The following is a 288358-nucleotide window of genomic DNA, read 5'->3' on the forward strand; positions in this document are numbered from 1 at the left end:
AAATAGAAATCCAAGGGATTTCTGCAGAAAAATAGAGTTTGCTTTCGGCCTGCAAAGGTGAAGAAGGTCCTCGTGGTGATGTGATTGTGCTGAGTTAAGGAGTGCAGAGGGGGTTTGATGGGGGTTACGCTGAGCCCGTGGCCTGGCAGCTTATTGCGGCTAGGACTTTGAGGGGACTCGCCTTTCACTGAGTGCCACTCTGTCCTCACTTCTGGAATGGGTATTTTATAACAACATTCTGATCTGAATTTTCATTCTGCAGCAGTTTAATAAGGCGTAGACTATAGGATAGGTAACTTATGTTTACGAATTAAAAATTCAGACACTTTAGGGCCTGATTCATTTTGGAAAACAGAAATAAAAATAACTTCAACTGTTCTGCAGTCTGCATTTAAAAACAACTTTATTAAAAATTTAAAGCCAGGTTTGCTTGCATGCCATCTGGTATATCTCCAGCAAGGTTATTAAGAAATCTTATTCAAGATGATGAAAATAAGACAGGTCGGAGTAGTAATTTTCCAACAGCCAGGCCAATGATGCTGAACTTTGGTTTAGAATTTTAAGAAATACTTAGAATATTCTACCTGTTCCTTGATGGGAAAATCCAATAAGAAGACTAGGTTCTTAGGGTCAGCCCAGTAATCTAGGGGCTCAGTGAGGGAAAACGACTGAACAAGTTAAAGAACCACAGTGTATGAAGGGACACATTTGCATCTTCCTATCAGTATTGAACTTCCCTTTATTAATGAAAAATAAATTTATCTCTATTTTTGAAACATGGGTGTTTTGCTTTATTATGCTTTGGATTGGCTACAGAGCTGAAGAGCTCGGCTTCTCCTACTCTGTAGCCAGTGTCCCTTCTTGGGGCTCCCCCTTCCCTGATCCTGGTACACCGGAAGGAGCTTGCCCCTTCTTGGGAATCTTCGCTGTGTATTTGCTCTTCTGACGCCCTTTGATCCATAGCGACCCGAGGGCTCAGACTATAGTCCTTTTGCCTCGCGTCCAACTTTGCCTCTACCACCTCCGAGATACCGTGACCTTGTCTGTCACGTATCTTGCCACTGTTTCCTTATCGACAAAGCGGGCAGGACAGTCCCAGACGCTGTGGCGGTTAAGAATCACAGGAGGCCTTGCGCATGCAGCACTTATAAGGATCGTGGCGCACCTCCAGGTCTGCAGTCGGCTGCCTTCCTACACGTCTTTCCGTCCCCGGGGCTTGCGTGCGGCTGTCCAGCTCATCTCGGTCCTCCCAGGTGGAAGGGGGCGCCCAACCGGGGGAAGAGCCCCGGCCCTCCGCCGCGCACAGGCTGGGGCGCCGCGGCCCCTCCCCAGGGGCTCCGCGCCACCCTCCCGGGTCCCGCTTCGCGCCTCTGAGAGCGCGGGGTCGGGGTGCAGGCAGGGGCGCCCGGGGACCGTGGGGCCGCGTGCCCGCGGCGGCCGTTGCCGGGGCGCCCGTTGCTAGGGGCGCCGTTACCACAGACGCCTGCCCGGCGCTACACTCCCTGAGCCCGGTGCTGCCGGCTCTGCGGCGCCATGGACGACCTACGGGTGCTGTGGATGCGTGACCGAGTGTACACCGCCTTCGGCATCACAGACCCCCAGCTCTTCGAGGAGTTGCTGAATCGCAACGACGGCGAGGTCGAGGACCTCATCCTGTACTTCCTCAACCAGACCAGCGACGAGGAGGGCGCCTCGACTCTCTTCTTCTACCGCAAGGTGGTGCCCGAGGAAGTGGAGGTGGAGATCGGTGAGCCCCGCGGCCGCCCTCCCGCCGCGCCCCCTCCTGCCCCGTTCCCCACCTCACCACCGCGGGGACTGCAGACCCGCGCCCACCCCGCTCTTGGCCTCACGTGCAGTCCGCAAATGCTTATTGTCGCCCACCGTGTGCAGGCACAGTCCAGGCACTGGGTGAACTGGACAAGCCCACTTGGAAAGTCAGACCTTGAATGAATAATCACAACAAACACTCATTTAGCGCTTACTCTGTGCCAGGTACAGTTCCAAACGCGTATATCAGCTATTAATCCCATGAAGTGGGTGTATTGTTATCCCATTTTACAGATGAGCAAGCTGTGGCACAGAGAGGGTTAACTAGCTCATCCACACAGGTCCCGTAGTAAAGACTCAGAAGAATATGTGTCGCTGTCCAGTGACGTGTCATAGACGGATAGAGAAATGGCCCAGGGGCTGAGAGGGTCAGTTCATCCTCACTCTCTCAGATGGTGACAGGGTCTCCCAGAGGTGGAGAAGAGTGCCCCTTCCTATCTTCCCAGGCTCCCGACGTGCTATTGTAAAGTAACACCAAAACAATTTAAAAAGATTACAGTAGATTTAAACGTTTATGTTGAACAATTTAGCATTTTAAATAAAAATAATGACAGTGACTGATGCCCAGAACCTTCTGTGGAGGTGGCAGGTCCAGCCCACGGACACAGAGACGGCCTGGGGTGGGGGGAGGGGGAGACAGGACAGAGAGCAGGAGACACTCAGAAAGGAGATTGAGAGACACACAAGTTCTCTCCCAGTAGGAACACCAGTGTCAGTGCAGCTGTCACGGACCGGGTTTGTGTGATGTGTCCCATCAATGTCAGTCTCCTGTGCTAGTGTCACATCTTCACGAGGCTTCTGGATCCCCTACAGGACCTTTCACAGGGTGGGATGGCAGAGCCAGGCAGAAGTTTTTTTTTCTTAAAAGGTCGTAGGCACATTTATTTTAAATGTACATTCTTTGCACAAAATAATACACCTTTCACTGTAGAAAAATCCAAGCCCATAAACAAACAATAACAAATTGCAAATGACACCCAGAGAGATGACCCTTGTAACATTTGGAATCTAACTCTATCCCCCGCTCCCTTCCCCGGAAGACCTTTGGACCTGGATGTTACATTATAATAGGACCTTGAATTTAGACTCTCATGATCACCAAGTGAAATTCTGGATACAAAGATACACTAACAGGATTGACTTTTACATGTACCATATTTCAGTAACCCTGATTTTGTATACTTGAACATATATATATATATATACCGAGACCCTAAGAAATGAATGCAACTTGGACTTCTTGTGACCTCTGAGGGCTTCTGTTAATAGTTCGTGGCTGTTTTCTGTGCTGTGTATACTACCACATGTTCAGCCCAGTGTCTCCTGGCAGGATGCCCCTGTTCTATGTGAAAGGAGAATTTAGTCTCACTTCCAAGGGTCCTCCTGCTTAATTCCTCCAAAGCGTCCTCGGAAATGCCCCGAGCACTATGTCTGTTTCTGGTCTGTCTCTAACCCACCCCTCAGCCCACCCCAACGTTCTTCCCCTCCTTTTCTGGGTCTTCTCACTGTCATCACATCTTGAGAATGGCAGTGTATTCCCTGCTGAGGATGCCGTCCCCAGAAACTCAAAGCTACTGCTCCTGGGGGCACTAGTATGGTGTTGAGTGTTGGGGCTTGGGTTCTGGGCAGAGGTGGGGAGACGGGACCTCCTCCCCAGCTCTGGGTTTCAAGTTGTCACCCACCCTGTGCTTATTAAGCCTGCAGACTCACAAAGACCCTTGGTCAGTTTTATTGGATCCTTTATGGGGTCTCTGGTTTGTCCAGAGGACCTGGAGTGGGGTCAATGCATGTCCCTTCATCCCTCTTTTCTCTCTATTTCTGCCTCTCTCCTGGTCAAGACTTCTCTCTGCTCCTAGTTTGGAGACAGATGCTGGCAGGGTGGTCTTGAGGAAAGAGGGGTGTCTAGACCAGCAACAGCTAGTCCAAGATGCTGTTCTAATAGCTAAGCATGTGTTGTTTCTTGAAATAACAAAATGGAACCATCCTGTCCATATCACTTGATAACTTGCTTACATTTTTACACAGTAACTTTTAGAAATTGCAAACTTACACAGTAATTTAAAAATTACACGGTATTAAGTAATTAATACTTACTTCCAGTAAGTATCACTGAAAGATGTTCTCTTAAAAATTCACATAACATAGAATTTAGAAACACAGAAAATAAAAAGTGAAAAAATAATCCTTCACTCTTCCCTCAGCCCTGTTCCCATTCCTGTAGGTAACCACTAGTGGTAGTTTGGTGTATATCCTGCCAGATCTCTTCTCAGATCTATCTGTCTATCTATCTATCTATCTATCATCATTTATATCTTTCCAGATAATGGTATGTATATAATGATAATATGTAGATATATATATATAGAGTTCCTGAAATCATAAATAAGATCACTCTTTATATAGTATGTTGTGACTGGTCCTCCCTCAAAGATATCTTGCAGAATTTTTCATGTCAGTACCTATAGATCTATGTAACTTTATAGATGTACCATATTTTATTTATCCATTCCCTAACGAATGGACATTTATCTTTCCACAGTATTTTATTTTACACACGTCACAATGTGCGTCTACCTTTGTACTCTTTCGGTATTTCGTGGGAGAGATTTCTAAAAGTGGAACTGTGGGCTTGGCGGGTGTGTGCATTTACGGTTTGGATGGGTCCTGCCAAACTGCTCTCTAGAATGGCCCTCCCACTCCACACCTGGCAACGGTGATGAGGTGTCCGTTTGCCAACATCCTTGCCAACATTGGGTATTATCGTTAAAGTTTTTGCCAACCCCATAGATGAAAGGTGGATGCACTTCGTCGTTCTCATGTACACTTGTATCATAATCAGTGGGGTTGAGCCTCTTTTTTTATGCACGACGGTCATTTATATTTCTTCGGGGTGCTTGTAACTATGTGATCATCCTCTGTCCTTCATCTCATGGGGAATTTGCACAAATCTTTCTTTCATGTCCCTTAAGGCTGTTTCCAGTAACTGGGATGTTTCTGTGGGACTGTGTGTTGGTTCGCAAAGCACCCCCATACAACGGAGGGCAAGGAGAGACCAGAGAAAGAGGCAGCCAGCCACTCCGGACCAGTAGGTGGCGGTCTTGGGCGTGGCTGGCCGAGATCACTGCCCGCCCGCCGGCATCTAAGAGTTTATAGAGAGGCCTTCCCGGGGTTCAGGCACCCACACTGTCTGGCAGTCTCAGCCACACCTGATCTCTCCAGGTGCATTCTTGAAATGGCTTCCACGGTGGGCATGGTGGGCAGGGTGGACATCCCCAGGACAGGGCAGGGGCAAGGGGCCTCCGATTGCCCGGGGTCAGCTCGCAGGTCGGGCAGCGGTCCTGTCTTCTCGATGACCTCCTCCAGCCGACTGTAATAGGCACGACTCTCCCGGGGCCATGGACCAACCCTCAGTGCCAAGGAAAGCAGTGGAACAATTATGTTTTTTTTGTTTCTTTTGCTTTATGTGGCTATAAAGACGGCGAGATTCCTGGCCCGTCTGAGGAGGAAGAAGAGGAAGAAGAGACCCAGTCGGTGGATAGAGCATCAGGTCTGGAATTGGGGGTGAGCGGCACTGGGGAGAGGGGCCCGCGTGCCCAGACAAGAATCAGTTCCTGCTTTTTACTTTTGTGAAGCTGCGACTTGGTAAGAAGTACAAGGAGAAAGTGCTGGGTGTGCATAGGTTCATTATTAACTACCTGACGCTGCCATAACCAAGGACCACAGACTGGGTGGCTTAGAACAACAGCACTGCCTTGAAGGAGTGCCGGAGGCTACAAGTTCAAAATCAAGGTGTGGGCAGGCCCTGGGGCCGGATCCTTCCTGGCCTTTCCCAGTTTCTGGTGGCTGTAGGCTTCCTTGATGTTCCTTGGCTTGTAGACACATCCCTCCAATCTATGCCTCTGTCGTCACATGGCTTTCTGCCGTGTGTGTGTGTGTGTGTGTGTGTGTATGTGTGTGCGCGTGTGTATGCATGTATGTGTATGTGCACGCATGTGTACGTGTGTATTAATTTGTGTGTATACATGTGTGTGTGTATGTTTGTGTGTGTATATATGTGTATGTGTTTTTATATAGTGTGTGTGTGTGTGTGTGTGTGTGTGTGTGTTTGAATCACCTCCTTTCTCTCATAACAACACCAGTCATTGGATTCAGGGACCACCCTCTCCACTATGACCTGTTGACGAAAATAATAAACAATCAATAATAAGAATAGAAAAGATTTTTATTCGAGCCAAACTGAGGACTGCGGCCTGGGGGCCAGCTTCCCAGGTTACTCTGAGAAGCTGCTCTGGAGAAGCAGGGTTTTCAGCACAGTTTTATATCCTGTCAGAACAAAGAACATTAAACAAGTCAGGAAACCTTTCTTCAAGGTTTCAAAAAACAAACAAAAAAAAACAACAGAGCAGCACGTACATGCACAGCACATACAGCAAGGCCTTGGCACCTGGGAAGGGAGTTGTATTATCAAGGGAGGACCAGCATTGGTGTCCCAGGAAGGGAGGCATTTAATCTTTATTTTTTATTTATTAAAAAAAATTTTTTTATTGGGGTATAATTGATTTACAATGTCGTGTTAGTTTCTGCTGTACAGCAAAGTTAATCTGTTATACAAACACGTATATCCACTCTTTTTTAGATTCTTTTCCCCTATAGGCCATTGCAGAGTATTGAGTCGAGTTCCCTGTGCTCTACAGCAGGTCCTTATGAGTTATCTGTTTTATATATAGTAGTGTGTATGTGTCAATCCCAGTCTCCCAGTTTATCCCTCCCTCCCTCACCCCCCCGGTAACCATACGTTTATTTTCTACATCTGTAACTCTATAGTCTTTATTTTCCACGTGGACATTCCTTACTTCTGGTCAGTGCACCCTTTTCTTTAATAATTAAAGCAGATGTACAATGTCGGTCTGATAGGCCACATACAAGCTATTTAAATTAGCATCAAATCCAAGTGAACTCACGTAGAAGCCAGAATGACTTCTCTTCTCTGTATCTCAATATGTGAACGTTTCTTTTATCAGACCTCATCTCAACTAATTATATCTGCAAAGACACCGCTTCCAAATACGGTCACATTCTGAGGTTCTGGGTGGACACGAATTCAGGGCGGGGGGGTGGCACTCTTCCACGCAGAACAGCACATAACATAAAAACACCCAGGCTTGTACGGCAGTGTCTCCGACAGCTCAGCCAAGAGTGCACAGTGTGGGCTGTGTAGAGAAGGCTGCCACTGTGCCAGCTACAGATGCCATCTCTTTGGGCGAATCAGAGGCGCGAGTCAAGGCTTTTGCTGCTAAGGAATTGAAATGTCTACATTAGAGAGCTTGCTGTGACACTCCTGGCTGGGCCGTGACACTCGGTCCCCTGCAGGCTTTGAGTTACTTTCCTGTAGTGATGAAGCAGCCGTGGCTACCTGCATTGGCCCTGGGCTGCGTTCTCAACCAGGGGTGATTTTGGCCCCCAGGGGCCTTTGGTGATGTCTGGAGACATTTTTGGTTGTCACAGCTAGAGGGCAGGGGCTTCTGGCATCTCATGGGTTGAGGCCAGGGATGCTGCCAAACGTCCTACGATGCTCAGGTCTGGCCCTACCACACAGAATGATCCAGCCCCAAGTGCTGGAAGTGCTGAGATTGAAACCCTGCTCCGGACCATCACGTCACCAGCAGAGCTAAACAGCCCCCTTTCTCCCGTAACTCACCTTCACTTACAACAGCAGAAGCTGTGGGTTAGACACCGCACTTTACCAAGATCCTGAGTATTTGAAAACCAGAGGGGAAAAAGGATTGGGGCGATGTGCAGTGTTTCCTATAGTCATCTTAGTTTTTTCAGAAGAATTTATTTTTAACCACAAAATAATCCCCTCCCTAGTAAAGATTGGGGGAGGGGAGAGGGAGAACTACAGGTTTAGAAATACAGACCATCCATTGTTTTTTTTTTTTTTTTTTTTGCGGTACATGGGCCTCTCACTGTTGTGGGCTCTCCCGTTGCGGAGCACAGGCTCCGGACGCGCAGTCTCAGCGGCCATGGCTCACGGGCCCAGCCGCTCCGCGGCATGTGGGATCTTCCCGGACCGGGGCACAAACCCGCGTCCCCTACATCGGCAGGCAGACTCTCAGCCACTGCGCCATCAGGGAAGCCTGACCATCCATTCTTACTGAGACTTGTCTAGATTGGATTTTGATAAGACAGACGGTGGTCATGAGGGCCACAGCCATGTTTACTGATGGCTTCCTGCTTTGGCACCAATAAATCCGTGATCAGGAAAGACTTGGGAGAGAGGAGGCTGCTTGAGGAAAAGGTCAGGAAACTCTTCTCTGACACAGCAAATTAACGTTCCTTCCAAGTGTATGTTTTTCTTTTTTCTTTTTATCATGGTAAAACACATGTAACATGAAATACCATTTTAACCATTTCTAAGCATACAGCTCGGTGGCATTGAGTGCACTCATCAGTGTAGTTTTGAGTCCAGGCTGTTGCTGTAATAATGCTGCTTCTCCCGGCCGCAGACTGTTTCCTCTGCCAGCCAGCATGCCCGACACTCAGCCAACCTATAATCGAGTCCTCCTGAGTCTGACCCAGTAGATGTTATTGTCCCAGTTGATGGATGAGAAAACCCATTGCAGAGAGGATTCCGACCCCACGCGTTGATTTGATTCCAGAGTCGCACTGACTTTGTCCAGTGCCTTTCGAAGGAAGACCCACACAGTTCGGGAAAGCTCCCCCTTCTCTGCAGGCTTCGTCAGCAGCTCTCAGGGCTGTTCCTGGCAGGCTGTGAGGTTTCCAGTCCACATCGATAACCGTAGACTTGCAAGGCGTACATACGTTCATTTTATTTAGATTACTTTTCTTTCCATCCCCCATCAGTTCCAAGTTTTATAGTGAAAAAGGAGTAGATGCTAACACGTTAACTCTAAGTCTCATCCTAAGGATAACCCCCCCCTTTTAAGTAAAAATCTCAGAGAAGTCACTCATTGGACCCTGTAGCTGGAACACGCGCGCACACACACACACACACATGCACACACGCACATGTTAAATTTCCGACGGAAGACCTATCAAAACTGCAGCACCACTCTCCTAATGGTAATGGAAGTCAAGGCTTCAGTAGGATTCGTTTGTAAAAAATGGACATTCAGCTTTTTGATAACACGCCAACTGAATGAAACATGCTGTCGTCCAAGATGCAGGTCTGGTCTTGACAGCAGGAAACCTCATTTTCCAAGTATTTCATCTCACGCACTGAATCATGTTTTGCAGCTAAGAATTTGCAGCTGAGAACGTATTCCGTACCTCAGCCTTCCACCGGCCTAGAGGATGAAGAAATGGACCAAGAGAGGGTAGAGAACCTCCATGTCAAAGTACGCATGGCTCTTTCTCCTCTTGGGTGGGGTAATGGGAATTTCACGCCCTCGGATGAGTCTGGGTAACCGCCACAGCTCATACAAGGAACGTATTGCATTGGAGTGGAGATGATAGAATCCTGTGTCTGGGGGTCCCCGAGATCACCCTCGGATTGAATGATTTGCCACAATGACTCACAGGACCCAGGAAGGCTTTTATACTCATGGTTATAGTTTATTTCAGTGAAAGGATGCAGATGAGTATCAACAGAGAACAAGGCACACAAGGGCAGAGTCTGGGAGAAAATAGGCACAAGTTGTCCTTTTCAAGTGGGGCTTCAAGGACAGCATTCTTTCTCGCAGGAGCCATGTGTGACAACACGTAGGACATTGTGCCAATCAGGGGGTGCTCACCCAAGCCTTGGTGTCCAGGGTTTTTACTGGGGGTCAAGCACGTAGGTGTGAAGTGCCCACAGTTAGTCTGCAGTGCCCCCCGGCCGCCCCAGAGGACAAACTGATGTGGTGTGACCCAGGGCCCCACGCAAACAAAAACAGGCATTCAGCATAAATCACGTTGTTAGTATAAACTCTGCAGCATGACCCAAGGCCCCGGGTATACAGAGATGCTCAGATCAGCCAGGATGTTCCAAACGCTTAGAGGTTGTCACCCGGGAGCTGGTTCTGGGCTAGTCTTGAGAACCGTTGGAATGTGCAGGGTTTGGACAACCCAGGCCTGCTGCGTTAACCATTTACTGCACAAATCCCAGGGAGGGAGCGTAACGTTAGGATGTAGACATTTGGCCTGAGCCGTGCTAAATGCAGTTAGGTTCAGCTGCTCTGTGAATATGCCTCCCCACAAAATACCCGAATTCAGAACAGGTTTGTTGCAATTTGTGGCCCAGAAAAGCTCGATCCGGACATTTCCCAGGTCACTTTATTCAAGTGTAGCTGCAGTGGCCGGTTGGTGAAAGAGTCAGGCTTGGAGTTCAGCGTCTGGGTGAATTTCAGCTCATGTGTGTGGTCTGCTGGGAAATGAGTTCAGCAGTGCGTGGAGTGGAGAGCTCAGGTGTACGTGAATATTAGGTGATTTGGATGTACGGTTGTATCTCCACATGACTTTTTTGTTCCCCGTGTTTCAGAAAACTGTTAAGCAAATCGTGGAAAAGACATATCTCCATGTGCTTCGTACTCCTGTTCCTGAGGAGTTTCTGAACCAGAATGTGGTATATTTTCTCAGAAATACAAAAGGTATCTTTCCAGCACGAGCGTGTGTGAGTGTGGGTGTGCGTGCATGTGCGTGTGTATATGTCTGAGACTCTTTAATTTTTACATGTCCTTGAGAAGATAGCTTTTTTTTTTTTTTTTTTTTTTTGCGTTACACGGGCCTCTCACTGCTGTGGCCTCTCCTGTTGCGGAGCACAGACTCCGGACGCGCAGGCTCAGCGGCCATGGGTCACGGGCCCAGCCGCTCCGCGGCATGTGGGATCTTCCCGGACCGGGGCACGAACCCGTGTCCCCTGCATCGGCAGGCAGACTCTCAACCACTGCGCCACCAGGGAAGCCCGAGAAGATAGCTTTTTTATCAGTACTGTCAATCCTCATTATTCATGGATTCCATATTTGCAACTTCACCGACTCACTCAAAATTTTTGTAACTCCCAATCAGTATTTCGATGCTTTCATGGTCATTTAAGGACACATACAGAGTGGGGAAAATTTGAGTCACCCAACACTCATGGACCCAGCTGAGGTCGGGCAAGGCCGTGCACTGCCTTCTTATTTCATTTGAATGCTATAAACAAGTGTCTTTATCGTGCTCTGTTTAGTACCACAGTTTTCTAATTTTGGGGGGGTTTGGGGTGATTTCGCTGTTTAAAATGTTCCCAAGGAAGGTGCTGAAGCGCTGGCTGGTGCTCAGAGAACAGGAAGGCTGTGATGTGCCTGGCAGAGAAAACTCGTGTGTTAACGTAAGCTTCATTCAGACGTAAGTGATGGTGCTGTTGGCCATGAGTTCAATGTTAGTGACTCAACAGTAATGTTAAATAAGTTGTCTTTAAACGGAAACACACATAAGGAAGGTTATATAAGGCAGACCTCATTTTATTGCGCTTCACAGATACTGCATTTTTTTTTTTTTTTTTTTACAAACTGAAGGTTGGTGGCAACCCTGTGTGGAGCAAGTCTATCGGGCCCGTTTTTCCAACGGTATTTGCTCACTTTATGTCTCTGTGTCCCATTTTGGTGATTCTCTCAATATTTCAAACTTTTTCATTATTTATTATATTCGCGATGGTGATCTGTGATCAGTGATCTTTTGAAGTTACTCCTAGGATGCACTGAAGGCTCAGACGATGGTTAGCATTTTTTAGCAATAAAGTTTGTCTTTTCTTTCATTTTTGGCCGTGCCACACGGCATGTGGCATCGTAGTTCCCCGACCAGGGATCAAACCCGTGCCCCCTGCAGTGGAAGCGCGGAGCCCTCACCACTGGACCGCCAGGGAATTCCCAGCAATAAAGTATTTTTAGATTAAGGTATATACACTGTTTTTTTTAGACATAATGCTATTGCACAGTTAATAGACTACAGCATAGTGTAAACACACTTTTGCACTGGGAGACCAAAAAATCCATGTGACTCGCTTTATCGCGAGATTTGCTTTATTGTGCTGTGATCTGGAATCGAAACCACGGTATCCCCGAGGTCTGCTTATATTGATGGTAGATGAAAATGTTGTGACCAGAGGTTCACAGGAACCTAGACCCATACTTCCTGTAGGAACAATGGCTCAGCATCCACTAATTCTGTGTTCATGGTGACTTCATAGAACATAACTACTGCAAACAATGAGAACTGACTGTATTGATGTCATCTTAGTTCTACTTATAACAATTAGAGGAAGATTCAAAATGACGTCACCCTGAGTTATAAGATGAGTTTTGGTGGGCTTTCTCCACGTTGCTGTGTGATTTTATTTATTTCTTTTTTTTTTAATGGTTTTGGCTGTGCCTCGTGGCAGGTGGGATCTTAACTCCCCGACCAGGGATCGAATCTGCACCCCCTGCATTGCAAGCCCGGTCTTAACCACGTGACCGCCAGGGAAGTCCCGGCTGTGTGATTTTATTTTATTTTATTTTATTTTTTTACATCTTATTGGAGTATAATTGCTTTACAATGGTGTGTTAGTTTCTGCTTTATAACAAAGTGAATCAGTTATACATATACATATGTTCCCATATCTCTTCCCTCAGCTGTGTGATTTTAGACGGAGGTGCCACTCAGAAGCCAAGTTCATCCTTCAGGGTAACTTCTTGGCTGGATGTTCCCGCTGTGCATTCCCACTGCACTGCCCCAAGTGATTGTTCTCTGGTCTCTTCTGACCCTTTGCTCTTCCTCTTGCCGTATTCCATCCAGGCTGACTCTCCGCTCTCTCTGACTGCGCTTCCCCCATGTCTTCTGCCGTTGCCTCTACCTCCCAACCTGTGCATAGCATACCCTAAATTCTAGAACAAACATTCTGTTGCTTTTCTTTTCCATTTTGAACTTAATGGCCCTTTGGATCACGACCTCACCGCTAAGCTCTGAGCTTCTGTAATTCGTTCTTCCCAAGGGAGTGGGAATAAGAAGAAAGATGACAGATAGAGGCTCAGTATTAAACAGCTACTCCCGTTACAGTTCTTGTCTGGGGAGGGGCCAATCTCAGCTCAGTGTTTCCCTTTTTAAAATGTATTTACTTATTTATTTTTGGCTGCACTGGGTCTTTGTTGCTGTGCGTGGGCTTTCTCTAGTTGTGGTGAGCGGGGGCTACTCTTCGTTGCGGTGTGCGGGCTTCTCATTGCAGTGGCTTCTCTTGTTGCGGAGCACGGGCTCTAGGCGTACGGTGTTCAGTAGTTGTGGCACAGGGGCTTAGCTGCTCCGCGGCATGTGGGATCTTCCTGGACCAGGGATCGAATCCATGTCTCCTGCATTGGCAGGCGGATTCTTAACCACTGCGCCACCAGGGAAGCCCAGTGCTTCCCTTTTAACAGTAATCACAACCCAATACAGTAAGTCCCCTACATACGAATGAGTTCCGTTCTGAGAGTGCGTTCGTACGTCCGGCTCGTTCGTAAGTCCAACAAGGTGAGCCTAGGCACCCAACTAACACGATTGGCTGTATAGCACTGCACTGTAATAGGTTTATAATACTTTTCACGCAAATAACACGTAACAGACACAAAGAATAAAGAAAGCAGTGTTAATCCTACAGCACAGTCCCTTGAAAAGCACAGTAGTCCAGTACAACAGCTGGCCTCAGGGGCTGGCATCGAGGGAACAGGCAGGAAGAGTTACTGACTGTTGGAGGAGGGCGGGGGGTGGGAGATGGTAGAGCTGAAGGATCGTCAGCAATAGGGGACGGAGGGCGAGCTGCAATGTCACTCACGCCTGACGCTGATGGCACAGGTTCCGGTTCCTTGCTGGAACCAGATGCACGTTCGCACCTTTGAAAATTCTCCACCTGAAGGTTCGTATGTAGGGGACTTACTGTAACAGCAATAACCAGCTTTGGGCAGGGCGGGAACGGCATTTACCCCGACTTTATTACTGTTTACGCTCATCATATTTTTTTTACAGTTATCTTTCACTGATGTCAAGCTTTCTTTCTTCTTTCATACTTAGTTTTTACAGTTTCCCTTTAAGTAAATTTATTTCAGTAAAGAAGCATCTGATAGAACGAAACCTATTAGGCAAAGAAGAGTGCGCGTCTACACAGATGCTGGGAAAGGCATGTAGACTGAAGCTTGTGAAATAATTGCAGTTGATATGTTTGCTGTGTTTCCCAGTTAGATTGAGAGAAGGGTCCAAGGGACCTTTAAAGTGTCTACCGAGCTGATTGGTGCTGACTGATTTTTTGATCAGGGGGCCGGTGGGGAGATGGGGAGGGAGGGAGTGCACATCAAAGAAAACCTGGCCGAGAGGTAGACTGTTCCCAAACTTGTCTTTTAAAACCCCATGACTTGGGAATTCCCTGGTGGTCCAGTGGTTAGGACTCGGTGCTCTCACTGCCGGGGCCCGGGTTTGATCCCTGGTCGGAGAACTAAGGTCCTGCAAGCTGTGCGGTGTGGCCAAAAAATAAGGAAAAAAACAACAACAAAAAAACCCCAAAAAGCCCGTGACTTGAAAGGTACTTTGGTGATGAATTGGGGAGGCATGGCTGGGAGTGGGGAGACAGAGCAAGCAAGGAGCCCAAGAAACTTTCTAGAAAATCCAAAGTGTTTCTATCCTTGTTCAGCTGTAGACGCTCCAACTAGATCAGCTCATGTGTGTGGCTCCTGGGTGCTGCTATGTGAACCTCTGAACCACAGCACGACCCTCAGCATGTATTTCTTTCTCAATGAGCGCATATCCTGACCTGTGCCTGGAACATTCCTTTGTAGTTACTTGTGAAGGAGGAGCTGGTTCCCGTACGCTTGGAAATGTCATCTGTGTCCACTTCCCTCCTCATTTCATTCCCCAAATCTGTTCCTGTTTAGAGACCATCTCTGAGGCGACAGACATGAAGGAAGCTGTGGAAATTATGCCCCAAACACTGGAGTATGGAATTATAAATTCACACGTGCTTGGTCTCCTGAAGGATATTATATGTCAGGTAAGTACGGATGGAAAAAAGAATCTCAGCACTGTTTAAGAGTAAGGCCATCTAATTCATTGATTCCACACAGAAGTGATCAGCAGCTCTTAGATTCTAGGTGCTGTCATGGCCCCTGAGGACAGTGGAGCAGTGAGCAGGACAGATGACAGCCCTGTGCTATGGGAGGTTATCCTGGGGGAAGGACACCAAACACCAACACATAAGCTGGAAAATATCAGGTAGTGACAGGTGGCATTAGGAAAATAAACCCTAGTAATGTGATAGAAATGACCTGTTCATACGTGTGTGCATGCATGTGTGTGTGTGCAGGGGGTGGTGGTAAGGGACGACCTTGCTGGGGAGGTGACATCAGAGCTTTCTTTATAGACAACCAATAAAATAGCCCATAAGCAGCCTTATTCACTAATGATAAGTTATTAGGGATATGTAATAGGGTGGGACTGAGGTGGTCAGGAAAGACCCCTTCCCTCTGAGGAAGTGGCATTGAATTGAGGGGGGATGAGGTGAAGGCATCAAATGTGAGGATCTGCAGGAAGAGCATCCTGGGCAGAGAAAACAGCACATGCAAAGGTCCTGAGGCAGGAGCAGACTTAGCTTGCTCCAGACACAGAAGGATGACCAGTGCAGCTGGAGAGTAGTGAGGGGAGTTTGGAAAGGAAGGTAGGTTTGAAGCACGGGAATAAAATGATCTGGTTTGCATTTTTCTTCTGGCTGTTGTGTGAACAACATATGCAGGGGCAAGAGTGTATGGGACCCGTAGACCTAATAGCAGGCCGTGGAAACGTCCAAGTGGTGGATGATGGTTGTTTAGGCTCCGGAGTTCAATCAGGGGAGGGAGCGGGAAGCAGACAGCATCAAGAATATGTTGGGGGGCTTCCCTGGTGGCGCAGTGGTTGAGAGTCCGCCTGCCGATGCAGAGGACGTGGGTTCGTGCCCCGGTCCGGGAAGATCCCACACGCCGCGGAGCGGCTGGGCCCGTGAGCCATGGCCGCTGAGCCTGCGCGTCCGGAGCCTGTGCTCCGCAACGGGAGAGGCCACAACAGTGAGAGGCCCGCGTACCGCAAAAGAAAAAAAAAAAAAAAAATATGTTGGGCATGGAGCCAACAGGACTTGCTGATGACTTGGATATGGAGGTTTAGGAAAAGAGCATCCAGAATGATTCCTAGGATTTGTGTTTGAACAAGCAGGGAGATTTGGGGGTCATTACTGAGATGGGGGTGTGGGGTAGAGGGATCTGGAGGAAAACCCCAGAACTCTATTTTGCACATGTTAAGCTTGAGATGCCTCCTAGACATCCAAGTTGAGGTGTGCAGCAGGATGTATAAGTCTGGAGCTCAGGGGAGAGCTCAAGGGGTTCGTCCAGAAATATTTATTGAGCATTTACTGTATTCTATAGCAGTAATCAACACAGTCAAGGTCTGTGCCTCACAGACCTTACATCCTAGTCAGGAAGGTTTATGTTAAACAAGATCAATGAGAAAATATACAGTGTGTTAGATAGTGACAGGAGTTCAGGAGAAAGATGAAGCCGGGAAGGGGGTTAGGAAATGTTGGCAGGTGGTAAAAGTAGGGCTTTTGAAATTTTGGATAGGGTGGCCAGGAAGACCTCAATGTTGTCTTTTGCTGGGACTATTGCAGTTGGCTCCTGATAGATTTCCCAGCTTCTGCTTTTGCCCCTACACTATATTCTCCACATGCCAACCAGAGAGATCCTTTGCAAAACGCGAGCCACTGACATGGTGTCAAGCCAAGGGACTGGATGAAACAACCAAGGGAGAGAATATAGAAGGAGGAGAATGAGATGAGAGGGAAACTAGGGGGCAGGATGATAGGGGGCCAATTTATTATTTTTGAAAATTGGGCAAATAAAGGGAAGGCTCTAACCATTTATTCTGCCTTCTCTATATGAACTGGATAATCAAATAGTAGATAAGAGAAGTGTCTCTTTATAAAAGCATTTCAGCTCTTAAGAAAAGAAAGTTTAGAATGAGACTCCTTCAGTAGTGCAGCTCTCAGTGTGTTGAAGGATGTAGGTATTGAACATCAATGGATGCTAAAATCAAAAAAAAGAAAAAAAGGAAGAGAGAGGACTTCCTTGGCGGTCCAGTGGTTAGGACTCTGCACTTCCACTGCAGGGGGCACAGTTTCGATCCCTGGTTGGGGAACTAAGATCCTGCATGCCTCATTGGGTGGCCAAAAAACCCCCCAAAACCAAAAAAACAACCCCCCCCAAAAGAGAGAAAAACCAAACATTATTTGTCTCCTGATAGAAGAAACACCAATAGTCTTGGCAAAGGGATTCTGAGCCAGTCTCTGGACCCAGCTGCCAATTTGCAGGAAAAGACAAGAGGAGCTTGTTGAGTTCTACCATGAGTGTGCAGTCAGCAAAATCCAAGCTGGGAGACTCAGAACATTCTGGGTTCTTCAATAAGTTGGAAGTACATGTAGATTAAAAGAGTCTTAAAAGACGTATCAGATTTTAAGAAAAATGGGCAAAACTAAAAATCAAACCCCAGCCCAATCAACCAACCCACCAAACAAACAAAGAAGCCAACCAACCTGTGGGCATTTGTACATCACTTTCTATGTGAGGGTAAGTTATGTAATTGTATTCAAGTGATTTCATAAATTCATGCTTCTGTCAACTGAATTTCCCAAAGACGGCGTGCTCAGTATCTTCTTTGTTTTCACCTTCACACAAACTTGGAGCTTAGCTGATGGGTTAACACACAGTTCTCGCTTCCCTGTGCCATAGTTTCTAACTCAGCTGCCCTGTGGCTGGCGGCAGCTAAAGAAATACAGTATGATCTTCTGGGTAGTCACCTCAGGCTTGGTTCAAACTCTTTACCCTTGGGCCATTCTCAGTCAAATATAATTTCTCTTTCTTTAGATCTGTGCTCTGGGCTGGAGTAGTTCACTTTGTCACTGTATTGTTACTTTCTATTATCGCATATTCAAAGCCAGAGGCAACTTAAGTGCATGAATTATTGAATATGACGTGTGATTTGCTTCTTATTTAAAAATTTTATATTACAGTATAGTTGATTTACCGTGTTGCGTTAGTCTGCTGTACCGCACAGTGACTCGGTTATACATACACATGTATCTACTCCTTTAGATTCTTTTCTCATATAGGTCATTACAGAGTATTGAGAAGAGTTCCTCCCTGTGCTATACAGTAGGTCCTTATTAGTTATCTATTTTATATAGAGTAGTGTGTATATGTCAATCCCAATCTCCCAATTTATCCCTCCTCCCTCTGCTTTCTCCCCTGGTAACCGTAAGTTTGTTTTCTACATCGGTGACTCTATTTCTGTTTTGTAAATAAGTTCATTTGTACTCAACCATAAAAAAGAACGAAATGATGCCATTTGCAGCAACATGGATGGACCGAGGAATTGTCATACTGAGCGAAGTAAGTCAGACAGAGAAAGACAAATACCATATGATATCGCTTATACGTGGAATCTAAAAAAATGGTGCAAATGATTTGATTCGTAAACTTGGCTTTTCAGGTTTTCTTGCCAGCCTTGTCCTTCGGTCAGCACAAGGATGCGAGCCTGGGATTCACATCTGGAGAAGTCTTGGACTCTGAGTACGACATAGACCTACTTAGCATGCCTGGGGAGGCAGTAGAATATCACAGCATTCAATTAATACGGGATGAATTTTTAATGAACATCCAGAAATTTGCAAGTAATATTCAAAGAACAATGCAGCAACTTGAAGGTAAGGCTTTATTTTTCTCCTCCTTAGTTAAGCAGGATACGTTTACTTTAAGAAGAATTTTAGAGTTCAGGAGGGTTTTTTTATTGTTTTAATTTATGATCGTTCTTGTTTACCTGCTCGTGATATGAAAGACACCAAGCTGGACATTGTAAGAAACACAAAGAGGAATGAAGAATGACGAATCCTTGTCCTCAAGGATCTTATAATCCGGTGCCCAAAGAACTATGGCAAGAATAAGGAGCTTGAAGAGAGATATTAGGGTCTTTAGGGCTTGGAAGAGTGAGACCATATTGGAGAAGTGGTGGGGGAATCAAAGAGGACTTCCTGAAGGAGGCAGCATTTGACCTCATCTGAAAGGATGAGCAAGGCATTGGAGTAGGTGGAGTTGGGGAGCAAGGGCATTTTGGGCAGGGAGAATGATGGACCTTTGGCGGTTCTTTTTCCATTCATTTTGCTAAGTACTCTATGAGATTCAGTGTGCTAAGCATTCTGTATTTTCAGTCTGAAGACCTAGCCTTTCAGTATGAAAAATTCTCTTGATAATTTCCTCCACTATTTGTCTTTGTTTTCTCTTGTTAATATTCCTGTTGGATATGTGCTGTTGATTCTGTTTCCTGTCTTTTCACTTGCATTTTCCATCTCTTTGTCTGTGTATTCTACTTTCCTGAAGAGTTCCTCAACTTTTACCTTCACAAATTTTGATTAGACTTTTCACATCAGCTATCATCTTTTTAATTTTTAAGACCTCTTATTCTGTGATTGTACCTTTTCCATACATTCCAAACTTCTGTTCTAGTTTGCTGGATGCCATGTTGTCTCAAATCTCTGAGACTAATAGTTGGGATTAAAACATTTTTTTTGTCTGTTCTTTACATTCTCTCAATTTCCTCTGGAGTCATTGTTTCTGATTTATTCTTGGACTTTCTGTTTCATGCTGGAGGCTTTCTCGAATATCTGTTGAGCTCTGGTTGTTTGTTCAGTTTTTAATTTAATTTAATTTTATTTTATTTGGCTGCATTGGGTCTTAGTTGCAACACGCGGGATCTCCATTGCGGCACACGGGATCTTTCGTTGTGGCGTGTGGGCTCTCTAGTTGTGGTACGCAGGCTCCAGAGCATGCAGGCTCAGTAGTTGCGGCATGTGGGCTCTCTAGTTGTGGCGCACGGGCTGTATAGGGCACAGGCTCAGTAGTTGCGGCGCGTGGGCTTAGTTGCCCCGTGGCATGTGGGATCTTAGTTTCCTGACCAGGGATCAAACCTGCATCGGAGGGTGGATTCTTACCCACTGGACCACCAGGGAAGTCCCTGTTTGTTCAGTTTTTAAATTGACATCACTTAGGTTGTAAACTCAGGACCATCTTAAATAGCTAAATCATTTTGATCGAGCTTAACACTGGAGCAGTGATATAATTATCTAAAGTGTTTTAGTTACATTCTAATGAAAGAGAATGAGATATAGAACTATTAGGACAGGGAAGTACCAGGCCATATACTGATGTCTGGAGAGACGAGCCAGCTGATTAACTGGAACATACATTGTCTGTAATCATTTTCCCCAAACTAGTGGCTGACTGCCCATTTTTATTCTACTAGGTGAGATCAAGTTAGAAATGCCAAGCATCAGTGTAGAGGGAGAGGTGTCTGACCTGGCAGCTGACCCAGAAACCGTGGAAATTTTGGAGCAGTGCGTGATAAACTGGTTGAGTCAGATATCAGTAGCTCTTGAGGACCAGATAAAAAAGACGCCTCAGGTAATGTGTGCAATGCTTTTGAAGATCCCTGATCCAGTTCACGTTTGCCATCCCGAGAACGAGCCAGGAGTCTGCAGATCTGAGCGATCTAGCCTCTTTTCTTACTGTTTTGTGGCCTCCTTAAAAATATCAAAGTAAACATACCCAAGATGTCACTCTTGGCTTTCTGACGTTAGTGTGCTAGTAGATGACTCTGTGCTGTTGATAAAGATAATACTGTGTATGGGTCAGGATGTTTGGGCTAAAAATAAAAAACCAAACCAGCCAGGAAACCCAACTCAGCTGGCTTAAATACGAAAGAGGATTTGTTGGCTCCCATAACTGAAAAGTCTAGAGGCAATTCTGGATTCAGGTGTGGTTTGATCATGAGTCTGGCACTCTAGCTGTGTTGCTCTGTTAATTTCTTGGTTCCAGACTCCTCTCTGAGGGGGCTTCCTCCTCAAGCTGGTTTCCTTCATGGTGGCAACTGGTAATAGTTTCTGACCCCACATCCACATACCACCTTGTCCAGAGGAAGACTGAGTGTCTACCATTCCCGACTGGAGCCCTGAGATTTCACTCTGATTGGATCATCCTAGGTCAAGTGCCCACCCCCGAAGTCCTTGTATGGATTAGCCCCTAACTAGAGCGTTTGGGAAGAGAGGCATGGACGCTGGAGGAGCAACCACAGGTGTGGACTCCCCACTAATGATGATGCTGTTTGTGTGCTCCTGTCATCTCTCAGGGTAATGGTCCTCTGGCCGAAATTGAATTCTGGCGAGAAAGAAATGCCACCCTAAGTGCACTCCATGAACAAACAAAGCTTCCAGTAGTCAGAAAAGTCTTGGATGTGATCAAGGAATCCAATTCTATGCTTGTGGCAAACCTGCAGCCTGTCTTAACTGAACTGTTCAAGTTCCACGTGGAGGCCTCAGACAATGTGCGGTTTCTTTCCACGGTGGAACGTCATTTCAAAGTATGCCGGGTGCACTGCACTTTGGGAAGTCAGCTCTGTACACTAGATTTCACACGGATTTAACTTCCTTTTGTTTGTTCAGCATTTAAAAAATGGTAGTAAAATATATATAACGTGATATTTATTATTCAGCCACTTGTAAGAGTTCAGTAGCATTAAATACATAACTGGGTACCCCTTATCACTATCTATGTGCAGAACTTTTTCACCATCCCCAACATAAACTCAGCATCCCTTTAAACAACTCCGACTTCCGCCAGCCCTTGGTAACCTCTTTTCTAGTTTCTGTCTCTCTGAATTTGCCTGTTCTAGGTATTTCATAGAAATGGAATCGTACCGTCTTTGCCCTTCTGCGTCTGGTTTATTTCACTCAACATAATGTTTTCAAGATTCATCCATGCTGTAGTTATATGTCAGAATCTCATTGCTTTTTAGGGCTCAATAGCGTTCCATTGTATGTATACACCACGTTTTGTTTGTCCATTCTTCTGTGGACGGACATTTGGGTTATTTCCACCTTTTGGCTATGGTGAATAATGCTGCTATGAAGGTGGGTGTACAGATATTTGTTGGAGTCTGTGCTTTCAGTTCGTTTGGGCATATACCATATACCCAAGAGTAGCATTGCTGGGACATCTGGTGATTCCATGTTTAACTGTCTGATAATTCTGTGTTTAACCATCTATGAAGATTCTATGTTTGACTCGTTTCCTCAGTGACCGCACCGTTTTACATTCCCACCAGCAGGCACAAGTGTAATTTCCTTTCTCGGGATCCCCCTCCCCTCTGAGTTACCATGCACAGTACCATACTCCAAGGCCCGGAGTCGTTACTCTTGTCCCAATAATGAGACCAGTGAAAGTCCCGTTTGTGTTGCTGAGGGGTTAATATGTGTGTGGTGAAGCGCTGTAGAGGTACAGGCCCAGGTCCCGAGTATCCCACATCTGCATACGTGACCTCTCTGAGCCTGTTTCTTTCTCTGGAAAACTGGGATCATGAGAGAACCTACCTCAAATGGTTGCTGGAAGGTTCAAATGAACTTATGACTGCAAAGCACTTAGCGCGTCCAGAGTAGCATCGGGGAAGCAACTGTCCAACAACTGTACGAGTGGTCCACAGATAAGGATCTATGTGGTCCTGTATAAGTGGTACAAAAAGTGATCAAATCTGAGGGCTTGAGGTCCGAGTGGAATCTGCCGCGGAGTTGATGTTAGTGGCAACATCATCTCCTTCTCTGAGATTTATTTATCGTCTCTGCAAAATGAGTGGCTTGCAGAGATCAGTGAGAGTCAAGCTTACATCACTCATGCATCATTTTTGTAATTTTTCCATCCCTCTGTGCATCTGAAACTTATTTTTCTGTAAGTTGACTTTTTAAAAATATGTATTTTACTTATTTACTTATTTTGGCTGTGCCAGGTCTTAGCTGTGGCATGAGAACTCTTAGTTGTGGCATGCATGTGGGATCTAGTTGCCCGACCAGGGATCGAACCCGGGCCCCCTGCATTGGGAGCATGGACTCTCACCCACTGGACCACCAGGGAAGTCCCTCTTTAAGTTGACTTTAAATCTGTACGTGTGTGTGTGTGTGTGTGTGTGTGTGTGTGTGTGTGTGTGTGTGTGTAATTTAGCCTCAAACAATCATACCTGTGCAGTCATGGGTTTGATACACCAGTCGTTTCTAATACGCAGTAAAATAAGTATATATATTTATTTATTAAAAAATTTTTTTCTTGTGTCATTTGACTTTTGATATGGTTTGTGATATTTTAAAATTTTTTTAAAAAAATTAATTTATTTTTGGCTGCATTGGGTCTTCTCTGGTTGCGGTGAGTGGGGGCTACTCTTTGCTGCAGTGCACAGGCCTCTGCCTCTCATCACGGTGGCTTCTCTTCTTGCAGAGCATGGGCTCTAGGCGCGCGGGCTTCAGTAGTTGTGGCACGCGGGCTCAGTAGTTGTGGCTCACGGGCTCTAGAGCGCAAGCTCAGTAGTTGTGGCGCACAGGCCCAGTTGCTCCGAGGCATGTGGGATCTTCCCGGACCAGGGATTGAACCTGCATCCCCTGCATTGGCAGGCGGATTCCTAACCACTGCGCCACCACGGTAGTCTCTATATTTTTTAAAAGTTTTGAGTGCTGTCAAAATCATCTCCCTTCCAGCTGGGGGACGCATACCCTGGAAAACACTGGCACCTCTAGGTCACCTCTAGAATGCCAGCTTTGATTCACTCAGTGGCACTCTTGCCACTAAATATAGTATAATTATATATGTATATAATATGTATATACACACCATACTTCGTATACATGTCCGCAAATTGCTTTATTAACTTTTTTTTTTTCTTGCGGTACGCGGGCCTCTCACTGCTGTGGCCTCTTCCGTTGCGGAGCATAGGCTCCGGACTTGCAGGCTCAGCGGCCATGGCTCACGGGCCCAGCCGCTCCGCGGCATGTGGGATCTTCCCGGACCGGGGCACGAACCCGCGTCCCCTGCATCGGCAGGCAGACTCTCAACCACTGCGCCACCAGGGAAGCCCGCTTTATTAACTTTAATTGTAAATCTTATCTTTCCATGTCAGCACCTACAGACCTATTTCCAACTTCTTTTGTTTGTTAAACATTTTTTCCCATAATGAGGACTTTTTTAAAATTAAGAAGAATGTCCTACACGGTTGGTGGGAATGTAAGTTGGTGCAGCCACTGTGGAAAACAGTATGGAGGCTCCTCAGAAAACTAAAAATAGAGCTACCATATGATCCAGCAGTCCCACTCCTGGGCATATATCCAGACAAAACTATAATTCAAAAAGATACATGCACCCCTGTGTTCATAGCAGCACTATTCACAACAGCCAAGACATGGAAACAACCAAAGTGTCCATCGACAGAGGAATGGCTAAAGAAGATGTGGTACATATACACAATGGAGTCCTACTCAGCCATAAAAAGGAATGAAATAACGCCGTTTGCAGCAACATGGATGCAACTAGAGATTATCATACTAAGTGAAGTAAATCAGAAAGAGAAAGACAAATGCCACAATATCACTTATATGTGGAATCTAAAACATGACACAAGTGAACTTATCTATGAAACAGAAACAAAATCAGGGACATAGAGAACAGATTGGTGGTTGCCAAGCGGGAGAGGGTAAGAGTGGGAGTTTGGGATTAGCAGATGCAAACTGTGTATATACAGAATGGATAAACAACAGGGTCCTACTGTACAGCACAGGGAGTGATATTCAATATCCTGTGATAAACCAGAATGGAAAAGAATATGAAAAAGGATGCAAAAAAAGTTTTTTTTTAAGTTGAGAGACCTTAAACAGAAGCCCATTTTTTCCTGAAAGTACTAAAACCCAGAAATACACTTGCGTTTAATTAAAATACCTTTTAAATACAAAAGAAAAGAAAAGAAAGAAAGAAAAAGAAGGGGAATTTCCTGCACACTACTTGCTTTCTTACACTGTTGGCCCCAAGGCGAAGGTGGCTTGCTTTGCTCTCTCTTTTACATGTGCCTCTCCGGTTAGAACATAACGCATGGATCTAGCTTTCACGTTGTCTTGGAAACAATCCCCTCCATGATGAGTGCCCTGAGGATGGTGTGGATCATCTCCCGACACTACAATAAAGACGAGAGGATGATTCCGCTCATGGAGCGCATTGCCTGGGAAATCGCGGAGAGAGTCTGCAAAGTGGTGAATCTCCGGACTTTGTTCAGGTAAGAAGTAAAGGCACTGTGTTTTTCTTAAGATCTTAAACCACTTTATCGAAACATAATTCACACACCATACAAGTCACCTGTTTTAAAAGTACAATTCAATGCTTTTAGTATATTCACAGAGATGTGCATCCATAGCCATCAATGATTTTAGAATATTTTCTTCATCCCAGAAAGAAATCTTGTCCCCTTTAGCCTCACTCCCACCCTCCCCAACCCCCCAGCCCTGGGCAACCACTGATCTACTGTCTGTCTCTGTGGATTCGCCTCTTCTGAACATTCATGCACATGGAATCATACAACACGTGGTCTTTTATGACCGGCCCCTCCCCCTCAGCATCATGTTTTCAGGGTTCATTCATGGTGTAGTTTGCATCGGTGTTTCATTCCTTTTTATGGCCAAATAATACTCCACGGTGTGGATTGCTCAGGGCCGTCTTCCTTGGTTATCCTTGGAGAGACCGAGGCAGATCGTCCAAGGGAACCTTACTCCTGGACCCCGGACCCCCTCAGGTGGAACAGCCTCTGAGGATCAAATGTGGAAGGAGACACAGATCATTTTTTTTTTTTTTTAAGATCATTTTTTTACTTTCTTTTTTGTTTTCTGGCCGGGCTGCTCGACATGCAGGATCTTAGTTCCTCAACCAGTGAACAAACCCGTGCCCCCTACAGTGGAAGCATGGAGTCCTAACCACTGGACCACCAGGGAATTCCCTTTTTTTTTTTTTTTTAACTTTCTTGAAAAACAATCTATATAAGTGAAATAGGTACCAAAATCTCAGCATTATCATTTTACTCCGCTGTTGCTTCCGGCTTAGGACCCAAGTCCACCTGCTCCCCTTCCAGCTCAAACAGAAAGCCTACCAGGCTTTGCACATTGCAGTTTGGGGCAGCTGCATCAAAGGTTAGCCTGGGCCGCGGCTTGGAATCCTGCCTGCAACCCCACCAATCACATCCCTGCCAGTTTCATCAGAACAGCAGCTCACCCGGGAAGGTTTCTGCAGTGAGACCATGACATCAGAGGGGCTCCGCTCCTTGCTTAGAATTGTCCCCTTAGAAGCCTCCTTCCCCTGGGGAGTGGGGAGCGTGGCTCACATCCCCTACGGCTCAGACCCTCCTGCCCATCACAGCATCTCTTTGCTTCCCAGAGAAAACCGAGCGAGTGCGCAACACAAAACCTTGGAGGCCAGAAACACCCTCAACATGTGGAAAAAGGCCTATTTCGACATCCGGGCCAAGATCGAGGCTTCAGGGAGAGAAGCTCGGTGGGAGTTTGATCGGAAACGGCTGTTCGAGAGAACAGATTACATGGCCACCATCTGCCAGGATCTCTACGACGTCCTGCAGGTGGGGTGGGGGGCTTGGTGGTGGCGTTCTCTTCAATGCATGCAAAGGTGGTTAGAGCTGGGATTTGCCCGATGGAAGGCAGTTTGGCTTTTTCACAGTGGGCCTCTCCGTGTCAGGTGGGAGGCAGAGAGGGTCTGGCCAGGAGAAAAGCCTGCAGAGCAGACAGAATGTGCCGGAATGTCCCAGAGCACACCTGACCTTTGCAGCTCTCCCTTGAGTTTTGTGACAGCCCTCTTTCTCCCCCTGCTTTTGGTTTCTTTTCCTTTTCTTTTCTTTTTTGGCTGCACTGCAAGGCTTGCGGGATCTTAGTTCCCCGACAAGGGATTGAATCCGGGGCCACGGCAGTGAAAGCGCCGGGTCCTAACTACCTGGACTGCCAGGGAATTCCCTTGGTTTTCTTTATCTTTTAATTAAAAAAAAATTGAAATATAGTTGATGTACAATGTTGTATAAGTTACAGGCGTACAGTATAGTGATTCACAGTTTTTAAAGGTTATACTCCATTTATAATTATGAAATATTAGCTATATTCCCCATGTTGTACAATATATCCCTGTAGCTTGTTTTTTTATTATCATTTTTTTTGCGGTACGCGGGCCTCTCACTGTTGTGGCCTCTCCCGTTGTGGAGCAGAGGCCCCGGACGCACAGGCTCAGCGGCCATGGCTCACGGGTCCAGCCACTCCGCCGCTTGTGGGAACTTCCCGGACCGGGGCACGAACCCGTGTCCCCTGCATCGGCAGGCGGACTCTCAATCACTGCGCCACCAGGGAAGCCCCTTGTAGCTTATTTTAAACCTAACAGTTTGTACCTCTTACTCCCCACCTCTAGTAACAGCTAGTTTGTTCTCTGTGAGTCTGTTTCTTTTTTGTTATATAGTCACTAGTTTGTTGTATTTTTTAGGTTCCACATGTAAATGATTATCATGTAGTATTTGTCTTTCTCTGTCTGATTTCATTTAGCAGAATACCCTCCAAGTCCATCCATGTGGCTGCAAATGGCAAAATTTCATTCTTTTTTAGGGCTGAGTAGTATTCCATTGTATATATATGTACCACATCTTCTTTTTTTTTTTTTGCGGTACGCGGGCCTCTCACTGTTGTGGCCTCTCCCGTTGTGGAGCACAGGCTCCGGACACGCAGGCTCAGCGGCCATGGCTCACGGGCCCAGCTGCTCCATGGCATGTGGGATCTTCCCGGACCGGGGCACGAACCCGTGTCCCCTGCATCGGCAGGCGGACTCTCAACCGCTGCGCCACCAGGGAAGCCCCCACATCTTTATCCATTCCTCTGTCGATGGACATTTAGGTTGCTTCCATGTCTTGGTTTTCTTTTGACTCTGGCCACGCCTTCTCAGTGTCTTTTGCAAAATCTTCCCCCTCTGTCTTTGCATTAAATGTTGGAATTCCTCAAAGGCGATCAGAGACCTTCTCTCCCCTGAAGCCACGCCATCCCTGCCATGGCCACAGTGACTGCCCGTCTATCTGCCAGTGCTTCCTGTTGATCTGATCCCACTCTCTTTGGAATGAATGTCCGCAAGGCTTAGTGGCTGATGGGTTCAGTTAGCCAGCCCTTGTCTCATGAAGGTCCATCCATTCATTTATTCTCTGAATATTTATCAAGCGCTCACAACGTGCCAGGCACTTGTCCTTGCTGCTAGAGAAATGATGAGCAAAGGCCAGGGCCAGCTCTGTGACCGCAGTGCCCAGTGCAAACAGAAATGTTGACTCCTTATTCAATAAGCAGGAAAAAAATGCTGTTAAAAGTCTTAAAATATAAAACCTTTTCCTTCTGACATGTCTCGCCTTGGCATGGCCTTGTTTGTTGGTTTGTTACGACTGTAGCAAAGTAAAGAAAAGAAAGTAAAAGAAAAGTAAACATTTAAATTATTTGCATGAATTTTACGGTTCTTTATATTGTACAGTGTCAGCTTAGCATGCAAAGAGGAGGGCATTTGTCTGGTGTGTGGAATCACTGAAATGACACAGTTTGTATTTTGCAGCTCTTTCGTTTTTTTAAATAAATTTATTTATTTATTTCTGTTTGGCTGCGTTGTGTCTTTGTTGTGGTGCCCGTGCTTCTCATTGCGGTGGCTTCTCTTGTCGCGGAGCACGAGCTCTTGGCGTGTGGGCTTCAGTAGTTGTGGCACGCAGGCTCTAGAGCGCAGGCTCAGTAGTTGTGGCACACGGGCTTAGTTGCTCCGCGGCATGTGGGATCTTCCCGGACCAGGGCTCGAACCCATTGGCAGGCGGATTCTTAACCACTGCGCCACCAGGGAAGTCCCTGTTTCGCAGCTCTTAAGTGCAGATGTAAATGCTTCACATGACTAACTCGGCTGGTTTCATTTCACTTCTTGATGTGTGCAGTTCCACCAGCGTTCTCTGCTTCAGCTCACTGGTGGGGAAGGAAGGCTGAGAGGAAAAGGAGTTGTGGGTTTTCCTATCTCCATCATTCCTTCTGTGTCGTCATTTTCAGCGTGAATAGCTGGCCAATGCGGTGAAGTACAGGGGTGAGAAGCAATATGGTAGGTAGGGTTCCTTGGGTATGTTTCTTAGCCTTTTTTTTCTGCGTTGGAAGCGAGCTCTGTTTTGAAAGGAGAAGGTGGCGCCTCTGAGCTGTTGGTGTCCTCCTGTACTCACCGTAGCTGCCACACGCTGACCGGTACTGGCTCTGAGTCTCCCTGAACTCTCGTGCATTGTGGCTCCACCGGGATTCTCTGCTCATGGGACCCCACATGCTGCGTGTCAGTGGGGTGTTGTGAACAGCACACACGCAGGTTTCACTTATCGCCTCTGCTCACACATGTGCCCGATTGTCCCCTGAGACTTCATTTACGAAACACAAGTTCAGAGATAAAATGATTGAGAATTTCAAGATGGTAACAGCAGAGCCTTAAACCCAGCACGGGACCTTCTGGAGCCTGGGGCCCTGTGCGCCTGCCCGGGTCCCACACCTATGAAGCCAGCCCCGTCTGTACGTAGTCTATGGCTCATAGAACTTACAGTCCAGTAGAAGAGAAACATGGTAGACAATAATCGCACAGATGCATAGCTACAGCTGAGGTGAGTGCTAGGAAAGAACTAGAGGGGGCTGTGGAAATGTGCACAGGGGCGTGGCCTGTTCCAAAGGGTCGGACTTGATGAAGGCATATTTAATAATGAGTAGTAGGTATCTGACATTTTCACACTGCAGGTGCAAAGGCCCTGAGACAGAAAGGAACGTGGGATTGAAAGAGGCCCGGGGTGGCTGCGAGGCGGCAGGGGGAGAGCAGTATGGTTGGACGTGGAAGCAGTAGGTAGGGGCCTGAGCATGCAGACTTTGTAAGCTGTGTCAGGCCATCTGGAATGGGTCCTTTGTGCAGTGGGCATAGTACCAAAGGGATTAGGCTTTGGTACTCCAAAGGGAGGAGGCTACCTGTGTGACCAGATTCTTGCCCTCAGGTAAACCTAGATATGCAACCCGCTGGTTGTTAGAGCAAAAGCATGAGAAAACCAAGTGGTGACCTCCTCATGTTTTGTTTGATCGGACAGGTCATGGAGGAATTCTACAACATATTTGGTTCAGAGCTAAAAGCAGTGACTGGGGATCCCAAGCGCATCGACAATGTGCTGTGCAGGGTGGACAGCCTGGTCACCCCCATGGAAAGCCTGACCTTTGACCCCTTCAGCATCAAGTGCTCCCAGGACTGGAGCTACGTGATGGACGACTTCAAGATCGAAGTCCTGGCAAGTAACACATCCTTCGATTTGATTTTGGAAGTGGATACCATGTTTTCTCCATGTTAAATCTGTTGGGTTATTTAGTTACGTTTAGGGTTTTTGGTTTTTTTTTTTTTTTAAATCATAAAAAGGGATACCTGCTTTTTGGTGAAAAATGGAAACAATGCAGAAGAGCATAAGGTAAAAACGAAAATTTCTCAGTGTCTTCTGTCCCCACCCCTACTCCCCAGGTGGAATAAGTTTGAAGCGACCTAGACACCCTAGAATGGCTACCAAGGTGGGTTGGGTGTATAACTGGAGAGGATGTAGAGCGGCTGGGCTGAAGAATGGGACTTAACTTAGTAAGCAGTAGGGAGCCATTGAAAGTTGTTCACCAAGGCAGTGATGTCATCAGACTTATACCAAAGAGGGTTTTTCTGGCTGCAGCGTAGGTGGATCTGAGCTAGGGAAGGAGAGAAGGTGGGGAGGTGGTATAAGAGCTTGTGGCCCTAGGTGTGTGTGAGTCAGGGCCGGTCAGAGAGAATACGACCTCCCTGCATACGGCATGGACAGGATGGCCCACCACGCTCACCTTTTCGGCCTGTGTGGAACACCATCAGTAGCATCCCCATTTTATGTTTCAAGTAAGTGTTTTGATAACCCCGGAGCATCTTTCATATTGTAACTGAAAGTGGGATCCCCTGCTCACTGCGCAAAAGCCGATAAAGAGGCAAGGTTGGTGGAAAGGAAAGTTTGCTTTATTTTGGCTGGCGGCAACCAGGAGTGGGGGTGGACTCCTGTCCAAAGGCCAACTCCCCCCGACTGAGGGTCAGTGGGCAAGAGCTTTTATAGATGGAGGAGGGGGCTACATGCAGAAACAGCACAGTCAGCCCTGGCAGGCAGCTTTTTAAATTTTATTTATTTATTTTTATTTTAAAATTTATTTAAAATTGATTTATTTAATTTTATTTTATTTTTGAGTCTTCGTTGCTGCGCGCGGGCTTTCTCTCGTTGTGGTGAGCGGGGGCTACTCTTTGTTGTGGTGCGTGGGCTTCTCATTGCAGTGGCTTCTCTTGTTGTGGAGCACGGGCTCTAGGCGCGGGGGCTTCAGTAGTTGTGGCATGCGGGCTCAGTAGTTGTGGCTCATGGGCTCTAGAGCTCACGCTCTGTCGTTGTGGTGCAGGGGCTTAGCTGCTCCGCGGCATGTGGGATCTTCCCGGACCAGGGCTCAAACCCGTGTCCCTTGCATTGGCAGGCAGATTCCTAAGCATTGCACCATCAGGGAAGCCCTGACACAGTTTTAAATAGCTTTTGGTTACATTAATGGTCAGCATTTACTCATTATGTCTATGCAGATATTTTTCACTGCTGAGCCAAGAAGCCCATCATAACCATGCAACCTTTCTTTTCTTTTTTAATGTTTATTTATTTTTATTTTTAAAATTTTTATTTATTTTATTTTTGACTGTGTTGGGTCTTCGTTGCTGCACGTGGACTTTCCCTAGTTGCGGTGAGCGGGAGCTCCTCTTCATCGTGGTGCTCAGGCTTCTCACTGCAGTGGCTTCTCTTGTTGCGGAGCACAGGCTCAAGTGCATGGGCTTCAGTAGTTGTGGCACACGGGCTTAGTTGCTTCTCAGCATGTGGGATCTTCCCGGACCAGGGATCAAACCCATGTCCCCTGCATTGGCAGGTGGATTCTTAACCACTGCGCCACTAGGGAAGTCCCACCATACAACCTTTCTTGTCCAACCCTTCATTTTTCCTGGAGTTAATCATTGCTTTTATTTGCATTTGCTTGGTTAGTTACATGTACACCGTTAATTTTTCCTACTGCCCTGACATCTTTTTCACACACCTATCAAGAGTGGGTTCCATCTGCTGAGACATAGCAGTGCTCTTATTTTTCCAGAGACCTTTCTTCCAGAGCTTGCTGTCTTTCTGCTCCAGTCTAGATTGTTTGCTCCTCAGACGTGTTGTGAAGCAGTTGCCCTAGGACTTCCTATCTTCTCTCATCTATGTTGGATCCTACTTTTTAGAGTTCACAGCTTCCCCTCTCCTTGTTTGCTCTGTTGTTTTGCTGGAGCACATTTTTTAGTAGCTTCCTGAGAAAGGTTTCATGGGACATGCATTTTCTTTTGAGTCCTGCATGTGTGAATTCTTAAATAGTAGGTATAGAGTTCAAGGTAGAAAATAACTTTTCTTCAGAAATTTGAAGATGTTCTTTATCGGTTTCTAGTTTCCAGTGTTATTAGAAGTCTGATATCACTCTGATTTAATTTTTCTAGAATTAACCTTCCACTCTGCATAGGGTGGGCTGGGGATGGAGATATAGAGTATGTGTACTGAGTGGCCTGGCTGTGTGGGGTGGAGAAGGGATCCTCTGTTTGCCCCTCCCCTTCCTGGTGCCTGGTGCCCTCGAATGCTCAGCCTCCCAGAGGTTTCCATGGGACAAACAGGTGCCCCCCGCCTCCCCCACCCATTGCCAGTGTTAGGTAGTAATTCTCTGCCTTTTGTAAAGTTAGTTACTCTCCTTCCAAAAATTCCTGAACTATCTCCTCTCCCGTTTCTTTGTCTATATGAGTTAATACTTTAAAGATTTCCTTTTCTATCATTTTGAACTAGTGGAGGAGAGAGAGCAGAAAACCAATGCAGCCGGTCTGCCATTTTTTTCTTTTAATATTTACTTATTTAGGTTACGCTGGGTCTTAGTTGTGGCATGGGGGATCTTCACTGCGGCATGCGGACTTCTTAGTTGTGGCATGCATGCTTCTTAGTTGTGGCATGTGAACCCTTAGTTGCGGCATGCAAACTCCTGGCTGTGGCATGCATGCGGAATCCAGTTCCCCGACCAGGGATCGAACCTGGGCCCGCTGCATTGGGAGCACGGAGTCTCACCCACTGGACCACCAGGGAAGTCCCCAGTCTGCCATTTTTAACTAGATCTCAGCTTCCACCAAAGCACAAAGCAAATCCTTCTCAAGGCACTGATTTGGTATTTTGTGAGGTAATTTGTTATTTTTGCGGGGTAATAACAGGGTCATAAGGGTTTTTTTCTGGGCTTTTTTTTGTTTGTTTGCTTGGCAGATTATTGAGAAAGAAGCAAAAAATTTTATTGACGAATCTTTTAAGACACTTCGATCAGCTGAAGCAGCATTTGACATGCTTTTAAAATTTAAGCATATTCGTTCACGGGAGGCCATTAATCGACAAATGATGATGAAATTTAATGACATTCTTGCACAATACTGTAAAGAGGTAACTGAAAAATCTATGGCTGCTGTAGCAGTAAAAATACACTTGGCAAAATGTAAACAGTTGGATCACACTGTTGTCTTTCTCATCTAAATTCAGAGAAACTGTACCTTTCCCAAATAAGCATGTCGTATAACTACTGAAACGAAGTGGGTTTGTTTGTTTAGTGGAGAAATTCAGTAAGAATTTATGAAGTACAATATCGTATGCCTCACATTGTGATGGACCCTGAGTGGGTTAGTCATAGGAATAATCACAGTGACAACAGTGTAGTAGTCATAGCTACCCATGTGTGAAGGTCACGGGTGTGTTCACATACACATTCCTGTTGTAAGGACCCTTGTTATACAATGGACCCACCCAGATAACCCGGGATAATCTCCTTATTTTAAGGTCAGCTGACTGGCCACCTTAACTCTATCTGCTACCTAATTCCTCTTTGTCAGGAATGGATCAGGACCGTTAATGGGGCAGGTATTGTTTTGCCTCTGACACCTAATTACTCACATAAGAGTGTGAAATACTTATTTTAAAATGCAAGCCCAGACCATATGATCCAGCAATCCCATTTTGTGTATATACCCAAAAGAATTGAAAGCAGAGTCTCGAAGAGATATTTGAATATCAATGTTCGTAGCAGCACTATTCACAACGGCAAAAAGCTGGAAATCACCCAAGGGTCCATTGAGAGATGAATGGATAAACAAAATGTGGTCTGTCCCTACAATGGAATATTATACAGCTTTAAAAAGGAAGGAAATTCTGCCATATGCTACACCATGGATGAACCTTGAGGGCTTTGTGTTAATTGAAATAAGCCAATCATAAAAAGACAAATACTCTATGATTCTACTTATATGAGGTACTTAGAGCAAAGTCATAGAGACAGAAAGTAGAAAGGTTGTTCCTAGGGGCTGAGGGAGGGAGAAATGGGGAGTTACTGTGTTTGATGTGTACCCAGAGTTTCAGGTTTACAAGATGAAAGGAGTTGTGGAGATGGATAATGGTGCTGGATGCACAACACATGAATGTAGTTAATTCCACTGAAATGTACACTGAAAAATGGTTAGGATGGTAAATTTTATGTCATGCATATTGTACCACAATTTAAAAAATATTACATGATAGATAATTATAAAACCTCAGTGGCACGTGCGCAGGCCTGGCCACCAATCATGTCTAGAACAGATTTCAGAACTTCCAATAGGTTGGTCAAATGATTGTACACAGTCTGTAAGTATAAGGCAGTTTGGATCATTCCATGTTTTTTTATGTTTTTCGCGGTACGCGGGCCTCTCACTGCTGCGGCCTCTCCCGTTGCGGAGCACAGGCTCTGGACGCGCAGGCTCAGCGGCCATGGCTCACGGGCCCAGCCGCTCCGCGGCATGTGGGATCTTCCCGGACCGGGGCACAAACCCGTGTCCCCTCCATCAGCAGGCGAACTCTCAACCACTGCGCCACCAGGGAAGCCCGGATCATTGCATGTTTTAAACCAAACAAAAAAATTCCTACAGAGTATAGGAAAACGTAGTAAATAATAAGTAGTAAAAACCCTATTCTGTACCTTAGACTGTTTCTTGACGTTCCGTGTTCATTTCTTTAAAGATACAGATCTCAAGTTAAGTCTTCTCTTGGCTCACAGACTGACGCTTATCACTTACGGCACACGTTTGATTGCTTTGCAGATTGACATTGTTCACAAAATCTTTGTTCAGAACCTCGACAACCCACCGCTGTATAAGAATCACCCGCCCGTAGCAGGTGCAATCTACTGGGAACGGTCCCTGTTCTTCCGGATTAAGCACACCATCCTCAGATTTCAAGAAGTAGAGGAGATCTTGAACAGTGATAGAGGAAGAGAAGTATGTTGCTTCTGCTGGAAATGTCCCCTTTTGTATTTCACGGTTCAATTCTAGATGGGCGGCCTCCCTGGGCGCTGATCCTTCAGTCCAGGTGGCTGCCGGCATGGAGTGGGCTACGCAGAGTTGCCTGCATAAAAACAGCTCAATTTCAAATCCATGTCTGCAATTTAGAAGGTCTTTTCTGTGGTCCCTGGGGACCACATCTCCATACCTACCTGTGACATCTTCCAGGTGGCAGTCACATGACTTCCCCCCACCTTGATCTTCAGCCTCTCCAGAGGGTGACCAGCAACTTTCTGATAATACTCTCCCTCCCCCACCCATGCATTTTTGTCTGTTATATCACAGGGGGTGGGAAACCTTTTCTTTAATGGTCCAGAGAGTAAGTATTTTAGGCATTTGAGGGTCGGATGGCCCCTGTTGCAACTACTCAGCTCTGCCTTTGTAGCAAGAAAGTGACCGTCGATAACACGTAAACAGACAGGTGTGACTGTGTTCCAATAAAACATCACTGTGGACGCCGAGATTTGAATTTCGTATGCTTGTTCCACGTCATGAAGCACTGTTGTTCTTTTTGAGTTCCTTCATTCTTAGCTCCTGGGCTGCAGCAAACCCACGGGCTGAAGTTTGTGAGATTTCAAGCCCTACCATGGCAAACCAACCCTCCAACGTTTGTGCAAATCTGCCTGCTTCCTTTTGCAAAATGTGTTAACTGATAATTTTTTTTTAAGAGAGACGAAAAAATGTTATTTTCAATGACAAAATGACCGTTGCCTGACTTCTTTGGTAGGTAAAGCAAAAATATCTGGAAGTGGGTAGGACAATGAAAAACTACGAAGATGAAAAGTATAAGCAGTGGAAAGAGACGACAGAACAGGTCCTGCCGACTCTCATGAGGAAGAGTCTGCTCACTAAGGTGTGTCTTTCTAGATCCGCGTCCTAGATTCCGGGGCGGCCACGTAAGGTGGTGGTGACTACTATTTCCTTGAGATCTGATGTGTTGACTCTCATGAAGTTGCGAGGTATTTCCAAAATCAAAGGCGCAGAAGGGCAGAGGCTGACCCGGGAGAAGAAGAGAGGCAGAAAGAGAATAGATGGAGGAAGCAAAATGTCACCGTCAGGGAACACGCTGGGGTTAGGCAGCCCTCCTGACTCCTTGGGCAAGTGGCTTAACTCTGAGCTCCAGTGACCCAGTTTGTAAAATGAGTTGGATCAGAAACATGCAAAGTATTAGTTGAACTGTATATGAAACAGCTGACAGTTGATCATTTTTAACCTACAGAAAAATGTCACTTCCCATGATTCAGCCGCATCTTTAGCACATGGCAATTGCTCAGTAAATAAACACTAGCTAGGAGGTTCAAGGGAAGACCTGGGCCTGGCGGTTTTCACTCTTCGGTACTAAAAGGAGTGAAGAGGCCAGGTAGGGCCTGTCAGGAACTGGACAGCTTGTGTCCTATTCAAAAGGGGCAGCTGCTACCCAGCTTCAGTCTGTTTGCCGTTTATCATCAGCTTTTCCAGTTTTTCAAGGGAAACCAGATTTCTGGATTTTTACCTTCAGTTGCCCAAATTTCGAACGTGGGCGACTAAATCGAATTCTTTAAAAACTCTGTTCACCAAACAAAATATGAATTCTAGCTAGTTCTGTCCAGCTCCCCAGTCTGTCAGGGCAGCAAGGACCCTCCATTGATCATTTTCAAATTCACGTTTAACTTGGGTTGCGTTGATCTAATTGCTTCTTGGACCGCCCTTCCCACGATGTTTTGTAAAAACACTGTCTCTCCCACAGACTTCTGCTGCTGGTGATGAAGCCCAGAACTCTGACAGGGGGGCTGGTTTTGCAATCAACTTTTCACCTGCTCTCAGGGAGATTATTAATGAAGCAAAGTACCTGGAACAGCTGGGGTTCCCTGTCCCCGAATTAGCAAAGAATGTTGCCCTCCAGGAAGACAAATTTCTTAGGTAAGAAGATTCTTCTCTTAAATCAACAGTAAACATTTTTTGTCTTGGGACCCCTTTGCGCTCTTCAAAATTATTGAAAACATGCCCCCTACCCATGCCAGAGCTTTCATTTTTGTGGGTTTTATAACCGCCAATATTTGCCAATTAGAAATAAAAACTAAGAAATGTTTAAAATATGTGTTTATTCATTCATCTAAAAATAATGATAAATCTATTTCATGTTAACCTAAATAACATTTTCACTTTTTCATTTTTTAAATTAATTTTTACTGGGATATAGTTGATTTACAATGTTGTGTTAGTTTCAGGTGTACAGCAAAGTGAATCAGTTCCACATATACATATATCCACTCTTCTTTAGATTCTTTTCTCATGTAGGTCATTACAGAGTATTGAGTAGAGTTCCCCGTAAGTAACATTTTTAAATAAAAAGTAACCAATATTTTCCAAAAAGAAAGTTAGTGGGAAGAGTGGCATTCTTTAAAATTTTTAGTCTGGTTAATGGTCTTTTGTATCCTATCTGTAAGGTTATTAATCTTTTTATGAGCTCCATAGTATTTTTCTCACGTCAGTGACTTTCCTGTAATGTGCAGGTACACGGATGGGATACAACGTATGTTGGATCATTATCACATGCTCATTGGAACGTTAAATGAGGCAGAGGCTCTTCTCCTTGATGACCATTCCCAGGAATTAGTAAGAGTGTTTAGGGCTGGATATAAGAGGTTAAACTGGAACTCACTAGGTAATATAATTCATCTATCTATTGCCTTTTAGACTTTGGGATATAAAAAATCATTCTTTTAGATTGTCTTAGTTGAATTATAATTTTTCTATGTATGTAGATATGGTTAACAAATACGTTTTCAGCATCAGTAAAGTACACTTTGTGGAACATGGAATCCATCTCAAGGCTTTAGTTAGGGGTGAAGGTGAGTGGACAGGGTGCCGTTTTGACATTCGACTGACCCAGAGCTTTCTCCTCCAAAAATAAAGTGACTTGCTTTTTTCCCTTAAAACTGAAATTTTTTTTTAAAAATAAATTTATTTATTTTTGGCTGTGTTGGGTCTTCGTTGCTGCGCGCGGGCTTTCTCTAGTTGTGGCGAGCGGGGGCTACTCTTTGTTGTGTTGCGCGGGCTTCTCACTGCGGTGGCTTCTCTTGTTGCAGAGCACTGGCTCTAGGTGCGCGGGCTTCAGTAGTTGTGGCACGCGGGCTCAGTAGTTGTGGCTCGCGGGCTGTAGAGCGCAGGCTCAGCTGTTGTGGCGCACGGGCTTAGTTACTCCACGGCATGTGGGATCTTCCCAGGCCAGCGCTTGAACCCGTGTCCCTTGCATTGACAGGCGGATTCTTAACCACTGAGCCACCAGGGAAGCCCTAAAATTGAAATTTTAATTTCGAGATAATTACAAAGTCACACGCAGTTGCAAGAATTAATACACACAGATCCTGGGTACCCTTTGCCTGGTTTTCCCCCAGCAGCAACTTCTGCAAAACTGTAGTGCAAACCACAGCCCAGATTTTTACATCAATATAGTCAAGACACAGAACATTTCTACACCACAGTGATTCCTCATGTTGCCCTTTTAAAGTCACACCCACTTCCCTCCTATCCCCATCCTCTACTGAACCCCTGGCAGCCACTAATCTGTTTTCTGTTTCTATAATTTTGTCATTTTAAGAGTGTTACATAAAATATTATATGACCCTTTTGGTGTTGGCTTTTCTCACCCAGCACAATTCTCTGGAGGTTTTTCCAGGTTCTTGCCTGTTTCAACAGTTTGTTCCTTTTTATCAGTGAATAAAAAACAGTATGGTATCAATGTTTGTTTCACCATTCACCTAGATATCCTAGAGAATATATAGGTTGTTTCCAGGTCTGACTATTATGAATATACATTTGTGCTGTAGAATCACTTGTGTACAGGGTTTTATGTGAACATGAGCCTTCATTTTTCTGGGATAAATGCCCAGGGTTGTATGGTACTTGTGTGTTTAGTCTTTTTTTTTAATTAAAAAAACTGAAGAATAGTTGATGTACAATGTTATATAAGTTATATATACAGTATAGTATACAGTATAGTGATTCACAAGTTTTATATGTTATACTCGATTTATAGTTATTATAAAATATTGGCTGTATTCCCTGTGTTGTAGAATATATCCTTGTAGCTTATTTTATACATAATAGTTGGTACCTCTTAATCCCCTACCTATATTGCCCCTCCCCATTTCCCTATCCCTCTGGTAACTACTAGGTTGTTCTCTATATCTGTGAGTCTGCTTCTTTTTTGTTATATTCATTAGTTGTTTGTTTAGTCTTTTTTTTTTTTAATGTCATAGTGTTGTCCAGAGTGGCTGTACCATTTTACATTCTCACCAGCAATATACATTTCACTGTCTCTAGATCTTGGCCAGCCTTTGGTATTGTCACTATTTTTAAAAATTTAGCCATCTGATAGCTGTGTAATGATAGCTCATTGTGGTTTTGATTTGCATTTTTCTGTAATGGCTAATGATGTGTTTGTTTGCCTTTATGTATCCTCTTTGGTGTAATGTCTTTTTTTTTTGTTCTTTTGCCCATTTTCTAATTGTATCACTTGCTTTTTTACCGTTGATCTTTGAGAGTTCTTTATGTATTGTAGATACTAGTCCTTTATTGGATATGTGGTTTGGAAATACTTTCTCCCACTCTGTAGCTTGTCTTTTCATTCTCCTAATAGCATCTTAGCAAGAGCTATTTTGATGAAGTCCAATTTATCAGTTTTTCCTTTTATGGATCATGATTTTGGTGTCAAGTCTAGGGACTCTTTGCCTAGCCCTAGAACCCCAAATTTTTCTATTTTTTCTAAATATTTTATAATTTTATGTTTTACAGTTAAGACTGTGATCAATCTTGATTTTTTTTTTTTTTTTTTTGTACAAAATGAGAGACTTAAGTTGCGGTTCATTTTTTTTTCCAATTGTTGTAGCATTGTTTGTTGGAAAGGCTAACTTTTTCCATTAAATCACTTTTACACCTTTGTCAAAAACTAGTTGAGCATGTTTGTATGGGTCTATTTCTGGGTTCTCTATTCTGTTCCATTGATCTATGTGTCTGTCCCCCCAATATCACAGGGCCTTGAAGCCTTAATTATTGTGGCTACAGAGTAAGTCTTGAAATTGGGTAGACTGGTAACCACTGATCTTTTTATTGTCTCTATAGTTTGGCCTTTTCCAGAATGTCATATAATTAGAATCATAGAGTGTGCAGCCTTTTCAGATTGGTTTCTTTCACTTAGCAATAAAATTTAAGGTTCCTCCATATAATTGTGCATTTCTTTTTATTACCAAATAATATTCCATTGTGTGGCTGTACTGTAGTTTATCTGTTCACCTGTTGAAGAACATCTTGGTTGCTTCCACATTTTGGCAATTATGAATAAAGCTAAAAATGTTCATGGGCAGGTTTTTGTGTAGTGATTTCTTTTCTTTGTTCTTCTTTTTTTGTTTGTTTTGAAATTACAGATTCAGTTTCCTTAATAGTTATAGGACTATTCAAGTGATTATTTCCTATCGGGTGAGTTGTGTAGCTTGTGCTTTTCAAAGAAGTGGTGCGTTTCATCTAAGTTGTCGGATTTATTGTGCAGAGTTGTTCTTGTTGCTCCCTTATTATCTTTTTAAAGACTGTACATCTTTAGTGATCCCTCCTATTTAATTCTGGATATGGTTAATTTGTGTCTTCTCTTTTTTTTCTTTTCAGTCCTGCTAGAGACTAGTCAGTTTTACTGGAGCTCTTTGTTTCATTGATTTTATCTGTTGTTTTTCTGTGTTTAATTTTACTGATTTCTGCTTATCTTTATTATTTCCTTCTGCTTGCTTTGGATTTATCTTACTCTTCTTTTTCAAGGTTCTTGAGGCGGGAACTTAGATCATTGATTTGAGATCTTTCCTCTTTTCTAATGTATGCATTTGGTGCTATTAATTTCCCTGTCAGCACTGCTTTAGCTGTGTCCCACAGATTCTGATAGTTGTATTTTAATTTTTATTCAATTAAGTATATTTGAAAAATTTCCCTTGAGACTTCCTCCGTGACTCATGGATTATTTAAAAGTGTGTTGTTTAGTTTCGAGGTGTTTGGAGATTTCCCCTGTTATCGTTCTGTCATTGTTTTGTAATTTGAGTCCGCTGTGGTTGGAGAACATACTCAGTGTAATTTCAATTCTTTTAAATATGTTGAAGTTTGTTTTACAGCTCAGGATATAGTCTATCTTGTTTTATGTTCTGTGGCCACTTGAAAAGAATATGTATTCTACTTTGCTGAGTAGAACGTTCTATAAATGTTGATTAACGTTGTTGGTTCATGATGTTGTTGAGTTTTTCTATATCCTTGTTGATATTCTGTCTAGTTGTTTTGTCAATTACTGAGAGAGGAATGTTGACATGTCCAATTATAATCACGGATTTACCTATTTCTTTTTTCAGGTCTATCATTTTTTACTTCACATATTTTACAATTCTGTTGTTTTGATGCATACAAGTTTAGGATTGCTATGTCTTCTTATGAATTAAACCCTTTAATCATTATATAATATTCAACTCTCTCTGATAATTTTCTTTGTTCTAAAGTCTACTTTACCTAATATTAATATATCCATTCTGGTTTTCCTTTGATTAATATTTGCACAGTATATGTTTTTCCATCCTTTACTTTCAACTTGCTGATGGAATTGTATTTGAAATGAGTTTCTTGTAGACAGCATATAGTTGGGTCATGTTTTTAACCTACTCCGTCTTGGTGCATTTAGACCATTTACATTTCATGTAATTATTGATTTGTTAGGGCTTAAGTCTGTCAATCTTTTTGTTTTCTGCTTGTTCTTTTTGTTTCTCTGTTTTTCTTTTACTTGCCTTTCCATGGGCCACTTGAACATTTTCTCTAATTCCATTTTGATTTATCTATAGTGTTCTTATAGCGTTTTTTTAGTGGTTGCTCTAGGTGACATATACATAGCATTACAGTTTACTGGTTTGAGTGAAGTATAGAAATCTATAGAATTTTACCAGTTTGAGTAAAGTATAGAAACCTTAACTCCCCTTACCCTCTCCCACTTATGATATAATTATCTTAAATATTTCTTCTAAATACATTTTGGACCACAACAGACAGTGTTATAATTTTTGCTGCCACCATCAAACCTAAGTTAGGAAGCTCAAGAAGAGAAGGAAAAAACTATTGTATTTTCCTATATTTTTACCTACTGTGCTCGTTCTTCCTCCCTGATGTTCCCAGGGTCTTTCTCTTACTGGGTCCTTTCTGTTTACAAAACTCCCTGTGGCCATCCTTTTTCCTGCGGCCATCCTTACATCCTATGCTGTAGCAGCATAGGTCTGCTGGTGACGTAATCGCCTCGTTTCCCTTCTGAGAATATCTTGATTTCCCCTTTGTTACTGTCAGGTGGAAGTAGAAATCCAGGTTCCCTAGTCAGCCTTCACTGACAGTCGAGGGGAAGCTCCACATAACTGCTGGGAGGGATGGGGGTCCCAGCCCCCCTGCAGTCTCCACTGACACTGTGGGGTGGCAGGGGGCGGCGCTCGTGGCTGGACCTTGGAGGTGAAAGTCCCATCTACCTCCATGGCCTCCTCTGATGCCACCACGGCAGGCATAAGGGGACAGGGGTTTGGGGCACCTCATTATAACATTCTGAGGGTGGAAGTCTAGGCCCCCTCCACCTGGCCCTTCTGGCATGGGTGAGGGCAGGGTCACATTTTTATCTGTGGTGTTTGGCTGGAGCAGAGCAGTTATTGTCTAAAATTTTGTCTTGCTAGGGTGTCCCTTTCCTGGTACTTTGGTCAGAGAAAACAGGATTTTCTTGAGGCCTTTTTTGGGTGCATGTGTGGGGAACTTACGGGTCGCTGGCTCCTTCAGCTCCAGGTCTGGGATATAGATCCCAGGAAAAAGATCCCAGGGCCCTCATCACCACATCATTCCTCGGATCCTGGGGTCCCCGCTGGTTGGCTGTCTCTCCCCCTTTCAGCGTCTCATATTTGTTTTATGGCTAATGTGCAGGGTTCTTAGTTGTATTTAGCAGGAGTAATAAGGAAAAGTACATACTTCTTCTTCCTTTACTTTTAAAAATAAACAAGGCATTTATGTTATTTTTTTTCCTTCTTCCTCTTTCCCTTCCCTTGCGCCAAATCTTCTCCCTGTTTTTCGTTGTCATTTCCTTTTCTCCCCTTTCTCCCTTCTCCTTTGTACAGAGAACATTTGTGTTTGGACTGTGGCTTCCAGCGTGAAACCTCTGGATTAAAAGTCCAGCTTCTACCCATGTGACTCAACTTCTCGGGGGCTCCGTTTCCTCATCTCTAAAATGGGCATAATCTTAGTACCCGATTCATAGGGCTGTTGTAAGAATTCAACCGTGTAATCAATGTCACATGCTTAGGCCATCGCCCAACTGATCATAAGTGCTTAACTCGGGTTTACTATTCACATTCTTGCTGTTTACTTTTCTAAGCAACAGGCCAGAGGGTTGCCTAACTGCAGGCAGGGTTGCATGTAGTGGAGGGTTTGTGTTGCCATGGCAATGAGAAGGCAAGAGGGTTGTACCTCCTTTTTCTCCCCACCGCGCTTCAGATACGATGATGCTAAAAAGCAAACAGAAGAAATGTATCGCTTGGTTGATCCTGAGCGCTGGCTCCTTGTTCCAGTCCCCAGGGACCACGTGGATCTTTGTCACCTCAAAGACCCAAGGGGATGGAAGGAGCACGATCCTTCTTGTGAAGGGACGTTGGCGGGAGGGATATGGAAAGGAAGAGTTGAAAGCCAGCTATCTTTCTTTTGTTCTTTGTCTTTTTCTCCGAAGGTATTGCTGAGTACATAACTCGGTGCAAACAGGCCGTTGGGAAATTTGAGTCCCTCATCCACCAGATTCATAAGAATGCAGATGACATTTCTTCCAGACTTACCTTAATAGAATCCATAGATCTCTTTAAGTATCCAGCACCTAAAAGTGAGGAAGAACTCCCAGGTAGATCTGACTTCTTGTTTCTTTGATTATGGAAGGAATGGAAAAACCTCTTGGGTATGGTTGTGTACACACACACACACACACACACACACACACACACGAGTTTATTCCACAAATGGAATAAAAACAGGCCTCATGATCTCAGGCATTTACTTGAAAAGATCATGGGTAATTCTTACTTTTTGCCGTGTTTTATATATTGCTTACATAGTTTTACAAATTCCTAAGTCTATGAAAATCAATAGTACTTTTGTCAGTAACTTTGTAACAGTACGGTGAACTGTGTTTTATGGGCTCACATTTACTTGTTCAAACAGGGGATTTTAAGCTGTCTTGGACGAATCAACAAGGAGCTCAGGATTAGTTAACAAGCAATTTAAGACAAGCAAGATTGCCCAAAGGCAAAGCATGCACAAGTGGCATTCATTCCCATGTTGTCATGTATTTTTTGCTTTGGATGTGTCTCGCTTCGGGTGCTGTTGATTTATTTTCTGCTTTTGGTCAAGATCGGAGGCTGCTTTCATATTTGCAAGATATACAGCTAATGTTTGGGTTGCTTCTTGAGTAATGTCCCTTCCCGTGTTTGTGAAGAGCTGTAACAGGTGTCTTCCACTGCAGGCATGAAGGAATTCTTTGAGCACATTGAACAAGAAAGGGCCAAAGATGTGGACCACATGGTCAGGTGGTATCTTGCCATTGGGCCTCTACTGACCAGAGTCGAGGGGCTGGTTATCCACACCAACACGGGCAAGGCCCCCAAGCTGGCCTCCTACTACGAATACTGGGAAAATAGAATTTACGAGGTCTTGACAAAGCTCATCCTGAAGTAAGTTAATGTTCATATTGCATTTTTTTTTTTTTTTTTTTTTTTTTGCGGTACACGGGCCTCTCACTGTTGTGGCCTCTCCCGTTGCGGAGCCCAGGCTCCGGCCGCGCAGGCTCAGCGGCCATGGCTCACGGGCCCAGCCGCTCCGCGGCATGTGGGATCCTCCCGGACCGGGGCACGAACCCGTGTCCCCTGCATCGGCAGGCGGACTCTCAACCACTGCGCCACGAGGGAAGTCCCAACAAATAACCTTTAAAAGATAATAATAGGAAATTCTGGTGAATAAGAGGTTCATTATGGGCAGAATTGTAATTTGTGGTGATACTATAGTACAAAGTGTCATACTGGCTCATGTTCTTGTTAGGTCCCTCAACATCCAGAAAAGGAAATTATCCCTCTCCCCACTGTCTGAAAAACATACACATGTCTGTGTTCAACGGGCAACAGAGAATTGCTGTCACTCAGTATTTAACAAAATCCCAGATGATGCCTTCACTTACACTGAGAGAGGCTGATTTGAAGGATATATGATGCATGAACTCTTCCCGAAGGTCTAAAGTAACCCCTGGCCAGAATGGGCATCACGTATGTGTTGAATGCTTATTGTGTGTGCCCGCCTCAGACACATGGAGGCTGTCCCTTCCCTCCTGGAGCTCCACAGCTCTGCAGCTCAGACTGGCCGAGAGCTAAGTGCCTGGACTTCACATTGGCTTAGGGTCCTTCTAAAAAACCGGCCTATGAAATTCATCACTGTTGCTATTACCTCCATATTGACAAGGGTGGTGTTCATTTTATCATATGTTTTCTTTTTTTAATAAATTTATTTATTTTTATTTTTGGCTGTGTTGGGTCTTTGTTGCTGCGCACAGGCTTTCTCTAGTTGCATTGAGCAGGGGCTACTCTTCGTTGTGGTACGCGGGCTTCTCATTGTGATGGCTTCTTTTGTTGCAGAGCGTGGACTCTAGGCGCGCAGGCTTCGGTAGTTGTGGCACGTGGGCTCAGTAGTTGTGGCTCACGGGCTCAAGAGTGCAGGCTCAGTAGTTGTGGCGCACAGGCTTAGTTGCACTGTGGCATGTGGGATCTTCCCAGCCCAGGGCTCAAACCTGTGTCCCTTGCATTGGCAGGCAGATTCTTAACCACTGAGTCACCAGGGAAGTCCCGTATGTTTTTTTTATGAAGAACCCCAGAAGAAGTTTCTCTAATTTCCCTTCTGATCTTAGCCTCCTGAAAAAGTATTTTTCCTCTTCTCTTTCTCTTTCCTTTTTTGTTGTTTTTAAAAAACGTCTTCTTCATTATGATTTAAAAATTTTGTTATTTTATTATTATTATTCAATTTAAAAAATTAAAAAAAATTGTTTTGTCTGCACCACACAGCATGCAAGATCTTAGTTCCCTGACCAGGGCTCGAACCCATGTCCCCTACATTGGCAGGTGGATTCTTAACTGTTGCACCACCAGGGGAGTCCCCTGGATGCAGTTTGACAAACTCACTTCATTGATCCTTTAAATAAATCTGTTTTCTACATATTTCATTTGTTTTTTAATGTTGCTTCTAACTTTGACTCTTAAAGCAGCCCCTTAGGAGTTCCCAGGCGGTCGAGTGGTCAGGACTCCATGCTTTCACTGGCGTGGGCCCCGGTTCGATCCCTGGTTGGGGAACTAAGATCCCACAAGCCGCCTGGCACAGCCGAAAAAAGAAAACATCAGCCCCTCGTACGGGGCTACCTCCTGAGTTTTCTCTTTCTAATACACTACGTTTTCCCTTGATCCATTCATCCATTTACCTATCAATCCATCTATTCACTCACTCATTCATTCCAAGGTTTATTAGAGCCTGGACTGGACCAGGCACTGGACCAGATAAAGCCCCTCTTTTTCTGGAGCTTCTCCATCCTCATAGGAGAGAGATGCAAGACTCAAGGAAATAAATATTCTCTGTGAAAGAAATAAAGCAGAATAATGTTCCAGGGAGAGACTGGAAGGGCTGTTGTGATTGGGTGGTCAAGAAAGGCCACACAGAGGCCATGCTGTAGCGGAGCCCTGAAGCTAAGGAGCAAAGCTGGAAGGGGAGGGGCTTCCTGGGGGAAGACAAAGGCCAGTGTACAGACCTGGAGGCCACGTGGGAGGAACAGAAGGAAGGAATAAAGAGAGTGAAGGGAGTGCGTGGGAGAGGAAGCTGAGCAGGCAGGGACCAGATCGTTAAGACCCTGGAAGCAGCTTGCATTTATTCTCAGAGAGAGAAGAGTTGCATGGGTTTTTTTGGTTTGTATTTTTTTTTTTTTTTTGCGGTACGCGGGCCTCTCTCTGTTGTGGCCTCTCCCGTTGCGGAGCACAGGCTCCGGACGCGCAGGCTCAGCGGCCATGGCTCACGGGCCCAGCCGCTCCACGGCATGTGGGATCTTCCCGGACCGGGGCATGAACCCGTGTCCCCTGCATCGGCAGGCGGACTCTCAACCACTGCGTCACCAGGGAAACCCGAGTTGCATGTTTTATACGCTCTCTCTGGCTGTAGGAATCACTGAATTGGGGATGGGAGGAAGAGGAAGACTGGTTTGCAGGCTAATGAAGTGTCCATCCCTCTGTTGTCCCTGATTTAATCCTGGAAAGGACAGAGTCTGGTGGGCCAGGTGGAGTGGGGACATGAGTGTTCATTTTTCCTGAACCAGAGTCAAACAGCTTTTTGGAGTTACCATTACTAAGTATCTTCCAACTAATAGGTATTCTAACTTCCCCAAAGTAGAAATGAACTATTTGTAAAATTTGGGCCATAAAAAGGGTACATAATGAAACTCATCCCACACTGTCCATTACAGCCGTAGAATGTGTTATTCCTTGTCGCAGGCTTTTTATAGGTGGCGGCTGGGACTCTAGCCATTTTCACCCGCTGTCGGTTATCTTTGACGCTGCTGAGTACTGAGTCTGTTTTATTAACCCCTCCTAGGAATTTGCAGTCTTTTAATTCTTTAATCCTTGGAAACGTCCCTTTGTTCCAAACGGAAACCATTTTGACAGCGCCCGAGATCATCCTGCACCCCAGCGCAAGCGAGATTGACAAGATGTGCGTCCACTGTGTCCGAAGTTGTGTGGAGGTGACCAAGGTAGGATCGGAACTGTGTGTTGTTTCCTGGTTGACCCCTTGTCACAGAGGGCTGGGCCTGCCAGCTGCGGACAGCAGGGGACCCAGGAGGTCAAGAACACAGGCTCCACCCTGTCCTTTGTCCAGACCGCTTTAGTCTCTTCCTGGCTCCTCCTCTGTAAATCTCTGAAGTTTGAGGGTGTCCCGAGGCTTGATGCCGGCTCCCTTCTCACCTCTCTTTATCTCCTTTGTGCATCCTCACGACCGGTCCCATGGCCGTTATTACCCACCCTATGGAGGCAAGCCCACCACATTTCCATCTCCAACCCAGAATTCTCTACTACACAGCACATGTTTCTAGTCGCCGACCGGCTGTCTCCCCTTGAACCTTAGACCTGGCGAGTACAAGATGGAATTCTTCGCTTTCCAACATGCAGCCTGGTCCTGCCCCCATTTTCCCTACTTCAGGCAACGGCGCCAACATCCACCCAAGGGGTTGAGTCAAAACCCTGGGAGCCATCCTTGATCCCTCTTTTCTCCCGTCCACCCATATTCAGCCCATCGGTAAGTCTGGTTGACTCGCTCCCTCAAACACGCCTCTGATCTCCCCTCTTCTCTCCTTTTCCACGTTACCAGTCCATCCCAAGTTCATCGTCCCTCACTTGAACTGTTGCAGTAATGTGTCCACAGGTGGTCAGGATTATCCTTTAAAAATGTGAATCGTTTCATGCCATCCCTGTGTAAAAGCCCCCGATGACTTCACGTTGCACTTAGAACATAATCCAAACTCCTCATTCTGGTCTATGAGCCCCTCTGCAATCTAGCACCTGCCTACCTTTCTGATCAGCTCCTACCTGTACACACCCCACTGTGCCCCAGCCTAATGCACCTCCAGCAGGTAACACCACTTCCTCCTTGAAATAGTGGCACCCCTGTTCCCTCTGCCTGGAACCTTCTGCTCCCCAGACCTTGACCTGCTGGCCCCTTCTGGTCCTTCCCTATTACATCACCCTACTCCATCTTCTTCCTAGCCCATATCACTATCTGACCTTTTCTTATTTATTTACGTGCTCGTTCATGCTTTGACTAGCTCATGCCACTAGAATGCAAGTTCCACAACACCATGAACTTTGTGTGTCTGTTCACTCTGGAGCCCCCAGCACCTCGCACAGCGCCTAGCACATAATTGGCACTCAGTCAGTGCTTGTCAAATGACTGTCAGTTGGCAAATAACCCAAAGTTTACGTCTTACCAACATTGGGAAAATAGGGCCATCTTTGTGCATAAGAGATGTCACACCCCCTCAAGACACTAATATCTTTCTTTTCACTTGGTTTGTTCAGAAAGTCAAACATATCTCAGGCATTTAAAAACAGTTTTTTTAATTAATTAATTTATTTTTGGCTGCATTGGGTGTTCGTTGCTGTGCGTGGACTTTTCTCTAGTTGTGGCGAGTGGGGGCTACTCTTCATTGTGGTGTGTGGGCTTCTCATTGCGGTGGCTTCTCTTGTTGCGGAACACAGCCTCTAGGCGCGCGGGCTTCTGTAGTTGTGGCACGTGGGCTCAGTAGATGTGGCTCGCGGGCTCTAGAGCTCAGGCTCAGTAGTTGTGGCACACGGGCTTAGTTGTTCTGTGGCATGTGGGATCTTCCCAGACCAGGGCTCGAGCCCGTGTCCCCTGCATTGGCAGGCAGATTCTTAACCACTGCGCCACCAGGGAAGCCCTCAGGCATATTTTTTAGCATAAAACTAAGTGTAGACATTACAAACAGGGAATTTCATTTCACTGTACTTGGAAATTAATGAATGAATTGCACGTTTTATAATCTATGCAAATAGGTCATTTATTAAACCTCGGTCATATACATTCTCTTAACTTTTAGGTGTTACATTACCAAGTCTTTGAACAGGAAAACAAAACAATCTCCAAGGGGTAAATAAATAGGAGAGACTCTTGTGAAACATTATGGATGTTAATCCTAGTTTTTCTTGCCAATTTATTCCCACCCCTGCCATAGATGGGCTTGAGGCTTTGTGGTGAAGAGGGTTATTTCATCTTCATAAATGCTTTCTTTTATTTATTTTTATTATATTTTTAATCAATGCTTTGTTTTAAATGAAAAGAATTTTTACCTGTCCTCTTGGAAAGTGTCGGAAATGCCTTTCATTAACAAATATCTCTGCAGATAAACACTTACGGCGAAGGTGACTTAAGTCGGCTTGACTGCACTATTTGAACTTCAGGGTTCATATTTCATGACTGAAAACAATGAGCAAAAGTTTTAAACTAGGATCGAATTACCTCATCTATTAAGTGGAAATGATAATGCCATCCATGTTCTAGAGTGGGTTGGGAGAATTAAATGGCGTAGCACGTAGAGCACTGAGCACAGTACTTGGCAGTCAGCTCTAAATAAACGTTAGCTGTCAGTTTTGGTATTAGTGTTACCGTGAGCAGTAGAATCAGTAATTGTTGTCACTCCCACTCTACAGGTGGCCAGACTACGGTTCAGAGATGTTATGTATAACCACCCATGGTTTGCTTGAAAGAAGAGGGGCTCTTGACTATACAGCAGGGAGACGTCCAATGACAGATTTGTGCTGGGACACTGGAAACTAATGTGGTTTTATACACCCGAACTTGGCTGTGCTCAAGCACATGTCTGATGATTGGCTGGCTGTTGCCTGGGGAGCCTCGGTTCTCCTGGGGCTCCATCATCACGTAGGCTAGATGAAGCTCGTGCATCTGGTGGCTGCAAGGTTTCAAGAGCATGAGAGTAGAAGCTGCCGGGCTACTTGAGCCCCGGGCTTGGACCTTGCTTAATGCCACTTCCCCTATCTGTTGGTCAAGTCACAGGCTAGCCCAGAGTGGGAAAATAGGTACTCCCGATGGACTGTTTTGTCAACAGACAGAATCTCTTGATGGAAGGGACAAAGGATTGTGGTGATTTTTTGCAACCTAGCACAGCTTATCGATAATAAAGTGAGATCCCTTACTAGCAAGACTTATTACTGAACATGATATGTACATAGGAAGCAAAATAGATACTGAAGGACTGTCTTTTTTCCCCCAATTCTTATTTTGCCAGAATTTTGTTCGCTGGATGAATGGCAGCTGCATAGAATGCCCCCCTCAGAAGGGAGAGGAAGAAGAACTTGTTATCATCAACTTTTACAATGATATTTCTCAGAACCCTCAGATAATTGAGCAGGCCGTTATGATCCCCCAAAACGTCCACAGGATTCTGATCAATCTTATGAAGTACCTGCAGAAATGGAAGCGGTACCGACCGCTCTGGAAACTGGACAAAGCCATCGTGATGGAGAAGTTTGCAGCCAAGAAGCCCCCTTGTGTTGCCTATGATGAGAAGTTGCAGTTCTATTCCAGGATCGCCTCTGAAGTGATGCATCACCCCTTGATCAAGGATGAGCACTGCATCCGCCTTCAGCTTGGACCCCTGGCGAACACCGTACAGGAAAATGCCAAGTCCTGGGTGGTTTCACTTGGGAAGCTCCTTAATGAGTCAGCCAGAGAGGAGCTCCATAATCTGCACGAAGAGATAGAGGTAGTAGGGCCCTGGGTTTCATGATCTTCTGGGCTTCGTTCTGCGCTATATTTTTTTCCTCTATGCTTATTCAGTGTCACTTTGAACTCTCTTTTATAGTTCCTGACCAAAAACCTGAAGAAGAGCCCCAGTACCCTTGAAGATCTCAAGTTTGTCCTTGCAACAATTGCAGAAATTAAAAGTAAATCTTTAGTGATGGAACTAAGATACCGGGATGTCCAGGAGAGGTATCGCACCATGGCGATGTACAGTCTCTCTGTAAGTGAACTCTTTCCTTTTCTCCCTTCCTTCCTTCCTTCCTTCCTTCCTTCCTTCCTTCCTTCCTTCCTTCCTTCCTTCCTTCCTTCCTTCTTTCCTTCCTCCCTCCCTCCCTCCCTCTCTCTCTTCCTTCCTTCCTTTGTGTGTTTTTGTTTATTTATTTATTTAAAAATTTTTTTGGCTGCACTGTGCGGCATGTGGGATCTTAGTTCCCTGACCAGGGATCGAACCTGTGCTCCCTGCAGTGGAAGCGTGTAGTCCTAACCACTGGACTGCCAGGGAAGTTCCTATTTTATTTATTTTTTATTTTATTTATTTATTTTTTTTGCGGTACACGGGCCTCTCACTGTTGTGGCCTCTCCCGTTGCGGAGCACAGGCTCCGACTCACAGGCTCAGCGGCCATGGCTTGCGGGCCCAGCCGCTCCGCGGCATGTGGGATCTTCCTGGACCGGGACACGAACCTGTGTCCCCTGCATCGGCAGGCGGACTCTCAACCACTGCACCACCAGGGAAGCCCTATTTTATTTTTTAAAAATACAACATGATTATATTTTAATATACAACCAAAATACAAAACACCATATTAAATTGATGGCAGTAAAATGTGGTATTTCATTTGTATTGCATGACAAATGGTTAACATCCTTAGTCATAAGTGAGTTCTTACAAACCAGTAACAAAGACACTGATATACCGAGGGAAATGGAAAAAAAAAAAAACAATGGAAGAAAATGAAATAACACAAGTGACTAGTAAGGATTAAGCATCTATGAAGATGACTGAGCTGAACAATAACAGAAGAAAAGCCATTTCTTTGTAATATCATATTACCAAAGATTAAAAACCTAACATTTATACAGCTTTAGGAAACAGACCCACATAAACACTGGGAGACAAGATTGATGAGGTCCCATCTATATATTAATAGTAGGGGAAATCTAGCTTGAACTCAAACTATAAATTTTGGATAGCCTTAGTCCTAGCAGTTCCAATTCACTGGAATTATTTCAATAAATTAGTTGGATAAATTTACAGTTTATATATAAACCATGTTTACTGCATAGAAAATTTGTAGTATATAGACCCACCAAAAATGACTTGCATATTAATTTGTTTCTCAATACACCCAAAAGGATATGCACAAAATTTCTTTAATAGTTGTTTTTATTTTATTTTAAGTGAACTCTTTTCTGAAGCTTTTTATGGTTGGGTTGAATTCTAAGGCCCTTTTCAGAAAGACTTCTCAAATATACAATAAAGTCAATTGTTTATGACTTTAAGTAATAAAATTTAAATGTAAAGCATGGTTATTTAGAATAATGACAACTTAGAGATTATTTCTCAATCTTGCATGGATCAAATAGTGTTTTTTGTCGACTGGTCTGTAACTGCACACTGTTTTGGTTTTCCCTCTTTCTTTTTTTTTTTTTGCGGTACGCGGGCCTCTCACTGTTGTGGCCTCTCCTGTTGCGGAGCACAGGCTCTGGAAGCGCAGGCTCAGTGGCCATGGCTCATGGGCCTAGCAGCTCTGTGGCATGTGGGATCTTCCCCAGACCGGTGCAGGAACCCGCATCCCCTGCATCGGCAGGCGGACTCTCAACCACTGCGCCACCAGGGAAGCCCCTCTTTCTTTTTTTTTTAATGTTAATTTTCTTTTATAAATAAATGGCTGTTGCAAAAATGATAAGGGGGAAGAAGAGAGATAAGACGATAAAAGAAACTGGTAGAAGATAATAATTCAATTGTCTTTATTTAGGGTTGTTAAATGTGTGTTTCAAAGACCTTTAGAAAGTCTGTGGATGAGTTTGAGGGTGTCTGGGATCTCCTTGAAATTGTATGCAAAATTTTGCGTGCTCTGCATCACATAATACCTAGAAAAGAATCCACTGGAAAAACAAAGTAGAAGGGAGAAACAAAGAGCTGTTATACGCCTGAATTTGCATAAAATTTGTATTTCAGAATTTACACTGCTTGAGGGCTTTAATCACCTTCACTGAGCATTAGTCCTGGCTGAAAGCTGGAGATCCTTTCATCAGAAAATGCACAGTAGTGGTGATCATTTTGTAGTGTATAGAAATAACGAATCCCTGTGTTGTGCACCTGGAATTAACATAGTATTGTCAATTATACTTCAATAAAAAAATAATAAAAATGAAAAAAGAAACTTTTCCTTAAAAACTATCTGTTTACCCTGAGATACAGTTTATATGACAAGGGCAGGTTATTTACCCTGTAATTACATGTTTTCAGAATAATAAGTTAGTTCTCTGGCATCCTCCAAAGGTAAAAAGAAAAATGCACAGTATGCAAAATTTATAATTAAAATAAAGTCAACATTTTCAGTTCTGTCTTTTGTTTTCTTTATCAAGTAACATTATTTAGAATTCTGTGTCTTAGAACTCCATCACTGTCTGCTTATACTGTCTGTGTATCCCTTGGTTTCCTTCAAGTCATTTGTATCCTTACCGTCCTGTTATTTCTGATTGAGTTCTGGACATCATATATGACAAATTGTAGGGACAATTGGAGGCTTCAGATGATGTTATGTTTCATCATAGGAGATTTAGTTTTGCTTATGACAACACAGCTGGGTGTGTTAACAGGTCAAGATAACCTTATTTTAATCAGAGATGAGGTTGATTTGAAGCTCGGTTTTACTTTATGAAGGGTTTATCTCTCTAGGTTATTTCTCTCTCTTTATGCCTATGTCATCTATCTCTTTTAAAAAATTATTTTCTCCTGATTTTATTTTTATTATAAATATCTAATTTGTATAATTCAACCAGCATTTGTTCAAATGACCTAGCCTGCCATTACGCAGAAGCGGAAGTCCTGGATTGACCGGAAATTTCATTTCCAAACTGCTGATCGTTTATTGTTTGTTCTTTTTTTTTTTTTTTAGCCTTCCGATGCAGAGAAAGAACTGGTTGACAAGATTGAGAGCACGTGGTCAAATCTGTTTAATGATGCATTGAATGTGGAGCGTACTCTGGGAAGTATAAAGAGAACGTTCACAGAGGTACCTTGAAACGCTTTACTTTCCGAGTAAAGATGTTGAAAAATATCCAGTGGGCTAAACTAACGCAACCCTGCTTTTCTCAGATCACTCGAGGTGAAATATTAAACTACAGACAGCAGATAGAGGGCTTTGCAAGACGTTTTTATCATGAAGGCCCTGGTTCTGTTGGTGAAGATCTTGATAGAGGTAAGGGTATTCACGTTGGTCTGACTGAGGCATTTGAATGCGTTTTGCTTAAGAATTTTATGGGAAGATGGGATGGAGCAGTGGTGTGTAACCTTGCCCGTACACTGGGTTCCTCTGGGGATCTCTAAAAACCACTTCTGCCTGGGCACCAGGTCCACAGAGTTGATTCCACTGGTCTGGGGAGTGGTCTGGACTTCAAGGTTTTTAAAGCTCCCGTGGGGATTCTAATCTGCAGGCCAAGCTGAGACCACTTAGAGCGAGAATGCTCAGGAGACAGAACTTCCTAACTAGAGGAGCTTTCCCATGTAACTGGCCCTCTGGTTTTAGTTAGAATGATGGCAAGATAAAGTCTGGTCATTCTAAGTTTGTCTTCCCGGTTGGCTTCTATGGACGAGATGATAGTTTTGCATATTCTTCATGATTTCTTATTCAATTTTGTATACCTTAAAATTGTATGTATTCAAAATGAACTTATTTATAAAACAGAAACAGACTCACAGGCTTCAAAAACAAACTTATGGTTACCAAAGGGGAAAGTTGGAGGGGGGAGGGATAAATTAGAATTTTGGGATTATACACACCACTATATATAAAATAGATAATCAAGGACCTACTGTGTAGCACAGGGAACTCTACTCAATACTCTGTAATAACCTATATGGGAAAAGAATCTGAAAAAGAATAGATATATGTATAACTGAACCACTTTGCTGTGCACTGAAACGAACACATTGTAAATCAACTGTACTCCAATATGAAATAAAAATTAAATTAAAAAATTTGTATGCATTCATTTATCGGCTTATTTACTAGGAGTAGACCTTTTAGCCACTTTTGAAAAAGAGCTGATGAGACACGAAAAGAACCGTCAGGAGCTGGCTAATGCTGAGAAGCTTTTTGATCTTCCAATTACGATGTACCCGGAGCTGCTAAAAGTGCAGAAGGAAATGAGCGGGCTGAAGACCATTTACGAGCTCTATGAAGCACTAAAGGTAAGCGTCCACCCACGGACTGGGCCTCGCTGGAGGGAATGCAAGTCAGCGGACTTTGAGGCCGCAATCGTACAGAGCCTGGGGCAGATTTCATAGAAACTCTCACTTTGGCTCTCGGGAGGAGGTCGTGGGGAGTGACTGCTAATGAATACGGGGTTTCCGTTTGGGGTGTGGAGAGAGCTCTGGAACTCGATGGAGGTGAGGCTGCCCCACATGGTGAATGTCCTGGTTGCCACTGTACATGTTCCTGGCAGAAAGCGGGTCAGTGGTTGACTAGGGGTGGGGTGGAAGGAGAAGGGTGGGAGGGGGTGATTACAGAGATGCAGGAGGAGACCTCCCAGGGTGATGGTGATGGATACGTTCCTTATCTCGACTGAGCTGATGGTCTCACGCACATGTCAAAACTTACCCAGCTGTACACTCGACATATGTGTAGCTTATTGTACACCCGTGAACCCTCCAGAAAGCTTAGGAAAAACAGAGAGAAAGGGAAGAGAGGCATTAGAAACGCCAAGTGTAGATGACTCTTCCAGTGAGTCTTGTTACGGAGGGAAGCAGGGAGATGAGGAGTGATGGGTGGAGGGGACGTGGGGTCGGGATGCATTTCTTTTAAGGTGGGAGAAATTACAACGTGAGTTTGTATACTGATAGGAGTGATCCAGTAAGGAGGGGGCGCAGGTAATAGGAGGGAGAAGGGAGTCTTCATGTCTGGTGTCCTTGAGTAGGTGGGAAAGGGATGGGATCGAGAGGTGGCCTCAAATAAGAGGCAGACTCATCGACCGTCATATGGGGAGGACAGAGCCTACGCACAGAGATGCTTCTAGCGGGAGATGTTGGATGTTCTGTTCTGATCGCGTCCGCTTCCCCAGGGTTGTACACAGCAAGGTCATCAGCAGAGGGGACCGTGGGTGGGGATGCTGGCTGGTTGAGGATGGTGGAGTGGGGTTGAAATGACCCTCTAGAAGAATGGGGAGCAAGACGCCAAGGAGATGCGGGGTGACCGATGGTGCCCGCACGGTCCTGGATTTCGACTGAGGCTGTGGGCAAGGTTGAGTTTTGAGCAGTCGTGGTTGGCTGCCCGGGTGTAGGTGTTGGGTCCTGATAAACGTGGGGTTGTGGGCCTAACCATAGTTGTGGTTTTAACAAATGCGCTCAGTGGAGAGAGTGTCAGGCAAAGGCATGGAGGGTGGATGAAGGAAAGGCATTATGATAATGACTGACTGGTTGTATATTTAGGGGTATAAACTCCAAGAAGTACTTAATTTCATGATGATTTCTTTCTAATTTGTTTCTCATTAAATTTTTGCAAAAAGGAGGTAATGAATCATGGGAGTCATCTCAAAATAATCCAAAAAACGGAACTTTTAATATCTTTCTAGAAGGCAAGAAAAGAAGAGAAACGAAAAAATGTAAATACATCATATGTAGTGCCATTTACACTTTAAAGAATCATCATACACGAGACTCCCCTGGTGGTCCAGTGGTAAAGAATCCGCCTTCCAATGCAGGGGACGTGGGTCGTATCCCTGGTTGGGGAGCTAGGTTCCCACATGCCGCAGGGCAACTAAGCCCATGCGTCACAACTGCTGAGCTCACGCACCTCAACTAGAGAGCCCGCGCGCCACAACTAGAGAGAGAAAAAACCCCGAGCACACAACTAGAGAGAAGCCTGCGCCCCGCAACGAAGAGCCCAAGCGCCTGTGCATCACAATGAAAGATCCCACATGCCTCAACAAAGATATCCTGCGCGCCGCAACTAAGACCCGACGCAGCCAAAAAAAAAAAAATTATCTTACACGTATTTCATCAATTAACATAATTTCCTGTCAAATATATTTCATGACTCAAGCAACTCTGTCAAGCCTGGATGTCACAGGTTGCAAATGCCAGTTCTACAAGATGGTAAATTTTACATGAGATGGTCCTGTTTACATTAAATCTCAGGGAGCTGGAATACAAAGTCTTTTCTTTATGATAACCAAGCAGGATTATCTAAATTGTAGGTATTTCGTAACCTTAGCTTCTTTTATCAGAAAAGGACAGCGCCTGAATGAAGTACATATTTAAGACCCAAGTGACTCCCTGATTTTAAAATACCTGTTTCTGACATCCTGCTTCTTCCCTTTCCCTGAAGGAAAGGAAGGCATGTTTCTGGATCGTAAACATCCTTGGATACAGCATTATTTTTGTGAGGGCTTCAAAAAGTTGGAATGTTCTGTTTGCGTTTTAGAGCCTTGGAATCGATCTTTCCTTTGTGGATTTGAGGTTGTTGTGGGGAGCTGGGTGATGATATTTGGAGAGAAGTGAGAATAACCAAGGGTTAAGAATGCGCTCTCCCGGTCAAGCCACCTTCGAGTTTCCAAAGGGGTCTTGTTGATGGGAGTATTTCTTGACCGTTTCCAGGCTGCAAAGGAAGAATGGTCTCAGACACTCTGGGTCAACCTCAATGTTCAGTTTCTCCAGGAAGGAATTGAAAGTTTTCTCAAGTCCCTCAGAAAGCTGCCCCGGCAGGTCCGAAATCTATCAGTGGCCTACCATCTGGAAGCAAAAATGAAGGCGTTCAAAGACTCGATTCCTTTACTGCTTGACTTGAAGCACGAGGCTTTAAGAGACAGGTTTGTGGGGGGAGCTTTTACTTTAAAATATGTCTTTGCTTAGCTCTGATGATGAAGGACAAGATGCCAACAGCAATACAGTACTAGAAATATGCAAGTAATATTTCTATAATACCGCTTCTATGTAAAGTTTCCATTAAATTATCAACCACAAGGATTCTCCTATATCAGCTCCTGCACTAGACCTGGGACTAGAGAGAGAAAAAACGGTAGATTCTCCTTTCTGACCATCTCTGTGCACAGCAAAAATCAGTGATTCTACGGTTACTGCTTGTATGCTGGGTACCTGGCATTCTGCCGGTCCAGCGCCATGTTTAGCTGCCTTATTGCATTCATCCCATATACATGGGACCATAAAAGTGGGCAAATGTGAACCTTCAAAGGAGGCCAGATTGGGTCAAGAGCAGTGCTGCTTGGTGCTGTGTCTGTCCTGTTCCCCCTTCTTAACTTTATCACTCTGCGTTTTTTTTCCACAGTGCTCGAAACAGTGTGCGGTTATTTAATTTATAGATTTGTTTTATCGGTCACTGACTGTCTCCCCAAGTCGCTGGCAGTGTTCCCCAGGGCAGGGGCCTTGCTTCTGAGTCACTCTGAACCCCCAGCAGCCAGCCAACTGCCTGCACAGAGTTAGTGCTTGCTGAATGTTTACCCAACACACGAGTGCTCATAATTTGCACCAGGGTCTCAGATAGGCTGAGTGATCCAGGAGAGGTCGGGATCACCCGTCTAGAGACCGCGCAGAGGCAGTTACCAACAAATGAGAAGTTGTGTATTTTCTTAGGTGGTAGTGAAGACTAGCCATCTAAGACAATATCTTCTAGATGTTGTTTCCTGGGTTTAATTCCGGCAGCCAGTGGGATCATGGAAAACTTTGGACAGATAATTCCAGTGATGTACTCGTATTTCCAAGTTCCATTACAAGAAGTGTTTATAATGGGGTTTTATCCTGTGGTTAAAGAGGGAATAATTGAATCCATCACTAAACTCAGTAGGCAAAGGTTTTAATGTGGATGCACCTTTAGGCATTGGAAAGAGCTTATGGAGAAAACAGGCGTGATGTTTGAAATGACTGAAACATTCACCTTGGAAAACATGTTTGCTATGGAGCTTCACACACACACAGATGTTCTCAACGAGATTGTGACGTCGGCCATCAAGGAGATAGCCATTGAGAAGGTAGGACTATTTTTAGTTGTAAAATGGTACAGAAAAAAAGGAATATTTTTTTTAATTCAGAGAGAAGACCCGTTTGCTCTGATACCTGTTATGTTTGAGCAAGAAAGAATGATCTGTTCTAGAAATAGAATTTCTGCCCCAGTTAAATGTTTTAGTTCTTAATTATAGTTTTACCCTTGACTTATTTATTAAAGAAATAATGGGTGGGGGCTTCCCTGGTGGCGCAGTGGTTGAGAATCTGCCTGCCGATGCAGGGGACACGGGTTCAAGCCCTGGTCTGGGAAGATCCCACATGCCACGGAGCAACTAGGCCCGTGAGCCACAACTACTGAGCCTGTGCATCTGGAGCCTGTGCTCCGTAACCAGAGAGGCCACGACAGTGAGAGGGCCGTGCACCGCGATGAAGAGTGTCCCCCGCTTGCCACAACTAGAGAAAGCTCTCGCACAGAAACGAAGACCCAACACAGCCAAAAATAAATAAATTAATTAATATTTAAAAAAGAAAAAAGAAAGAAATAATGGGTGTTCCAGGTAGAAAACTGAGAAAATAAACAAATCATTCGTAATTCTACCACCTGAAGATAAATTATCTTTATTATTTTTATTATTATTTTAAAAAATATTTAATTTTTTGGCTGTGTGGGCTCTTAGTTGCGGCATGCGGGATCTTTAGTTGTGGCATGTGGGCTCTTAGTTGCAGCATGCATGTGGGATCTAGCTCCCTGACCAGGGATCGAACCCGGGTCCCCCGCATTGGGAGCGCGGAGTCTTAACCCCTGGACCACCAGGGAGGTCCCTGAAGATAAATTATTAACATTTTAGGGTATATCCTTTAACACTTTATTTATTTTTTTCAACAAACTTTTAAATTTTTTATTTTTTTTATTTATTTATTTTTGGCTGCATTGGGTCTTCATTGCTGCATGCGGGCTTCCTCTAGTTGCAGCAAGTGAGGGCTACTCTTCGTTGTGGTGTGCGGGCTTCTCATTGCTGTGGCTTCTCTTGTTGTGGAGCACGGGCTCTAGGTGCACGGGCTTCAGTAGTTGTGGCATGCTGGCCTCAGCAGTTGTGGCTCGTGGGCTCCAGAATGCAGGCTCAGTAGCTGTGCTCACGGGCTTAGTTGCTCCATGGCATATGAGATCCTCCCGGACCAGGGATTGAACCCGTGTCCCCTGCAGGCAGATTCTTAACCACTGCTGTCACCAGGGAATTCCCTCCTTTAACACTTTAAGATGCATATACAGGGAATTCCCTGGTGGTGCAGTGGTTAGGGCTCCGCGCTTCCACTGCAGGGGGCCCGGGTTTGATCCCTGGTCGGGGAACTAAGATCCCGCATGCCGTAGCGTGGCACAACCAAAAAAAAATGCATATACACGTGTATACACATAGGTACACATGTACACATATATCCATGGATACACATACACACAGATTTATAAAATACATATACATGCACATCCACATGCATGAGTAGTATACCCATATACATACATGCCCACACATATATACACATAACATGCACCTATATACATGTACATAAATACATATGTATCACACATACATATATGCACACGTATACACAGACGCAATATACACATGCACACACATAACCCATAATATACATACATACATATGCACACATATACACCACCTATATACACACATACTTTTATATACACACATGCATAAATATTGACAGGGTGTTTTTGAAAACGTCATAAAAATAGGCATATTAATTTGTACTTTGATTTTCTTTTCTTTTCTTTTTTTTTTTGCGGTATGCGGGCCTCTCACTGTTGTGGCCTCTCCCGTTGCGGAGCACAGGCTCCGGACACACAGGCTCTGGATGCACAGGCTCAGCAGCCGTGGCTCACGGGCCTAGCCGCTCCGCGACATGTGGGATCTTCCCGGACCGGGCCACGAACTCGTGTCCCCTGCATCGGCAGGCGGACTCTCAACCCCTGCGCCACCAGGGAAGCCCTGTCATTTGATTTTCCTGCTTAACAGTAGAGTAAACAGACGGGCAGGATCTCATGAGGATGTAGACTGGAGGCAGATTACAGAATTTAGACCCTGGTTCTGGCACTCAGTAGCTGAGTGAACGTGGCAAGCCGACCCCTCTCTGAGCCCCAGTTCCCGCCTCTGTAAAGTGTGCGTAATAATAATCCCTCCCTCACTGAGGTGCTTTGAGGACTAAGGAGATAGTGAATGGCACGTGCTTACCAGAGCAAGTGCTTTGTAAATGATGACTAGGATTACCAGAATCTCTGCTTATTTGGAACACTGACTGGAAGTCTGGGTTTGAGTTGACCCATGGCAAACTCAGGAAGTTGCTGTTGGGTTGGGGTTCTGTTTTTTCAATCCTTGTGCCTGAATCATTCTTTTCATATTCCTGGCCAGGCTGTGAAGGAAATCCTGGACACATGGGAAAATATGAAATTTACCGTGGTCAAGTATTACAAAGGCACGCAGGAGCGAGGCTACATCTTGGGGTCTGTTGATGATATTATCCAGTGCCTGGATGACAACACTTTCAACCTGCAAAGCATCTCAGGAAGCAGATTTGTGGGGCCTTTTCTGCAGACTGTTCACAAATGGGAGAAAATGCTTTCTCTAATAGGGGAAGTCATTGAGGTGAGAAAAAAGACACACGAAAGATGGGAAGGCGCCGATTCATAGCAGGAAGGAGACTTTGTATGAGAATATTTTGTGCGCAGAAACTAATGATCCTCTTTCATACTTTTTCTGTCTTTGATTTATTTTGGGGGGAGGGATGATTAGAAGCATCAATCTGAGTTTTAATTTCAATGAATGCATTTTTAATTTCCACAACTCCTAATCAGTGCTTTTTCATATGTCCTTATTCTTATTTAATACTGTCCTGTTCTTGTTGCAAGAATGCTTTCACCTCTTGTATCACATTGAAGAATTTAAACATATTTAAAGCCCTTTTCTGATTTCCTTCTACTTTTTATTTTCTTAGGACAGAATCCCCCCCCCACACTTTTTTTTTTTTTTTTTTTTGGTGACTCTCTTTCATGGTAGGGTTTTTTTCTCTGTGTGACTTTGATTTTTCTTATATTAGGGGGTGTAGGGCTTTCTTGCTTTGTGTCCAGACCTCTGTGAGCAACCCAGGCTCATTTCACCAGTTTTGTGTGGCTGCCTTGTTTTCTTCCTCAGACCCTAGGCAAGTGCCTTATACTTGCCACACCCTGAGCTTGGGGTGGGATGAAGCCAGGCCTGCTTCCCTGGCTAGGAGTGTGGTCATGCATGGGCTTCCATCACTTGCTTTTTTAAATTTGTTTTTTGTCTATTACTGAAACTTTTTTTTAAACTTCTAATTTATTTTTTTTAATTGAAGTGCAGTTGATTTACAATGCTGTGCCGATTTTCTATTACTTTTTATTAGTGGCATCTGTTAGCCTGGATATAGTACTGCTTTTTTTCTTTGTTAGGACAAAATTTTTTAATTGACATGAAATTTATGGAACATACAATTACCCGTTTTACAGTCCACAGTTCAGTGGCATTTAGTCCATTCACAGTGTTGTGCAACCACCACCTCTGTCTAGTTCCAGAACATTTTCACCATCTCTAAAGAAATTCCCATGCCCATTAAACAGCAATTACTCCCTACTTCCCCTCCCTCCAGCCTCTGACAACCATCAGTCTATTTTCTGTCTCTGTGAATTTACCTATTGTGGGTACTTCATGTAAATGCAGTCATGTAGTATGTGGCCTTTGTGTCTGGCTTCTTTCACTTAGCATCATATTTTCAAGGTTCATCTGTGTTGTAGAGTGTGTCAGTGCTTCATTCTTTTTTGTGGCTGAATCATATTCCATTGTGTGGATGGACCACATTTTGTGTATCCCATTCACCTGTGGATGGACATTTGGGTTGTTTCCACCTTTTGGTTCATGAAATAGTGCTTCTCTAAGTGTTGGTGTACAACTACTTTTTGAGTCCCCGTTTTCAGTTCTTCTGGGTCTATGCCTAGGAGTGGAATTGTGGGTCATGTAGTATTTGGATCAGTTTTTGCTTGGGCTTCTGCACTGTGTCCTTTGGGTCACGGGGCTCCAATCCCTGCTCACAGCTAGAAGCTTCCTCCCTGTCCCAGGCTGGGGTGGAGAGTTCTGCTTTTGAGTGTAGCTGTGTATTTTAGAATATTTAGCTATGCTTCCTCTATCATTCCTATATATTTGGAAAGGAGTGTATGCACTCACTCTGCCCTCTTGCCTGGAAAGTCTTTTGACCTGAGTTGGTTTAAATCTGTCCCATGTTAAGGTGGGGTTTTGCCATACACACCTCGAGGTACCTGGGAACCTGTGTTGATGATAACATCGTGCATTTACAGGTTTGGATGTTGGTTCAGAGAAAATGGATGTATCTGGAAAGCATCTTTATCGGTGGAGATATCAGATCACAACTTCCAGATGAAGCAAAGAAGTTTGACAACATCGATAGAGTATTTAAAAGGGCAAGTGACTGGCCTCTATTTTAGTCTTGAAAGAAGAACAGTGATTTGAGATACTTTTACTTACATATTTGCATGTAGTATTTTGTCTATTAGTAGCTTCTCAATTTTTTCTGTCATTGTATATGAACTTAATCTCTTCAGTAAAAATTTCTGTTTGATCTTAAGCCACTGGCCTATGGCACTAGAAGGTTTTCATATTTATTTTTTATTATAAAAGTAGTACTTGTGGGAATACCCTGGTGGTCCAGTGGCTAGGTCTCCACGCTTCCACTTCAGGGAGTGTGGTTTCGATCCCTGGTCTGGGAACCAAGATCCCACATGACGCATGGCAAAAAAAAAGAGGAAAAAATAGTACTTCTGTAAAAAGCTTGGGAAAATGTAGAAAAGCAGGGAAAAATGTATCTTCCATAGTTCTATCGCCTTTAATATATATTTCTTTTATCTTTTTTGTATGTATATGGGTTAAAAACACACTAATAAAGATATTTTATATAATCGTATCTTATAATTTTCTCTTAATATTATAAGAAACATAGTTTATATTATGAAACTATCTGAGAAAATGTTTTAATGCCTTTATATGTTCTGGTGAGTGGCTTGACATTAATTTAGTTGATTATTGTCTAGTAACTGGACATCTTGTTTGAAGCGAAATTCTTTGCTTTCATAAATAATTTGCAGTTTGCGTCTAAAGTTTTTTCCATATTTAGGGTATCTTACGATAGATTGTTTACAAGTAAATTACCCATGAGAGACTATGCTCATTTTAAAGTCCTTCCAGAAAGGGTGGTACCAGTGGTCACTGCTGCTAGTAATTAGTGGGGCGAGGGTTTTCACCCAGCCCACCTGACCTCAAAGCCCAGGTACTCTGCTACTCAGCGATGCTGTTGTATTCTCCAGTTACGGGCAGCCAGCTCACGTTTTCTATCTCTTTTGTCCATTAGAGTTTATGATTTTTTTTCTTATCCATCTGCATAAGCTTTTTTTGAAACTTAAAAAAATTATGCAACAGATACCTATTCATTATATAGAAGGACTTAGACATTATAAAAAAGCAAAAAAAAAGAAAGGAAAAAATAGCTACAATCGCATGCCCAAGATAAACATTTCAATAGTTCAACATGTATCTTTCCAGAGTTTGTTAATTCCTACGTAAACATATCAATAAATATGTAATTATTCTATGAAATAGGATCATTCTTATCAGTATGATCTTTTTAAAATTTAACATCCTCATCATATATTTCAATAAATAAACATCTAAATTGTCACAGCAAATTTGGACCTGATTCCCTCTCGTTGGACATTTAGGCTAGTTCCTTTTCTTTCTTTTCCTTTCTTATCATTATGTTTTTGCCATTATATAGAGTGGGGAATATTCAGGTGCAAACAAATTGCTCAGAGTGAACTGCTGGCTTTATCATCCAGCAAATGCTGATGGAGGGTCTGCTGTGTGCAGACACTGTTGTAGGCACTTGGGGAAACACTGAACAAAAGACAGAAAGATCTCTACGCAGGGCAGCTGACCTTCTAGCGGGAAGATGGAAAAAAAATAAACCTCGGAAATAAGTAAGTTATGTATATATAGTACGTTAGAAAGTATTTACTTATTTATTTTGAATTTTTTAAATAGATATCTATCTATCTATCTATTTATTTATTTAGCTGCGCCGGGTCTTAGTTGTGGCACGCAGGATGTTTGTTGCCGCATGTGGGAGTTTAGTTGCGGCACGTGGGATCTAGTTCCCTGACTAGGGATTGAACCCTGGGCCCCCTGCATCGGGAGAGTGGAGTTTTAGCCACTGGGCCACCAGGGAAGTCCCTGAAGGTGCTTATTTAAACACTTAACAGTTTTTGCCAATTTGGCCTCCCTGAAGGCGGGGGTTCTGGTTTGTCGGGTTTGCTCTGTTGTGCCTGGACCCTGGCAGATGCCCACCCGGGACAGGAGCCGGGCTCCCGCTTCCCTGGCTTGACAGCTGTCCTCTTGACTTTGTCCAGATCATGGGCGAGACCTTGAAAGACCCCGTGATCAAGAGATGCTGTGAGGCCCCGAAACCGCCTCAGAGAGCTGCAGAACATCAGCGATGGGCCTGGAGAGGTGCCAGAAGAGCCTGAACGACTACTTGGATTCCAAGAGGAATGCCTTCCCCAGGTTCTTCTTCATTTCTGATGACGAGTTGCTCAGCATCCTGGGCAGCAGTGACCCCCTCTGCGTCCAGGAGCACGTGATCAAGGTCAGCCCCCCCGGGGCTCCCAGGGGAGAGGTGGCGTAAGCTCTGTAACTGCAGCTTGCTGTATTCAAGTCTTCTACACAGTTCGGTTCAACCCAGGGGTTGAAGACTGTGAACCGCTGCTGGGGTTTTTATCTGAAACGTAAATCTGATGAAATCCACTGTAGTCTGAAGTCACACCAGCACTCAGCTGCTATCTGTTGCGCTTTTTCCACAGTCCCCCAGACAACATTTTTTGGAGAAACTAAAGCAATACAGGAATACACAAAGACTAATATAATAAGCAGAAAGACAATACAGGATAGTGGTATAGCTCATCCAGCCAGGTGTCTGAGTTCAAATCCTGACTCTACATGGATTTGCTGTGTGACCTTTGGCAAGTTACTTAACCTCTCTGGGCATCAGTTTTCTTCTCTGTAAATGCAGATAACTCCAATTATAAAAATGTATAATGATAAAGATTAAGTGGGTTAATATTTGTAAAGTACTTAGAACAGTGCCTGACTTACAGTGTTGGCTAAAGGACCTTATCTACCACCCAGAATTGACACTCTTATTACCAGTTAGTCATATTTGCTTTGTCTCTTATTTTGTAAAATAAATTTGTAGAGATAAAGTTGACATACTCTTCATTCCATCCCCCGTTCACAGTTCTTCCTTCCACTTTCAAGAGGCAGCCACTATCATGGCTATGATGTAATTCCTTCCAACCCATGTTTTCATACTTTTACATAAACTTATGTATATCTGTGAGCGATATTGAATGGCAGGAAACACAGCAGACAAAACTGTCTCTTGTAATGGAGAATCAGAGCTGGGCCAGGAGTAATCTTTGGTCAACTAATCAAAGCTCTATATTTAGTATCAACCCAGAGCAAGGTTTCTCAGCCTTGGCAGTATTGGCATCTTGGGCCAAATAACTTTTTTCTCTCTCTGTGTGTATATGTGTGTGTGTCGGGGGTGGGAGTGGGGGGCTGTCCTGTGCATTGTAGGATGTTCAGCAGCATCCCTGACCTCTACCCAAAAGATGCCAGGAGCATCCCTCTCCAGCTATGACGACCAAAAATGTCTCCAGACGGCACGGGGCAAAATCATCCGTGGTGGAGAACTAGTGTTTTCGAGCAATTCCTTTATTCCAGATAAATAAAGCACTAAGGATCAAGTACTTAATGCAATACTTTTCCTTCGATTAATGCTGATTTCAGCTGGTCCGTATATCCAGATACCTCTCCATATCAGCATATACCCTAGAATCTCAAGTGTGTGTGTTGGGGGGGGGGGGGGGAGTCTGTCTTCTCTTTCTTTCTTTTTGTTTAATCTACCACCGACCTTTGCATAGTTGAGGATAAGCGAAAGTACCCAGTGAACGTTAGTCGTTGAATGAATGGACATCTATTTAGCGTGTGGTCTCTGATGCTATTGCTGGCATCCTGGCAGCACTGATGTGTGATGAGGCACTGCAGGCTGTTCTTTGATTCCAGAACCCAGGGAAGGTATTACAGGGTGGCTTCTTCCACTGTATTGCAGATGTACGACAACATAGCACTGCTGAGGTTTAATGACTGGGACAGTGGAGAAAAACTGGTGTCTGCCATGATTTCAGCAGAAGGAGAGGTCATGGAGTTCCGGAAGATCATCCAGGCCGAGGGGCGCGTGGAGGACTGGATGACAGCAATTTTGAATGAAATGCGAAGAACTAATAGGCTAATTACCAAAGAGGCTATCTTTAGATACTGTGAAGACAGAACCAGGTAAGATTGTACATATGATTGTGTGTTACTTTATCATATTTATGGTCATAATGGATCAATTTTCAAGGTTTGGAGTAGATCAACTGACATTTCAAATGAGGTTTACTTTTCCTGCCGTAGCTAAATCAGCTGATGTATATCTGTCCTGTAAGGATCACCTCACATAGCACGTCTCAAAGTGTGGTCCCCGGACCGGCAGCATCAGGGTCCCTGGGAGCCTGTTAGAAATGCATATTCCTGGGCCCCATCCCAAACCTGCCCCAACAGAAATTCTCAACGGACTTCCCTGCTGGTCCAGTGGGTAAGACTTCATGCTCCCGATGCAGGGGGCCTGGGTTCAATCCCTGATTGGGGAACTAGATCCCACATGCGTGCCGCAACTAAGAGTTCACATGCTGCAACCAAGAAGTCCACATGCTGCAGCCAAGATCCCGCGTGCTGCAACTAAGGCTTGGTGCAGCCAAAACAAACAAACGAACAAATAAATATTAGAAAAAAGAAAAGAAATTCTCAGGGTGGGGCCCAGGGATCTGGGTTTTCACAATATCCCAGGGGATTCTGAGCTCAGGTGTGAGAACCTAGTGACCCACCAGAAACCAGGTGTTCATTCAGGTGGATTCTATGTGTAGGTGAATGGGTAAAGTTGTTTCTAAAGTAGTTGATGAATTTCAACCATTCTTTGATTTTTGTGGCCTAGAAGCTTCCAAGCACTGAGCTGAACCACTCCTGATCCTAGTGGCTAAGAGGGCTGAACTCAAAGCCCGTAAAGCATCTTTGGGTAACTTTCCAGGAGAGCTGTATATTTGGCAGGGCCTTTGTGCAGACACAAAGTCTTTATTATTATGAGAACACCGTCCTCTTGGTTTTGCTTGCTGCCTTTTTGATTTTACAGCCTGAAAATGTCTGTTTAAATTATTAGAACAGAGCATAATATTTGTCTGATTAGGATCCTGCTTTTTCTTAGGTTCTGCACCATATTAAAAAAATTGGTTTACCTCTTGATGTAATCAGGTGTCTATATATATATACACACACACATACATTCAGTGGTGTATTAGTAAACTAGCTCTCTGGGGAAAAAAAAGCTTTGCTGTAGAGCCTTTCCCAATTCCCATGGTGTAAATACTCCCACATATCTGATTTCAAGAAGGCTAAATGGAGGGAATTCCCTGGCGGTCCAGTGGTTAAGACTCTACCCTTTCACTGCCAAGGGCCTGGGTTCGGTCCCTGGTTGGGGAACTGAGAGCCAGCAAGCTGCGCGCCGTGGCCAAAATAAAAAAAAAAAACAAAACGCTGAATGGAATAATGGTAAGAAGTTTATTGCAAAATTCCTGAATATTTGTCAGTTACCTCTCATGAGCTGATAGGAGGTGGCCTTAACCCATCATGGGCTGTATTCATTCATTTTACTAGTGTTTGCTGGATTCCTGCTCTGGGCTAATCACTGTGCTTGATGCTCTTTCAACACTGAACTAGACAGAAACCACTGCCCTTCAGAAGTAGAGATCGCGGAATATCTAAAAATCTCTGCAATGTTCCCACATCGCATGAATTTTATATCTGCATTTATTCCTTGTATTTGCCTCATAACTCCTACTTTGCCGGGGTGTTGCCATGCGTGACGTGTGGTTGGTGGAAGACAGAGTTAAGAGAATTCAACCTGATTAATTGGGAAATGTCTGAGCCACCCTTTCCTCACCTAAATAGCGCTCTGCTAAAGCGAACTTGTCGCTCCTAATGGAGGGGGTGAGTCACCGAGATGGTAATATTGATTTACGTGAGCGGACATGTTTCAGCATCACTGAGAGCGCAGGCCCAGGTGTACGTAGCCCCAGAGCACACCCGCTGCCCTGGGATTTGCCAAACACCACCATGTTCATCTTAGCTCTGCCCTGAACCACTTGATTTTCTCTGGTTATAGTGTTTCCACCTCTCCTGAATTCCTACTTCCCAGGTTTGTTGCCTTTCGCAAGATCCATCTTTGTTCATTTCAGTACCGTCGTCTGGACCTCCATCACCTTTGATACATCCCTCTTGTGTGTCGGGACATAACTATACATACTATTTAGGTTTTAGAGGCACCGCACAACTTTAACACAAGACATTAAAGCCAAATACTTTTTATTGTTTTAAGTATTCTTTAAAATTTATTTTGCCATTAATTGTCCATCATCAAGATAATGACTCGTCATTTGCAGTCACTTTTACTGGATTGGAACTTATAGCTCTGGGTCCATTATTTTTTTAGGTACGATTTAGAAGAAAAGTTTGCCCTAATGTGTTTCAAGGCACTTACCAGCTTTGGAAATTAGTATGTCAGTAGGGGAAATCCAAGCGGCTGATAAACATGTGAAAAGAGGAAAGACTTCACTGGTCATCCAGGATCTGCAGATTAAGGCCGAATGAGATCTTGTTTTGTTCACCTTTCAGATTGGCAAAAAATGCAAAAGAATATAACGCCTAGTGCTGGAGAGGGTGTGGTGAGAAGGACAGCAGTATGCATGGCTGGTGGGGGGACGGATCGCTACAACGTTTTAAAGTAATTTGACTTTTCCTATTAAAATAAACTATCAAAAAAGTGCTTTTGTACTGGTCGCCCTGCACTCGGGATTCTGGTCCGTAACACTAGAAGCCGCTCTGACCCCTCAGGATGTGCGTAAAGCAGGGTTTCTCGCCATCGGTGCCGTTGACATCTGGGGCCGGATAATTCTTTGCTGTGGGAGACCGTCCTATTTATTGTAGGATGTTTAGCAGCATCCCTGGTCTCTAGCACCCACTAGATGCCAGCAATACCCTTTCCCCGAGTTGTGACGACCAAAAATGCCTCCAGACAGTGACAGACAATGTAGAGAGATGTTTACCGTGGTATCGTTTGTATTGGCAAAAGAACTGGAAGCAACTTGAATAGACATCAGTGCGGAAACGTCTGCTTAAATTGCGATCCTTTGATGCCCTGAAATATCGTGCAGCTTTGACGAGGACCTGGTCAGACCTATGTCCGTTGACCTAGACGCATGCCCACTAGAACCAATAGGTGAGAAAAGCAAGGTGCGGTGTAGCCTGTGTTCCCTGATGCCGATTTTGGAGAAACAGCCCTCACAACCCCTTCTCCCCATATTTGTGTATCTTGAACTTTGAACAGGTTTGTATGAGAACGGAAAAGAGTGCCGAGTGACACTCAGGAAACTATAACAAGGAACCACGGGGGTGTGTGGTCAGAGATAATTAATTTTTTTGTTGGAATTTTTTTTTTCCTGCGGTACGCGGGCCTCTCACTGCTGCGGCCTCTCCCGTTGCGGAGCACAGGCTCCGGACGCGCAGGCTCAGTGGCCGTGGCTCACGGGCCCAGCCGCTCCGCGGCATGGGGGATCTTCCCGGACCGGGGCACGAACCCGCATCCCCTGCATCGGCAGGCGGACTGTCAACCACTGCGCCACCAGGGAAGCCCGGAATTTTTAAAAATTAAAAAATTCTTACAGTATGCCCATAATGTTAAATAATTTTTAAACATCTGTAAAGACACATCTTTAAAGTGATCTGGCATCTTTTACACAGTCATGCACCTGTAACTTTTTCATGTGCATGTCTCTGTTGGCCTGGTGTTTTACTATCTGACCAGAAGAGTTTTATTCTCCTTTGCTTACCTGCAGCTCATACTTTGCCTTCCCTATTCCAGATCACAGAAATAGATGTTTTTTTAAATGAAGTATAGTTGATTTACCATATTGTGTTAGTTTCAGGTGTACAGCAAAGTGATTCTATATACACACACTCATATATACATTCCTGATTCTTTTCCTTTATAGGTTACTACAAGATATTGAATATAATTCCCTGTGCTATACAGTAAATCCTGTTGCTTATCTATTTTATGTATATTGGTTCGTATCTGTTAATCCCATACTCCTAATTTATTTCCCGCCTTCCTGTTTAGTAACCATAAGTTTCTTTTCTATGTCTGAGTCTGTTTCTGTTTCATAAATAAGTTCATTTGTATTATTTTTTAGATTCCACATATAAGTGATATCATATGATGTTTGTCTTTGTCTGACTTACTTCACTGAGTATGATAATCTCTAGGTCCATCCATGTTGCTGCAAATGGCATTATCTCATTCTGTTTTATGACTGAGTAATATTCCATTGTATTAGGTTGCTTCCATGGCCTGGCTGTTGTAAATAGTGCTGCTGTAAACATTGAGGTGCATATATCTTTTTGTTTTGGCTGCACCACGCAGCTTGTGGGGTCTTAGTTCCCTGACCAGGGATCGAACCCACGCCCGCCGCAGTGGAAGCGTGGAGTGTTAACCACTGGACCGCCAGGGAAGTCCCCATATATCTTTTTGAATTAGAATTTTTGTCTTTTCCGGGTATCTGCCCAGGAGTGGGATTGCTGGATCATACGGTAACTCTATTTTTAGTTTTTGAAGAAGCCTCCATACTGTTCTCTGTAGTGGCTGCACCAGTTTACATTCCCACCAACAGTGCAGGAGGGTTCCCTTCGTTCCACACCCTCTCCAGCGTTTATGTTTGTAGACCTTTTGATGATGGCCTTTCTGACCGGTGTGAGGTGGTACCTCATTGCAGTTTTGATTTGCATTTCTCTAGTAATTAGCATTGTTGAGCATCTTTTCATGTGCCTGTTGGCCATCTGTATGAAAGAAATAGATCCTTTTTTTAATATTTTAATTTTATTGGAGCATAGTTGACTTACAATGTTGTGTCTGCACAACATTGTAGCTTTAGTGTGTACAGCAAAGTGATTCAGTTATACGTATACATATATTCATTCTTTTTTAGATTCTGGTCTCATACAGGTTATCACAGAATATTGGGTAGAGTTCCCTGTCCTTGTTGGTTATCTGTCTTACATATAGTAGTGTGTGTATGTTCATCCCAAGCTCCTGACTTATCACTCCCCCACAAGTTTCCCATTTGGTAACCATGAGTTTGTTTTTGATATCTATGTCTGCTTCTGTTTTGTAAATAAGTTCATTTGTATCCTTTTTAAAAATTAGATTCCACATATGAGTGCTGTCATATGGTATTTGTCTTTCTCTGTGTGACTTGTTTCGCTTAGTATGATAATCTCTAGGTCCATCCACGTTGCTGCAAATGGCATTATCTCATTCTTTTTATGGCTGAGTAGTATTCCATTGTATAAATGGACCACATCTTCTTTACCCATTCCTCTGTTGATGGACATCTAGGTTGCTTCCACGTCTTGGCTACTGTAAATCGTGTAGCACTGAACATTGGGGTGCATGTATCCTTCCGGATTGTGGTTTTTTCCGGGTATATGTCTAGGAGTGGGATTGCTGGGTCATATGGTAGTTCTATTTTAAGTTTTTTAAAGGAAGCTCCATACTGTTCTCCATAGTAGCTGTACCAATTTACAACAGTGTACAGCAGGATTTCCTTTTGAAAGAATTAGATTCTTGACAGGACCGTTTTTGGTCCCAATCCTGGGAGAATCTCGTTGAAGGTGTGCTTTTCCCTTAGGGTCGACTGGATGCTCCTGTACCAAGGGATGGTGGTGCTGGCCGCCAGCCAGGTGTGGTGGACCTGGGAAGTGGAAGATGTCTTCCGCAAAGTGCAGCAAGGGGAGAAGCAGGCCATGAAGAACTACGGCCAGAAGATGCACCGGCAGATTGATGAGCTGGTCACTCGGATCACCACGTCCTTAAGCAGAAACGACAGAAAGAAATACAACACCGTCCTCATCATCGACGTACACGCCCGAGATATAGTTGACTCTTTCATACGGGGCAGGTAGGGACCTGCCTAGGGCACTGGCGTCTTGAGACCTGTCTTTTGTCGTCCTCTGGCCTCTCTCAGCATCTCTCCTTCCTCTCCCTTGTCCACCTTCTGCTGCATCTCTTTCTCTCTTCACTTATCCCCCGTTGCTCACCTTCCAGCATTCTCGAGGCCCAGGAGTTCGAATGGGAAAGTCAGCTGCGGTTTTACTGGGACCGAGAACCAGATGAGCTGAACATCCGCCAGTGCACGGGGACCTTCAGCTACGGCTACGAGTACATGGGTTTGAACGGGAGGCTGGTTATCACGCCCCTTACGGACCGGATTTACCTGACTCTCACTCAGGTGATTGGCAGCCTGGGTCTCTTGGTGATCGTTCACCTGGGGTTATGTGTTTTTCTCTAAGGGTGACTATGTTAATTGTGATGGTGTACTGGGTTGACCAGTGTCCCCTACCCTGCCCCAAATTCAGGTCTGCTCGGAAGCTCGGATGTGACCTTATTTAGAATTAGGGTCTTGGCAGATCGAATTAGTTAAGGATTGGGGTGAGAACATCCTGGACTAGGGCCCTAATACCAGTGACTGATGTCTTGTAAGAAGAGAAGAGAACACAGAGACACAGAGAAAGTGATGTGAAGAGGGAGGCAGAGACGGGAGGGATGCGGCCACAAGCCAGGGACACCTGGGGCCACCAGAAGCTGGAAGAGGCCAGGAAGGATCCTCCCCTGGAGCCTTCGGAAGGAGTGTGGCCCTACCCACACCTTGATTTCAGACTTTTAGCCTCCAGAACTGTGAAAGAATACATTTCTGTTGTTTTAAGCCAGCCAGTTTGTGGTACTTTGTTACGGCAGCCCCAGGAAGTTAATGCTGAGAGTAAGGGATGTTACACTTTCAAAATCTATATAAAAGAGTTTCCATTTGGAATATGACCTATGTGCCACCTTTTGGGATTGGGCTGTTGCAAGTTCAGGCGGCCCCTAAAACCACCCTCTGGTTCAATAGTTTGCTAAAAGGAATGACAGAATTCAGTAAAGCCATTATGGTCCTGGTTATGATTTTCGCAGCAAATGGATACAGATCAAAATCAGCAATGGGGGAAGGCATAGGACAGGGTCCAGGAGCTTCCAGCCTTCAGTTTCCTCTCTGATGCAGCTGTCCAGACAGCATCATTTCCTCTGGCAGCTCTGTGTGGCCGCACGTGTGAAGTCCTGCCACCCACGGAAGCCCACCGAGCCTTGGTGGCCAGCTCTTTAACTGGGGGCTTGTCATGCAGACATGACTGACCCCCTGAATGATTGGCCTTAGTCTCCAGACCCTGCGGAAGTTGACCTGATGATACCATGTGGCCCAAGGCTCCCACCATAAATCACATTGTTAGACTGTCCAGCGTGGCCCAAGGTCCCCAGATAAACAAGGACACCCTTCTCAGGCAGGGCATTCTGAGGGCTTAGGGGTCAGCTCCTAGGATCTAGAGACAAAGGGCCAAACCTTTCTTTGGGCACAATTAATCCTTCCCTTCACAGATGTCCATGTTTCCATGAGCCTTAGCTCTGGGAACTGCTATAGGCACTGTGCTCAGGGTGGGTACAGAGTCCAGCATATTGCAGAGTCCCTGGTTCCTATATAATGGGGGGCCGGGTGGGCGGTGGTCAGTGGAGGTCAACGGAGAAAGACAGAAAAGAAATGTTAAACATGGTGACTGTCATGTGACTTCCCTGGCGGTCCAGTGGTTAAGACTTCGCCTTCCAATGCAGGGGGTGCAGGCTCGATCCCTGGTTGGGGAGCTGAGATCCCACATGCCTCAGGGCCAAAAAACCAAAACATAAAACAGAAGCAATATTGTAACAAATTCAGTAAAGACTTAAAAAAAAATGGTGACTGTCAGAAAAGGTGAGTGTGAACCGGTCCATTGCCATTTATATACTCCTGCACAGACTGTCACAAACTGGGAATTGACACCTGTTTCTTTCCGTGAATCAGACAACGTATGTTTTGCATTTGGCTTCTAACAGGCGCTGTCCATGTATCTGGGTGGGGCCCCTGCTGGCCCAGCAGGTACTGGCAAAACTGAGACCACCAAGGACCTGGCCAAAGCCTTGGGCTTGCTCTGTGTTGTAACCAACTGCGGCGAAGGCATGGATTACAAAGTAAGGCCCTGGCATCACTTCTGGTACGGTCTTCTTAGGCGGAGAGCTAAAAGGGGGACAGCGTGGGAAGGCATTTCACTCCATACGCTTCCATGAGATGACATGGTGACAGCTGGAGGAACATAGTAGGAAACGTTTCACCATCACAGTCTAGGAACTTGGCTGTATCTCTTTGTTAGCAGCATGTAGGGCAAGAGTCCCAAACTAAATGCCCACTGGAGTCAGCTAGATAGTGTAAATGAATAAAGCAGCAGACAGACGATAGAGAGTGGTGGGGACTGTGGCCAACTGGAAAGCAAAGCTCCATCTAAAGGGGGGAGCCGCTATTGAGCTTAGGTAAATTGTTGCCACTTGGAAAAGTGGACCCACTCTTGTTAGATTTTCCAACATCTCAAGAGAAGCCAGAAATCTGGGTTTTTACGTTAAAATCCTTAATTTGTGAAATCCTTGAACTTAATTACAAAACAGAAATAGAGTCACAGATGTAGAAAACAAACTTACAGTTACTGGAGGAAAGGGGAGGAGGGATAAATTGGGAGATTGGGATGGACATATATACACTACTCTATATAAACTAGATAACTGGTAAGGACCTACTGTATAGCACAGGGAACTCTACTCGATACTCTGTAATGGCCTATATGGGAAAAGAATCTAAAAAAGAGTGTATGTATGTATATGTATAACTGATTCACTGTGCTATACAGCAGAAACTAACACAACATTGTAAATCAACTATAGTCCAACACAAATTTTTTTAAAAATCCTTAATTTGTGAAATCCTATGGGTGGTAGCTGGCCCACGAGAGGCCTTGGAAGTCTTGCCAGGAAGACCCACTACTGGGGTGGCTCTTCTCTGCCAATCTGATGAGCGTCATTTGCTTTTTTTATTTTTAAAATTTTTATTGGAGTAGAGTTGCTTTACAATGTTGTGTTAGTTTCTGCTGTACAGCAAAGTGAATCAGCTATACATATACATATATCCCCTCTTTTTTGGATTTCTTTCCCATTTCGGTCACTACAGATCACTGAGTAGAGTTCCCTGTGCTCTACAGTAGGTTCTGATTGTCGTTCGCTTTTAATTTAGAAAATGGTATCCATACATGGATTGCTTGCAGTTTTCAAGATGAAAATTGCCCTTGTCCTGACACTTCTTTCATCCCAGGCCGTCGGGAAGATTTTCTCGGGCATTGCTCAGTGTGGGGCTTGGGGCTGTTTTGACGAGTTTAATCGCATCGATGCCTCCGTGCTCTCAGTCATCTCGTCCCAGATCCAGACGATCCGAAACGCTCTGATCCATCAGTTGACCAGGTTCCAGGTGAGGATAAGTGTGAAGCCAGCCCGGATCGTGTCCCCAGGCTGGGAACGTGCTGAAGCACCAGGTGGTGGACAGTCGTCTATCCAGACCAGGTTCCCCCTAGATGAAGATTTGCCCAACTTCTGCTTTCAAATGGAGATAATTGGGTTTCCCCCAATTATCAACATCTTTGATAATTAAGGACTGTAATAGTCTAAGAACTTGAAAATAATTCCAGACATGGGATTCATAGTTATAGACGGGTAGGGCAGGATTCTCAAATAAGTGATGTGTAAGACCCCCTTTCAAGGTCAAAAGATATTCTCCCCAAATTTGAGAAAAAATGACTTAAAGAAGAAAAATCAACGTTCCATCCAATCAAAACATCTTCAGTAGAAATTACCACGGTGAACAAGAAGGTTTGCCTTCGCACTTGGTAAAATTACGGCATTGTAACGAGGAAGATGATTAAGGTTGTTATCAAAGTGAAAAGGCAAACTTAAAAAATCGTTGAGAATTTACTAATCCCTCCCCGTCCAACAACACATTTGTAGACTCAAGTTTGGGCTGTCTGTATGAAGTTACATCAGATTAAACTGGTTGAGAATTTGGAGAAGCAGGATCTTACGTAGTTTAGGTAGCCCAGAGTGAGTTCTCTGACAACAGGGACCAGAATGGCTGGACCGTTGCCCTACACTGTGATCCCAACTTGCTCTACTGCTCCTCCGGCCGCTGTCCTTGCCCCTGCGTGCCCTGAACACTTGTCACTTTATGCCACTTGCTCCACAGACATTCCACGCCCTGGGACACCATATGCATCCCTGTCTGCTTGGAATTGTCCTTTTTTCTCCTTCACCTGAAAACTCCTGTACATCCTCAAAGGCCCCACAGAGCCTCATTGGGAAATTCAGGACCCAAATTCAGCATGGGTTGGTGAGGATTCCATTGTGGGCACCTCTGCGGCCCTGCACCCCACCTGCTTTCTCCCTGGACCTCAGGGCTCATGGTCAAGAGATTATGTAAACTGGGTACTGTTAAACATTTGAGGATTCTGGATGGATTTCTACTAATTAGTTCTTCTGAAACATTTTAGGGCTGAGCTTACTACTCCCATGGGAGACACATTGAGCCTGCAATGTGTTTGGGTTTCCAGAAGCTGTTTTGTTTTGTTTTGTGTTTTTGGCCGTGCTGTGTGGCATGCAGGATGCGGGATCTTAGTTCCCTGACCGGGGACAGAACCCACGCCCCCTGCAGTGGAAGTGTGGAGTCTTAGCCACTGGACCACCAGGGAAGTCCCTAGAAGCCTGTGTTTTTAAGAGCAGGATAGCCACTGGACCACCAGGGAAGTCCCTAGAAGCCTGTGTTTTTAAGAGCAGGACTGTGTCTTGTCTCCAGAGGTTGATCTGGGACTCACATGAGATACTGAGGCGTGGGTGAGTGTAGTCTCAGTGCAGACTTGAGAGACAAGACAGCAGCCTCCATCTCTGGGGAGCATCAGCTCTCAGGCTGGGCTGCGCTCTTGTCACTGAGGAGGCTGTGCCTTATAAAAATAAAACATCTGTCGTCTGTCTCTCTGGCGGACCATGAAAAGAAATAAAACAGTAAAATCTTAGTAGAGAGGAAAGTTAAGACAGTTGAAATTCAACTGTAGGCTAAAGAGACTCAAAATATAGAGATTTCTGCATTTTGTTGGTCCATGGGGCCCCTGGAGGACACAGGCTGGTTTCATGAACGATGCTGAGGTAGGATTCTGTCGGAAGGGTCCAGGTGACACCCAGGCAGCCAGACCAGCATGAAGGTGGGAATGGGGAGAGAAGTGACAGCTAACATGAATGAAGGTCCACTTTGTGCAAAGCAGTGGGCTGGGTGCTCTTGAATATGTTGTCTCGTTTAACTGCCACAACCTTGCAGAGAAGGAAACAGAGACTCAGAGAGGGTAAGTGACCTGTTGGAGGTCACACAGTGCCTCGAATCAACCCCCGGCTGCACACTTTCCCAACATCAGCTACTTCTCAAGTGGACAGACCCTTGATTCACATCAGAGTTTGGGGGTCGGCTGAGGCTGGCACCCCAGAACATTGAGGCCGTAAGCACGAGGACTCTGCATTTATCACTGGGAAAGGGCAAGAGACAGATGGTGGTGTCTGTCTTGTACCCATGAAAGGAAGAGCCATGCGGCTCCCCAGGCCTCCTTGCCCCATGGTAGACTGGCCAGCAGCATAATCCTTCCTTCCTTTCCTCTCGTCCCCTAGTTTGAAGGGCAGGAGATCTCCCTGGACTCGAGAATGGGCATCTTCATCACCATGAACCCCGGCTACGCAGGCCGCACGGAACTGCCCGAGTCAGTGAAGGCCCTGTTCCGGCCCGTGGTGGTGATTGTGCCTGACCTGCAGCAGATCTGTGAGATCATGCTGTTCTCCGAGGGCTTCTTCTGGGCCAAGGTGAGGTCCCTTACCGCCAGGCGTCTCTGCACCCGCCTGGGTCTGCTCGCAGATGGGGGCCCTGGGACATTTTCATTCCGTGTGGCTTTTCAGATTGTTTTGCTTTCTCTCTCTCCCTTTTCTCTGTCTCTCTCTGTCTCTTTCTCTTTTTTAAAGCTGGGAGTGCATCATTTTTTTAAATGAAGTTAATTTATTTGGCCACATTGTGCTGCATGCGGGATCTTAGTTCCCCCACCAGGGACTGAACCTGGTGCCCCCTGCAGTGGAAGTGTGGAGTCTTAACCACCGGACCACCAGGGAAGTCCTCCCTTTCTCTCTTTTTAAAATTATAACTTTTATTTTGGAATCATTTGACTCACAAGAGATGGCAGCGGTAGTCCAGAGAGTTCCAGGTACCGCTCATCCAGCTTCCCGCAGTGATAACATCAAAACCAGGAAACTGGGGCTTCCCTGGTGGTCCAGTGGTTAAGACTTCGCGCTCCCAATGCAGGGGACCTGGGTTTGACCCCCGGTCGGGCAACTGGATCCCACATGCAGCACCTAAAAAATAAGATCCTGCATGCTGCAACTAAGACCCGGTGCAGCCAAATAAATAAATAAATATGTATATATATATATATATATATGTATATATATATATATATTTTTTGCGGTACGCGGGCCTCTCACTGTTGTGGCCTCTCCCGTTGCGGAGCACAGGCTCCGGACACGCAGGCTCAGCGGCCATGTTCACGGGCCCAGCCGCTCCGCGGCATGTGGGATCTTCCCAGGCTGGGGCACGAACCCACGTCCCCTGCGTCGGCAGGCAGACTCTCAACCACTGCGCCACCAGGGAAGCCCACGAATATTTTTAAGATAAAGGATAAAGGTTGCTTCTCTGCAGTTTTTTGGTAAAGGCTCTTATTGCCTATCCTATTGTCTATGGATTTTGAGCCAGAGTGGAGAGATCTCTGGTTTTTAGTTTCAATGAGCAAAATCCCCCATGCCATCCATAGGGACCAGCAAGTGTTGAATCCTTGATGTAGACCAGGTGGATGACTTGTCCCCAAAAACAGTTACAAGAAAACTTTAATAACATGTTTAGGTTAAAGGAAGCAAATTTCTGGAGTGTAATCTCTATGATTTAAAAAGTTGTATGAATTCCGTTCTTTAAGGTGGTTAAGATTTTCCTTGGCTTTCAAGGACTGTCATCCAACTCTGTCTGGTAAGGCTGCTGTTCTTTAAAATTAGGTGGTAATTTGTCCCTGTTAAAAACGGAGGACACATCCTGCTATCAGTTGGAGGCGAGATTTGCTGGTTTGTAGAGCAGCTTCACCGGAACATCTTTATGTCAGTTTTCTTTGTGTCATGATGTTCTGGTGTTTTCAGGGCATTTTCTTCATTTATTTTTCGTTGTCTTTTATCACAAAAGACCCTGGCCAAAAAGATGACCGTTCTGTATAAGCTGGCCCGGGAGCAGCTCTCCAAGCAACATCATTATGATTTTGGACTCAGAGCCGTTAAATCAGTGTTGGTGATGGCTGGTGAGCTGAAGAGAGGTTCTTCTGAGCTTAGGGAGGTAGGGGCCACCTGCTCTAAGTTCTCTGGTTTTTTAATTTGGTTCACGTGTATTGACTAAATGCTGGGATGGAGGTGACGGGGAGCACAGGTATCAAGAGAAAGTTTTATTCTTAGCTGTCACTTCATTTACTCGTCTGGCCTTCATTTGGTCTCTTCTTCATTACATTGTTCTCTTTGAATCTGGCATATTACCATAAGGTCCAGTTCAATGTCTTCATGGTGCCAATGTCTGTGATACTTCAATGATAATAATCAGTCTACAATTGCAGGATGATGGGCTGGAGGGGTGGGGATGAACAAAATTCTCTAGAAAGCACGAACATGAGTTATTTCCTCTTTGCAATAAAAGCCAGAGGGGCGTTCACGTTTCTTTCACACGGGACTTACTCCAGAACAGAGTCTGATCAATGCCACTCTGTGGGCAATAGACTCGCGTGTCTCTCCAGAAACTGTACTTGGAATGCTTTATGTTTTATATTTCATATAAAATTTCATTGTCTACTTCATAAGACGATTTCTAGACTAGCCCTGGGGGCTTTCAGAAACATCTTTGAAGACGTCTGTGTTTCGTTCCATCCAGGATGTGGTGCTTATGAGGGCCCTTCGAGACATGAATCTGCCCAAGTTTGTGTTTGAAGACGTCCCTCTCTTCCTTGGTTTGATTTCCGATCTGTTTCCTGGACTAGACTGCCCGCGGGTTCGCTACCCCGATTTCAATGATGCTGTGGAGCAGGTGCTCCAGGAAAATGGCTACGTTGTCTTACCTGTTCAGGTAGAGTGGTGCTGGGGGTGAGAGTTCCCTGGCTTTTTCTGGGTCCTTTCCATTTTTTTTTTTTCATTTAAAAATAATTGTGTTGAAATACACATAACGTTTACCATCTTAACCATTCCCCACCCCCATTTTCTTTTTCTTTTTTTTTTTATTGTGGTAAAGTACACATAATATAAGATTTACCATTTTATCCATTCTTAGTACAGTTTAGTAATGTTAAATATACTCATGTTGTTGTGAAAGAGTTTTGCATCGTACAAAACTGAAGCTCTGTCCCCATTAAATACTAATTCCCCCTCCTCCTCCCTCAGCCCCTGGTAACCTCTATTCTACTTTCTGTCTCTAGGCATTTGACTCCTCTGGGGACCCCGTATGAGTGGAATCGTGTGTACAGTGTGTAGAGTGTGTGTACAGTGTGTGTACAGCATGTGTACAGCGTGTGTACAGTGTGTACAGTGTGTGTACAGTGTGTACAGTGTGGGTACAGTGTGTGTACAGTGTGTACAGTGTGTGTACAGTGTGTGTACAGCGTGTGTACAGTGTGTGCACAGTGTGTACAGCGTGTGTACAGTGTGTGTACAGTGTGCACAGTGTGTGCACAGTATGTGTACAGCGTGTGTAAAGTGTGTGTACAGTGTGTGTACAGTGTGTGTACAGTGTGTACAGTGTGTGTACAGCGTGTGCAGTGTGTACAGCGTGTGCACAGCGTGTGTACAGTGTGTGTACAGCGTGTGTACAGCGTGTGTACAGAGTGTGTACAGCGTGTGTACAGTGTGTACAGTGTGTGTACGGCGTGTGTACAGTGTGTGCACAGTGTGTACAGTGTGTACAGTGTGTGTACAGTGTGTACAGCGTGTGTACAGCGTGTGTACAGTGTGTGTACAGTGTGTACAGTGTGTGTACAGCGTGTGTACAGCGTGTGTACAGTGTGTACAGCGTGTGTACAGCGTGTGTACAGTGTGTGCACAGTGTGTACAGTGTGTGTACAGCGTGTGTACAGCGTGTGTACAGTGTGTGCACAGTGTGTACAGTGTGTGTACAGCGTGTGCACAGTGTGTACAGTGTGTGTACAGCATGTGTACAGTGTGTACAGCGTGTGTACAGTGTGTGTACAGCGTGTGTAGTGTGTGCACAGTGTGTACAGCGTGTGTACAGTTTGTGCACAGTGTGTGTACAGTGTGTACAGCGTGTGTACAGCGTGTGTACAGTGTGTACAGCAAGTGTACAGCGTGTGTACAGTGTGTGTACAGTTTGTGCACAGCGTGTGCACAGTGTGTACAGTGTGTACAGCGTGTGTACAGTGTGTGTACACAGCGTGCGTACAGCGTGTGTACAGCGTGTGTACAGCGTGTGCACAGTGTGTGTACAGCGTGTGTACAGTGTGTGTACAGCGTGTGTACAGTGTGTGCACAGTGTGTACAGTGTGTGTACAGCGTGTGTACAGTGTGTGCACAGCGTGTGTACAGCGTGTACACAGTGTGTACACAGTGTGTACAGTGTGTGTACAGTGTGTGTACAGTGTGTACAGTGTGTGTACAGCGTGTGCACAGTGTGTACAGCGTGTGCACAGCATGTGTACAGTGTGTGTACAGCGTGTGTACAGTGTGTACAGTGTGTGTACAGTGTGTGCACAGTGTGTACAGTGTGTGTACAGCGTGTGCAGTGTGTACAGTGTGTGCACAGCGTGTGTACAGTGTGTACAGTGTGTGTACAGTGTGTGCACAGTGTGTACAGTGTGTGTACAGTGTGTGCACAGTGTGTACAGTGTGTGTACAGTTTGTGCACAGTGTGTGTACAGTGTGTACAGTGTGTGTACAGTGTGTACAGTGTGTACAGCGTGTGTACAGCATGTGTACAGTGTGTACAGCGTGTGTACAGCGTGTGTACAGTTTGTGCACAGTGTGTGTACAGTGTGTACAGTGTGTACAGCGTGTGTACAGCGTGTGTACAGCATGTGTACAGCGTGTGTACAGCGTGTGTACAGCGTGCGGACAGCGTGCGGACAGCGTGTGTACAGTGTGTGGACAGCGTGTGTACAGCATGTGTACAGCGTGTGTACAGTGTGTACAGTGTGTGTACAGCGTGTGTACAGTGTGTACAGTGTGTACAGTGTGTGTACAGCGTGTGTACAGCGTGTGTACAGTGTGGACAGTGTGTGGACAGTGTGTGGACAGCGTGTGGACAGCGTGTGTACAGCGTGCGTACAGCGTGCGTACAGTCTGTGGACAGTGTGTGTACAGCGTGTGTACAGTGTGTACAGTGTGTGTACAGCGTGTGTACAGCGTGTGTACAGTGTGTACAGTGTGTACAGTGTGTGGACAGTGTGTGGACAGCGTGCGTACAGCGTGCGGACAGCGTGCGGACAGCGTGTGTACAGTGTGTACAGCATGTGTACAGTGTGTGTACAGTGTGTACAGTGTGTAGACAGTGTGTGGCCTTTTGTGTCCGGCTGATTTCACTCAGCGTAGCGTCCTCAAGGTTCATCCATGTTGTAGCATGTGTGTCAGGATTCCCTTCCTTTTTTTTCTTGCGGTACGCGGGCCTCTCACTGTTGTGGCCTCTCCCGTTTGTGGAGCACAGGCTCCGGACGTGCAGGCTCAGCGGCCATGGCTCAGGGGCCCAGCCGTTCCACGGCACGTGGGATCTTCCCGGACCGGGGCATGAACCCGTGTCCCCTGCATCGGCAGGCGGACTCTCAACCACTGCGCCACCAGGGAAGCCCTCCTTCCTTTTGGAGGCTGAGTAATAGTCCACTGTATGGATATCTCACCTTCCAAAAATGTTTTTGGCATAATGTGATCAGATAAATTAAGTATTTTGTTTTGGGGCCCAACCATCTAATCTTCTCTCCCCACCCCACCTTTTTTCCCCCCCAGAGTCACACTTGAAAAAATTTTAAATTAGATATTGCAAGTAAAATTTTGATCATCTGAAGCCTGTGAGATTGTATATGTTGTCTGTAAGCCATACATTGTGGCCAGAGTGTTCTGCTCAGGGCGTAAATGCCCAAAGCTGCAGGTTTGGGGTGGCTGCCTCTGGACGGGCCGCCTTGAGGCATCAGGCTACCCAGAGGCCTCAGGCCGGGGCAGCGGGTACTGACCACAGATGAGAGATCTCTGTGCACCTTTCCTGGCCCTGGTGGTTTCCTCTAGAGGTGGTTGTTTAAAAAGATGTGTTTTTCGTGGGAATGTAGAATGGTGTAGTGTAGCCACTTTGGGAAAGAGTCTGGTGGTTCCTCAAGAAGTGAAACATAGAGTTACTATATGATGAGCAGCAATTTTATTCCTAGGTATAAACCCAAGAGAAATGAGAGCGTATTTATCCACATGAAAACTTGTCCACGAATGTTCATAGCAGCATTATTCATAAGTGCCAACAAGTGGAAATAATGCAAATATCATCAACGGATGAAGAGATAGACAAAATGTGGTCCATCCATACAATGGAATATTATTTGGCCATAAAAAGGAAGGAAGTACTGACACAGGCTACACTGAGGGGTGAACCTTAAAAACGTGATGCTGAGTGAAAGAAGCCAGACACCCCAGACTACAGACTGCACAATTCCATTTATATCATTCCATTCTTTTGTCAAGAATGGGCAAATCCATAGAGACAGACAGTAGATTAGTGGGTGCCAGGGGCTGGGGGCAACGGGCTTGGGAGACATGGCAAATGAGCACAGAGGTTTTCTGTGGGGGGTGATGAAAATGTTCTAAAATTGAACGTGGTAATGGTTTCACAACCTTGTAAACATACTGAAAACCACTGAATTGTTGAAACACTTTAAATGCGTGAGTTGTACGGTGTGCAAATCCTAGCTCAATAAAGCTGTTTTTAACAAAAAGCTGTGTTTTAACCCAGCTGCCACTGCTTGTCCCACAGGTGGATAAGGTGGTTCAGATGTTCGAGACCATGATGACCCGCCACACGACAATGGTGGTGGGGCCCACGGGAGGGGGCAAGTCCGTGGTCATAAATGCCCTGTGTCAGGCCCAGACCAAGTGAGTATGGCATCCTCGGGGAGGGCTTTGTTGCCACGGTGGTTTCACGGTGAGGTCGGTGGCGGTATTACCTAGTCCCACTTTGCTCTCTGATTGCCTGGGAGGTTAATGTTTGTCCCAGACATCCCCCTTTAAACCCAGAGCGTCTTTTTTTTTTTTTTAACTTTGGCCGCGCCACGTGGCTTGCGGGAACTTAGTTCCCTGACCAGGGATGGAACCTGTACCGCCTGCAGTGGGAGTTCGGAGTCCTAACCACTGGACGGCCAGGCAAGTCCCAAACCCAGCGCATCTTAACTTGTTTTATTGCTGATTTAGTTGATATATTTTAGAAGGCAAAGCAGTTAGCCTTTTGTGCATCAGACTGTGAATAGGTTTATTTGTGAAATGAGTATTTCAAAAACTATCTTATAAGGATGTTTTGAAAATTAACTTAGGCCGTATTTTCTTGGCATTCAGGTTGCTCCTGTAAAGTCGGTCAGGACCCCCTGCCGTTAGGCGACACTGTTATGGTATCAGAGTGGCCAAAAAGAGTGTCCCCTCCCCAAATGCCTTATCATCACCAGCCCTGCAAGAGCTATACTACTCGAAGGAAAAAGTTGATTTCACACTCCTAGTATAGAATATCACAAAGACCTGTGGTGAATCGATGCCCTTATACTGAATATGGGTTTTCTGACTTCTCACCTTTCTCCTAAGCAATAGCTGCATTCCGGAAAGATTTCAGTGCGTGCTGACGTTCCAGCAAAAATCTAAATCAAGCCTTATAATCTTTGTGACTTCACCAGTTCTAGTAGGCTATAAAATCCAATTGAGTGACTGTCATTCCTTCTTCCTTCTTCTTATGTTTCTCACGAGGAAATCAGTGGACGATGGCTTACTGATTTTAAGAGGGTTATTCCATAGCTATCCTGTATTTCATTCTTTAATTAATTCATTGTTAGATAATTTATAGAACTGTCACGTACAGATGTGAGTATAGGTATGCCACGATTATTTTTATTTATTTATTTTGTTAATTATAAACTGTGTTTTGTGTGAACTTTAGTTTTCTATAGATGAATTAATCCCACGGCACTGCGGGAATTTACAGGCATTATACTGGGAAATACCCTGTCTGCATGATTTGTAGAGCCAGCAATGCAGAGCAGATGTCGTTCTGTAACTATGAGAGATTGAACATCGGGAGTTCAAAGGTTTTACGTTATCCTGGTGACTGTAATCTCCTATACACTAGTTGTGAAATATTTACATGAATGTGCCATATGCACGAATATGTAAATACACAAATATGAAATATACATGAAGGTTAGCATCTGTTGCCCTCAGAAGTCAAAGCCGTGTTATCGGTTCAGACCTCACTTGTGTTGAGGCCACGTTCCTGGTGAAAGGTGGTTCCCTTGTGTTTAGTATAAGTCATTAACAGAGAGTGGGAAGCCCAGTGCAGAGTTTGGATGGTTTGCGTTTTAAATTTTGGATTGGATCGAAAACACAGGGGATCTGATCCCCAACGTGGGTGACCTAGATTGTTCTCCTAATGCGTTTAGTCTGCCCGAGCCACGGCTGAAGCCTCTCCTTCGATTTAGGCTTGGGCTGGTGACAAAGCTGTATGTCCTGAACCCCAAGGCTATGAGTGTCATAGAGCTCTACGGCATCCTGGACCCCACGACCCGAGACTGGACAGATGGGGTGCTGTCCAACATCTTCAGGGAGATCAATAAGCCGACGGATAAGAAGGAGCAAAAGTGAGTATCTTTGTAGGGAGGGGAGAGCCTGGGTGGGTTCATAGTGAGTTAGCCGAAGCTTACAAAGAAACAAATGATGTATATAGTATTGTAGTTTCATGCTTGGAAGCGAACAGACTCAGGGGGCTCTGCTCACGTAGGGCCAGGTACCACCCAGTGCTGATTATGTGTTGTCTAAATCAAGCTCCTTGACTACGATGGATCCCAGCTTACCATGGAGGAAGCTGAGATCCAGGGAAGGGGATGAAAGAGCTTGCCCCAAGGCCAGGGATTTGAACTTGGGACATCAGAGTCCAAGCCCTCAAACGGGCACCACACCAGGCTGCCTCTACGGCAAGGTACGTCAAGGAAGGGCAACAAAGCATCGTGGAAAGTGCTGGAACACCCTTCAGAGCTGCACTTTCTCACCTGCAGGCGTGGTTGAGGCTGCCTGCCCTGCTCCAATCACTGCCACCGCGGTGAGGGTCTAGTGAGGCCGGGGGGGGAAATGCTCTATTGGAACATCCGGTAAAAAGCCTTCTCCGGTGTTAGTTGTTCCCGTGACACCTGTCAAGTAAACCCAGGGATGATCCTGATTGTATATGCTAGTCCAACCCCATTAATTAAAAATCCCTTAAATAACGAGTCTAACGTCTCAACTGATGACTTTTGGAACAGCCTCTTTTTAGCAATCCTCTCCTGATTCTGGAGCAGTCCAGGATTTCACACTGTGCTCGGTTGTCCTATCGCTTTGACGTCTTCTAATTTCAAGCAGTTCCTTAGGTTTTCTTTATCTTTCACGGCCTTGATGTTCTGAAAGATTCTAGGCCAGCTGCTGCACAGAATATGCCCTGTTTGGGTTTGTCTGTTGCTTCCTGGTAACTGGATGCAGGCTACGTGTCCTTGCAGGAATCTCTCAGAAGGGACATGGTGCCCTTCTCAGCGTCTCATCGGAAGCACGTGATACTGGTTTGCCCCCTTATTGGTGATTTTAACTTCGATCATCAGGTTAGGGTGGTATCTGCCATTTTTCCTTCTGCAATTGATATGCAAGGTGTGGGGAGATACCCTAAGACACTGTAAATACCCTATATTCCTCATCAAACCTTCACCTGACGGTTTTAGCATCTACTGATTGTAGCCTGAATCTAGTCTTCCTACAATGCTATAAAATGGAGACTTTCTTTTGGGACAGTTGGTGAAATTTGAACATGGATTGTATATTAGCTAACAGTAGTCTATCGATGCTAAATGTCCTGATTTTGATAACTGTACTGTGGTTATATTAGAGGAGGTGCTTGTTCTTAGGAAACACGTGCTTAAGCATTTAGGAATACAGGGCGTCATGTCCGCAACTTATTTTCAAATGATTCAGGAAAACAGAGAGAGAGAGCAAAAGAGCATCCACGGGGCAAAATTAACAACTGGAGAATCTGGTTGAAGGGCGTATGGCACTTCTTTGCACTAGTCTATTCTTGCCGCTCTGTAAGTTTGAAATTATTTAAGATAAAAAAGTTAAAAAAAAATACTGGAAGAAAATAAACCAAAAGGTTAATGCTGGAAAAATCCAACTACTCATATCAGTGATTTAAATGGAAGCGATATGAAATCAGCTTTCCAACACAGTAGAATCCCCCTGTCCAACACAGTCTCCATTGGAGCTGGGCTTTACTGTGATGTGACCCATTATAGCCACAGAACTGAAGGGTCATGTAGCTTGAACACCGGAGGCCCTGAAGCCAAAGTAGATCTCCTGCCAGGAAGGATGGTGCGTAAACCAGGGCTTTGCAAATGCAGATGCTCCTAGGGGCCCAGCAGGTAGCATCAGGGAGTGAAATGGGCCAAGTTACATGGTGTATTAGCTTCTGCAGGGCCTCTGTAACAAATTACCATTAACTGGGTGGCTAAAAAAATACCACCCAGAAATTTATTCTTCATCATTTCTGGAGGCCAGAAGTCTGAAACAAAGACGGGGCAGCACTGCCTCTGAAGATTCTAGAGCAAGGTCCTCCCTTGCCTTTGACAGCTTTAGTGACCCCAGGCATTGCTTGGCTTATGGCCGCATCCCTCCAATCTCGGCCTCCGTCTTCATGTGGCTTCCCCCGATGTAAGGATACTTGTTGGATAATCCAGGATGATCTCATCTCAAGATCCTTACCTTAATTATATCTGCAAAGACCTTTTTTCCAAATAAGGTCACACTCACAGCTTCTGGATAGACCTATCTTATGGGGGCCACCATTCAATCCCATACACATGGATATATGAAATCCTTTTAACTTGACCATAAGAGGACTAGGTGTCCAAACCAGCGGTAAGTAGCAGCTGATGCTCAGATTTAAGAAAAGAATGAGGTGGACTGGGACACTGTGTCTTCATGGGCAGCTGCTACCAGCAGCAGCACATCGTTCCCATGTGGGAATGCAAGTCTGTACTGTCAGACCTTCCTGTTTGCCAGGGAAGCAGGGAATCCAGATTGTCGGGTCAGGTTTCCTGATTCTTAAATGTTGGTGACTAACTCGAATAGTTTATATATATATATATATATATATATATATATATATATATATATATATATATATATATATAAAACTATTATAAGCACCAAGTAGGGTGCTCTCTCTCAGATCCTGGTTAGAAAACCCTGTGGGATTTCCCTGGCGGTCCAGTGGTTAAGACTTCGCCTTCCAATGCAGGGGGTGCAGGTTCGATCCCTGGTCGGGGAGCTAAGATCCCACATGCCTCGTGGCCGAAAAACCAAAACATAAGACAGAAGCAATATTGTAACAAATTCAATAAAGACTTTAAAAATGGTCCACACCAAAAAAAAAAAATATCTTTAAAAGAGAAAAAAAGGGGCTTCCCTGGTGGCGCAGTGGTTGAGAGTCCGCCTGCCGATGCAGGGGACGTGGGTTCGTGCCCGGGTCCGTGAAGATCCCACATGCCGCGGAGCGGCTGGGCCCGTGAGCCATGGCCGCTGAGCCTGCGCGCCCGGAGCCTGTGCTCCGCAACGGGAGAGGCCACAACAGTGAGAGGCCCACGTACCGCAAGAAAAAAAAATGAAAAGGAAACCCTGGGAAAAGACGTTCAACATGAACAGGGAGGTCGCACCAAGTTCCATAGTTGGAAGCCTTACATGGCTCACTTTTCTCTGGTTGCTGCAGGTATATTTTATTTGATGGTGATGTGGACGCTCTGTGGGTGGAGAACATGAATTCTGTGATGGACGACAACAAGCTGCTGACGTTGGCCAATGGTGAGCGTATTCGGCTTCAAGCACACTGTGCCCTGCTCTTCGAGGCAAGTAGTGATGAAAAATAATTTCAAATATGTCTTTCTTTTAATTAAAATTTAAAATGTTTATTTTTTAACTTTCAATTTTTTATTTACATTTTTAACTTTTTAAATTTATTTTTGGCTGCTTCGGGTCTTCATCGACACACGTGGGCTTTCTCTAGTTGTGGCGAGCGGGGGCTACTCTTCGTTGTGGTGTGCAGGCTTCTCATTGTGGTGGCTTCTCTTGTTGCAGAGCATGGGCTCTAGGCGTGCAGGCTTCAGTAGTTGTGGCACGTGGGCTCAGTAGTTGTGGGGCACGGGCTTAGTTGCTCCGCTGCATGTGGGATCTTCCTGGACCAGGGATCAAATCTGTGTCCCCTGCATTGGCAGGCAGATTCTTAACCACTGTACCACCAGGGAAGCCCCTAAAATGTTTATTTTTTAAAAAATTTATTTTGTTGAAGTATAGTTGATTTACAATGTTGTGTTGATTTCTTCTGTTCAGCAGAGTGATTTAGTTATACATTTATGTACATTCTTTTTCATATTCTTTTCCATTATGGTTTATCACAGGATACTGAATATAGTTCCCTGTGCTATATAGTGGGACCTTGTTGTTTATCCATCCTATGTATAATAGTTTGCATCTGCTAATCCCAAACTCCCAATCCATTCCTCCCCCATCCCCCTCCCCCTTGGCAACCACAATTCTGTTCTCTATGTCTGTGAGTGTGTTTCTGTTTTGTAAATAAGTTCACTTGTGTCATATTTTAGATTCCACGTATAAGTGATATCATATGGTATTTGTCTTTCTCCTTCTGACCTACTTCACTTAGTGTGATAATCTCTAGGTCCATCCATGTTGCTGCAAATGGCATTATTTCATTCTTTTTCATGGCTGAGTAGTATTCCATTGTATATATGTACCACATCTTTATCCACTCATCTATCGATGGAAATTTAGGTTGTTTCCATGTCTTGGCCATTGTAAATAGTGCTGCAGTGAACACTGTGGTACATGTATCTTTTTGAATTATAGTTTTGTCCAGATTTATGCCCAGGAGTGGGATTGCTGGATCATATAGTAGCTCTATTTTTAGTTTTTTTAAGGAACCTCCATACTGTTCTTCACAGTGGCTGCACCAACTTACATTCCCACCAGCGGTGTAGGAGGGTTCCCTTTTCTCCACACCGTCTCCCGCATTTGTTATTTGTAGACTAAAATGTTTATTAAAATAGCTATAAATATAGATGATTGAAGAAAACCCAAACAATGCAGAAGAATTTATGATGAGTACAACTCTGTTCTTCTACCTGCTGCCCTCATCCCTCCTTACGGTATCCCAGAGGTAACTACATTTCACACTTGAGTTGTCTCTTCTGATGGTTACTCTAGTGTCTAAAGGAACCCACTTTGCGTGCTGTTTCTTCCTTTATCAAGGTTACACATTATCTGTTGACTGACTGCTATGAAAGTGAGGGTTCATCTTTTATACCATCAGCCCACCTCCCCTCCATAGAATACTATACTGCTAAGTCAGTTAAACCAGTAAACATCTTTACATCATTATGAATTAGGAAATATTTACTGTAGAGCCAACTAGTATACTGTGATATACTTGCTAGTGAAGCAAGAAATCCAGGAACTGTGATACATTTACTTTCTTTTAGAGCCATTTCTTTTGGCTGGAGTTTATAGTTGCCTTTTTTTTTTCCTCTCTCTCTCTCACTATTTGCCTTTATCTTATCTTACATTTTTCAAACTTTCTATCATATCCTCTGAACCTGTTTCAGAGCTGTGGTCCTGAGACTTGCTTTCACTCTAGCTTAGTGCTAACACCATTCCTAACTTGGCCTGCAAAATTTGTCGATGTATGAGTATTTATGCATATCATTATTTTATTGACTGACTGAACTGTGTCTTTTTTTCAGATAAAGAGAGACTGGTGTGTTCATGTTGCTGTTAGATGCATACTTATTAAGTTTCATATTCCCTGATCTCAATTATGTTATAAAAAATAAAGAAAAAAGACTGAAAGGAAAACACCCCAAAACAGTGTTTGTTTCTTGATGGTGGGATTTTGGTTAACTTATTTTCTTCTTTATACTTTTTAATTTTGGCCAGATATTCTACAGCATGTTAATTTTCATATTAATTTTATGGTAAAAGAAACTTAAAAAGTGCTACATCAGAGATGCATAATCTTCCCATGATAAACCTAAGTGTTCAATTAGAAACCTCATAAAAGCTGTGTTAATTGGGGTATGACTTGGGTTTTATGCATTTGTAAAAACTTTGTACAAGCAACGGCTTTAAAACATGTATTCCAGTTGTCTGTAGCTGTAGAAAACACTGATTTTGTTTATTTCTCCAGGTTGGAGATTTACAGTATGCCTCCCCTGCGACTGTGTCTCGATGTGGAATGGTTTATGTGGATCCTAAAAACTTGAAATATCAACCGTACTGGAAGAAATGGGTTAATCGAATACAAAACAAGGTGAAAATTATTCCCAAAATGAACTTACCAGTTACTAGTATTGGTGGCTAGTTGGATAAAAATAACTCAGAGGGATGTTTGTTGTTGAAGGCCATGACCTTGACCTTGACCTGCCCAGGATCTTGAGCACTTAATGTTATCAATAAGTTGGATAAAAACATGGAAGACACCCGGGGCTTCCCTGGTGGCGCAGTGGTTGGGAGTCCGCCTGCCGTCGCAGGGGACACGGGTTCGTGCCCCGGTCCGGGAAGATCCCACATGCCGCCGAGCGGCTGGGCCCGTGAGCCACGGCCGCTGAGCCTGCGCGTCCGGAGCCTGTGCTCCGCAACGGGAGAGGCCACAGCAGTGAGAGGCCCGTGTACCGCAAAAAAAATAAAAATAAAAAACATGGAAGACACCCTTATTAGATTTCCAGATAATTCACAGCAGGTGGGATAGGTAGTGATTTTGATAGTCTAGACCAGGGGGCGACAAATTTTTTCTGTGAAAGAGTAGAGAGTAGATAGTTTAGGCTTTGCGGGCCATATGGTTTCTTTGCAACTACAAAACCCCACCATTGTGGTAGGAAAGCAGCCACAGTACATGAATGGGCATAGCAATGTACCAATAAAACTTTATTTACAAAAACAGGTGGCAGGCCAAATTTGGTTTATGCATTGTAGTTGGCAGCCCCTTATCCAGCCAAGCCCAGGCGCTGGGAGACTTGTCTCTGTTAGGTGCCCAGCTTCTCCTGCTTTGCTCAGTTGGACGAGTACAGTGTGTGAAGGACCTAGTTTGTCATGGAATTGAGATCCGATGGTTTCAGTTGACCTCAAACCCTGTGACGTATCACATGGCTGCTCAAAAATGTGTATTGTCTTAATGGTAGGCTTCATTGAAAGCTGCAGAGATAGATGTGACAGTCATGTGAACGTTGTGGCTTGACCACACCTGGGATGCCATGACCACACAGGATGCATCTCTAGAAGGACCACTAGGCTGATGGTGAATTGGAAACCACTAGGACATAATTACCCCGAAGAAGACCAAGGGAAACATGATGGGACCATTTGAGGCACACTGTCGAATGGGGGATGACCACCCATGCAATCCCTGGTGGTCATCAATGCCTTGGTAGGGAGGAGGACCTTCCACTGCTTTGCACTCTTTGCTCAACGACTGTGGCCATGTCTTTTGAACTCTAAGATAACCTGTGCTTTTTCTATCAAATGGGACCTTTTATGGCACCTCCCTCCCAGGTCAGTGAAATCAAAGGCTTCATGATGAAATGAAAGAGCATTATAAAGGACAAATTTCTCTACAAATATATGAGTTATCAGAGTTTACTCACCTGCCAAATTTCTCATTCATCAGAAAATATTTCTCACCCCCTCTTTTTTTTTTAATATTTATTTATTTATTTGACTGCGCCAGGCGGGTCTTAGTTGTGGCACACGGGATCTTTAGTTGCAGCCTGCGAACTCTTATTTGTGGCATGTGGGATCTAGTTCCCTGACCAGGGATCGAACCCTGGCCCCCTGCATTGGGAGCATGGACTCGTAGCCACTGGACCACCAGGGAAGTTCCCTCTCGCCCCCTCTTTTTACAAGCAAAGCTTCCCACGAACTTGCATTTAAATAAAGGAACCCTTGAAAATGCTTTGAAATTCTGCTCTTTTATAGGTGGAGCAAGGTGATTTACAGACTCTGTTTGAGAAATATGTACCCTATCTCATTGATGTGATAACGGAAGGAATAGTGGATGGAAGACAAGGAGAGAAGCTGAAGACCATAGTTCCGCAGACAAGCCTAAATATGGTAAGTAAGGATCTTTGTCGGCAAAAAAGAAATTCTTCCCTAAAGATGGACCCCCCCAGTGGGCTTTCAAGGGGAGCAAAGATGCCAGATGGGTAAGTTCTAACATTGCCAGCTACTGACAAGGAAGACACAATACTTCCTTTTGTGACCCTGTGCAAGACAAGATACTGGGCTCCATCTGTTGAAACCAATATGGTGAGTCATATAGTTCCCGCCGCTTTGGGATCTGGGATCCCGGGATTTATGACCAGAACTGACCCTGGTGGGGGTGTGTGGAATATATGGACGGACCCAGGTGTTTTCTTGTGAACCAGGTAACCCAGTTAACCAAGATGCTGGATTCGTTACTAGAGGGAGAAATCGAGGACCGCGATGTTCTGGAATGCTACTTCATAGAGGCTCTGTGCTGCTCTCTGGGCGCTGCCCTGCTCGAGGATGGAAGGGCTAAATTTGATGAATGTATTAAACGCATCGCTTCTTTGCCTACTGCTGATACGGAAGGGGTTTGGGCCAACCCTGGGGAGCTGCCAGGTAGGAACCAAAGGTAGCTTGTTTTCCTGCTCAGAATGTTTTTGGTTAGGTTTTTAAGAGGACGTGACCTTGCTTTTCCATATGTATGCCTGTATGGGTTTTCCAGGTTGTTTGCTCCTGTAGAGAAATGTGCAACGGTCAGAGCACCCGGTGGTACCGTCAGGAGACGTTCAAATGCGTGAACTGGTATAGCAGAGCCCAGCTCCCTGGGATGGCCTTTGTTTCTGAGTCTACCCTTTTCCCCCCTAGCTTAGGCACTTGCTTCCTTCACTCTGTTTAAGCTCTTTAAAATTTTCACATTGTGCTTGCCTTTGAAGTTCTTCTCCTTTGGGCTTCTCTCTCTCTCTCTTTTTTTTTCTCTCTAAAATTCCACCGCTTAATTCATCTGCTCTATTCCTGAGTATTTGCACAGGAGACAATCACGTGTGGGTTTGCAGACCATTCATAGGAAATCATTATAGTAAGGTTTAACTGTTTGCATGAAAAATGTGCATCCTCAAAGAACCATATATGATGAAAATGTGGCATTCTCCAAGAACTATAGCTGACACTAGGGTCCTTCTTTGTCTGTCTCTTAATGACATTTGAATATGGCTTGGCAGGGAGACCCAAGTTGTATTCTGTAATCATTACCTGGGCTGTTCTTTTTAAAGCGCAAAGTAAAATGATCGTAGGTCTTTCTAGTGGAGAGTCATTGAGCAAATAAAAGATGTTTTAAAAGTCTTTGGTCTTTGTTCAGACACCAAGGGAGGAAAGCGGGGGATGGGATGAATTGGGAGATTGGGACTGACATATATACACTAAAATATATAAAATAGGTCCTAATGAGAACCTGCTGTGTAGCACAGGGAACTCCACTTCTCTGTACAGTAGAAACTAACACAACATTGTAAAACAACTATACCCCAATTAAAAAAAACCCTATGGTCTTTTGGGGAGTAGTTTGCTTGTACTTTCTTGGGACCCTGAGTCTCCTTTGGCGGCGGGCTCGGGGGGTGCTTCCCAGCTATGCCTACCATGCCGGCTACGTGCTGCTGCCATCAGAGATGATGCTGGTCCCGGTCTGGTCTTTCTCCCTAGTTTGCTCTCATCTTGGGGACTTGAATGGCCGTGTAGACAACCCCCTTCCAGATGCCTTCTGCACTCAGCTCCAGGATCCGGGTCCCTCGACATCATCCTAGCTCATAACACCTGGCACAGTTCTGTCTGCATCATAAATGCATACCTCCCACTCCCTGCTTCACAGTCGGCTTCTGTGATTCCTGCCGCACGTGACCCCAGTTGGCCTCGTGGGGACTGTCCCCCGCCCCCTGCCATTCTTCCTACCACCTTCTGAACCTTCTGAATCCTCTCCTGCCGCCCTGTCGCTTCAACCCCTCTTGCCTAATTGCCCTTCTGTCGAATCTCTCTGAGAAAACCCAAGCCTGCTTTCTCTGCCTCTCCAGGGGCTGAGGGATACTGAGACATTCACACAACCACAAAGCCTGGCACCTCCATAAATTCAGTCTTGAACTTGAACTCCCTCTCCTGTCCCCACAGGGGCAGTTCATCTCCCTTTTTCTCCAAATCTCCACATGGCCCTCTCCCCTCTCTCTGCAGGTGACCTGCCTTCTTCCTTCAACAGGAAAAATGGACACGGTCAGATAGGAATTTTTCCAGCCCCCATCTTCTCCTGTCTCCTTTCTCAGGGGAAAGGAGACCAGTTCCCAGCTGGACCTGCCCTGTGCTTTGAGGTCTACCCACACCCTCCTCATCAGGCTCCTGGCTTCACTGGTTTTCTCCTCTTTCGCCTATATTTTCCATCTGTCCCTCTCTGCCAATCCCATCCCACAGGCTCTCAGACATCTCTACCCAAACTGCTCCTCCCAAACTGCACATGCACTGCCTTCTCGTTACCGGATCTGGTGACCCCTTCTGGGCTTTGCTTCCCCGACCTTGTCCCAGCATCGGACATGGTACCACTTTCTGCCTTCTGAAAACGTTCTTCCTCCATCCTGCTCCATCCTGGCCATGCCCTCAAAGTCTCCTTTGTTGAGTCTCCTTCCTCTGCCCCTCCCTCACATCAGGATTTGGTCCTAGACCCTCTTTTCACTCTTAATGAGACTTTTCACCATGTCCACAGCTCTGACTTCCAATCCCCTCCCTTCTGAGCCTTTTCCTGGGTTCCCTAGCCCAGTTACATTTAAATCTATCTATCTATCTATCTTTATCCATCCATCCATTTTTATCTATCTCTATCTACCCATCCATCCATCCATCCATCCATCCATGCATCTATCCATCCATCCATCCTTATCTATCTATTCAATTAAGTTTCTGTCCGGGGAGCAAATAGCATTAGTTCATTTCAAGCATGAGCCAAAGCTGATCCTGTATTTCCATGTCCACGATCGAAGTGAAACAGACCACTGTTTGTTACAGGTCACCTTCCAACCTTGTTTGACTTTCATTTTGATCCCACACAGAAGAAATGGATACCATGGAATAAATTAGTTCCAGAGTATGTTCATTCCCGTGAGAGGAAATTTATTGACATCCTGGGTAAGTGAGAACCAAACCCTCGGTTTAAGCGTGTCTGGCTCTCGTTCTGTGAGGAAGGGAAAAAGATTCTGAGGTCCCTGTGGTACTCTGAGTCCCACCCGGAGTGCTGGTTGGGAGAAACTGAGGAACGTGAGCCATGGGCTTTTCCAAGAGGGCGGCACTTTGGATTCCTTTTATGTGCTGCTGGCTGTGCCTCTCAACTCTTTCCCTGGCCAGGCGGATCCTGACAGGTCGGGGCAAGAGGTAGGGTGCCGGTCTGCTTCCCGTTGCTTTGCACAGGCTCCCTTCTGCCCCATAGAGCTGGCTGGGCGTGGGGAGGGACGAAGGAAGGAGTGAAAGTGGAATGAACAAGGCAGTGTTTCGTAAGAGATGCCGCCTTGAGGGGTCGCGTACCATGGGCTTTGTGTACTGAGTCGTATTTTACGTGCACACCTCTGGCTACTTGGATAACATAGAGGCTGAGGCATTTCACATAACGAATATCTGATTTTGGTTTGTATAGAGTTCTTTTAGAGTGAGGTGTATGTATTTTCTCAGGAACCAATCAGGATTAAAAATTGCCAACGCAGGAGTAAGCCAGACCTGACTTTGAGGCTTCATGCTCTCGTCAGAGGAAATTGTTGGTCAGGAAGCCAAATCCTGATAAGTGATAAGTGAGTGACGTATGCAGTGGAGAAGCTGAGTTTTTAATATCCTGAGTATAAATCAGAATGGGATATTAAAACCGTTTGGGTGTTCTACACCTGGATGTGGTGATGATGACACAGCTGTAGAAAGGTATCAAACTCATCAAATTGTACACTTAAAATTGGAGTGAATTTTATGGTATGTGGGTTATACCTCCATAAAGCTATTAAAAATAATGGTTGGGGTAGTGAGGTTCTCCTAAGATGATTTCACCCATATATACGTTTTCAAGGTCACCTCTTGGGTTTTTGCTGATGCTTTTTTTGGGATTTATGGGATCCTGTGAAGCTCCAGGTTGCCCAATGCATACCTTGTTGGCATTTCTGTGGTGCTCCTGTTCTTCATATATTTTAGTTCACACAGTGGATACAACCCGTACTACCTGGACGCTGGAACAAATGGTTAAAATTAGGCAACCTGTTCTTTTGGTTGGTGAATCTGGCACCTCCAAGACAGCCACTACCCAGAACTTTCTTAAAAACCTGAACGACGAGACTAATGTAAGTCATTATGTGTATCTGTTATCTATCGCCACGTAACAAATTACCCCAACACAAAGCAGCTCATACAACAAACACTATGTCAGTTTCTGCAGGTCAGGAATCTGGGAGTGGGCTAGCTGGGTAGTTCTAGCCCAGGCTCTCTCATGAGATCGCAAGGTTGGCCAGGGCTGTGGTCATCTGAAGGCTTGACTGTGGCTGGAGGACCCTCTTCTGAAATGGTCGGCCTCAGTTCCCCACCGCGTGGGCCTCTCCAAGGGCTGCTGGTGTCCTCTTGACATGGTAGCTGGCTCCCCGCAGAATGAACGTACAGGATATCAAAGCAGATGCTGCAGTGCTTCATATGACCCGGGAAATCACGCACCATCGCTTCTGCCACATTCTGTGGGTCACACAGAAACCACCAGGGCCCACCCTGATACAGCATGGGAGGGGGCTACACAGGGTGTGGGTGCCTGGAGGTGAGGGTGCTTGGGAGTCGTCTGGAGGCTGGCATTCACATTCCTCATCACCACTTTGTGGTTTCTCCCCTCCTTCCTCCAGCCACATGTCAAACGTAGGAGGGTCTGGGTGCCCCAGGGCAAACGACAGTGAACAAGGCTGTTAAGGCCCGATCTTGTTAGGAGGGGAGACAAAACGCGAAAATGAGTACAGGAAACACGATCGTGCAGAATGTGCCGGGTGCACCGAGACGTTATGAAAGAGCACGGCATTTCTCCTTTCTGCGTACTCAGAGTGGTCCTATGGGGCCCACCTGCTCACCACTGCAGCTCTCTTGGCTTTAAACAAGTTCTGCTTTATGTTTAATAACCATGTAAAGACTCTCATCTCCTGCAAGAAGCTGCCTGTGACTCAGGATCTCCAGATGTCATAGATTTGTCCCCAGTCCGCACACTCACTCAGTTCCTTGTTAATGTTGCCCGTCATTTAAGTTCCCAATTCCTGTTCTGGCCTTCTGGAACCTCAGAGGGGAGACAGTTCCCCACTGCTTTCCTCTGACTCTCCCTTAGGCTGGTGCCTCCAGGAGCAAAGAGGCTCCGGGAAGCCACGTGGCCCTCTGGGCCGGGGAGTGGTCAGCCCAGCTTGGCGATGGGCACGTAAGGGATGTGGGCGGGACTGGGTTGCACTGCCCACGAATGGATGGTCAAGGTCACTCACATACCAGCACGTGCAGGCATGGTTTATTTAGCTCTGAGAATGCCATTGTGGAGGGCACACGAAGGATGTTTACAGCCAGAAGGACCTACCAGTTTATGGAGCAAAGGGAACCCGTGTTCAGAAGCCCCCCCGCTGTGACCCTTCCCACCGGGACTCAGCAGCTGGCGCTTATCGGCCCAACAAGACATATCTGGATACGTCCATGACAAAGAGAAGCACATTCACCTTCAGATGTTCAGCTCAGGTGCAGCTGCCCTTGTGGACACCTTGTAGAAGGGTGTCATCTAACGCAGCGGTTCCGAAAGTGTGGTCCCTGGACCCACAGCATAAGCATCACCTGAAAACTTTCTTGTACCACTGGGACCTACTGAATCGGAAACTCTGAGGATGGGACCCCATCAGGCTGCCCTCCAGGTGCCTCTGATGCATAATTAAGTGTCGGAGCCACTGGTCAGTGAACTCTCACCCGTCGCTCTAAGAAGGGGCAGGGGAGAAGCCCCAAGTATGAGTGCGTGAGGATGTGCGCCCCACACAGGGATCGGGGGGCCTCCCTCACCTTTCTCTCAGTGGTTACTTCCAAGGACTAACTAGTGACTGTTCACGCTGTCTTTGACTTATTTATTAAGATGTAGCAGGCATGATAGTAACTTATGTTTGAATACTGCTTTGTCGTTTTGAGAACACCTGGGTGTATTTCATCTCACATGATAAAGTCACTCTATGAAGTAGTCAAAGAAGATGTCATTAAAATCATCTTTCAGATGAGAAAAACGAGGCTCTGAAAGGTTAAGTGATGGTGCTGAGGTCGCCCGGTTAGAAGTCCACGCTGTCACACCTGGCGACCAGTTATTGCTTCATACAACCTGCCAAAAGGGAAGAGGAATTCTTGCTTTAGCGCTCCAAAATAGAATGAAGTTCAGACTCACGTTGGGTTGTAAAAAAGTTAGTTCAGATACCAACGAATTTGCAAAAGAGATGCTAGCTTACGATCAAACGTTCCCTGCAGGTACTGTGAAAAAAGAAAGACCACCTTTGGAATAATCTCTTCCTGTTTCAGATTGTGTTAATGGTCAGTTTCTCCTCCCGCACCACGTCCATGGATATCCAAAGAAATTTAGAAGCCAACGTGGAAAAACGAACCAAAGACACGTACGGCCCACCCATGGGGAAACGCCTCCTGGTGTTCATGGATGACATGAACATGCCAAAGGTTGGTGGGGTTAACGGCAGGGGCGGGGTAGTGTGCTGTGTTTGTGTGGCCATGTGTGCGTGGAGTGGATGAGTGTGAGAACGCCTGTCTTTGTTCTGCACAATGTCCGCAGGGCCCAGGTTACGAGGAGTCAGCTTAAGGGACAGTGTGACAGGAAGTGTCTTCTTAACCAGAGAGACCCTTTCCTTAGATTGTGTTCCGTAGTTTCTCAAAGGAGGGAAGTAGGTAGCAAGGCAGCCTCTGAGCTATATTCAGCATATGTTTGAGCGAGAGGTTTCCAAATGAGCTGTACTTCGGGTAGTAATGCTGCTCTCGGCCCGAAAGCATGGGCTTCGGGAAGCCTGGGAAGCATGAGGGCAGGCACTTCCTCAGGATTCCTCTGCATTTATCAAGGAAAGGGAATTTTGGCGTGCACAAAGGGTGTGTTTCTGGGGCCAGAGCCTGAGAGGTGCAAAGTTTTCTTAGCACTGGGATTTAGATTTATATCTTTTCTGCAGAACCATTTTTTTCCCTGAAATATCTATCTTCCAGATGGACTGTTTGCAAAGCCAGGATCCATCCATGCATCCATCCACACATCCATCCACCCATCCATGCATCTGTGCATCCATGCATGCACCCATCCATCTTTGCATCTGTCTATCTTTGCATCCAGCCAGCCATCCACACACTTGTTTTTCCATCCATCCATCCAACTGATATATTTATGGAGCACCTCCTATGGGACTGGTGCTGTGAAGTGGTGAGCAAAACGTATATAGTTCCTGCCCTCAGGGAGCTTACAGTCTAGACAGGGACACAGATTTCTAAAAAATTACAAATGAATATATAGAACTGCAAGCTCTGAGAAGCCCAATGAAACTCAAGCCAGAGTGCTCCGAGAGAGTGAGAGGAGAGGTGAGATTTAGTTTAGGTGGGCAGCAGAGGCGTTGCTGAGTTCTGCTTTATGATACCACTGTTCTTCCTTTTCTTTAAAAAAAAAAAAATCAAGGTGGACGAATATGGCACACAGCAGCCGATTGCCCTGCTGAAACTGCTGTTGGAAAAAGGCTACCTGTACGACCGGGGGAAGGAGCTGAACCGTAAAAGCATCCGAGACTTTGGCCTTATTGCCGCGATGGGGAACGCGGGGGGAGGCCGCAACGAAGTCGACCCGAGATTTATTTCGCTGTTCAGTGTCTTCAACATTCCATTTCCTTCAGAGGAGTCTTTGCACTTAATTTATTCCTCCATCCTCAAAGGCCATACCTCGGTAATTTGATTTTAATTAGAAGTCTAAACCGGAGGGCCATGTGTTGGGTAGAAACGTGGTAGCAATGTGTGCGTCTGGCCCGCAAACACAATGCCTACAGCCCACGGTGCTTCTAGGGGACCGTGAACATGTTTTCATTTCTTTCAAAACCAGAAGAAAGGAATCAATATAATTCGGCCTGGATTATATTCATCTTTATACCAAGGCAGTCATAATATATATGTAAGATAATATATTTCATTGTAATTAAATAAAATGATGTATAAGTATAGTTTTCTAGAAATAACATGTAATATATTTATATAATATATATAATAATATAAAGAATATAATATATATAATAAGATATATAGGTAATGTATTTTTATGGAGGAAGGGACCCATGAAGCTGCCTGGGTCCCATGGAAGTTGTGATGTGGCCCTGAGTTACACAGGCCACCTTGAGTGACAGCAGTGAACCAACTAGAGGACTTGGGCTCTGGAGTCAGTCCCCATTCTGCTCCTTGGGCAAGTCCCTTGAGAGCTTTTAGTCCCCATCCTCCTCCGGAACAGGGAGATAATTCTAGGGTTTGGGAGAATGAAAGGAGGAAATGCGTGTAAAGTGTGTGGCACAGTGCCCAGCACATGTCCGATACTCACTAGATACTAGTTATTGCTGTTATTGTTGTGATTTACGTGACCCCCATAAATGGAACCCGTTCATTTAAATAATGACCTTCTGATCCTGGCATTTGCTTTCTAAAGCAGGCTTGCACACTTAAAGTCCCGAAGGGCCAGGCAGGAAACATAAAGGTGTGGGATCAGTGGTCACCTGGCGTGTTCATGCCCTACGTTAAGCCATTCGCTTCCAAAACAGTGAGGTCTGTGCTAGTCAAATCAACCTCAAACTGAGGGCTGGTTTGGGGCTTTGGTTTCATATCACGTTGACTTGTCAGTTAATGAGAAAATCTAGGGAAACAAAAGCAGGTCAGATGGTTAGTTTCTCTGTTTCTTTAATTGTTTTCTTACCTCCTCTCAAAAAATTATGGTAAAATTCATGCAACATAAGATTAGCTATTAAAGCCATTTTAAAGTATACAGTTCAACGGCATTTAGTACCTTCACAATGTTGTACAAGTATCACCACTGTCTAGTTCCAGAATATTTTTATCACCCCCAAAAGCAGTTATTCCATCCTATCCTTCAGCCCCCGGCAACCACTGATCTGCGTTCTGTCTCTATGGATTTTCCTATTCTGGAAATTTCCCATTAATGGAATCATACAATATGTGGTCTTCTGTGTTTGGTTTCTTTCACTGAGTATCATGTTTTCAAGGCTCATCCATCAGTGTAGCAGGTGTCAGTGCTTCATTCTTTTTTAGGGCCCAGTCATATTCCATGGTATGGATGGACCACATTTTGCTTATCCATTCATTCACTGATAGACACTTCGGGGGGGGGGTTCTTTTCATTCTGTAGGTGTTTCATGAGAGCATTGTGGCTGTAAGTGACAAGCTGACATCCTGCACTTTGGCACTTTACAAAAACATTGTTCAGGATCTACTGCCCACCCCATCCAAGTTCCACTACATCTTTAACCTTCGAGATCTCTCGCGGGTTTTTAACGGTCTCGTCCTCACTAACCCAGAACGGTGAGTTTGTTTTCTCTCACTAAAGTGTGTCCCATCAGTACGATGGGTTTTCTTATTCTTTTAAGACAGAGGAGCTATCAAGGAATGTGGTGTGAATCCATGTATCAATTAATTACCCAGTGTCTTTCTGTTTACATTAAACAAAGAACAGAGTCAAATGCTTGGTTAAGACCTGATGCCTCTTGAGCCCTTGAGTTGAAGGCAGGTGGAGCCAGGAGAGGCAGGTGTGTGGCCGTGTGGACAGGTGTGTTCAACCCCGCGGTAGGACCGCTGTGACAACCATTTGTTCTCAGTTCTAAAGGTGAAATTGGCCCGCGTGGAGCCTTTCCTTCATACACCTGAATTGTTGTCAGTTGCTAACTGGTTCTATTATCAATATATGTGTCTTTGGGAGAAGTTAAGCATGGAAGACAGAAGGGATTTAAGTCTGGGTCTAGAGATTGACTCATGAAAGCTGGATGTATTTGTGTATTTACATTAATGTAAACTTTCATCTATGTAGATTTGCAGGGATCCTCCAATTTTGTGGATTCATGTTATGAATCCACAAAATATTGAAAAATGAATTGGGAACTTTCCCCATACCCACACTGACTCTTGGGTGCCCTTGAAGGTTTCAGAATGGCAGTTCCAGAGAGAGCAGCTCTAGGTATTTAGGGTGGAGTGAGAGCTCTTTGCCAGAAACCAGAAAAAGACCCAGAATTGGGGTCAGTTGGAGTTGGTTCTCAGAAAAGGGAGCTGCCAGCGGCTCTGCTGCTGGTTTTAAATTCATAAATTCCAGCAAGTAGGAGTCCTGTCAGGTTCTCAGGTCATCTATGTCACTTATAGACAGTGTTCTTTTTCTTCCCTGCAGCAGGATAAGTTATGAATGACAACGTTATGGTCTTCACAATTAAATTGTTAGCTTACATTAAATTTCAATTAATGTGAAACCAGGGGGAAAAAATGACTATGGGCGTGTTGTCCTTTTCTGCACCCTGTGTGCCCATCTGAAAATAGTAGCATTCAGCCTGCTCGTCTCTAGATAACTTTGTGGCTGGTTTTGCCCCTTCCATCCTGTAGGTTCCAGACGGTGACCCAGATGGTGAGAGTCTGGAGGAACGAGTGTCTGAGAGTCTTCCACGACCGGTTAATCAATGAAACAGACAAGCAACTGGTCAGTACGTTGAATATGGACCAGCAAATGCAAAAAAAGAACTCTAACCACAAAATTCTTCTCTGGGTGAAAAGAAAAGCTACAAATCAAAAAAAAACCCAATGTATTTTTTTCAATGTATTTTTTGTACGGGACACTGCAGAAAAATAGAGACTAATAATGAGAGTCAACAGGTAAAGTAGGGTGGATTATTAAGTACCTTGCAGCCAATGGGGAAAAAAATCGAATGCAAATTACTTCAGATAATCCTAGCATACACTCTTTTTCTGACAAGTCTTAGCACGTCTGTGGTGTTGAGTTTGGCTTCCTGAAGTGGTCTTGTATTGTCAGGTTGAAGAGCACATAGGCAACTTGGTCACGGTACATTTTAAGGATGACGCGGAGGTGGTGATGAGGGACCCCATCCTGTTTGGAGACTTCCGGATGGCTCTGCACGAAGAGGAAACGCGCATTTATGAAGACATTCAGGACTATGAGGCAGCCAAGGCTTTGTTCCAGGTGCGGACAGGGCTCACCTCTTCCCGGAGCGCATTGCATGGGTGCCCAGGAGGTGGAGCTAGGAAGAACACCCATGCCTCTGTCTCTCGGTTCAGGATGTGGGCTTGTGTCTGATCCAGTGGTGTCCATGTCCAGTGGTGCATGGGAATGGTCTGATGAATGTGTCTGATGAACACAGACCCTTGGGGCCCATCTTTGTGCATTTCCCTTCATCAAGCCCATGAAGGGTGCCAGGGTTCCGATGCACAGCCAGCTTTGGGAACCACTCATCTGCCCCCCTAATATTCATCTTCATCTTAATTCACGAGTCGAACCTTGTAACTAGCATTGGCTCGCTGCTGGCCAGTCACAGGCCAGCAGATCGAAATCTTGATCGTAAAAGCTAGTCTCTTAAACCTGAATGATTGAATAATTTCACCAATTATAGACATTCAGAAAAATCTCTCCTCTGTTCTTAATCACTCTGGCACAAAAGGAGAGAGTCTGTCTCTTAAAAGCCAGTGATTCTTAAAGAAAAAAATTTTTTTTTCTAAAATTCAGGAAATTCTTGAAGAGTATAATGAAAGCAACACCAAAATGAGCTTGGTTCTCTTTGACGATGCTTTGGAGCACCTGACCCGTGTGCACCGCATCATTCGACTGGACCGTGGCCACGCCCTGTTGGTCGGGGTCGGGGGCTCCGGGAAGCAGTCTCTGGCCAGGCTGGCCGCCTTCACAGCTGGCTATGAGGTGAGCCGGGCTCCCCTCCCACCCCCCAGAAATGGGTTTGGTATGCCAATTTCCACAGTTAGTAGTTCCTGCAAATATTTGAGCTATCTATAACAGATCATAGCATGATGTTTGCATAGAGTATAAAGTGTGTTTGTTGGGGGGGGGTTGATATTATTTTAACTGAATATTTGAAGCATCTAACTATTGTATTGTATTTGGAATGAAGAATCTGTCAAATCAAGTTCGAAAGTCAAACACGAGCAAATCCCGTGACCTGTGACCTGTGCTCGTGTGGAGGAGAGGTTGCCCTACACCTCCATGGACCCAGTGTTGAGGGTTGGCAATGTATCAGCACAACCAGCATGCGTGGTTCTGGGACATTCTTAGAATCTTTAATTAAAAAAAAAAGTTTTATTGAGATACATTTCACAGACCATACAGTTCATCCACGTAAGGTGTACAGTTCAATAGTTTTGTAAAAATATGTTCAAAAGGTTGTGAAACCATTACCACATTCAATTTTAGAACATTTTCATCATCCCAAGAAGAAATCCCAAGCCCTTTAGCTGTTGCCCTCTCTCTTCCTGTCCTTCCAACCACCCCCAGCCCTAAGAAACCACTAATCTACTTTCTGTGTCTCTCGACTTTCCTATTCTGTATTTCCATACAAATAGAATCAGAGCATGTGGTCTTTTGTGACAGCTTCTTGCGTTTAGCATAACGTTTTCAAGCTTCATCCATGTATCAGTGCTTCATTCCGTTTTGTGTCTGAATCACATTCCCTGTGTGGTAGACCACGTTTCGTTTATCCATTCATCTATTGACAGTCATTTGGGTTATTTCCACCTTTTGGCTCTTACGAACTACACTGCTCTAAGCATTCATATACAGGATTCGGTGTGGACATATGTTTTCATTTCTCTTGGGTGGACACCTAAGAGCAGCGTTGCTGGGTCATAACGGCAATTCTCTGTTGAGTCATTTGAGAAAGTGCCAGATTGTTTTCCAAAGGGCCTCACCATTCTCTATTCCCCCAGCACTGTATGAAGGGGCAACATCCCTTGTCATTTGACATCTTTCAGAATCCAACTTTGATGAATGTGTAGTACAATATTTTAAAAATTCTTCTTTAGTTGGACATTTAGAAATATTACAATTTTGCAATATTATATAATTAATATCTATATGGAACTTTTGTAATCTGTTTTTTCCCATTTAACTCTAGATCACTGACATCTTTTAAAGTCAATAGCTATATATTTGCATTTTCCTTTGCAACACTGCACAATGTTCCCTTGTGTAGATATGCCACACATAAGCCTCTCTGTTGGTGGACATTTAGCCTTCTCCTTGTTTTGTTATTATAAACAGTGCAGTGATGAACATTCTTGTTCTTTGCACACCGATCAGTTTTTTCCATGCAAACATTTTCTTTTGAAATTGGGAAACTGGAGGGTTTAAGGGTATATGTTTTTAAAAGACTTTTGATCCGTGGCACCAGATTTCACATTAGAAAGGTTGGACCTGAATTCATGGTGGAGTTTGCCTCCTTGAATCAGGAGTAAAAAGGGCCTAGGGAATTCCCTGGCGGTCCAGTGGTTAGGACTCAGTGCTTTCACTGCTGGGGCGTGGGTTCGATCCCTGGTCAGGGAACTAAGATCCCGCAAGCCTCGCGGTGTGGCAAAAAAAAAAAAAAAAAAAAAAAAAAGCCTGGAGATGGAGGACCAGAGGAGAAGCAAAGGATTTTTAATTTTATCCATAACTTTGTTCAAAATAGTTTTGAAGCAAATATGACTTTTGGGTTTTTAGCAAATGTTAAAGATGGGTGGGGGGTACAGTGTCATTCTGTTATTCACTGTATTTGGTTTATTTTTTTTAATGTCTTCATTAACAACCAATCAGTCCCATGACAAAGGACTAAACTGATTTATGCTACCAGCAATGTCCTGTTCTCCCTACTCTGCCAATACCAGGTATTGTCATTCTGATATCTGCCAGGGTTATGGGTGAAAACTCTTCTAGTTCTAATGAGAATTTCTTTCTTTAATCGTGCAGTTTGAATATCTTTTTATGCGTTCATTAGATATTTGTCTTTTCCCTTTCATGAGTTGCCTCTTTATATGATTATCGATTTGTGCGAACTCTTTATATAGAAGAGCAGTCATGGTTAATTCAACGAATCTAGCTTGCAGTATTTCACAAATATTAACCTTTTGTTGAAAGTATTTCTAAACTAACTTGGTTGATGTACCTTTAAAATTAGATAAAATATGTAATCAAAATCATCCATCATTCAAATGTAATTGTTTTACTATTGTTTCCTACATTTTTCTGTAGGATATAATGTTACCCTCTGGGCAAGTTGACTTTTCTGTTGAGTATTCCAGGTAAAACTGATGCATTTTTGGGACTTCCCTGGTGGTCCAGTGGTTAAGACTCTGCGCTTCCACTGCAGGGGGAGCAGGTTCGATCCCTGGTTGGGGAACTAAAGTCCCACATGCCATGGTGCTCGGCCAGAAAAACAAAACCAAGAAACAAACAAACAAACAAAAATGGATGCATTTTCCTTTGAGGTAGTGCTCGTGCATCTTGGGCTCGAAGAATGGCGGAGAGGATGTCGGAGGGAAGTGGAGAAGGAGTGGGCTGTGCTGGGCCGTCCCTGTGTCCTGGGAAGTGGAGGGGCAGTTGGGTAGGGGGACCAGAGAGAGCTGTCCATGCCAGGGGTGCCGGGACCTGTTGAGGGGGCGCAGTGAAAGCTACACTCGGGGAGGATGAACGGGGTCTGCAGGCGGCAGGTAGAACTGGAGACCTGATTGTATGTGGCTGGAGGGCTTCCATGTTGCCCTGAGCTTGTGCCTGTGACTGTGTGAGAGGGTGTGCGGGTGTCCACGTGTGTGTAACCGTATGTGAATGTGTGTGAGGGACTTTGAGTGTGAAAGTGGGTGAGCAACTGTGTGTGTGCCCACGAACATGGAAATGTGTCGACTGAGTGCATGTTTGAGTGACTGTGAGTGTGAACGTGTGTGGGTGTGAAAGTGTGTGAGTGGCTGCGTGTGAACATGTGTGAGTACCTGTGAGTGTGAAAGAGGCTCTGTGTGTGTGTGTGTGTGTGTGTGTGAGAGAGAGAGAGAGAGAGAGAGAGAGACACTAGAGGTAGAGGGGAGGGAGGAAATGAGGGATCTTTCTGTTTCCATAAATCTGAGCTTTTTCTAAACCGTTGGTCGCAGTTAAACTTCTACACATGTGAGCCGGAGGAAATGCTTGAACAGGAAAGACTTGGCTTACATTTGTGTCCTTACTTCCATTTTCATCTATTTTGTGTGTAATAGGACTTTTGAATTTAAGATTTTTAAAATTGCTTCTTATTCGGATTTTTTACACATCTTCCCCCAGTTTATCACATTTTAAATGAGTTCGCACAGTGACTGTACCCACACGCATTTCCTCTGTTGCTTGGCTATCCTCTGCCTTCCTTCCCTCCCAGTAACTCAAATGACTCTTTTGTTTTTTTGGCCGCCCCATGTGGCTTGCGGGATCTTAGTTCCCCAACCAGGGATGGAACCCGGGCCATGGCGGTGGAAGCGCCAGGTCCTAACCACTGGACTGCCAGGGAGCTCCCATCAAATGACTCATTTTAATGACTGAGGGTGTCCTTTGCATTACCCCCACCCCTCCTTTTGCAGCCATATTCATCATCCGTCTGGACAGGCCTTGTTCCCTGCATAAGCTCTCACCTCGCACACGTGTGCGCCTGCACAGGACGTCCGCTGTGGTTTGTTTGACGAAAAGGGATGCCAGTTTTCTGTGTCCCGCGTTTATCACTCAACCGTATCTTGTGAAAATGGCCCAGGGCATCCAGATTTGCTGTCGCTGGTCCCTCTTCGATGGTGGCTCAGCCCGAGCTGCGCTGCCTGGAGCTGTCCTCTCCCTCTGCACTTACCTGGACACCCTCCCTAGGGCCGGTGGTCTCACGGGGATGCTGTGCTCCGTGTCGGCAGGTGTTTGAGATCCTTCTGAGCCGCGGCTACAATGAGAACAGTTTCCGGGAAGATCTGAAGAGCCTTTACCTGAAACTTGGCATTGAGAACAAGATGATGATCTTCCTGCTCACGGACGCCCACGTGGCCGAGGAGGGTTTCCTGGAGCTCATCAACAACATGCTCACCTCAGGTACCAGGACGCTGGTCTCGCACGGGCTTTGCTGGTCTCCGCTGCTCAGCTTTCAGTGGAGGCTGTCTGACAAGCGTTACCTTTTTAAAGCACTTCCTACCTGCAGAGGAGGCATCATTCAGGCTCTCACAGGTGGGTAGGCGCATCACAGGCCAAGGGTACAGTGTGTACGGCGGGAGCATGGTGAGCTGGTGGACGGGATGCAAACCAGGTGAAGGGGCCACACCGCGCAGGGCTTTGTGAGCCATTTAAAGGAGAATAGATTTTTTTTTTTTTTTTTTTTTGTGGTACGTGGGCCTCTCACTGTTGTGGCCTCTCCCGTTGTGGAGCACGGGCTCCGGACGCGCGGGCTCAGCGGCCGTGGCTCACGGGCCCAGCCGCTCCGCAGCATGTGGGATCTTCCCGGACTGGGGCGTGAACCCGTGTCCACTGCATCGGCAGGCGGACTCTCAACCACTGCGCCACCAGGGAAGCCCGAGACTAGATTTTATTCTGGGTGCAGTGCTGTGGTACGGATTTACATTTTTATTTATTTTTATTTTATTTTTGGCCGTGCTGCATGGCATGTGGGATCTTAGTTCCCCAACCAGGGATTGAACCCACGCCCCCTGCCTTGGAAGCGCGGAGTCTTAACCACTGGACCGTCAGGGAGGTCCCCAGATTTCCATTTTTAAAGGAGCCCTCTGGCTGCCCTGTGGGAACTAGATTAGAGATGCATCAGACCCCGAGAGGGCAGCCAGCTTGGAGCTGCTGCCCAGGTGCAGGTGAGACGTGACGGCGACTTGGACGAGGGTGGGACAGTGGGAACGGAGAGAACTGGTGGATTCTCGAGATATTTTGGAGGTAGAGCCGATGGGACTTGGATGGACCGGACGAGGTGAGGAAGAGAGTGTTAAGTGTGATTCTCGGGTTCCTGGCTTGAGTGAGTGATGAGTGATTCCGTTTACCAGGAAGGGAAGACCAGATCGGGCCTGTGTCACGTGGGGCTTGTGGAGTCCGCTACACCTATGGGCTGTTAGGTAGTGTGTTTGTTTTTGAGGGCTGCTGTAACAGAGTACCACAAAAGGGGTGGCTTAGACAGCAAACGTCTATTGTCTCGCGGTTCTGGAGGCCAGTAGTCCGAGATCAGGGCGTCGGCAGGGCTGGTTCCTTCTGAGGGCTTTGAGGGAGAACCTGTCCCACGCTTCTCTCCTGGCTTCTGGTAGTTTGCTGCCAATCTTTGACATTCTTTTCCTCGTAGAGGCATCACCCCGATCTCTGTCTTCGTGTTCTCTTGTCGTTCTCCCTGCGTCTTTCTCTTTATCCAAATAGCCACCGTTTAGAAGGACACCAGTCATATTGGATTAGGACCTACCTTAATGACTTCATTTTAACTTGATTACTTCTGTAAAGACCCTATTTCCAAGGATAGATGAGTCTGATGCTCAGAAGGGCCTCGGGTGGAGATGTCAATTTCAGAGTCACTGGCCTGTAGTTTGTAAAACCTTGGGGATGGATGCAGTCATCCCGGGGGAGAGTGTGAGAAGCAAAGCGAGTCCAGGACTGAATTCAAAGAGGAAGAATGAACCAGAGCAAGAGAACGCAGAGGAGAGCCAGGAGCAAGTTCCTCTTTATATCTTGTCGTCCACACGGCTGTGATTTATCACAGCAACAGGGCACACAGCACGATCGGCAAGGGGAAAGGCACGTGGGGTAAAGTCTGGGGGAACCAGGCACAGGCTTCCAGAGCCCCCTCCCTGGGGTGTCGCACAGGATACACTCAGTCCCCCAGCGAGGAGTTGTGACAACACGTGTGAAGTATCCTCAACCAGGGACGCCCAGTAGAGACTCGGCACTCGGGCTGTTCTCTGGCGGCTGGTCAGGTCGGCGCCTTCTGCCTAGCACGTACCGAATTCCAGATTTCCAGGGGGGAAGCAGGTGGTCAGCATAAACCGCAGTTTGTGCAAACAGCTTGGGCGTGGTAAGCCCCTCTGATGGGTGAATGGTGGTCGGAACCCTCGTGGAGTCTACGTTCCCAGGAGCCAGCCAAGGGCCAACACGGTAAGCAGGCTGCTGTCAGGGGAGCAGCCTCGGACCTGCTGTGTCAGCTCTTTTCTCAGGGAACCCATCTGATATTTAATAAAAATGTTTTGTACTAATTTGAAACGGTACAAATAGTGAACAACAACAAAAAAGAAAAAACCCAACAGAAACCCCAAAGCCCAGCGAGCCACAATCTGGCTGTTTCTCGTCCTCAGGGGGCTCGTCTCCCCTGCCCGTCTCCATGGGTTTAGTTATTCCATAACTCTCATCAGGTCTAAACCTTGGAGCGTGTCGACTCTTAGCCTCTCCCCCATTTGCGAATGCTTTTCTGTCTCTAAAGCCTGTCCCTTCCTTTGTGTCCCCTTTACCATCTAAGCCAGACCCTCGTCGTGTCTGACCTTGACTTTTTGCAGACATCTCCGTATCGCCCTTCCTCCTAAGATACCACTCTCCGCGCATTGCACTTGTGTTTTCTTTGCTCCGGGTCTCCGTGGACTGACTTCTCCTGTCTCTGCAGCCTGGCCGCCTTTCTCTTCTCATTCTCCAGGTGTACTCTTTGCATCCTGCCTCTGCATCTTGCCCATGCTTGGTACACTCTCTCTCTCCATCTCTTTATCAGCCTTCATGGCTGCAAGTGGCAGGAGCTCGACCCAAACAAGCTTACGTAAAATTAGGGAGAAATGAAGGAGGTGGTATTGATTCTTGGAACTGAAAAAGTCCAGGCTGGATTCAGGTGCTCAAATGATGTCATCAGGAACTGGTCTCTCCCTCGCTCTTGGCTTTACTGTTTTTCTTTTATTTGCATTCTTGGGTTTTTCCAAAGTAGTTTTTAAGAAATGGCACTAGAAGCTGCAGACTTGCATCCTCCTTTCTTAGTCCAGTGAATGAGGGTTTCTCTTTCCCAGGAGTTGTGGCCCAAGTGCCTGGCGGGGCTCTCATTGGCTGGCTCAGATCACATGCCCATCCCTGAGCCAATGACTTTGGCCAGGGTCATGCAGGGTTCTGATTGGTCAGGCCTGGGATAGTGTCATGACTACCCAAAACCACATCCAGACTTAGAATGGATGAGAAGTGATTCTCCAAAGGAAAAGAGAGACCTATGACAAGAAAGGGGGGGAATGCATGGGGGCTGGGGGCGAAAACAACAGAACTCCACTTTCAAGTCCAGCATCAAGGAAACTTTCCCCCCCAGTTTTAGCTCTAGTGTCTTGCAGGGTCACCCTCCTCCAAGAAGCCTCCTCAACCGTGCCAGTTTCCTGTCTCCTGAATGCCTGGGGCACCTACTGTCTACGCTATTGATGTGGTATTTAGCACACGTGTCCTTGGGTTGGCAGCGGACTTTTCATACATGGGTCACAAACTTGTAATCCGGGATGTAATTGTCAGCCCTGTTCTCTATCTGTAAACCCCACTGCAGGGCTCGGGGTGTATTTTCTATGAAGACTGAGTAGGGTCCGGTGGGTCCATTTAATAGTACCCCAAAGGATCGAGGGCAAATAGCTCTGAAGCTCTTATGCTTTGCTGCAGAATGAAGGCTTTGCCTCTCCTCCTTGGCACTGATGACATTAGGGGTGGGATCATTCTTTGTGGTGGAGGCTGTCCTGGGTATTATGGGATGTTTAGTAGCATCCCTGGCCTCCAGATGCCATTAGTACCGCCCCCCACGACACACACACACAGCAACACACACACACACACACACACACACACACACACACACACACACACGTTGGGACAACCAAAAATGCCTTCAGACATCGCCAAATGTCCCTTGGGAAGGGCAAAGTTGTCCCCAGTTGAGAACCCCTGCTCTGATGCTCACGATAACCCGCCCAGGTAAGCAGGAGGCATTTGTTATTTCCGTTTCACAGATGAGGTGACTGAGGCTCAAAGGGATTTACACACACGGCGAGTGAGCCTTGTGTCTCAGAGTTGGGACCCAAGCCCTGCGCTCTGGACTCGGCATCCACTGCCCTTTTGTGACGCAGTGCTTCTTGCCATTTCAGTGCGCGAGAGATAATAACCCTGGAACTTAAACAAAATCCTGGCCTTTGTTTTCTAGGAATCGTGCCCACGCTTTTCCCAGAAGAGGAGAAGGAGTCTATCCTCAGTCAGATTGGACAAGAGGCTTTGGAGCAAGGGATGGGCCCGGCCAAGGAGTCCACGTGGCAATACTTCGTGAACAAGAGTGCAGATAACCTGCACATCGTCCTGGGCATGTCGCCGGTGGGGGACACCCTGAGGACCCGCTGCAGAAATTTCCCAGGTGCCCTTGAGCAGAGCTTGCAAATCCATTTTCCCCCTTCAGCAGGGCACGTGCCTTAGGGAGGGAATGACATATGAGGTTCCACCAGCAAAGCGACCCATGCCATGGTCATTAGGTTGAAATGTGGGCCCTGCCATGTTGGATGAGCCCCGAGCGGCCCCTCACATCTGCCAACAGGCTCTTGTGTTGCCGCTGGATGGCTGTTATCCTTCTGACACGAGGAAATGCTCACGGTCTCAGGTGCAAGGCCCATAGCGAGTGCAGTGTAGCTCTCCGCGCCCTTCCATCAGGGAAAATTCTGGCAGCCTCATGGAAGGTGCAGTACCTGCCCCTAGAGCAGAGGGAGGCCGTTTTGCTCCCCCCAGGGGACATTTGTCAATGCCCGGAGACATTTTTGGTTGTCACAGCTCTGGTGGGGGGTGGCCACGTATCCAACTGGTATCTAGTTGATAGAGGCCAGGGGGCTGCCAAACATCCCACAGTGCACAGACAGCCCCACCAGACGGGATTATCCGGCCAAGTGTCGATAGTGCCGAGGTTGAGAAACACTGCTTTTGATCATTATTTTTGTTTATTTACTTATTTTTAAAAATTTTTGGCCGGGCTGCGCAGCACGCGGGATCTTAGTTCCCCGACCAGGGGTCGAGCCCGCGCCCCCTGCATTGGAAGCGCAGAGTTCTAACCACTGGACTGCCAGGGAAGTCCCTTGATCATTATTTTTGGACCCGCCCAGCTCATTCACCAATGTGTTGGGTACCAAAGACGGTACCCGTGTTCTCGAGCATCGCGGAGTTGCAGAGCTATCATCTCTTTTGTTTCCCTTTCTTTTCAAGGTCTAGTAAATAACACTGGTATCGACTGGTTCACGCCCTGGCCTTCCCAGGCTCTGCACGCAGTGGCTAAGTCATTTTTAGGTAAGTGACAGCTAATGTGGGGACCATGTTAACAGTATAACAAAGCAATTTGTTATCCTCTTTCTGACTCTGAATTTTGGTCCAGTAGATTCTGTCACCATTAACCCCCATGGCCGTGAATGGTGTTTTAGTTTGTTAGCGTGTTTTGATTTATATTTTGTTTCAGTCCAAAGAGATTTCGGGGGATTTACAAGGACAACGTGGGATAAAAATTGATTAGGTATCGTCCAAAGTAGGGGTCAGCAAACCCTGGCCTGAGGGCCAAATTCAGCCCACCACTTGTCTTGGTAAATGCAGTTTTATTGGAACACACGTAATAAACACACTGTCTATGGCTGCTTTTGTGCTACAACCACAAAGCTGAGTAATTGCCACAGAGACTCTACGGCCCACACAGCCTAAATATTTACTGTTTGGCTCTTTACAGAAAAAGTGTGCTGACCCCTGACCCCAAGGATGCCTGAAGGACCTTTCGGTAAACTGATTATCCATCAGTGTTGATTTTGCTCTACAGTTTCCAAGCCCTGAGGCCTTGATTATTAATTTTAATCTTCAAAATAAGAAAGCAAGTCAGTTTATCCTCAGGGAAAAACTTTTTATCTGGACCTAACTTGAGCAGATTTATGACACTGGGTGACCTTGTAAATAGCATCAGCCTTATAAATATGTATTCAATAAATAAATAACTAGTCCCACTTGGTAGGCAGATTGCAGTCTTTTGGCGAAGGGGGCTAAGAGAATGACTCTTTCCTGATGATATAGCTCAGGGATCAGCAAACTTTTTCTGTAAATGACCGGATGATAAACATTTTCAGCTTTGCAGGTCATATGGTCTCTGTTGCAACTACTCAATTCCACCATCGCATCAGGAAAGCAGCCCTAGACGATATGTAAATGAACGGGCGTGGTTGTGTGCCAATAAAACTTTATTTACAAAAACAGGTGGTAGGCTGGATTTGTCCTGCAGGCTGTAGGTTTACCCATAAGTATGGATATTTGTGAGGCAAAGCTTTTCATGCATGCTGTTAAATTGGCCCATGGCTGTGGTTTGCTAATCCCTGGTATAATTCAAGGTCAAATATGCAGAATCTGGATGAATGCATGCTTTTGGTCATACTTCCTTCCTTCTTTTTCTGCTTTGAGGTGAAAGTACTTTGCAATCTGTGAGATAATCCAAGTGATGTGGTTTTGGCACCGGGAGTGATTAATAATTCTTTCAGCAGACTTACAGGAAGACCTACCTTGTGCCCAGTACGTGCTGGGTACAGGGGATACAGCAGGGACACTGAGCAAATTTCTCTCCTGGAATCTCAAGTCCCTCCTACTACACTGCCTTAGCCTTCCTACCAGTAGGGACAGAGAATTGGCTTTCTGTGTTCTTAGAGAAATTGCCAGCCTTTTGAGTGTGGATCAGTATTATGGTCCAGAAAAGCCACTGACAAGTGATAACTGCTCTTTTCTATTAAAACATTTTTATATCGTATTTTATTGTGGTAACATGTATATAATATAAAATTTGCCATTTTAACCGTTTTTAAGCATTTTAAGTGTGCTCTGTTACACTAATTACATTCACCATGTTGTGCAACTTCTACCACCATCCATCTCCATCTTTAAAACTGGAACTCTGTCCCCACTGAACACTCACTGCTTGTCCTCCCAGACCTGCCCCCAACCCCTGGTAGCCTCTAATATACTTTCTGTCTCTACGAATTTGCCAACTCTAGATATTTCACGTAAGTCAAATCATGAAACATTTGTCCTTTTGTGTCTAGCTTCTTTTACTTAGCGTGTTTTCCAGGTTTATTCATGTTGTGGCGTGTGTCAGAATTTCCTTCTTGTTCGAGGCTGAATACTATTCCATTTATGGACAGGCCATATTTTGTTTATCCATCCCTCTGTTGACGGACACTTGGACATGGTTCCCACTTTTGGCTACTGTGAATAGTGCCGCTATGAACATTGGCGTCCAAGAATCTCCTTGTGTCCATTTTTCAGTTCTTTTGGGTACAAACTTAGGAGTGGAATTGTTGGGTCACATGGGAATTCCATGTTTAACTTTTTGAGGAACTGCTCCTTTCCTTTCTTTATGAGCCACCCTTTTCCATTCCTTCCTCTTCAGGGGCTAATCTGCTGATCCCAGTAGAAAATATGGAAGATCTGGTAGAACACGTTGTTTTGGTCCACGAATCCGTGGGTGAATTCAGTAAACAGTTTCTGCAGAAACTGAGACGCAGCAACTACGTAACTCCCAAGAACTACCTGGATTTTATTAACACGTATTCGAAATTACTGGATGAGAAAACTCAGTATAATATAGGTAAGACTTGGGAATGGGAGGGTTAACAGGAATTGTCATTACTTACGAATAAAGATCCAACAGCTGATCTTTTCCTTAAGCGGACATTTCTTAGCAAGACCGGGCACACTCAGGATTGAGGCAAAGCAAAAAAGCACATTTTGGATTTTGCATTTCAGAGTGATTCGTCTGTGTGGGCAGGACCCCGGCATGCTTTTATTTTTGTTTTTCTGTGCTGGGCCATGCACTTTCTTAGCTCTAAATGTTCATTGCATTAGAGATACTATTTGATGAGAGCAACGTGCCCTGCTGGAAAATGTTTTTTTAAAATGCTGTGGCTCTGGTTGTTGGCCAAACAAATGGTTATTTTCAGAAATACGTTCATTTTGGATGATGCCATCCCCAAACGGCAATGGAGGTACTGATAGATGCTTGACGTCTCATGAAAATGTTTTTTTTTTTTTCCGGTGAGCCCAACTTGGACGAATCGCACTGGAACGCTTGTCTGGGTGTGTTGGGAACAGCGCCCCCTGGAGGGTGAATACCTGTGTTCCCTTTCCTCAGCTCAGTGCAAGCGTCTGGAGGGGGGGCTGGACAAGCTGAAGGAGGCCACCACCCAGCTGGACGAGCTGAACCAGAAGCTGGCCGAGCAGAAGATTGTGCTGGCGGAGAAGTCAGCTGCCTGCGAGGCCCTGCTGGGGGAGATCGCCACTAATACAGCCATAGGTGAGTGCGGGTCCAACTCTGGGGGTCGGGACACCCCCCGCCCCACCCCGCCCAAAAAAAACCCCAAACAGGACAGGGCTCCACTGGGGGACATCCCTGGGAAGCCACTTGTAGGAACTGGCATCTTTTGACCCTCGCATTGCTATTGTTTCTGAGTTAGCATCAAGCCCCCTATAATAGGCACGAAGACGTTACCATATGCAGGACCCACAGCTGGTAGCTTGAGGATTTGCCAGGATGTGGAAAAGTCATCTCTTTACCCTCAATGAGCTAGTGAACTGGGTCGGTTTAAATGACCTCGGCCTGAGCATCACTCACCTGGGGCTTTCTTGGTTCTAACGTGAGCCTGTTTCCGGGTTCTTTCTCGGGCCCCTCGCCTGATCTTCCTGGCCTGGCGGCTGCTCTTGATCTGGTTCCCTCCTGCTCTAAGAAATCGGCTTTCTTTTTATTTATTTATTTGTCTGTGCCGGGTCTTAGTTGCGGCCCACGGGATCTTTGTTGCGGCATGCGGGATCTTTTTTTTTTTTTAGTTGTGGCACGCATGCGGGATCTAGTTCCCTGACCAGGGCTCGAACCCAGGCCCCCTGCATTGGGAGTGCAGAGTCTTAACCACTGGACCGCCAGGGAATTCCTGGAACTGGCTTACTTTACACGACTCTCACACAGGACAGCTCCTAAGCTGCAGCTCTGCCACGACTCCTAACCCTCCTTCTCCCTGGGTCTTGGGACTCCCGTTTCTGTCGTCTCTCAGAATCCTGTGTTCTGATGCGTGTCCTCCTCGGCTCATCCTCGGATTTCTGCAGAAGCCACTCAACCTCCCTGCCTCTGGGTATTCTCTTCCTAGCCCACGTTTGTGTCGCTTCTGCGTATGACCTCGGTTCAGTTCAGTTCCAGCCGTATCGTGTCAGGCCCTATCCACAGGACCCACTTTTCATTACTCTGGTCACAGCACCCCAACTTGGCTTTGGCACCCTGTCTGCTCTTGACCCGCAGTCTGGGTTGCCGGGTTGGGCTTGTTCCAGCCCTGGCTGGATCAATTAGACGTTCTCCTGCAGTTCACATTTTGAATCAGCCAACCTGAAGCTTGCTCGTGGACTTGTGAGGATGAGTCCCGAGAGAACGCCCCATCAGGGAGAGACTGCTGAATTCAGCGTACGTTTATTGAATACCTACTGTGTTCTTTTCCTGGGGCTGCCATAACAAAGCACCGCAAACTGGGTGGCTTAAAACAACAGGCGTTTATTTATTCTCTCACGGTTCTGGAGGACAGAAGTCTGAAATGAAGGTCTTGGCAGGGCCCTGCTCCTTCCAAAGGCTCTAGAGGAGGACCCTTCCTGGCCTCTCCCAGCTTCTGGTGGTGGCCCGCAATCCTGGGCGCTCCTTGGCTGGTAGACGCATCCCTCCCATCTCTGCCCCTCCATTGTCACGTGACCTTTCCCCCTCTGTGTCTTCACATGGCCTTCTTATAAGGGCACAGTCATTGGATTTAGGACCTACCCTAACCCAGTACGACCTCGTGTTAACTAATTACATCTACAAAGACTCTCTTTCCAAATAAGGTGACTTTCTGAGGTTCTGGGTGGCCATGAATTTTGAGGGGGACACTATTCGAGCCTGTACACCTACTGTGGGCCAAGCTTTGTTCTGAACGCTGGGGTCACAGCCGTCGGGGCGATGCTTACGTTTCTAGTGAGTGGGGCCGATCAACAAGCCGGTGATGAGATGAAATTTCAGATTGTGCTTAGTGTCATGAAGCAAACGAACAGAGTGGCGAGACCGAGAGTGACCTCAGGGGAGGGTGGCTTTTGAGCTGGGCTGAATGGGTGTAGGAAAAGCTGATGAAGAACCAGAGAGACGTCTGTGAGCCAGAAAAACAGGGCGGGCAGCTCGGATGTCCTCAGCTGACACTGGCCAGGCAGAGCTGGAGCCTGTCTTGTGGGATGGAGTGGGGCGGGGGGAGGGGGACACAGTCGAGGAGGGTCCGAGTCGCAGCAGCTGTCCCTGTGTTGGGGACCCCAGGCGCCGTGAGGACATCTGTCCCAGTGGGAACGCCCAAGGCCGCCATATTGGCCGAAGCTCATTCAGCCCCCTCCGCCCCGCGCCCACCTTTGAGGGCTGCACTGCTTTGGCTCGGGAGCGGTGATCCGTCCTCCCCATGCCCCAGGGGCTTCACTGACCTCCCCCTCCCCCCCATAGCGGAGGAAAAGAAGAAGCTGGCGGAGGAAAAAGCCACGGAGATAGAGGAGCAAAACCAGATCATCGCGGTGGAGAAGGCTGAGGCCGAGGCGGCCCTGGCCGAGGTCATGCCCATCCTGGAGGCCGCCAAGCTGGAGCTGCAGAAACTGGACAAGTCGGACGTGACCGAGATCAGGTAACGGCTGGCCATCTCCCAGCGTGCTCGGCCACCAGGGTCACTCTTGACAGTAATTATGAGATAATCATGGCTGTTCGGCATTTCTGTGCCGGCCGCTGTGCCCGGCACTTTCCGTGGTGGGGATTGTCATCGTCTTCATTCGCAGATGAGGGACGTGGAGCCCTGGGAGGTGAGCTGACTTGCCTCAGGCCTCCCAGCCAGTTGGTGCCATGGCCCACTGGCCTTGAACCCAGGCTGACTCACAGAAGGAGACTGGGTTCCGGAAGGGGCTGGTGGGAGAGCTGGAGCCTTGTAAGTCAGTCCTTTTTACGGGAAGGACAGAGGAGTGTCTGCCCTAGAAGAGGCAGGGCCCTGGATGCAGACAAGGTATGCCACCGGCTGAGTGGATGGGATGTGCCCTCATCCATTTCTAGCCAAATGCTGGCCTTTTACAGGTGGGGAGAGTAGTGTTTTTTGTTTGTTTTTGTTTTTTTGCCACACCGCGCGGCTGGCTTGTGGGATCTTAGTTCCCTGACCAGGGGTTAAACCTGGGCCCTGGCAGTGAAAGCGCTGAGCCCTAAGCACTGGACCGCCAGGGAAGTCCTGGGAGAGTGGGTCTTTACTGTGGCCCCAGACATTCTGCAAATCAGTCTGTAAAATGACTCCATCCCCCGCAGCCAGAGGGCCCATTTGCTGTCCAGAAGAGGGGTCTGGTGTGGAGCTTTCTCCCCTCCCCTCGCGGGGCGTGGTGCCCCCAGGGCACCGTTCGTGGATCTCGCTGGTAAGTTTAGCACCGTGAGGGAAGCCAGGAAGAAACGGTGTCCCGTCTGCCCCTTCCACCACCCCCCGCCCGTAATCGTGCTGCCAGGCCCCCCACGCGTGTCCCTGCATCAGGAGCCTCGGCTCTCTCCTCGCTCCCCGTCGCGGCCTCGTTTTCAGAAGGGGTTCCATCCTTCTGGTCCCGCAGTCAGGTCTCCTGTGAGAGAGACTCCTGTCTGCAGGCTGGAAGCTGCCCTGCGTTCTGCGTTCCTGGCGGGGTGGGGCTGCTTCTCGGAGCTCATCGCTTTTGCTAAGCGTTGCGCTCTGGCTGTTGGCTCATTTGTGGAACGTGTGGATTGAACAGAACGTTCAGCCAGTTCCAGGACAGGGGCCCTAGTAACTCCTGGGGGGTCGTCCGGAGCTGCTGCTGCTCTTAGCAAGAGGTCATGATTTCAGAGCTTCGCAGTGTGATCGCAGTGAAGGTATAAGGATGGGCGTTTTAAAACTGCAGTAGCATGCGCTGGGAGTTTAGACTGAGTTGTGGGAGAGACCCTCAACATGCACATTTCCAAGGGAAACATCCAACCACTGGTTATATAGATTTGGGGCACTACCCCCAGGTCAGCAGCATAAAAACATTCTGAGAGCAGAGAGTTGGGAAGGATTTTTGAGTATTTGTTTGGAAGGAGTATTTATCTAATCCAAGAGTGGATTTCCATGGGACCACATGGAGAGTTTGATATGTGTCCCCTGCAGTTAGATGGGGTGCCTGCATCACCCCCGAGAAAATGAAAGTGGCCTATGGCCCAAAAGGAATAATTTTTAAAATTGTAATTATTGGAACAGGTAATATGTTGATGCATGGCTTTGCTTCTTACTGGCTGTGTGACCTTCGACAAGTCACCTAACCTCTCTGTGCTGCAGTTTCCTTGTTTGTAAAATGTGGATGATAATAATGGTCCCCATGGCATCGGGGTTGTTACAAGGATCCAGTGAGCTGTTACGTAAAGAGCTCTCGGAACTGGGTTGAGCAGAGTCAGTGCCATGTAAACATTAGCTAGGGTCATGGTTCCAGCATCAAAATGATGTGCTATGAAAAGCCCCCTCTCACCTGTCCGCCACCCACCCGACAGGTAACTGTTGCCATTCATTTCTTACATATCCATTCAGACAGCTTTTGTACATGTTCAAGGCAACCAGATATACAAGTGTCTCTTCAGTTCCCGACGTTGGACTCTAAGGGTTGTAGACCAAGCGACACTTCCATAGCCTTTCTTCTTTCCTTTTAAAATATAATTGGTAATATACTATACATATTTTTCTGCATCTTGGTGTTTTTACTTGAGACCTTGGAGATCTTTTGCATGTTGTTATATGAGAACTTCCTCAATATTTAAAAATAGCTCATCATAATCCATTGGATGGCTGTGCCATCATTTATTTAGTCCTCCTCAATTTATGAAGTTTTAGCTTATTTCCAGTCTTTTGCCTTTACAAACAGTGTGGCAAAGAATAACCCTGCCTTACTTCACTCTGCACAAGTCCACTGGAAGGACACATTTTCAGAAGTGGAATTGCTGGTTTCCAAGGTGTGTGTGTTTATAACGTCAGTAGCTGTTGCCTAATGCCCACCCGTAGGTATGGAACGGCTTTACACTCCCACTGGCAATACATGCGAGCACCTGCTTTTCCATGGCCTTACCAACAGAGGGCGCTACTAAACACTTGGCTTTTTGCTTGTTTTATAGATGAAAAACGGTATTTGTGTAGTTGCAATGTGCGTTCCCCTTCTGATGAGTGAGGTTGGCCTTTTCTTCATATGTGCAGAATGTGTGTCGGAGTCCTGTGTATTTCATTTTCTGTGAACTGTTTGTGTGCTTTGCCCATTTATCGTTTGGATTGATGTTACTGTTGCTTTTCTTTTTCTTATCCATTTCTGTGGGCTTTTTATATAATGGGAGACTAGCTTTTATTCATGATGTGAGTTGCAAATAGTCTTCCCAGTTTGTCATCAGCCATTTGACTTTATTTAGGAGGTTTTTGTGCGTGCCTGTGTTTGCCGTGTATAAATTTTTAGTTTTACGTGGCAGATTTTAGTAATGTTTTATTTTGTGGCTTTCGCTATTACCTCATACTTAAAAGGCCTTGCAACTGGAAGATTGTAAAATAATTTCCCCATGGTTTCATCCTGTACTTTTATAGTTTAATACTTTTATAGTGTTTACATTTAAATCTTTGATCTCTTTGGGATTTTTCTTTGGGTTTAATGAGTTTGGATCCAGATGCGTACAATCTGGCTTTGTTTAGGCCACTGGGATGTTGAGAGCGATGAGCCAGCACTTAGGTCTTGACAATTTTATAATCCTTTAATTCTTCAAATAGCACTTCCTTTCTGTAATGCTCAATCCCCTTTGCAGAGATCATTAAGTGTTAAGGCAGAAAGATTAGGAGTAATGAAGATTAGCGTGGATGTTTCTCTGGAGTACAAAAGGCTCCCTTTGTTACTGGCCTGCAGTTTTACTTTGCTTCCTTTCCTTCATTCGGTATCATTGGGTGCCTACCGCCCGCCCACCCCGTGCTGGCACTGGGGCTGAGAGGCAGTGGGCCAGGCAGGGGGTCTTCACCGCATGGAGCCAGCCCACGGTCTGGGGGAGGCACGGGTGTGCACATGGGAATCTCACGTGTACCGCAAAATTACCCAGGAGGAGGTCAGGAAGGGAGGGTCTTTGTTGCTATGACTGTGGATAATGGGGGAACCTGAACTAGTCTCGGGGGTGGGTAGTCAGGGAAGATGACCCCCAGGAAGTGACATTTAAACTGAGACGTGGGATGGAGGCTGGAGCGGAGCTGGAAGGAGCTTGACTCGGGGGGGGGAAAAGCGGAGACAGTCAGAGGGTCTGGGGTAGAGCGAGGGGGTGGGGAGTGGGGCTTGTGATGGGTATTCTCCTCCAGGGAAGGCAACATGGCGTCACCTCTGTCTGTCTCTCTCTCCCTGAGTCTCTTTTCTTTTCATTTTAAAAATTATTTATTTATTTTGGCTGCGCTGGGTCTTAGCTGTGGCATGTGGACTCTTAGCTGTGGCATGTGGACTCTTAGCTGTGGCATGTGGACTCTTAGCTGTGGCATGCGGACTCTTAGTTGTGACGTTCAGGATCTAGTTCCCAGACCAAGGATCGGACCCGGGCCCCCTGCAGTGGGAGCACGGAGTCTTACCCACTGGATCACCAGGGAAGTCCCCCCCTGAGTTTCTTTTGTGATAGAAGAAAGGAATCTAATGAAACAGAAACGCTTTCATTTCTCAGACTTGTAACCTTACTTTTTCGAGCCCCTCGGTTATCTGGCACCACAACACGGTGTTCTGGATAAACGAGGTTCCTGGGCATGGTTTGTAAACTGATAACAGAGAACTCCACTCAAAGGCTTTGGGAGCTGAAAGGTTCCGGGTCCGCTTCCCCATTTGATAGATGGGAAAGCTGAGAACCCCGGAACGTTCCTAACTTTCCGGAGGGCTCAGGACGCCACCCCGAGGCTTTTTCTGACTTGTGTCTGAAAACATCTCACTGATGGTAGTCATCATCATCATCCCTCCTCCTCGGATTATTCAGAGAGCGTGGCCGGGGCCTGACCCTCAGCAGCCCCGAAGGGAGCCTTTTAAAACAGTTGGCAGCACTCCTGCTTTCGTAAGCGCCTAAGGCCGCATCATTGAACCTTTCCCTGGTGACTCAGGACCATTACTCTAACCATCGGGCTTTGTGCTGGAGTCATTGCCCGGGCTTGTCCCTAAGCTGTGTGGCTCCTCAGGCAGTGAGCGGGGGTCCCGGGGCCAGGAGGGGTCTGGGGGTTGCCGGGTTCAGAGCCTCCACACTGCTGTGCGGGTCAGGTCGTTCTCGCTCCGTGTCTCCCTCCCCCTCCCTCTGGGGCACTCTAGCCTCTCCCCAGGCGGCTCCCTGCCCTCCGGGGGCTCTTCCTTTCCTTTGCTTTTTCTTCATCGTCTTCTCCGCGGCTTTTATAGACTTTGCCCAGCCGCCGCTGGCAGCCAGCCGAGCGGGCCCACCGGGTACAGTCAGTGTGCGACTCGTTCCTTCTTGGGTCTTTACGCCGATGCAGCCTTCCCGTCTCCCGATCCTTTTGGGTTTCCAGTTCTCCGGAGGGTCGAGGGTGCTGGACATCCGAGTGTTGGAGCAGCAGAGTGATGGTCTAGCTTCATCAAAGACAGAGAACAACAACTTGCAGAGCCTGAAGGACGCCAGGGTGCGGGATGGGCTATGTGGACACAGGCAGGCCATCCAAACACTTGGGCTCTGTTTCTTTATCTGCTAAGTGGAAAATAGGATGATGATGATAATGGCAATAATGACAGCGGCTACCACCTAGAGTCTGAGGAATCACCCCAGGGTGTCCTTAAAAACACGGATTCTCAGGCTGCACCCTGAGCTGCGGATTCAGGGGTGGCCTGGGTTTGCGTCGAATGACACCCTGCTGTGTTCCTGGTGCCCAGTCCGATTCCAGGAGCCTGATGGAGCACATGATAGATGAGACCCAGTCCCTGCCCTTGGAGAAGCCCACCCCCAGGGGCATGAGTCAGTGTTGAGATGTGGCTTCCGTCGTTTCCACGCGGTATCGCATCCAAGAAACGGCTCACCAACTTTTCGGAACTCTCATTCAGGCCAGATCCTGGCCACATCCTGCGTCTGACCCGCGTGTGCATCCGTTTCTCCCCAGGTCGTTTGCTAAGCCCCCGAAGCAGGTGCAGACGGTCTGTGAATGCATCCTCATCATGAAGGGGTACAAAGAACTCAACTGGAAAACCGCCAAAGGCATGATGTCCGACCCCAACTTCCTGAGGTCTCTGATGGAGCTTGACTTTGATTCAGTTACCCAGAGCCAAGTTAAAAATATCAGAGGTGAGTGTAGACAGATGTAGGAACAGCCAGGCTGGTTGTCAGCCTGGCGGCTCAGTCTCTGGGGCCGGGAGGGAGAGTAAGGAGAGGGCTTGTCGCAGGCAGACCCGCCCACCGTGGTGGGATGGTGTTGCCGTGGCGTTGCCGATGGAAGAGGGGGAATGATCGTCCCCAGAGGAAGACAGCGGCAGGGAGGATGGTTGCTGGTTGGGCAGTGGCAGTGGATGCCCGCTGAATGTGTGGTTCAGCAACGGGTCCGGTTTTCCCTAGTAGGATACATGACTGTCTTATGGAGCCCGCCCTGCCTGGTCTTCTGTGCATCTTGTCCGATGGGCGTAGTGGTGCCAAGAACTGGTCTCGCGGGCAGAGGACTTGAATAGACATTTCTCCAAAAAAGATACACAAATTGCTAATAAGCATATGAAAATATGCGTAAGATTAGTCACTAGGAAAACGCAGATCAGACCGCAGTGAGGTACCGTTCAGACCCACTAGGATGGTGTAATTTAAACAAAACCACACAAAACTACAAGTGTCGGGGAGGATATGGAGAAGTTGCAACCCTCGTACGTTGTTTGCAGAAATGTAAAATGGTGTAAACTGGGAAACAGTTTGGCAGCTCCTCAGACAGTTAATCATAGAATTACCATGTGTCCCAACCACTCCACGCCTATGTATAGACCCCAAAGAGTAGAAAACAGGTATTCACACAAAAGCTTATACACAGATGTTCCTGACAGCACTGTTTACAATAGCCAAAAGGTGGAGACAACCCAAATATCTATCAGTGGATGAATGGATGAACAAGAGCAAACATATCCACACGTTGGAATATTCTTCAGTCATAAAAACGGACAAAGCGCTTCTGTGTGCGACAGCACAGACGAAGCTCAAAAGCCTGATGCTCAGTGAAAGAAGCCAGGCACAAAAGCTCACGCATTGTAATTCCATGTATATGAAGTGTCCGTAGGTAAATAGGTAAATCCACAGCGATGGAGAGCAGATTGGTGTTTGCCAGGGTTTGGGGAGGGGAAATGGGTTGTTACTGCTTAACAGCTCTGAAGTTCCCTTTTGAGATGATGAGAATGTCTTGGAGCTACATAGAGGTGAGGCCTGCAAAGTCTTGTGAATCTACTAAATGCCACTTTAACGTGTTTGTTGTTTATCATGTTTATTTAACATGTTTAATTATACACTTTAACGTGTTCATTTAATGTTATGTGAATTTTACCTCAATTTTTAAAAAATGGGTATTCGGGGAAGAAAACAAGAATTGGTCTAACCTTGACTTCCCTTGTGCCTTTTGCCAGTATGAAGTCTTCTGTAGATCCTGGAGGGTGGGTGAGGAGGGGGGGCGGCACCACCCACCCCATGCCCCCATTTCAGTTACAGATGCCTGCGTTCCCCCTGAGCCTGGTTCCTGACCTGCCCCAGAGCTTAGCCAGTGAGAATGATGCTAGTCTTTTTCAAAGGCAATAAAAGTTCATTGTGTCACTGTTTATCACGGAGGTTTGTTCAGAACTTGATCATCAATGCATTTTTTCAGCCACTTAAAAAAAAACAAAACAGGGGCTTCCCTGGTGGCGCAGTGGTTGAGAGTCCACCTGCCGATGCAGGGGAGGCGGGTTCGTGCCCCAGTCCGGGAAGATCCCATGTGCCGCGGAGCAGCTGGGCCCGTGAGCCATGGCCGCTGAGCCTGTGCGTCCGGAGCCTGTGCCCCGCAATGGGAGAGGTCACAACAGTGAGAGGCCCGCGTACCGCAAAAAAAAAAAAAAAAAAAAAAAACCAAAGCTAATCAAAACACAAAGGATAACAGCAACTACAAAAACCCAAGGGACTCTCTTTACCCGATCGTTGGATGGGTTTCCATTTATGTGAAGTTACTCCCAGGGTGAGGGTGCAGGTGGAGGTGATGGTGCCCTGTAATGACTTATGAACCCCAGTTAGCTGCCAGCTCTGAGCCACCTTGGTGCCCAGTTGGGGGGTCCCCACTGATGCCCTGGGTCTCCGGGGGCTGCTGGGTGTCACATGGAAGTTCCTGTGTCATAGGATGTCCTGGGTGGCAGTAACATGTGCCCCTCAGTCACATCTTAAACATCCACTTACACAAAATTCATTCGGGGCTGGACCCACCTGTTGTCCCTGGGAGAGCTGTCCGGATCCCGCTCACAGGCTTACCAAGGAGAAGGAACTAGTTACGCTTACTTTGTTAGTAGGCAGTTTACTTCCCATTTTATTTTCCCAAGACGAAGCTCACCGCTCATCGAAATCATTGCGTCTTTGACCTTTAGGCCTCTTGAAGACCCTCAATACCACGACTGAGGAAATGGAAGCCGTGAGCAGGGCAGGCTTGGGGATGCTGAAATTTGTGGAAGCTGTGATGGGCTACTGTGACGTCTTTAGAGAAATCAAGCCCAAGAGAGAGAAGGTATTGCCCATCTGTAAGACCTGCACACTTCTGCCAAGAGATCGTTTTGGAGTCAGAATGAATGTGTCCACAGCTTTACTGGAGAAATTCTGGCAAGGTTCTGATTCTAAACTGCATAAACATTTTTTCCCCCAGTAAATGATAACCCTGAATTATAGCTCTAATTTAGATGTAATGTGAACCGACAGAACCAAAGTCTGAAAGATTTTTGAAGAAAAGAGGGTAAAATCATTCTCGAGGGCTAAAACAGAGTTTCTCACCCTGGGTGCTACTGACACTGTAGATTGGATCCTTCTTTTTGGGGAGGCCGTCCTGGACACTGCAGGGTGCCGAGCAGCCTCGCTGGCCTCCACCCACTGGGTGCCGTTGTCCCTTCCCCCAAGTTTTGACAACCAGAAATGTTTCCAAACATTGTCATGTGTCCCTTGGGGGGCAAAGTCGGTCCCTGTTGAGAACCACTGGGTTAAAGGAACATGCAGAAGACACAATACAAAGAGAATTGTATAAGGTTGATTCTATCATTTTGAGCCATATTTTGACATTGCTTTATAAGTCAGGATTTTATCACTCAGAAAACTTAGAACCCATAGTAGGACCAATACAGTCTTCAGTGCATTCTTTTGAGTTTTTGGCTTAGAATCACAGGGTCCTTTTACTGGGACCCTAGTACCCACGAAAATTAAGCCGTCTGCTAACTCAGATGCAGGACGTCTTTTTTCTAATGGGATGTAGGGCTTTTGCATCAAACCATTGAAGAGGTCACTAAGAAAAGAAGCCATGTGCCTCGCTATGACATAGGGTGGGCCCAGAGGGTAGGGACAGCATTAGAAATGCAGGTGGAGGACTTCCCTGGTGGCCCAGTGGTTAGGACTCAGCACTTTCACTGCCGTGGGTCCGGGTTTGATCCCTGGTCGGGGAGCTAAGATCCCACGAGCCTCGTGGCATGGCCCCCCCCAAAAAAAAAAAAAAATTGCAGGTGGACATAAGCCCAGGTGTGAGACTGACTGTCTTATTCCCACCTCACTGCCGTGCTTTTCCCCATTGTTCTGCGAATTGTCTTCACGTAGGTGGCCAGGCTGGAGCGGAATTTTTCCTTGACCAAACGTGAGCTGGAGAGGATCCAGAATGAGCTGGCAGCGATCCAGAGAGAACTGGAAGCTCTGGGGGCCAAGTACGAGGCGGCCATACTGGAGAAGCAGAAGCTGCAGGAAGAAGCTGAGATCATGGAGAGACGGCTGATCGCGGCCGACAAGCTCATCTCGGGGCTGGGGTCTGAGAATGTCAGGTCAGCCTGGGTAATGGGCCTTCCCGCTAAGCAGCTCTAAGCCAGACTTTGTGGTTTGTGAGTGAACATCCACAGCACCATTTCTCGCCACGTGGGGTCTTTATTCCACGCTGCATTTTGAGCTGAAAGCCGTGTGAAAAAGTTCTGATTTTACTATTATCATGTTTAAAAGTGGCTAATGGCCATTTTATAGATTCTTTTAAAAATAGGTATCGAGTGTTATTTACTGAGTAACTGTTAAGGGGAGGCATGGCAGCAGTGGAGACAGGGGGAAACCAGTGCCCTAGGGCCTGGGAATGTTTGCTTCTTGATGACCTTTAACCCCAAGTCCCTTCTGGACGGATCTGGAGGAGGAACCCACTTCTGTCTCTGGACCCTTGTGGCTGGTTCAGTCCTGAGCTTCAGTTTTCAGTAGGTGGAGCTGTTTGATGCTTATGGGCAAGAGGCCCATTGGGCCATAGCTGGTCCACTGGATGTGACAATAGTTTCTTACCTGGCACCTGTAAAAATGGTATGGAAAGCACTGGAAAATATTGTTTGCTTATGGGAAACAAATCATTTTCAATGTCTTTTTTTTTTTTTTTTTGCGGTACGTGGGCCTCTCACTGCTGTGGCCTCTCCCGTTGTGGAGCACAGGCTCCGGACGCGCAGGCTCAGCGGCCATGGCTCACGGGCCCAGCCGCTCCGCGGCATGTGGGATCTTCCCGGACCGGGGCATGAACCCGTGTCCCCTGCATCGGCAGGCGGACTCTCAACCACTGCGCCACCAGGGAAGCCCTGGGTGTGTTTTTAAGCTATTGATTAGGCGTTTGGAAACAATGTGATTACTATTGTACTTTATACATATCTTTGAGACAAAATTCATCCCCCAAACATTTATCGAGGCCCCTGTTAGATGCTGGGTTCTGCCGAGCTCTGGACTTGAACAAAGCCTTTGAAAACGTTGGGTTCACTAGGCAGGGAAATGGCAACGTGAGCTGGTGATCTCTGTCCTCTACAAGCGAAGAACATCTCAGAAAAGGTTTCCTTCTGGCTAGCCCCCTCCCGGCCGTGTGTCAGGCTGGCTCTTCTAGAAGGTTCCTTCGGGTTGTGCCGGAACGTGACTGCTCACGGCAGGCCCCGCCTCCCACGCCAGGTGGCTGAACGATTTGGACGAGCTGATGCACCGGCGCATGAAGTTGCTGGGCGACTGCCTGCTGTGTGCAGCCTTCCTGAGCTATGAGGGCGCCTTCACGTGGGAGTTCCGGGACGAGATGGTCACTCAGGTCTGGCAGAGCGACATCCTGGAGCGGGGGATCCCCCTGAGCCAGCCCTTCAGACTCGAGAACTTGCTCACGGACGACGTTGAGATCAGCAGGTGAGGACGACCCTGGGCTGGGAGGACGGGGCACAGAGCCCGGGGGGCATGCAGCTGACCCACCTGCACAGAGACGGCAGGGAGCTCTGCCCGCCCAGCTCCCCTGCCTCGGAGGCTCCCCGTCGGCTCACAGCTCGGCCAGAAAAATCCCCATTTCCCCTGTCGCTGCCCCTTCCAGGTGGGGCTCCCAGGGGCTGCCTCCCGACGAGCTCTCGGTTCAGAACGGCATCCTCACCACCCGGGCCAGCCGCTTCCCCCTCTGCATCGACCCGCAGCAGCAGGCCCTCAACTGGATAAAGAGAAAAGAGGAGAAGAACAACTTGCGGGTACGGCTGCCCCTGACACACCCCCCACACCGCTCCACATCCTGGGGCCCAGCCCGGCTCTCCCCGGTGTCCCCAGGCCTCCACAAGGCCGAGCTGAAATGCCACCACCCTGAGGCCCCAAGCAGAGCCCTCCTCTTCCTGGCCCGCCCACCCTGTTGAGTCTTGGAGGGCGGCATGAACCACCTCGGATTCGACTCTGCCCTTTGCCTATTCGTTGCCCTGTGGGTCACCTGAAGGCAAAGACGGTGCTGTGTTCGTCTTCGCGTCCCCTCTACTCAGCGCAGAGCCAAGTGGCCTTAGATGCTCGGTCACTTTCTTTTCGGAGGGCAGGGGAGGGGCTTGATTGAGATATAATTCATCTGCCATACGATCCACCCGCTGGAAGAATATAGTTCAGTAGCTTTTAGTATATTATACATTGAGGTGTGTAGCAATCACCAGGATCAATTTTTATCACCCTCCTCCAAAAATGCTGTATCCTTTAGACATCACCACCCCCAAAACATCCATTTCCCCTCCTGCCCCTAACCCCCAGCCTCTGACAAGCACTCATGTCTTTTCTGTCTCTGTAGATCTGCCTGTGCTGGGCACTCAGTATGAGTGCGATTGTACAGTATGTGGCCTTTTGTGACTGGTTTCTTTCACTTAGCATCACGTTTTCAAAATACATTTTCCCTGCTTAGCGAATCCAACGTTTTCAAAGGCTTCGTCCAGTTTCAGGGCTCAGCAGAACCCAGCATCTAACACGGGCCTCGATAAGTGTTTGTGGGACACATTCTGTCTCAAAGATATGTATTGAGTACAGTAGTAATCACATGGTTTCCCAGTGCTGATCCACACACACTGTAGCGTCAGCACTTCATTCCTTTTATGGCGGAATAATACAGTGTGTTGCCTGGATGGACCACAGTCTGTTTACCTGCATATCAGTTGATGGACGTTTGGGTTGTTTCTGCTTTCTGGCTGTCATGAGCAGGGCTGCTGTGGACATTCACGTGTAAGTCTTTTGTGGGCGTGTGTTTTTAATTTTCTTGGGTAAAATTGCTGGGGCCCAGTTACCTTTTACTGAAATAATTAACAATTCATGATTTTCCGTTTTTATCTTTTCCTTGTTTTTTCTGGTCCTTGCTTTCGGGTATGTACATGCAGGTAGGGGAAGCATCCCAAGGTCGGGGGGAGGGGGACATCCATCCCCACAATTCACATATAACTGTAGTGGGACAAATACCATCAGTGCAGGAATATTCCTTGACGTCCCTCTTCCCTGAGCCTTCCAGAGAGTTCTGCAATTGCCAGACCTCTCCTAGCCCCCAATCCTACTCCTATCCCCGTCCTATCTCTTAAAGAGAGAGGGTTCAACTTATGGGGTGAGTGGCTAAGTACATCAATGTAATAAAAGAGGGTGGAGAGGAAGGGAAGAGGAGGTCCCAGGGGCTGGAAGGGAGGAAGAATTTTTACAGATGTTTTGAGAAAAGAGATAAGAAAGCAATCCTAGGGTTTGGAGGGGAGTGAATTTTTTTTTTTTTTTTTTTTTGTGGACTCTGTGTTTGGACCCTTTTTGAGGTCTTCTGAGAGATGTGATGAGATTCTCTCCTAATCACCTTTGGCTGCTCACCTGTGCTTTTTGAACAAGAGGCTGCTCAGAGCCTGAACCTCATGGTTTATACAGGTTACATGCCCTGCTTCTCTCCCTGTTCTGTGTTTTCCCCTCTGCCTCCCTTCAAGGTGCTGACATGTCCCCTGCCACCTCCAAGGATTTTTTTCCCCTTGAATTTGGTGAGTGAGCTGATTTTTAGCATCTGCCTCCCCTCCCTTCTAGGTGGCTTCCTTCAATGACCCCGACTTCCTCAAGCAGCTGGAGATATCCATAAAGTACGGGACGCCTTTCCTGTTCCACGATGTGGATGAGTACATCGACCCTGTGATTGATAACGTCTTAGAAAAAAACATCAAGGTCTCCCAAGGACAGCAGTTTATCATACTGGGAGACAAGGAAGTGGGCTATGATTCGAATTTCAGGCTGTATCTGGTCACCAAGCTGGCCAACCCCAGATTTAGCCCATCCGTGTTTGGGAAAGCCATGGTGATCAATTATACTGGTAAGCATATACAGAGCTGCAGTGCCGAATTTCAGGTGGAGACCACAGTCTGAGCTCATAGGCCCTCAAGGGACGTCACTTCATTCCGTGAATCATTCTCAGAGTCACAGCTTTCATAGTCAACCAATCCGTTCCTTTTGGTTTGCTTTTTGAGGCTTCACCGTGCGGCATGCGGGATCTTAGTTCCCCTGCCAGGGATCGAACCCATGCCTCCTGCATTGGGAGTTCGGAGTCTTAACCACTGGACCCCCAGGGAAGTCCCAACCAATCAGTTCTTAATGAGGAAGCAACACCAAAAGGCTTGGGGGCCTTTAGAAGGCAATGAGTTATGTGTCTTGAGATGTGCTGAGTCTGGACCACGGGGCTCAGACATTCACCCTCGGAGCGAGGCGAGACCCCTTTCTGCTGCAGCAGGAAGTTATACTGTATTTGTGTATTTAAATACACAGTATGATTTTGGATTTCCCTCTTCCTCTCAATTGAATTCGGTTAGGAATTGAATGCCACTTCCCACATTTTCTAGGATGGTCACACGGGTTCCTAGGTAGGTTAATCAGGTTTCGGTACACGTTAGGAAGCTCCCTGGTGGTCCAGTGGTTAGGACTCCGTGCTTTCACTGCCAAGGGCCTGGGTTCGATCCCTGGTTGGGGAACTAAGATCCCGTAAGCCGCGTGGCTTAAAAAAAAAAAAAGTTTGGGTATAAGCCCAGATATCTAACGAGGGTCCCCCACGATGTGGGAGCCCTGGCTTTGATTTTAGTGCATCTTCACACTTGCTGTCCACTGCTCCAGGTATCGGCATCTCTGTTTTGCTCTGTCCCGTATTTGTCACCTGGGGCTTTAGAATGGCGTTGGTGGGAGAGTGAGTCCTCGTGTTCCTGGGATGCCGGACCCACCCTCCACTTGCCCCGGGCACTGCTGTGTGGGGGAGATGAGATGGTGAGCAGCCTGGCAGGGGGACACAGTGATGAGGGCCTCCCTCGTCCCCCCACAGTCACGCTGAAAGGCCTGGAGGACCAGCTGCTGAGTGTCCTGGTGGCCTACGAGAGGCGAGAGCTGGAAGAGCAGAGAGAGCATCTCATCCAGGAGACGAGTGAGAACAAGAACCTGCTGAAGGGCTTGGAGGACTCCCTCCTCCGGGAACTGGCCACCTCCACGGGGAACATGCTGGACAATGTGGAGCTGGTGCAGACCCTGGAGGAGACCAAGTCCAAAGCCATGGAGGTATGAACTGCGTGGAAAAGTGTATCGATCCTGCTACGGAGTCCCAGAGGTGTTCCCAGGGACCCCTGTGCACCCAGTCAGCCTCTCTTAATTGAGAGCGATAGAAAATCTGGCCCTACGTGGCTCAAGTCCAAAGGGAATTTATCGGCCTAGAAAACAGAAAAGTCGAGGGATGGCTTCAGGTAGGGCTGGATCCAGGACTCCAAGCATATCATCCAGGGCTCAGTTTCTCTCCATTTCTGGACCTTCTGCTGTGTTGGCTTCATTCTCTGCCTCCCTGTGGAGCCAAGCTCCGCTTATGGTCACAAGCTGGGTCTGGCTTCGCGTCCACTGAGGTTCAAGTCCAAAGGAGAAGAATGAGAATCTTTTCCTGTCGCTGAAGTCACAGGCTCACCCCAGACTACTCCCATGGGCTGGGGATGCCATGTGTGGATTCTCTGGACCTCACTCACCCGATCCGCTCCTGGCCTCGGGGTTGAGGGCACATATGAATGAAAGGAGGAAACTGTAGGTCTCTAGATCAAACTCAGGGACTGTTACTAGAAGAAGGGGGCACGGGGGCAGGGCCGGGGGGTCGAGCCACAAATATATACCGCATCTCGCGAGAGGCTGGGGGCCCTTCCTGTGAGCGCTGCATGGCTTTCTTTGCTGCCGCCCTCCCCCCACCCCCCCCCCACCCCCACCGCCCTCTGCCTTCTTACTTTCTCGCCTGTTTCGTACGTCTTCCTGGTTTCGGCTGTAAGTGGCAGCGTGCACCTCTCCTTCAGGTATCAGAGAAGCTCAAGCTGGCGGAGAAGACAGCCCTGGACATCGACAGGCTGCGGGACGGCTACCGGCCAGCCGCCCGGAGGGGAGCCATCCTGTTCTTTGCGCTGTCGGAGATGGCCCTGGTGAGCTCCATGTACCAGCACTCCCTGATCGCCTTCCTGGAGGTCTTCCGCTTGTCACTCAAGAAGTCGCTGCCTGACTCCATTCTTCTGAAGCGATTAAGGAACATCATGGACACGCTGACCTTCAACATCTATAACTATGGCTGCATAGGTGAGCACCTGTTCGCACCGATTTAGGACCGCTGTGCGCTTCTGTCCGTGTGTCCAAATTTCCTCTTCTTATAAGGACACCAGTTGGGATTGCATGGGGGCTCTCCCTAACAGCCTCATTTTATTTTTTTAAAATTAATTTGTATTGGAGTATAATTGATTTACAATGTTGTGTTAGTTTCAGGTGTACAGCAAAGTGAATCAGTTATACGTATACATACATCCACTCTTTTTTAGATTCATTACAGAGTATTGAGCAGAGATCCCTGTGCTATACAGCAGGTTCTTATCAGTTATCTATTTTATATACAGTAGTGTATATTTTATATACAGTATATGTCAATCCCAATCTCCCAATTTATCCCTCCTCCTGCCCTTTCCCCCTTGGTAACCGTGAGTTTATTTTCTACATCTGTGACTCTATTTCTGTTTTGTAAATAGGTTCATTTGTACCATTTTTTTTTAGATTCCACATATAAGCGATATCATATGATATTTGTCTTTCTCTGTCTGACTTACTTCACTCAGTATGACAATCTCTAGGTCCATCCATGTCGCTGCAAATGGCATGATTTCGTTCTTGTTTATGGCTGAGTAACCTAATCACCTCTTAGAGGCCCTGTCTCCAGCTCTGAGGTACTGGGTATTAAGGCTTCAACTTATAGATTTTGAGGGGGACACAGCTCAAAATTGTGTTGGGCAGGAAACAGGTTGAGGGCTATCCTATAGGGCTCACTTAAGTAACCAACCCTTCTAACACGTATAAGATAGAATTCACATCACACATTTTGACTTACATGTTTTTTTTTCTTCTGTTAAAAAAAAAAGAACTCTAATGTTTTGCGTCTTCCTATCCATAAAGAGTGTGTTGATGGAATGGGCTTACTCTGCAGTAGAGATGGGCCAAATCTGTCCCACCGCCTGCTTTTGTAAATAAAGTTATATTGGCACACAGCCACACCCGTTTCTATACGGATCGTCCATGGCGGCTTTCACAGTACAATGGCAGATTTGAGTAGTTATGACAGAGACTGTCTAGTCTGCAAAGCCGAGTCAATTTACTCTCTGGCCCTTTATAGAAAGTTTGTTAATACCTCTTCTCCACTGTAAGAACTTGTGCTTTGAGTCAGGCAAACGACCAGCACTTCATTCAGAAGGTGGCTCTGAACCTCCATTGTACGGTCCTTCATCTGCTGGGGGGGGCACCCCCCCCCTTCCCACGAGGGCGTGGTAAGTGCTGCCCGGAGACGTGACCATTTCAGATGCGTACGAGCGAGGGTCACTGCCCGTTGCACTTGTGGGCACGACGTATCAATTGAGCTCACAGTTTTTGCACGCAGGTGTTCACGGACACCAAATGCAAAGACGGCTAAATGCAACTGACTGTACAGTTGAGGTGCTTCAGTTCATTTCTCTGAAATTTAAGCGTGGTGTGCATGAGAAACCCTGTGTTTAAATGCATTTGTTTTATCCAGACCCGTCTGTTGTTTCTCTTCAGGGTTGTTTGAGAGGCACAAGTTACTTTTTTCTTTCAATATGACTATCAAGATAGAACAAGCAGAGGGGAGAGTCCCCCAGGAAGAATTAGATTTCTTCTTAAAAGGTAACGAATTTGCCTCGTTTCATGCTTCCCAACTCCCTGGACCCATGTTGCACATGTGTATGAATGTGTTCACCAAAACAACGGCAGAAATTTGCCTTCCTTAAAACTTGCCTTCCAGTAGCACCGCTTTAGTAAATACCTCAGTTGACAGATCCAGCCTCAGAGATAGTTCCAGTTAACTCAGAGCAGCCAGCCTCTGCCTTAAGGCTGCCCCAAGGCTGGAAGCCACGCAGAGCTTCCTGGCTGGAGTTACACGGACGGTGACAGGGGAAGCCTAACCCGCTTCTCCTTCCAGCCCCCTTTTGAGAAGTGGATTTTCCCCCAAAGTGAGGGAAGCCCAGGAATGGAGTTGCTTACTCTTCCCCGTGTGTTGGTGTCGGCTGTTTACTTCTCTTCTGTTGTGATTAGGAAACATTTCCCTGGAGAAAAGCAAACGGAGAAAACCCTGTGCTTGGTTGTCCGACCAGGGATGGGAAGATATCATTCTTTTATCAGAGATGTTTCCAGACAACTTTGGGACTCTTCCTGATGATGTGGAGAAACATCTGACTGTCTGGCAGGAGGTGAGCAAGTGTCCCCTTTCTCCTCCTTCCCTTCCCCGCATGCCAGTCATCTCCACACTCAGTCTGTAGCCTAACTCCCTACGAGTGTGAAGATCTGCCTCTGAGTGGCTCGTGCAGAGTGTAGCCAGTGCCCTCTAGCTCCCTGGATGGAATTCTCCTTTATCTAGTTCAGCTAGTTTTGTGGGAGAACTATCTATCTCTCCATCTGTCCATCCATCTGTCCATCTGCCTCTGTCTGTCTGTCCATCCATTCATCCATTCATCCATCCATTCAAGAAACTTTGAGCATCTGTGGCTGGACCATGTCCCTTGATGGGCAGTGGGAATTCAACAGTCCATAAGACTCAGTCCATCCCTTCCTAAAGTTCAGAGTTTGGGGGGTAGAAAATGACAGATCTGACTAGACGTGGCCTGTAGATTTCGTCCCTTTACAGGGGCTCTTGGGACCTTCACATAAAAAGGGGGGCCTATATCATTTCTCAGTTGACGCCAGCATGAATGTTCTTTGCTTTTCCCAGTGGTATGACCTGGATTCACTTGAGCAGTTTCCACTCCCCCTGGGTTATGATGACAACATCACCCCTTTCCAGAAGTTGCTTATTTTGCGCTGTTTCCGTGTGGATCGGGTATATCGGGCCGTGACTGACTATGTGACTGTAACAGTGGGAGAGAAGTAAGTGAGTTGTTTGTGTTTGCTTGGCCCTTTCTGTGGGGTAGAATATCTAATGTCACCCCTTCCTGGACTCACGGATGGCAGTGGGTGGCCAGAGAGGACTGCCTTTGAGCATGATTTGGTAGCCACTCTAGAGCAGCGCTGTTTAAGAGAAATACAATGGGAGTGACATATGTCATTTCAAGTCTTCTGGTAGCCACATTCAAAAAGAAGCAGGTGAAATTAATTTTAATAACAGTTATCATAAGCATATAAAATATAATATATTAATATATAACAATATATATAATATTTACTAATAATAAGTAACTGTATTTAATTATTAAATGATACAAATGAACTTATTTACAAAACAGAAACAGACTCACAGACATAGAAAACCAATTTATGGTTACCAAAGGGGAAAGAGGGAGGGGGAGGGATATATTAGGAATTTGGGAGTAAAATATACACACCACTATATATAAAATAGATAAACAACAAGGACCTACTGTATAGCACAGGGAACTCTACTCAATATTTTGTAATAACCTAGATGGGAAAAGAATCTGAAAAAGAATATATATTTATATTATAACTGAATCACTTTGCTGTACACCTGAAACTAACACAACATTGTAAATCAACTATACGTCAATGAAAAAAGTAAATTTATAAAAAAGGAAACAGTCAAAATTAATTTTAATAACAATCATCATAAGTTATATATTAATACATCATATCATATCATATAAATAATATGTATTAATAGTTAATTATATTTAACTCAAATATTAAACTATTATCTCAACATGTAATGGATTGAGATATTTTGCGTATCTTTTGATACCAAGGCTTTAAAATCCTGTGTGAACTCACACGTACAGCACGGCTCAGTCTGGCCTCGCCACACTTCAACTGCTCAGTAACCACACGTGCCTCATGGCTCCCGTGTTGGTAGCTCTGGAATCGAGGGCGAGGCCGGATGGGTAACTTAGGGTGACAAACTCAAATCTGCCTCCACGGCCGGCGGGGGATGGAGAGGACTGAGCGTGGCTGGACGAGGACTCGGGCCCACTGGAGAGGTCAAGCCCTGGCCAGCAGGCCCTGAACTCCTGCTGACTGATGCCAGGTGGCGGCGGGGACCCAGATCTCTGACTCTTCAACGGAAACTAGAAATTTGGATATCTACATGAAATCTCCCAATCGTTATGTGCTGGCAACTAAGTTTTTAAAAATCTCGAGATGCGGGCCGTTCAGGACACGCCTGTGGAGCCGCCGGTGTGGGACCTCTGGGTTCGGTGCCCAGGGCACGTCCACCTGGAAGGCCGGCTTGTCAGGAGGCATGCAGCTCAGTACAGGTCTCCTGGACCACCCAACCCGGATGTACTGGGCTGTGCGGGGAGGTCCCCATCACCCAGGAGCTTATTACCATCCAGTGAACGAGATGTGTGTAAAACCTGGATTCCAAAACAAGGAAGGCTGAGCAAAGAGCCATACCAGAGGGACAGTCAGAAGGTTCTGGACACTGGGAGCAAGAGTGCTGGTCGGACTGGCCGGCCCCTGCCTGCGCTGTCCTCCCGGGAGCGTTTTCCAGTCGTGTTTCTTTCCCCAGGTACGTGCAGCCTCCGATGGTCAGCTTTGAAGCCATCTTTGAGCAGAGCACACCCAACTCGCCCATTGTGTTTATCCTGAGTCCTGGCTCTGACCCTGCCAGTGACCTTATGAAATTAGCCGAGCACAGTGGTTTTGGAGGGAACCGCCTCAAATTCCTTGCCATGGGTCAAGGTCAAGAAAAGGTAAATTGTTGTTGGAGGGAACAAGCCCTAAACGTGGGTGGGGTCACCGGCCCCTGTTAGGAATGAGTTAACGGATGTTTGGCTTTAAGCCAAGAATACCGCCCCCACCCCCCACCCCCCCCCACCCCCCCCCCACCCCCCCACCAGTGCCATGCATTTCCGGTCTACGGAGCAGTAATCAAACGTCACAGCGATGACAGTGTGAGCAGTAGTATAGTTCTAGAGCCAACCTGCTGTGATTGCCCAGCCTGGTTCCGTCGGCGTGTTCTGCTGTTTCCAAAGCCCTTGCACATCCAGTCTTTATCTCCCTCGGCCCTTGCAAGAGCCGCGTCTTGGATCAGGGCTGTCACTGCCCCAGTGGCAAGGCCAACTGGTCCGGGGGCAGGTGCCACTGAGTCCGAGGTTGGAGCTCTGGGGGCTGAGGGAGGCCAATGAGTGCAGCCCAGCGGACCCCGGTGGCCCCGCAGGAAGTCTAAAGGGTTGCTTCTTCGAAGGCTCCCTCCGTAGCTCCTGGAGCGCTGGCTCCTCTGTGGCTTCTGCGGCAGTGGCCAGTAGTTTCCTGGTGCTTGCAGCGGGTCTCTGGGAGAGCACAGGGTGGTGTGGCCGTGGGACGCCGACTCTTCCTTTCTGTCGCTGTCGGAGCAGGTGGCCCTACAGCTGCTGGAGATGGCGGTGGCTCGCGGGCAGTGGCTGATGCTGCAGGACTGCCATCTCCTGGGCAAGTGGCTGAAGGATCTGGAGAAGTCCCTGGAGAGGATCACCAAGCCCCACCCCGACTTCCGCCTGTGGCTCACCACGGACCCCACGGAGGGCTTCCCCATCGGGATCCTGCAGAAGTCCTTGAAGGTCTGGCAGCAGGACAGACAGACGTGCCCACGGCTCGGTTCCTTACCTCACTCCCGTTTTGCTGTGTGCGTGTGTGTGTTTAGGATAGAGTTGGGGCCCCATGGACACCCCCGCCTTTCCCAGTTCCATTTCTCCCTCTCTCTTCAGAGGTAAGCACTGTCCGGGATAGGGTGACAATTATCGGGTGACAGTGTTGACTCCCAGGCCCGTCTTTATCACTTCTGCATGTCCTCAAAACAATTTCTGGGTTAGTTTTCATGGACTTCACATTTATCCTTTTTAACTCTAATGACCGGCCCTCCCACAGCCCGCAGGACTGGAGTGAGTGCTTGTGTGTGTAAGTTTCAAGGCGTTTACCTGCCCTGTTTAATTCAGTCTCTGGGAACATTTTGGGGAATGGTTTCATCATCTCTCTCTTCCTCCAGGACGGGGAGAGGGAAAAACTTAGGTACTTCTGTTTTACATTTGAGGATCCCATGGATCAGACAAGGTTAAAAGAGCCTTCCTGGGGTCATTTGATGAGTCAGGGCAGAGCTGGAGCAACGTCTAGTTTTTAACTCATTCACGTGGGCCCTTGGGAATAGGGAAGATAGCTTTGCAAGGACGGAGGGAAAAGCCAAGACGTCTGCAGTCTGCACGGCCTTCAGAGCCCTGCTCGGGGGCCTGGGGTTTCCGTCACCATCGGTCTTTGCCTCCGACAGGTTGTCACCGAGCCACCCAACGGGCTGAAACTCAACATGAGAGCCACGTACTTCAAGATCTCTCCTGAGATGCTGGACCAGTGTCCACACCCTGCGTTCAAGTCCCTGGTCTACGTGTTGGCGTTCTTCCATGCTGTGGTGCAGGAGAGGAGAAGGTTCGGGAAGATCGGGTGGAACGTGTACTACGACTTCAACGAGTCTGACTTCCAGGTGAAGAGGCGGCTACTGCCTCTCCCGGGGGACACTCCCTCCTTCGTTGTTCCTGCCCACGTTTTCAGAAAACAGTCAGAGTGCGAAGGACTTTATGGGTTTTCGGATACCCAGGCCTGTTCCCCCTCTTTGCAGGTCTGCGTGGAAATTCTGAACACATACTTAACAAAAGCTTTCCGGCAGCACGACCCTCGGATCCCATGGGGCAGCCTCAAGTACCTAATCGGGGAGGTAGGAGCATCCTGGGCACCCGCTGCAGGCCCCCTGGGGTGGGCTGGGCTGTGGCCTGCTCCGTGGCCCCCGAGTCTTCTGGGACTCCCCTCTTGCTGCTGCCCATCAGCTGAAGGCCCCTGGGTCTCTGTAAAACATCCACCCCCCCCGCGCCCCGCTTCGTCACCCTGTTATTCTTGGTCCTAAGTGAGCGACCGTCACCTGGGCGTTTGGACTCATCGCCCTGGGGACTCATGTTCCTCGCTGAGGTTGCCTCAGGCACGTCACGGGAGCCCTGCTTCTGTTCGGCGGGCCTGGAGGTCCACTCTGGAGGCCGCGGCCTTATACAGCGCTCGTGGGAAAGCTTCCCCGGAGGCCTGTGTGTGGCTCAGACAGAGACATCACTGTTCCAAAGACAAAAGCGGCTGCTGGCTCCTTGGGTTGTTTTGTTTGCTCGTTCGCTGTGTTTTGGGGAGTTGGCCAGTTGCACACTGGCTCCCAGCATTTCATGAGGACTGCTATCACCTTGGGCTCTATGAGTCTGCACACAAGCCCTCTTGTATAGAGTGGCCCGAAGCCTGTGCAGGTCGGCACGGTTTGAGCTGTACAGTGGCCGGGCAGCAGGAGTCTCTCTAAGGGCGCATCCGGGCTTGACCCTGGACTGTCCACTGGGCCCGGGGCCTCAGGGCCCACCCCGTAGCTTCTGGGTCCTGGCCGGCTCTCACTCCCTGTAATGTCAGGTCATGTACGGAGGACGGGCCATTGACAGCTTTGACCGGCGCATCCTGACCATCTACATGGATGAATACCTGGGGGACTTCCTTTTCGATACTTTCCAGCCGTTCCACTTTTTCCGGAACAAGGAAGTGGACTACAAAATCCCCACGGGGGATGTCAAGGAAAAATTTGTTGGTGAGATTTCTCAGCCATCAGAAAGTATGTACATGTTTTATTCTAAGGGAGCCCGTACATTTCAGCTCTTCTGGTTTCTGTGGTTGGCTTGATGCTTCTTCTGACCCCTTCCCTGGTGGGACTCTTTGACGGCTCGGGGGTGTTTTCTTATGCCTTTTAGCGGGGCCCAGTGGGCTCTTCCTAGCCTCAGAGCTGACGGAGTTAGTTCAGACTTCCTGTCCTGGAATGATGGTAAATATATCAGAGTCTCCCTGGAAGGGCAGAGTGGCCCCTGGGGAAGTCACTGAGCCATTTTCATAAAAGATACACGTAGAGAAAGTTCCCTGGTGGCCCAGTGGTTAGGACTCTGCACTCTCACTGCTGTGGGCCTGGGTTTGATCTCTGGTTGGGGAATTGAGATCCCGCAAGCCGCGAGGCATGGCAAAAAAAAAAAAAAAAAAAGATGCACACAGGACTGTATTGGGCATGGTGGTGTAGAATTCCCATTTTAAAAGCACGCCACCCTCTCAGAGGTGGAATGTAGTCTAACGTGTGTGGGGACGTCGAGGCTGTGGGCCCTCGGGAATCGGAGGTGGCATGGCAGTGTAACCGCTGTTCTCTCCCATTACAGAGGCCATTGAGGCCCTCCCTCTGGCCAACACGCCTGAAGTGTTTGGGCTGCACCTCAACGCTGAGACTGGGTATTACACTCAGGCAGCTCGAGACATGTGGTCTCAGCTGCTGGAGCTGCAGCCTCAGACGGGTAAAGTCCCCTGCAGAGGACTGTGCCCATCGGACTGGGGACAAAGGGCATTGGTGCAAAGTGCTGCTTCGGGTTCTGATAGCTTCCGTACTGTTGGTGCCCTTCTGAGAGCCAGGGGGCACCCCAGTCCTGCGCTCAGATGCCTTGCTCTCTCTGAAACGTGTCCTGATTTCAGGGGAATGCAGCACCGCCATCAGCCGAGATGATTACACTGGCCATGTGGCCAAGGACATAGCAAACAAGATGCCCAAAGTCTTTGACTTGGACCTGGTCAGGAAGCAGCTGGGGATGGCCGCCTCCCCTACCTCAGTGGTGCTCCTGCAGGAGCTGCAGCGCTTCAACAAGCTTGTCATACGGATGTCCACGTCCCTGGCTGAACTTCAGAGGGTAAGCCTGTTCCTCAAGTGCAAATTCCTGCCTCGGTGGAGTGCTGGGTTTTCCGCTAGTCTTGCCTGACTGCTCTTGATTCTATAAACAGGCCTTGGCTGGAGAAGTTGGGATGAGCAGTGAATTAGATGATGTAGCCAGGTCCCTCTTTCTTGGGCAAATCCCTAATATCTGGAGAAAGCTTGCCCCTGACACCTTAAAGTCCCTCGGAAACTGGATGCCCTACTTCCTGCGGAGGTTCAGCCAGTACACGACGTGGGTGAGTGAGAGGCAGCGGTCTGCTTGCTGGTTCAAGGCTTGGCCTGGACCCCCTCAAACCACTTCCCGACTCCTTCTCCCCTCCCCAGCGGTACCTCTGTCAGGAGCTGACTGGGTGCTCTGGAAATGGTCTCGGACTCTGCAAGCGTATCTGTTTTTTTTTTCCTTTTCTCCCTCCCCCCCTCCCTTCCTTCCTCCCTTCCTCGGGGGCTTCCCTGGTGGCGCAGTGGTTAAGAATCCGCCTGCCAATGCGGGGGGCACGGGTTCAAGCCCTGGTCCGGGAAGATCCCACATGCCGCGGAGCAGCTAAGTCCGTGCGCCACAACTACTGAGTCTGCTCTCTAGAGCCCTCGAGCCACAACTACTGAGCCCGCGTGCCGCAACAACCGAAGCCTGCACGCCTAGAGCCCGCGCTCCCCAACAAAGAGAAGCCACCGCAAGGAAGAGTAGCCCCTGCTCGCCGCAGATAGAGAAAGCTCACGCACAGCAACGAAGACCCAACCCAGCCAAAAATAAATACATATATTAAAAAAAGAAAGACTTTGAAGCATACTATGGCCAACTTGATTTATCCATCTAAGCGTCTGTCTTGGCAATTGTTCCATCTAAGTACCTCTAGACGTCATTCCTTCTAGGCTGCTCCGTCTCACAGATATCCTGTATCCTTTCCCCTGATGGATATTTAGGCGGTTACCATTGGTTTTTTTGTTCTCTTTTTTGGATTTTTTGTTTTGCTAGTACGAACACCACTCTGGGGCACATGCCTTTGGAGACTCATGTGAGTATGTTCCACGGGTGCAGTGGAAGAGCTGGATCCGAGTGTGTGCGTTTTAAATTCTGACAGCTCTTGTCAGATGGTTTTCTAGAGAACTTGAAACCACAGCGTACGAGAATGATTATTTCCTCACCTCTCTGCAACGTGGTGTGTGCTTAGTACTTTGGATCTTTTTCTCCCTCATAGGCAAAAAGTAATATCAGCTATGTTGGTTGTGTATTTCTTTAATTATGGTGAGGCTGAGTGTATCTGACACGTTTATAGACATTTTGTGTTTTTCTATGAACTGTCTTTGTATCTTGATTTCATTTTTATCAAGTTCTCCACCTTTTTTTAAAAAATTATTTATTTATTTATTTTTGGCTGTGTTGGGTCTTCGTTGCGGTGCTCAGGCTTCTCCGGTGGCTTCTCTTGTCGCAGAGCATGGGCTCTAGGCGCGCGGGCTTCAGTAGTTGTGGCTTAGTTGCTCCGCGGCATGTGGGATCTTTCTGTGGGATCAAACCCGTGTCTCCTGCGTTGGCAGGCAGATTCTTAACCACTGCGCCACCAGGGAAGCCCCTCAAGTTCTCCACCTTCTAAAATTGGTTTTTAAGAGCTCTTTGTACATCAAGGGAATTAAGTCTTTTGTCTGCTGGTGTTACAGATATTTCCCCAGCTTGCCTTAAGCTTTTTGATTCTGTGGTATTTTTTCCATAGGAAAGTTTTACGTTTTAATGTAGTCAAATAGATCAGTCTTTTCTTTTATGGCTTCTGGGTTTTGTATTCCCCACTCCAAGATTCTGAAAACATTCACTGGAGATTTGATTTGTAGTTTTGTGGTTTATTTATTTAGTTTAGTTTTGTTTTTATTTTTTTGGCCTCGCTGTGTGGCATGCGGGATCCTTGTTCCCCGACCAGGGATCGAACCCACGCCCCCTGCAGTGGAAGCGCTGAGTCTGCATATGGTGTATTTTCTATATTTAAATCTTGGCTGCACCTGGAGTTTGGTGATCCAGCTTGTTTTTCCCAGTGGGCTGCCAGTTGTCCCAACACCATCTTCCTGCCCCTAACGTGAACTACATCTTTTGTCAGCTTTGACCCTGGCATTGGATGGCAGCCCCAGGCTCTCACCAGCTGCCTTCTCTCTCCAGGTCACCGAGAGTGAGCCCAATGTGATGTGGCTCTCGGGGCTGCACATCCCAGAATCCTACCTCACGGCCCTGGTGCAGGCCACCTGCCGGAGGAACGGCTGGCCGCTGGACCGCTCCACCTTGTTCACGCAAGTGACCAAGTTCCAAGATGCAGACGAAGTGAATGAGCGGGCGGGACAAGGTACGGCCAGCTCCCTGCGGATTCACAGCCTCTCATGTAGGGTCTCCCTCCCCAAGCTACCCTCAAAAGGGCTGAGCACAGTGTGGGCCCGGAAAGTCAGACTGCTGCAAATACTGGCCATGTTTGTGTGCTGTCCACGTGGGGCTTGACGTCTCTGAGGGTGAGTCCAGATGTTTCTTTTCCAGTTTTTCCATTGAGACGTGGGCTGATGTCAGGGGAGAGCTGAGCCACACTCGCCCAGCTTGTCTGTGGGAAATGGGCTACTAGGTTAGAAAGAACTGGATCGCCAGGTGGCTTCCCTGGAACCCATGAGGGCCCGGGGGCATGGTAGCCAGAGAGCAGGATGGGCCAGGTGGGAACCGTTCAATTGTGCTATAACGTCAAGTCCCTTAGACACTGGTTACTGACTGTGTGAACTACGGCTGGAAACTGTGGTTTCCCGGGGGGGTCGCGTCTTAGAGGACATCTCGCTGCAAGCACAAAAGCCCTCTTCAGCTAGCTTAGGGAGAGGGGGTTTACGGTGAACATTGTGGAGCGCTCAGGCCTCTTTGTAGAAGGCCAGCGAGGTCTCAGAGGGACCGGCGGTCTTGGGGTGGCCATGGTGCCAGCTGACTCTGGGGCCCGAGGCCAGTTAAGTCTGTGGGCCATGATGCCACATTGCTGGGGAGAGGCGACCACCCCTCTTCCGTGGCGCTGTGGCCATATGGAGGGTCACGGGGTCTCCAGGGTGTCCCATCTGGGCTCTACAAAAGGAAAGTGGGCGGGGTAGAAATGGTGGCCACCCCTTTTGGGAAGAGGCAGGGGCTGTGTATGGGGAAGGAGAATCAGTTAGTTACCCTTTTGTTTGTCCATATGCGCATCTGCTAGAGCTGCCGCATCGGCAGAGTGACACTTGCCTCCGCCTAAGTGCGGCTCTCTTCCTGGTGCCTCTAGGATGCTTTGTCTCAGGACTCTATCTAGAAGGCGCTGACTGGGATGTAGAAGAAGGATGTCTTATCAAGAGCACATCCAAGGTGCTGGCCGTCGACCTGCCGGTCGTGAAGATCATCCCCACTGAAGCCCATCGCCTCAAACTGCAGGTGAGAGGCCGACGCCTGCCCCGTTTCCCCTCTTCTCCTCTGACTGGAGTTAGACGCCAGGTGGTTTCCAAGAGCCTTGCCTTTTAGCACAGGGGCTCTTAACCTTTCAGGGCTGGGGGAAGCCTTTGAGCCACGTCCCGGGGGAACAATGCATGCGTGCGTGTGCGTGTGTGCAGAACCTTCCGGGGGCGGCACGGGTTCAAGGTTGGAGGCCGTGGCCCAGACCAGCTTGAGGAGCGACTCCTCCCTTCTGGTGAAATTCTGCGCTCATTGCGTGGATCGGAAGGTAGCTACATCCGGTGTGGACGGCTGGCGCCCCTGCAGGACGGCCTGCTCTGCTGGCCGACCCCGCTTCTCATGGGTGTCAGCAGAGCCCGGCACCTCGCGGGGCCCCTCCGCACCCGTAGCGCTTAGACGAGCCTTCGCCCTCCCCGGGACCCGCGCTCCCCTCTGCCCGCGCCGGCACCTCACGCCCCTTTCCTGTGCAGAACACTTTCCGGACGCCCGTCTACACCACCTCCATGAGAAGGAACGCCATGGGGGTCGGCTTGGTTTTTGAAGCCGATCTCTTCACCACGAAGCACATTTCTCACTGGGTCCTGCAAGGGGTGTGCCTCACCCTGAATTCTGATTAACCCTCTGGGCGAAGAAAACGGCACGAGATTCTAAGTCTGTGGCCGGCAACGGATGTGCTGGGAATTCGTGATGACGCACCATCTGCTGTCACTTCTTGGGGCCTCTCGAGGCAGGAGGGGGGTTGACACTGATTTTTTTCTTTCATTTGAAATCAGCCATTTGTATGTCTTTCCATATAAGTTAACCTGAATGGTTTTATTTTTTTTTTAACTTTAAAAAAAAAGGATTCTGTGGTATTCAAAAAGTAAATTCAACAAGAGCATTTTAAGACGTGTCGAATTTGCTTTTCCTTCTCGGGGGAACCACTTAAGCAAAACTGCCTGCGTGTCGATGGCACAAGTGAGAATTCTAACGCGAATTGTCAAAGGTGGTTTTTCGATGGTCCAGGTCTCTCAGCAGACGCCTCTCTGGAGCGAGGGCCGCGTGCTGGGGCGCGGAGGCAGCAGGGCCCCCGTCCCTGGGCTGACGAGGCCGGACTCACCCACACCCTTCCAGAACTCTCCCGCCCGGCTCCCCGGGCGCTGGCCTGGCAGCCTGTGGGGGAGGGTGCTGAGCCCGGTGTTTTGATTCCTGCGTGAGGCTGTGAGGGGTTGGGTGCGGACGAAGAACCCGAAGGACCGGCGGCTACCGGGCGTCTCTTCGTCCTGCGCACCTGGGGCTACTCCGGCCAGGCCCGGCCGGGGGCGAGGAGCGGCTTTACCCTGCGAGGGAGGAACGGGGCTGGGCTGAGCTGAGCGCTAGCGGGACACGAGGGCGAGGCCAGTCACGGGGACAACTGGCTTTTGCTAGAACTGCCGAGGCGCAGAACGTTCTAAGGGATGGCTCAGGGCAGTGAGACACAGCAGGGGACTCGTCTTTCCGGAAGTGAACCCCACCACCCCTGGGTGAGCCCACTGTCTGGGCAGCAGTTACGGGGGCAAGGGGCAGAAGCGGGCGCTATTTCTTTCCCTCCCACTGTCCCCCCCCCCCCCCGCCAGGCCCACCCTCGGGTGGTTTAATAAAAGACACGGAACAGAAAGAAGGCAGGTTTAGAAAATAAAGTTTGTTGGGATCTTGAACATTTTGGATAAAACTAACAAAAAAACAACACACATTCAGGTCGTGGTGATATGAGGAGTGACGTCATCTTATTTAGTTCCCGTGACTTAACATACATCTGCTCGGTTATCCGTGCCGCCCCCGGGGGAGGGTGTGTCGGGAGGTTACGGGGGTCTCCTGGAGGGAGCAGGGCTGCTCCGGACAGGCCGCCCTGGAAACGGGAGGGATGAGGTCAAGGTCGTTACGTGTTGCTCCGACTTTATAATTAGGCGTGTGACTATCTGATGTCGTTAACGTCGAGCAGCGGCGCAGCCTGCGGCCCGTGCTTTGTCCGCGAGCGCGCTCAGATTCCGCGGAGCCGGGCTGGAAGCAAGCGAGTCGGCACACAGGTGTTTGGCCGCGGCGATTAGTAAGTACGGATTCCGTAGCAGGGACACGAGCGTGTGTCGGTGTCGGTCAGAGGGCAGGGGGAGCAGGAGAATAACCTGTTGACAGGCGTGAAAACAATTCGGCATGCATGGGAATTGAAAAAGAAAAGAAACAGAGGAGGTGCGGCTGAGTTTTCCCTAGGAGTGATCACAGTGCCTCGAGAGCGCGGGGAAGGGTCGCGGGGGGCCTTCACACAGTTCTGTCCGTCCCTGAGTGCTTCCTCGCCACCTTGCCGCCTCCGTTCACCTGGTCCACCGCCAGCGTCTCCACCTCGGGCGGGGCCTGCGCCGGGGTCGCGTGGTGGATGCGGTGCGCCACGCCCACGTGCGCCCTGTGCGGCTTCTCGCGGGCGGGGCTGGGCTGCTCGCCGGCGCTGCGGTCCGAGGCGATGGGGGGGATGACGAGGGGCCGCTCCTTGACGAGGTGGACCTCGGCCGACTCCCTGGCCAGCAGGAACGGGGTGGGGTCGGGCATGGCGTCCACCGGCTCCCGCAGAAGCAGTTTCCGGCTCTCGGCCCCGAATCTGTAGACCTCCTCGAACTCCGGGTGCAGCGGGGCCGAGAGGCTCTTCTTCATGCGGCGCCGGGGCGTCTCGGGCAGCCTGTCCTTGGGCGGGGCCGGCTTGTAGCTGGCCAGCGCGGGGCTGCCGGCCGGGCTGCCGTCCGAGGTGCCGCCGGAGCTCAGGAGCTTCCTCTTGGTGGCGTGCAGCTGCGACGTCAGGTAGGCGATGGTGCCGGCGCGCTGCTCCAGCTCGCTGCTCAGCGCGCCCAGCTTGTGGCTCTTCACCTTCAGCTCCTCCAGGTACCGCCTCTCGCGCTCCTTGATGCTGTTCTCCAGCACGACGACCATCGCGCTCTTCTGCTCCAGCTCGGTCAGCAGCTCGTTGTTCTCGTCCTCCTTCAGCTTCAGCTGAGCCTCCAGGTCTTCACATCTTTTCTTGAGTTCGCTGCTTCTAGAAGATCCGTCTCCTGGAAGGCCAAGCCGAGGGAGCGGAGTGAGAACCCGAGGGCAGGGCAGCCAGGCCCTGGGGGGCAGGGAGACCTTCTGTGTGCGGGGATCGGGGGTCTAGGCCGGCCTCCCCTCCCCACGGTGGCGGTTCCCCTGGCCAAGATGGGTGCGGTGCCCACAGGCCACACGGAGGGTAGGACCCCCATCGCTCGTGCCACCTCCGTGTCCTCTCCCCCCAGGAAAGGGTAGGAGATCAGGCGGTCTTTGAGGCCCCATCCAGCTCTCCAGCTTATTGCGTAAAAGGATGTCTCCAAATTTCAAAAATGCCGACGTTAAAATGGGCAATTTCAGAGTATTAGACCTCTCCAAAGGCTGAGGATTAAACTGTTAGCAGAGCCATCTGTCTGCGCCATTCCAAGCACGGTTTGGAAAGGCAAATGTAGACTTCCTTTATGTCTAGAGCACCAAAGCTCTGAAATTGCAGAGGAGACTGGATGCCAGGCTGCCACCTTTCCCCCGACACGGGTCCCCTCTCTGCATCTCTCAGAGCATGGCATCCCTGGGCCTGAGCTCAGGCCCCACCTTGGTCCTTGGCCTGCCCCTAACACCACATAGGCCGCCCTCCGGCAAGACTCTCCCTGGCTGTGCTCGCGCTGGTGCAGGGCGGCTGAACGGGGCGGGTGGTCCGTGAAGGTAGGAGGCCCTGGTAGTGAGGCCGGAACCAGTGTTTGTGGGTGCCTCTCAGATGAGGATGCGGGCCGAACGGCTCCTCCGAGGGCCGCGTCTGCGTGTGCTTCCACCCCTGGGCGGGGCACCAGGCCCACCTGAGAGGCTTGCGCTCTGCCCCCCACAGGAGATGCCCCATGCCAGCTGTTACCATGAGCCCCTGATGAGGGGCCGGGTTGGTGGGCGGGTGGCCTTGGGACTCAGGGCTGAGAACCACGCCTGGAGAGGCTATAGGGCAAGAATGGTGTTTCTACAGATTAGCATGGGCTCAGAGGGGACAGGAAGTAAGGACAGGCTGATTTCGGTGACATGGATGGCAGGGGTGCGGGCTGGAGTCCCCGACTGGAGGTGGCCATCCTGCTCTCCTGAACCCCGTCCCCAGGCCCCTCATCCACCACACACAGGAAAAGGGGGTCCTGGCTCCCGGAAGGCACACTTAGGAGACGTGGCACGGGTAGCGCAGATGGAAAGTCAGTGCTGGATGGTGCTCTCGGGCTCAGGGGAACAGTCACGAGGACCTAGACACGCTCGTGAATAGTTACTGCTCGTGTGAGGCCTGTTTAGAAAAAGTCATCTCGACTCAAGTGTGGTTTCTACACTTTTAAAAGCCTCACCCTGTTCTGGGGAGCAGCTATTGGGACAGGCCACAGAGGCCCCGGCTTCTGTCTCCTCTGCTCCAGCTGCCATCAGGCTGATAGTTTTGGGGGTCCCTGAGGATTCTGGTTTTGGGGGAGCATTTCTGGGACTAGAGTCTAGAGAAAGACCTTCAGCGCTGCTCTGGGGGCCACCCAGAAATGTGACCCCTCGCCCAACCAGTCTGTAGAGAGCACACACTTTGTGCCAGGTCCTGTGCTAAGCTCCACGGACACAGAGGAGGTGGGACCCCGCTCCATCTCCTCTTTCCTTCCGGTTTAAATCACATCTATTTCTTGATTACAGAAGGGACACATACTCACTGTAAAAAAATCAGAAAACCCAGAAGAACACAGAACAGGCATTCCAAGTACGTGTGTCGATCAGAAGGAAATAAAAGCACTCACCCCTCCCACCCCACCGACACACCGAGGGGTCCAAACTGCCCTCCCACCTTTCCTCAGAGAGCCCTGGTCACACGTGCAACTCTTCACAGCAAGTGTGTTTTCTTCTACGTGTGTAATTAGTGAAAACAGGTGGACCAACGTGTGCCTCAACAGGAAACAACAGGAAGCATCAGCTTTTGGGAAGGGAGTTCTTACCTGTCTGATCCGAACTTTTAAGTGTCAGCTCATACGTTAAATCTAAAAAGGAGATCATATATGTTAATTTTGTATGATTACGGTATATTTCGAGACCTTCATCAACTCTGAAAACGCACGATCAGCCTGCGAGTCCTGCCCGAACAGCATCGGAGGCAAGAGTGAGAAGAGCAACTGTCAGCGGCCGCTGTCCTTACTCGGGTTCGGGGGGGCCCTTCTTTTCCCCGTTACACACTCCAGCACCCACAATTAGCAGGCAGCTTGCTCTGTGTAGCACACTTTGGTCACTGGTTCCAAGACGCACGGTAACTTCTAACCATTGCACCTGGATCCTTCAGGTCCTCAGTAAGCTGAGAACTGGCTTCACAGCTTTACGCTTGTGCGTGTGGCCTTGGCAAAGAGGACGAGGTGACGCATTCAAATGGACCCCAGAGATGACAGGGTTAACCAGAGAGAGAGAAGAAGGCGGCCCCCTCCTCACTCACCCCGCACAGCTTTTGAGCCAGCCAGTGCGAGGTGACCTCGATGACAGGTCCTGCTTTGCTCTACAGCCCTGGCAGGCCTGGGACTGCCCCCCGCCCTGGTCCCCGGAGCTCGCTGGGGCCCCCGTACCTGTGCAGTGTTGCTGCAGCCGCCTGATCTCCGCGTGCAGCCCCTTGAGCGTGCTGGCGTGCTCCCGCTGAAGGAACAAGAGGTTCTTCTGCGCGCTGTGCAACTGGTTCTCCAGGTTTGCGGTCGCCATGCTGGCATCCAGATGACCTGCGGGGGACACAGGGCCTGGTGGCTGTCCCCGACAACGAGGGTCTCGGGGTGGCGGGCTGGAAGAGGACGCCGCCTGCCCTCCCTGGCCCTGCGGGCTGGAGGGCAGTGTGAGGCCCCGCTCCGGATGCAGACGGCTCCCTGATTCCAAATCCTAGGCTCTCCATGGGCTACCCGACTTCAACAGACTGAGAGCAAAACCTCCCTTGACAGACTTCCCTGAGGAGGTGAAGCACTGCTGCCCCCGCTCAGGAGAAGCGGGCGCGGGGAACTGGAACCTAGAGCTGGCGGGCCAGGAGGAGGACGACGAGCGTGGCGTTTCGGAGGGAAGCCCCGGGACCTCACAGAGTTGAGAGCCCCCCAAGTCCTTCTTTCCTCGGGAATCTCCTGAGAACCATCTCACGGGGCCACGTGGTGGCTGCAGGCGTCTGGAGGCCGGACCCAGACCCTGCCGTCCGCCACCCCCCGCCCCCGCCGCCTGCTTCCATCCTCCATCACCAGCCACTCGCTCAGGGCCTTCGCTGTAACTCGAGAAATGTGGCGAAGTCAGTTGGCCGTTCTGTAAAAGCTAGCCCAGTCATTCAAGACGCCTTGCACGGCACTGAAACGGGCTGAGGATGAAATGTGGATTATCTGCCTATAAATTATTCCTGTGAGTACGGAGCCTCGGGTGCCTTTTTCCTAATCTGCTGGGCCAACGAGCGCCCCCAAAGGAAATACCACCCCTCAGAGGGCTTCCGGTGAGCGGGCGTGTGGCAGGGTGGCACGAGGGTCCGCTCTGGAGGTGGCAACACGCCGGGCGACACCAAGCACTGTCTGTTACCTGTAAGCCCCGCAGCTTACAGATAATTTACACCCCAGGCCTGGAGCTAAGAACGGTGCGTACCTGGAACCCAGGACACGTGTTTTCATTCACACGAGGAGGCTGGAGGAGGAAAGGAAAGTGAGGGAGTGCAGAGAAGGACAGAGAATGTGCCCGACAAAGCCTGGGCGAAGGGTGCACACGGACACGTCCTGGAAGGGACACGCCTGTCAGGGGAGAAGCTGGCGAGAGACAGCTGTGACGAAGAAGAAACAGCGCAGTTTTGGGTGGGAGTGTTCACTGCACCTATTACCGGAGGCGATCTGGCAAAGTGTATCTGGAGCCTTAGAATTTATCTTCCGTCTGACTTAGCGGTTCCACTTCTAGGAATCCACCAGGGGGAAATGGTGGCCTCTGTGTGAGAAGGTGTAGCTATAGGAGGACGGTCACTACAGTGCAGTTCACAGTCAGAAAAGACCGGAGACAACTCAAAATCCAGCAAGAGGGAGCTGGTTGAGTAAACACAGGATCGTTTCTATGCAAGGAAGATCAGATTTCCCCAGGCCTTGAGCTCTACCTAAAAGCTGGCTGCAGGCCATGCCAGAGCTGAGTTTCCATCCACCAGAGCCTTCCTCAGGGGAGCTGAGAGCAGCCTTTCCACAGGAGCGAGGAAGGTTTCCTCCCCGGAATTGTCTCCATGCTGTAGCCACAAGTTCCTTGTATGGGGCTGCCGGGCCAGACACTAATTCTAACTGGAGCCCCACGGTGCCTGAGATCCCGACCCTGTGTGGTCAGCACGTGGCCTTGGGAGGAGGACGCTGACCTAACAAAGGAGCCAGCCCGGAACAAGGCAAGTCCGGGGCGTGATCCGTGAAGGGCTACAGAGTGTCCGAAAGCTGGACAGCCTCGACATCGAACGGAGGCAGATGCAGGACCGCTTCTGGAGCTTCCGGTAGAGATGCCCATGTTTCCTTCTGCTCAGCAGACCTGAGTCGGTCACTCTGGCATCAATTCCGTCGTCTCACCGGGAACATCAACTCCCAGGCGCTACGATGGGCTTCGCAAGTGGCCACGCCGGAGGAGATGCCTTGTTCTCCTCTTTAGAAGGATGGACCCAAATCTGCGCTCCTGGTGGCTAATGGAGAAAGCAGAGCCTGTGTTTCAGGGGTTTGCCATTGACGAGAAAGAACAATTTACATTTGATCCAGAACTTAGTGGGTCTGGAAGGGTGAAGAACGAGCTGGGTGTACAGTTGCCCCCTCGCTGCCCAGCGGCCTGGAGCGTCCACCGCTGTGTCTTGGTGACCCTACTTGGAAAACAGTTCTCAAGTCCACTTGCTTTTCTCCGTCTCTACACCTAAGCCACACCACCCTCACCTGAATCGCTGCGGCATCCTCCCTCTGTCCTCTCTCGCCGCCTCGATTCCGTCCCCACATCGTAGCAGAGTGATTTTCACAGAATCTTCGGGGGCTCCCACGGCTCTGAGTGAGGCTGGTCCACATGGGCCAGCCTCCAGGTGAGCCTCCAGGGCCTTGGCTGGGCCTCGCCTCCACACCCCGGGGCCTTGTCTTGGGCTCCTCTGCCCGGAGTGCTCCTCTCGGGTCCTCCCTTGGGCCCACCGTTCCCGTGAGCCAACGTCTGCGTGTCCTTTACTTCTCGGCCCAAGTTCACTTCCTCCCGGAAGCCCTGGCCCCCGGGCCGGGCGAGGTCACGCACTCTAAGCCTTCACTGCCTGCCCACAACTAGTTAACGGTCTCGCGCCTCCACGCGCAGACTGCAGGCTCGGTCCCCGCTGTACCCCGGGCCCTCGCACGGTGCCTGGCGCCCAGGAGGCCCACCGCCAGCACCTGCTAACCCAGTGGGCCCCAGCGCCGGGTTGTCCAGCGTGGGTGCGGCACCAGGGGAGCTTGAGGCCCTCAGGGCTGAAGAGCCTTTGCTTCCACGAGCTTCTGGCTTAACTTACAGGCATGCCTCGCACAGAGAAAGCATGATGTGCTAAAACTGCAAAACGGTTTCGTCCGGCACTGACGGCACAAAATGAGGTGTCGCCGAGACCAGAAATAAACATGTGTTCTGTGACCTACCGTGGGGGGCAGCGAGGGGAGGGGACATGTGGCCTCAGCAGGCACCCCAGTCCCATCACAGTTTGGTATTAAATTTTATTTGTAACAAATTTAATATGATTTAAATAAGTATTCACATTCTAACTGCCTTGGCGAGTCGGCGACTTGAATGGCACTAAATCTGTAATTCATTAATTCACCGTCATAACTACAGAAATAAAAGCGTGCCCTTGAAGCTTCCCATTAGCCTGGGCAGGCAGTCTGGGGAAGAAGGAACATGAGGTGAATAGAGGAGCGCGATTATGTAATGTGCAAAGCCGGCAAGTGAGCTTTGACGGCTCCGTTTGGAGCCCTGACAACCAGAGGACAAGGGTTTTTCAGCCCCGTGATATTCCATTTGGAGGCTGGTCTCTCTTCTTCCACACTCTATATGCTGACTTAAAAGGCCCGGAGGAGGAGATGCCATCTGTGTGGGGCCTTCTCTGGTTGTTGAATATACATGCACGAGACAGGTCCACATAGGTCCGAGGAAACAAGTCACACCTCCAGATGGGATCCAAATTACTACAGTATTTTCTCATCAGCTCAGAAGGGTACATAGTATCACTGACTTGCTGAGGACAGGGAGTTGCTGCTGCTTCAAACAAGGTGATGGTTTAATGTCTTCTCATTAGTTACTGATGACGTGGAATCACTGCAACGACGTAGTCCTTCCCAGAAGCTGACGTGAATGAAGCTACAGAAGCATCCCGTTCAGGCCAAGGAGACACGGCTGAGAGATGCAGATAATAGGGAGGAAGGGGCGGAGCTCGTCCTGGGAGGCGTGACTCAGAATCTCTGGCTATGGGAGCCAGAGACGTGAAGGAGCATTCAGGACCCCTCCCTGAAAGGGTCAGCGCGATGGACGAAGGTGAGGTGCAGGCGTCTGCCGCAGACGAATAGCGCTTCCTGCTTGAGTGAAAGGCACTCAGGCCCTCTCAGCCGTGTGTCAGCCAGTAGTGCAGGGCGACACCCCTAAAGCGTGGCTGACAAAACACTGCACTTTCCCTGTCGAAAGGGCATATGCTCCATGTTGTGGGCTCTTTGTACTGCAGCTTCTTGTCTCGAGGCGATCCCATTTCGTGTCTCAGTGTCATCAGGAGCCATCGGCAATTTTACAGTGATTTGCTCGGTCAGAGGCAGCGTGGGCTGGACACGGGCCCTCTTCTCTCCCCGGAGATGCAGCCCTCACTGTGGAGGATGGGGTTCCATCCACGGCGGCAGCCAGAGGGCAAGCCCCACTCTGCCCGCTTCCTCCCGTGGAACCCTGGCAAAAGCAAAGGGCGTGGGCATCTCAAAGCAAGACCACCCGTGGGGCAGGTTACCTTGATCGTGACTCGGAGGTTAGGCCACATCCATGTTTTTTCCCGTGGCAAATTCACTAGACATTAAATTTCTGTGGATTTACTGTTCCCTCTATATGGTCAGAAGGTTAACACTTGAAAAGGGCCAAGTTCTATAGAGGTCGGCACCTGGCCGAGACGGCTTCCCGGAGCGGGCAGGGATACTAACATCACCTCGTGGTGACAACGTGCTTTTAATGACGGTTCTCAGAGAGACGTGAGGACCCCGACCTCACTGGGTCTGCTCTGTATCCGCATGAGGACAAATTGCCTGTCAGTAGCTCACGTCCAGTTCTCAACCCAATTCAAAGTAATGTCCTTTCCTCCCTTTGGGGGCATTAATGTATAATTGATGACATCGTGATCTTATTTATGGACCATCTCCGCTTGCGCGAGCACAAAGTGCTTCCCCACCCCTTACGTCGTTTGTTCTCACAAACACCCAAGGAAAAACAGGAACGTCCTACCCACAAGTGAAAACGTAAATCAGGAGATGCTGCTGCTGAGCCCTGAGGCTGCTCCTAGCCCTCAGACCCTGTGGGTGAGAATCTGGAGGGCGGGGGTGGACGTCACCTTCAGGCAGGAGTCCAGATGCTCTCCACAGAGCATGCACACGGTCTCCAGCGCTCTGAAGCTGGGGGGATGTGCGCAGTCCACTGCAGCAGGCTCTTGGCGGGAAGGGCTGCAGCGTCCCCCAGCGCAGCACGGGGCGAGCCTGGAGCTGCACCGCTCAAGGAGGTGGGACCCACCCTCCCTACGCTCCAGCTGGGACAGTCAGCGACCAGGAAGGCCCTGCCGACCACCCAGTTCGGCAGAAAGACTCACCAACAAGTCTTGCTTTTTTTTTTTTTTGGCCACGCCATGCGCATGCGGGATCTTAGTTCCCGCTGCCTCGTCCCTCTGGTGCTCTTGGGGTCAAGCCCCACGTTCCCAGTGGCCCTGCCTGCTCAGCTGCCCACCCCTGCCCCGGCCTCACCCCATACCACCTACACTGCTGCCCTCTCACCCCTGGCGTCTGCCGCAGCCCCAGCACGGGGCCTCTGCACACTGGTTCCCGCAATCCGCACTGCTCTTGGCATACCACCTCCCGCCCCCCACCTCCCCCCGCCTAATGAGCCCCCATTCTTCCTTCGTGTCTGAACTCCTGAATTACGTACGGGCTTCAGTTACTTTTATACGGCTCCCCGATGGTACCGACTGGAGATCTCAACAAGAATTACGTGGCATTAACCAAAAAGCACTGCAGCAGCACTGGTTTGAACATGACCTCATCCTGTAATTTCTTCATACGCCAGAAACAATGTTTTAAAGTATCCCTGGACCACATTTCTTAGGCTAAAAGAAATGGAATATCTTTGATAGGAAAAGGTCTCACCATTTAAAAATGGGACACTTCTTTGTTCCTGGGCAATCAAAAGTAGACTTATCTATTCTCTCAACACAAAGCTTGTGGAAATAGGGTAATAATTTTAGAATCTGAAAAAAAAATAGTACACCCAGTACTCACGTGGTGCTGTGAATTAGTTATAACAAGCTATTTTAGATCCTAGTCATGAATAAGTTATAACCCATTCACATCTGGTTCTCATGCCGTGAACCGTCAGAATGACTGGCGTCCCACTGCCTCTGCGCGTGCTCGGCAGGGCCTGGGGCCCGGCAAGCGTCTTGCGCGCAAGGACCTCTGTGGCTGTTTTGTGGGAACTGTCTGTGTGGCTCTGGTGTCCTCTGGCTGAAGCACTGTCACGGAGTAAATGAAGGTTGGCCAGAGGACAAAGGCAAGTGTAGTGATTAAATGTAAGAGGAGACGAGATGGTTCCCAGCAGGGAGGTGGTGTCCTAAGTGGATTCGTGGACTCAGGAAATGTTGAGGGTGGCAGAGACCTTCAAAATCAACTATTCCAACACCTCATTATTTCAAGATCAAGAACCTGTGGCCCAGAAAAGATCTGCTTAGCACAACGGGATAAAAGAGCAGAATGGCCGAGGTCTTGAGGTGCTAGAGTGTTTGGGGTTAAATCTGAACCCTATCTTGTCACCTAAACCATCGTAATATCTAACTTAAAGGGTTACGTGCTAAATGCAATCACTTATGGTGTCTGGCATGTAGTAAGTGCTCAATAATTGTTACCTATATTATTTTATGTAAATATTGATCAATATATAAATATTGTTTACTTATCCCCACACTAGAGTATTTCCTGAACATCATCTAAGTGTGGAAATGAGCTAGCAAAGGATTCCAGTTACGTCCAAAGAGGGCAACATAAAAGCAAACACAAGCATTTTCTGCTGGCCTTTTCCATTTTCACTGGAGAGGAGCCATTCAGGGAAGCGAATAAAGAGAGTCAGGCAGAATCAGGCACCCTAAGGGACAGTAAAACCTACTTCCTACGTTGAATCAATCTATAGTACTCTACAAGAAGCTAAAAAAAGGTGGACGGCTAATTAGGCCATCAACTCTCAATCTAAAATACCTGCTTGTAGGAAAGGAAACTTAACCATCTCTGAAAAATGAAGCCTGATGTTATTCTGAATTCACAACAATCCTGGACAAAGAAAGTGTTTTAAGTTGCACGACCCTGTTATTTCTACTTGCACGCGTATTTAAGAAGTTCAGCTGGTAAGTTATTTGAGAATCCCAAAGAGTTAGGACCCTAAGAAAAAGGACAGCATTTCAAGGAAGCGTAAGCGCTCTACAATCACTCCAAAAACATTCTGGTAAAAAGAATGAACACCATTAAAACGTGGAAGTAAAAAAACGCTGAAAGCAAAAGATGCAATTATTTTTGAAGTGACAAAAAATCTTGTTTATTACTCATTCTTAAGCAATTGGGATATTTTTAAAACTAATACAATAGGCGGGTCAAGAGCTTAGCACAGGAGTCAGGATCCTGGGCTCCGGTTCGGACTCAGCCACGTTCGAGCTGCAGCCTCTCTGTGCCCTCACCTTCTTCTCCCATAACATGAGGAACAATAACAGTACCTACAAGACACAGTGACTGGGGGGATGAAATGAGCTATCTTAGATAAAACACTTAGCATGTGTCTGGTCTGCTGCGATAAAGTGGTAACTGAACTAAATTTGCACTCGTCCAAATGTGGGAACTTCAGATGGAGATGCTTTCTGGGGTCCTGTTCTCTGTCTGGGTGGGCAGTGCACATCACCTTTTAATAGTTGGTCTCTAAAACCTAAAAGAGGAGAACGCCAGTAGAAGCCAAAAGAAGAAAAGCATCTTTTGCAAGATAACCACCTCACAGAGTAATCTGAATGTCTGCCAGTGAGGAGTTAGCGTGGCACATCTCAACTATGATATCATTAAAAATGATAATGTGGATCTATATTTATTGACAATGAAATACATCTATAATAGGTTAAGTCAAAAGAGTATATTAAAAGCTGTATAATCATGTTTCTGTAGATACAAGTAGAGAAAATTCTAGAAGTATACACAATGAAACATGAAAAGCATTTATCTCTAGATGGTGGATTGTGGGTGATTTTTACTTTAAAAAAATTCTATTTTGGTACTACCTAAAGCTTCTTTAATGATGAAAATATATTACTTTATAGCCAGAAAAAACTATAAAGCAGTTTCTCTTACAAAACATGACCACTAACTATCCACTAGCAAAGTGGTATCATATGTTTTAGTGATGTTGTTCCAGGGTAGCCTTGGGATGCTTTACCAGAACCAAGGAGAATTAACGGGAAGGCAATTTTTATAAAAGCAACAGTTTAGCGTCTCCGAGATAGGCAGAAAATGATCATGACGAGCCCTCGAGCACCTCCCCACCCCCATGCATTGTACATTCCTGTAATTCTCTGACATTATCCGTCATAAAATACAAGGCTCATCACAATTCTTTAGACACTGACAGCCATTTCCTTCTGAAAGAATGTACAGCCTAACATTAAAGTTGTAATAGATGTGATTAGAGGCATCAGCAATTAGACAGGGAAACGCGATATGTGGTTGTCTGGGAAGGCTGCAGTCACTGGAGGCGTGCGTGATGGATTTATGAACCGTGTTTCTCTACAGTCTGATTATCTCATACTTTAAGAGTTTCTATTTGACTTCTATTTAAAAACCATGTCACGTGTCTGTACACTGGTAGAGGCTCGGTCCCTCTGTGTGTAAACGTCTCAGGAAGAAAGCAAGTCTGTGTTTCAGGTTGTCTAAAAGTGCCTCCGAGTGGGCCGTGGCCAGGCAGAGAAACACACGCACTCCCACGGTCTGAAATCACACAGTGCCTTCTGGGAGTGCCCAGGGCCTCCCAGGAAACCGGGCGACTTCATGGCCAGAGTGCTCATGCCCTGTGGCAGACCCCACCCCAGGAGGCAGGCGCACCAGCACCCCATCTCCTGGCTGTGAGGGGCTGCCATCCCGGGCATCATGTCATCACACAGTCGGCTCAGCACTTCCTGTTTCAGGGAAGTTGCTTCTAGGGCAGGGGGTGGCCAGGTGGCCGGCGGGTCTGTGGTGGCGCCACTTGGCCCTTCCTGCTCTCCCTGCATCCCCCTCCTGCCCTTCCTGGGCAGCCTCCAGCTGACTGGCCTGCCCCCTGCCCCCCGCCCCCGGCCCGGGATCACCCAAATCGCCTCATTTCAGAAGCGAGGGCAGGAAACATTTGCAACTAAAGAGAGATGCCATTTGTGAGCTCCTGACAACCTTGTCCTTTACCAAGATGAGCCTGAGCCAGTAATTTAGGGACATATAAAATCTCAAGACTTCCCACACAAATAGCTCTACCGAGTGACATCTGCCTTTAAATGGAAAGGAGAATTAGCAGGTCATATCTGATTAGTGTTTCCATTTCTACAGCTGACTGTGATTACTGCAGATTTTAATTGTCTGCTGGTTGATGACGAAAAGGTATGGTGACCCAAATGCCAAACTGTCCTCTTACACTGACGAAATAGGAGCTACTTCTCAAGTCTTAGCGCTCGACAATCACTACCCTAAACTGTATTTCCGAGGCTGAGAGGTGTGCACTTGCTTTAAAAATCTCTCTCTCTATGGTTTGCCAAACGGATGAACCATCTCAGTTGATTTAACTGATAGGGGCTTCTTTTATCCACTTTGGGCGCCTGACTAATTAGGCCCCAAAAAGAAGGAAAGGTATTATTATTATTATTATTATTGGCCGCACCGTGCAGCATGCTGGATCTTAGTTCCCCAGCCAGGGCCAGGGATCGAACCCCTGTCCCCTGCATTGGGAGCATGGAGTCTTAAATCACTGCCAGAGAAGTTCCTGGAAAGAAAGGTATTGTTAACCAAAGCTCTATACACTTTAATTTAGCCATACTTTTCCTTTATTACTTATACTAAAGTAAACTAGTCGGTTGTTTCATTAGTACTAATAGAACATATTTAGCTAAACTCTCACTAAGCATCTAAGATGATCACTGACAGAGAAAAGAGACTTTATCCTCGTGCTATTCTAGAAAGGACTCTGCCCGGTTCCAGCCGTGTCATCTTGGACAGCATTACAATTTGGCTAGGCAGTCAAGCAAAAACAAGACACCTCCCGACTTGCCCTTCTACAAAAGGGACCCACACGAGTTATTTCAGACAGGTTGACAGAAGAAGGATAGTAGAGAGCTTTGAAATCATTAAAACAGTCCAACGGTAGTCAATTCAGCAACTAAAGGAACCAGGGCCAAGCATTCAGTTTTAGTAATTACATACCCTCCGGTGTTCAGGGATAAAATATTTTTATGGGACTTTTTTCCCTATGGAATAACAGCTGGAGTACAAATATTTTTAGAAGACGACAAACCTATTCTTTTAAAAAGGCATTTACCTGGATCTTCGCTTCCTAGAACGTTTTTGATGGCTGCAGCATGTCCGCCTAAGGATGCTTGGCCTCTCGGTTGCCCATCTACCGCTCTGACAGTCCCGACATACATTATCCACATCTTTAAAAGTTTCCTTTCTGTGAGCTTCCTGTGCCGTGTAGGATAAATGAGGCACGTTTACTGATGACATTTAGGGTGACTCCCATAAAGTTCTCTCTACTCACAATGATTCTTTTATTGTGTCAGGGGCCAGGAGAATTCCCAGAATCCTATACTCCACTTCTTTAGTAAGTCACGCATGGAGTTCCAGGGGAGGAGAAAACCTCCCCCACAGAATACTGCTCTATTAACAGGGTCTGGCATTTAAAACAAACAAGCAATACTGAGATCCAGATGAAGCTGACAAGAGTGAGAATGAGGCAAGGTATGCAGGTGCTGTGCAGGTAATTTAGGGTTTGTCTTTGCAGCCAAATTTGGATCATATTAGATAAACGAGCCATTCGTACATTAGCCAGTAGAAATAACTAAAAACAAATAGAGGTAAAATAAGAGGGAGGGCAGTTGTCTTTCACAGATTACCTGTCAGCTGTGGGAGGACAGCAGAAGAAATTGGGGAAAGAAAACCATCACGGCATTTTATATTCATTTGGAATTTTCAAAGAAGGGGATGCAATTCAGTATTTTCTCACTCTTCCTGTCCTTGACACTATTTTTCTTTTGCACTTCTGTCGCGTTTTCCATTTGTATGACAGCCTTTGTTTTGTTTTCCTCTCGTATTTGACCTCATACTCCCACAATGGGATTAATTATAATCATGAAACTCTTTCGGGGCCCACTTTAATTTAGATACTTTTAATAATAAGCATACGATGTATCCGTATTTTTGGAACTTGGCAATTTTGGTTTAGAGTGCCCAGATTTTCCATTTGAAGTCCAAAATCCTGAGGCTGGGTGTTTCAGCTTCTTCCAGTTGATCCAGTTCTGGTGGTGTCTGTCAGGTCGTTGGGAGCCAGTGGAATTTGTTTCTCCTCCCATTTTTCATAATGGGCAGGATGGTCACCTCAGATCACACGGTTTCTTGCTGGTTGTGTGGGAGGGTGTGAAGCAGCTTCCATCTCAGCGAAACATCTATGCCAAGATGCTTTTCCGCTGGCTTTACCCTGCCTTTCTAGGGTGTGACCACCGCAGTTTAAAGTGAGCTTGCTGATGGAGATGGTGTTGGTGACAGATAGACCTGTTCCGTCTCCCCCACTCTACCCTGACACAGCCTCTGGGTTGGTCTAAGGCACTTAGACCATACTCAAAGGCATTTTTTTTAATTGTGAAAAGCTGAAAATCATTCACATTCGACATTACGGCTATTATTTACCAAGTGTCTGTGCCAGGCTCATAGGTAACCACCTAATTCTTGAAACAATCACACAAGAGAGGTACGATACCCATACTTTAAAAACATCTTTATTGGAGTATAATTGCTTTACAATGGTGTGTTAATTTCTGCTGTATCACAAAGTGAATCAGCTGTATGTATACGATACCCATTTTTTACGGAACTAAGGCTCAGAGGAGTAAGACCTTTGCCTAAGTGTACATGAGGTACATGAGCCACATGCAAATCTGTTTCCAAAGGCTGGCACCTCCTCTGCCTCCAGACGTGTGGAGTTTGGAACCAGCTCTGGGAGAAGGTGTCAGTTCTGGGTGCTCTCTGTACCCTGTGGAACGTTCTGTCCCGGTGTGGCCGCTACAGAATGCAGCAGTAGTGACGATGCTGACAGTGACAAGAGTTGCCACTTACCTAGCGTACCATGTGCTCGGTCGGTACTGCGCTGAGTGCTGTCCGTGCCTTCTCATCAAATCCAACAGCTCTGAGACAGGTACTTGCTATCTTCCCAACCTTATGTACTGAGGCATAGAGAGCTCAGAAGAGCCTTATGGAGATCACACACAAACTGGGTATCCTCCTGGTGCTTTGTAGCTCCCTCTTCCCATTTCTTTTTAAGGAGGGAGAAATTGTGCTAACGTAGGTCTACACTTTTATTAGGAAAGATCTAACCCTTGGCTCAGAATTTCTCTTAGCTGAATCTTAAAGCATTCCAGTGACAAGACTTTACCAAGGGGTAACTATCTCCATCGGCTGCAGTCCAGCTGGAAGCAAGCTGCAGAGATGAGCTGTCCTCAAGGATGAGCCAGAGCGATGCAGCAGGTAGGGATGAAGCCCCGGGCTCTGGATCCGGAGCCAGGGTGCTGCAGTTTGATTCCTAGCCCTGCCACTTATTAACGATGCACCTTTGGGCGAGTTATGTATAACTGCCCAAATGGGAAAACTGCCAAATGGGAAAATAGTACCTACTTTATCGGGGTTGTTGTGAAGATTAAATGAGTTGATCTAAAGAGGTGCTATCCGGGACTTCCCCGGCGGTCCAGTGGTTAAGACTCCGTGCTTACAATGCAGGGGATACAGGTCTGATCCCTGGTCAGGGAACTAAGATCCCACATCCCACGTGGCAAAAAAATAAAAATAAAAAATAAGGAGGCGCTATCCAATAGAACTTCCTGCAGTGATAGAAATATTCTCTTCTCTGCTGTCCAGTGAAGCTCATGACACACTGAGCCCCTGGTATGTAGCTGGTGTGTATGAGAAAAGGAAATTTTCTTTTTATTTACTTTGATTTGACTTAATTCAAATTTACGTTGTCCCACGTGGCTAGGGGCGGCCATATTGGGCGGCGCAGATTTAAAGCGTTTACAGCTGTGCCTAGAACTACGTACTGGCTGCTGTCGGTGCTCCAACACGGACAGCCATCCCCAAGCGCTCCCTGGCTCGCAGCTACACCACTGTGGAGCCCGCCGTGGCTGCTCTCTGCACCGCAAGAACACTTCAACTGGACTTTATTCTGTCATTATCATCATCCCATCCCATCCTGCGTCTGTATAGCATTTATCACTACCTAAAATGAGGTCATTTGTTGCTCTTTCTTACAGGACTAGAATGTAAGCTCCATGAGAAGAAGGGCTTTCTGTCTGTTCCCTGCTATAATACCAGCACCCAGGGAAGGCCTCCCTCTAGTAATCTGAGGTGGCCCTTTAAGAAAGCGTCCTCTCTAGTTGAGAATTAGTGGTAATCTCACCCAGTCTCTGGTCTGACACCCCCTGCAATTAGGTAGTGTACGTTGTATTAGTGACATGAGAGGACTTGGAAATACTTCTCTGACTGGCATGGGAATAAGGCAGAGGAGGAAGGAGAGCTAGTTCATGCATGCCTTTGGGAAGCTCGCAAATAAAAAGGCCAGAAAACTATCAAGCCATGTAAAAATGAGATACAGTTTAATGTCAGTGGGAGGGAAAGTGTGCGCCTATTCAGGACATTCTGCAGAGCCTGTGACACACGGGATCTCACTGGGTGCAGCTTATACACCTGGACAGTTATTCCTGTTAGGGGCCGACTGTGTGGGTTCCTGGCGCTGACATGGGCACAGCACCAAACCCAAGAGGTGGCTCTGCCAGCATGAACTGGGCTGGCTTTGCGCTTTCTCAATTTTCGGTGGTGGCAGAAACTCAGAAATTCAGGAAATGCGCATGCCGAGCTCTGATGATGCTTTTCCTGGTCAGTGACAGAGAGAGAAAAAAGAGGACAATGCAGAGACTTTTCCATAAAGCTAACTTTATTCAGTTCAAAGGACAAGTCTTTATTTTCATGTTAGAACCTCCCAATTAAAAAACGCACCGTTCCATGAGTTCTACAAGCCTAGAAACCACTCGAGTCGCCAAGAGGTTATGGTGATGGCCAGGAGCTTAACAGCATCAGTGATTTTGTTTTTTAATTTATGTCTTGGAGTTTACGAGGCGCATTGCAACAGGCCAAACAACCAAGCTTCCTTTTACGTATGCACCTCGAGGTTAAAGGTCAAGCCAGCATATGTTCCAAAGTGCTAGCTGTGACTCAGTCCTATGCCTAGAGCTTATTGGGGATGTAAGACTCAGCCACCAAAGTACAAAGAAAACAAAGTATAATTAAATCCTGCTGAGGATGCTCAGTAAGGAGCTAGGGCAAGGGTAACCCATCACAGCACCTGAAGCTCTTTCTCAATTACCTGCCTGCCTCTCATATGAGGCTTTGTGAATCCCCGGCAGGTGCGGACCATGCCCCAGTCATTTTAGTGTTCCTGGTACCTTACACATTGCTGGGCACGTGGAGGTGCCTGAAAAACGTCGAGTGGCTAAGGACTGCAGTGACCAAGATGGTCTGAAGAGGCTGGGACTGGAGCTGGTCCTTAAGGATGGGCAGGGTTTACACAGGAGGAGGTAAGTGAGAATGAAGTTTTGGAAGTCACAGTGAGACCATTACACTGTCTGACATGGAAAGAACATTCTGGGGAGTGGTGGAAAATAAAATCAGATAGAAAAGCGAGAACTGGATTTGAGTTGCTTATTAAAAGCCGCTCAGAATAGTTGAGATGGAAGAGAGAGGAAATGGGAAAAGTTGAGCTTTTACCCATTACAGCCAAAGCTCTACCAGAGGGAATTGAGTCTGGTGGGGATGATGCAGGGTGAAGGGAAGGGAAGGGAAGGGAAGGGAAGGGAAGTGCAGCAGCAACACAGCCTGAAGCTCCAGGAAATCAGCATAAACATAGTAAACAACAGAACTGCCTTGTACTGAGGGCTCACCTATCCGGGAGCACCAAGCTACGCATGGTAGAAGCACTCTGACGGCTAGACGTCCTCCTCCTATCTCACACATTAGCAAACAAGCTGAAAGGGTTAAAGGACTTCCTTTAAGTCACAGCTAGCAAGTGGCTGGGTGCGGCTTCGTCCCAAACCAGGCTGACTCCAGGGCCATGCCCTTAGCCATGAACGCCACTGTTCTCCCCAGGTGGAGATGAAAGGCATGCATGCCTTGCAGAGCCAGAACATCCTTTGCCCCGTATTCTACTTGTTAAAACATCCTTTGCCCCGTATTCTACTTGTTAAAACTCCTCTTCCGCTCTTTTCCGCTCCTTCCCCCACATTTTGAGTCTTAAGCCTCTCCAGTCTCTACTCTTCTTTGCTCAGTGCTAACCGGGAGAATGCCAGCGCTTACTCTTGATGCTTGTGAAGAAAACATCTCAGAATAAGAGAGAATGTTTCTTCGCTCCTAAAGCTGCAGAGAAGCAGACACTATTCTGGGTTAAGAAGCTATAGTTCTGGTAAAGAACCACAAGCTTACTCTGCTATTCAGTGTGGAAATGTGTGTAAAGATACATACTTCTGTTTTATTACCAAACGAGTATTTTAAGACATTTCGACTTCAGAGATTCTTTTTTTTTTTTTTTTGCGGTACACGGGCCTCTCACTGTTGTGGCCTCTCCCTTTGCGGAGCACAGGCCCCGGACACGCAGGCTCAGCGGCCATGGCTCACGGGCCCAGCTGCTCCGCGGCATGTGGGATCTTCCCAGACCGGGGCACGAACCCATGTCCCCTGCATCGGCAGGCGGACTCTCAACCACTGCGCCACCAGGGAAGCCCCCAGAGATTATTTCTGACTCATTTAAAATGTGACTCAATTTCTAAAAGTTTGCTTTTCTAATTGGTTGCCTTACTTGATAATTTATCATCGTAGTAATATAATTTAAAGAGATATCTCTGTTTTGAAGATACAGAATTTTTTAATTTTTAAATTAAAAAAAAAATCTTTTATTATTAAAACACCTTTAATCCCCCCTTTTTTCTTATATCTTTATTGGAGTATAATTGCTTTACAGTGTTGTGTTAGTTTCTGCTGTATAACAAAGTGAATCAGCTATACGTACACATATATCCCCATATCCCCTCCTGCTTGAGCCTCCCTGCTCTAGAAATTTTAGGGCTTCCTGGTTAGTTAGAGGAGGGGCTTTTGCTCTTCATACAGAAGGCTGAATTAAGTGCAGACACTAACACATTCTTTATTCAGATGGAGTTTGAGTCTGCCCGTTCAGATCAACAACTGGTGTGACAACCCGGACAGCTACCAGCATGGGGAGGAGAGAGAGAGGACAGGGGCTCCTTGCTGAGATAAATATAATCCAGCAAAGAGGGGCAAAGGTAACGCCCATCGGGTCTTGCTGAGGAGCTGGCCTGCTTCCGCAATCTGACTGACCTGCTTGGAATACCCTCCACGGAAGATTCTCGTGTTCCTCAGAGAATCCACACAGTCACTGTTTTACAGCTGCTGCAAGACACAGTTGGTTATATTGGTCCAGAGAATACATGGAGTTGGTGTGTAATTTTATGACTTGAGACAAGTGTAGGCAGTCAGAATTTGAGGGGGAGCATCCCGCTGGTGAACCCCATGTGCGGGTCTGACCGAGTTAGGCAGTGGCGCCCCCGGGCAGACTGGAGGTCTGGAGACACTATGGGTTGTCACAGCTGGGGAAGGGGCACATCTGGCACCTGGTGGGTAGAGGTCAAGGGTGCTGCAAAACAGCCTACGACGCACAGGAGGGCCTCACAATGCAGAATGGTCCTGCCCCGTGTCTCAGCACTGCGTTAGAGTCAACCTAATCTGAGGCAGGCCTTTTGTGCCTTCTGACGAGGTTTACTCTGCTCTCCTTGGGTTTCCGGGATTGCTAGTAAACCGCGGGTGACGGAGTGCTCAGGAGGGACAGGTCCCAGCCACGTGCAGCCTCCTTCCTATAACAGAGGGCCTGACTTCCTATAACAGAGGGCTCCTGACCTTGGAGGAAAGGCAACCATCAGTGAGAGGCTACCAGGTTGCCTGCTGGAGAGGGTTTCTTCTCCACGTCTTCAACTCTTGGTGAGGCAGGTGTGCAGAAAGGCACCGCTTTACCGGCCTCACTGTCCTGGGTCAGGGTACGTGAATCTCCTTTCTTTGGCTCAGAAGAAAGGGGTTGCGGGTAAAACGTGCCTAAGAATATAATCATTTTCCTCCTGTTATCGGATGGTATGAGATGTTGCTTTTCCTCTGTGAATGCTTAAGTGAACTGAGAAATGGAGAGGGTGAATGTAAGAGAATTCTGCAACCCCCAAATAGGGACTCCAGATTTACGGTTATAAAGCTGCATATTTCTGCAGACATTAAATGTATATATCGAAGTTGACCCAATATACGCTTTCAGCAGGAGTGCTCTGATCTAAACCATCAGGGAATCTCTAGGAAATGATGATGTGTCAAGGCTTTAACATTTCTTGAATGCAAAGGAATTCCTGTTTTTAAGAGGACCGCTAAATACTTGCATAAATCTTAAGAGGCTTCTAAAGACTCCTAAGAAATTTATGAAATCATACCAAAACTCTTAATATTTTACAGGTACTGACACTTTAAGAAAAGATTTCCAGGCTGGGAGAAATGAAAGTACAGGCTCCACGGCCACCCAGGAAACCCTGTTTATGAAAAAGGGCCATCATTTAAACTTTGTAATTTGCAGAAATATATTGGAGAAGTTAAAGAAATGTGTTGGGCTGCCAATTTGAAAACTGGTTTTCTGCTTGGAAAAGGCCACTTCCAGAGTCAAAACACTCAGGTTATAGAATCCCATGCTTGGAAAAGGCCACTTCCAGAGTCAAAACAGTCACTCAGGTTATAGAATCCCAGTTTGGAAACAAGATACAGGTGCAAACTGAAAAGCTATTTATCTTCTTTAAAAAGCTTCTGTACTGAGAACAAGAAAGAAGGTATTCCAGTAGAACATGGAAGACACATGAAGAATTAAATTATTAAAATACTCTTGGGGCAAATCCTTTCGTATATTGTTTAGTGACTTTGGGGATGTAAATGAAGGTTCTGTTTCCCTCTGCTGGGGGATATAAAGGATCACAGTTCACTCTTTCACTGAAGAAAACACCTTTCCCTGAGCCCCTCTGAGCAAGGCGCCTCTGAGGTCATCTGGGAGATGGCAACGAATAAAACAGATGCGAACCCGGCCGCCACAGACCTGACAGGGGAGGGACAGACGATCCTACACATATCAGTTCATACCAAGCAGTGGGATTTCTGCCAAAAGGCTACATTAAACTGAACTTCCTAAATTCCTTACCGACCACTGTTTAAGAGTGGGTAACCCTAAACATGAGCATACAACTAAAACGAGTTACATCGTAAGAAACTGGTACCTTCATCATTTGCTTTTTACAAATCTCAGACAATATTACACTGCGTTAGCCTATGAAACGACCTGCATTAGCTGAGTAATGTTTTAAGATGCCATACTTCTCTGAAAAATTTTTAGTATCAACAACTGCATTAGTTAGTGTAAATTATATGTTATTTTCTAAAATCCCTAATTCTCTTTGGACTGAGAGTGAGGTAGTTAATAATTTATATTTACCTAAAGACTTGTAAAGAGATTAAAATTCAAATAGGAAAAAACACACCTTATCACCTCACAATCCCTGTGAGTCATGTGCTAGGTATTTTTGAACACTTATTCTTGAAGCCCAAATTAACAAGGTAAAATCAATCGATATATAATGGGCATCTGATATGTCTGATAACATTTTAAAACCACAATTTAAAATCTCTAAATAATATACTGTCATTGATATATACTGTTTGGAACCATGTTATGTATGTGTGAATCGAGGTATATTTAAGTAAATCAGTAAAAACTTGTGTACAATTGAGGAGAAAAGACTAGTAGCTCACAGAAAAGAAAATTATTCTCTTGGATGCAAACTGTTGTCAACAAAGAAGGATCTGTATTTGTCTTGCCTCTGTAGGGTACGTCCAAAGGCAAGACATATTGCCCCCAGTGCAACATGTAATGCTGCTTTTCCTTCTTACTCTTTTTCTGACCCTCGTTCTGACTGTGGTCAACTGTGAAAATAGCGAGGGCGCCTCACTTGGGGAGGAATTCGCGTTTCTAATGGTCCTCGTGTTACCCTACGTTGGGGCCATTTTAGAAACATTCTCCCTTTGGTGAATAACATGGTGCAGGCTGTCTTTGACCAGGCATCCTTTTCAGGCTGACCGGTCCCTTCTGGCAGCTCTTATCCATGCTGCACTTGTCCCAGATCAGGTCCTCCATGGTATAAGGTCGTTTGGAGGCTGGCAGGGAGTCCTTGTAACCAGACATTTTGGCATTCCCCAGACAGCACCTCAGTAGCTCCAAAGGATTTAATTTCCTCATCTTGTTCCTGTGCCCATGGCCGTGTACATGCACATGTAAGGGGATGCTAGGGATAATTCGACAGGAGTGGTATGCTCCAATTTCCCCAGTGGAGTTCAACAGCATTGTATGAGCTACACTATTTGTCAGGCTCACATCAGGGGGGCATGTAGACAAAGAGAGCAGCTTAGCTATCCCCTTTGGGGGGGGGTGGCATTTGTAAATATATTCAAATTTGTCTTATTCAAACAGGGCGATGATTTCCATGTGACCATTTAGTAATCTCGCCAGATGTAGAAGATACCTATGTACCAAGGCTGACAAATGACCATCAAAAAGACTCCTGAAATATTTTATTTCTGGATTTGGCACATTAAATGTGTCTTCTTATAATTGGAGTCCACAATTTACAGGTCAGATTGTAAATAAAGCTGTAAGGCCCTACACATTTGCTGTATCATTCAGAATCAGAAGAGGTGGTTAAATGTCAAGACGAAATTGTGAAAAATAACCTGGCAGGATTATGCAAAAACTGGACGGAAGCAGCCAGACGCCCTACCTATAGATTGTGAACACGAGAGCTTTAACAAACAAAAAACTGGGACCTTCATCTAAAAGGCTGAGTAGGCTTATGAGACTTCTAAAGGCAGACTGTTGATGTGCTGGATGCAGCTGTGCTCTATCACTGGGCAGCACTGATAGAGGGTGTCGACGCATTGCATGCACAGGTGCAAGAAGCCGAGTGACGGGGTTCACTTTAGGGTTCAGCAGTCTGCGCTGTCATGTCAACCTTCCCGCAGGGATTTACAGTTCTGTGGGCGACTAACACTAACGTACCAAAGACTCACAGCATCCCTGGTAGGGAGACACTGGCCTCAACTGCTCAACAACTTCTACCTTCACTCGGTTTTCCTCTAAGACTCAGAGATGGGTAATGTGCTTCCCACTTGAGTTTCAGACTTGTGCTGATAAGCTGCCCAGGGAGGTCCAGTCCTGGTGGCCCCCGAGCCTACGTGGGAAGGCGCTCTACTCCACCCGCAGCCTGCTGGCGGGGAGAAGTCAATGCACCTTTCCAGTCAATGATCATCCTAAACTGCTCTGAGTTCCACCCTACAGCTGTGGACGAGACACGGGAACACCTCCTAACTGTCTCCAAGGTCTCACCTCTGGCCATATTTGTTCCAACTCAGATTTTTATTTTGTCTTCCCCCCAAAACCCTGCCTTTGCCCTCAAACAATAAAGTTGGGCTTTGCTCATCTCTGAACCAGGTCCTAATACCACAGCCTTACTATATTGAGAACACTGTTTCTGTCAAAGACTGACTCCAGCACTTTCTTTTTTTTTTGCGGTATCCAGCACTTTCTTGATGGGAACTAATTCCTCACTTGAAACCCATCACACAATGCAGAGGCTGAGAAGGATGACACAGCCTTTCTCTCTGTCATCAAAGACTATGTCCCCGCCTCCCCTGACCCGGTACAATAGGGCATGTCTGTGAGCAAGTATCTCAGTGGCTGAAAGCTGCTGCTCTGTTCCACCAGGATTTCTTGTCTGGTCACCAGGACTTAACCAAAAGATAAAGATGACTCACTCTCAAAGACAAGGATTGACCCCTCCTTGGAAAGAATAGGCCCTACCTAATAACCTCTGCTATGTACTTATCTATGGGAACAGAAAATTAAAAAACAACAAAGCCTTTCTTCATCTTTCTTGTCAATGTGCAAGACGTATTTCTAAAAACTGGATCTGCTCCCAAGTGCCACAGCCACTGAGGGAAAAATAATACCAGTGCCCTTTACCTGAGTTGACACTTGTGACAGTTGGAGAGACAGGGGCAAAAAGAAAGCCTCCTTCAATGTCTGGAGTATGGCAGGAACCTAACCTCCTACACTTGATCATCATTAAAAGAATTAGATAGAAACCATTAGAAAAATATGGCGGTCCCTGGATTATTAAGCCACGACAGTGATGGAATTGTACCTTGGGGAGCTAATGTTTTCACACCGACGTTGCACCAAAGATGGCCCTTTAAGAGTATGGTGCCGCTCATTTCTCGGTGGAATGTGTAACTTTAAGAAAAACAGTACTATAATAATACTGGGAATTATAATTGACACGTGGCAGCAATGTGTGAGCAATGTCACATAAGAAATGCCTCATAGGGACTTCCCTGGTGGTCTAGTGGGTAAGACTCTGCGCTCCCAATGCAGGAGGCCCAGGTTCGATTCCTGTTTGGGGAACTAGATCCTGTATGCTGCAACTAAGAAGCCTGCATGCCGCAACTAAGACGTCTGCACGCCACAACTAAAGATCTCGCGTGCCAGCAACTAAGACCCAGTGCAGACTAAATAATTAATTAATTAATTTAAAAAATTATTTTAAAAAATGCCTCATAAACCCTCTTACCTACATGGTAAATAACAGGGGTCCAGGGTGCATTTAGAAGTAGGGTGGGAAGGAAATCTCAAGAGCAAGGGATAATGGATCCTATACTATCTAAATGTAACATATTAAGTGTTGTCAAAGAGGCAACAAAGAGAAACATTGTAGCAGCAGAGTATCACATGCCTAGAATTCCATTTATTAAAAGTGTTCTTCTTTTTCCTCTCCTTTATTGTAAGCTTTAAGCATCTCGGCTTCTTCTTTTGTGCTAGCCGATGGAATTTCACTGCTCAATCCTGAGAATCTGGCTAGGAGAAAGAATCTTGAAAAGAGGAGAACACTTCTTCCCTTACAGCTCCAGAGGAGTAGAGACTTCTTGCTTCAAACAGTTATTTCTGATAAAGTGGTAAACTGGGATAATCACTAAGGTATTCATTTCAGTCTGCTCCCCAGAGTGGAAACTCACATAAAAACATAAACTCCTGTTTTCTGATTAACAAAGAAGTCTTTTAAGACATCTGTGAGATGCCTTCAGAGAGCATGGTGAGGAGCTGTAAAATGTAACCTTTCAATTCTAAAAAGGCCACTTTCTAACTGGTTGCCTTACTTGATAATTTGCTGTTCTGCTCATAATATTTAAAGCAGCATCTGTGATTTTTTTTCCCTGAAGGAATACTTGTAAGATTTCCTTATTTTATTTTTTGGTTTACCAGAAGAACTTGGTATTCTTCTCTTTTCCTTTCGTGCATAAAGTATAAATAAACGACGCACCTCTGGTTCAAACAAAATTTAAAAATCTTTGTCTTATTTAAATTATCACACCCAAATTCAGCTGGTGGATAAGAGCCACAAAAGCATGGGACAAACTCATCTGCTAGAGAACAAAAGAGAGGAACTATTTTTAAAAATTAATTACACGTATATATTAATTCAGAACTGTTTTTCCCCCCTCTAACTTCTTCCTAAATTGGAGAGGTCAGAATCTGGTTTAACTCAACTGGCCTCCTTACCATCATGTTCCACTTAAATCCTTGTGCAGACAGCATTTATTGGGTTCTCTGCTGTTTACAGGAAGCTCTGCTCTGCTCCTGGGCCACAGACAGAGTCCTATCCCCACTGATCCACTTAGTACATGTATTGTGATCGACAGTCAATAGCCTAATCTTTGTTATAACAGATAGAGCATCATTCTTATTGTTGATAAATTATCATTCCCAGATTTCGCTTAGTACAAATGGGACACGTCTTTTTCTTCTTCAAACACAAAACTCCAATCCACCTAATCTGTTCGGTCCACTGAAATGCTGTTTCTCCTCAGCTGTGTTTTACCTGCCAACATGTATTTAAAAACGAGGTAGACAAACTGAAAAAAGTCCAGTGCAACTTACTGTTAGTGGATACGAATGGACTTTTTGCCGTGAAATTTGAGTCATGTTTGAGCGATGAAATAAACAGAAACTAAAACGCACAGCAAGCACAAGAATCAGCCCTTAATCAGTATCTTTCAAAAAATAATTTCAGCTAAGAAAAGAATCTATTCACCTGCACAGGCCGACTCTCAAAAGAATGGCTGACATCATTGCTTTTAAAAGAGCTTAAAAAAAGAGACTCCTCTGCTTGCCTTCATAGAAAAGGGTAATTTTCTTCTTGATTAAATGTTTATTACAGAAAATAAAAGCCAAAAGAAGAAATACAAATCAGCGTAATTAAGAAGAGTCTTTTAAAATAAAACACTGAATGTGAGGGTGCTTTATTACCTGTAAAGCCCCACACAAATGCAAAGTAGGACTAGAATCACCTCTGATATCAGGGTGGCCTCTACCCCAGTAGAAGTCTTCCTAGGGTTGAAGTAGGTGTCTGGGATGTTGTCATGCCCACAACTGCAGAAGCCAGAGTAAGAAATAAAAAAGAACCACAATGCCCTCCAATCCAGTTGCCACTGGAGTCCCTCAGTGCCCCCCCTCACGAGGCCTCTCCCAGGCCGGTGTGACACCTCCTAGTAGCCATTCCTGCCCAGCGGGGGACCAGCTTATCCGGAAACTCCGCAGGGAAAGAGCAGCCCCTTTTGTCACTGGAGGTTCTAATCATAAGCAACTTGTGCTTTTATGTCAAAGTGAAGTCTGTCTTCCTATAAGTACTACTTGTCTTCTTTGGAACTCGGGGAAATAGAAAATCCCTCTGCTGCATGACAGACCCTGAATACTTGAAGACAATTAGGACACCTTCACTTCCCTACCCAACCTTTCTGCAGGTTTAAATGTCAAAGCTGGCGATGTGAAAATTGGTGTCACTAAGCTAGCACCTACCTAACTAGTCTGGAACGTCAATCTGAGTCAAACATTTATTGCACCCTTGGTGTGTGAAGCACATAAAGGCGCCTAGTTTCTGCCCTTTAAGGATACCCAATCCAGTAGCTACAATTAATCTTAGTTAACAAACATAGTGTGCCCACTATATCTTAAGAACTTCTTATGGCTGACCCTGTTCCAGATAAAAGAAAAAAGGCTCATGTCTTTTTTTCCCAGAAATACAAGAAAATTATAAATATAATATAAAAATAAGTATTTCTTAAAAGCCTCGACACTGTTAACATCAGTATTGCCGCAAATGCACTCCATCAAGTAATGATGATGTTAAAATGAATTTATGCAACGAATGACAGATGAAAGAGTTAAGCGCCCACACGAGTGATTTTCTGTCGTAAGTAAAAGGATTCATTTTTTTTTAAAAAAAATTAACAATAAAAATATCTAATTTCCAAGAAACTTGTTTGTTAGACTGTTGTATTTACATGTGCTACAGTAAAAATCTGATACACACAAATCATTGCCTGGTACTTTAGATTTTAAATATACCTAAACTGAATTTACTGAGTAATTATAACATGATGCAGAGGAACAATAGAAACTATTTTAAGGTTTTCCAATAGTGTGTATGTATACGTAAACACATGTGTATATACACATAAACGTACCATAAGCTTTAAAACCTTCTCCAAAAATATTTCACATAAGATGAACATTTAGCCTAAAGAAACAAATTCAGAACGTCTTTGGAGGTAAAAGTCACTTTAAATGTTAGCATTCTTTTCCTTATAATTCAACAGCAAGAAAATGCAAGAGAATTCTTGACTGTGCAAAACAAAACAAAACCCATTTAATAAAACAATAACAATGCTCTTTAAATAAACGTCAAACTTAAAAGTATTAAAACGTCAATTCTAGCTTTAACACTCTTACAGGTAGGTTTCTGGAAACGTGTAATATATTACCGTATGACGGCTTGTATTTTGTTATAAGACCGATTACTGCAACCTAAATTACAGAGCACGATCATACTTCCTCTCGGAGCACTTCATTTGCATAATTGGAATAGATCATACGGCTCAACATCAAAGCTTAAAATTAATACAGGTCAGCATGAAAACGTAAGTTAGATAAACTAGACTAACTCGCTGTAGCAGACGGCAGCTCTGTCGCCGAGCCTGGAGCTCTGCTGCATATTTGCATTATGCTCAGTTTCACGAATCACAAGCAAATCGTTATCTAGGGTAAACTAAAGCCCACATCAAAGCTTTAGAAAGGGGCTGTAAAGATAGAGTACTTACGTAAAGGGTTATCAGGACAGGAGACAATGCAACTTATCTGGGAGGGTCTCTAACGTCCACGAGGTGGTAAAACGCATTTAAATAGGGGATGTGGATTCAGACGGCCTCCTCCCCACAGCATCCCAAACAAAGCAGGGCCAGGCCCTCGGGCGCTCCTGGTGCACCTGCAATGCGGATCCCTCACCCTACAATCCCACCCCGGGGCTGGCAGAAGCGGCCCCTGGGCTGTCCTCTCCTCCCCCTTCGGATTGGCTTGGGTGCGCGGTGGGGACGGACTGCAGCCTCGACTGGAGCCCTGGCAAGGGCATCCCCCTCCCCATAACGGGCTGGAAGACCCTGCAGGCAGTCGGCGCGGGAGTCGCTGCGCCTCACTTTTGCCCTCCTTTCCACCTCTTGGTTTTTCCCCCCGAGACGTCTCCGCAAGGGGACACCCTTCCCCAGCCCGTGGGTCGGGAGCACCCCTCCCCCTGCAGTGAGGGCTTTAAAAATTACCTAAATGAGTTTCTGCCGCAACAGATGCCTCCGCCCCCCCCACCGGCGCCCGCAGAGCCTCACTGCAGGTACCGCCAGGTGAGCGGGGCTGGACTCGGTCACACCTCGGGCCCCGCCTCACCTGCGGGCGCGGCCGTCGCGGTCCTTCAGGCGGCTCCCCCCCTCGGCGCGGTCCTCCGGGCGGGCGGCAGCGGGGGCCGGCGGTCCATGGGCGGGGCGGCGGGCGGGGCTGGCTCCCGGCTCCGGCCCTGCCCCGGCCCGGCCGCCGAGGGAGGTCAGTGGGCACCGCCCGCCGAGCGCATCTCGCCGGCTCCCACCCGAGCGCTCGCCGCGGTGCACGCTGGGAGTGGGGGCCGGGGCGGCGAGGCCTGTCCGCGCTGACCGGGAGGGCGGCAGAGGCGCCGGCGCGGCGGCGGGTCTGTGTCTGCGGGGAGGGGCGGGGGAGGCCGATCGATACTCACTTCCCGGGGAGGGGGCGACGCCCCCCTCCCGCAGCTGTTAGGGGCTGGGGAACGGACCGAGGGGAAGGGAGGGTCTGGCCGGTGGGACGCAGGCGCAAAGCTCAGGTGCGGCCGCACTGCGGTTGCCCGGGGTAACGCGGGTCCGGGTGGGGCGCGGGGGAGGAGGAGCGAGGCGGGCGAGCGGGAGCGCGCGCGCGCTGGGCGGTGGGGTTGGGGGGTACCCGGGACCAGCCTGGGATTGGGGGGAGGGCACGCCCGGGCGGCCAACGGGGGCGGGGGCAGGGGAGGGGGGAAGGGGAGAGGGCCGGGCGGCGCGCATGCGTGCGGCCCCCGCTCCCCTGGGGCTCGCTGGCCTCGTGCGTGCGCACGCGCGCTGTCCCCCGGAGGCGTCTGGGTGTGCGGAGCGCGCGCGCGCGGCTTGGAGGCGCACCTGTGAGGTGTCCCTTGAGGAGAGGGAGGGTGGGTGCGCGGAGTCCGCGGCCTGGGGCGCTTCAACCCCTCACTTGGAGTGAGTTGTGGGGCGGCCGAGCTGCAGTCTCTTTATTTCTTCTCTGAGTCAAGGCGGGGGTGGGGGGCGGGGGCCGGGGAGTGGGCTCGGGGTCGGAAGAAGGATGAGTGGATTAAAGAAAAGAAAAACAACCTATCACTTAGGATGGGCCTCGAGCCGGGGCGGGTGCCCGGGCATCGGTGGGAAAGGTCAGAGCAGCTACCGCGCAGCTGGGCGGCCTGGCGGCCACCGGGCCGGCCCCGGGGAGGGCAGCCTGGCCTCTGGCCTCAGCGAGCCGGCGTGGGCCCGCAGTGCCGGGGAGCGGGGGTTACAGATGGCGGCAGGGTGCGCGGCGGCGGAGGTGCAGCGGCAGGGGCGAGGCCGGGCGGAGGCCCCGCGGGAGCCGGACTCCCGAGCCGGGCTCCATTGTTGTTGGAACTGAGGGAAGGGGGAGCAAAACAGCTTTAGAAACCCGTGAAGCCGCGCCTTGGAGCCTTTCCAGGCGGGTTCGCGGAGAGGCGGTAATGGCCGCGCCGTGGGATCGGGGAGCTAGGCTGTGTCGCGGAGAAGCTTGGCTGCATGATGTGATGTTGTGTTTTTTTTTAGAGCGCCTCGCGTTCCAGCAGAGCCAGCCGAGCATCCTACTCAGGTGATGAGGAACCCTCCCGGCACCCAGCGCAGATCGCTGCTGGCGCTGGACGCCTCCATTGTTTGACCATAACAAGGGCCGGATTCTCAACCCAGGTAAACTGGATGGCAGCGCCGTCGAGCTCCCTCTCACCTCCCACATCCAAAGGAACCTCCTCTCCTCTTTCAGGACTTTACTCCAGTTTTCTCCCCGTGCCCTGCTTCTGATTAACTCAACATATCCACCTCCCAGACATTTCCCCATCTGGCTTAATCTTCCCGCATCTCTCTGCCAAGTCACCTCTCATTTCCCTCAAAACTCAGCTCCTTTGTGAAACCTTCCTTGCCGAACTCTAACAACTAAATCTCTCTAGGAGGAGCCTGTTCCGGACTTTTCTAGTTGATAGTTGATTGGTTGTCTTATTGCAACAAAGGAGACTAGATGTTTTTTTAAAATTCTGAGCTATTGTTTTTTTTTTTTTTAAGGAACGTTTTGTGATAGTTTATTGTTTTAAAAGGATCGAACTGTTTTTGTTTCTATATTTTGTCCTTTCTTTGGGGGGGCCCTACTTCCTTGGTAGATGCACAGCTTTTTAGAACAGAAAAATGACCTTCTTGTTCAACCCACAGGTTAATTTAAATTTTAAAAATTAGTTTTAAATTAGCAAAGGAAAGCATTTTCTTTGTAAAAATTAAAACATTACAGAGATGGGCTAAAGTCTTTGACTACAAATCTCTGTCCCCAGCGATAACAGCTGTTATGTTTGGTGTGTGTCCTTCTAGATCTTTAAAAATGTGTTTACGATCCAAACAATGTGTGTACTTGTATTATCTTTGACTGTTTTAACAAGTACAAGTGTACTCCAGCTTTCAGTTTTAGCCTATGATGCATTCACTCATTTTGCAGAACTGCTGCATCATGTTTCCATAGTTTGAGTGCACCATAGTTTACGTAGCCATTTCCTGGATTGATGGCAATGGATGTTTTAACTTTACACTTAAACAGCTTCTTTGGTTGTCGTTCTCTAGTGAAATGAAATTTTAGTGAAGGGAGCACAAATCTACACTAATTACAGAGCCTAAGCTTTTATGATGGAAGTTCTCTTTGGTTCAGAAATTTACATGTAGGAGCCTCCACCCCTCCTCCCCCCCAGTTGTAATTGTGACTCGACTACTTTCAAGTCCTGTGACCTTGGGGAGGACATTTAATTACTCTAAGCCTCAGTTTTCTTTTCTACAAATGATGTTAATACCTGCTCTGTCCCACCAAGTTCAGTCGTATGATGTATGTGAAAGTCTTTGTAGAGTGTGAAGTGGTATATAATGTTGATTTTACTGGCCTTTGTGATCTGAAGGAATTTTTAATTGACAATATAATTTATAGTTTCTTTTTGACCAGATATGTATATTACAGAATACTACAGATAGCCAACTTTGAATGCTGTTTGATTTCTGATTTTGCTATATTTTTACCAAGTACTGTTAATACATTAGACTTCTGAAAGAGTATTTTACAAAGCATATTTTTCATAGTGCTTTACATACCTTAAAAATAAGGCATAAAAATTAGTTGCCTGAGAATAAAGGATCAGCAACTTGAACACTACATAAAACTCTGATAATATGTAAACAGAACGTAACTTCCTAGTGACGTAAATTTGTGTATTTTTCTGAAGCAGCAGCAGATTCAGGTTAGTTTTTATGTCCTTTGAGTAAAATGGATTCTTATGGAGTTTGCAGGCAGTATCAGAGTTTTAACGGTAAATATTCATTGAATAATGTGATGGGTATCGTGTTAAGATGTAAGAGATACCCTTAGGGGCTTTGTAGGTGTTTCTCTTTCATTCATATATGCATGAATGTTTGTAGCGTGGCCAGCAAAATCAACTTGACCCTGTTCTCTTGTAATTGATCTATGGGGGGGAGAGGAGATCAGAAATTAAACACAATCGCGCAGCTGCATGTAGAATCATAAACTGGTATCTGCTATGAAAGTGAAGTAGCATTGGCTATGAGAGAGTATAAAAAGGGGACCAAATTTTAGATTGCAGAAAGAGGGCCCAGGAAAGACTTTTTTGCAAAAGTAAGATTTGAGCTGAGATCTGAAGGGTGAGTAGGCGTCAGTGTAGAATGAGATGGGGGATAATTTTCCAGGCAGGGGAACAGCCTGTAGGCAGGCCCAGAAGGGGGAAACTTTGCCCATTCCGGGAACTGAAAGAATGACGTGTGGATAGATTATGGTGGGTGAGGGGCAAGTGTGGCTAGGCAGGGGCCAGATCGTGTAGGGTCTTGTAGGGCAGGTTAAGGATGTTTTATTTCACCCTGAGTGAAATGGGAAACCATTACAAGGGTCCGGTTTTCAGTAGGGGAGTGACATAATCAGATTTGCATGTTTAAACAACCACTGCAGCAGCTGCGTGCAGAATGTAGGGGTGGAGAGTCGAAGTGGGGAAGACCAGGTAGGCCATTTCAGAGGCCTTTCTAGAAGAGAAGTGGTCTTTCCCGTCCAGTTCACGTTGACTTTAAACTACCAGCTAAACTAAGGTCAAGATAGGTATTTGATTTTAAAAATAAATAATTGATTTTAAAAATAAATAATTCTTTATTTCTAAAAAGTAGGCATAAAATGCACTTTTTTAATGCGAAAGGCACACATATGTTAAACTAATTATTCATACTATGCTTAACAGAAAAGTATCAGAGTCAAATTAAAATTTGGGGTATTTAACATGTTTTTGGTAAGTTTTGTCAAAGCAGGAATACACGAAATAAGACTGAGGTGAGGCTCTAAAATTAAAAGAAGGGAAACATTTGTAGATGCTATTGGCTTAAAAAAATGAGAATAACAGAAAAAACAGACAAAAAAATCGAGAAAGTGACTGGGCGCACAACGTGTACATAAAAGTCATAGCTTTCTGAATATTAAAAATAACCTGGCAGAAACTAAATGGAAAAACAACCAAAACAGCAGGCTCTGATCACAGTGCAACAAAAAACAAGAAACAGGTAAGCACAGCCTCATCGAGACAAGTGCGGTCTGCCTGGAGGAGACCAGAAAGCATCCTGAAAGATAAGACAGAATGTCTTAAACAGAAGGACAGGCCGTATTCTTGGATGTGATGTTTAAACGTTATAGAGATGCCCTTTTTTGGGTGAACTGGACAGAATAGTGAGTAATGAGTTGGGACAAACCCTATCTGATTGTCTAAACGTATTGTAGAATCATGTTTGTTCTGTACAGGTCACTGGAACCTATTCAGCACCCCAGAGATAAACTGTATATGGGAATGTAATAAATGACAAACCATCGTGAATGCCCTTCAAATCAGGAAGAAGATATGGAAGTAAATATTAAACATCTGGAAAAAAGAGTTATGCACGCTGAGGTGGACAGAGGACAGGCTTTGCAGTCACACAGACTTGAACTGGATTATTTTAAGTGAGGAAAGTAATACCCACCGTGCAGCTTTTGTGAGAGAGAGATACAGGTCTTCGCACCTATGGGGCACTCAAATCTGTTGCTAGTTAAAATCAATGTATTAGATTATGTACACATTTAAAACTTCTTTAAGAAGAAGGAGAAAACAAAACCCTAGGATCAAAAACTAAACCACAAAGTAGGAAAATATTTATGACAAATATAAGTGAAGAGTTAATATTTTCAGCATGCAAAGAACTCACACAAATCAATGAGGAAAATCATGAAAATCCACACGTGGTTGCAGGATGTGGGTAGTTCACTGGATAGAAATATAATTTGTTCAGCATTTGGAAAGGTGTGTGATCTCACTCATAATCAAATAATTGGTAATTACTCCTATAGAAAAGTAAAATTCTCTTCTCAGTAGCAACAAAACCAGAACACATTTAAGAGTAAAACACAAATGTACAAGAGCTTTATGAAAAAAGTAAAAACCTTTACCTGAAGAATTTAAAAGCTAACCGAAATAAATGGGCAGACATTACATGTTTCTGGAAGGGACGGCATCTTTGTAAAGATGGCAATACTCTACAAATTAAACTGTAACCTCAGTGTTATTCCAGTTGAAATCCCAGTGAGACTTATTTCTGGACACTTGATAAATTGCTTCTAAAATTTGTCCAGAGGACTAAATGTGCTAGAGTGGCCAAGAAATTTTTCAAGCGGAAAAATAGTGATGAACGATTTGCCATGCCAGATATCAAAACATACTGTAATGGTACAGTAATGTAAATGGTGAGCACAAGAATAGACAAGCTGGTACATGGACAAGTAGAATCCAGTAACAGACCCATATATATATATATATATATATATATATATATATATATATATATGAATTTATTATATAATAAAGTTGGTATTTTGAAACAGTTGGGCAATGGTTGTTTGATGCATTGTATAGGGAAAAATGACTATTTGGAAAGAAAGATTCTACTTCCCCATATTCAAAAATGACTTATTTGAATTAAAGAACTAACTCAAAGACAAAAACACCTTTAAAAGTACTAGAAGAAAATATAAGTATTATGTTGGAGGATGTATTATGTTGGGGAAAATGTTTTTGGGGTAGACCATTTAGGTAAGACCAAGGCCTCAAATCATAAAAGAATGATAAGTTGGAACATCATCAAAGCTGAATTTCTGTGTGACAAAAAAACACAAGGTGACAGACTGGGGAAAAAGTTTTGGTAACATGTATAAACAAAGGATAATAGAATTGACACAATTAAGAAATGAATGGAGAATATGAATAGTTCTGAGAGAAATGAAAATATCAAAGCAATGACGGGAAATTCAACCTCACTTGTGATTAGGGGAATGGAAATTAAAACAGTGAGGTTTTTTTGGGGGAGGGTGCTCTCAGGCTAAAATTTAAAAGCTGCCCAAGGATGTAGAGAAAAAGGTACCTCATATATTCTTGGGAACATAAAATTGGTTCGACCTTTCCAGATGACAGTTTGCCCAAACCTGTCAAAATTTTAAAAACACGTATATGCTTTCATCTAGCAGATACACTTCAAGGAATTGATGATATTCTAATAAGAAGATACAAGTTAGTTTGAATGAAGTCTGTTGCAGCATCACTTAGAATGAGGAAAAACTGAAGATGAACACAAAAAATTTGGTGCCTGTACACTATGGAATGTTATGTAGCTTTTTAAAAGAGAGGTAGATTTGTATGTATTGACATAGCCTGGATAGATGTCTAGAATATATTTTTGAGCAGGTTTAATTCCATTTCTTTGTAAGATACAAAACAAAATAGTGTGTGTGGTTGTGTGTGTGTGTGTGTGTGTGTGTGTGTGTGTGTTCTGAATAAAAATAGAGACAGATCTAGAAAGATATGTGACTACTTCTGAAGGGAAGAGAATAGGGGAGACTGAATTTTTAGTTCTGGGACTGATTTTATATTTATTTCACAATGTTTTGGATTGTTAAAGTTTTTTTTCCCTTTTTACAACGAGATTTACTTTGTAATGAAGATTTTACAATTTCTCACTTAATAAAGGCCTAAATTTAGACTAAAAAAATTTAAGACCTAGGACTTACGAGGATGTAGCAAAAATGTCACACTCTTATGTTACATGAGACATATGTATCAAGAGCCTTAAAAGTAATCATATTCCTTGATGTAGCAACCACCTAGGAGCCATCAAAGGAATATTTTTATTTATTTTTTTATTTTTTTTGCGGTATATGGGCCTCTCACTGTTGTGGCCTCTCTCCCATTGCGGAGCACAGGCTCCAGACGCACAGGCTCAGTGGCCATGGCCCACAGGCCCAGCCGCTTCACGGCATGTGGGATCCTCCCGGACCGGGGCACGAACCTGCGTCCACTGCGTCGGCAGGCGAACTCTCAACCACTGCGCCACCAGGGAAGCCCAGAGGAATATTTTTAAGTACAGAGAGGCTTTACATACAAAAGATATGTATTGTGGAATTATTTTTAAGGGTGCATTTCCTATAACTTTAAGGGTTAAGTTATGGTACATCCACTGGATAATATATTACTGGCCGTTAAAATATTTAGGAAGAAAATGTATTAAAGTGCTTATGACAATGTTGAAGGAAAATCAGGATGCAAAATTGCATACGTGATATGATTAAAACCCTTAGTTAAACAGAAGTCCCAACAACCCTCCACAAAAACCTATGATGGAAAAATGTCTAGAAGAAATTAAATGAAAATCTTAAAAGTTGTGGATTTTGGGTAGTAGGATGTTGGATGATTTAAAATTTTTTGCTTTTTTTATTTTTCAGGATTCTGTTATTACATCTATAATTTGTTATTTCATTTATTTTGGAACGTTTACTTTAAAAAAGTACATCATATGTAGAACATGTGTTAGCTGCATGGTTAATAGATATGTGCCCTTTAAAAAAATAGATCTGTCTTATATATTAAAGTGTCCTCTAGAATGTTCTCTAAAAACTAATATCTAAACGTTTTTTGAGTGATACATTTGGAGTAAGTTTGAATGAATTTTGTCTCTTCCAACTTTTGGAGGAAAATTGCTTCTTAGCAATATGCAGAATAAAAATAGTTCTCGTTTCTTGTAACTGTAGAATAAATGCAGAAACTTAAAACATGGGCCGTGGAATTTCCTAGTTTGACTCTTGTTAACTCTTCGTGTTCCTAACACACAGATCCAGTCACAGAGCAAGTTGCATTTAACTGAGTCAGGATGAGTAGCACTTAGCCAGCTGGACCAAGGGCAGAAGCATTGAGAGCCTGATTATCATGCAGGGCCTGCAAGTGACTCGGCAGAGTGGAGCTCAGGGTGCCTCGGGGTATGCAGTGTAGGTGAGGCTGAAGAGGTTATTCTAAAGGCATGTGCGTTTGTTCCCTTGCCAGTGGTTAACTGTGGACCTGCAGTAGGTTCTGTGGACATGGAGTGGCATGTGGCTTAGTGGAGGACAAAGCCAAGGAAGTGTGATAGTGGAGATAGCGTTGCGGACATGGAAGGGCTCTGGGGGCACATAAAAGGTACCCTACATGACCCAGATTTGAGGGTAGGGGTACCAGTCAGGGGAGGCTTTCTAGAGAAGGTGAGCCCCGAAGGTAAACGGCGGAAACAGCAAGTGTGAGGGCCCAGAGTTCAAAGGAGCGTTGGGGGGGGCGGGGCGGGGAGTGGTTGAGGCCTAGGAGCAGACAGAACCTGGCGAGTCTGAAGAAGTCTGGTTTGGCTGGAGCTAGAATCGGAGTGGGCAGCTGTGAGAGATGAACCAGGAGAGGTAAATAGTAGCTAACGCTGATCAGAGTTTGAAAGCCTGGGACTTCCCTGGCGGTCCAGTGGTTTAAGGCTCTGCGCTCCCAATGCAGGGGGCACGGTGTTCGATCCCTGATTGGGGAACTAAGATCTCGCATGCTGCACGGCCAAAAACAAAGAAACACACAAAAAAATGTATGCCATGTGAATAAATTTGGAAATTACACTGAGAATTAATGGAACCCATTGAAAAACTTTAAGCGGGGTAATAAACAATCCATTTTGCATTTTAGGAAGATTACCTTACAGTGGATAATGGGTTAGAGGAAGGCAAGCCTGGAGGCTTTGCAGTGTTCCAGGGGAAGATGGTGGCCTGAATGACAGCTGAATGTCGGTGAGGTGGGTGGATAAATTCAGGAGGAATTGAGGAGATAGAGTGACAGAACTTCATGAGTGGGAGGAGGGTTGATGGTAACCAGGTTTCTGACTTGCAATTGAGAGACTAGTGGACCCATTTACTATAGTTGAGAACAGAGTTGGCTTTGGTGAAGAGATGACAGATTGAGTTTTGGACGTGCTGAGCGTGTGGGGCTTGTGGGACGTGTAGGATCTTCCTGAGAGAATTTGCGAAGAATGACTTCATGATGCAGATATACGTGCTTTGTTATGTGACTGACTGAGTGCTGTGCGTAAATCCATGATTAAAAATCAGTGTTTCTGTGTGGTAAATTTTTCTTGGAATATGATTACACATCTATGTATTGTTTAAGATTGGGGTATCTGTCTAGCTTAGACTGGACTGTTGATGTCTTTTATATGGAGTTAAGACTTCATGACCCTGACTTTGGGTGATACTGTGGTTGCCTTTTGGGCTAGACTCTGACTCTTTGAGCAGGTGGTGGTCCTAGAGTCAGTCATCCTGTTGTCAGTACTGCTGAATAATTGGAGCAATTTCTACTGATGCTTCCAAACTGGTCGTTCCACGCGGACGTGGGCCAGGACATGGGCAGAGGGGTGCCCTAGGTCTGATCCATCTGCAGGTGCCTCCCTGGCCATTAGAAGTTGTCCTAGTCTATTTGGGCTGCCATGACAAAATACCGTAGACTGGGTGGCTACAACAACAAGTATTTATTTTTCACAGTTCTGGAGGCTGGGAGGTCCAAGATCAAGGTGCCAGTAAATTGAGTGTCTGATGAGGTCCTGCTTCCTGGTTCATAGATGCCATCTTCTCGCTGTGTCCTCACGTGGCAGAGGGGCGAGGGAGTTCTCTGGGGTCTCTTTTATAAGGACACTCATCACATCGTGAGGGCTCCACCCACATGACCTGATCACCTCCTAAAGGCCCCACCTCCTAACACCGTCACACTGGAGTTAGGGGACACAAACATTCAGGCTGTAGCATAAGTATGGATGGAGGTTGGAGAATCATTCACAGTGTCCTCACCGCACAGCTGGCATGGAAACCGTGGATGGGTGAGATTGTGTAGACCAGAATGAGGAGGAGCCCAGAGCAGAGCTGGGGCATATGACCCATCAAGGAAAAGGTAGGGGAGACCTTTAAGTTCTCAAAAGAATTCATCAGAGAGGAGGAGGATGTCTTAGAGAACATTTGGTTAAAAGAAAATGCATTTGAAATGGCTTAAGTGAAGGGGGATTTCTGAGGAGGCTACCATGGCATCCAAGGCTGTTTCTTGGCCGAGACCCAGTGGTGGCTGGAACGTCAACAGGAATCAGTGCAGCTGCTCTCTCTGCCTTTGTCCCTCCTGAGTCACTGTCCCTGCCAGGTCACTTTATAGACCCAGACTTTCCACGTCCCAAGTCTAAACTCTCAGGGAAGAGCATCTGATTGGTTTAGCCCAGCTGATTGGGTTCACTGTTGCAGGGCCTACAGGGGCAGGTGCGCCAGGCGGTGAGTGCAGAGGAGGGGTTCAGGAGAGGGCGGTTCCTAGCAGCTGAGGAGGAAGTTCCCAGAAGTGGCAGGGGCAGTAGTTTTAAGTGTTCACAGATGTGATAAAGGGATAAGGAGTGAAACTAGATTGGGCAAATCAAAGTGTTTAGCCTAAGTTTAAAGAATTACCACAGCTAATCCAAATTGGGAGAACTACAAGATGGATAACCAGTGGCTATGGTAGATACTCTTTTGGACAGAAGTTGGAAGAAGGGAGATTTTCAAAAAAAAAATGAAGTTTAACTTTGGCGTTGTATCAGAAGAATTCAAAGTTTGATGTTAAAAAGCAGTCATTTGTGTTGCTAATACGAAAGCATTTCTACAGCTTTATTCTAACTCTAGAATATGCATTGTCTCTTGTGTCACCTGATATAAGAAATTCAGTAAAGCTATTCTAGAGCTCATTTATTTTTCATAACCTGCAAGTTCATAAAATAATCATAGCTTATTTCCACATCTAATTTTGCAGCGCCTTCCACAGTATTGTGACAGATCTTGTGAGGAAGCCCTTATTAAAGCCAGAGCAAACGTCTCTCCCAAAGAGGTTAGGTAAATGATAAAACAATTCATAAAAATAACCTGAACCCCTTTCCTTCAGGGTAAACCCCATTATGTCCCTCTGGCTTTCAAAATTATTTTTAGATGTGCATGTCAAACGTGTAGGATTAAGCTTGATAGGATTTAAGAGTATTTCAATGATTCAAAATACTTGGCATCGGCCAGCAAACATAAGCCAGGTTTTTCGTTAACCAATATGCAGTAACATTACTTTATCTCTGTATTATGCTAGGATTAGGACCTTGTGATAAGCAAGCCCCCAGACTCACAGTTACGATCAGGGAACCTGCAGAAAGCAGGTTGTACAAATCTTCATGCTGCTTAGCAACGAGTTAGAGGTAGTAATCCACTGTGAAATTCGTTTCAGGTTCTAATGCTGTCGTGTAAATGGCCATGAAGATTTCTGAGCAAGTGTTTGGGCGCCCTCTGGAGGCATTCTGCACCGTTAAAACAACTCCTACAAAAGGTTCTCTTTAACAGCCCGAGTTGAGAACGCGTGGACTGGATGGCTGGCCTGGTGGGGGTGTAAGTGGGGAGCAGCGAGGGCCGAGGTGGAGCCCACGAGAGCACCGGTGCTTAGGGGGAGCAGGAGTCTCCAGCAGGCTGAGCATAAGACTGTGGTGGTGAGAGCGGAGTCACAGAGGGAGAGTCCTGCGAGATGAAGGCCGGGCCTGGAGGCGCTTCAGTGGCGTAGTGATGGGTGGAGGAGTGAGTGGGAAGTGGAGCGATAGAAGTCGGGAAGATAAGCCTTGAAGAAGCCTGGGTGGGGAAATGGAGAGAGAGCATGGCAGCTAGAGAAGGCATAGGATTGAATACGGGTTTTCCTTAAGACGGAAGAGGCTTTGCGTTGGTTTAAACGCTGAGAGGAGAAAATAAGCAGAGATCAGATGAAATGGAAAGATGTGTAGGGTGGGGAGGGGGAGAGAGTCTCCCAGCCTGGGAGACTTGTTGGGGGAAGATGTTGCCTTTTATAGGGACTTCATATGGCGAATTAGTGATTTTCAGTTCATTGTGGGATGATAGGGAAATATTCCTGTTATGAGAGAATGTGGAATTGTCATCATGGAAATGGTTCTCATTCAAGCCAGGCAGGTGGTTGAGCTAAAAAAAAAATGGAGTCAGGATGTACCTTTAGCAGACACTGGTGTTTAGAAAGAAGGAATAAAAGAAATGGTCAGTGCCTTCAGCAAGGCCTGAGGAGAGGTGAGAAAGTGCAGGGACCTGGGGACGGAGGAGACGTGTGTAACCTAGAGTCAAAGAGTGAAACAGGAGCAAGGGTCTGGCCTTGCGCTCTGACGAGGAGGGCAATGGTTTTGTTTGGTTGGTTTTTCTGTTTTGTTTGGCTGCCCCACACAGCTTGCAGGGTCTTAGTTCCCTCACAAAGGACTGGACCCCGGGCCCTCGGCAATGAAAGCCCAGAGTGTCCTAACCACTGGACGGCCGGGGAACTCCCAGGGAACAGTTTTGCAGAAGAGGCGTTGTGGGGGTGGGGTATAGAAGGGAGAGTGGGTGTGGGGGGGCAGGACCGGGAAGTGTAGAGGTCTGCAGGGAAGGCCAGCAGAGAAGGTGGGGAGAGGGCAGTGGTCGTAGCTGGAACAGACGGTGAGCTTCTCTGTGCTCACCCAGTGAGAGCCCTTATCAGCAGTGACTGTGGAAGGAGAATTATATTTGCCTTTCTGCTTTTACAGGTATAAGATTTAAATCTCGTATAACTTCTGAACTACCTCCTGTTTTTCTCAGATTAAGAATCTGGCCAAATGGGAGAGAATGTTTGGATCTGTTCCTGACATTCATGGGGACTCGTGCACAAGGAGAGAGTAAATGTGACCAATTTTTGATTTCTTATTCTGACAGATGTCCTTCAAACAGACAGGACCATTTGTAGCCTGAATAACATGTTTTCCCTTCTTTTTGGTAAAACTAATAGGATGGCTAGTAGAAGTTGTTTGGCTTCATTTTTGTAAAATATTACATTAAGAAAAAATAATAGACTCCTAATTCAGGAGTACCAAAATTACAGTGTGTTTAAATTTGGGAGGCGAGGGTTGATTTCTAACTTCAGACTGCTCGGTTTTGAGTAGTAAGGCATAATATTTAAGTATAAATTTCTGCAGAGGGCAGGGTGGGCAGGTTGCAGCCTACACCCAAGCATGTCTCCTTCCGCGGGACTGGTTTGCAGTCCTTAGAAGGCCTCAGCATTCTTATCTTCGGTGGCCTTTACCATGTCACATATCAAACGTATTAAAAAAATGTACCCACATCCCACATGAAATTAGCTTATACAAAACTTAATGAGTTAAGCTTCATTAGACTAGTTGTAGACATTAAACATTTATTAGCTTTGATTTTATGATTTTATTTTCATATTTTACATCCAGTAAATATTTTTTTCAGGTCTCAAACATTTTCGTAGGCCATTGAGATGCTCATAAGCCCTAGGGCCTGTGCCGAAGGAGCCTAGGGGATGAGACCCCCCCCCCCGCCCCGTTCTGTTGCAACATCTAGGCACGTCTGGCTGGGGTGGACTTGCCAGAAGTCTGTTTGTTGGAGGCACCGAGCTGCCTCCTGGGAAAACTCCATCCTCAGGGGAGCTGAAGTAACTGTTTTAGTTAGCGATTTTCTGTTGCAAGGAGCAGAGATCCATTCCATTTTAGGAAACGGGATATGGCGTAAGGATGCACCTGGGCCAGAAAACTGTCGTTAACTAAGGCAGCTCGGAGACAAGCAGTCTTTCCTATCGACAGTGGGGTCTCAAGGCAGCTGTCTTTCCTTTGTGTCTTTTTCCTCTTGCTGCCATCCGGTTTTTTCTTTTCTCCTATCCCATCTGTCTTTTCTCTGCCTGACTTAGAGATTCTACTTCCTCACGACTCCGCTTTGCTGTGATTGCTCAGCTCATGACCGCTCCAGCTCCTTTGTACATAGTAACCTTTCAGCTTCATGTCTCCTGGCTAATCACCTCATTTTCAGTATTGTTCAGATTCCTGAGGGAGAGAGATTGGGAATACAGCTTTGTTGCAGCTTTTACTGTTATTCCAGGCCACAGCAGAGGTCACTGTTAAGCTCATGGGTCAGGTGTCTGCACGTAGTCTAAGACCCTGTGGTGAGGTGAGATGGAGCGGTTATATGGTCTGCAGCAGCTGGGCCTATCCTTAAAGCTGAGGCCGTTCCCATTTGTAGGATTTGCAGGCACCATGATTGGCATGTGTAATTCAGCAAGGAAGAAAAAACCTGGCCCCCTCTCAACCATTTGAAATTCCTGCCCTTTAAAGTATATCCTATTAACAACCTTCATTCTGAGTCAACCCTTTTTTCCCATTTTAGAAACTAAAATCCCTAAATATATTGAAAGCATTTTCGTTTTTCCTTTTTCTCCCCATTTGATTCAGTCTCAGATGTTGCAGGGTTGCTCAGGGCAGTCTGTAGGACTCCATTTCTCATGTTAGTGGTTTCTGCTGAAGTGATAGAGCTTCTTCAGATGGATGTTAGCAGAGTTGGCTAAACTCCAGCCTCGTATCATTTGCATGTTTCCTTCCCCCCCCCCCCCCCCCCCCCCCCCCCCCGATTTCTGGGGAGCTATATAGACACATAGTAACTTAGCACCGTCCCTAGATTCCCTAATATAGACACATAGTAACTTAGCACCGTCCCTAGATTCCCTAATATAGACACATAGTAACTTAGCACCGTCCCTAGATTCCCCAGATTCAGGAGAACGTTGCATCCGAACGTTAACGTGGCAGCAGTTTGATCTCTAACTCCCTTAATGTGTCATCACTGCCCGGGGAAAAGAGATGTTCCCCGAACTTTAAAATAGATCTTGGAATCTATACCTGAACTACTCTTAGCAGTTTTAGAGTATAGCAGAGAGGGGAGGAAGTAGATGGAATAAATAAAATAATGATAATGATAGCTAATCTTCGTTGAGCCCTTAACAGTTTCTAGGCACTGTTTTTTGTTCTTTTGGTTTTTTTTGCCGTACGCGGGCCTCTCACTGTTGCGGCCTCTCCCGTTGCGGAGCACAGGCTCTGGATGCGCAGGCTCAGCGGCCATGGCTCACGGGCCCAGCCGCTCCGCGGCCACGGCATGTGGGATCTTCCCGGACCGGGGCACGAACCCGTGTCCCCTGCATCGGCAGGCGGACTCTCAACCACTGTGCCACCAGGGAAGACCATAGGCACTGTTTTAAGTACTTGTCATGCGTTAATTTATTTAACCCTTAAACTACCTTATAATGTTACCTTTCAAGGTCAGTTGCCTTTTATTATCTCCATTAACCCCACTCTTAACCTCTTAGGTGAAGGTTGCACAGCTAGCGTGTGGTAAAACCAGGGTATGAACTCGTTCACCCTGCCTCTAGTCCTGCTCCTTCAGCAGCCTCTCACCTGGAAAATAAGTGAGAAAAACAGTATTGATTTTAGACTCTCTAGGATTCCAGCCAATCCGAGTCAGTTACTCAGTATCCAGTGTGAACCTAAAACTCAATTTGGATAAAGTTCCTATCAAGAGGCTACTTATGATACTAGAATTCCTATATCTTGAAGGGAAGTTGTGCAGGCTTGCCTGGAATTTCCTTTCTAGAGTTTCTCAGGCTTTCTCATCCTCTGTTTGGCCCTACAGGCCTTGAATTCCATATTTTTATATAAATCCTAAATATAAGTGGGTCTACCTATCTTCTGAGCTGGGACCCCACATTTATAATAGTCAGCTCTTCAAAAAACTTTGTGATCCTAAATTCTCCATAATACAAACCTTCTGCTTTTCTCTCTGCATGTTTCTAACCCAGCAGGATCCCGAGGCTTTTGTTGCCCTTCAGCCACTGTGGGCCCTGCCTCTGCCTCTTCTTCTGGAATGTCTTGGGGGTTTTGACTTCTGTCACTGTGGTAAGTTTTCCCCTTGTTTGACCGTTTTCCTCGATGGAGAATCGCCCTCAACTATTTCTAAACCGAAACTGTCTCTGGAGTTTTTTCTAAGCATGTTCCCTTTCGGACTCAGTGAGGAAGAAAGTCTCATGATTTTTCTAAGAAAGCTCTTGCCTCTCTCTGGCTTTGAGGTCTCTAGGCCTTAGACAACTTTCCTTAACTCTGAAGACAGCAGAAGCACCTTTGTCCCATCTGGAGTTCCTCTTTGTGCCTCTGGAGTTTGATTTTCTTGATTTCATGTAAGCCATTGGTTACTAAAGCTTCGCTCTCTCTGTTCCATTTTCCTTTGCTGTCCTGAAGGCCTTCGGGACCAGAAACCTGCTTTTTAGACTGATGCCCTCCTGGTTTTCTTTCCCATTGGTCCTGTCTTCACTGAGATGTCACAGCTTGTTTTTAAGCTGAGTTTGTTACTCTGTACGTTTCTGGTGTTTTCTTCCAAAGCCTGAACAGCAGCTTTCTCCTTAAATTTGAGATCCTGAAAGTCTTCTTACTGGGGACTCTGTTACATCAGTCTCTGTGCAGACATGATTCTGAGAGCAGCGTGTTTCCAGCACAAGCATTTTTTTCCTTCATTTTCTTTTGAGCCTTTGGATTTGTGATCATTTTTTAATAATTTTTTTTTTCCTTCAGCTTGACTCAAGAAGACAACATATATTTTACATAGGACAGGTATTTGTTCCTCTTTATTTGGTCATTGCTGAAATCCAAAATACTCCAGTTGAACACGCAGTCTGGATCGCTGTGGTTTACGTTCATGATAAAACTTTACATTCTTGCTATGCATGGCTGGGCAGCAAGAGGAAGGAGAACCCTGTCTCAGTGGTTGTTGGCCTGGGGCATGTGGCTTCTCATCTTTTCCCCTCACTGCCAGAGGCTGAGTTCTCAGCTCTGGGCCTCTCCCTGCCCTGACTTCACGTCCCTCCTGCACGAGGAGAACTGACTCAGTGAGATAAAGGGCGTTTCAGTGGCCTTTGCCCTAGTGGGTGTAGATACCGTGCACAGTGAGAAGGTTAAGCCTGTGGGGAGGTGTGGTGTCTTTCTCTTTCCTGACTCTACTTGGCAGGGTGGGAAGGCTGGGGCTGCTCCTGACCAGCCCAGGGGAAGAGAGGCTGCTCTCCTCTCTTCCTCCAGGTGCTGGGTTGGCTTCCAGGCCACGGCCCTGTCTGGAAGCCTGGGCGAGTCTACCTGGGCATGGTGGCAAATGATCTTTCTCTCTTCTCTGTCCCTTTCTGGCTCCATTCTCTCGGGTGTTGACTTGGGTCCCCTCAGCCAGCCTCCTTTTTATGAATAGTAAGACTTGAGATACAGGCCTAGTAGTTTATGAATTCCTGTTCTGCCCATAATTACTTTGGTCTCAAGCTCAAGGTTACCACTAACAGAGGGAAAAGGAGTTCTCCATGTGATCTAGCCCCGCTGTGGAATGCTGCATCAGGAATGGGATTCACAGGCCTAGCTAATGATGAAGTATTCATGTGTTTTGTATTTCTGGTTCAGTCCTATGCACATTTCTGCCTAGAGTTCCTGGAGGTGAGGAGTGTTCGCTGGGACCACTGGCCAAATTTGTTAGTAGTCTTTAATAGCGTACGTTTCCAAAATGGCACTGATCACCCTCAGGTGCTAGTCCTACCAGGTCACTGGGTTTTGTAACCATTCCCTGGCTCTTTTTGAGAGTGGGGTGGCGATGCATTTCTCTCCACGCTAATCCTGAATTCTGATGGCCGTGGCCTGTGCGGCTGTAGGATTATGCTTGTCTCTGTGTGGCTGTAGGAAGTTAGCTGCTCTTGCAGTTCGTGCTTCCTGAGTGAGCCTGCTGCACAGATCTGCCACGCGCATACATACGTACCTTGGTTTGCCAAACAGAACAAGTTACAAGTTGTGACCCAGGTATAAAAGTAGCCAGAATCTGAGAGAGTTAAAGTAGTCAAATTCATAGAAACAAAGCAGAATGGAAGGGGGAGTTGTTCAGTGGGTACAGAGTTTCAGTTTTGCAAAAAGATGAGAAAGTTCTGGCGAGGTTTCACAATAATGTGTACATCACATACTTAACACTGCTGAGCTCTACGCTGGAAAATGGCTAAGGTGGTACATTTTACTATGCAGTTTTAACCACAATCTTAGAAATGCATAAAAAAGACAGAATCCCAAATCTCTAATTTTCTGACCTGCCAACTACTGTTATACTCCCAATCCCAGCATCACTGGGGACAGTCCTGTTAAAAATCCACTTTTCATTTCTGTCGCGGTCACCTGGGCCCAGTCTGTGTGTATCCTTCCTTTAGCTGGCCAGGCCCTGTGTGACCTTCAGATATTTCCTTTGCTTCTCCCTGAGGGTGGCTTGAGCTTTCTAGTCTCTGGGCCTTTTTCTTCTAGGCCTGAACATGGATTTTGTCCCTGTAGGTCTTACTCCTCCAGCAGTACGAGGAGGAATCAAGTCTAATAAACGAGAGTCATTCTCACTGCGCGTTAGAGCTCCTCTGACCTGAGCCTGCTGTGCTTGCTGTCCTGGCCCTGCCCCGGCCCCGCTGCTGCGGGCCTTGGAGCAGGGGAATCCCCTGGCCCAGTTGTGAAAGGCTGGTCCCCTGAGGAAGACAAAGCCAATGGAATCAGCCAAAGGGAAGGGACAGGAAAAGGCAGGTTATGCAGGCGAGGGCACAGTCTTACAGGCTGTAGTGCTTAGGTGCATTGACTCTCTAAGCATCCTTGTTGTGTCCCGAAAAGCTTTTGTTCTCAGTCCCCCCTCCCATACCCCCCACTGCTTCCCAGTCTTTGCTGCTCCTTCCTGGGGACAGAATGAGGCAGAGGCCCTTAAGCCCTGTGATGAGAGCGAGAGTGAGCATCTGTATGACTAACAGTGGGTCTGACCATCCATTTCCTGGATGAGTGAGTTGAGGCTGAGAATGAGTGATCTGTGGCCACACAGCTGTTCAGTGTCAGATCAAGAATTTGAACTTAGAACTTCGTACTGCAAGCCCAGTGTTCCACCCACCAAATTATTATGATTCCTAATGTGTATAGATGTTACACATTTACTAGATAAGGTAAACTTGGGCCTCATATGTGGTACTCACATAGGGGCCATCAGTGAAGCAAATCACATCGTGTCCCATTCCTTGGGCGTTCCTGTGTACAGTGTCGAAGAGCAGGAAACAGGTGGTGTGGTGGTGGAGTCCAGAGTGTGAGGAAATGTCACTGCAGTCAGAAGGATTTTAAGACAATCCTATGAATAGAGAGTCAAGAAGGAAAAACTGCTGGGTAGAAGCGGGAGGTGCAGGAGACAGACACGAAGGTGTGAAAGCAGCGTTTGACTTGGAGCAGAGGAGGAACCGTAATTACTGGGAGACACACCGTGGGGTCTTGGGAGGCCTCTGCCTGTGAGATGAGGCAAATGAAGGAGTGTGTCATGCACTAGTCAAAATAAGGGAAATAAGGAAACTCACATTTATTTGGCTTCAGCCAAGCTGTGGGCACTCTGATAAGTACTTCCACACTTACTGTCTTCTTTAATTATCACAGCAAAGGGTTGTAGACACGATTATCCATATGTTTACTGATCAGTCTTAGATCAGCCGGGGTCACACAGCAAGCGGCAGAGCCAGGCCCACGCCCCGCTGTGTCATTCCAGAGGTCATTTTTGTGGGAGGACTGGGCTGGAGGGAAGCTGAGGAGTATATACCTATGTCATCCTTTATCACCGTAATCACACAGGCAGTTGTCCTTCTCAGACTCACTCCCTCCATACTTTTTGTTGCCCTTCTCCAGACCTAATTTCATAGCCTCTGAGATAATTTCTAGTTAAAAAAACATACGGCACGGTTTCTTTTGTCTTTTATCTTTTTTCCATTAGGAGTCATTAAACCAAGTCACACGAAGAGCAGTTGTCCCAAGGACAGGAGGAAAGCAGCTCTCTTCCCTACGGATCCTTAAAACCCAGAGCCCAGATCCTTAGCCATTGAGAACTTTATTAGGCGCGAGGTCAGGGAACCTAGGACTTTTAGCGTGTAAGGCCTCAGGACGTGTGGGCAGGAATAGGGGGCGGGGAGAGAGGAGCCCACACACGTGGGGCCCCAAGTAGGACAGTGGTCGGGGTAGGGATAAGGTGGCCCCCTGGGAGATCCTGGGCGAGCGGCTGAGGAAGCCAGTGGCAGGGGCTCTCTTTTAGGGCTCAGGGGTCACACTGGATTGGAGTCTTTTCTCACCCACTGGTGGCAGGGAAGCAGAGAGGAAGGCATCAGAAGTGATGTAAAACCCACTGTTGTCATTAAAGGTGAGTTGGAGACTCCTGCTCAGACTCAGAAACTCCTTGGACCTAAAAAGTTGGCCTCAGTGCCCTCGGGCAGACGCTCCCTATAAATTACCCAGGCAGCTGGTTATCAGTGGTGGATTCAGGAAGTGCTGCTTGAGCGCCAGGTCGGGGAGTGTTGGAACAGGGGTTAGGGCAGGTTACTGAGTAGACGCCACGTGAATGGCAGCCAGTGGCCGGTGACTGACGGACCGTTCCAGGAGCCTGCTTTGAGGCCACTGTGGTTTTCCGAAGCGTGTGGTACGCCAGTGAGTAGGTGCAGCACGTGAGCACCTGAACTGGCCCTTAGGTGGATAGAAGCCTGGACTGTATTGTGAGGCTGGGCATTTGGCCCCGGGAGATTTAGGCCCTGGAGAGAGCTGCGTGCTTGAGCCTCTGTAAGCGAGGCTCCCCTCTCAGCTTGGACTGCCTCCAGCTTCCCGTTCCTGAGGTCAGCCTGGGAGATGAGGAAGCCTGTGTCCTCACCTCTGTGAGTGAGAAGCACACCTCAGGAACGCGGCCCGCAGTTGGGCCTTGCAGGGGGTTGTCATTGAGGGCAGATGAGGCGTGGGGAGCGGACTAGCTGGAGGCCTTTGGGGCTGCCGTAGAGTGTTGAGGGAAGCCAGCCACCAAGGTGAGAGGGCTAGGACCTTACAAGGTGGTCTTCCCCTGTGACCCGTTACCGTAGAGGTGGCCCGGGGCCCGTGCAGAGGGACTGTAATGAGGAGAAGCGGCCCTGGTAGCTTGAGAAGTGACGTACTGGGAAAAGTGTGGGAAATAGGAAGGGCCTTTTGGGCAGCCAGCCTGGGTGTCTTCCAGGCCGCTAATATCTTCTATTCAAGGACCGATGGTGATGTAGGAGCAAAATAGAGTGGGCTTGACATTCACAGTCCTAATCGATGCGTTACAAGTGACTGCTCTAATTAAGTTATTCTGAGACAGGTAGCTGAGCAGAGATGGGGTGGACTGGGCCTATGGAGCTCGAGTATCTAGTACCCTGTTACGTGTAGTTTAGACTGGAATTTTCTGAACGTGTAGTGAGATGAACAAGGAGGTAGATGCTGCCTCTGTCATGTGCCCAGGTCCCTGCAGCACACGGGGGATGGCCTTGAACTTCTTAGCCCTGTTTCTCTGCAGCATGCAGGCACCAGGGACCTGAACAGCCTTTCCATTTATTTTTTGTTGCCGAGGCCTGTAGAAAAGGGCCAAGCAGAGGTTCCTTAGCATACCACTGCCCAATTACTATCTGAGTGAGTTGATTTGTGGGACTTCCTGATGGTTTGTGAGGAGGACGAGTTCCTAGCCATGCTGGGGACACGTTCCTTGTTCTCTGTCCACGAACAGGGACATCCATTATGTCCAGGGGGAACCGTATAGGATAATAAGAATCACAGGGCCTTGGAACCGAAATCAAGGTCTTAGAGGAACACATTAGTGGCTTCTGCCTAATGGGATAATTTCTGAATCCTTTATAAAACATCTCTTTGGGTAAAGAGTTATTTCTTGTAGTGTTCATCTTTTAGTCTTCTCATGTACAAAACTTGACTTTGGGGTTATTGTAGAGGAATTTGGAGGGTATTTTTCTTACAACCACAATAATGATGGCTGATGATGGAAATTACTAGCTATAAGTAAGTGTTCATCTTACAGTTTGTTCACATACTTTCAGCTTTAAAAAAAAAAGTCGGTTTGAGATGGAATCTCAACCCCTTTTTGGTCTTTGGATCCTTTTACGCTTTAAGAAGTGTTATTTAAGGACCTCAAAGAGCTTTTTGTCTGTGTGGGTTATGGGCATCGATGCTTATAATAGAAATGAAGACTAAAACTTCACAAAAAAAATTAATGAAAAAATAATGACAAACTCATTACACATTAACACAAATTACATTTGTATGAAAAATAGCTATTTTCTAAAACAAGAAAACATCTAGTAGGAAGAGTGGCAATATTTACATCTGCTTCTGTGTTCAATCTCTGGCAATATGTTGTTTTAGCTGAAGGTAGATGAAGACATCCAGCCTCACAGACAAGAGAATTGAAAAAGGGATTTCGGTAGCCTTTTCAGGTAATTGTGAGTTCATTTGTGACACGATACCGAAACTTGACAAGTGGTCGGTTCCTACAGGTTAGTTGCAGTGTGCAGTCCTATCAGTGAACCTTTTGTACTGTGCTATGTTAAAAATCCCTGGTCTCTTTTGTACTTTGAATAGATCTTTTACCCACAATGATTTGTTACCTGACACGTTGGTCATTTGGGCAACGCTGGTTCACTTTTTGCAGATCCTGAGAATGTTTATATGTTCCATTACATGTAATATCAGAAAATTCACGGTAAGTGTTGCTGTCAGTCTCATCAGGAAAGTCTTCAAGTCTCAGGAAGCTGGAGAGCTCATGGTGACAGGAGTTTTCCAAAATCCCAATTTTCACTTGAAAGCTCGGATTTGACAGTTGGCAGTAAATACCATCAGTTTCCTGTTATCTGAGATGTCTGTCCGGCACCTAAGTCTGCATAGCAAGTGTGTAGTCACTCAAGTAAAAATGATGTTCTGTCGAGAAGAAGAGGCGGTTCAGCTTGCAGCTCAGACAGTTACATTTATACAAGTGCTTTTCCTTTAGGCAACCATTGCCCTTGGGTATGCGACCTGGTATGCTTCCATTTTAATCTAGAATATGATAAATATACATTGAAAATATATTTGTATGTATTTCATATCAATGTAATAAACATAATATATTTAACATAAATGTAATAAATATAATAAAAGGGTCTAGATTTAGTAAAATTATTTTTTTATTGCTTCTTCAAGGATATTCTTTTTTTTTTTTTTTTTTTTTTTTTGCGGTACACGGGCCTCTCACTGCTGTGGCCTCTCCCGTTGCGGAGCACAGGCTCCGGACGCGCAGGCTCAGCGGCCATGGCTCACGGGCACAGCCGCTCCGCGGCATGTGGGATCTTCCCGGACCGGGGCACGAACCCGTGTGCCTGGCATCGGCAGGCGGACTCTTAACCACTGCGCCACAGTGGAAGCCCAAGGATATTCTTAAGTGAAACTTTGTCTTACTGTGAACCCCTGGAGGTGAAGAACACTTTGACTACAGGTATCACTTGGTGCCTCTGCCCTAGGGCTCTGTGTGAGGGGCCTGAGGAGTCAGCAGTTTACCAGCCAGTACTTCGGCACCCTCCATGCAAGTGTCAGCACAGTGAAAAAAGTAAACTACGTCTTACTGTTATTTTGAAAATCATTTTCATCTTGTTTTATAAGGGTTTTGGAACCCCCAAGAGTCTTGGTTTTTGAGAATTGCTGGTCTGCGACAGTAACTGGAAAGAACTGAGCTTCCCGAGGTTGGACAGTTGTTCAGTATCCCATGCTCACAAGTTGGGTTTTTTGCAAGAGACTCAGCTTGTGGCTGGTGGACTGATTTCAGCCTGCTGACGTTTTATTTGTAGGAATGAATGCTTTTAAGGGGAGTAGGTGGGAGGGACCCCCTAGCCCCTGATGTCTTAAGCCGGACAAGAGCACACGGTTATATTCCCTACCGGATCCCAGAAGGCATCTGACTTTGTGCGCCTTGCTGGAGCATGGTTTTAAGGTGAACCAGGCCGTTTGTCAGGCTCTTGGCTTAGTGTGTTGTAGGAGAGGCCTTGAACCTGGAGTGAGTGAGGAAAACAGAACGTGAAGGACGTATTTTAGAGCATACTTTATCATTTCTGTGTGTAGCAGGGACCGAGGAGAAGGAAGAGATGGATACCACGGCAAACCCAGCTGACTGAGCTAGGAAATTGGATAAAAGAGGAGTTTTTAGGGAAAAGAATTTCTTTGTCATTCTGTAGCCAGTATTTATTAGCATTTTCCCCAACTCAGGAGGGGAAGGTCTGGGGACTCGGTTTTCACTGTGGGAGGATAGAGCACCCTGATTTATTGGCCCATCAGTGCTGCGTAGACAGGGAGAGGTGATCCCGAACAGGAAGTGAGCATGCAGTCAGGAAAGCGTATGGACGCTGGGAGGTGACAGGTTGACGGCTGAGCACTGCAGGTTCCTGAAGCCACCCTCCAGTAAACAGCATGCCTTCCCGATGTTCAACGAGTTGAGGGAAGGACGGGGCAGAGTTTATGGGGCCTAGGCTTGTGCATTGTCTCATTTCATTTTCGTAACAGCCCCGAGAGATGGATATGAGTACCATTTCTCTTTTACGTTTGAGGTAATTGAGTCTTAGGCTTAAGTGAGTTGCTTAAAGTCACACTGTTGGTGGAAGAGCTGGCAAGTTTGTGTTTTTTGCAGGATAAAAAAGGTTGGCAGAAAGTGCTACTTCTCGGAGTGAGAGGCGGCTTTCAGTGGGCTGAGCGTTGGAAGGAGTGGGGGCAGCTGGGGACGCGGGACTGGCGCTGCACAGAGACTCACGCTCTCAGGATCATGCTGTCGGATTGACTGTAGGTTTTCATTGGCTTTGACGAGTATAGAGGAAGAGTGGAATCTTATTTCTTTTTGGAATGTTTTCTAGCGATCAGGACTTCTGGGTGAGGCTGGAGCTTTTTCATGTTCTTGGCCCGTTAGGGGGCATGTAGTCTTCCGACTGCTCTAGCAGGTGATCCCTTGGCAGGGTTTATGATGATTTCGGGAGATGTGGAGTCACGGTTGCTGTGGGAAGGGGAGTGGCAGGGACGGGTGAGTGGAGTTTTGTATGCTCCCCACCCTGTCCCAGGCTGTGACACGCAGGCAGGCTCTGTCTTGGTCCCGTGGGAATGAGCCACACTCCCTCACTGGCCAGGCTGTGAGGAGGGATTCCTACGGCTGAGGTGGCCACGGCAGAAGCTACAAATCAGTTAGAAAGCCTCCTCTCTCATTTCCAGACGGAACGTTCTTTTCCATTGCTGCCCACTCCCCTTTGATTTTGAACCTTAGAGTTTTATTCTAAGGAAGTGTCCTTTCACATCATAATCTGGTAGAGGTAAGAGAGGGGCAGAGCCCCCCTTTTGCCTTCCACATGCTGAACGTGTGCTCCTAGGCTTGGTGGTCCTGGTTGTCTCTAGACACTTGCCCTTCTCTAGGCCAAGACCCTCTGTCCTCCTACCCTTCGTGGTTAACTCGGTTTGTCCTTTCGGTTTCAGTCTAAAAGTAGAGTTTACTAGAAGTCTTCCTTGTCACGAAAGACTAGTTAGGATGCCCCCCTTCGTGCAGCTGTGTCCCTGGGGCCTGCTCGGCCACAGCACCACTTGCGTGATGCTGGGCCTGTCTCCTTCCCCTCCTAGACCGTAAACCACACGAATGCAGAAGCCGTGGCTGTGTTGTTCTTCATGGGATCTTCCAGAGTATAGCCCGCTGCCTGACAGATACTGGGAGCTAAATGTTTGTGGAGCGTATACCTGCGTGCATGCATGTGCTGATCTTGCATCTGAGTTCAGTTTCCAGGACTGTTGCATCAGTGGTGGCTTTCTTCTAGGCCTGCTTCTGGGTGAGCTGGATTCTCTTGAGTATCGTTTATAAATCAAACACTAAACAACATGGCATGAACCAACATGTGTTAGGGCAACTGGGAACACAGGAATCTTCCTGTAAAACACTTCCCAGTAATTAAGAGACCTGGAGGTTGATTTGGAGTCTTTATATTTCACAGTGACTAGTCTAGGGCATCATCATCTGAGCTACGGCACTTTGGTTATCTTTGAGAATCTTCTCCAGGCCCCGTGACACAATGCCTGCTCTACAAGTGGCGGAAATGAGTCACATGGCCGGTGCAGCGCACTGCAGTTGGTGGTGGGGTTTTCGGTTGAGGCTGGAGGCATAGGAATGTCTTCTTTCCTATTCTGTTTCATTTTTATCTTTCCCAGAAAGTGTGCCCTTATCCCTTCGAGTGACAGAACTATAAACCACATGTTCTGGCAGATCTGGTTCTAGATAGGAAGTTAGTTTGATCTCTCTTGACATAGATTTAACTGATGTATTAAAGAGTCTGCTACTCTAGGGTGGGGTTATTTATATTTAATGCTTTATAGGAACCGTAATACTGTAGAAGGACCTGCAGCACAGCACACAACAGCAGCCGGCCTGGTGCGCGGGTGCAGTCTGAGGGCGAGGCTTCTGGTGCCAACTCCTTGACGAGCGTGACTGGATTTCTCTCCTGCTGGGTCAGGGTGGTTGGTCTTGATTTCACGTCCAGCCTGTACTGAGTGTGATCCAGATCCGAGTCAGCGTTCTGGAGCGTCTGCTGGTCGCCGTTGCCCGGCCTGCGCCTCTGTGTCGGGTGGTTGGTTCTGCTGAGTGCAGCCACACTGACGCCTCCCGTCAGCCCAGCACCAGGGCCCTGTGGGACAGTGACTCTCAGTGTCCTGCTCGCCTGCTCTTCTGTTCGTTCTTCAACACCTGCCCTGTGCAGCCTGGGTCCTTCTAGTTTGCAAGCATCGGATCATTTTAACAGGAAATCTGTGAAAAGCTACTTCGCCTGTTTTTCCTGTGCAGAATCATATTCTGGGGACAGCTGTGTAAAAGAGAGTAATACGTGAAAGGCGTATACAGAAGTAGTTTAAATAATCCTCTTTCAAAATCCACATTCAGAATCTCCCTCCCCAGCACAGTGTCCTGAGCTTCCTCCCAGGGTGGAGGGACTGTTATCTTCAAGTTCTGCAACAGATTCAGGCCGAAATTTGGAGAGAAAATCAGCGTCCCCCCTCTGTACCTTCCTCTTGACCTTTGCCCCCTGCAGATGTGACCAGAGTGGGCTCCTCTCCCTGCAGGCATATCTGCCTGCAAGGAAATTCAAGGCCACTGCAGCAGACGCGGTGCCTCAGACCACAGTCCAGTAGTAGTGTTACCTCCTGAGCACAGTGGTGGTTGAATCTGCGTCTAGAATTGAGAGCTCTTGGCCCAATCAGCACTCAAAGGGCAACAGCTCCGTTCTCCCAGCCCATTAATCCTGCGTCTCCGTTTCCAGATGACCCTTTCCAATGCCAGGGCCCAGAGCTTTTATTCTCTCAGGCATAGTTTCTTTGTATTTAGGACTCATTTTTTTACTTCCTCGCATTTCAGCCACAGTTGTTTATTAGCTGATCCCTCACTTCTAACTGTGCTGGGAGATGGGTACAAATTCAGGTATTGTTTGGTGTCACAAGGTTTAGATGAGGCACAGCTGCTAATGGACAAACTACAGGGAGAGAAGAGGGCTCTTTTCATGGAAGGTGGGGACTTGAGGCAGATGGGCTACTTGAAGCTTTCTTCCTGTCAACTTCTCAGCTGGACTCTAACCTTCCTGTTTGAGAGATTCTCCTCAAATATAAATTGAAGACTTGTACTGCTGAGGGTGCCCCTGAGGTCTCGTGGACAGATGGGACATCGCCCATGGCAGTGCCAGGTGACCTCAGTGCAAGGTTCCTTCCTCCTCAGGTCTCCCAGGTGGCCTCACAGTCAAACAATGGGCTGTCCCCTTGAAAGCCATTATGGGACATTGGATAGGAGACGTCGTCTTGAGTGAGAGAATCTTGGGGACATTGTGCCCTTGGGATCTGTAGAATTCTGTGGCATCTACCTACTCGCTGGGTTTACAGTCTCCTTTGTATGTACGGAAGCAGTGAGGCAGGTGCTATTTTAGGAAAGGCTACAGTGAGGATCCTTGGTGGTGGTTTGTCCTTCTTTTGTTTTTTGGCTGGTCACATGGCAAATTTGCTGGAGGTTCTTTTGCTTGAGCTTTTTCCTGCAGAATGTAGCTTGCCCTCATGCGGTGAGACTTACATGTGTGTCCAGGCATCTTACCTGGAAGGAATGGCAGTACCTGACTCCTCGTCCAGAGAAACTGGCGGGAGTTCATGTACGACAACTGTAGGAGTTTCACATCGCTGAGCTTGGTGTTTCCACCCTTCTGAGCAGAGTCAGCCTCTCCTGAGGCCAGTCTGGATGGATGCCTTGACCCTCACTGCTTCATTTCTGAGGGAGGGCACCAGGAGAACCGCATGGCGTCTCGGTTAATTAGCTCAGGAGGGAAGGAGGGCGGAGTGCAGCACTGCTCCCTGTGTCCCCTGCTTGTCACCGTCACCTTCCCTCTGCTCTCCAGTGACATCTGCGGTGCACACGTTCTCACGTGCTTAGCATTGATTGGGGAAGTCACAGCCATTGGAGGATTGCATCTGTTTAGTTCAGTTTCACCTCTGTGCAACGTGCCGGGTTCTGGGATCAGTTTGTCATCGCAAGAGGAGCAGGAAAAGAATGTTTTCCCAACACGAACCAGTTTTGTTATCATGAAAAATTACAGACATACACAAAGGAAGATAGATTAGCTTATTCATCATTTATCCATCACCTAGAAGCAACAGTTACAACAATCCTCCCTCATTTGCTTTGTCTGTCGTTTTTATTTTGGCCAAAGCATTTTAAGACACATCTCAGACATCATGTCCTTTCATTCTTACAAACTTCAGTATAAATCTCAAAAAATACAGACATTTGTTTACACAGCTGCAAAGGCATTGTCACACGGAATACAGGGAGCAGTGTTCCTTGTGTCATCTGATACCTAGTCCCTAACGGTGCTTCCCCAGTTGTCCGTTTTAGCAGCTGGCCTATTTGAATCAGATTCTGAAGAAGGTAGGTCTTCAAGTTACATTTGGCTGTTAGGGTTGTTCTATCTCAAGTCTTTGTAATCTAGAGCAGCCCAGCCCCCCTTCCCCCTTTTCTCCATGCCATTTACTTGTTGCAGAAATGGGTAGCTGTCCTGTGGACTGCGTCCCATTTTGATATTTTTCTGCTGGTATCCTGGTAGTTCCTCTAGCCCTCCTAGTTCCTTCAAATAAAAATGAATCCTGGAGGCGTGTTTGGCAGGAATGTTGCAGGTGACGCTGTGTGTCTCCTGTTGCCCCTTGGAGTTACGCTGACATCATGGATTGGTGGGTTCAGGGGTTGACAGCCAGATCCTCAAAATGTAAAAAGTTCTTGATCAGCCTTTCATCTGACGTTTTCACCCATTTCTTACCGTGGTCTGAATCAGGCATTTCGTTAGGGTTGCGTGTTTCCTAGCTGGATTGTTGCATCATCTTGAAAGATAGTTCATAGACGAAGGAGTTTTCATTCTTTCCTTTTAGTTGCCAAGTGTCAAAAAAGGTAAAAATTGGTGTCCTATAACTTTCAGTTTAGTCTAGTGCCTTGAGTCTGTCTCTCTGCCTCTGTCTGTCCCTCTCTTTCTTTTTCCGTTCCTCCCCAACCCTTGTCGTCATTGCGAACTCAGGGGTTTTGTCTATTTAGTGTGTTTCAGTGGATTGCATTCATTGTTCCTTTTGATGCTTAGTTGTCCCATTTTTGGCCTGCCGGAGTCTCTTCATGAATTGGCATCTGTGTTCCTTTGCCATGACTCTCTTACATTCTGGCATAACAAGGTGTCCCAGGCTCACTTCATAAAGTGCTGCTCTGGCCTTGAGACCAGGCATTCTGCAAGGGTCCCTGTGCCATTTGGTGGAAAAGGGTCTATAAGGGAAGGGACCATTGCTGTCGGTTGTCATTGCTTCCAGGCCTTTTTGATGGACAGCCTTAAGAAAAAAAAAGATATGAATTCAAACCGATGTTTCTAAGTCAAATTTTACGTTATAGGATTTTTTTCCTTGCCTTTGATTTTATATTTGTATCTCATTTGTTTCACCTCGAATCTTGGTTCCTAACAACATTACCGTAATGACTTATTTGCATTATCCTACTTTATAAAAACACCACCGTTATTATAACTAAGTTAAACTATTGAAAGAAGTTTGACTTCTTTGCAGCTCTGTTTATCAACAGAATGTCCCCCTGAGTATGTATGATCAGTCTACTGTACTCAAAAGTCATTTGTGGATATGTCACCAACTTGAAAGTTAAGGTTCATTTTCTTCATTTTGTTTTCAAAATTTAGGGATTGCTTTTCTTGTTTATTTAGTTTTATTTTTTGAATTTATAAACATTCATATGTCTCCAAAGTCAAAAGTACAACACAAGTTACATTCAGAGAAACTTTACGTCATCCTTTTCTCCTTCCTCCCATTTAAATTCATTTTGTATTAAACAGAAATAGATTCACAGACATAGAAAACAAACTTATGGTTACCAAAGGGGAGAATGGGGGTGGGAAGATAAATTAGGAGTTTGGGATTAACGTATACACACTACTATATATAATATAGGTGAACAACAAGGACCTACCGTATAGCACAGGGAACTACACACAATATCTTGCAATAACCTTTGATGGAAAATAATCTGAAAAGGAATATATATATATGTATAACAGAATCACTTGCTGTACACCTGAAACTAATAGAACATTGTAATTAACTATACTTCAATAAAAAAATTCATTTTGTATTATCCTTCTCCATGTTTACTTTTATACATCATGTAAAGGAATATTTAAATAATTCATATTCCCCTCTTTTTTTGCACAAAAGATAGCATGTTTGAGCTATTATTCTATGCCTTGTGTTGTTTTTTTTTTTTTTTTTACTGAACAGTGTTATCTGGGTTCACTCACATCAGTACATCATGCTCCTCCTCATTCCCTGTTTTAAATGGCTGAGCAGTAGTTCACGGAATGAAGTCCCAGAGTTGATTCAGCCACTCCCCAGTGGACGGGCCTTGGGTTGCTGGCAATTTTGCTGTTACAAGTACTGCCTCAATAAACTGGGCCATCAGTCATTCCTGTGTTGCAGTATATCTTGGGATAGAGCTCTAGAAGTGTGATTACTGGGTCAGAGGATAGATGCATATATACTTTTTCAGACATTGACTCTATTTTTTTTGCTGAAATTTTGTTTATCTAGTTGAATTTCATTGTTCTAACACGTCCATCTAGAAACAGTGCAACTTATTTTGCAATTTTAATGTTGAAGAAATCTCAATCTCTCATGTACCCTATCTTTATATAAAACATATTATGGAGAGTGTTATTTTAAGATCTGTTAATTTCATTAATTAATTGAAGTATCACTTACTGAGTATAAAGTACAGGGCATGAAAAGGTGGCTACGGCATCCTAAACCTCAAAAGATTTCAGATTGAATATTTTGGAATTTTCTTCTGTTTCCTCTCCTTCTATTTGGTATATATTTCGTCCCATGTTGGTTATCAAAAGCCTGGTAACAAGGCACTGGAAAATGTACCTTTATCTGCTGTAGAAGATATAGATGTAGACGATATCTGCTGCTTTCTTAAGCAGGCCACGTCTGCAGGAGAGAGGCGGTGTCATAAAGTACTCTGGAGATGCATTCAACGAATGCTAACTGAAACACCTCCCCACCTCCCTTTGCCAGGATGTAACAGCGAGCAACATACAGAGTTCTTCCCTCCTGGCATTTATAGTCTAGTACGGGACACAGAACAAGAAGCAAGGAACCATAAGATAATTACAAGTTCTCTGTGCTTTGAAGGAATCAAATAAGAGGTTAAAACAGAGCCTTAGCCAGGGGCCTTCTTTACGTAGGGGAGAGGCGGCTCACACACCAAGCCACGCGTGAGGTCGGGGAGCTTGGGGGCAAGGTCATGCAGGACCTTGGTTTTTAGGTTAAGGATTTGGATTTTAAGTACATCAGGAAACCATGGAGGACAGTTAAGCAAGGGAATGACATTTGATGCTGTCATATATTTATTCTTTCTGTGGATTGGGAGGTGACTCGATATTATGTTTCAGCTCCAGAAGCAACATTTTCCCTTCTGAAGTTCCAAGTGGAGTGCGTTTTCCTTCGTGTGCCTTTTATGCAGGACAGCTGCTTCTCATACTCACATGTAGGTCTTCTGAGGATTTCTTTTCTTTTTCAATAGTATTTCCTTGATGTTGCTCAGATAATTACAGTAAGTGGTTGTAATTGGATTATGTACTTGGGCTATGAACAGGAGCATGATATCTACAAATTCTCTTCTTCAGACCTGCAAATCCAAGAGACACGTCTCTCTGGAAGATAAGAGCTCCTTCCTCAAGATCAAAAAAGGTCTGTGTTACTGCTGTCACGTTTATAAAATTAATTATGGAATCGTAGCAATTTTCTGGACAAGAAAGGCATTTTCAGTGTCAGTATTTATGTTTCTGTTATAGGAGACTGCCGGAGTGACACCTGCGTAGGGAATCCTCACGAGGAAGGACTGACACACCTGGACCCAAGGCGCTGGCTTCCCGGGAGGCTCCTGTCTGATGTGCAGGAGGCAGGATGTCATTGTGACTCTGCAAGGGGAGGCTCCTGGTGACCGAGACCAGCACGCAGTATCACACCCTTGGCTGCAGGGGACACAGTGCAGACCTTTTCCTGCAACTGAGAAGTACGAGATTATTCTGCAAGAGGAAGATTCCAGGGGCTTAAAAACGCAAAGGTTTCTACCTTGGGAGCCCCTTGGAATGTTGGCAGCTCAGGATCTCAAAGAAAGTTCTGTGTTAACGAGTTACAGAGTCCACGCGGAAGTAAATGTCACTTTCTAATCAATAATAATACCGAGTGAGGAGCACTATGCAGGGAGGAACCTTCCATAGAAAGACAGGCAGGGGAGAGCTTAGGCCGGCCTCGAACCTCCCGAGCAGAGCCAGCCTGAGATAAGCACCAAAATGGCCAAGTGAGAGACTCTGTGAAATAGCAGCCCTGTAACTGTAGTAGTTGTGAGGAAATCTTCTCCGCTAAATCACGATACCAAATAGGAAACATGATCTACAAGTGCCCCATGTGTAGGGAATTCTTCTCTGAGAGAGCAGATCTTTTTATGCATCAGAAAGTTCACACTGCCGAGAAGCCCCATAAGTGTGACAAGTGCGACAAGGGTTTCTTTCATCTGTCAGAGCTCCATATCCATTGGAGAGACCACACGGGAGAAAAGGCGTATAAATGTGATGATTGCGGGAAGGACTTTAGCACCACGACCAAGCTCAATAGACACAAGAAGATCCACACGGTGGAGAAGCCCTATAAGTGCTACGAGTGCGGCAAAGCCTTCAACTGGAGCTCACACCTTCAGATTCACATGAGAGTTCACACAGGTGAGAAACCCTATGTCTGTAGTGAGTGCGGAAGGGGCTTTAGCAATAGTTCAAACCTCTGCATGCATCAGAGAGTCCACACCGGAGAGAAGCCCTTTAAATGTGAAGAGTGCGGGAAGGCCTTCAGGCACACTTCTAGCCTCTGCATGCATCAGAGAGTCCACACAGGAGAGAAGCCCTATAAATGCTATGAGTGTGGGAAGGCCTTCAGCCAGAGCTCGAGCCTCTGCATCCATCAGAGAGTCCACACCGGGGAGAAGCCCTATAGATGCTGTGGGTGTGGGAAGGCCTTCAGCCAGAGCTCGAGCCTCTGCATCCACCAGAGAGTGCACACGGGGGAGAAACCTTTCAAATGTGATGAGTGTGGGAAGGCCTTCAGTCAGAGCACCAGCCTCTGCATCCACCAGAGAGTGCACACAAAGGAGAGAAACCATCTCAAAATATCAGTTATATAAAGCGTTTTGCTAAGAGATAAAAATCCTAAAACCCATAAGTGCCACTAGGAAGGAAAACCCTGTAAATACCTACATTGACCCAAGAAATTTTTACAGCAAGCCCCAGCAGAACATTGTTTTCCAAGAGGCACGTGTGAGGTTGATTTTTTTGGATTCATGCCAAGTGTGTTCCACAGCTTGACTTTGAATCTGGAATCCCTCCGCGTGTTTGCCCAGGACAGGCTGTGAGGTCCCAGTCGTGGGTGTGCGTTTCCTGGGATTCTGGCGCGATGCCTCCATAGTTGAAACACTACACGGGAAACCATGATCCTTGCCCAGCCTCCTGAGTCACCTTCTGTCTACACTTTACCTAAAAGTTACCCCAGATACTCCCGCATTTCGGGAGCTCATGACCGACCTTCTCTTGATCCAAGCATACTGGTGAATGCATTTGAAAACGGCCAGCTCTCACGAAGTAGTGTTCTGGTATTTCTGAGGTTACCACTCGATTCAGCCTCTACGTATCTGTCCATATATCCCGTTACTTCTGAACTCACTGTACCTGTATATCCTCAAAATACCCATAAATATCCACCCCTTCCTAGATGGCATTAAATTTCATTTTAGATTTTAGGTGACTCATAATTTCCATTTACTTTGTCTGTTGGCGAAATCATTGGCAGACATACATGCCCTTGAACTTTTCTTTAATTTTGTGAATTCTGCTAATCACTGTGTCTCTGTTAGTCAGACTTAATTTTCTAGTGGCTACATCACATATTTTTAACTTGAATTTTTTTGGAAATAGCTGAATGTAAATAGGGAGGAAGAAGCAAGCAAAGTTAGAACTCTTCTCCATCCAGAATTGCCCTCTCAGGCTCCTTTGGTAACAAGGGGAGCCCCTTACTGGCTTGGGGAGACCATAGGAGAAGCGGATGGTAGGAGGCCTCACTAATAATAGTCTCTGATTCTGTGATTTTGGGGCAATAATGTGTAGGAGTCCTCGATACCTTTTCATTGAGGATTACATATCAGTTCCTTTGTAGGCATGAACTTTCTTCATTCATTCAACAAGTATTTATTGAACACCTCCTACGTGCCAGGCACTGTGCCAGGTACCGGGAATACCACTGAGTAAGACAGACAAGGGCCCTACTCTCATGGCGTTGACTTCTGGTGGAGGAGACAGATGATAAGCAAGTAAACAAATAAATAATGTAGTTTGAGGTAGTGATTAAGTGATACGGAGAAAATAACCTAGGGTGAAGATTTAGAGCAGTGGGGGTGGGGCGGGGGGCAGCGGTAGGTAGCGGGCAGGGAGGCCTTTCCGGGGGCAGCACAGGGGCGGCTGCAGGGGGCTCGCGGTCCCGCCGGGGAGCTTCCGGAGCAGGAGGTGGCGGCCGGCGGTGAGGGCAGCGTGCAGCGGGGAGGGGGAGAGATACTGAGCTGCTCAGTATCCTGACATTTATAGGCCTTTTTTTTTTCTTTCTTTTTTTTTTTTTTCTGGCTAGATTGGTATTAAAAACTCATGTGGAGGAACTCAAGGAATGTTTAGAAGACCAAAAGTCCCCAATGACAACAAAAAGCAACTAATTTTTAACTTTGTTTCCCTTCTCATTCCTATTCTTGTTGATTTCCCACATGTAGTCCTTTTGCTCAGGAAGTCTTTGGGGAAATTAAGGCTCTTTGAAAGCTCTGAAATGGGTGTTCAGGTTAGCGCTCTCTGTCCACTGTCTGAGAGGTTGGAAAATGAACTACCCGAAATAGTCATCGAAATACTGAAAGGAAGCTTGATTTTCTCTTCATATTTGAATTAATTTCTTCTGTTTGACTGGAAGGGTTTCTTGTATAACTAAAACCTCAATGCGTAAAGGAGATTTAAAAGGAGCACATAACTTACTGGGTGAGCCATGAAACTGGAGGTGGGATTTGGGGGTAAATTTGCTACCATCTGAATTTTGATGCAGACATCTCTGTTAACAAGCCCTTGGGAAGTTGCTTCTCATGTTTCCTCATTTTCGCAAAGAGAGGGCTGGCTTAGTTCTTTGATAAAGCCCCTTCCAGGCCTGGATTCCTCGACTACGGTTTACTGCGGTGTCTTAACCCACTTCCGAGTCACAGTAATGTGCGGCATTAGAGAACAGCCTAGACTTTTAGCTGATAGAGAGCCAGTTGAAATATCACTGCTAGAATTTTAGGGTTAGGAAAAATTGGTTTGATTTGTAGCTGTATTACTGTTAGGTATGTGAGCTTGGGCAAATTGCTTAATCTTTGAGTCTAGTTTTCTCACTTACAAAATGAGGACATTAGGCTAAATGATTTCTGAGTTTCCAGCTAGTCCTAGAGGTCTATATTTCTACATAGTTGAATTATTTTATCATGCTGTTGCTGGGGAATATGACTAACACTTTTGAAGCTACTAATTTTATGTCGAGCTTTAAAGTCCATAATTGTTATCTTCGGAAAATATTATTTGACCTACAGTATGTCCAAATCAATTTAATAAAATCACTTTATAACAGGGTTCTGTGCTTGACATGTGGTTGTGTGAATTCAGTGGTCAGCGTGTGTGTGTGTGTGTGTGTGTGTGTGTGTGTGTGTGGTGGCTTGTGCATTATGTCTAGGTGACCATATAATAAAGTGAGGGGGCGATGCTGTTAATACTTAAACAAGGACAATAGGCCTGCACTGGGACTGCCCCAGCAAACCAAGTTGCGAGGACCCTCTGGCCCAGGGGTCAAGCAATTGACAAAGGAGTCGTGAGGTCTGGCAGACTGGAGAGAGCCTGCCCTCCTGAGAGGACAGCGCCTGCTCAGTGGTAGCTGTTTGTTTCCATGTGAGATACAGGCTTAAGGGTCCCGCATCATCTGCTCTTTTAAGGAAAAACCAACAATCCAGATCTTTACATAAAATTTAATGATTTTTAAAGGTTGGCAACGAATGCATGTTCCCTGTGTGACCCATTTTCGTCATTTGTATTACCTGCATGGTGCCCATAGGCTTTCCTTTCACTTTGCAAGCTGTGCTCTGGTCCCTGATGGCTGTCTCCCACCCATGCTAAGACCTGACACTTCTCAGCTAAGCAGTGATGGCCCAGACCCCGCATACCAGTCTCTGACAGTGGGTGGGTCTGGCGTCCACCTGCCTCTCGGGGCGAGTCTAGGCTCTACTTCCACAGTTGAGGCGGAAGCCATCCAGAGGGCCCTTTCGATGTGAGTGGGGTGGGGCAGAGACCCCACGTGGGTCACACGTGGCTTGAGCTCTCCCACTGGGTCACTCCTGTGCCTGCTGGGAGTTAGGGTGTGAGAGAGAAAAGCCAGGGCCGACTTCACAGTTTCTAAGGGGAGCCCGAGTAAATGGCAGATTGTATCTTTATGGTCTCTTACCTTAAGGAAGAACTCTTTCAAGAAGTCAGCCCAATAGCCTGCAGTGGTCTGCCCTAGAGAAGGTGGGTGCCCAGGCCAGTCGCGGGCCATCTGGAGGAAGCTGTGGGTGTGTCTTTGGTGTTGCGTGAGGCTTGGACACGATGCCTTCCAAGAGGCCTTCCACCTCTTGGTTCAGTTATCCGCCCCACCAGATTTAAAATTATTAAGCGAGTCTTTCTGTGCAACCTGTTGTTATCCTCAGGAATTTGAAAATAATAGGTGAAAGCAAGTATCAGCGAATGGAAAAAGTACTCAATGGTAAAATCAAACCCCGAGGAAGAGATGAGAAAGAGGTTGATACCATTACAGGGCAGGAGGCAAATATAAGTAGCACTGCCGAGTTGGTACGTGGATTGAGATAAAGAGAGATAGGAAACACGAAGGTGATACAGCACTTACTCTGTGACCTTACTCAGTTTCTTCACTTCTCTGAATCTCAGGTTTCTCATCTGTAAGATGGTTTTGAAAATACCTAACCTGTGAGACATTTGAGAAAACTAAACACATATCAAGTGCCTAGCCTTTAGTAATGCAACAGAAAAATTATTATTAATCCCAGGTGCCTATTAAGGAAGATGAATCGTGTTATTTGGAGTTCTTTGGTTCTGCTGAGCCCTGTGGGGGGTTAGGACATCTCAGTTTGGGGTGGGACCTGGAGAGGGCTGAACTGTTCCACGTGGTGAGAAAGCAAAGAACTGCAGTCTCCTGGGATAGTCTGAGACAAGAAAATACAGAGTAGACTTGGAAGGGGAGTCGAAGAGAGGGACCCAGCGTAGTAGAATGGTGTCAGGTTGCACACTTTCCTGTATGAACCCTTATGACCACAGAATCCCTCCCAAAAGGCTTGGGATGCTTGGTCTGAGTGGCTTTCTTATGGAAACTGGTGGAAGGGCCAGGTGCTGTGTCCAAACTGAAGTGGGCAGAACATGTAAGTACAACACTTTGAGAGACGCCGGGGCCCAGAGAGGGCGGCCCCGAGACGTACGCCCCGAGGACCGCACAGAAATTCTGGGAGAGCTTCCGGCTCCCACAGGCCGGGGTCCCCCAAACCCTACGGGCAGGGAGGCCTCTGTGTGTTACCCCTTGGTTCCCACTCCTGGTGTGCATAAGGCAGAGTAATTCTGAGGTCAGAAGGGCATGAAAACATTAAAAAAAAGTCATTCTCATGTTATATTTTAAAATAGAGGCACGCGAGCAATTCCAGAGATTCCGGGGCCTTGTGTTTGTTAAACATGTCGGTGGAGGTCTCGGAGGAAGGTGACGGTTAGACCAAAGTGCTTTTGTTGTTCAGATGTAGGTATATGCAAATAAAATACGTTTTTAAAGTAAAATAATAGCGTGTGTAAGTTGCTCTTGCTGATTTTCAGGTGAATTTATACATTTTATAGCCTGTTCTGTGTGTACCCTGCCAGTTCTGCTCCCTCGATGCCACTTTTGAAAACGGGTTCACTCAGACTCCCCCTCCTCCTTTGGAAAATGAAGCTGGCCCTGGCCCAGATCTTCTCTGCATCATGAATTATGGTAGGAGCACCATGTCTAGAGAGCTTTTAAACCTAGCGTCTGTAGATGGTTTTCAGAGAGGTCCAGAACCTTCTTAAAGTGTATGCAGGGGTTTGTGTATCTGTGGGTATAGACATTTTTCTAGGAAGGCGGGCTTTCCTATTTAATTTGGGACTCTAATGGATAAAGAACACTGATTGAGCCACACGGTTATTCATTGTGCAGGGACCTTGGGCAAAGGGGCATCTAAGAGGTCAGAACAGTGGTGGGTCACTGGGACAAACAGCAATGGTGTAACGAATGGAAAAAAAGTGACCTCGTGCTGTGCTGTGGAGAAAGAAGAGGCTGTTGGCGTAACATGAAAGCTGCGTGTGTGTGTGCTGTTACCCTGGGCTCAGTGCAAAGCCGTGTTACAGTGTAACGTAATGTGCTCAAGAGAAAAGTCCTGTGAGCAATGTGAGAGAGTTTGTGTGGGTGAGAACAGCTGGGTCCTTCAGCGGGACTGGCTGGAAGTGGGAAGAGTCGGCTCCATGCATGGAAAGTGCTGGAGCCACAACTGAGTCCGGCTCTCGGTTGCAGGGAAGGCAATTCTTGCTGTAAAACTGGAGCAAGGTCCCCAGTGCCTGTGTGGGTTGTGTTTAGATTCTCAAATAAACCTATTCACATCACTTGGTGTCGTGTCCTTCTGTGTTTAATTTCTGTGTCCACTCCACTTGCTTGGCATACAAAATTAAGGAGATATCTCCTTATTAATGGTTAAATCAACCACCTTGAGCCTTCATCCGGTCTGTCCCCAAAATATCCTTTTTACCCTGGCGTTCCTCTGCCCCTGCATGCCCCCCCTTCTCCCTTTCTGAGATAAACTCAAGACCCACAGGGACTTAGTCCAGAGGGTAAGTCCGGCCTCTAATGTCCTGTGGGGAAGGAGCTGGCGATTTCGGCTGATGACAAGCAGGCCACACAGTGTCACTGTTGACAACAGGTCATGTTTGGAGAGGAATGAATTCTCTACGTATTGCATGCAAAGACAGCTCACTCGATCCAGTAAACATCAGGAAAAGAAATAAAAAGAGGTATAAAATAAGATGGCAGGAGTGAATGTAAACATAGCATTCATCATAGTAAACGTGAATGGGTTAAATTCTGCTGTTTATGGACATTTTCAAGTTGAATGATAAACTTCACCACAAATATGTGCACACGTTGATTACAAGAGACCACCTACAATACAGAGGTGACACGAAAGGTTGAAAATAAGGGAATGGAAAAACATACCAGGAAAATGCTAACAGAAAGAAAGCCAGTGGTGGCAGCCTTGCCAATGAAAATAGAATGCAAGGTAAAAAGCATCAGTTTATCAGAGGAATAATTTGTCAAGGTAAATGGTTGTGTACATGTGTTCGGCTAAAAACATAGCTTTGAAAGATACAGTTTATGTTTTTAGAGGTACAAGGAGAAATGAATTCCCAACCACAACAGAATATGTTAATCCTCCTGTCTCAGAAATCTGCAAATCAACTAGACAAAGAAAAATCAACCAGCACTGTTAACAAACTTGATCTGTCAGCTGTCTATGAACTCTGTGCCAACAAACCCTCTTGGAGCATTCATAAAAACTGACTATGTTTCATGCCAGAAAGAAAATCTCACCAGATTTCAAAATGCATAAATCCCACAGGCCACATTCTCTGACTATAACATCATACACATCAAAGTTGCTGAGAAAGAGACAAAAATCCTATCCACTTGGAGATTTAAAAACAGAACAAGCAAAGCATCCCCTTTCCCTCAAGTTGACAGCTAGAGAGGAAATCAAGACCAGTAAAACTTCAGAGATGAATGGCAGTGATGGTATCACATAACACACCTCGGATGAGACCAAAATGAGTAAAAATTTTCATAGACTTAAATTCATCTATTAGATAAGAACTATTAAAAGTAAACCAAACCTTTGAACTTACATGCTTAATCTTTATCAAGACCATTATATGTTCTTTTCCTCTCACCTATCATTGCGCTGAGTCATTTTGAAAAATAAGGATAACACACAACACGTAGCACCGTTAGGTCCCCGGGCAGAGGGGGTGGGGCCCCTGGGTCCTGGGGAGTCACCCTTAGGTAAGGTTGCCTGATAAAGTGCAGAATGCCCCGTCACATTTGAATTTCAGATATTTGACCTACTGATGCTAAAACCTATTCATCGTTTATTAATTGTTAATCTGAAGTTCGCATCTAGCCGAGTGCCGTGTATTTCTTTCATTTGCCAAGCCTGGCACACCTGCCGGAGGGAAGGATGAGAAGGGGCTCTATAGTGTTCAGGGAAGGGGTGTCATAGGGGGAGTGCAGGAGACCCTCATTGGGGTGGGTGGGGAGACCTTTGGGCTGCACAGGGAGCAGGGAGGCCATGCTGGTTTCTAAAGAGAGGTTGCACGCCCTGGTGACATGCTCCCCAGGGAGCAGGGAGAGGGAAGAAGGGCGTGGGTTCACAAGAACAATCAGACCCAGGGCTTCTGGGCATCTGCACCTTGGGAAAAGACTGTGTGAGGCTCAGGAATCAAGGCCAGGGCCACCCCGGGCCACGTGGACCACTTTCCCCAAGGTAGACACATGGAACTGGACCGACTTGGGGCCAACCATCTACGCCAAGGTCAACTCTCGTCCCGGCACTGCCCTGAGGTGATGGGACGCAGCGAGAGCCGTAGGCTGCAGAGCCCGCTGGGGTACAGCTCCTGGGGGGTGGTCTGGGTTTTCCGGGATTCTCTAAGTCTTAGCGTTTTGGAATTATTCAGAGGGGGATGAGGCGGAAATCCTAAGAGGCAGATACTACTAGGCTTCACGTGCCCTGTAGATGCTCAATTGATACTGCTTGCACTGTAGGGTTCTCCTGGATCTAGTCACTTACCAACAAAATACCATCTGTGCTGTGCTCAGAGCTACATAAGTGAGAAGAATCAGCAGGGCCAGAGGGCAGCGGTACCCAAACACCCTGGATTCAGGGTCCCTCCAGCGTGTCTAAGTGTGACCTCAAACAAGTTTATTCACCTCCAAGCTTCAGTCTCCTCATCTGTAAAACAACTTAGGACTGAGTCTGTCCCTCATAGGATGGTCTCGGCCTCAGCTCAGTGCCTGGTACAGAGTGGGTGCCCACCGTGTCGAGGGGGCAGCGGTCCCTGGTGGTGTTTGGATCTTGCAGGAACGATGGCACTGCCCATCAGAGCTGGGCTGAGCCAGTGCAGGGTCTGGCGCCCCTGGCTGTGCCTGGAAGCGGTGGTGGCGGCGGTGGCACTGGGCAGAATGTAGAGAAACCTGGCAAATGAAGCTCCAGTGCTCCTGGTTCTGGGGCCTGTGGAGTCAGACTGGATGGAACCAGCTCTCCTGGGTGTCCAGCTTGCAGATGGCAGATCACGGGACTTTGCAGCCTTCCTAATCCCCTGAGCCTGTCCCTGTAAAAAGTCTCTTGCTATACATCTGTCTCTGTTCCGTTGGCTCGGTTTCTCTGGAGAGCCCTGGCTAATGCAGCCCCTAATTTGTTTGGTGCTTGGAGTGAGAGTACAAATGGGGACCCACACCCCATGTGTCTGCTCCTTTAAAAGTTAGAAATCAAGCTAACGAAGTGTTCGCTAAAATATATTCTCTTCTCCTACTGAAAGCCCGCTCAGCCTTAGAGTTCCATGCTGGCCGTGGTGGGCCAGGAGGGTGGACACCCCAGCCCACGGTCCAAGTGCTGTCCATCCCCTACCTCCACCCCGGAGCTGCCCCCCCTTGTGGGTCTTTGGGCTGGGGTATCTCTAGCAGCACCTCGCTTGGAGGGGGGTGCACAGGAAGAAAGCCTCACGTAGACCCTGAGAGCAGGCCTGGGCTGTTTGGGAAGGAACATCCGGTGGGTGTGTGTGTGTGTGGATATTTGGAGCACGGTGTAGAGGCAAGGCTCCAGGTGGGCACATCCCCGTGGCCCCCGAGAGGGTCTGAGAGGGGCCCTCTGAAGCATGGGGCCCAGGGCAGGGGCCCCTCCTGACCAGGTCCAAGGGCCGTCCAGACCATGCACCTGCAGAGATTGAGTTATCGACAGTATCAGGTGAGACCAGCCCAACGGAAATTTCTGCCCCGTGTGAATAAACAAAAATAGTACTTATAGGACAGTCATTCTGAGGAGGGGAAGGACCAGAAACCAGAGCCCGTGAACTCCAGTCTTCAATCACGCACTAGGGCATTTGCCAGTCGGTATTCTCAGGTCTTTTCCCGATTTCCCCCGTGCTCTGATCTCACGTCGGCCGAGGTGCTGACCTAACGCAGACCGAGTGTGAATAACTTTCCAGCATTAAGAGTTTCCATCTCAGCGGAAGTGCTATCAAGATCCTCAAGAGATCCTTGGGCTTCGAGATGCCTGGGAAACACAGATTGTTGTCAGCCTCACGTGCCCAGCGTAGGCTATCCTTGGAGGCTCGAGAGGCCGCTGTCACCAGGGACCCCGGCAGCGCAATGGCTTGTGATCCTCATCAGCTCTGTAGCATCACCTGGGGTCTCTTCTCTCTTCTTTTTCTCACACTTTCAGAGGACATGCACAGAATAGCGTACAAGTCCCCCAGAGTCCTCAGGCCCCTCTGATAACTGCCTCTGAGTATCGACACAATTTTACTATGCAGACTGATGGGGTGAAGCAGTCACTCGGATAACCCCCGCGAATATGGAATAATAAAATAGGTTGCTTTGGAATGAATTATATTTCATTTGCCTTCATGATTTAGTTTTGAATAATATAATCAAATTAGCTGACATTCCTTGAGCAAATGCAAGTTATGTAGGTGATTGGGAAAGAGCCAATCATTTGATGGAAAAAGCCAACCTGGGGTCCTTTTTTTTTCTCTGTGTAAAGAATAGTCATCTAGAAGTTGCTGATTCACTCATGGATAGTTGAATATTAATCATACACTGAAGAGTTTATCTTCTCTGGATAGTTTGGGGTATTTTTTAAGACCAAAAAATAGTAAGAGATGTTCATTTTCCTTTTGCGAAACAAAAAAACCTCTAAGACCGAAGAACAGTTTGCTTTGTTATTTACTTTTTACTGGAAATAGTGTCGCTCTTGCCTTTATTGGAGTTGATACATCTATTTATTTATTATTGAAGTATAATTGACCTGCAACACTATGTTAGTTCTAGATGTACAACATAATGATTTGAGGTTTCTTTACGTTACAAAATGATCACCAGGTTAAGTCTAGCTACCGTCTGTCACCGTACACAGCTCTTACAATTTCAGCTGTATTCGGCACGCTGTACGTTTCATCCCGGAGGACTCATTTATTTTGTAAGTGGAAGTTTGTACCTCTTAATCTCCCTCACCTGTTTCTAGAGTTGATACATTTTAGAACAAAATTAATAAAATAAACCTGCTGAGATACATTTTATTAACATGGCAGAGTCAAATGCCAAAGTTATTTTACATAAAGAAATAAGAGCTGCTGGGCATTAAAAACCTGGCAGTTCTATGCTGCATGGCTAGAGAGGCCAAAAATTAAGTCCTTGATTATTTGGGGTCCACCAAGTTAAAATGGAGTCATTTCGCTTTGGAAAATGAACCGGTGATGTGGCTTGAAATGCACAGATGGCCCCCTCTAGTGGTCAAAAGGGGCGGGTCAGGAGCTGGGATAACAGGTTCCTTGTAATTATCTATCCGGGTCCCCAATTTCCATGCAGCTTTCTAAATACTTTTACCCCTGGGAGGGGAGACCCAAAAACTGCCATCCTCCACTTGTTCTCTGAATTACTTTAAAAAAAGATAGCCACCGCTATTCATGTCGTATAACTTCATGGTCCCAAGTTTTAGCCCATTCTCTCTCTGACTTATGCCTTTCTTATCTAATTTAAATGTTGAACCTCATGCTCCAAATCCATTTACTTTGTTTCGTATGTTTAGTGAATTCTTTCTAAGTTCTGTTAATTATATCTAGGCTCGTCCTTCAATGATCACTGATTTAAAAGATCGAAAGATACAATTAATAATGCTAAGAAGACTGTGTGCGTGTGTGCATGCGTTTCCAAGAGGTAGTAGTCTATAAAAAGAGAAGCATTATGTGATTTCATCAGGCAATTTCTCTGAGATAATATAAAATGAAAATTGATAGTCTAGCGTATACATCATTGAGTTACAAACCATTACTTCACTTGTGCTGGGGCTTGAAAAAGTGGGTTTCCTTCCAAGGGCTCAGATCATTGCATGTAAATCATACCACAAATGACAATGTTTTTAAAAAACTCAAACAACTGCTTGGTGAAGCATGCCAAGAATCATCTCTGATAAGACAGTCTATTGATAAAGCAATTCTTTTGGCTGTAAATATCCCAAGCATGTGTGTCAGCAGATTAACGTCACCTTCCCTTTTCATTTTCCTGTAGGGCTCATCAATGACCATTATCTGACCAAAGAAAGTTCTGCTAAAAATATAAGAATGCTAAAAAGTTAGTTAGATGGTGCAGCAGCCCAGGACGGCAGATTTTAGCTTAGAGAACAGAAAAGCTTTTGAGGTTATGGGTGGTTAAAAAATATTCCTCCTGGGCTTCCCTGGTGGCGCAGTGGTTGAGAGTCCGCCTGCCGATGCAAGGGACGCAGGTTCATGTCCCGGTCCGGGAAGATCCCACATGCCGCGGAGCAGCTGGATTCGTGAGCCATGGCTGCTGAGCCTGCGCGTCCGGAGCCTGTGCTCCGCAACGGGAGAGGCCACAACAGTGAGAGGCCCGCGTACCGCAAAAAAAAAAAAAAAAAAAATATATATATATATATATATATTCATATATATATATATATATATATATATATATATATTCCTTCTTTGCCTCCTTTTCTCCTCCTCCAGTCAACAATATATGGAACTCATAAACCCCCTTTATAGTTCAGAAGCTGATATCTCTGTCTTAATATACTTGTCATTGTCATGGTCATAGTAATTCAAAGGGAAAAAGGTATTCCGTCTTCATTTTATGCATGGGACACCGGAAAGAGTGTTCAGTGACTTGCAAAAGTGAGGGGGCAAAGCTAAGCAAGAAACGAGGTCTCCTGGAATCACCATACTATCTAGCAATCCCACTTCTGGGTACATACCCAGAAGACGTGAAAGGAGGGACGCCAACAGATATTTGTACACCCATGTTCACAGCAGCATCATTCATACTAGCCAAAGGGCGGAAGCAACCCAAGTGTCCACCGATGGATGAACAAATAAGCAAAATGGGGTTTATCCACACGACGGGCTACTAGCTTTAAAAAGAAAGGAGATTCTGCGGCATGCTTCAACATGGTTGAACTTGAGGGCGTTGTGCTGAGTATCGTACAAATATCGTGTGATTCCATTTATACGAGATACCTAAAGTAGTCAAATTCATAGACAGAGTGTAGAAGGGTGGGTGCCAGGGGCTGGGGAAGGAGGAATGGGGGTTGGTGTTTAACGGGGACAGAGTTTGTTTTGGGGAAGATGAAAGGGTTCTGGAGATGGATGGCGGTTGCATAACAGTATGGGTGTGCTTAACGCCCCTGAGCCGTGCGCTTAAACACGGCTAAAATGGTAAACATGATGTATATTTAAACACAGTGGAAAAAAAGCAACCAAAAGAAGGAAAGGCATCTTGGAGGAATATTTAGAATGCCGAGTCAGAAAAACAAAACAACAAAACAAAAAACCCATCACAGTGGGAGTGGATTTTTTTTTTTTTTTTTTTGCGGTACGCGGGCCTCTCACTGTTGTGGCCTCTCCCGTTGTGGAGCACAGGCTCCGGACGCGCAGGCTCAGTGGGCCCAGCCACTCCGCGGCATGTGGGATCTTCCCGGACGGGGGCACGAACCCGCGTCCCCTGCATCGGCAGGCGGACTCTGAACCACTGCGCCACCAGGGAAGCCCAGGAGTGGATTCTGAAGGCAATTTTCCTGGCTTTGATCCTGGTCCCCTATTTAGCTTCGTGATTTTGAGCAAGTTGCTTGACCTCTTTGTGCCTCAGATTCCTCACCTGTAAGATGGGAATAGGATCTGTACCTACTGCATATGGCTCTTGTAAAGCTGAAGGGAGATGGATACAGGGCCTTGTAGAGATGGAGCATTCAGTAAATATTGGCTGTCATTACTACTATTAGAGAGTTTAACCTGGCCAAGGACTCGCTTCTGGTAAATAGCAGCATCTCCTGCAAAAGGCATGTCAGCCAGTCTTTTCTACCATCTGGGTGTACACATCACACATCATGCTATTGGATCGAATTGAAAGCAAAGTGCTACCATCTTTGGAGGGAAATCATTGCAGCTTAAGGATAATCAGAAAATGCATTTAAGAAATTTAAAGGTGTCACAACATTGCCAATATTCGACTCTTCCTATAAATGAAATTGAAGGATGCATATATATGATTTTCAAATAAAATAAAAGTACACTCAAAGCAAACACCTCCACCAGGTATCCTGAATCTCAAACCGCTGCTCTATTGGTTAGGGAGTTACCTCCTTCACCTGGACAGCTAGTTGGGCCACCAGGCCCAGGCAGCTCAAGCAGGTGAACTTTCCTTGAGTGAAAGGCACTTACTTGCTAAGGGCTGAAAATACAGAGGATGATATCAAACATGCTCCTTACTACCTTTGTTTAGCCTAGTTGGAGAGAAAGACTTGCAAACAAATAACTATAGCACGGGGTCATAGAACACCTACAGAAGAAGTAGGATCAAGGTACAGCGTTAGTGCAGAGGTAAGCATGAATAACCTTATCTAGGGCTATGGATCCAGGAGAGGCTTCCTACAGGAGGGCTTTAAGGGATGCATAGGAGTTTGACGGGTACAATGAGAAAGCATACTCCAAGCAGAGGAGATGGAATACCCCAATGGTTCTCACAATTCATCATCCTTCAGAATTAGCTGGAGGACTCGTGAAAAGAGATCACCGAGCCCCACCCCGATTTTCTTATTCCGCGGGTGTGGGGTGGCACCTGAGAATTTTTGTCTCTATCAAGTTCCCAGGGGATGCTGATGCTGGGACCATGGGGACCTGTTGACCACACTTTGAGAGCTGCTGATTTACATGACGACCTGGAGCGTGAAGTTACGACGTGCGTTGGGGAAACTGTAAGTAAGACGTTATTGCTGGAAGTTGACGCATCTGGGTGATATATTTAGAGAGCTTGGGAGAGGCCTTTAAGTGCCAGGGAGGTGTGCGCAAGGGAAATAAAGAAACACACAGTTGTGTATTTGTGTCTGGCCGCAGCAGACACACTATGCTATAGTATTCAATCCTGACAACAACTCAGGAAGCAGGTGTCATCATGCCCAGTTTACAGACGAGGTCATTGAGGGGCACAAGGTTAACTGGAGAGAGAGATATAGGAGGCAGAAGGCCCTGGACTTGGTGGCTGATGGGATGCGGCAAGCAGCATCTCGGTCTTGACTTTGGAGGTAGATACCGGGGAATGACAGTGGCCAAGACAGGAAGCCTGGGGGGCGGGGTATGTTTGCAAATATTCTGTCTAGAATTATGGGAACAGGTAAAGTCCCTCCTCACAGGCACCTGTCCTCTCCCTTTGCATTACTTGCTTCCTTGTTAACTTTGTCTTTTCTTTTATCATTCACTCATTCTCTTTACACTTCCCTTCTGATGAGATGCTCATCCCCAGATTACACATTATCAACAGATTTTCTTCATCCTCATCATGGACTTAATTTTTAAAAGGAAAAAGATAACAATGCGAGCAGACAAGGGAAAAGGGACAGAACTTTCACTCACTGTTGGAGTTCAAGCTCCTTGAGAGAGCGTGTCTCCTTTTTGCTGTGAAACACTTCGAAGACGGAAAATGGAATAATTGACACCCATACATCCATCACGTGGATACAACAATTATTAACATTTTGCAATTTTAGCTTCTTTTTTTTTTTTTTTTTTTTTTTTTTTTTTTTTTTTTGCGCTACGCAGGTCTCTCACTGCTGTGGCCACTCCCGTTGTGGAGCACAGGCTCCGGACGCGCAGGCTCAGTGGCCATGGCTCACGGGCCCAGCCGCTCCGCGGCATGTGGGATCCTCCCGGACCGGGGCACGAACCCGTGTCCCCTGCATCGGCAGGTGGACTCTCAACCACTGCGCCACCAGGGAAGCCCTTAGCTTCATTTTCTCCCTGGAGTATTTTAAAGTGTGTTTCACACATTATGACACTTCACTCTAAATACTTGAATATGGATCTCTGAAAATAAGGGCATTTTCCTATTGACCACAGCAGCACCATCATACATAGAGATGAACAGAATGTTCAGTCATCTACTGCTCAGTCTGTATCCAAATATCCCCCAGTATCTGTCCACCCAAGATTTTATCATATTTTTTTTCAAACATCAGACAAGTGGAAAGAATTTTACAGTGAACATCTATATACATATCCACCACCACTAGTCCTGCAATTACCATTTTGCTGTTTGCTTTATCATGTGCCTGTCCATCTAGCCATCCTTCTGTTTGTCCATTAATCCGTCTTAGTTTTTCAGTGCATTTCAAAGCAAGATGCAGATCTCAGTATTCTTCTCCCCAAACACTTCAGCATCGGCATATCATTTATAAGATTGAGCATCTTTTTGTTGTCGTTTTGTTCCTTTTGGGGTAAAATTTACATATATAATGATAGACACCCATTTTAAGTGTAACATTTGATGAGTTAAGACAAATGCATACATCTGTGTAACCCAAACCCCAGTCAAGTTACAGAACATTATCATCACCCCAGAAAGTTCCCCCAGGCCCCAGTCAAGCCCCGCCCCCCCAACCACAGGCAACCCCTGTTCCGATTTTTCCTACCATTGCCTCTTCTGGAACTTCGGTTAAATAGAATGTACTCTTGTGTGAGCCTTCTTAATGCAGCACGATGTGTAATACTCATCCACGTTGTGTGTGTCTCAGTAGTTTCCTCCTTCTTATCCCGTGTGTTATCCCATTATATGGATATACCACCGTTATTCGTTGGTGGACCCTTGGGCTGTTTCTTTTTTCCGTCGCTAATGAACAAAGCTGCAGCGAACATTTGCGTACAAGGTTTTTTTGTTGCTGATTCTCCCAAATGCCTCTTACTGCTGGTTTGTTTTATTTTATTTATTTATTTTTTGATGTGGATGATTTTTCAAGTCTTTATTGAAGTTGTTACAATATTGCTTCTGTTTTCTGTTTTGGTTTTTTGGCCCCGAGGCCTATGTGATCTTAGCTCCCCTACCAGGGATGGAACCTGCGCCCCCTGTATTGGAAGGCGAAGCCTTAACCGCTGGACCGCCAGGGAAGTCCCTGCTGGTTTGTTTTAGCCACGATCCAATCAAGGTCCCCACGTTGCAATTAGTTGGTGGGCTTTTCAAGCGGGAGGGATCAAATTCCCTGATGTAGCCACAGTTCGTGTTACCTGGTTGGCGTGAGGAGGAGCTAAATGCTCCGAGTGAGCTACTGAGCCACTTGCGTTGACCTTGGGTTCCTCACGGGAATGGTTTCTTTGCGCCCCTGCCTACGGTCAGGAGGAAAAAAACCCCCAGGTGGGAAATCTCAGAACTCCGTACTTGAACTCTTTTCTGTGATGTGCTGTCATCCTGTGGCCACAAGAGGGCGCTTGCTCGCTTTGAATGATTTAAATTCGTCAGGCCTGGCAAGCAGGGATCAAATGTCCTTCTAGAAAACAAATCTTTTCAGATTTTCCGTCCGTGTTTTCTGCCCTGGTGAATTCAATGGTGACGTTTGTTCAGTTGCTTAATGGGCATTTACTGAATACCCACCACGTCTGATTCATCGGGCTAGGCGCTGTGGGTGGCAAAGAAATGAAACGTTTTCCCGGCTGGTGATTCTCCCGTCCCCATAGGGAAGGTAAGGCAGCCACAGCACATCTCAGCGCGAGCCTGAGGTCAGAGGAGTCAAGCTCGGACATGCAGGTGGGTGTGAGCTGGCACTGGGGATGTTCCAGGACGTCATGATGTCGAGAGCAAAGGTGGAAAGGCCACAAGGTTCTGGAACATAGGATGTGTTTAGGAAGGCTGGAAGGGATTGGGTGGCCCAGAGCTAGGAGGTCTGTAACGTATCCACTATTCTGAATGCCACGGGGGAGTTTTCAGTGGGGCAGTGACTGGTGGTGTTGGTGGGTTGGAGGGGAGAGGGGACAGTGGGGGTGAGTTGGGGAGAACAGTTGGTCCAGTCGGAAGTGATGGGACTTACGTTGGGATGACATGGGGAGAATGGCTGAGAATCACCTCTGAATTCTGTAGGCGTGAACAAGACCACCTGGGAGAGTGGAGAAAGAGGGCGTGTTCTGGAATGCTCTCGGAGCACTCTTACTTTGAATATTGGGTTTAATATATTGCATTATATTAATAATTTCACTCAGATGGTCTCGAGTGGTGAGATGTTTCGCCTGTTAAAAAAAAAGTGATTCTGGGGAGTCCCCTGGTGGCCTACTGGTTAGGACTCCAGGCTTTCACTGCTGTGGCCCTGGGTTCAATCCGTGGTCAGGGAACTGAGATCCCGCAAGCTGTGTGGCACAGCCACACACACAAAATAAGTTATTCTGACACTTGTGAAAATAGTACAGAAGACTTTATTTAGGACTGTGGGTGTCAAGATTGTCTCAGTGAAGGAGAGGCCAGCCTCAACTCTGAATACAGCAAAGACAGCTGGGAATTTATAGTCAATGACGGGTCGGGTCGTTGGAGAGAAGAGGAAACATCAAGGGCAGGGATTCTTGCTAAACCAACTTAGCGGGATTCTTGCTGAAGGTAGGACAAGGCGATCAGATATCAAGGGTAAGAGAGCCTTTCTAAAGGGACTTAGCAGGATCCTTGCTACGGCCAGACCAGCAGACAGAAGACAGGGCCCATGGGTGAGGCCTGGGGAGGAGAGGGACCAGAGGAGCCGGACCCAGGTTTAGAAAAGGAGAGGCTCCATGTCCTGCCTCAGGCGCTACCCAGATCTCCTCTAAATGCAAATTTCAATATGTGAAGTGGGAAGTATTTCTCAAGTGGAAAGTCTGTATTTTTTAAAAGTGGGAGGTATTTGTATTATTTAAATAGCATGATAGTGGTGAAATGAAGAAATACATGCTTTTTTTTTTTTTTTTTTGCGGTACGCGGGCCTCTCACTGTTGTGTCCTCTCACTGTTGTGGCCTCTCCCGCTGCGGAGCACAGGCTCCGGACACACAGGCTCAGCGGCCATGGCTCACGGGCCCAGCCCCTCCGCGGCACGTGGGATCTTCCCGGACCGGGGCACGAACCCGCGTCCCCTACATCGGCAGGCGGACTCTCAACCACTGCGCCACCAGGGAAGCCCCAAAATACATGCATTTTAAGCAAGATGAAACCTGAAATCATTTTCATACAAATAGCCTTCTTGACATTATAAGTCAGTGGGAGAAGTCTGTTCGATTTACAAAAATAAATGAAGCGGCAGATAAAGAAAGGATTTAAGTGATCTTTCGTTCATACTTTTGAAAGAGATGGTATTAGTGAGTGAAAATAGATGTAGTAAATAAAATGAAAATATAAGATGCTTTTGGTCCATTGAAGTAAGGTGGTATGACTAGATCCCCAGTTAACAGGCTGATTTGTACGCACATATACTGACTTACATAAATATTGATCTTTCCCCCAACACACCTTACTAAGTTTAAGGTACAAATGTTTCTCTGAAAATTTATATATTTTTCCCCCATTCTCCCTTAGACTCCCCTTTTCGTCACCAAGGGGCAGTTAAGTGCATGGGTTCTGGCTTCGAATCAAGAACCGTCTCACACCGGCCATGTGGCTTTAGTTTGCCCTACTGTGTAATGAGGGTAATAATACTGCAGCCTCTCAGGAGTGAGGCAGGGCTGGCACAGTTCCTGGCATCCACCCAGGCACGGTCCGTGTTTCCGGCTGAGACAGTCTTTGACCCAAGTTTGGTGTAAGATGGAATTCCAGCCACTTCACTCTGCCTTGTGAATTAAAAGAGAAATCACTTTTCCAACTTGCCCATGAAGTTTGATGCATCCCTGAACTTCTTGTATTTTGTGGTTAAGGCTGAGTTAGCAGCGCGCCCTCGATCCAAGAAAATTCAAAAGACCCTGTTTAATGCTTCTTTTTTATGGGATCGCCCAACTTTAAAAATCCATTTCTCCCTCATATTTGAGCCCATGATGTTAAAAATGGAACGCGGTGTATACACCTAGGAAACAAGTTCCGTCTTCAACACGGCGCTTGCAGAGATAGAATTAACTCGGAAAGTGGCTGGGAAATTGGCCCTGGAGCCCACAGTCGGAAGTGATCAGCTATGGTTCATTTCTCTGTGCTGCCCACTCAGCAGCCCCGTGATTTGGCCCTGGGTGAGTTTGCAGTAGGGTAGAATGACCTTATCCTTTGTTCGAAAAACATCGTCACCCATGGAACGGTTTATCGGGGGATGGAAACTCCGAAAGAATGAAAGAGGGAAATGGATGAAACCAAGCAGATTTCTTTTGCTCCTGGTGGGGCAGGAAAAGGAAATTAAGAGCCAAAAGTTCGTGCCGTTTTACCTGGGCGGCCAGTCCTCCGACACTGGGCTCTGTATCACACCCTCAGGGTTCAAGGACCCAAGCAGGGGTGTCTGTATGGCTGCTGTATTTTCAAATAAGGTCACATTCACAGGTTCACGGTGGGCATGAATTTGGGGGGGACACTGTTCACCCCAGCACAGTACCTAGGTGGTCACAGCTCGGCCATGTGCCTGCACCTGGGCTACCAGGGAGCAGGAATATCTGCGTCTCCACCTTTGCTAACACAGGTGGGCCTGTCTCGAAGCAAGACCCACACGATGGGGGCACCCCCGGTAGAAGGGATGCCTGGATGCCTGACAGTCAGAAAGGGGAGGCTTTTCCCAACTGTATGACCTCATTGCAATAATAAGATTACACCAGCTCCATCAGTATAAACCTAAAAGTTAGCAATATCTTTAATTTTTTTTTTTTTTTTTTTTTTTGCGGTATGCGGGCCTCCCACTGTTGTGGCCCCTCCCGTAGCGGAGCGCAGGCTCAGCGGCCGTGGCTCACGGGCCCAGCTGCTCCGCGGCATGTGGGATCTTCCCGGACCGGGACACGAACTCGTGTTCCCTGCATCGGCAGGCGGACTCTCAACCACTGCGCCACCAGGGAAACCCTATCTTTAATTCTTAATTGTCTCCTGTTTCTACTTTCATTATCTTTTCAACCATCAATGAATAGAGAGTGAATTTATTAGAATTGATGGATTCAAACTGAAGTGAATCTTTCCCCATATTAGGGCCCTCAAGGCAACCAGGACATGTTTCTCTTCTGTGGTGGGTATCCTTGAGTCACCTGATTGATAAGAAGTTCTGTCTTTGCTCTCATCGGGGGCCAAGAACTCTTCTTACAGAAACATTTATCCCCATGACGATGAACACAGGAGAGAGCCCTGAGTATCGGCTCTCAGGCATTTCTTCTTCCCAGGCCTGCAGATTTGAGGGGGTTCCCGCATCCCTAAGTATGACCATCAGAGCTGCCAAGAGACCAGCTCCCCTTCCTTAGCACGTCCTACGTTCACAAAGAGCAGAGAGCACCTAAGTCAAGGACCAGTCAGGGGCTGCCCTCTACGCCCCTCCCTGACCTCTGCCCGGCCCTCTGTGCGGCCGTTCAGAAGAGTAATACCTGCAGCTTGCTGTACACAAAGCAGTAGCCATGCGAGGGATACGGGCACCCGGCTGGCTGAAAACACATTCATGCCCCTACCTAATCACCACGAATCGTATACAAGGTCCTTGGCATGACTGAGGGAAAAGGCTCTTGGAAAACCAGCACTCCAGTCACCTCTATCTGAACTTGTAGCCAGGCTCCCAAGTGATCCAGGAGGCCGCCCAGATGCCTCGCGCAAAGGCCACCCCCGGCCTCACCATTTCTATTACTGGCCTCTGTCATCCTGAAATGCCACGGGCCTGAGGGCCAGCCGAAAGGCTTTATTTTCAAGTGTGTGTGGTTTTTGTTTTTTGCATCATGAAGTTGAAGAATGCAACAAGCCAAAAAGATAAGAAGCTGCCCGTGTATTGTGTTACTTGAGGCCACGGTTTCTCAGCCTCAGCACCACTGACATTTGGGATGCGTCATTCTTTGCTGTGGGGCCATCCTGGGCCCTTATAGGATGTTGAGCGGGCGTCCCTGGCCTCCGCCCATGAGAGGCCCGAAGCATCCTCCCAGTTGTGACAATCAAAAATGCCTCCAGAAATTGTCCCACGTCCCCTGGGGGGAAGGAGGGGGCACAAAATGTCCCTGGTTGAGAAGCACTGTTCTGGGCCACGGGATTGATCAGGATTCAACCCTAAAAGTAGGAGCGGGGCAGAGAGTATGTGTGCACGAGGCATTTGGAAGAACTTCTGTGCTCGTTGGCAACAGGTCTTGATTTCTCTCCGTCTCTGCCGCCCGCTCTTCATCAAGGGACAAGACGGGCAGATCAAATACATTACCAAGTCTGCGGACCACAGCCCCGCCCCAGACACAAAGGAGCCAGACTTTCTAAAGCACAAGAGAGGAAAAAAGAGCAGCTCTCCATATTCCTTAATTCATATTTTTATTGTGGATGCCTCCGTTTCCTCCATGAAACTTAAATACTAGGAGGAGAGCAGATTTCAAGCAGCATTTGAAGTCAGGCCCTGATACAAGTTCTCTGAAAAGATAAATGAACAAACGAGACAAAAATCTGCTCTCGGGGTTGGGGGCAGGGGACTCGTTCTCTAGCGGCGGTGAGCACGGTGTTATGTGTGATACCACAAAATTACTGTGCAGCCGTTGCTATCAAACCATTCAACTCTCCTCCCAAGCTTTTACATCCGCGCTTTCTTTTCTCTCTTTTCCTTGGCTTCACAGTCTAAGTTTGCGAAGAGCAGAGGGCACGTAAGTCAAGCGCACAGTTCTGTGCCTCTCAAGCACCTGAGGAGTGACCTGGGGCTCCTTGGTCCTGGGAGCATCCACACCTGAAGAGTCGGGGAAGCTCTGCTTCTCTGTAACCTCCGGAACCGGAAGCTGTATCTGGGCTTCACTTGGAGGCTGAGCGTGTGACCTTTCCCACACCCTTCTGGAATGAATCACGCGTTGGGGGATTTTTCAACACGTGGGCGAGGTAAATAATCGTGGAGCCAGATTGGAGACAGTTTTGCAAAGGAGGGATTTCTCCCCTTTTAGGATCTGACGGATCTTGTCTCCTGGTGGCTCCTTTACTCCAGGACCCAGAGAAGGACAAGATTGGCATGTAGTTAAGTTTGGCACGGACTTTTGTGAGTTTATGTCATAAAAACTGAAGCGATAGGGGCTTCCCTGGTGGTGCAGTGGTTGGGAGTCCGCCTGCCGATGCAGGGGACACAGGTTCGTGCCCCGGTCCAGGAGGATCCCACATGCCGCAGAGCGGCTGTGCCCGTGAGCCATGGCCGCTGAGCCTGCGCGTCCGGAGCCTGTGCTCCGCAACGGGAGAGGCCACAACAGTGAGAGGCCCGCGTACCGCAAAAAAAAAAAAAAACCACTGAAGCGATAGGGTTTTGATACTGCAACTCCAGTTTTTAACAAGTGAATGCAAAGAGCTGGCCCTGCAGCTCGTGGGGGTCTAAGGAATAATCAGTAGCTGCTGGACACGACTCAGGAAGCAGGAGGGGGAGGGCTCCCCGCGGGCCGTGTGCACGGGGCTGTTTCCTAGGGTGTCGCACATACACACACACACACGCATGCATGCATGGCCACTGTGGAGGCGCGCGCTCAGACCTGCCTTCCAGAAAGATCTTGCTCCACTGTAGCCTCCAGCTGTTACATGTGCATCTAGGCTCCATCTTTGCTTTTGAGCAGAGGCAGCCTGCCAGCCAGTGCCTGAGCGAGGCAGGGACCCAGGGCTGGCCATTTGTGCCCCACGCAGGACCTCCCTAATAGGCAGTCTTTGCTCTGGAGCCCCGGTGGGCTGGCTGAGACCCTCAGATCTGCCCAGCCTGGTCCTGCTTCCTCTCCCCTTTGTCTTTCACAGGTGTCACCCCCCCCCCCCCCCGAACCTCTTACCCTCCTAACTCAGCATCCACTTCCGGAAGGACCCAATCGACACAGTGCTCGCGTGGTTTCCTCCTGGGGATGCGTGATTAAAAATATTCAGAGCTCCTGCTGGAGAGGGCGCTGTGGAACAGTTTTGAGGGGAGGGAGGGATTGGAGACTAATCCCTGGCTCAGAGGTGACCTCACTTATCCTCTACCACATGGCCGGTAGGGCAGGAGGGCATGCATTCACCCCTGCTTTCCAGATGCAAAATCTGAGAGCGCAGAGATTTCGCTAACTTGGCATTTTACAGAGCAGGAGGCGGTGAGCTTGCCTTGGGATCTGGGCTTGGGGAGTTAGTGAACACAAGAGTAGGCTGGCCTGTTTTCAAAATGGAAATTCTCTCTCTCTCTCTCTCTGTTTTTGGTAGATCAGGATCCCCAAAAGGACATCAGGAGGCAGAGGGAAAAGCCTCTCTTTGTCTTTTCATTTCACGCTGCCAGCTCCCCTTTTCGGGAGCTGCTGTGAGAAAGTAAAAAGCTACTACAAAGGCTCCGTCTTTGCGTTTGCAAAAATGTCCAAGGTGCCAGCTGCCCTGGAAAAAAGAGTTTTGAAATAAGTGTCCTCCACAACTCAGTCCTTGAATTGCTTTTCCTTAAAACAAACAAACAAAAAAACCGCCCAAACTCTCGTTCTTCATCTGTTGTTTAACAGGTTCATATGAGGCCAGTTAAAGGGGCAGCAGAGCCAGACATCCAGTCTCTTCTTTCTAGCGTTTTTCCAGTAATGCAGAAATGCAGCTCATTCATGTTATTTCGGAACCTCCCATGCTTTATGAGCCCTTGACCTCATCCCTTTCATCCTTGACTTGACTCTCCTCTGAAGAGCCAGGAAGTTTAGGTAAGTATCATTCCCTGACCCTGGGTTGTTGGTATGAGTGTCCCAGAAAACTGTATGAGCACTGACCCCTAAAGCCATGCTGTCACCTAAACCTACCCCCGGTCTAAGTCACCTCCCTAACAGCCATCCTTCCTTCTTCCTTGCTAACCCCAAATCTTGGTTTTGTTTGGCTGGCCAGTGTCCAGCCCTGAGATAGGATGAATCATGACTGAGATAAGTCAGTAAGTCCATGCTGTTACCTTTGACAGTGATTGGTCAGTGAGGTGGGCATGTGACCCAGTCTTAGCCAATGGGACATAAGGCAAATTCTGATGGGAGCTTATGGGAATGATTTTCCTTTAGGGCACAAGGGGAGAATAGCATTGTTCCCATAACTTCAGCTACCACTGAAGCTCTAATGAATCTCCAAACTAGGTTGAACCATATGAAATTGCTGATTTTGACCCACAAAGAAATGACAGTTTTGGACAGTCCACCCTAATCATCTCTGGCCCAGAGGAAATAGAAGAAAGAAAGTAAAGTATTTAAAAAGAATGTAAGCGCTATGGAGGGCAAAAACAATCCACCATAAGGATGAGTGGAGAAATCAACAAGTGGAACCAAAAAGTATTCAAAGTTGGAAGAAACTTTCCTGGAGATGGAGGAAGTGCTGAATTTCAGCTCAAGGGAGTACACTATGTTCCTGCTACGATTTAGAAAGTTTGCTTGATGCTAAAACTGCTTGGGTTCAGTTAATGAGCTTTAGGTTCAGATAAATGAGCTTTAAGGAGAATGAATTTTTCAGGCATTTGGGCATGAAAGGTAATAATATTTAGAAGGGAAAATAGGACCTTAGACTTCTCCACATTAATACTCAGTGCTGGAAAATAGAGGAGGCATACCTATTAAATGCTTTATTCTCTGTTAACACTTATCACCACCTAACATCTTCTGTATATCTGATGATTTCTTCTGGTTATTGATTCTCCCTGCATTCGTACGTAAAGGCAACAGGCTGTCTTTTTCAAATATTGGAGAAGTCTAATGATTCTGAGGTTTTATTTCCTTTTGAAAAAGTTATTTGAAGATAAAACCCAGCAATGGAAACACGGTAGCAAAAGGATTCATACAATATCAGTGCAGGAACACAGTGGAGCAATGTTTACCAAACTCCGAAGAGAAGAACTGTGACTCAGTAATTTTATACCCAGACACGTTGTCCTTAGCTCATAAAGGCAACAAAAAAGTGTTCTCAAGCAGGGAATATTCTTATTGAAATCAAACCAACCAAGAAATAAATTGAAATAACTCAGGAGTGGAGAAAATACAGTTTTACAAATAGTGGTAAGCACTGAATCATCCACTTAAATAAGAGGTTTTTTGGGGGCGTATTATGGTTATTTTGGAGATATTTATAAATCTTGACAAAGCTAAAAAAATACAACCAACAACAATTAGAGTTTGGAGGAAGGAAAATGGGAGAGGGTTAAAAAGTGTTAATTTTTTCATTGTCCAGAGTAGAGTTAAGTGGCACTGCCTGTCAATTCTGATACCAATTCCAGTGTGTTTGTGTGTGGGTTTTGGAGGGGTCCTCATACCAGCAAGCAAGTCCCCAACACCAGCTGGGTGTCCTACAATTCAGCTCAACTCTGACACTCTCTACCTGGAGACAGCATCAGATCCCACAGGTTAAGGGCCCAGCCCCACAAGACTGCCTCCCCCCACCGCACACACACACTTCAGATGTCAGTCACAAGTCCAGGTTGTCACCTGTGCTTCTGACCCACCGATTATAGATTGGAGATTCCAGTGATCCCCTCTTTGGGTTTGGTTAATTTGCTACAGCAGCTCCCAGAGCTCAGAGAAACATTTTACCGACTAGATTACCAGTTTATTACAAAGGATGTAATTCAGGAACAGCCAGATGGAAGAGATGCATACAGCAAAGTCTGGGGAAAGGGTGGGGATCTTCCATGCTCTCTGGGCATTCGACTCTCCTGGCATCTCCACATGTTCACCAACCTGGGAGCTCTCAGAACCCCGAACCCTGTCCTTCTGGGGTATGGAGGCTTCATTACGTAGGCATGATTGATTAAATTACTGGCAGCTGGTGACTGACTCAACCTCTAGCCCCTCTCCTCTCCCAGGATGGATGTGGGAGGGGGTGGGACCGAAAGTTCTAACCCTCCAATCACGTGATTGTTTCCCCTGGCAACCAGCTGCCACCCTCAGGTCCTTTTCAAAAGTCACCTCCTTGGGCTTCCCTGGTGGCGCAGTGGTTGGGAGTCCGCCTGCCGATGCAGGGGACACGGGTTCGTGCCCCGGTCTGGGAAGATCCCACATGCCGCGGAGCGGCTGGGCCCGTGAGCCATGGCCGCTGAGCCTGCGCGTCCGGAGCCTGTCCTCCGCAACGGGAGAGGCCACAACAGTGAGAGGCCCGCATAACGCATAAAAAAAAAAAAAAAAAAAAAAAAAAAAAAAAAAAGTCACCTCCTTAACATAACAAAAGACACCTTTATGGCTCTCAGCACTTAGGAAATTCCAGGGGTTTTAGGAGTCGGTGCCAGGAACAGGGATGGAGACAGCATACGTGCATGTGGAAAGCTGAATCCCAGCCCTGCAGTAACGTGATGGACAGCCTTTGGCAAATTATTTTACCTCCCATGGATTCAGTTTTTGTTTTTTTTTTTTAAGTGGAAAAATATTTGCTCCTTTATTGATGTCGTGGGAGGAGATGAGATGTACAGACAGTCTGAGAAATAATGGGCTTTGTGAGATGCACGAGGGGCCTCCCAATGTCATTTCCCGATGTCGAGGGCCCTACAGACACCTCACTGCTTCTGAGGTGCCCTTGGCCATGTAAATATTGCCTCAAGCTTAGAAAACACCCTCCAAGCTCAGAAATCCCTCTTTCAGGGGCTCTGGTTGGGAGCCTTTTCATGAATTGGATTCTACAGTCCAGGTTTTTAACTGAAAATCCTTAATGGAAGATGTGAAGTATAAGAGGAGGGGAATTCCTAGGATGCTCACCCTCCAGAAAATGAGAAAGCCCTGTAGACTGTTGATTAGTCTCCTCCCAGCTTGAAAAGTCAATATCTCTTCGACTCTAGAAGGCAGGGCGGAAACAAGTCTTTGCCTTAAAGGAGAGAGTAGAGGGAGAGCTTGCAGGTGAGAGAGTAGAAGTGAGCAAAAAAGCCTTCTCTCAGAAAAACAAAGGCAGGTTACAGAGGAAGGAGAGAAGGGAAAACACCCCATCTCCTACTCTGAACAAGGAAATATGATAGAAAACGTTCCCCATGTTGTGTCAGTTGAGAATAAACTAGATCCGTTCCACATTTCTCTCTTCTCCTCCTTCCTTTGCACATATTTCCTGTGCAGACAGCTTCAGGAGACATTTCCTGGGAAGGTTATTTCTTCAAAGCCTCCCTCCCTCCTCCCTCCCTCTCTCAGCTAGAATAGGATGAGGCTGATGACATGGCTATGGACAGCGTCAGCAAGGGGGCAGCCAAGTATAACACATGTGGCACGAGGACCCTTTCTGTCCTCAAGCAGGCAGGGCAGCCACACCGTCCATTTCTTTTGAAGGGTCCCTCTCTGTTGTTTTTGTGTTTTTTTTTTTTTTTGTCTAGGATCAAGATGTTTCCTGTAATACATTGGCCTATTTTTAAATCCATTTTCCATTGGCTGGGCATAAAGAGTGGAAAAATATACTGAACTGTGGAAAGAAGTGGGACATAGGTATAAATGTCAATGATGGGGTTTTACAGGCATATGGAAATCTCCCCTTGACAAACCACTGTGATTATTTTTAGAATTAGAATGGGTCTTAGGGTGGCCGGAGAGAAGGAATGGAAATAGACCGTCCCAACTTTTACCTTACAGTTCAAACCAGAGGTGTGTTTGCCATCCTTGATGCAGCAGTTACATAGGCTGATCACCTGCCATGGATGAGTGTGGCAGTTGCCACAGGGAACATTGAGGTGACTGAGACACAGTCTGTGCCATCAAGAGGGCTCTATGTGATTAGGGAGGAGCCAACAGCTCACAAATGGCTGTAAAGGAAAGTTAAGCCTGTCACCATCACCAGGAAAGTGCACACCAAGTGTTAAGAGGGAGATGTGACATTCTGCAGGGGTTCAGGAGATGCTTCATGGAGTTGGTTCAGAAATGACACTTAGCACCTCTGCATATGTTTCATTGGCCAAAGCAACTCATGTGACCAAGGCTGTTATCCATGGGGCAAGAAAATACAGTCCTCCCTCGGGGAGGGACAACAGACATTTTGGAACAATGATATAGTTTGCCGCAGTTGGTGCGTGGAGAGCACTGATTGTGTAGTTAGAGTTTAACCTGCTGTTGTAAGTACCAGCTGATTTCCTTAACAGGGGCCTCCAGATATCCTAAGTAAACCAACTTATAAGTCCACTAGGAGAAAAATCAATTATTTACCAGGAAGGTGATGGACAGACCTAGAGAGTAACAGTGGAAAGAAAAAGACATGAACGGATAGAAAAGATGTTGGGGGGGCGTGGAATTGAAAGCCAGCAAGACCCTGTGGGGCCTTCCTGGGGAGAGATACACCCCCATGTCCCGCTGCCTCTTGTTTGTAGAAAAGCTTTAGCCTCTTAGGCCTTTGCTGAGTTCCAAGGAGCAGATTTAATCAGAGAAGTGAGAAATGATGCAGAAACAAAGGAAGGCAGTCAAACAAGACAAAATAATAATAGTTTAGCCAAAAAACAAAGTCAAGAACCTTTAGTTCCTCCTCAAGGGCTGTAGATAATGCCCTGCGGCATATCCTTGAGTTGTTTTGCAGATACTAAAACCCCCAGCAGGTGGGGGAAGTTAACTGCCTGCTGACCACTGGCACTTAGACTCCAGACCATTGGAAGCAGAAGGTTGATGATTGAGATTCCTGAAACATCATCCTGTTACCTCTCTACCGAACAGAGAATTGTGCCTGAGCTGATCAGTCACCCTACAACCCTCACCCCTGGTGTACCCTTTAAAAACCCTTCCCTGAAAGCTATTGGGGAGTTTGGGTCTTTTGAGCATGAGCTGCCCATTCTCCTTGCTTGGCGCCCTGCAATAAACACTGTACCTTCCTTCACCACAACCCGGTGTCAGTAGATTGGCTTTGCTCCTCTTCGGCCGAGCAGACCCAAGTTTGTTCAGTAACAGGATTAGTTGAACTAATTAACCTATTAGAGTTTCAGGAACTTGACAAAATGATTCTGAAGTTTCTTAAGAAGAATAAAGACAAGGTAACTGGGAATTTTTGATAAAAGTAATGGGAGGGGACTTACCCTACCAAACAGTAAACATATTACAAAGCTATAATAATTAAAGAGAGTGGATTTAAATCAAGAATAAATATGAAGATCAAGGGACAGAAGAGAGAACTCAAAAACCTATCACTTGATATGTTTAATTGCATTAAAGGAAGCACTCCCAAACAACGGAAGGGGAAAGCTTGATTAATAAATAGTTAATGAATAGTTTCAGGAAAAATGGACTCTGGGAAAAAAATCAGTGAACGGTCTCACCTCATCCCATCTTCCAAATAAATTTTAATTGCATCAAGGAAATGCATATATAAATAAAATGAAGAATACAGAAGAAAATATGGGTGATGGTGTTTAGGTGCTCTCTGAATAAGGAAATCCTTTCTTTCCAAGTGTAAAAAACAATAGAAAGAAAGCCCTAAGGAAAGAAATTGATTGACCACCTAAAATTTAAAATTTCCATAGATTTATGTATACTTTTTTCCTATAGAAAATGAAAAGCCAAAAATGAACCATGAAAGTAAATGCTTGTTCAAATATTTTAGAGTCATAATCTTAAGTGCACAAAGTACTCAAACTAATAAGAATAGGACTAGGATCCTAAAAGAAAAATGAGCAAAGACTGTGAATGGACAATTCATGGAAGAGGAAATGTAATTAGACAATAAACACCCCCTTGGTATCCACAGGGGATTGGATTGCAGGACCTCCCGTGAATACCCAAATCCACGGATGCTCAAGTCCCTTTACAAAATGGCATAGTACTTGCACAAAACCTATGCACATCCTCCTGCATATTTTAAATCCTCTCTAGATTACTTATAATACCTACTACAAAGTTAATGCTATGTAAATAGTTGCTGGCAGGTGGCAAATTCGAGTTTGGCTTTTGGGAACTTTCTGGATTTAAAAAAAAAATAGTTTCCATCTTCGTGGTTGGTTGAATCCACGGGTGCAGAATCCGCAGATACAGAGGGTCAACTGTAATAGCAAATGAAAAATTGAACAAATTGTCAGCCTCGGCAGTAACACAAGAGATGAAAATGAACAGCACGAGACCACATGTTTTAACTTATTAAATGCAAAGCTGGGAGTCTGTGTGGGGAAAGGAGCTGCCAGGGGCATCTACGTTTATACCTTCTACAGGGAGAGCTTGGCACAAGCGATGGGAAGCCTCTTTGACCCGATAGTCCACTTTTAGGAACCTATCTGGTGGGTCGCTGGCTTTGCAGTATTTATCCTCAGGAAATAATCAGAGATGTGGCCAAAGATTTGAGCACGAAGAGGGTTGCTGTGCCAGTCATCGTACTGTGAAAACATTGGGGAACAGGTAAAACGTCTAACGCCTGGGATTTGATTAAATAATCTGGGGCCAAGAACTGAACAATACGTGGCACATGAAAAACGATATTGTTGAAGTAAAGATCTCCCGGGGGCAGGGAGCGTGGAATGGTACAGTTGGAACAGGTGCACAATGCAAAAGGTAGTAATGTCCCGCCAGTACAGCACAGAGTCTTCCTTTTCCTGTCCCCAGCCCTCCAGTCCTTTCGGGAGGCATGTTCTTACTATCCTTTCAGAGAGATTCTGTGCTGGATTGTCAGCTGGAAAGGACAACTGGGTGAAGAGATGTGATTTCCGGATAGGGAAGATCTAAGGATGTTCTCAGGTTGAGGAAAGAAACCAGCAGGTTGCGAGAGGCTGAAAAGAAGAGAGAGCGTCTCTGTATGGCACACGCAGGAGAAAGGAGAAAATAGCGTGATACTGCTGTTGCCTCCGCACAGCTGGGGAGGGGCGGAGGAGAGAAGATGCAGAGAGAGTGGTGGGGATGGAGGCTGACGGGAGGCGACCTCACAGTTCAACGTGTGAGTGGTTGGACACACTATAATAAAGGAACAAATGCTATTCGATTGCATATATATATCTTTCTCTCTCACAACTTCTTTATCCATCCGTCGATGGACACATAGGTTGCTTCCAAGTCTTGGCTATTGTACGGAGTGCTGCAATGAACATTGGGGTGCATGTATCTTTTTTTTTTTTTTTTTTTTTTTTTTTTTTGCGGTATGCGGGCCTCTCACTGTTGTGGCCTCTCCCATCGTGGAGCACAGGCTCCGGACGCGCAGGCTCAGCGGCCATGACTCACGGGCCCAGCCGCTCCGCGGCATGCGGGATCCTCCCGAACCGGGGCACGAACCCGCGTCCCCTGCATCGGCAGGCAGACTCTCAACCACTGCGCCACCAGGGAAGCCCCGTATGTATCTTTTTTTAAATTAATTAATTACTTAATTTGGTTTTGGCCGTGTTGGGTCTTTGTTGCTGCACACGGGCTTTCTCTAGTTGCGGCGAGCGGGGGCTACTCTTTGTTACAGTGTGCAGGCTTCTCATTGCGGTGGCTTCTCTTGTTGCGGAGCACGGGCTCTAGGCGCGCGGGCTTCAGTAGTTGCAGCTCGCGGGCTCTAGAGCACAGGCTCAGTAGTTGTGGCACGCGGGCTTCAGTAGTTGTGGTGCACGGGTTTAGTTGCTCAGCGGCATGTGGGATCTTCCCAGACCAGGGCTCGCACCCGTGTCCCCTGCGTTGGCAGGCGGATTCTTAACCACTGTGCCACCAGGAAGTCCCACATGTATCTTTTTGAGTTAGAATTTTCATCTTTTCCAGATAGATGCCCAGGAGTGGGTTTGCTGGATCCTATGGTAACTCTATTTTTAGTTTTTTTTTTAAGGCACCTCCATGAAATATTGCCATTGGCGGCAACATGGGTGGACCTAGAGATGATCATACTAAGTGAAGTAAGTCAGACAGAGAAAGACAAATACCATATAATATCACTTATATGTGGAATCTTAAAAAAAATGATATAAATGAACTTATTTACAAAACAGAAACAGGCGCACAGACATAGAAAACCAACTTATGGTGACCAAAGGGGAAAGGAGAGGGGGGCAGATAAATTAGGAGTTTGGGATTAGCAGATACAAACTACTACATATAAAATGGATAAACAACAAGGACCTACTATATAGCACAGGGAACTAGATTCAATATCTTGTAATAACCTATAATGGAAAAGAATCTGAAAAAGAATATCTATCTATCTATCTATCTGTCTGTCTGTCTCTAATCTATCTGAATCACTTTGCTGTACACCTGAAACTAACTCAACGTTGTAATCAACTATACTTCAATTAAAAATTTTTTTAATTAAAAAAAAAGAAGCAAATACTGATGTCTGAAACAACCTGGATGAACGTCCAGAGAACTGCGCTTTGTGGAAGAAAAAAACAGTCCACAAAGTTTGCATACTGTATGATTCCATTTGTATGATATGATGGAAATGGCAGAAATATAGAAATGGAGAAGGGATCAGTGGTCGCTGGGGGGTGGGGATGGAAGGGAAGAGAGGGTGGTTATAAAAGGGCAACGTGTGGGACGCTGTACTATGGACAGATTCTGTGTCTCGACTGTATCAGTGTCACTCTCATGGTTGTGACACAGTTTTGCAGGAAATTACCATAGGAGAAACCAGGTAAAGGGCACTACGGAATTTCTGCTTTATTTCTTCTGTGTGGGGATCTACAGTTATCTCAAAATATAAATGTTTAGTTAAAACATTTATGTGTCAAAACGGATGCCAGTTCTGCAGTTGGAAGTGTATTTATTCATTTATTTTTCATCACGAGGCTGTCTCCTCTCCCTGGTTGACATTTTTCAGAGGACTGGATTTTTCATCCTTTAATAACTGTGGCCCTTGAGAGAAGCATGTCTATTATTTTCTTCCATTGGCAGTAATACCAGGAGCCCCAACTCTCCCAAGTAGCTCAAAACGAATGAGCTCATGCTCAGAGAGAGACTGTCTCCCCCCAACCCCCATCCCCCATCTTTCATCTGTTATTTTTAAGATAGAGATGTTGAAACATGATATAGTAGAAAGAGAACATGAGCTTTGGGGTCCGAGCATCTGGGTTTGATGCTGGCTTGAGTGGCTGAACAGAATCAACCTTGCGGAGCCTTGGTTTCCTCATCTGTAAGATGGGAATAAAAACAGCACCTAGCTGTCACTGAGAGCGTCTAACTCAGGGGCTGACTAACGATGGTCTTGGGGCCACATACAGCCTGCCCCCCCATTTTGTGAATGCAGTTTTATTGACATGCAGCCGTGTCCATTCATTTACTCAGTGTCTGCGGTGCTGTCACACTCCTAGGACAGAGTTGAACAATTGTGATGGAGACCGACTGGTACACAGAGCCACTTACTGTCTGTCCTTTTGGAGAAAGAGTTTGCCAACGCTGATCTAAATGATTAATGTATGTATGTGGAAATGCTTAGAAATGTCAGAGCGTTGGTCAAAGTTGTTTTCATTATACGTCTCTAACAACAGACCTCTTTCCCTGAGGGGAAAAAAAAAAATGAATAGGCTGACTCTTCTCACCCATGGCCAGTCTGAGCAGGTAGATTTTAGAGGAACTTGGATAATATGACCCCTGATAAGAGTCTCATACTAGATGTTATTAATAGTTTTCCTTGCTGGAAACAGAATTTTACAAGTGCATACATTATCTATCTATCTATCTAACTAGCTAACTATCTATCTTTCTATCTACCTATCTATGTGTATATGTATCTATTATATGTACATAGATGTAGATACACGCGTAGATACATATATATGTGTGTATGTATATATACACATCTATCTATCTATATGTGCATGTGCTTGTAAAATTGTGTTTCCAACAAGGAAAACTATTCATATATATATATATATATATATATATACACACACACATACACATATTGACATATATGTATATGCATGTATATACATATGAGCATACATCTATTATGTACATGGATGTATGTTATGTACATATGTACACACTGATCCAGGGAAACACCCTCCCTCTTCTCTAGATGAACCCCCCCCACCCCTAACAATATTCTTTTGAATCACCCAGTGTTCTGAGTTGGAAATTCACTACCATTTTTAGGATGAGGGTTTCTATCTCCCTCCTCACTTTGGAGGGTTTTTACAGATAAATGAACTTGGGTCTGTTTGGAAAGAGAAGCTACCAGGACAGGAGGGTTTGGGACTTTCATATACCAGTCCCCACCTCTTTTCTATCACATCGCCTGCCTTTGGTCATCATGTTTTCTCTGTTGGAAGAGTCTTTGGATTCTTTTCCTATGTTAATTAGAACATTCCAGGAGACTTGGAAATGGTTTCAGGAGGGAACCTTTGCAAATCTGGGGGTCTAGTCAACAGCGGGGAGCATCCAACATTATTTATTTGGAAGCTTATAACGCATAGAATTAACATTGCATATTTTGAAGAAAACCTTAAAGTCAGATTTCTGCCCAGTGTTTTGAGCATCAAGAAAAGAGGGAGCTTTTGGCGTGGTGCACCGAGCTGAAAGCCCTTGCCTCTCCTCACGGCCAATAGTAAATCTTTCCTAGAAGTCCCAGTGTGAGCTGGTTTCCAGCCATTGGGGTGATCTTAAAATAGATTGTTAGGTGTAACATAGAAGTAAAAAGCTGCATTTCTGGGCAAGTTGGAAGCACAAGGGAATGCTATGTTGACCGAGACGATTAAAGAGGAATGGAGAGAAAGCAGAGCAGAGCGGAGCGTGGATGACGGGGCAACCTAAGGCCACACCGCCCTGGGAGTATTTGTCTTTACGTGAGATCATGAACAGCTCAGAGGAAGAGCTGGATGATGGTGATGGTGGTGATGATGACGACGGTGATGATACTTCTTTAGCATGCTTAGCGGCCCAAGACTCTGAAGCACTTCTACATATTTTGTAGCAAAACCACGTTTCTGTGATCGTGGTAATAAAATTCTACTCCTTATATATACATTAAAAAATAGCCCCGGTTTTCTGGCGTGGCTCTCACCTCTCACACCTCTTCTTCTGTCTCCCCTCCTTCACATCTCTCAGCTTAGCATCCCCTTTTCAGGGCAGCCTTGCTCCATCCCCTAGACTAGGGCGATCCCTCTGACGCGGCTCTTGACACACCCAGCAACCCGTGACAAGCTGCAATAATCAGTTTATTCCTCCCATCTGAAAGCTCTGGGGGCACAGACACCCCTATGTCTCCCTTGTCTCCATCTATCCCCATAGTCTCCCACTCCATGTGGCAAAGAACAGGTGTGCTCCCATCAGGAACGTTTTAGTGAACGTACAAATGCAGGAAGAGTTAGAAATGCACCAAGGTCTCTCTATATAAGTGAGCTAAGAATACAGACAGGTAATTGACAAACCCATACCATGGAAAATATAGAAAACACCTTTTATAAGGTCAGCCTAAATTGGATTCAAAGAAATGCCAGTTAAAATCACGTTTCATCTGATCAAATCAATAGAGAAGAAAATAAAATAAAAGGCAATACTGTTGCAGTGTATGAGATTCTAATGAAAGAGTGTTCTTTTGGATCTGAACTTTGGAAACAATCTAGCACTAGGTATCAGAGCAGTGAGGAGGTTAACAGTAATAGTAATAAGAGTAACAATTCCAATCTTAAGAGTTCACATTTGTTGAGGGCCTACTCAGCTCTTTGTAGCATCTTAGATATAGCACATCATTTCATCCTCACAATGTAACAATCCTATCGGTAGGCCTGTTATTATCACTCCCGTTTGATAGCTGAGGAAACAGAGGCAGAGGGCAGTAATTTGCAAGATCACCCAGTTAGCAACTGAGGTGAGATTTGAACCCAGGCAGTAGTGCAAAGTCTATTATACTTCACTAGCCTACCTAAAAGAAGGTTCATGCCCTTTGACCTTCAAATTTCACTTCTGGGAGTCTAGCTCAAGGAATTAGTTCTAAATAAAGTTTATCAAGCACACACGTTTGTAGAAGCATTATTTATCAAGATACCTGTTCCATGGATTATTCTGTTGTCATGTAAAAAGGTGTTTGTGATGGACAGATATTAAATACCACAAAAATATTTTTGATGAAATTTTACGTGGTAACAAATGCAGACTTGTGCCTTTTATGACCTCAAACTGCATACTAGACACCCTAGCCATAAAACTTAACCTAAAAAATATGATATTAAGGGGCAAGAGCTGGATCTCCATAGCACGATCATATTGGTAAAAAAAAAAAAAAAAAAAATCCCACCCAGCGACGCCTCCGAGAGGCTTGGAGGAAATTCACCAGCCTGAGATCGGACTTACGTGGTGACTAAACAGGCAATTTCCATTTCTTCTTTGCACTTTCCTAGAAGTCTCTAGGTTTTCTTTCACAAACCTCAGGACTTTTATAATTTAAAAAATGACTTAAAATCAAGAAAGACAAGGATTGTGGGAGGAGACAGTTTGGGGGAAGCAGAAAGAAAAATTAAGTTAAACCTTGGAGGAAAACGGATTTATGGATATTCCAAGCAAAGTTGAAATCCAAAGAGGTTGAGGAGATGTAGATCTTGCTGAAAACGTGGGTCTAGGAGAGGGTATGGGTCACTTTACCTGAAAGGCTTTGTGTGTTGAGCAGTTCACTTTCTGGTTGATGGCTCACCGTGATGTCCCGCAGGGCTACTCTTGGGAGAAATAACCCAGCAGTGAGAAAAGCCAGGAAAAGCTTCCCCCCACCGAACAGGCAAAAAAGAGCAAACAGACCATTTTTAGAAGGTGAATCTGTTGGACACCTGCTAACCCTGTAAAAGAGGGGTACCTCCTGTGTCCCCACCTACAACTCACGACACGGCAGGGGAGACAGATATATATTCAGAAAATTGTCATACATTATTGCCAGGGCCATCACAGAGACTGCACATGTAAGATTATTTTTTTAATATGCAGGATATGGTGTTGTAATTGTCATCTTCCAGTGGTCTTAACAGACAATTAGCCCCTCTCTGTAATTCTTTCCAGAACAAACCAGGATAGCATTTCAACTTTTTTTTTTTTAAAGCCCATGTTATTAACTTTGGTGGATGTTTTCCAACTTTTAACAGGCTGATGAATAGCAGTCCCCTGGAGTGGGTCATGTGATTTAACGAATTCATTGTATAATTTGTAAACACTCCATCTTCGGAGGGTACATGGCTCGTCTGGGTCCCTTAAACACAGATGCTGAGACAGCCCTTGGGGGCAGATAGTTTATCCAGGAGGTGATTCTGGGAAGCACATATGGGGGGCTGGGAGGGGGGAAACCCCCAAATGGATGCGTTAAGGAGGTGGATAGGACTGTGGGTCAGTGGGGCTCCGTCCTGCCAGGGGTCCCGTTTAGGACTGCATGGGCCAGCCTCAGAGTTGTCCCACTGAGGGGCAGGCAAGCTGGGCTATTTATCCACTGACTCTCACTTTTTAACTTTTTTTTAAATTTTATTTTTGGCTGTGCCGCACAGCATGTGGGATTGTTACTGAAAGCTCGGCCTCTCCGTGCACCGGTGCCGAATCAAATCCCGGAGACAGGGTTTTGGGTGAAGTAGAAAAGGATAGCTTTATTGCTTCTGGTAAGGCTTCTGCCTCGAAAAACTGTGTCTCTACCCCAGAGGATTTGGTGAAGGGCTTTATAGCAGCGTTCAAGGGTGGAGTCTCTGACAAGATCAGGGTGTCAGCAGGGCCTGCCCTCCCTTCATCTCGTCACACAGTGGTCTCTCTTAATCTTGATGCGCTTCTCTGGTCCCTTTAATCTCGCCTCAGGTGGTTTCTTAGCTGCTCCCCCCTTGATTAGCAACTGTTCACATCCCTTTGGAACTCAAGGGGGTCATAGAGGCTGGAGTCTTGCCTATAAGAAATGGTGGACAAAAGGAGGCCTCACTCGGTTTCAGGGTCTTAGTTCCCCCACCAGCGATCGAACCCGTGCCCCATGCAGTGGAAGCGCAGGTCTTAACCACTGGACCGCCGGGGAAGTCCCTCATTCTTTATTGGTTACGTTTGCTCTGGAGGCATTAAATCCCCAGCCCTTCCAGGCTTCCCTGGGGACAGGCTGAGCGTACCCCAGAGTAACCTCAGGGTGGGTGAGAAGGGGAGAGGCAGGCATTCGAAGAGAGGAGCCATCTGCCTGCACTGGAAGTGCTCACCGCAGCTGCAGGTAAACTCAGGTGGGCCGAGGGGCTCCGGACAGCATCTCAAAGGGGCTGTGACCCTTCACGGGAAAGCACTGACCTCAGTGCTGAGCTGTCCACCAGGGCTTTGGGTTGGGTGCATGGACCTTAAGAAATTTCTGGGCTAAAATTAGCATGGCCATGCTCGGTGAAACAGAAGTGGGAGCTCGCCGACCTGTGCATGAGTGGGGATGCAAAGTTATCCAGATTATCTTTTAAAATATTTATTTATTTATCTGGTTGCACCAGGTTTTAGTTGCGGCTCGCGGGCTCCTTAATTATTTTTAACGATCAACTTGGTACATGGCTGTTCTCTTCTCTGACTGCTGACCTGGGGTGTACAGGTTCTTATGCAGGCACCTGTCCTTGTCAGGATTCTGAAGGTCAACCCACGATGTTGGCTCAGGCACATCGTCCCATGTATAACTGTCAGAGTCAGGTGCTGCATGCCAGGTACTGGCCAGGAAGTATGACGTTGAACTCACTGCTCTGCCACATCTATTGGGAACTTGGCTGAGAACAGGCGTTATGGAGGGCTGACCTGAAGGGCACGTGGTCCTTCCATTCCTCTAGGCTAGGGGTTGCATGTTTTTGCTGTAAAGGGCCAGATGGTAGTTTTACGATTTTTGAACCACATAGTCACCTCTATTGACCAAATAGTCAACTACTCACCTCTGCTGTTGTAGCTCAAAAGCAGCCGCAGACAATACGCTAAGCAATGGACGTGACCGTGTGCTAATAAAACTTTATTTATAAAAACAGGCTGTGAGATGGATTTGGCCCTTGGGCTGTAGTTTGCAGACCCCTGCTCTAGATGGTCTGAAATCTAACACTGGATGGATTAAGGCAACCAGGGGACTGACGTGTGCCAGCCGCTGTAGAATTACCTCAGATGACCTAGTGTAGGGGGTTACTGTATGTTAACCTGTAATTATTGCCTTGACCATGGTGGCGTTGCTGGAGAAGCTGCCCCAGCAGAGGCACCCTGTGTCCAAACTTAGGATGTTTGGGATGACGTCAACCCTGACATTTTGGGTCGTTTTCCTTGAGAACACCTGAGAGTGCTGAGCAATTGCCCCATCTTTTGTTGGGGACACTGAGTTAGGCTGTATAACTAGATATTCATTTTGACTGGGGCTTCTAGAAAAATCTGAGTCAAATTCGTGCATCTGCTTGTTCAAATGTGCAGGGCAATTTGGGCTGCAGTCTTGAAGGAGCCTCATTCTTGGACCAGGTCTCTTTTTCTTTTCCATCTTCTCATAATCCACCATGATGAATTGTATGTTGTCTCGTAAGTTGCCTCAAATCCCTTTTGGAACAAGGCAGGAAAGAAAACAAGAGAAGGGAGTGGGGGAGGGAGGGATACCCCTGAGGGTTCTGGGTCTGGAGAGCATATTTCTCTTTCATGCCCCGCTAACCAGTTTGAGTTTCCATTCGCTTCACCCAGGAAATCTGGTCTTTTACGAGGTCCCTCGTTCTACCTATTTCTGGGAATTGCCAAGGAATATTAGCAAGTGCCACGAATCCTTCCCTGTGGACCCCGGGGGTTCTCTAAAAACTGGGACTCTGCTCTTTAACAGGTCTCTTCTCACCATCTTGCCCCTTGGTTGGGGTGGCTGAGGGCTCCTCTGCGTGGCCTCTAGGATTCCCCGACGGTAACCAACTTGGAAGCACTTCATGGGCCACCCTCCCTTCTCTGTGTCACTTCCCTGCTCCCCATCTGGTGCTTCCTGGGGTCCCCTCCCAAATAAACCATTTACATTCAACTTCTGGCTCTAGGGGAGCCCAAAAAGAGAGGGAGAGTTTGCAGATGGTGGATGGACACAGCTCATCGGATGGAGTGAGGTTGCAGGAGAGGCCAAAGGAGGCTTGGGGTCAAGGGTGCAGGTGGGCCACTTGCTTTTGAGGAGGGACCCTCAGGGTTAGAGAAAAGAACGCAAAGATGGTTGCAGGTGTAGGTAACTTGAATGCAGAGGAAACTGAGATAAGAACTTCCAGGGAGAGAAATCCAGTGGGATTGATTTCTTTTCTTTACCCTCTTAAGAAAAAAAATCACAATCAAAATAATGTATGCACATAATTTAAAAAATCAGAGTCCAGGATAGTGTTCTAGTGGTGAGTGACAGCTCCTTGCCCCACCTCTCACTTGGCCTCTTCTAGCCCTGGAACCGACCTCTACTGAACAGTTTTGGGTTTTAGTTCTGGTGGGTACCCCACGCCTCTGAATGACAGGCTTTTGTGGTTTATTTTGGGTTTACCAACTTCCAGCATTGTCTGTTGACTCCCTGCTGTGCTGGCTGGTGTAAGATGATGGAGCAGGCAAAATTATAAGATGGGGCCAGGATTCCAGCCCCTGGTGTACACACACCTTCTCCCAGTTATTCAAAAACGATTATGGGCGCAACTGATGTAATTAAGGTCCCCAGTCAATTGACTTTATATTAGGGAGATAGCCAGGTGGGCCTGATCTAGTCACAGGAGCCCTTTACATCTGGGTCTAGAAATCAGAGACAGAGGAAGTCAAAGGTTCAAAGGATGAGGGGGATTTGATGTTGGAGAAGGATTCTCTTGCTGGAGATGGAGGGGACAGTGTGGCAAGGAATTTTGGGTGGCCTCTGGGAGCTGACAGCCAGCCACCTAGGACATGAGGACGTCAGTCCTACGAGCCCAAGGAACTGAATTCTGACAGAGCCACGTGACCTTGGTAGAGGACCCCAAGTTCCAGATGACAGTGCAGTTTTTTGTTTTGTTTTGTTTTTTTAATTTATTTGGCTGCGCCGGGTCTTAGTTGTGGCACACGGGATCTTTAGTTGCGGTGTGCAAACTCTTAGTTGTGGCACGTGGGATCTAGGTCCCTGACCAGGGATCGACCCTGGGCCCCCTGCATTGGGAGCACGGAGTCTCAGCCACTGGGCCACCAGGGAAGTCCCAGACAGTGCCGTTTTGATTTAAGCCAAGCGAGATGCTGAGCAGAGACCCCAGCCTCACGGAACCCAGACTGCCCACCTACAGAGCTGTGGGCTAATAAACGTTGTTTGAAGCCACTGAGCTTGTGATACTTTGTTACTCAGTGTAGACAGCTAATGCAAGCAGTGTACGATGGTGTGAGGCTTGAGCTCTGTCTCACCACTCCTTATCATCCCTGTGCCTTTGCCAGCCTGGCTACTGCTACCATAGTCCCTCTGCTGGCCACCCTGCCATGTTGAACCATGACCTTCCATGTCCTTTTCTTATTCCAGCCACCACAGGGAGTGTCATTTCAGCTCCCCATTTGGTAAGCTGCAGACATCTTCAGCTTTGCAGGCCACCTGTTCTCTGTCACAACTAAACTCTGCCTGTATAACAAGAAAGCAGGCATAGACAGTATGTAAAGGAACGAGCGTGACTGTGTGCCAATAAAACTTTATTTACAGAAACAAGCTGTGGGCCCTCCTGCCCTCAGACCCCATTCACTTCCGGTCCTCTGTCTGATGAGCCATTACTCTCACCAGAACAAGGCTGCTGATTTTGGCATTCTTTCTGCTCCAGCCTTAGGAGTCTATTTCCAATTTATAAAAAGCAGATTTCTGATTGATGTGTCGTCATGGGATGCCCTGGGAATATCTAGGCTTATCTCTTCTTGTCACTGACTTTTAAAATGCTTCGGTTCTATTTGATTCCATTCACATGAAAGGTAGAGGCCCCTTGGAGCAGGAAGATGGTGACACAACTCCATCCTTTATAAACAAACTCAGGTCTCATTCAGCCCATGCATTGCAAGTCAGGGGTCACAGCTGGAAGCATTTTCCTGGGAAATTCAGAGTTGTCAAAGGCATTTATCTGGTATTTTATTGTAATTGGTTAATTTATGCTTTATTTACCTTGTGGATATGCTCTGAAAGTTAACTCTGGGGAACGGCTGCCTTTTTCTATTCCACATTGTCAGGAAAATGTATGTCTCTTTGGTTAAAAAGATTTTTTTTTTAAATGGGAAATGGAGCTTTGGAATAAATTTTCCATTGCTCACAATGAACCCCCCCCCAAACACACACACCCCATGGTCTGTGTTCTTTTAAGTCAAATAAAACTAGTTTCTGCCGAGAACATCCAAATGTTTGACCTTAGACGGCAGAATATGGAACTAATCTTCCAGGATCAGAGCAGCTGCAAGTCAGTCCAGGAGCCATTGGAATAACCCACCTCGCGGTTGGAAAGCGCTGACTCCTCGGAGGAAACTAACAGAGACCCGGTAGCCCGGCTGCCTTGTGGACGCCCTGAGCCCAGGCCTGCACCTCATCCTTCCCGCACGTGGGCCCGCAGATGGGAAAGGCATCCCCTCCAGCCTCCGTCAAGGAGCTGCCGAGGAGAATTTGCATTTAATGCCGCTCATCATTTCCAATTGTTCTCCAAATAAAACAGGCCCCAGAGCTAAGGCGAATGCCTTCGAAGGCACTTTTCCACTGGGTATGGGTCCAGAATAAATAATAAAGAGAAATCTGCCCCTCCAAGCACTTCTTGGAGATAGCTTTTAATTCAGACCAGTTGGAAGCAGAATGGAGCAGGGCGCGTCAAAACCGAAGGCAGCCGTGCTGCCAGCCCCGCCCCCGCCATGGCCAGATCCCCCTGAAAGCGTCGTCTGTTACCCCGTGATACAGTGCAAGGGCTCTGTCTTTCTGCTCTTATCCCTCTCTTCCTCTCCCCTCTCTTTCTCCAGCTCTCCTCTCTCTCTCTCCCCCTCCCTCCCAACTTCCCCTTTTTCAGCGACAAGCCCTTCCCCTTTAAAAAAAAAAAAAAACAACAAAACTTTTTATCTTGCCATAATGATAGACTGCAGGAAGTTGCAAAAATAGTACAGACCATCTGGTGTACCCTGTACTCAGCTTACCCCTATAGTTCCATCTTCCATAACAATAGCTCATTATCAAAACCAGGACATCGACCCAGGTACAATGTCTGTGTCGAATTCCATGTCGTTAAGCCTTTCATCTTCGAATGCTCACTTTTTCATGTAAGTTTATTCCATTTTCAGGATTTTTTGAAAAAACATTAAAAAAAAACCCACGTTTATTTATTTGGCTGCGCCAGGTCTTAGTTGCAGCACGAGAGATCTTCGTTGCCGTGTGTGGGATCTTTAGCGGCGGCGCACATGCGGGATCTAGTTCCCTGACCAGGGATCAAGCCTGGGCCCCCTGCATTGGCAGCGCGGAGTCAACCACTGGACCACGAGGGAAGTCCCTAATTTCAGGATTTTGAACTGCTCAAAGAACGCGCATCTAATAATTATATTCTCTGGGGGCTGGGGGCGCTGTCTTTTCTCATCTGCTCACTTCCAGGGCACCCCAAGGGGCCTGGACCCTCCTGCAAGGCACTCCCACGGCCGGAGGGAGATGAATTTGTAGCCTGTGTTCCTGATCTTGCTGGGCACCCTTGGAAGTGCTCTCACATACCTCGTCTCTTTCAGTCTCCATTTACTTTCATTTAATGCGTGAAAGGAGATGAAATTGAAACGGGCCCACCTTGCTGCTGGGGAAGAGCTCTGATTGCAGGTTTGATGAGAAAGCTGTTCAAACCGTGGCCTGAAGTGAGTTTCGTGGGCCATCTGCACGCATCCGTCAGACGAGCAGCCGCCGGTGAGGTGTGTGATTGCAGGCTACTGGGCAGGGGCTCCTGCCAGTGCTGAGGAGAAGCTCAGCCTGGTCCCGGGGCCAGATGGGGACTGCCGGTTCTCACATTCCTGCGACCAGGTGTGAGCGGGGCGCCCCCCACCAAGCAGTTCTCCAACTCTCTGACACCAGCTGGGTGTCCTGCAGCTGAACTCACATTCCCACTCTGTTTACCTGGAGACAGCATCTGATCCCGCAGGTGAAGGGCTCAGTCCCCCTGGACTGCCCCCACCCCAGCTTCAGGTGCCAATCACGAGTCCAGGTTGCCACCTGTGTGTCTCATTGACTGGCTATACATCGAAGGTTTCCACAAGCCTCTTCTGAAGTTCAATTATTTCTAGTGTGGCTCAGAGCTCAGGAAGACAGTTTACTTACTAGATTACTGGTTATTATCAAAGGATACGACTCAGGAACAGCCAGATGGAGGAGATGCACGGGGCAAGGCCTGTGGGAGGGGACTCGGAGCTTCCATGCCCTCTCCGGGTGCACCACCCTCCCGGCACCTCTGTGTGTTCACCAAACCCGGAAGTTCTCTGAACCCCGTCCTTTTGGGGTTTTTGTGGAGGTCCATTACACAGGCATGATTGATAAAATAATTGGCCATTGGTGATCAGTTCAACCTCCAGCCCTTTCCCCTCCTTGGATGTGGGAGGTCAGGAGGTGGGACTGACGGGTCCAACCCTCTAAGCACATAGTTGGTTTCCTTGGCAACCAGCCCCCATCCTTAGGGGCTTTCCAAAAGTCACCTCATTAACATAAACCGTGGTCAAAATGGGCTTGTTAAGAATGGCAAAACTGGACTTCCCTGGTGGCACAGTGGTTAAGAATCCGCCTGCCAATATAGGGCACACGGATTTGAGCCCTGGTCCAGGAAGATCCTGCATGCCGCGGAGCAACTAAACCCACATGCCACAACTACTGAGCCCACGCACCGCAACTACTGAAGCCCATGTGCCTAGAGCCCGTGCTCTGCAGCGAAGAGTAGCCCCACTCGCTGCAACTAGAGAAAGCCTGCGTGCAGCAACGAAGACCCAACGCAGCCAAAAATAAATTAACTAATTAATAAAAAAAAATTCTAAAAAAGAAGAATAGCAAAACAAACCCGTATCTCTCTTATCTCTTAGGAAATTCCAAGGGTTTTAGGAGCCCTGTGCCAGGAATAGGGATGAAGGTCAAATACATATTTCTTGTTATAAATCACAGCATCCCGAGGTGGAATCTACTCTTTTACATTCTGGTGAGTAGAAGGTGGGTCTGTGAGTTCTCAGGAATTTGAGTGGGTGTAGCTTCAGGCTTCTTCAACCTTAAACTGTGACCTTTATCTTTGAGTGAAGTTTGGGGCAGAACGTAAGGAGACAGGACTGAGGACCTGACCTGACTAGTCAGAGATTCAGGGAAGGCGCTGCGGCTGCTCTTGGTTCCTTTTCCGCTGGTCTCTGTGTCCTTCACTGGGAATTAGCCAGGGTCAGCTGGGGTGGAGTGTGGGGAAGAGGGATGCCTTATTCTTCCATTTCTATGGGGCTCAGGGGGCTTCCGACAAGGGGGGAGCTACAGAGGCTGGAGAAGCCTGTGGGTGATTTGTCCCAAATCGACCTTTCTGGAGCATTCAGCTGCAGTGCATGGAAGGATTTGAGGTTTTCTTTCTCCTCCTGAACAGTCTGTATATAAAAATGAAGGAAAACAGCCTACTGGGGAGACAATGCTTAATGGTCTGAAAACAAGCCCTGGTGCTTTTCTTGGCTGGGGTGAGAATGGTTACCTTGACTGGAACTGACCTTTCTGAGGCACATTTCAATCAAGGCTGCCCTTTTCGGGGTGGGGCGAAGGTGAAGAGATGGACCCGATCCCCCTGCGTACGTTATGAGCACCCCAATCCCTTGTGTGCACAGCCCACGGAGAGCATGACGTCGAATATGAATTTTTGCAAAAGACTTTCTTTCAATGGATGATTCTTCAGAGAATCCATCTTTCTTTACACTTTCCGAATTAATCCATTGGTTTTAAGTAACACGGTGTAAAGCACCCAGGAAATAACAGCTGTAAACAAGCCTGGGATTCGGAAGGAAAGGCTTTGGTGGGCGGATTGGCATCTCCCAAAGTCTAAGGTCAGAGATCCCGCACCGGGATGCCAGCAGTGGGAGTGACATGGAAGGGCTGGGTCTGAAAAGTGTCAAAGCATCAAAGTCAGGGGGAGTTACAGCTGTGTGACCTTGTGTGAGTTACTTAACCTTTCTCTTTCCTTATCCGTAAAATGGAGTGCGAGAGCCAGAATAACGCCCCCTCCCACAAAGACACCCCCGTCCTAATCCCTGAACCCGTGATGATGTTAGATTATCTGGCAAAGGGGAGTTAAGATCACAGCTGACTTGAAGATGGGGAGGTTATCCTGGATTATCCGGGTGGAACCAACAAAGAGGGAGACGGGAGAGGAGCTTGAATAGATGCAATGGGGGGAGGAACCAGCCCACCATGGCTGGCTTTGAAGACAGAACAAGAGGCCATAAGCCAGGGGAATGCAGGTGGCTTCTAGGAGCTGGGAAAGGCAATGCTATGAATTCTCTCCCAGAGGCTCCGGGAAGGAAGGTATCCTGCTGACCCTGTGATTTCAGCCCAGTGAGACCCGGGGTGGACTTCTAACTACAGGACTACAAGACAATACATTCTGCTGTTTTAAGCCGCTGAGTCTGTGGTCATTCCTTACAGCAGCAAAAGGAAACTAATACCTGGGGGATAATCACGGTACCTACCTCTTAGGGTAGCTATGAGGACCCAATGAATTATTACATGGAAAGCACTTGGAACAGTGCATGGGTCAGTATCACATCGGTGATGATGATGATGATGGAGAAGATCATTACTACTGTTATTGACCTAAATATACTTATCTTGAGGGATGCCCACATTTGGAGTGTGAAGAGGAAGGGAGAGCCAGAGTGGGAAGAGGGATGCAGAGGAAAACCCAGAGGATGCAGAGTCAGGAGCACTGCAGGCAGGAGCAGGCAGTGGTGATGCCCAGAGTCAAGTGGTGCGGGCGGTGTGACAGCAGAGACCCCAGCAGCCTCACCTAGCTGGGCGTCGTGGAGAGAGCCCTGGAACAGGAGCCCGGCACTGGAGCTGTAGAGCTGGGCCGTCCAACCTGGAAACCACCAATCACACGTGGCCCTGGAGTGCTGGGGAGGGGGCTCATCGGAGTCTGGATGGGCTGCAAGTGTAAATTATACACTAATCTCAAACACCCAGGACACAAAAAGCATGTAGACGATCTCATTAATAATTCTTTTCTTTGGCTGTGTTGGGTCTTCGTTGCTGCGTGCGGGCTTTCTCTAGTTGCGGTGAGCAGGGGCTACTCTTCCTTGTGGTGCGTGGACTTCTCATTGTGGTGGCTTCTTTTGTTGTGGAGCGTGGGCTTCAGTAGTTGTGGCACGTGGGCTCAGTGGTTGTGGCGCACGGGCTTAGTTGCTCCACGGCATGTGGGATCTTCCCAGACCAGGGCTCGAACCCGTGTCCCCTGCATTGGCAGGTGGATTCTTAACCACCGTGCCACCAGGGAAGCCCTCATTAATAATTTATATTGATTACATACATGTTGAGATGGTAAGGTTTTGGATATATTGAGTTAGAGGACACCTATTTATTAAATTAATCTCACCTTTTCTTTTTTTCTTCTTTTTAAAATGTGGCTGCTAGAAAATTAAAAACCGTATCTGTGGCTTGCACTAACACAGCACTAGAATGACTATGCCACCAACTATGGCTATGACCTTGGGCAAGGCTGTTGTTCTCTGTGGGTTTCTGTCTCCTTGCTTGTAAAAGCAGGTGACTCCACGGGCATCCTGGGGTTTTGTGGCCAGAAGGTCGCTGGGAAGCACAGATAGAATCATTTTAGCAGAAATGTATATTGCAAGGGACGAGGGCCAAAGAGAGGCAAAGGGAAACCGAGACCAGGACTGCATTTCTGTGAAGGTTGACGATGCAGGCTAGGAAAGAGGCGGGGCTGAGAATCATCGCTCGTGCTCTTGCAGAGACCTGGGTGATTTATATCCAAGGAGCAGGAACAGACGTAGGGGGAGAGATTAGATCGACAGGAGACAGGGTGAATTGATGGAGGATCACTGACCGAGGGAGGCGAGAAGAAGATTTAAAAGCTGGGCAGGAGGTAACCTCGGAGGGGGCCGGGAGAGAACGAACAAGTGAGAAATAAATTGAACAATTAGCACACTCATCCAGACCACGCCTCAAAGGGCAAATGAAATAGAACTGGGTGCCCACAGGATGAGACAGCTAACAGGTGCTGTGGCAACAGTCAGGAAGGGGAGACAGTGTTTGCTGCAGGGAGGAAAATGAAGGCAGTCGGGCAGGACGCACCCAGAGGAGTGGAGCGCGGCTCCCGGCTCCCCCAGGTGAGACACGGGCCACCCGGGGCAGCATTTTGAAAGGCCTCAGATGCCAAGATAAAGGTAACTGCAACTCACATTCCAAAGAAATGCAAGATCAAGGACAAACATAAGCGTGTTTTGCTCTCTGACCCTCATCAGCCTATTTTTTTCCCAGTGTTTGTTCCTGCCAAGCCAGAAAGGACTCATATTCTCTTAATTCCCCCCAAATCTTTTGGGGCTGGAGGATCCTTTGCAAATCATCAATTCCCATATCAGGGGTGAGAGGTACTGCCAGAACATCCCCCCACAACCCGTCTCTAACCAATACATGGAGAGAGATTTGCATCTCCTGTTTGAAATCTTACTTCCAGCCTCGTCTTTGTCTCTCTCTCTCTCTCTCTCTCTCTCTCGTTTTTTTAGATACAGTGTCAAGGTATTTATTTATATTTTTTTGGCCGCACTGCACAGATTGTGGGATCTTAGTTCCCCAACCAGGGATCGAACCCGCACGCCCGCCAGTGGAAGCGCGGAGTCCTAACCCCTGGATCGCCAGGGAAGTCCCCTTGCCTCATCTCTTAAGTGCGCTGTGAGAAATCACCATTTTTCTCCTATTGTTCCAGCTTCAGACAGAGGCTTAGTAAAGTCGCCACCATTGCTTTCTTATTTTTGACCCTATTACTCATTCCTGTCCGCCCCTGGGGAAAGCACTTCATCTTTGTCTCACCTGGAGGAGGAGAGGGGCGTGGTTGGTTCCACCATCCCTAGGGTTACCTGGTGGGCTAGATCAAGAGACTGAACAACCTCCCGTGACCATGACCGTCTCTTCCATTCTCCTGCCTCTGTGTGGAATCCCCTTACATTTTCTTAATTGGGGGAACCAGCCTTCTAGCCGTATGAACACGGTGTAACAATCCTTCCCAGCTGGGAGCCTTTTCTTCCTTCCTTCTCCAAGAAAGACGGGAAAGCCCCAGCCTTATTTCTTTTCTGCTTCTCAGAATCCAAACCCCGCCTTTCTCCTGTTGCCACCAAATTAAGGACAGACAGTCTGTGTTCCTTTTACTGGCTTCAGCCCATCACTCTGGCAAATAAGATCTTGGCATTTCAGGGGCCAAACCTGGGAGGTTTCTTTTCTCCACCTGCCTTCACCCCGCCCCACCCCCCACCCCCGACTTTTTAAAAAAGTCAGTCTCTGAAGTATTGATTTTCCAGCTATTTTTAAGTTCAATCAGATTGGATTTCGTTTCAGGAAATACCTCACGCATTCTGTCCCTCTCTCTCTCCCCACTGTTCTTCTTTCTCCTCTCTGGTGTGGCTCAGTCTGCTTTGGCTAAAGAGACCAGCAGTCGAACTGAAACAATATACTTCTTGGAGCCAGGCGTGTAAAATGAGGACGCTTCTCTTTCCAAATAAACCTCGGTGCCCCCAAATGGAAAAATCCAGCTCTCAAAACATGAGCCTGTTGGCTGCTCTCTGGCTGAAAGGTGCTGCGTGTGAGTGAGGGAAAGAATGAGTTTTATTTTGCAAAGACCAGAGGTTCTTTTGGAGGTTTCTTTTGCCCTCTATGGGGGAAATGGCTGCTCAAAGCCAGAGACAGGCCATAGCGGTGGCACCTGCATTTGGAACCTTGCTGGATTAGGAAAGGCTCTGACACGCATTGTTCATGGAATCCTCACACTGAGAAAACTGGACCGCAGAGGGTTAAATGGCCAGGGTCACATGGCAGCACGCAGCAGTGATGGCACCAGAACCCAGGGCTTCTGGCCTCTAGGCACACCAGCTTGGGCTATCTGGACTCTTCCATGGGAGAGGGAAGAAGAAGAAAGAAGGTCTCTTGAGACCTGGCTCGTGGAATCTGGTCCAGATGCCCTGTGGCTCATGGAATCTGGTCCAGATGCCCTGGCCTGGATCCCCCTGGTTGTTTCTCATAATTTGGTGCTGCCCCGCCGGTGTCAGCCCAGAGGCATCCACAAGCAGCCATTACCAGCTGGCCTTTCTGACGTTTGCTTTAGCTGCCTGCGTTGCTGGCTCTGTGCACGGGAAGGCTATCCATCTTAGATGTGACCCTGGCTCTCCGATGTGATGATAAGCCTGGTGTCTTTGTCCTTAGAGGGTGGATGAAGCTGTGCTCTTCTTACCAACCTGAGGGGGCTTCGCTTCGGAGTAAAGCCCTTGGAGTGTCCTGTCAACTCCCCGTAATGTGCGAATTTTTGCCCTTGGCCTCTCTGTAGGGGGCGGATGTGGTTCCACTCAGCACTCTGACCCACTGCTCCAAGGTCCTAATTTCCTGCCAGACTGAGGTCCTTCTGCCACCTGCTTGGTTCTGGTCTCAGGTGTTGTCCTTGCTAATGAGACCAAGGGAAGTTGTCTCAGTCTTCATCTACCTGCACCTCTCGGGTGCTGGTCGTGGGTGGATCTGACGCGTGGGCTCTGCTGGTGCCTGGCCCACTTCTGGCTCACTGTCCCCCTCCCCCACCTCCTGGATCAGTTTGTCTGCCTGAGACTCCCCCGCGCCTGGCCACAGGGCATTGCCTTTAGGATAAACATCTCTGGGTGACACAAGATTGATGCCCCCTTAAAGACTTCCTGCGGCTCGCACAATGCTCCTTTTGTAGGAATTCATGTTTTAACCGCAGGGCTACAGCTTCCTGAGACTGAGCTGTTCCCTCCTGAGACCACGCCCCCCCCCCCCCCCCCCCCCCCCCGCCCCAAAGCTTTCAAGAATCAGGAATCCGGGCTGCCGTTGGTGCCTGCTTCCCTCTTGAGTTTCTGCTCTGAGCCGATTGCCACTGAAGGCTGCCTGGACGGAGTCTAGATTGGAGCCCTGAGCTGGGGTGCTCAGACCCCTTACAAAGGACTCTCCCCAGGAAGGCCATCCAAGGCACAGTCCCCGATCTCCTAATTCGGAACCAGGAGCCCTCACCCGCATCAGCCTCAACTCTGCTCGAAGCTCCAGTGACACACACAGCTTGGACACCCCCCATTAAGCAGCCCGGACGCGTCACCATCCAGGCAGGGAGTCGGGCCATTGCTTCTCCATTTTACACGGAAAATGTCTGAAATGTACATCTCACCTTATACACAATCAGGAAATTCGCTGGTGGCCTCTGTGAGGCAGAAGGTCCGGACGGGCAAGGGCAGGTGCCTCACTGCAGCGCTGGGACGGATGGCAAGGGGCGCGGCTGTAAGCTGCAGGAGAGCAGAAAGCACTCCCTAAATTCATCTCCTTGGTGCCCAGAGCTCCCTTGGGAGCTGGGTCCCGTAGGAAAGCTGACTCTGCTTCTACCCTCTGAAACTCCTGAGGGTCCCTGCTAAAGATCAGCTGCTCAGTTATCGCATAATTATAAACTTAATGCGTGCTCACTGCAGAAAAGTCAAAAGGGATAATGGAAGAGAAGGATGATAAAAATGATCAGTAGAAGTCACCTCTCTGCCAGCCCTCCCCTTAGACACACCCGTAATTAACTTTTTTTTAATCGAAGTGGAAGTCACTTGATGTAAAATTAACCGTTTTACAACGAGCAATTCAAGGCCATTTAGCACATTCACAGTGTTTTGCGACCAACACCTCTATCTAGTTCCCAAACCTCTCCATCACCCCAAGATAAAACCCCGTACTGTGAGCTCTTTGATATTGTCCCTTCTGGCTTTTTTTCCACCTGTCTATGTTAGTATAGTTAATACTGTTTCCAAGATGGCACCTGATTTTACCACTTAGGTTTTTTTTTTTTTTAACACAACTAAAAATTTTTTTAAATTTATTTTTGGCTGTGTTGGGTCTTCGTCGCTGTGCACGGGCTTTCCTAGTTGTGGCGAGCAGGGCTGCTCTTTGTTGCGGTGTGTGGCCTTCTCATCGCGGTGGCTTCTCTTGTTGCAGAGCACGGGCCCTAGGCGCGCGCGCTCAGTAGTTGTAGCACACGGGTTTAGTTGCTCCGCGGCATGTGGGATCTTCTCAGACCAGGGATCAGACCCGTGTCCCCTGCATTGGCAGGTAGATTCTTAACCACTGTGCCATCAGGGAAGGCCCTGTCACCTAGTTTTAAATTTTGTTTTATACCACATTATTGCACTATAATTTACATTTAATAAAATCTATCCATTTAAAATGTATGGGGTGATGGGTTTTAACAGATGCATATACCCGGGTATGTTACACGTGTGTACAACATGTGTAACCTCTATCCCAGTCAAGATCTAGAATATTTCCAGCACTCCAGAAAGGTCCCTTGAACCCTTTTTTGGTCAGTCTCCCCTTTATCCGTTCTAGGAAACCACTGTTTTGATTTCCATTTCTGTTGGTTCTGAAGTTCTAGAACTTGAAATAAATGGAGTCATCCAGTGTATTTTCTTTTTTTTTTTTTTTTTTTTTTTGCGGTGCACGGGCCTCTCACTGTTGCGGCCTCTCCCGTTGTGGAGCACAGGCTCCAGACGTGCAGGCTCAGCGGCCATGGCTCACAGGCCCAGCTGCTCCATGGCATGTGGGATCTTCCAGGACTGGGGCACGAACCCGTGTCCCCTGCATCGGCAGGCGGATTCTCAACCACTGCGCCACCAGGGAAGCCCTGTATTTTCTTTTTTGTTTATCATCTTTCGCTCAGCACTATCTTTCTGAGATTCATCTATGCTGCTTCATGAATCAGCAAGGTTTTTCTTTTCTGTTGCTCTACAATTCAATGGTATGAATAAAAATATAGCAGTATGAATAGAACATTTTATGAGTAGACAGTTTATTCATTTGTTCTCCTATTGAAGGATGTTTTACTGAGTTCTATTACAAATTTTCTCCATGTGTTCAATAACCTCACAGGCAGTTTTTAATGCCTGTCTCATGTCGTTGGTTGGTTCTAACAGTTTCCCGAGCAGTTTTATTATTTGTGGGCATTTAGGTTCTTTTGTCGGGATGAACATCCTTAAACACAAAGTTTTGTCTAGGGTAGATGCTTGGAAGCGAATGGCCAAGTCGAAGAACAGTTTAAAGGCTCTTGACACACATGGTCACATTTCTGTCTCGGCGCCCCATGTCTATATAAAGAACCTGTATATTGGGTGGTCATGTGATTCCGTTCCGGCTAATGAGTTCTAAGTGGAAATCCAGTGGAGAGTTCTGGGATTGTTTTGCTTTCCTTATATAAGTACCGCCCCTCTTCCTCGCTATTTTTTTTCATTTTGCTTCAACTGAGGGCTTGAGGCTGGAGGTGGAGCAGCCACCTTGGGGCCCTGAAGGGATATTTCCCAGTAAAGACGGGGAAGCAGAAGAACATTCTATCTGAGAGGGTGGGCATCTTCCACTGGCTTCAGAGGCCAGATCTGGGACCAATGAATGGAAACTTCAACAAAGAAGGTATTATTTGTAGAAAGAAGTTATTCCAATTAGGAAGTCATTGAATTCCTTTATCAACGGAGATATTCAAACAGGAATGGAATACCCATTTGGGGAGAATGTGGAAAGGGGTACAAGCATAAAATAGTGTAACCTCTGACGTTCCTCGTACTCTGAATTCAGTTTTATGACCCAGCGCTAATGGGCACATTTTCTGCATTTTGATTCTGTCAAAGCTAAGTGGCCATAAGACTCCTAGAGTCCCTCCTCATGTTAATAAGGAAGTTAGAATTCATCTTATTCCTTATAAGACTCCAGAAAGTTGATGTATACTCTAAAATTAAGCCCAGATTCCGCCCCCCCCACCCCAGTCCCCAGGTACACACTCATCAATCTTTCTTCTGTGGTTTTATTAGAAGGTCTTTCGTGTGTATTAAAAATGCAAAATATCTACCCAATGCCAAATTCCAGAAATGCACAAACATGAAAAGTTTTAGTTTTTAAAGGTTTCTTATGACAGCTGCCACAGTGGTCATTAATATGTAAATTCCATTGGCTGAGAAGGTTGACTTTTGGTCATAAATCGCCCCTTTCCTCCTGATAATCCTGCCTGACTCTCCAGCTGTCTAGACAATGGAAAAATTAACACCACGAAACAGAATAGTTTAAAAACCTTTGGAGCCAAATACTTAGAAACAAATTTTAAATCCATGGTGAGACGTGTGAGACCAATTAGTTAATTTTTCAAGGAATCCCTCCAAGTACCAACCTTGACTAATAATAAGACCTTATGCTTGAATAGCCTTTTAATACTTTGAGGACTTCGAGAAAATGCAACCTCAGCTGATTGAGATAGGGCAATATGGGACCTAGTTGAGAGAAAAGATAAGTATGCATATCTCTTTTTTTTCTTAACTCTTAAAATCCTTCACTGGTTTTCCATTGCTTTGGGATCAAAACTCCCCCAATTTTAACATGCTTACCAAGACCCTGCATGATTTGGCCACAGTCAACTTCTCCCCAATCTCATTTCTTGCTAATTTCCCTTGACCCGTTTTCCCTCTGTCCAAACTGGCCTTTTTAAACTTCTTCCAATGATGCCTCCCCTTTGACTTGTCCGTACCATCCTTCTGTGCATCCCTTCACCTGGTAAATACCTACTTATTAAAAAGTCACTTCCTCAGGGAAAGACTCCTCTCTTTTCTTCCCATACCATAGTAGATCAAGTTGCCTCGTTATACATCTTCATAGAACAATGTTCTTTTCTTCCAGGATAGAGGTAAATAAACTACAGCCTTTGGGCCAAACCTGTCCCTCCAACTGATTTTGTAAATGAAGTTTTATGTGCACACCACCATGTTCATTGGTTTATGTATTGTTTATGGATGTTTTCTTTCCTCTTTTAAAATAATGTTCCCCAGCTTTATTGAAATATGATTGACAAAAATTATATCTATTTGGATTGTATCACGTGATGTTTTACTCTTCGTATACGTTGTAAAATGAGTACCACGATCAAGCTAATCCATCACCTCAAATAGTTACTGTTTTTTTGTGTGTGGTGAGAAAACATGAGATCTACTCTCTCAGCAAATTTCAAGTACACAATACATTATTATTTTTTTTTTTCGGTACGTGGGCCTCTCACTGTTGCGGCCTCTCCCGTTGCGGAGCACAGGCTCCGGACGCGCAGGCTCAGAGGCCACGGCTCATGGGCCCAGCCGCTCTGCGGCATGTGGGATCTTCCCGGACCGGGGCACGAACCCGTGTCCCCTGGATCGGCAGGCAAACTCTCAACCACTGCGCCACCAGGGAAGCCCCACAATACATTATTATTAGCTATAGTCACCATGCTGTGCATTAGATATCCAGAACATACTCTCTAACCAACGTCTTCACTTTTCCCCATCCCCTGGCCTCTGGTAACCATCATTCTGCTCTCTGTTACTATGACTTCAGCTTCTTCTTTAGATTCCACGTACACGTGAGGTCATGCTGTCTTTATCTTCCAGTGCCTGGCTTATCTCACTCAGCACAATGTCTTCCAGGTCCATCTCTGTTGTTGCATATGGTGAGATTTCCCTCTTTTTAAAGGCTGAGTAATATTCCAGTGTAATATATATATATATATATATATATATATATATATATATTTTTTTTTTTTTTTTTCCCCACATTTTCTTTATCCATTCATGCATCCATGAACTCAGGCTGTTTCCATGTCTTAGCTACTGTGAATAATGCTTATGGTTGTTTTCTTGCTACCATGGCAGAGTTGCAACAGGGACCGTGTGGCCTACTTCCTTACTTACTATCGGGCTCTTTATGCCAACATTTGCTGACCCCTGCTTCAGAGCGCTAATCTTGGTTTGCAGTGATACACTTGGTATGAAGATTATGTGATTTTCTGTTACATCTTCCAGACGTGGGCTCAGAACTTGGCAGTTACTCAGTAAATATTCTTGAATGAAAGGAAGAAAATGAATGGAGAGAAATAAAGAGAGGAATTTTAAAAAGAGAATAAAAGGAAGAGAGAAAGAGTGAAAAAAGGAACAATGGTTGGGCATTATTATGATTATCTGTGATACTGAAAACCCTGATCTTTTGAATTAGGTAGCCATGTTCTCTTTTCACGAACTCTCATTCAGCGTTTCCGGCTTCTTTTTTGGGCTTCACGCAAAGCTGTCAGCAGGATGGACTGAGGGCAGAGATGGGATTAAACGCCAATGATTGGGTCCAGGATTGAGGGTGGTATGACTGCTACCCATCTTGGTTGGGCCTGTTCTCAGGAACTAACTCACCCATCACACAGATTTTTCAGGGATTCAGCTCACCATGTCCTCTTTCCATCTGGAAGGGTGTAAAAAAAATTCAAACTGGGCCATGGTATACTAGGTAAAGCTCTCCCATCTTCCAGAAGGACCGGCTCTTAGTCTGTGGAACTTCCAACCCACTATGGGCAACAGAAGATGGTTAACACTGTGGAGGCAATTTTAAGACCTACTCGCAAAAGCTCGGACACTCCTTCCATTGAGAGATGGGGTCCAGGTTCTCTTCCCTTGAAACTGGGTAGCCTTGTGACTGCCTTGACCCATAGACTATGGTGGAAGTGACTCCATATGACTTACAAGGCTAGGTCATAAAAGGCCATGAAGCATCTCTTTTGTTCACTGGAACACTCATGCTTGGAGCCTGGAGCCACCATGGAAGAAATCTGGTTATCCTGCACCTGCCATGCCGGGGAGACCTCATGTGATCGTCCAGTTGACAGTCCATCGGAGTCCAGCCTTCCAGCCATCGCCACCAAGATGCGGCATATGAGTGGAGCCATCTTGGACTTCCTGGACCAGCCTATCAGCCAGCTGAGTACCACTGAGTGATCTGTCCACACCATGTAGAACAGAAGCATCAGCAAGCCAAGCCCTGCCTGGATTCCTGCCCACGGAATTGTGAGATACAATAAAATGGTTCTTATTTTAAGTGGCTATGTTTTCGGACCCACTTATTACGCAGCAGTAACTCACTGGCAAACACAATGACTGAGCTAGTGACAAAAAGGTATCTCGTGAAGGTTGGTAGTTTATGGGAAGCCCTTGAAATGGCCTTTTTGCTCCCCATGCGTTTTCAGATTGGCAGGGCAAACACTTTTATGCTCATTTTTCCAGATGAGGAAATTAACACAGGTTAAATCACTTCAACAAATGTATTGGGGACCTACTATGTGCATTGTTTTGTCACTGTACAAACTACAAAGGTACTTTGTTTTATAGCCGGTGGGGAGACATATGAACCTTTTAAAATAGCTGTCTCTTTCCAGGCTTCCAGAAAGCTGTGACTTTCTAACATTTAAGTAGAACATGGAGAGTGTTTTAAAGGAAGTTTCCAAAGACTGGACAGGGCTGTATTCCTGGTGGTGTTTGCCAGGGAACACGTGATGTGGGGAAGGGTGAGTTTGATAAATATATGGAACAGTATTATGGGGCCAAGCTTCCGTTCCAGAAAATAGCAAATGTTGGCAGTACAGATCTAGGCTCTACGCTGACTTTCCCCATCTGCACCTCTTTCCCTCCCTCCAAAAAGACTCTTATCCTATTTTATGTTTTTAACAAGGAAATGAAAAGAGTTGGCATGAAATGAATTATGTCTTTCCCATCATACACTTGTCTCCTAGTGGGCAGGGGCCAGGATGCATCACACTGACGTGTCCTTGTTGAGAGGCCCTGTGTAAGTGGGTGATGGAGGGCCATGAGGGCCAGTGGTTGGTGGTCTGTGAGTTTCCATGAGGGTCCGTGTTTGGAGGTTTATGGTGGGTGGTCCGTGGTCTCAGGGTTTGGAGTATGTGCCGATCTGAAGCAAATGTAATAACCCACCTCAGGGCAGTCATATACCCTGTTCCTCCCCTAAAACACAGCACCCTTGACTTAAGTCTGAGGGACAATTGACCAAGGGGCAAATGTGGGTACAGGTCCTGGTTCCCCGGACACCTCAATAAGAATGGATACCCCTTAAGTCCATAAATCATGATGAAGAAATTTTACCAAAGGTCTAGAAACAATGGTCATTTTTTCACAGCTGAAGTGTCTGATGGAAGACCCTTGAAAAATGGAGGCGTCGTAAATTCCCAAAGGAGGATGATTTTGCAACAATAGTTTGGAGCCCAAAGGAAAAAGAAAGGAAGGTCTGGAGCTAAGTGCACGGGGAGTTGGCAGGAATGAAGGCATAAAAATACAACCCGAAAAGGCCACTGGAGTTCTCCAACCAGAGAGTGATTCTGAGCCGAAATGAATGAACCAGAACTGAAAGTCTCAATTTCCTTCCTGCATTGTAGGAAAATTGGGAATCTCAGTCCTCTCTGGGTTCCAGTGGAAATAATTGTCTGCTCCCTTTAAAACGGTGAAATGAAGATCTGGACCGTTTCATGCCCAGGTATTTCTCTTCTGTCTCCTCCCATAACTGCTCATCACAGTCTTTTCCAAGGCAAGCATCATCCCCTCTTCTCCACGGTCATAGGACAATTTTGTTTTAAGTCCCATGAAAGTGACTTTGGTATTTGGCTTAGAAAAAAACGGCTTCTTTAACTCACCTGGAGCATTCCCCAGGACAGCCTCCGAATAAGTGTCCGAGGAAGGTGGGTCTCTGTCTTGACCCCCAAGCAGCACAGTCCTTCCCCCCCCGTCGGATATGACAGTACGGGGCAGACCCATGGGACACGAGATTTTGGGGTCTGCCCCCAGTCTTGCTGTTAAAGATGCCTTATCCCTCATCTGACTGATGTGCAGGTAGGTAAGGTTAACAGAGGAGTGAGCTTCATGTTCCTGGGAAGAACAGAATTTTACAAACCCCAGGCACCATGATTAGTTGCATTAAGGTGGGAGCCATGCATGGCAGGCATCACCCCGGCCCCCTATCCCTTCCTCCTGGAATCTCAGGCCATGTCAGCCCAGGGTGGCAGAGGGCTCCTTCCCAGCCTCTGAAAGTGGTCAGAGGTGCCTAGAGAAACAGATCTTTGCAAATAGAAGAGGACGGAAGGGATTAAAGTGCTTCTCTGGGACAATTAATGAAGCCCTGGAAGAATCAATGTGTCCCCATGCCTCTGAAGCTGGCTGTGACAGAGGAAGCTGAGATTCTGTTTTTCCAAGTAGTAGGAAACCACTGTGCTCTTCGTGCCTGGTCTGAAAGGTGCTGCGCTTGGGAGAACAGAGGAAGGGGGGCAGCTTCTGCTCAGGGGACCAAAAATAAAGCTCCCAGAGGGGATATTTCATGGATGCTGAGGGGCAAGGGTTGACAGGTGTGCTTTGGGGCTGTGGCTTTTAAACGGTGTTCTATGAGGGTCCTAGGGTGGAGGATGGTGCCCTCTGGGGGCCAGCAATGCCCTGAAGCTTGGCCCGGGGCGGGGGCTGCCCTAGGCCTGGGATTTAGGGAGCCGGCTCGGGCCATGCCCTCCCTCCGAGGGTGCAAGCACAGAGCTGGGCATGAGAGTGAGCCCCTCTCCTGCCTCACCCGCATCCCAGCCCTGGCCCCAGACAACTCCTGGTACCCGGGACCCCAGGATCCCCTGCCCAAATGGCCTGAGCCTGGGGTAGACCACCTTGCTGGTGTCTGGTCCTCAGACCCGAGGGGTGGCCAAGAGGCAGCTTTCAGGGGACTGTGCGTGGGGCTGGGTGTGCAGGCTGGGGCTCACTCTGAACGTGCAGAAGGCTTCTTGCAGTGCAGAATATATGACGTATACCCACCATTCGGGACAGGTACTCGCCGCGCGCATGTGTGTGTGCGCGTGTGCGTGTGTCTGTAGTTGAGAGCATATCCTTCTATTCCCACTTTGCTCGTTTTAAAAAAACTTAGATCAAGAGTTGGGTTTTTCTACTGCCCTGCTGGCATCTTTGGAGATCATTATATGCATCACAATGGTTTAAAAACCGAGCGGGTATTAGGATTAGAGTTGGATCTACAAATATGACCGGGGTAGAAACACCAGAAAGCACTTGGAAAGATATTGAATATCACCCAAGATGCAATGTGCTGCTGTTGCTACAGTTATTCCCTTGGTCACGAAGGAGAGCTCTTCTCTTGAAGTTTCTTTATCTTTCCACAGCGGCATCCCAGAAATTCAGGTGTGGAATGCTGGATGTGCGCGGTCTCTGTTCTTCCCATTGGCGTTCTAAAATGGGGTGGAGGATTTTGTGTGGGTCCAATAAGCACGCAGTGCCTCAGCTTTTGTGTCCCACTTTCCCTGCACCACTGTGGTGTCCAGCGGTGCACCTAGTCTTTAGGCTCCGGAGAGAAGTGAATCCTACAGAGGAAGCCTGAGCAGTCTGTTGGATAAGGGGTGTATGGGGGAAGGGACTTGTGTGTGTGTTTATGTATGTGTGTGTGCGTCTGTATATGTGTGCATGTGTCTGTGAGTGTATGTGTGTGTGTGTGCGCACATGTGTAGATATCATGAGGTTTGTGACCGCTCGTCACAATCCCTAAAATCACAGATTAGACCGTTCTGGAGGTGGCGTTTTAAAGACCACCTTATCTACTTCCTCATTTAGCAACTGAGTTCCAGAGTGAGAGATTGATTGTCCAGAGTCACTCCTGCATCAGACCCCAGGGCCCTTACCCTCCAGCCCTGAGAGAATCCTCACCGTCCTTCACACAGCATCTACGGTTGAAGAGCGTAGTGGACATAGTACACCTCAGGAGTAACTGTTTTTTTAAATTTTATTTTAAATGATGTGTGTGTGTTTTTTAAAAACAAATTTATTTATTTATTTTTGGCTGCGTTGGGTCTTTGTTGCTGCGCACAGGCTTTCTCTAGTTGCGGCGAGCAGGGGCTACTCTTCATTGCGGTGCGCTGGCTTCTCGTTGCGGTGGCTTCTCTTGTGGTGGAGCACGGGCTCTAGGCGCACGGGCTCGGTAGTTGTGGCGCATGGATGCAATGCGCTGCAGTCGATGTGGCTCGCGGGCTCTAGGCGCGCGGGCTTCAGTAGCTGTGGCGCACGGGCTTAGTTACTCTGCAGCATGTGGGATCTTCCCATACCAGGGCTCGAACCTGTGTCCCCTGTATTGGCGGGCGGATTCTTAATTGCTGCATCACCAGGGAGGCCCTCAGGAGTAACTTTTAAACTTACTAGGGCTCTGCTTTGTTAATTTCCCAGATAAACTGGCTTATGTCCCTTTTGGTTGCAAGTGAGAGAAACCCCCACTGGGTTAGGCACTAAAAAGACTTTCTTGACTCATTTGTCTGCAGTTGCTGGCTTTGGGCGTAGCTGGAAATAGGGATCTAAACAATATCATCAGGATGCAGTTTCTGGCTCTCTCTTTCCCTCTAATTCTTGGCCCCATCGCTTCCATGTTGAGTCCATCCTTGAGCTCTTCCTGTTGGCCACTGGCACTCTCACCTCTGGCGGTCACAAATGGCAGCCCCAGATCTAGTGCTTTAAAGAAAACAAAGCAAGCTCCTTGGTCCCAGCATTCCCATCAACATCCCAGTGGCTTCTTATTGGCTCTTATTCAGTCACATGACCACCCCCTGAACCAATCACTGTGGTCCTGGGTTCCTGGATCCCTGCATGGAACCCCATCTGAACCCATCGTTATCTGAGTTAGTCAGGGACTGACTCCCTGGAGGGAAATTGAGAGCCTTTCCAAAAGAAAATGCACAAAAGGTGGGCAGCAAAAATAGCAGATGTCTGCTTGACCAAATCCTAGTATGAAAAATACGGATATTTAAAGACTCTCAAATTTGCCTAAACCTGGGGCCACCCCAGGCCTTTGTTCATCGATACATCTTCACAAATGATGACCTTGATTTTCTAGGTCTGTAAGATCTATCCCATGTCTCCACATTCTTTGAAATTTATCAGCCTTTACACATCCAGGGTTGGGCCCAAGGGCAAAAAAAGTTGCTTGTTTAATTAAATCAATTACTTAATACTCTAAAGCTTTATGATGATGTAGAGCACAAGTTTTATACACAGGGAGCAAGAGGCTTTAAGAGACTCGACTTGTGTTCCAAATTAAAACAATGTTAAATTCTTTAGTAACCCTAGCAGGGGGAAAAAAAAAGAAAGAAAGAAAAGGAAAAGAAAACCCCCCCTTATTTCCAAATCACTACCACTGGAATTTTAAAAATTATTTACATACTTAGCCGTGAGTCCCTTTATACATGATGGGTTTGGCAGGAAGGCCTGAAGCGATAATTTAAAACAGAGGTTGGGAGTGTGTATAAGGAACTCCCCCTCTTTTCCAAAATAAATGTACCATCAGATCCACCAAAGAGGTTACTTTTCCTAAGAAAAGACTGTACCTTTGGGAGCCGGGGACCTGTAGGTGCTGTTTGAGGGAAGCTGACAGCACAGTGAGCTTACCTTCTGTGGATTTTAGAAGGACATAAATGGTAACTCCTTGATGTACAGTGGAAAGAAAGGCCGATTCCTTGTCCCAGATCATTTCCTTTGAATTTAGGTCGGACTTACATGCTTAAATGGAATTACGCATACATGGCAGTGTTTTGTGGTTTGTTTGTTTAAATTTACCAATCATTATCTACTGAACTTTGTATATAGAGTTTTGTTCTAAAATACCAAGAAGACTCCATTCTCTGCCCACAGATGTAGACATCCCAAAGGTGACAAAGAACCTGTCACTCGGGAGGGGGATAGATCACCAGGTCCCCTCCAGCAAGGGAAGGGGTCAGTGTTGAATGGTTATTTGGGTTACATGGAAATGGACTGGAAAGGCTCTGCCAGCAGGGAAGGAAGAGATAGAGTCTAATCTCCAAGCCCCTGAAATGTTCCTTGCTGCCTCTCACAGGGAACACCTGTGGGTGATGCTGCCAGGGCCCTACCTGTGCCTCTCAGTTGGTCATCAGCTCTGCTCACCATCCAGCCGCCACTGCCTGAAGCCTCTTCCCTGAATCCCGGAAGGGAAGTCACTTTGCCCACCTAACAAGCCAGAAATGCTAGGGCATCACCAGCCATCCCGGAAGCCCTCAACCAGTGGCACTGGGCAATTGAGGTATAAATCCTCAGTTCCCTCCCTGCTCAGGTGGCCTAACCCTTCTTTCAAAATAAATAAATAAACTTTTCTATTTTGGAATAACTTTTTTAGACTTACAGAAAAGTTGCAAAATAGCACAAGAGAGCTCTCGTATACTCTTCACCCAGCTTCCCCAATGTTGAAATCTTACACATTTCTAATACAAAGATCAAAACTAGGAAACTGACATCGATATGATGCGATTAACCAAACGACAAACCTTATTCCATTTTCACAAGTTTTCCCACTAATGTCCTTTTTCTGTTCCAAGATCCCTCCCGGGATCCCACAGTGCAGTGAGTTGGGGGGGGTCTCTTTGGTCTCCTCCAACCTTTGACAGTTTCTCTCTTTCCTTGCCTGGCCTGACCTTGACATTTAAAAAAAATAATAAATTTATTTATTTATTTTGGTGGCATTGGGTCTTCATTGCTGCACACGGGCTTTCTCTATTTTCAGCGAGCGGGGGTGAGCGGGGGCTCTTCTTCGTTGTGGTGCACGGGCTTCAGTAGTTGTGGCTCTCGGGTTCTAGAAAGCAGACTCAGTAGTTGTGGCGCATGGGCTTAGTTGCTCCGTGACATGTGGGATCTTCCCGGACTAGGGCTCGAACCCGTGTCCCCTGCATTGGCAGATGGATTCTTAACAACTTCACCACCAGGGAAGTCCAGACCTTGACATTTTTGAAGAGCACAGGTCAGTGATTTCTGAGAATGGCCCTCAGTTTGGGTTTCTCTGATGTTTTCCCATGTTTAAAACAGAGATACATTTAAATTTAAATGTATTTAAAATGTACATAACTTTAAATTTAGAGATTTAAAATGAGATACATTTTATTTTTATTTATTTTATTTATTTATTTTTTAATTGGCAGCACTGTGCAGCTTGCGGGATCCCAGTTCCCCGACCAGGGATCAAACCAGTGCCCTGGAAGTGGAAGCGTGGAGTCCTAACCCCTGGACCGTCAGGGAATTCCCTAAAATGAGATATATTTAAAAATGAGATACATTTTTGGCAAGAATGCCCCAGGGGTGATGTCGAGTCACTCTCCATGGCACGATGGCCAGGGCAAATGCTGTCGATAAACCTTCCTACTAGTGATGTTAACCTTGTTCCCTTGGTTAACGTAGCACCTGTCAAATTTTTCCTCTGAAATATCACCATTTTTCCTTTACAATGAATACGCTCTTGGGGGAGACCCTTGAGGACCTTGCAAATATCCTGTTTCTCCTCAAACTTTGGCCCAGCGATTTTAGCATCCATCGATGGGTCTTGCCTGCTGCAGTTACTAGTGTAGTTTGCCTAATGGTGATTTCGTATTTCCTTCATTAATTTACTTGGAATTTATGAATGTATTGTCTAATTTTATTTACATAATTATTTCTTACATAATGTCGTACGTGTATTGTTAACTGGAGTGTGATTTTAAGGAAGAGTTGTCCCTTCCGGGATGGGTTATTCTGGGGCACGTGCTTTGCACCACTGCCTGGAAGTTTCCTCGTGGGCTTGAGCTCTGTTGCCCACAGTGATCCTTCGTTGGCTTTCTTTCCTCTCCTTCCTCACTCCCTAGTGCCGCTCCCTGCATCTTCCAAATGATATTGCTGCACTCAAATCCTGACCCAGGGTCAGCTTCTGCGACAGCCCAAAGTAAGACAGCTTCTCTCGAGGCAAAAACATTTTCTCCCCACTGACTAGATGGGACAGGTATGAGAGTGACCCCAGGAAGAGCTGTGGTTAGTTGAGCAGCTACTCAGTGAAATCGATTGGGGTAGAATCATGAAATCTGCATGAAACCCTGGACTCCACTTATTCCCCAGCTGACCACTCTTTTCTCTAAATAATCTGGTTAGTTAATTCAGCTTTGCCTCCTGGTTTGCGTAATGAATGCAGCCTAACAGATTATACTTTAGAATCTTTGGAAGACACCCAACTGAATGTGCCAAAGCAATGGGATTCTTTTTGCACAGGCAGATGGCAGCACAAATTTGGCTTCCTGTGGGCAGCCCTGGGTTCCCACCCAGCTGGACACTTAGGCTGTTTTCCGGGAGAACCAAGAGTGTTCAGCAGAGATAGATGCGGAGTTATGGATAGCCAGAGGACCTCCCTTCTGTTACATTTTAGGCAGTCAACTGGTTGAAAAAATAAAAGGCTTCAGAGCTAAATGGAGGTGATCAGACCTTGCACCTGGCTAGAGGATCCATGGATGTAAGAGATTTAGGAATCAGGTCTGGTTGCTGTTGTGCAGAGACGTACTGCATCTTCACCTTTGGCTCCTAGAAAACCTGGCTGGCGGGGGAGTAAATGTGCCGAGTGCCATAGTGTTGTTGAACTTGGGGCACCGACAAAGCCTAGGCTGACCGGAGAGTCCCATGCCCCGGCAAGGTCACTGGGGGTTGGTGAGAGCTTAAGTCAGGCACCTCATTGTAAAGGGTCAGGGACTTGGATAAAACAGCAGGTGATCCAGACTCCCCATGGTGCCTTTTCCCAAGGTTGATATTTGCATGGCATTAAAAAAAAATTAATTTATTTTTTAATTTTTCTATTTTTGGCCGTGCTGGGTCTTTGTTGCCATGTGCGGGCTTTCTCTAGCTGCAGCGAGCAGGGGCTACTCTTCGTTGCGGAGTGCGGGCTTCTCATTGCGGTGGCTTCTCTTGTTTCGGATCATGGGCTGTAGGCGCACAGGCTTCAGTGGTTGTGGCTCGCAGGCTCTGGAGCGCAGGCTCAGTAGTTGTGGCACACGGGCTTAGTTGCTCCGTGGCCTGTGGGATCTCCCCGGAGCAGGGCTCGAACAAGCGTCCCCTGCATTGGCAGGCAGATTCTTAACCACTGTGCCACCAGGGAAGTCCCTGCATGTCATTTTAAATGAAAAATATTATCGAGGGAAAAGATACTTCAAAATTTTTAGGTTCGTAGGTGTAATAAGAGAGGGAAAATGATGATGCAATGAGAAATGCAAATCTGGTACAAATTCATAATCCATTATCCAAAACCTCTGTGTTACCCAAATCAAGTGTGTTTAGGAAATCGGAATTTGTTTGGAATTTTGAACAGTAATCTGTTACATATACTGCATCTTATGGAAACCCCCTGCCAGCAGGGTTTGGGGAAGAACTCTGTACTAACACATTATTTTCTGCAGTAAGTTTTAGGAATAGTGACACTAAGCTGGATAAACATCACATCACCTCACGGCGAGTCACTCAGGTTTTGCTGCCAGAGGAGTTATGGGAACACTTTTGGTGTTCAGACCTGTCTGGACTTCAGATTTGTGCATACGGGGTTGTGGACCTGTATCTCCTGTCCTGACATTAGAAATGAGGCTGACCCCGAGAAGCTGACAGTATGATTCCTCCTTTGCCGGAAAAGTTTGAATCAACATCTTTGATCGAACCAAGTGGAATCTGGTATAAAACACTGCTTCCCTGTTTCTTGGAAGCCAAGTTGTGCTTTTGGGGAGAGAAGCAGGAATGCCTTTGTGGTAGGGGTTGTGGGTGAGCTGGAGAGGTACATAAGCAAAAGTCAAAAGTCATCGTGGGTTTGTCCTCCCTCCTCCCCAGCGTCGGGCCAGATTCCCTGGAGCTGGTACAACCCCGCCCTTTGTCATCCCTCCAGCTCTAAGGCATCCAAGGTACCCCAAAATGGCCCTGTTTCCTTGGAGGGTGCCTCAGAAACGGAGAAGCGGTTTGGCAAAGAAAGAGATACTTCACTGCAAGGAACAATATACACCCATTGTCAATTTACTTTCATTTTAACCCCACAATCCTCTAAAGGGTGTGCACTGGGGACTAAAATTTGTTCTGCACCATTTAGAGAAGAACTGACTTGAAACATATAAATGGGACTTTGAAAATATAATGGAACGCAGATCCTTCTCTTGCAGAAAAGACACTTTAAATGAGAGGTCTTTCAGGTTCCCCCCTTCCCTCCGTTTGATTTATAGGTTTGTGATTAACCATGACATTGACCAGTGAAATCCAAAGCGGACACCGCTGGAGGTTCATCGGGGCCAGACGGGCAATCTTTTCATGGAATCAGCAAGGCAGTGCTTGTATTCCTTTCCTGCCTCAGCTGTAACAAATTCCCACACACTTCGAGGCTTAAAAGAACATAACTTTATTATCTTGTGGTTCTGGAAGTCCAGAGTCTGAAATGGGTCTCACTGAGCTAAAGTGGAGGTGTCGGCAGGGTTGGTTCCTTCTGGAAGTTCTAGGGGAGGGTCCATTTCTTGCCTTTTCCAGCTTCTAGAGGCTGCCCCATTCCTTGGCCCCTTTCTCCATCCTCAAAGCCAACAGTGGCCATTCGAGTTTTTCTCACACCGCATCCCTTTGACCGTCTCTTCTTCTCCCCTTTTCCACCTTCTAAGGAGTCTCGTGATTACGCTGGGCCCAACTGGATGATCCAAAATAGTGTCCTTATTATTAGTTTTTGGCTGTGCTCTGCGGCACGCGGGATCTGAGTTCCCTGACCAGGGACCGAACCCGTGCCCCTTGCCTTGGGAGTGCGGAGTCTTAAGCACTGGACCGCCAGGGGAGTCCCGCCAGGGGAGTCCCGATGGTGTCCTTATTTTAAGGTCAGCTGATTAACTACCTTAACTCCACGTGTAACCTTAATTCCTCTTAGCCACATAGCCTAACAAATTGACAGCCTAACAAATTAACAAATAACGGCCTCTTTAGGAGGCCGTTATTTTGCCTCCCCAAGGTGGGGTGAGAAGGTCACACAAGAGGAGTTGCAAGCTGTGGGCGGGGAGGAGAGAGATTACTGGGTACCCAATAAAATTCACCATATTAGTAGCTAACATTTATTAAATGCTTACCATGAACTTGGCCTATTACACTTTATCTCATTTAATTCTGTGAGGTGGATACTATTATTATACCCACGTTACAGAGGGGAAAAACAGAGGCTTATGAAATCAAATGAATTAGCTAATTCAGTTTTAATAGTCACATGTGGTACATAGACAGATGAACGGATAAAGAAGATGTGGTACATATATACAATGGAGTACTACTCAGCCATAAAAAAAGAATGAAATAAAGCCATTTGCAGCAACATGGATGGAGCTGGAGATGATCATACTAAGTGAAGTAAGACAAAGAAAGACAAATACCATATGACATCACTTATATGTAGAATCTAAAACAAGTGATACAAATGAACTTTTTTTTTAAAACAGAAATAGACTCACAGGCATAGAAAACAAACTTCTGGTTACCAAAGGGGAAAGTGGGGGAGGGATAAATTAGGAGTTTGGGATTAATAGATATACACGACTATGTATAAAATACATAAACAACAGGGACCTACTGTAGAGCACAGGGAACTATACTCAATATCTTGCAATAACCTATAATGGAAAGAATCTGAAAAAGAACATATATATGTCTATCTATGTCTATATATTATAACTGAATCCTGAAACTAATACAACATTATAAATCACCTCCAGTAAAATAAATAGTCACGTGTGGCTAGAGGCTACCGTAATGAACAGCATTTAATTAAATTAAAATGAGCATTAATTAACTAAACTGTGGGCTGGCCAATGTCTCAGGTGCTCCATACACAGCCCAGCACAGGTACAGAACATTTCCTGGCAGAAAGTTCTACCAGGCAGCGCTGCTGGAGAGGATAAATGTCTTTCCCAATATCACACAATTAGAAAGTGGGAGAGTCGGGGTTTGAACCCAGTGTCTTTGGCTCGAGAACCTGAGCTTGGAACCACCATATTATAGGGATGTTCAGCATCTGCTTGTATCTGCGGGGGGTTGAAATGCCTCGTACGTTGGGTACACCTTAGTCCATCCTCATTTAACCCCTTCCTGTGAACACACGGTTTCTGGTTCAAATGCTTTTCCGACATTTTTGTTCAGCACTTAAGTGCATGCACCTGCTCAAGTTGACAGCGGAAACCAAACGTGCGTCACCCGAGGCAGTTCTGCTTCCCCGTTAGCTGCGTGGCACAAACTGGGCACCACTGTCTTTCCCCTGCTCTTTTTTGTGTGTGTGTGGGCGCTCCAGCACTGGCTATTGTCAGGTGTCTTTATTTTCATTTATTAATTTTTTTGCCACACCGTGTGGCTTGTGGGATCTTAGTACCCCAACCAGGGATTGAACCTGGGCCCCTGGCAGTGAGAGCACGGAGTCCTAACCATTGGACCACCAGGGAATTCCCCTCCCCTGCTCTTTCATTAACTTCCCAAGGGTGGGCGGAAGCCTTCCAAGGGGAAGGAGATAAGAGAGCCGTGAAGGATCACATCAAAGGAAAGAAGTTTTTATCAGTCTCCTTGCCCTGCAGCGTTTGCTGCATCAGAGGTGCTGGTCTGCTGAGCCCAGTGTGGACATTCACCCAATTTTCCTCCTACTTTTTCCGTGGAAGTTTGCCAAGAAAATGACCTGTGTGACTGTAAGCACAGCGACAGCTCATATTCAACACTCAGCGCTGTTGCTCTAAGTGTACCCAGAGAGGAACCTGTCACCTCGCCTGAGGCAGGGACCATTAATTCCACCTCCAGTTCCCAGAGGGAGACACTGAATATTTCAGCACCTCCCCGGGGTCACAGCCAGGAGTGATGGGGCAGCATTTGAACCCGGGGCCACCTGGCTTCAGGTTCTGGGCCCTTTACCCTGTGCAATCTTCCCCTTTATGTCCTGAATGTCAACCCAGAGGTCATTTTCTTTCCTTCCTCAAGTGCCTGTCACTTGCTGTTGTTACCAGAGGGCCAGTCTGCCTGGTGTAGCGAGGATGCTCCCTCTGCAGGTGAGCTGGGCTAAAGAAGGCGTGGCTGGTGAGCCCAGGCCTGTCTACTGTCACAGGATGTCCCCCATCCCCTCCTCCTGGGTCTCTGCTCTGGGCCTGTGGAGGTCTCCCGGTAGGAGCAGCCTAGTCTGTGCCAAGCTCTGGGTTCCAGTGAATGGAGTCGATGTGTTTTCTGAATCAAGAAGGAAAACCAGAGCTTCCCTGGTGGCGCAGTGGTTGAGAGTCCGCCTGCCGATGCAGGGGACACGGGTTCGTGCCCCGGTCCGGGAAGATCCCACCGGCCGCGGAGCGGCTGGGCCCGTGAGCCATGGCCGCTGAGCCTGCGCGTCCGGAGCCTGTGCTCCGCAACGGGAGAGGCCACAACAGTGATGAGAGGCCCGCCTACTGCAAAAAAAAAGGAGGAAAACCAGAGCTAGAAGGAATGTGAGGCACTGTGTCCCACCTAGCCCCTCATCCTCAGAGCCGCAGACAGCGGGGACCAGATAAGTCAGATAAGTACAGACCTCATCAGGAAGCATCAGGAAGCTCCCCGGGCTGGGCCGCCCAACCCCAGGGCTCCTGGGGACCCGACCCCATGACATGCGTGTTACAGGCACCACCTGCTGCTTTGGCCACTGGCTTCATTACCATCACCTGTTATGCAGGCCTCGTGGCTATTCCTCTTCACTCCAAGAAAGCTCCTTTTGTGCAGCTGCGAATTCCCAACCACAAGGGCCAGTGTACAGAACAAACAAACCGGCTAGAGGCAGACAGAACTTTCCAGAATTCCTGGCCTGGAGAGCCCGGCCTCCTCCTGAGCAGGGTGGTGTGTGCTACATTTCACAGTTTACAAAACGACTTTCTTTTTTTTTTTTTTGGTTTTCACAGGGAAATTTTTCCTAGGAAGGTTTGAGCAAGATAAATGATGCTCCAGGAGGATTTAATGGAAAATGTTCACTCGACTTTCTCAATTGCCTCTGGAGGCCCAGTCGGGGCTGGCAAGTCCCTGCGGGCAGAAGGACAATTGTCCAACCTTCAGGGGAAAGTTTCCGGTTGCCTGACGGGAACTGAAATGCTGTCAAGGACAGAGAAAATATTTATTTTCAGCCTAGGGCAAAACGTTTTAATTCATAAACGTGTGAATTCCAGAGTCACAAAAGCAAAGTGTAAATTATTCAGGACTGTCTGCATTCTGCAGATGGATTGTGCAATAAGGGTGTTGAAACCAGAATGATAGGAATGAGAGAGATGTAGTTTATCATATAAGAGTCATGCTAAAATAAATACCGGAGAGGGTTCAGGGCTGGTTAAAATAAGACGCAGAGTTCTACCATGCGGCCACCTGACACTGACACCCACCGCTGTTTCCACTTCTCCCTCTTGCCGTGTTTTGGCTTTGCTTCCATTTCTGGTATTTTCTTTCGGTTCATTTACTGTTCAAACAGCCCTGACTTTTCCGGTCACTTTCCATATTTAACTTTAACCCTTTCTTCCCCCATCCGTTCATCTGAAAAGCGCTTCCTTATTGCCCTTTTTCTACTTACGCGGAGCTGATTTTTGTTTTTTAATCTTAAAAGATGTCTTTAACCATTAAGAAATGTATAAAAATTACAAAGAATTAAGAGGAAAGCAAACCCACAGAAATGGTCGAGGTCTCGTGTAATTCCTGCTTACATTAAAAAATCCTAAATTTTATAATGTTTGAAAATGCAAACAGTACAGAAAAGTACAACGTGGAAAATGAACGCCTCTCCTCTTTCCTGCAGCCCCTCCTTCCTTGAGCTGCCCGATTTAGCAAATTAAGATACAGGATGCCCAGTTCAATCTGAATTGCAGATAAACAATGGTTTTTTTTTTTTAGTATATCCCACATATTGCATGGGACACATTTATGCTAAAAATCTTTGTTGATCTGAAATTCAGTTTTAACTGGGCATCCTGTATTGTGTCTGGCAGTCCTATCCCTTCCCCGCCTAGGCCCTCTCCCCAAAGCACATCTGTGGGTAAATCCCTAGCAGTAGGACTGAGGGTCAGAAGAATCTAGCTGAGCTGAGACTGGGTTGGAGGAATTTACTGGAGTAAATTGAGTTGAGCACTGCAGTGAGCTTCATTCTGCCAGTCTTCCTGTGGAACATTTTTCAAGTGCTGGCAACAGCTGGATCCTTGCAACAAAGAAAACAATCAACAAACTGAAAAGACAACCTACGGAATGGGGGAAAGTATTTGCAAACCATCTATCTGATAAAGGATTGATACCTAAAATATCTAAAGAACTCCTACAGCTCAAGGGCAAAAAACTAAATAACCTGATTTGAAAATGGGCAAAGGTCTTGGCTAGATATTTTTCCAAGGGATATATACAGATGGCCAACAGACACATGAAAAGATGCTCAACGTCACTAATTATCAAGGGAAGGCAAATTAAAACCCTGATGAAAAAAACACTTCACACCTGTTAGGATATCTGTTATTTCAAAACAAAAGAAAACAAACAAAAAACAAATGTTGGTGAGGATGTGGAAAAAAGGGAACCCTTGTGCACTGTTGGTGGGAATATAAATTGGTGCAGCCACTATGGAGAACAGTATGTAGGTTCCTCAAAAAATTTAAAATAGAACTACCGTACGATTCAGCAATCCCACTACTGGATATGTATCCAAAGAAATTGAAATCAGGATCTCGAAGATGCAGTGTTATTCTCATTATATGCTCAGGGCAGCATTATCCACAGTAACCAAGATATGGAAGCAACCTAAATGTCCACTGACAGACAAATGGATAAAGAAAATGTGGTGTCTAATTCGAAGAAATGGTCTTCAGCCACAGGAAAGCAGGAAATACTGCCATTTGTGACAACATGGGCGAACCTGGAGGACGTTACCCTAAGTGAAATAAGCCAGATACAGAAGGACAAATACTGCATGGTACCACTCGCATGATGAATATAAAAGAACAGAACTCAGAAGCAGACGGTAGAATAGGGGTTGCCAGGGGCTGAGGGGAGGAGGGAACAGGAAGGATTTGTCAAAGGACACAAAGTTTCAGTTAGAGAAGGCGAATAGTAAGTCCTAGGGACCTCCTGTACACCACAGTGCCTGTAGCTGACAACACTGTACTGTGTGCTTAAAATTTTGCTAAGAGGGTAAGTTTAATAAGTGTTCTTATCACACACCCAAAATAAGAGGCAGGAGGACACTTTTGGAAGTGATGGATACGTTTATGGCGTTGATTGTGGTGATGGTTTCAAGGGTGTGTACTCATTTCCAAAGTCATTGAGAGTGGACTTAAAGATGAACAGTTATTTATTTATTTATTTTAACATCTTTTTTGGAATATAATTGCTTTACAGTGGTGTGTTAGTTTATGCTTTATAACAAAGTGAGTCAGCTAGATGTATACATATATCCCCATATCCCCTCCCTCTTGCGTCTCCCTCCCACCCTCCCTATCCCACCCCTCTAGGTGGTCACGAAGCACCGAGCTGATCTCCCTGTGCTATGCGGCTGCTTCCCACTAGCTAGCTATTTTACACTTGGTAGTGCATATATGTCCATGCCACTCTCTCACTTCGTCCCAGCTTCCCCTTCCCCCTCCCCGTGTCCTCAGGTCCATTCTCTACGTCTGCATCTTTATTCCTGTCCTGCTCCTAAGGAGGAACAGTCTTTTAAAAAGTGGGCAGATCATATTTAAGTGAGCGAGTGGGATAGGAAGACAGAGAGTCACAAGACGGGCAGCGTCTTAGGAGATGGATTTTACTCGGAGTCTA

At 46.7% G+C, this 288358-nt stretch overlaps 3 protein-coding genes across 17 annotated transcripts; 2 read left to right on the plus strand and 1 right to left on the minus strand.

Moving 5' to 3' along the window:
* The first annotated feature begins 1349 nt into the window (after positions 1-1349).
* Positions 1350-150510, plus strand: DNAH10 (dynein axonemal heavy chain 10). Its single transcript, XM_032603032.1, is given in 81 exon segments — positions 1350-1747; positions 5303-5374; positions 9085-9185; positions 10307-10415; positions 14679-14794; positions 18313-18526; positions 20119-20276; positions 21001-21231; positions 24761-24951; positions 26100-26298; positions 29827-30021; positions 33079-33249; positions 34932-35108; positions 35899-36024; positions 36898-37070; positions 37664-37815; positions 43915-44079; positions 44698-44905; positions 47847-48003; positions 51070-51546; positions 51646-51804; positions 54708-54824; positions 54908-55010; positions 55824-56002; positions 58406-58617; positions 59640-59793; positions 62194-62427; positions 64149-64271; positions 66270-66323; positions 66325-66357; positions 66359-66505; positions 68030-68253; positions 73755-74024; positions 74171-74354; positions 76022-76156; positions 77322-77474; positions 79706-79894; positions 81306-81452; positions 82035-82226; positions 86112-86230; positions 87814-87972; positions 91116-91251; positions 93603-93725; positions 95387-95521; positions 95836-96052; positions 98474-98593; positions 99635-99780; positions 101996-102148; positions 103140-103400; positions 104859-105031; positions 106094-106187; positions 106518-106685; positions 107226-107414; positions 111395-111566; positions 115651-115854; positions 116688-116768; positions 118891-119088; positions 119632-119793; positions 121990-122164; positions 127628-127809; positions 130098-130234; positions 131302-131519; positions 132655-132876; positions 133055-133202; positions 135022-135301; positions 136295-136524; positions 137292-137565; positions 139063-139167; positions 139576-139730; positions 140249-140403; positions 141998-142181; positions 142827-143027; positions 143729-143938; positions 144074-144169; positions 144889-145060; positions 145671-145802; positions 145978-146189; positions 146281-146448; positions 148353-148533; positions 149467-149612; positions 150101-150510. Coding segments are annotated over 81 exon segments (13755 nt in total). The 5' UTR covers positions 1350-1533; the 3' UTR covers positions 150248-150510.
* Positions 150511-151270: 760 nt separating this feature from the next.
* Positions 151271-181533, minus strand: CCDC92 (coiled-coil domain containing 92). Of its 3 annotated transcripts, none has more exons than XM_032602475.1 (4): positions 181453-181533; positions 155237-155383; positions 154625-154666; positions 151271-152683 (listed from the first exon to the last, which is right to left on the minus strand). In XM_032602475.1, the coding sequence occupies exons 2-4, from the start codon at positions 155364-155366 to the stop codon at positions 151905-151907; spliced, it is 951 nt and encodes a 316-aa protein (XP_032458366.1). In that variant the 5' UTR covers positions 155367-155383; positions 181453-181533; the 3' UTR covers positions 151271-151904. The 3 variants fall into 3 exon arrangements, with proteins under 3 accessions (XP_032458366.1, XP_032458364.1, XP_032458365.1); XM_032602473.1 differs by lacking the exon at positions 181453-181533 and adding an exon at positions 181113-181327; XM_032602474.1 differs by lacking the exon at positions 181453-181533 and adding an exon at positions 180992-181117.
* On the plus strand, positions 181275-217386 carry ZNF664 (zinc finger protein 664). 13 transcript variants are annotated; one of them, XR_004345352.1, is made up of 6 exons: positions 181793-181960; positions 182546-182683; positions 197050-197146; positions 213334-213397; positions 213502-214428; positions 216374-217386. XR_004345352.1 is itself a non-coding variant. In XM_032602488.1 (6 exons), the coding sequence occupies exon 6, from the start codon at positions 214098-214100 to the stop codon at positions 214881-214883; it is 786 nt and encodes a 261-aa protein (XP_032458379.1). In that variant the 5' UTR covers positions 181841-181960; positions 182546-182683; positions 197053-197146; positions 213100-213194; positions 213334-213397; positions 213482-214097; the 3' UTR covers positions 214884-217386. The 13 variants fall into 13 exon arrangements, 12 of the variants coding, with proteins under 12 accessions (XP_032458370.1, XP_032458371.1, XP_032458379.1 ...); XM_032602488.1 differs by adding an exon at positions 213100-213194 and having other exon boundaries at positions 181841-181960; positions 197053-197146; positions 213482-217386; XM_032602481.1 differs by adding an exon at positions 213100-213194 and having other exon boundaries at positions 181841-181960; positions 197053-197146; positions 213502-217386.
* Positions 217387-288358: the final 70972 nt, after the last annotated feature.

The sequence above is a fragment of the Phocoena sinus genome, chromosome 14, assembly GCF_008692025.1.
Source record: "Phocoena sinus isolate mPhoSin1 chromosome 14, mPhoSin1.pri, whole genome shotgun sequence".
Lineage (NCBI taxonomy): Eukaryota > Metazoa > Chordata > Mammalia > Artiodactyla > Phocoenidae > Phocoena > Phocoena sinus.

What these genes read in the sequence shown, in the direction of transcription:
- CCDC92 (XM_032602475.1), bottom strand. Translation starts at nt 155,366, where the DNA reads ATGGCGACCGCAAACCTGGAGAACCAGTTGCACAGCGCGCAGAAGAAC. An exon ending in GCTGCAGCAACACTGCACAG is followed by an intron (nt 154,667 to 155,236) that starts GTACGGGGGCCC and finishes TCTCCTTTTTAG; the next exon opens with ATTTAACGTATGAGCTGACA. An exon ending in TAAAAGTTCGGATCAGACAG is followed by an intron (nt 152,684 to 154,624) that starts GTAAGAACTCCC and finishes TTGGCCTTCCAG; the next exon opens with GAGACGGATCTTCTAGAAGC.
- ZNF664 (XM_032602479.1), top strand. Translation starts at nt 214,098, where the DNA reads ATGATCTACAAGTGCCCCATGTGTAGGGAATTCTTCTCTGAGAGAGCA.